This window comes from Emys orbicularis, chromosome 11 (genome assembly GCF_028017835.1).
Source record: "Emys orbicularis isolate rEmyOrb1 chromosome 11, rEmyOrb1.hap1, whole genome shotgun sequence".
Taxonomy (NCBI): Eukaryota; Metazoa; Chordata; order Testudines; family Emydidae; genus Emys; species Emys orbicularis.
Window position 1 is genome coordinate 17,911,455 of NC_088693.1, and position 249,055 is coordinate 18,160,509.

General features: G+C 42.1%; 2 protein-coding genes across 2 annotated transcripts; one reads left to right on the top strand and one right to left on the bottom strand.

The window, feature by feature from the left end:
• Nucleotides 1-237: 237 nt before the first annotated feature.
• TMEM163 (transmembrane protein 163) lies at nucleotides 238-161,262 on the bottom strand. The gene is made up of 8 exons (XM_065413845.1): nucleotides 161,103-161,262; nucleotides 155,071-155,190; nucleotides 68,521-68,564; nucleotides 67,166-67,257; nucleotides 42,474-42,570; nucleotides 23,793-23,904; nucleotides 2,689-2,830; nucleotides 238-298 (listed from the first exon to the last, which is right to left on the bottom strand). The coding sequence occupies exons 1-8, from the start codon at nucleotides 161,260-161,262 to the stop codon at nucleotides 238-240; spliced, it is 828 nt and encodes a 275-aa protein (XP_065269917.1).
• Nucleotides 161,263-195,984: 34,722 nt separating this feature from the next.
• ACMSD (aminocarboxymuconate semialdehyde decarboxylase) lies at nucleotides 195,985-245,393 on the top strand. Its single transcript, XM_065413734.1, has 10 exons — nucleotides 195,985-196,083; nucleotides 201,424-201,468; nucleotides 208,971-209,067; nucleotides 219,899-219,948; nucleotides 222,659-222,895; nucleotides 226,509-226,602; nucleotides 228,128-228,223; nucleotides 231,381-231,553; nucleotides 244,533-244,631; nucleotides 245,331-245,393. Exons 1-10 carry the CDS (start codon nucleotides 195,985-195,987, stop codon nucleotides 245,391-245,393), a joined length of 1,053 nt encoding a protein of 350 aa, XP_065269806.1.
• The last annotated feature ends 3,662 nt before the right edge of the window (nucleotides 245,394-249,055 follow it).

Sequence of the window (249,055 nt, forward strand, 5' to 3'; positions counted from 1 at the left end):
ACTGTCACTTACAGGATTCAATAGCTTACTTGAAAGGAAAATGCTGCTGTTTTGCTGTATTGTAAGCAGTGCACATATTTGCCTGTTATACAGAGAGATTTCCCATTAAAATAAACTTTAAAAGAAAATACACCATGGGAAAGAAACTGCATAATCAGTGAAATATCAGTGGCACCACTTGCCAAAATGTATGATGCTGCAGTTTCACAGTCCATACAGAGGAGAGGGCATCTGTCTTCATTCAAACATTTCGTAATGACGCGTTTGCCTTACACGTGGGACCATATCAATAAGCAACCTGGAAATAAAAGCACAAGTGAGTTTAGGTCGAGCTGTAAGGGGAAAGCACACAGTTAGGGGAGTTGTGTTAGGCACTCTCATGAAGGAAGGTTTATCTCTTCACTGCCGATCAGAGTGAAACCAGGCCCAGAACCAGCCCTGCCCAACCTTTAAGAAGCTGTGGGGAGGCACAAGGGGTGGGGAGGTGGGTTCTCCCTCAGAAGCATTCGAAATACCTGGTGGGCTTCTCTGTATTTTAGAAGATGTAAACACAAGGGGCTAGGTTATGGCTTAAAGCCACAACCCAGTGTGGGGATGGAGGGGGTGAGGAGCAGGATAGTGCTGCAGTGTGAGTCCCCTGGAGGAATTCTGGCTGAATCAGGGTTGGCTCTGCCAGCCTGGGAGATGATATATCCCCCTGCTGACACCAAGACTGCTTTGGGGAAAAAAATGTTATGGTGGAAGAGAATGGCAGAGACTGCACCCTTAGTGCAAGGCTTATCCCTCAGTGGCTTGAATGCCCCAGAAAGACATGGGACTTGTTAGCACTTCCCCCCAGAAGTGAGAATGACTGGGACCTGGCAAAGCAGTGCTGGCAAGCTGTACAGATGGAATCTGCTTGGAGGGCTGACTGGCCATGGCAGATCCTCGCCATCCGAAGCAGTAGTGTGGGAGTCAAGGGATATACTTGAAAGATTCTGGGTTCTGTCTGTCATGTTTTCATTTTTCTACTGTAATGTCCCCGTCTCTCCTCTGCATTTGGCCAGAACATCCTGCCTCTGCTGTAGAATGTAGATGCCAATGATTTTACAAGAGCAAATTCCTTCATTTATAGGAGTGGCATTGCTAATTAAAATGTTACTAACTTTCCAAAGTGGATTGTAAGCTAAAAATCACAGGTCTGGGCACTAGTTCTCTGCAAGGGGAGTCCAATAAAATAGCTTCTATCATTTTTATTATTTTCCTATGAGGGGGGGGGGGGACCTAAAGACACACATCACCCTGAACACTTGCAGTGAAATCCTAGCCCCAAAGAAGTCAATGGCAAAACTCCCATTGATTTCATTGAGGCCAGGATTTCACCTCCAATTTTAGCGTCACCATTCAAGAATCCCTTATCCCATTCACTTCAAATCTAGTAGAAAAATTCTTTGGGTCTAGGCTGACCTATCAGTTTCCAAGCCAATATACGGTGTATTTTGTAGTGTTCGAGAGGGAGGCCAACATCCAGTGTATAAATTAAACTCAGCCTTCGCTATGGAGCAGCTCACCTCTCCCTCTATTTCACACAGGAAAAAGAGGGCTTAGAAACATGCCATAAAAATATTTTAGAGGAATTCTGCCCCCAGAATTATGCGTCTATCCTTCAAAGGTAAATATCCCAAAGCCAAAATTTTGTTGTTTAAAACAAAAAAACAAATAAGTACACACAAAAATAGATTTTAGCTAAAGCAAAGCAATACCAGGTGCGCTTCTCTGTATTTTAGAAGATGTAAACACAAGGGGCTAGGTTATGGTGACCCTAAAATTATAATGTTTTTGGCTTCTCTGTAACATAAACTAGCTTTTGTTTTTTAAATCCCACTGCCACCACACTGCACACTGTGCTGACAGCTACTGTACTAAATTCCAGAGATTTATTACACCAAAGATATATAAGCCTCTGTCAGCTGACGCTTATTATATTTGAAACACCAACAATCCTTTTGTTAAAGGTGTTGTACTGGATAGCAAATACCTCTTAACAGAAGAGATGTGTTGAGTGAAATGTATTTGTTATATGAATGAGCTCCATTTTGTTATATAACTATTCTGTTTTCATTGTAGGATTAATGGAATATTGTTTTGTTCTGAAAGAAATAACCATTTTTACTTTAATTAAAAAAAAAAAGAATATTCTGAGAACAAATAAACCCTAAACATGCCCACGGGACTAGATGTTCAGGAGGATGGTACAAAGATTTTTTTTTCCCACCACAAGGTCACCTTTCAGTGACTAGAAACTTTCTGTTCTCCCATAGAGTTCTATAGAAAGTATACCGTGGCCCACCTAGAAATTAGCGCCTCTCCTGCTCCCATCCACTTGAGAAGAGCAGGTTCTCGAACAATTAATGAACAGCATTCTTCTCTTCTCTCTCAGACACTGTTGCCTTCAATAACTAAGAGGATCTGTGGTAATGTGATATGAGCTGCCATGCTGCAAGCTCCCAGTGCAGTAGCTAGCGGCCAGAAACGTGCAGGTGTGCACACGCATTCCAGATGAAGATACACACATTCTAAGTGAGGATTGTGCTCTTGTTCAATGTCTTGGCAAGACATTTAGCACTGTAGATCATGAATGAATCACATGCATGTGCTTGCTAATGCATGCTGACAGAGCAAATTACAAAAATAAGAAGTTTAACTCACTTGACTCCATAGGCAAGTATTGTGAGTCCCATTAAAATTCCTATACTGCCATCCAGGTACCAGACAGAAGCATTGTGCTTAAAAACTTCTGCACTTAGAAGGATGGAAAATCCCATTACTCCACCTACAAGAGAGTTGAAACCTGGAAGAGAAAAAATAACCCATACAAATCAAGGGAAGCACTCAATCTCTTAGCATCCGCTTAATCGCCTCAACTGTGAAGAGACTCTGTGGGGACAAAAGCCATTATACTGCACCTAGTAGCACAGAGGACAGAGAGTCTCTGCGACTGTAGAGTAGAGGCCATTTAATGCTGTGCTGTGCAGAGAAAGGCGGCACAGGTCTCTAGCACATGCTCAGCCACAGCTTACTATGAGGATCTCATTTGGAAAAAAAAAAAAAATCAGAGTTGGAATGTTCAGTTTATATCCTAGGACCTGCTGGTGCTTTTCATTCCAGTATTAATGAGGTAACGTCCATCTCTTGCCATTGTCTCTCTTGTTCAGTCATCAGCCGCCACTTTACATTCCCCTTTTAGTTTCTATTCTAAATCCTATTCACTGAGTCTCTTTCCTTGAGCAGCTTTGCCACTTTCAAAATATCTGTCAAAGGGTCCTTCTATCTGAAAAGTGACCCTTTCTTTTAAAGGCCCCCTTACGGTTCTATATAGTTATTGTTTGTTTCTCACCAGTGTCCAGATTACTACTTGAAAAATGAACACACACAATCTTCTTTCTAACTTCAAGACTTGCAAACTCAGTGTTTCAGGCTGGCATCTGTCTTTCTTTCAAAATCCCATGGATAAACGTTCTGCAGGCCAAATAATACTCTGACAACTGTGTAGGTCTGTTGCTATTCATAGATGCCCTTAAAAACACACACACAATCTCAGTGTATTCAGTGGGTGTGTGCCCAGGTTAACTGGTAAGACATTAGTAAGTAACTTAATCAATAACACGACTCCATCTCACTCTCCCATAGTGTGTGCTGTATTTCTGTGACTTAAAGGAAGCAGAGTTGTCTGTGAATACACACTTGGAGCAGATCTGATGAGTATGAAAGTACCATTTTTACATCATAACTTCAGAGAACTGCACTTTAATATTTGTTTTTCTTTTGATTCATATATCCTGCTTTAATATATATTGGAGCTTCATCTTCTAGCTGAATACATTACTGGATGTAATAGAGTGAGCCTGCTCAGACTATTCCCCATACACGTCAAAAGACCTGCATACTTGTCACTCCCAGTCAGCTGCTTACAGGCATGATAATGTTCTTTTCAATCCAAATTTTTTACTTTTCTTTCTTTTAATCTATCAGGTTGGCCCTTCAAAGACCTTTCCTCTTCTAGGGCATTTACTGTCACTCCTTGACATCCTGCTTTTTAAAAGAAATAGTCCTTCCTCTTGCTGCATATTTGCAGTCACCTTTTCCTCCCAAACTCACGCTTCACTGTTTCACCCTTTCACGGTCGGTGGTTTGTTTTCTGCTGAACAATGACCTTCCACCACCAGCCCTCAAAGGCCAAGTCATCATTCTATAATTTCCCACTGTTGTTAACAAGGGTGTAGCTGCGCTGGTGGTCAGAGTGTCTGTATAGATCAGATGGTGGCATCTGCCAGCACTTTAGATATCATTTTAGGCCTGCTTGGAGCAAGGTTAGAAGATATATTATTTTAAATGCTCTAGTATTAGGAACAGTCGGAAATTGTAGGAAAAATAATTTAGTTTAAACATAGCCAAAGGCTCTAACTCTCTGCCTGCTGCAGCTCTTAGCCTAGTCTCTACCTGTTTTATATTGCACTAACTGCTATGACATCTGCGTGCCAACAGACCATAGCATCTAATACTATGGTACTCATATGGCCCCCATCTGAGTGCCTCTGAATCTTTATTGTATTTATCCTCACAGCACCCCTGAGGTAGGGAAGAACTATTGTCTCTATTTTATAAATGAGGAACTGAAGCACTGGGGTCCTGATTTTCAAAGGTCTTTCGGCCTGAGAGACTAAGGGCATGCCTGCACTGCAATTAAAAAAACCCACAGCACCGAGTCTGAGCCTGGATCACCTGACTTGGGCTGGGCTGTGGGGCTAAAAATATCAGTGTAAATATTTGGGCTTGGCTGTAGCCTGGGCTCTGAGACCCAACCCATTCATGGGGTCTCAGATCCTGGGCCGCAGTCTGAGCCCAAATGTCTACACTGCAGTTTTATAGCCCCGTAGCCTGAACCCTGCGAGCCCTGAGTCAGCGACCTGGGCCAGCCGCATCTGTGCCGTGGGTCTTTTATTGCAATGTAGACAATACCCTAAGTGACCTGCCCAACATCACACAGGAATTCTCTGGCAGAGCAGGCTCAGGCTTGTCCCTAACTGCTGGGGCATCCTTTCTCCCCTTAATATTTTGTTCTTTCTCCTTGTTAATTTCCAAGGACAAAAGGGAGCTCTGATTAAAATTCCTTGGCAGGAGATAGCCTTCCATTTGGAAATGCTGCTTCACTCTCAATATTAAATAAACCCGGGTGCCTTGTATTTATCACTCAAAGGAACCTGAGCAGAGTGGTGGTTAAGCAATGCGCTCTTGTATAACCCACTGTTCCTAATAATAAATGCTGTACAATGTCAATTTTTTTCATCACAGGATCTCTAAGCACCTTCAAACCACTGACTGAACCCTCACAACACTCCTGTGACTGAGGTAAGTGTTCTAATCCCCATTTTACATATGGATAAACTAATGCATAAAGGTATGACTTGCTCAATGGTCACACAGCAAGTCTCTGACAGAACCAGGAACAGAACACAGGAGGGCCCACCCCCGTTCTCCAAACACTAGACTATCCTGTTTCTCTTACTAATGGCCTTGCAATGGCAGACCAATGCGCTAAAAGAGAGGAGCTAGGATCTGGAAGGGTTTTAGCTTTTGGACAAAGGGTTAAATTGTTCTTTTGAAGTTATCATTGCAGCCCTTTCCCGAGTAATGCAAGATTGTTCCCTACAAGCCATTTTCTAGTGTTTTGTCCAATCTATCTTTGAGTCCCAAGCAATTCAGCTTTCACCTGTTCCTTCTGGGAGACTGTGCCACAATCTAACGCATCTCAGAGCCAGCGAGTTTTCCTTAAACATTCACTCTCTAAATTTCATCCCATCACTCCGCAGTCTACCATTCTATGTTCCATTCTGTCCTTGTTTACAACCTTCAAGTATGGGCAAACTGTTAGGCTAATAGAAGACTGAAGAGAACATGACTACACATATTTAGCTCTTTAAGCTCTCCTAAATCAGTCCTTCCTGCCACATAATCATTTTTGTTTTTCTCTGAGCGCTCTCTTATTTGTCAGTGTCTTTCTAGTAATGTGCGGAGAGGGAGGTGAGATGGAATAAGTTCTGAACTCTAATGTTCCTGAGGTTTGAGTTCTCAGTAGACTAGCATTTGGGCCAACTGTTGTTTATTTGTGTTCACACCGATTTCAGTTAGACTATGTGCTAGGTGAAAAGACTTCATTTCCTAGTTCTGAATGTTCAAAGGTGGGATTTTCAAAAACACTTAAGTGACTTTCTCCTTTCTGTGTCAGGTACCCTGAAGTCACTTAAGCACTTTTGAAAATGCCTCCCCTCATGTTTTTGAGAATGTGCTTGATAATGCTGACCAGATCTAGCTTACCAACACTTGGGGTCTGGACAGGAAGAAGCAAGCTGGGGGGAAATGATTGTTGGAGAACATCAGTGATTGTTCTTCATGACTGTAGCCCGTATTGGCTTAGTAGGATTTACAATATAAACCTGGAGCTAAGGAACTTTTAGGCCCCAATTCTGCCCAGAGATCTGTAAGCCTCCGAATGGAAGTTGTATGGATATTTGAGGGGACAGCTGGCTTCTTGGAATGCAGTTGCACTTCTGAATTGGTCTGCGCTCTCAACCACAATGGCAAAGGCACTGGAAAAATTCACCTAAATGAAGGGAAATATAATTTGGTCAATTCAACCCATGGCTATACCCAGAAAATATTCTGAAATAAGGGGCAGGTCTACACTACAGGTCTACACTACGCTCTGAGGCCTGGTCTACACTACCCGCCTGAATCGGCGGGTAGAAATCGACCTTTCGGAGATCGATTTATCGCGTCCCGTCAGGACGCGACAATCGATCCCCGAATCGACGCTCTTACTCCACCAGCGAAGGTGGGAGTAAGAGCCGTCGACAGGAAGCCGCGGAGGTCGATTTTGCCGCCGTCCTCACAGCGGGGTAAGTCGGCTGCGATACGTCGAATTCAGCTACGCTATTCGCGTAGCTGAATTTGCGTATCTTAAATCGACCCCCCCCTGTAGTGTAGATGTAGCCTGAGATGGATCCATCAGCAGTCGATTTAGCGGGTCTAGTGAAGACCAAATCGACAGCAGATCACTCTCCAGTCGACCCCTGTACTCTACCCCCAACAAGAAGAGTAAGGTAAATTGACAGGAGAGTTTCTTCCATTGACCCCCCGCAGTAACTCGACCTAAGGTACGAGTTGCGTAGCATAGGTCAACTTACTGCAGTAGTGTAGACATAGCCAAGGACATTTTTGCACAGACCTATATTGCCATGAACTCTATAGAGTGTACATGAAGTAAGAATTCTAATCTCAAACTCCCCTCTACTCACAATCTGACAAACTCATCCTACTGCAGAACAGCAAACTTCCTATCCCACAGAGAGCTGTGAGGGTGAATACTCCAACCAGCTAAGTGCCATTCTGTGTGGCACACAATTTGCTCTGGGATGATGATATTGCTGACTACAATTCTTGTGTCTGGTGGTTCAAGCTTTGTCATCTAACAGAAATACATGGAGAAGGAACTTGCTTCTCAGCATAAGGGAGAAATAATGATCCAGGGGCAGGATTCAAGGAACTGAAGATGTAAATAATTGAAACCACATAATAGAGAGAGAGAGTAGCCCTTCAACAGAGTGAAGATAGCACATTAACAGAGACAGGGGGTTTTGTTGCCTCCACAGGTTGTAGCCTGAGTTTGATTCTTATATTACAGACAGTTAAGTACCTCTCTGAAGTACATTCAGTATTTAATGAAGAGACTCTTCTAAGTCTTGAGAAGAACTTTGGAGTGTCCAATAATCAGCTGCCAGATCATGAAGGTTGTATTAAATACTTCCCTTGGAGCACATCACTAGTTCACAGCCTCCTCCTACTAATACCGCAGGCATTTGAAAAGTCAGGCCTTGAGCAAATTGGCTTGTTAAACCTGTTGAGAAATGGATTTTTTTTTCATGTAAACCCTTCAACACAAAGTTTGCCATAGGAATGAAATCTCTCTAGGTTCAGAACAAAGGTACTTACTGTGACAGCCCTCACATGGATCCTTTTGATATTGGCATCTGGCTAGTGAGGTCTGAAGCTATCTGTGTGAGTACTGTATATTGGGATTTCTATGACTCAGGTGCACAATACTGGATGTGAGCCACTTGCAATATTTCATTGCACCTGTTGTGCTAGCATAGTTACTGGACAGACATCTTTTCCTAATTATAAACCAAACTGAGAGGCAGCACAGGCCTGCCTTATTGCCAGTGCATGGATCTGATTCATGTGAGGTTCTCCACATCCTCAGAACGCCATATATCATCACACCTTAGAATCCGAGAAAACTTGCACTCCACTCACCCTATCAGAACTGGATCAAGTCCCACAGATACAGGTATCATATACCGTATGAAAATGCAATGAAAAAAGTCCATTCTACCACCTGCAGTCTGGAGCACTCTCCCTACTGGCTGCTCAAAGCCAGAAAGCAATGCCTTGGCTCACTCTTGATAGAAATAGTTGACGTGTCCCTCAGATAAATGCTCTGCCTAACATTATGAAAGACTTAGCTTCAGGCCAGGCCATAGCACAGAAACAGTGCCAATCACACTCCTTACCAGCAGCAAAACAAAAATTGGTGAAGTAGGAGCAGAACCAGAAAGGAACAGAGAGACACAAGCCAAAGGAGGACAGGATTTTTGAAAATACCTTCTTATTGCCTGGAGTGGGAGGAGGGACTTTGACAGCAGAGTAGGACAGAAGTCCAAAACATGTGCGGCAGGTAGGGGGCTCCTGCTCCTTCCAACTCCCTTTTAGTTCTCTGATTCACTATTGGCTGAGCAAAGGGGGAAGGAGCTAGTTGATTGGCTGCTGTGTGCCTCTCCTTGCCTACTTAAACTAAGCTAGGGCTTTTCAAAAGCCTTAGTGTATATTTACACTGCCGTAAAAGACCCGCTGCATAGCTACTCGGGTTCCTGGGGCTCAGGCTGCAGGGCTAAAAATTGCAGTGTAGATATTTGGGCTTGGGCTGGAGCCCTGGCCCTCAAACCCCACAAGGGGGGAGAGTCCCAGAGTTCAGGCTCCAGCCCAACCCCAAACATCTACACTGCAGTTTTTAGCCTAGCCCAACTCAGTTGACCCAGGCTCTGAGATTTTGTACCAGGGGTTTTTCATTGCAGCATAGATGTACCCTTACTCTTTGGTTAGCTGTTGCTGTTTGGCCATGCCTGGAGCAAGCATACATGTGGGCAACGTTGCAAGAATCATGGGATCAGAGCCAGCACATGGACTCTTTTAGGTTCCCAGCTCCAGGATGCCAGGACAAGGAAGAATCAAGGTGGCTTCTACAGCCAGGCGATGCAGTGCCCAGAGGAAAGATAGGCACTTCTAGGACTGCCCCTCCCTACTTCTAGGGGTGCACTCTGGTGGAGAGGTCTCTAGTCTGTCATGGAGGTCAGACACTTGGTTCCCCGACCTAGAGGCACAGCCCACTCGAAGAGTAGGAGCCCTGCAGGGTGGGTGGGTATTGATGCAGCTTGCTTCCAGAGCTGCAGAAAATTCAAACCAGAGGAAGCTGCAGGGGACTCAGCAGTGCACCACTGCCTCCCCCTGCTGCTGGGAGACGGGGGCAAGGATGTGTGGGGTGGCTGCTGCTGCCATGGGAACATCTGGCTCCCTGGGTCCTGTCACCAGGACTGTCCATGGTGCTGCTGCCCTTTTCCTCACCCTGCTCATGGGGGAGGGGTTGGGGGACACGGGAGGCTGCTGATGGTGTGGCAGGGGGCATTTCAAGCACCCATTCCAGGAGCCATTCACCTGCGACCTGACAAGATGCTAACTCCCCTCCCACCCTTACGTCATGGGGAAGGGTGTTGAGGTCAGGGGACAGCACTTGGCCCTGCTCCCTCCACCCCCACTCAGAGGAGGACAGCCCATGACTGCTGAAATAAGGCACAGGAGGAGGACTGGGGCAGCTACAGCAGGGGTTGGCACTGTGGGGGGGGAGGGGCATGGGAGTGGCCAGAGGCCTTAGAAGGGGTCTCCCCTCTTGTTCCCTGGGAAGCCCCAGTCCAGCCCTCATGGAGACACTGAGCGGTGGCCTCAGAGATGGGCAAGGATTCCTTTACACCACTTTGTCAAGCAATCATAGACCCAGAGTCACTGCCCCATGTGGGAGACAGATTCTCAGTCCTCCAGGACTTTGGAGTGGATGGGGACCACTGGCAAGGCAACAATTGTGAGGAGGGGAGCTGGAGGGGGACACTCTCTAGCCTGGATTGAGGATCAGAGTAGGACAGGGAGATTTTAGTGGACTGTACCCAGGACCTTGGCTGGGACCATTCACCTTGCAGCTGGCGGACAACAGATTCCAGGAGTTTGCCCTGTTTGCCAACAGAGATCCACAGGTGATGCCCAACCAAATGTGGAACCTTGGCTGCTGACAGTCCCAGGAGTAGTCAGGAATGCAGTTGCCCCAACGATGGCCTGTGGGATGTACCTTACTGAGTTCACCGAATCTAAAGCTCAGGAAGGACTCCAGCATCTGTGACCCATCCCTTAGCATCAGGTGGTGAGAGATGCTATGTCCTTGGTGCACTATGGGTTAGCTCCCTCCACTATATCAGGTCAAATAGTAGAACTGTCCTACTGGTGTAAGCTAGCAGGTTTCCCTGGCCCATGTAGAGATTTCCTAGTGTGGAAGCTCTTGGTCCAGAGACGAAAGGCAGAGGAGGGGTGACAGGAATCGCATAGCCACAGAAATTCTTACAGGGTAATTAAATGGTCTGCCCAGGATATGTAGTGCTGTGATGGAGGCCATTTCATTCAAGGCAGCATTTCTTGTGGCCTTCTTTGGTGCTTTCAAGGTAACAATGCCACAGGCAACCATGGACAGGTCCAGGTGGGCAGTTTAATTACCGAATGTACAGTGTCACTTGTGCAGTGTTGCTGCACTTAAGGTTCTCTGAAATAGATCAGAATGGGAATGAGGCCTCAGTGGTGATACGGAAATGTGCAGATGAATGCCTGTGCTCTGTAAGGGCACTCAAAGCTTTCCTAGCCAAATGGAACCAGGAGCCAGGCCCACTGTCTATGCACGTGATAGTGTCTTCCTGACAAGACAGCAGGTTGCTGGAGTAATAAAAAAAGCTTTGGCCTGCTGCAGTCTCAACCCAGCTAACTTTAGCTGGGTTTCTTTCAGGACTGGGGCAGTGACAGCAGCAGCATCAGAGGGCTTTGACTTTTCCTAGGTTCAGGCTATAGGACACTAGAAATCAAATTGTTTCAGAACTTGTGTCCACCTCAGGGGAAAGGTTGCTGGGACTGACATTAAGTGTAACTAACCCTCTCCGTTTCTGAACCCAGTAGATATCCAAAGCATGGTCGATGTTTGAATTTGCAAACACTCTGTAGTGCATTGGACCTGCAAGAAGGTAGCCAGGTTGGCAGATGGATCACTGCTGGGCTTCAAGGCTGAAGCTGTACATATGCAGTGGGTAAAGCAGGATAGGCATGCTGTGGGAGCAAACTACTTTGAATATGGCAGATGGGACAAGAGCTGGTCTTGGCACTCGATGATGATGGGTTGATTAAGCATTTGGGGCTGAATGTTGGCCAGGCAGCAGAGCAGGTGCATCATAATTGCACTGCAAGACTGAAGCCATTGGCCTTTGATGGTATGGCCAACGGGGCATGAGCTGGTCCCATCACTCATTGATGCTGCTAGTTGATGTTGGATTAAGCAATTGTGGCTGGACGTTGGCCAGGTCAGCAAGTGGATTGAAACTAAGCTGCAAGGCTGAAGCCGTTTGCCGTCAGTGGTATGACAGATGATGAAGCATGAGCTGGTCTCAGCACTCGATAGCCAAGCTACAGCCACTTGATGTCCTGATTATTCCTCAGGGCAGAAATGATCCTGGGGACTGCAGATTAAATTTAGGGACTAGGATACAGAGGGATGTGGAGCTCTTCCTGCAAGGCACTCAATTTGTCTGGTCAGAGATGCATGCAAAATGAGTTTGGTGTGGGGTCAATGAGCCAGCTCATGTCAACAGAGCAAGAAAAAATGTGAACCATGAGGTAGCCGCGATCATTTTGAGAGTTTGGGTGTGGTGAGGTGCTGGTGGGGATAGAACATAGCGATATCAGATACAATAGACCTGAGCTCTCTAGGAAGGGGATGGAGTTCATCTGTCAGATGCTGGGGCTCACATTGGCTCCATGACCTCAAGGTTTGGGTCAGGCAGGAAATGCATACCAGGAAGGAATATACGTTCTGAGACACAGACAGGAAGAGGTTATTAGGGATCTCTGATAGAGTGGTTTTGGTTGACAGAAGGGAGAATCCAAATTAGATAACATCAGTAGACTTTTATCCTCTACACTGGCAGCTACTACAAAAAAGAAATGCTAGCATAATGGTAACATTAAGGTTGCCAGATCAAACACTCAAGTCAGCAAACTATTTCAAATGCTACGGTAGCTCTAGCATTGTATATTTCCTATTAATTAATATGATTAAATATACAAGGGGTGTAAGGTGGATGAATTAATACAGTAACTCCTTGCTTAATGTTGTAGTTATGTTCCTGAAAAATGCTACTTTAAGTGAAACGATGTTAAGTGAATCCCATTTCCCCATAAGAATTAATGTAAATGGGGGGAGGTTAGGTTCCAGGGAAATGTTTTCACCAGATAAAAAACATTATATACATATTCAGTAGAAGTCTTAAATAATTTTAAACAAACAGTGTAATACTGTACTCACCAATGATGATTGTGAAGCTTGGTTGAGGCAGGGGCATAGCAGGGTCGGGGCATGGGGGCTTGCCCCGTTCCACCCGTCCGGCGCTCCTTCTGGGGAGCAGGGTCGGGGCCTTGCCCGCTCCCTGGCAGGAGCACCGGGCAGGCGGGCAGAGGAAGCCAAACAACCTTATAAAGGAACTTTGCGTGACTTTAAACGAGTATGTTCTCTAATAGATCATCAACCTAATAACGAAACAATGTTAACTGGGATGACTTTAAGTGAGGAGTTACTGTATTGAGGATGAATCCTAACATTTGCCTTTAGAGTGCTTGATCTCACCACGCTGCATTAATACTAATTTTGCATTTAATAAAACACAACATGCACAAATATTTTTGTACATGTTCAACTTCAAGGGCTCGGTCCTGCCCTCAGAAATATGAACATGACTCTCACTGTAGTCAATGAGAATTGTGTGTGAGTATTTGTGGGAAGAATTTGATTCAAAAAGTTTGCTTGGAGAGGTTCCTGAAATATCCTACTAGATAGTGTGTTATGATGGTAGAATGCCCACAATGGTGCTACATTTTGCATTATAATGTAGAAGAAAACAATGCGCTCTTGATTGGTGATGCAGCATGATACATATTAAGTCTGAGACTATTGCTTTAGAAAAGTACCATCTATGTACTGTCCCACGTGAAATGTAGACCTCTGAGTTATTTTCCTGAGCTGGCCACAAGATGTCACACTTATTCCACAAAAATCCTGTACAACTGCATTCGTTTGGTGGTTGCATATATTATTTACCTGTTTAAGAATGAAATTTGATCTTAAAATGTCTCATTGTTTTCATTCTGTATTTTGCTATGTAATTTATCTCTGAGAAGAAATAAATGAACTGTTTAACTGTCTGCTGGTGTTTTGTTTGTTCTTCTGTTCTAGGATTTAGGATTTTGGATTTAGGAGTTGTTACTGTGGGAGCATGGGGCTGTTGGTGTGGGCTGGGAAAAGAAATGTTTTCAGTACATGTCACTGTTTCTTGGTTCTATGTTTTGTAGTTCAAAATCTTTAATAAATGTTAATGGGAAAAAATTACAACTTGAGAATGAGTTTCCCAGAGTTCCGTAGTGGAAGTGTTATTTCCAAAGTCTCTGGGATGAAGACTTCACAAACTATATAGTACATAATATGTGTTTTCTCTACACATCATTTGTATTCCACTGCATGGTAATAAGACATTCAATCCCCTGTCATTCATCACCAATGAAACATCCTGTGACAGGAGCTGATGATGATAACTTCCCTCATATTGCTGCTAGTCCTGAAGATGTGGATAATTTGTAATAATACTCCTATCGTGTCTTATGGCATTTCTATCAAATCCATCACCATAGGGTCTCTAGATGCTATATTTTTTACACTAATATAATACTGCTATATATGGTGAGCTGCCCTCCTCTATACCTGTAACATGGGTGTCATCTTTGAACCAGCCCTCTATGTAGATCATCACATCCAGGCTGGGTCTAAATCTTACAGATGCTTTCTGCATAGCATCTCTAAAATTTGGGCTTTCCTATCCATCCATGTAGCTAAAACTCTTATCTAGGTCCCTCATCATTTTGCATCTTGGCTACTGCAACGTTCTCTTCTCTGGCCTTGACTAATGCAACCTTGAGCCACTTGCATCCATTCAAAATCTGCTATAAAGATCATTTTTCTTGCTCCTCTTGTTGATCATGTCAATCCTCTCTTTGCATCCTCGGTTGGTTCCCCTTTCTCCACCACCTCAAACATAAGCTACTTGTCTTCACTTACAAGGCCCTTCACAGCATATCCCCATCCTACCTAGCATCTCTCATACCTGTTAAATTTTCAAACAAGCACTTTAGTGTTTCCTCCCATGCTGCCCCTCATGCTTGGGAGGGGCAAAGTTACCTTGTTGTCCTCCTCCAAATCTCTCCTTAAAACTCTCCTCTGCCATGACGCTAACAAAATCTTGATATTGCCTAGCGGCTGGTATGCTGAGGCAATTGCCTATCATACTGAGTGATAATGTCTCATTATTTCCTTGTGCTCCCCTTGTCTGCCATATCCAGCTCTTGTCATATATGTAGATTATAAACTTTTGGGGGCAGTGTTCATCTTTTTGTTGTGTTCATACAGCGCCTAGCACAATGGGGCCTGATCCATGCCTGGGGCTCACAGGCATTACTGCTATTCAAATAATAATTATAATATAGAACCATTCACCAGAGGATCCCAAAGCATTTTACAAACGGTCATTTATACTCAAAAGAGTGACTCTAGAAATGGCATTGAGGGATTACATGTTTCTCAATGACTCAGTAGCCAATTACTGAGTTTACAATTGTAAAGCTGTCTACCGCCACTGCACACACATTACTGAGATCTGAAAGTCAAGCTTTGTTCTTTCTGGCTCACACAACTGCCTTGGTGATAAGGATTCTGCAATTAGAACTTTGTTAAAAATTCAGTTGATGTGCAAGCCAGACAAGAACACTCTCCCATCGTTATGCTGGCTAAGCAGTGTCGAGGGGAGTTTATATATTAAAAAAAACAGTAAAAAAATTATATTTGTAACTAATTTAAACAGATTTGACTCAAGAAACAGAAGATCTGTGGACGAAAATGGGGTTATTTTTACAGTCACTTTTCTCACTATAATTGTACATTAAGATTCATGGGATCTCTGTATTAAATGCATTTCACACATAAGAAAACTAAACCATGAGAGGATCTGTAACTTGCACACAGTATTTCAGCAGCAGAGCTGAGAATACAAACAAACTTCTTGTTTCAGTCTACAAATAGGAGTCAAAGGACCATAGTTAATTACTTGTATGGAGGTAGAATCCAGAGGCCTCAATCTGCATCAGGCCCCCATGTGCTACTTGCTATACAAATATAGAAGCACAAATGTAGCTTGCTCTGATAAGCTGACAGTGTAAGAGCCTGTCTTGTCTACATGGGAAAGTTTCACCAGTTACACAGGTATAATTATACTGATATAGTTAAAACTCTATACATTGGTATAACTCTCCATGTGGACATTCTTATTCCAGAATAAAAGTGGCTTTTTTCAGTTTAGTTTAAACTCCTTCCATGTGACAAGCTAAACTGAAAGAAACCACTCATTCCAGAATAAGTGTGTCCACGGTATACTGGTAAGTAATACGATATCAATTTAAAGTCACACTTCAGCTTATATTGGTATAACTTCCCATGTAGACAAGCCCTAATTTGAAACAAGATGCATCAACAGAATGTAAGACACAACAGGATGGAAATGGGTAGGGAGCAGGGAGAAGATAGTACCTTGCAGTTAGTAGTTAGATGGTTCCAAATCTGAAAATGTTTAACTAAGTAAATGAAACCCTCTGCCCCGACTATCATTCAACCAAAGCATCCTTCAGTGCCTGATTTCTACAGGCATTGCAGCAGAAGTGGATGTTGAGGATGAAAATGGTAGTGGCCTTGTGTATTAATTCAGAAAGATCATTCCATGCAGCATGAGAGAGAGAGAACCCAATCCTGAGAGGTCACAGGCTAGGATCATCTGGGTATATATATCACCAAATCAATGCCCTGCCATTGCAGGGCCCTCAGGCACTGGTGGCACCTTGGTCCCTCCTGATCACTGCTTGTGGCACTCTACGGTGTCGTCTCCAGAGGGCTGTAGTGCTTTGGTCTAATTACGGTTGTTGGGCTTGTGCAGGGGTGTTTTGTGGCCTGTGATATATGGGAGGTTGGACTAGATGATGTAGTGGTCCCTTCTGGCCTTAAACTCTGACTCTATAAGGTATCAGACCACTGGAATTCACACAAAAGTCAGCTGGAGTTGCAGGTCTGCACCTTCTCTCTGAATTTGGCCCATGGCATTTAAGCTCTTCAGAAAAGGCATCGTGGCACCCTATCTGTTTTTATTCTGCAAAGGGCTGTGCACACCTACAGTGTTTTGCTGGATAAATAGTAACAGTTTGTCTTGCTGGCATTGAATGAATTTAGATTTTAAAGAGCTATGATTATCAAATCTTGCAGTAAAGCAAAAGCTTTCTAAACAATTAGCCTTAATAAGGAGCTACACATCTGAGAGAGATTTTGCTGTTTTGAAAAAAAAAAAACCTGTTTCAGAAATAAAATGATAGGTTCCCTTTGCTCTAATAAAGATGCTTGTGGTTCTACAGCCTGTCATAGCAGGAAGTAAATTAGTAGGAAACAGAAAACTGCTAACAACTGACAAGCAAGGAAAGTGCTAAATCAGTGTCTCGACTGATGGCTAGCACTGTCTCCCTCTCATTATTTATATATTAAAAATAAAGTCATCCTGCTGAAGATGCAATTTTACCACACCTGCAATATCACCCTGCTACATTTTCTAAAATCCCACTAAAAGAGAGAGAGAGAGAGAGAGACTGAGGAAATTATAGTTTGGTCCCTAATTCTTCTAATCAAAAGGTGAGCAGGCTCCAGGATGTAATTTGGGGTAAGAGAGACTTCTGTGCCATTTCTGCCAAGCAAAGGATTCATTCAAGACCAGAGCTTCACAACAATTTGTCAGAAAATGACCATTAGTCAAAACCAAAAGTTTTTGTGGGAAAGGGTCAATTTCAATGAATTTCCTGTTTTGAAAATTTTTTGAAAAACAAAAGTTTCCAAATTGTCAAAACATCCGATTTCAACATTTTCAAAATGTTCCATTTTTGGTTTGAAACAACTTTTCATCTTGGAAAATTAAGTTAATGTATGCCAAAAAAAATTAAAATGAAGTCAAAATTGAAATGAAATGTTTCTAAATTATTGAAACAAAATGTTTTGACCCAATCCCCCAAATTGGGAAGGTTTCTGATTCATTAAATTTTTTGAGATTTTGACTGATTCAGAACAGGATATTTTCCCCTAAATCTCAAATTCTCACAGGACAGGAAAACTGTTTCTAACTCAACTCTATTCAGGACTCTAGCTGTAAGGTTCCAAATTAAAGAGGAGAGAGAAAATGTCGCCTTTATATATGTGTGCAGGAAGTTCTGTGTTCCTGTAGCTATGTGATTGATCCCAAAGACTTTATGGAATGAATTCCATTGGCTTTAAGGGCTATATCTCCTCCTGTTTTAAAGTCTGTTCTATATCTGGGTAAGGCAGTTCAGGGAAATTCTACACTGCAAAAAAGAAAACCCGTGACTATGTATCAATTGCTTTGGGCTTGTGGGCCTTGTACTACAGGGCTAAAAATAACAGAGTAGATGTTCCCTCTCAGGCTCTGAAACCCACAGAGGGGAGTGGTTAAAAATAACCCTGCACCAAGTCTATACTAATGCTTCCACCATTGCTAGCATTACTGAGTCTCCACAATGCTAGGCCATTGATAGGAGAATTTTTTTTATATTTACTTTGTGTAATGGCCAGCTCGTGGACAGTCAAACCCAGTACTGGGAGTCAAAGTCCAAAGTCATGAGACAGGAGTCAAGAGTCTGCTGGGGCAGGATACTGGAGGATCAAAGGCAGGAGACAAACTGGAGGTCAGGAACCACAAGTCAGATGTCAGCAGTCAAGCTGGGTTAGGATGCTGGAAATCAAGCTGGGGAAAAGGGAGCAGGAGCAAATGTAAGGGAGCACAAGGCACACACTCCAGAGCAGAGTGGAGCAGAGTTGTTCAGAGAATTTCCTGTTCCTGCTGCCAGTTTAAGTAGGCCCAGCAGGCCAATCAGCTGCTCCGGGACTCTGACAATTAGACCTAGGGATGGAGCTTCACACTGGAGCTGGGCTTCAAGGATCTCAGGTAAGCTATTGCCAGCAGTCTGACAGGTGGAGGGTTGGAGCATGGCCGCTCCCATGAATCCTGCAGACCCAGGTTTGAGAGCAGTGGGCAATGAAACATTGTGGACAGGGTTACACCTGATACACCTTGGTAAAGTCAGAGTAACATCATTTAATTCAAACCAGTTACTTCCAAGCAACTAGTTTCAGTGGAGTTACTCTGGGTTTGCACCAGTGTTAATGAGATTAGGATCTGGCCTATTGTATTGAAAATATTTTTTAAAAGATCATAAAACCCTAAGAGCCAGGTCCTCGTTTTGAAAGACACATAGATGTGAACGTTCTGGGACAAGAACCTCTTGTCTTACTCATGTAAAACTTCCAGTGATCTGCCATCCATCTTTCATCTCACGTGCCTCCCAATGGGGGTTTCAGATGAGTAAAGCTAACAGGATTTGGCCCTTCATGAATGAAAATCTCCTCAACATTAAGCCAGATGAGAATTCCATTTGCATACTAAGAATAAGCACTTAGTGGCTGGGGAGCCCATATGCTGTAAAATAGACTATTGTCAAGGCTGTAGTTCATACTGTGTAAGAAATGTAACATGCAAGGGACACGCTGTGTAAGAAATGTAACATGCAAGGGACACGCTGCCTGTCATACAATATCACTGAAATAACTTAATTTGTTTACTCGTTATAGAGACAACGACATCCTAATCCTGTCCCTCTTTCAATTGCTTCCTATGCGCCTAAGTGCCTTTGTATGTCATTTAAATTTAAGGGAAGAAGGGAAAACAGAGAGGCAGTTTGCTTATGTATACAACTGACTGCATTGTGAAAGCTGTAACCTGTGGCAACCCAAATAATTATTTGGTATTGCAGCCTGAAATTCAGGTTCTAAAGACTTGTGTAGTGGTAGAAAATGAAATACTTGTTGAATCAACTTTGACCAGAGCCACCATAATGGTTTGGTCTGGGGTCAGAAGATGCGAGTTCTATTCCCAGCTCTGACTCTAATTTGTATGATTTTGGGAAACTAACCTACTGGTAACATTGTGTCTCAGTATCATCATCTGCAAAATGAGGCTAAGGCACACCCAGTCAGAGGGATTAAGGCTTATTTCTTTACTGTTTGTAAAGCGCTCAGAGATCCTCTGATGGAAGGTGCCATAACATTAATACTACAATGTGAAATCTATAAGGAGCAGACACCCCAACAGATGATGCCTGTAAGAATTTGTCTGAATGATGAAGACACATAATGGTCCCCTCCCACTGACCCAGCAGGTCCTTCATCACCTCCCAGTGATGTGGTTCCTGTAAGGTTTTCCATAGGAGAGAGAGGTGGCCGTGGCCAGAAGCTGCTGAAAGCCACACCAGGGGGCATGACTTAATAACCTCAGCGGTCCCCCATGACCTCATAGTTCTGGACTCAGTGAACAGTCCTAAGAGGATGTTAGGAGGGAGGTGTCTGTAGCAGGTCTGGGAGGTCACAGTCTGGTGGGAAAGGAAGTAGTTAAGGGGAAAAAACACTCGCAAAAGTGAGACACGGGTTAGTTACCAGGGATGAATATAGCTAAGGACTAAATTGGAGATGGATGGGGAGAGTTAAACCAGCCTCTAGATGGATAGGGGAGGGTTGTGGGGGAAAACACAGAATGGAAATTAGCTGGCTGGAGTGGGATGTGGGGTGGAGGGGCGAGGAAATCCGTAAGACTAAAGTCTCCAGGGACAAGTGAGGCTCCACAGAAAGCTCCCGTACCCATTTAGGCCCACTAGTTTGTCAGTGACATTCAAGGTCAGTGTGCCAGGGCGGGCGGGGAAGAAAGAGGAGTGAAGGAAATTAAATACAGTTTTAAACAAGCTACAAAAATCATGGACCCAGCAAGGTGATGGCCAGTCCCCACCTCTGCACTCGTGAGTTATATTCCTTCCCCGTCTCTTTTTTGGCTTCATTTTAGGATTTGTTTTGTTTCTAGATTGTAATCTCTTTGTGGCAGGGCCCGAGGCCATCCTGTATGTCTGCACCTCACCCAGTGCACTTTGGGTGTGTTTGAAGCAGGGCCAGCTCCAGCTTTTCTGCTACCCCAAGCGGCAAAGCAGGGGAAAAACAAAAAAAAGATAAAGCCAATCGGCAACACCTCAATCGCGCTGCTTCATTCTTCGGCGGCAATTCAACAGCGGGTCCTTCACTCCCTCTCTTCCTCTACGGCGGCACTTCAGCAGCAGCTCAAAGAGGAAGAGAGGGACTGAGGGACCCGCCGCTGTATTGCCGCCGAAGACCTGGACGTGCCGCCCCCCTTTCCATTGGCCGCCCCAAGCACTTGCTTCCTTTGCTGGTGCCTAGAGCTGGCCCTGGTTTGAAGTATACATAGATAACAGAATAAAATAATTGTTCATAACTAAATATAGCAGTCATTAGAGTTAACTTAAAGCTGAGGGGAAAAAATAAGGATCCTTAAGATGAAACCTCCAGGGCAGCAAAATGACACTCCCATAATTTGTTAATTATTTCCTATCTGCTGTGTGTGTGTATATATACAATGTATTCACTTGGGAACCATCATTCTCACAGATAAAATCTAATAGGGATTTGCAGCTTCCTGTGAAATCCCAGCCATAATCGCGGATTCACTTGTCCACAGAGCAAATCCCTGTGGCCTTTTTCAAAGCTTTACAATCTTTGGTTTTATTTGTAAAAAGAGCATGTGAGCATATTTGCACCTTTAAAAACAGCAGCAGCAAGAACACCCCCCATCCACATCCAACAGGGTAGCTAAAGTGAATAGCTGCTTTTAACAACTGTTTCTATTCAGAAATCCACAGTGAGTGAAATTCACTCATGAAAATGGGAGCACAGAAGAACCCCAAATGCATCAGAACTATGGTAGTGGGATGGATAGCTGAGGAGTAGATCTGCACAAGTGGCGAGTGAGGCTCCACTGAGCTGAGAACTGCACCTGTGCCACAGAGACCAGCTTGGAAGAGTGATTTGGTGACGTTCTGCCTGGCAGAGTGAGTGCATGAGTGGCTGCTACTGCTCCAGCCCAAGGTGGGGAAGGTAGATTCAATCTCCCCAACTCCCAGTGTTATCTGTTTATAAAGTCAGTATACTCTGAGGACGGAGGTGAATTTCGCCCACTGGGCAAGGATAATGTACCAATTGTGTCTGTACCCAAGCTATATAATATATATGTAATCTGACATGTCAACCAAATTTACACTGTCCTGTTTTGCTTCCAATTCATGTCTAATTTGCTGTACAGTATCACCCCTGAACTCCTTCTGTATTATCGCTTTCCAGGTTCTCCCGCTCATTAAATTCTGTTTGTTGGGTGTTCCCCAGATGTATTAGTCTATATTTTTCTGTGTTGACTCTCATGTTATTCTGTCCATGATTCCAGTCTCTCTAAACTCATCTGCATTATTTCTCTCTGATTGGTGTTCATCTCATCCCAAGGAATGACATTTGTGATCCCATTAACAGAGTCATAGAAATATAGGGCTGGAAGGGATCTCAAGACGTCATCTAGACAGCCCCTGCATCGAGGCAGGTCCATGTACACCTAGACCACAACCTTGCTTGGAAGCCTACTGTAGTGCTTAACTATCCCTATAGTTAGACATTTTTTCCCCAATATCTAAACTACATCTCCCTTGTTGAAGAGTAATCCCATTACTTCTTGTCCTATCTTCAGTGGACATGGAGAACAATTGATCACTATCCTCTTTACAACATCCCTTAGTATATTGGAAGGTTTTTTATCAGGTCCTCCCTCAGTCTTTTTTCAAAACTATACATGCTCAGTTTTTTTAACCTTTCCTCAGAGGCCAGGTTTTCTAAATCTTTTATCATTTTTGTTGCTTTCCTTTGAACTCTCTCCAAGTTGTCCACATCTTTTCTAAAGAAGAGCACCCAGAACTCAACACAATAATCCAGTACTCCTCACCAGTGCCAAGTACAATGGAACAATTACCCACTGTTACTTACATATGATGCTCCTGTTAATTCACCCCAGAATTATATTACAACTGCATGACATTGTTGGCTCATATTCAATTTGTGATCCACTATTAACTCCCAGATCTTTTCAGCCTATCCAGTCATTCCCCATTTTGTATTTGTGCATTTGATTATTCTGTTCTAAATGTAGTACTTTGCACTTGTCTTATTTGATCTTGTTAATTTCAGACCAATTCCCTAATTTTGTCAAAGCATTTTGAATTCTAATTCTATTAGCCAAAGTGCTTGTAACCCTTCCCATCTTGGTGTCAAATGCAAATTTTACATGCATATGCTCCAGTTCATTATCCAAGTCATTCATGAAAATATTGAACAGTACTGGACCCAGGACCCTGCTGGACCCCATGAGATATATCTCACAGACATTTCACAGAACTACTACTTGAGTATGGTGTTTCAACCAGTTATGCACCCACCTTATAGTAATTTCATCCAGACAACATTTCCTTCATTTGCCTATGAGAATGTCTGTGTCCCCCTATGAGGGACTGTGTCAACTACAGCTTCCCTCCTATCCACCAGGCCAGTAACCCTCTCAAAGAAGGCAATTAGGATGGTTTGGCATGATTTGTTCTTGACAAATCCATGCTGGCTATTCCTTATAAACCTATTATCCTCTAGCTCCACACAAATTGATTGTTTAGTAATTTATTCCACTATCTTTTCAAGTATTGAAGTTAAACTGACTGGTCTATAATTCCCCGGTCCTTTTTGTTCCCCTTTTTTAATGATAGGTTCTATGTTTGCTCTTCTCCAGTCCTCTGGGATCTCACCTGTCTTCCAGGAGTTCTTGAAGATAATTGCTAATGATTCCAAAATTGTTTCAGCTAGTTCCTTGAGTACCCTAGGATGAATTTCATCAGGCCCTATTGACTTGAATACATCTAACATCTAAATATTCTTTAACCTGTTCTTTCCCTATTTTGGCTTGTGTTCCTTCACTACTATTGTTAATATTAATTGTGTTAAGTACCTGGTCCCCATTAACCTTTTTAGCGAAGACTGAAGCAAAACAGGCATTAAACACTTTAGCCTTCTTGAAATCATCTGTTCCATATTGTGAAAGATACTAAATAATACCAGTGAATCGTGTTAGACTTCAGGTACCCCATTACCTATTAGTGCTCTCATCTCAATATTTTGCCATGCACAGTTGCCCTTTGTTCCTGAGTCTTCAGCTAGTTCTCAATCCACATGATATTATCTGAATGATTTTGTATGAGGAATGAGGTATTTTCCTACTCACCATCAGTTACCAGGGCTCTGCTTGTAAGGACCTTTCCCAACATAAATTTGATCACTGCCAAGATAGAGCAAAGGATTCCACTTAGAATGGAGACACTAAACAGAAAGTCATCCTGCAAAAGAAGAGGGTAGATATTAGTACGTCTTCCACACTTAGTTGTCCTGTACATTAAATGCCAAATTCTATTTTGAAATAGCTGATTTATCCAACAAAGGAAAAGACTTTCTAAGTTATGATTTCCATTCCACCCTTTGCTCGCTCTGGTGTGTCTAGTCGCTTCATCACACATGGTTAGTGACGGGCCCAGGCACAAACTTTTGGCTCTTGAGCCAAACTACTCAGAGTTAGGGGATATTTTGATCTGGGTTTGACTGGAGGCTACTACTCATGCAATGGTTAGACAAAGAAGCAATCTGTTAACTGAGTTACAAAGTTATCCTGGCTTCCTTACTTTGGTTGATTTTGATGTTAAAATCATATTATTCAGATCATTTCTGGGTGTACAATTTCCTATTAGTTAAAAGGGAGGGGGGGGGGGAAATGTATTAAGGCCAAACCCTGGTGCCAGTGAAGTCGATAGAAGTTTTGCTATCAATTACTGTTTTCTGCAGCCTACATTCTGGTCTCTCAATCTGCCATTGACTTTGCTTTGGCACTTAGTTTAAGCTGTTATGACAGCAATACAAATAAATGAGAAACTTCTACCACAAACAACTGAAATCCTTCCAGTGACGTATGACTCCTGTAGCCCATTTATAACTGCAAACACAGTGTTAATAGAACTGTCTTGATTCGTGTGAGTCATCTCTGCTGATGTCCTCTCATCTCTGCAGCTTCTAGTAGTTCAATGTCAATGGCACCCTGGGATTATGATAAAAATATTCTGGCACAAATCCTTATTGACAGCAACAGGATTTGGCATCAACTTGACACATCTCACCCATGTTATCAGCAGAGGCAACTACCATGATGGAAGACATAAGGAAAGGGAAAAGGGGCTTTGGAAGGTACAATGGGCATTGGGAACAAAAGAACATAACATCTTTAAATAACTCACTAAGTGTAGTTGGGAATCATATACATTTCTATTCTATTTAGACTCATAGACTTTAGGGCCAGAAGGAACCATCGTGATCATCAAGTGTGACCTTCTGCACACTGCAAGCCACAGAACTTCACCCACCCCATTCAGTAATAGACCCCTAACCTCTGGCTGAGTTACTGACATCCTCAAATCAGGATTTAAAGACTTTGAGAATTCACCATTTACTCTAGTTTAAACCAGCAAGTGACCTGTGCCCCATGCTGGCCTGGGACTCCAGGGACCTCCTGCTGCTTTGTCACTATAAATAAGGTATGGTTTTAATAGCTGTCAAAGTATACATTGGACAGGGACTGGAGTGGAAATAATTGTTTTGTGATTTGCGCCTCACCGGTCAAAAAAGTCACAAGTCACCACTGCCTCCCACTGATCATTGTCAGTGGAAATCCTTGTAGGGTTTATATCATAAAATGGGTGTGGGGTCTGACTATACGACCAGCAGCATATGATCAGCTGTCAAGTAGCACAACTCCACGAGTGGGAGTGTAGATTGGCCACTGGTATTGTACCCACTTGGCTGTCATCTGCCTTTTCTCAAAGTAAGATTAGTCAGGATGTAAAAATGCCAGCAGGTGTCTGCACAGGAATTCTCACTGTTGCCACAGGTGGGAAAAGTGTAATAAGGACAAGGCGTGCCACGCTTTCAGCACTTCTCCCTAGTCAGTGTGATACAGGGGTCTTTTCTGTCAGAACTACATATGCTTTAGTCTTCTACAGCATGGTTTGACTGACATTGCTCTCCAACTGCCATCCCTATCCAGGGCAGTCAGGGAAGCATGTTTAAATAGTTCTGATCCCCATGTGGGCACAGCCTAATTAGTTCTAAATGTTAAATTTAATCAGAAATGTAATCAAATTAAAAGGGGGCTAGCAGTGTGCTTACGGTATGCCTTGGATTTCTTTGTAGATGAAGGCAATTTTCCTTATATACTCGGGGAGGAAAAAACCTTCAGCTGTTGATCCTAAATATAGATTGATATTTTCACCTCTATATATGTGCAATTAATTATCATTCATTCTTTGATGAATTTCACCAAATATCCTGATGCTCAAGAAAAGAGTAAGCCAGATCTTATTTCTCTATTAAGAAATCTACATTCTTCAGAGCATGAAATATGCCTTAGCTTTGTGAAACTTCATCTACAAATGCAAAGAAACAATTCACGAAGCACTCAGTGGAGCAAATGCTGCGTCTCTCCTATATCACGTTCACCAAGGTAAGACCTAGGGCTGATTTGAGACAACCCTGCATAACTGGAATTTTTTTGAGGTGGGATTTAAGTTTAGTTGTTTGCTCAAGCCTAGGGCATCAAGGAGTTTTAGGAAGCTAAATCACATGGGAATGGCTTTGGGACACAAGATAGAACTTTAAGGAGTTAAGGAATGGAAGGTCATTACCTCACCCATCATGTCTTTCTAATATTCTGGGACTTACACGGCTATAACAACACTACATACAACAATGGAAGATGATATAATTTTAAGGACAGTTACAACTTTCCCCCCCTATAAGCTCATGTTCCACAAGTGATAGATTTACTTGAACTGTCAGGAAAAGATTTCAGTTACATTGTGGATTTCATGATCACCAGCTGTGATCCTTTCAAAGATGATCTACTTCCCATTAAAGCCTTATTGTGGAAATCTGTGGGTCACTTTGCTTCTGTAGCTTTCTGAGGTTTTAGTAAGTGATACATTGTTTGCATGTCCTTGCTGCTTTTTCCAGCATTTGGGAGAACAGTGAACTTCAACAGTGCAGATCAACCACTTAGTACTTTGTTTACAAAGCCAAATGAATATAATAATTTGCCAGTGTATAATCAAAGATGTGCTATGGCATAGGTTGCTGTATTTATACCATTTCTGCCAATTAGTGGAGAATATGATAAGAAGACATTTTTCTCACTTCAACCAGAATTCCTTCAATCTGCTAGTCAGAGCTAGCCATGGTTTGGTAATATGACTCCAAAGGATTGTGGGATGTTACTGCAAAGAAGGTTGGATTTAGGTTCACAATAAACAAGAATGGCTCCTTTTAAGGATCTCAGGTGGCGAGAGTCTGAGAATTCTTGATCTAGGAGATATTCAAGTCTAACTATTCATTCAGAAGCTTGAAAAATGTGTGTCTGATTCCTTCTATTATAGTATTTGTTTTGTTCCTTCTGTGTCAGACCTGTTTTGAGAGAGGCTATGATTTGATTCTGTATGTGTTTTGCAATATGAGGATGTGTAGCATAGGTTTTTGTCCTGAATTCAATTTACTTTTTGTATGTTTTGCCATATCCATGGTGCCTAAAATGTATTTTGCCATTTGTTATGACTGCCCTGTTGTGTGTTACTAATGTGATTGGAATTTGTCTAGCCAGTTTATTGGAACCCAGGGATAACATATAAGTGTAATGCAGGTTTCTGAATAGACAGATATCACTTCTACAAACTCCTAAACTGAATACATGAATGTATTTCTAGGGGTTTCAGAAAAAATATTTCTACTTACTTTATTTTTGTCATTGAACTATAGAACACAACTTAAGTATTGTTATAATTATTCACATAGTGGTATAGGAGATCTGATGATGGAGAAGAATTGGGATGTGGACTGGGTGACCAGATATGTTCTTCCAGCTCTTATTTTTATGGCAGATGTACAAAGTGAAAAATAAAAAACAGAGTTCCTGTCCCAAAGAGCTTAGTTTAAACCCATAAAACACCAGATTTTCAAAAGAGCACAGTTTGCATGTCCGTACCTAAATGAATATGATCGTAGATGAAAATTTTAAACAACATCCACAGAGTGGCATTAGGTACTGTGGCAACTGAGTACTTTATAGATTAGATAGGTAGACTAGAGAGAGAGAGAGAGAGAACAATTTTAAAAAGTAAAAGGGTTTCCAATTCTAAATCCACTTTCCTTAATCCCTTAAAATGCTCCCTGATTTTCCAGGTGCACAATACCTGGAAATAGGAAGAACAAGGCATCTCTTGGCTCAGAGCTAGCAGGAGGGTTTGGCAGGTGGAAGAGGAGTCAGCTCAGGACCCCTGTCTTGTGGATAAGACTGAGGAAGAGTTTGGCAACTAGGATGGGAGATGAGAGTGCCATCTTTGGGTCAATAGGTGAGAAGGTAGCATGAGGGGAGTCAGCTCAAGTTGCTTGCTGGGAGATAGGTTGCAGTAACATTCAGAAGCTGAGATGAGGTGAGTTAAGATAGTTGGCAGAGGATGGCAGGAGGGTTATGCAGCTGCTTTATGGGTCAGGGAGATTGTGGTAGGGTTTGGCAGCTGGGAGAGTCCATTGGAGTGATTTTTGGGGGGTTAAAATGTTTGGAGTTATTGGCACAAGGAGGGGTTCTTGCAGGTCAGTTGCTTTGGGGGTAGGGATATTAAACAGATGCATACACTAATATGTAGTATCACAGAGACCTAAGAGTTAAATGTGTCACTCTGTGGCTGTGAAATAATTATCCCGCTAAACTAACTTGTCCTTCTCAGAAATGACTAGAAGAGAGACAAAAATTGAGATCTAAATTAATAAAATAAGCCTGACCATCTGGCACCAGGTCCCTTGGGACCTTCCCTCAGCCCCACCTTCTTTGTACCTCTTGCCTTAGCATCTGACAATCACAAAGGGGGGAGCATATCTACGCAGACTCACTGTTAATTTTCTCTGTGTAATGTTAATTAAAGCAATCACAGTGAATTATTACAGATTAAATTTTAGATGCTGAACCTTTCCATATGATGGAATCTTCTCATCATGGTAAATAGAAGCTCTTTCCTTTTCCATTTCCCTCTCCCCTTGCTCCTACATTGCTCTCCATTTTGTGTGTCTGTACCCACATCTCTTATATTTATTTAGAGAGAGAGAGCAAGTGCATATCATTTTATATATAAAATATCAGTGCACACTTAGTCTGGTTCAGTGCTGGATGGCCATTCTCCAAACCACACAAGTGCAAGCCTCTCTCTGCACATTATAACAATGAGAATCCTCCTGTACAAAACACCCTTGTGCTGATGCATAACTGGAGTGACACAGTGGCTGCCTTATAAGGCATGGTTAGAACACTGATTCAAGGCTGGTTCATAAGGGAGGATATCTGAGTGCATTTCTTAGGGTACATCTATGCTATAGCTGGGACCATGCTTCCCGGCACAGACACATGCTACCTCTACTCAAGTTAGTGCACTAAAAATGTAGCTGTGTGGCCAGGGGTAATATGGATGGCAGCTCGGGCTAACCACCAGAGTACATTCCCTGGGGATCTGGGAGGTGAACCCAACAGCCATGCTACATCCCCCTCCACTGACACTACTATTTTTAGTGTGCTACTTGAGCACACAGGTATCTGTCCACCCATGCCTGGGAAGCATGATCCCAGCTGCAGTGTAGATGGACTATAATTTCTGCATTTTAGCGTTAATATTTAACTTCTTTTAAAACATTGTGCTCTTTAAGTTGTCAGAGAGAAATTATTTCTAGGAAAGGGGAGCACTCAAGTCTTGCCCCTTGATAAAGCCATCCAGCAGCCCCCTATACTTGAACCAAGTGCACTTTGACCACCAGAGTAGGTGAGAACAGGATAATGACAGTTGTGTGTCCATGCTGCATTTAGTTAAACTCAAACAACCTTTCCAAGCAGAGCAGTGACCATCTGTTCATTAGCTTAGTCCCTGCAACATAAGCAAGTTTGCCTGGTGGGGGGTAGTTACTCATATGAGAAGGGAAGAGTCTGAAGTGGGGAATGAATATAGCCTCAAGATTTCATTTCATTGTTATTTGTCACTAGAGGGATCCCTTCCAAATGTTTTCAGGGGTCCGACCAATATGTCACCTCAGATGTTTCACTTCTGAGTAGCCTTTGGATTAGTAGTTGGAAGAAACTCCAATACAACACCCCCAGCCCTGTTACTACATTTAAGCTATTATTTGTTTTTAATATTTATCTTTTTTGCTTCGCTCTAATTCCAGGCTGCAGAATTTCTACTAGTTGCTAGTTGCTCATGTCTGCACAATTGGAGTAATACAGTGGCTGCCTTGCAGGGCACAGGTTTATCTCCCCTCTTTACTTTCAGTCCCTCCTACTCATTCCTATCTTTGGGGTGTGGTGAGGGACTTCCAAGATCCTCATTTCACTTTCTGCTTATTAGTGTTGGGCAAACAGACCATTATTTGTATTTGGCTGATATTTATATTGGGGGGAAGGTGTTCCTCTTGTTTGGATGATGTACTGACCGCCTCCCTCTCACCTCCCCAAATAACATTACCGTCTGAATGGTGGAAGGACAGCTTCTTCCCTCTAGCCCCTCTAGCAATTGGGTGTCTCATCATATGGAAGGAGTGTCAGGAGCAGGACAGTCTTCCCCAGCCCCTCTGGGATGGGTCAGATACACTGGGGCTTGGATCACCTTTTGCCAGTTCCTCCTGCGTTTGGAGTGACAAGACAAGAATTGTCTTCACTGTCCCTCCTCACGTGTGTGTCTGTGCACGCGTGCACACACACACACACACACTATTTCTTCTTTCTCCTTCCCCATGAGGTATGGGTCTCACCCCCTTTCTCCTCCTCATGAGGAGGGAAAAAGAAAATATAAAGATAAGCTCAAGAGAGGCATCCTGGTGGCAGTAGACCAGGCACTAGGAGCACATCAGCTCTGCCAGCTAGGGGAATATAGATGCCTTTCTTGATCTTATTCTTCTATTTTCTTTTTCCCTCCTCATGAGGAGAGGAAAGGGGATGAGACCCATCCCAGAATGGGCACTGGGGATGCTGCTGGCAGCACCAGTGGGGCAAACAATCTGAACTGAGCTGAATTTTTGGCATTTGTTCATTCAAAATCCAGTTTGCCCATCACCACTGCTTTACACGCACCCCTACTCCCTCACCTTCAGGGGCCTGTCAATACAAGACAGCAGGACTGTTACAAAAACATCAGGAAATTGCTATATCTGTATTATTTCAGTCTGAATGGTACATAAGCTCTTCAGCCAGGAGATGTGATAGATGTGAGATCTGGGAATTCAAAAGACTGTATTGAAAATGTGCCAAACAAGTATGGACTTCTGGGACAATAAGTGTTAAGTGGATTTCCTGGGGAATTCCTAGGCAGAGATTATTAATGTAGATTTCCCCACCTCTGGTTATGCAAAAACCCAGCCTCTTGAAGCCTAAGGCAAGGGTGACTATCTGTTACAGAAAGCCAAGATCAAAGGCCTGACCTGTATAAAGAAACAGCTGATCTACCCACCCTTCTTTCTGGTCTGAGATAGATATGAATTTGTAACCATGGGGAAACCCCAGCTGTGGGTTTTGATGGACTGTAAACTTCCAGAACCCTAGGTCAGAGTTGGGGTGATCTCTGGTAGCTTTTTAGCATGCATGTAGCTTCTTCTATTGTTTTAATGCTTTCCCCTTAAGAATACATGTGCTTGTTTAGAAGGAGTTATGTGGTAATTTATAACTATGGACAATACACCGGCCATAGCCCTTGGAGAGAAAGCAAATAGCAGGCACTGGCCTTTTTAGGCTGTCTGGTTTGCTGGGGATATCACAGTATAGATCAGGGAGCTGTGCAGCCTTAAAATCCCCAGTCAAGATGGAGTGAGAGACAAGTTGCTGCCCGGGAAAAGTGATGGCTGGGACCCAGAAGCCCACAATTGGAGTAATACAGTGGACTATGGTGCGGGAATACAGGTGCAGTTGCTCTGAAACTGTGACAAGGGCCACCAAACTGTCCCCCGCCCCATCCTTTCCCTTTGTCCCATCCCCCTCAAGTTTTCTTTACTGCTAGCCCTAATCCCCTATTATCTGTAGATCTGACACCACTGCACAACTAATAACCACTCCATGTAAAGTACCAAGAAATAAAAACACTACTGCTTCCATTTCAAAGACCTGTGGGTTTTTATGTATAAATAGTCATCAGTTTTCAATGCAAACATAAAACCCCCCAAATCCCAATCAAATTTTATCCCAAATAATGAATGGTTTCCGCAAGCTCTCACTAATCAGTCTGGAGGGAACGGCTGAGAATCCAGAGGGTCTGTCTCGCAAGCTAGCTTCAAAAGGGGAAAGCATTTTAATCACTTTCGTTGTCAGAAAACAATCTGACAATCCAGTGTCTGATTCAAGGAGGAGATGTGCATTCTCTTCACACAGAGATAGAATCATCTATTATTAGTACAAATATTATCTTGAGAATGTCTAGACTTGCATATGTACTGTTGAAGTGCTGCGATGGAGCAATTCCATAGAATCAGAATATTCATAAGAAATAATACAAACATAATGTTCTGAATGCTGCTTTCAAGAGATTCTGTGGCCCAAGCCATAAATTTAGGAACTATGAAGTCAAGAAAAACATTTTAAAAGTGAATTTAGGACTCATGAAAAGGGCCCGCTTAAAATAAAAAATTTTCAGTTCAAGAGACATGGCGCTCCACACTTCCCCACTCTGCCAATGTAACTCACCCATGTTCTATATCTTTTGACTTCAAATGGATATAAAATACCATTTAAATTAATGTTTGTCTTTATATAAAGAGATGTCCCTCTAGTGAGTCAGCTAGTTGTCCAGCTGAAAGTGGATTGAGACCACCAATTCATTTCACACAAGCCACTAAACAGATGCTAACTTTTGTTTGCTATCAGCATGGGTCAGATTAGATCTGAAGTGTAAGTCTCCATATGCTATTATCAATCACTTGAGCCATCCAGTAATCAACATCTAGGAGAAACCTAAACCAGTCATGATTATTTGCTTAAGTATATATTGTCAATAATGTTCTCAGTGCTTTACTGACACGCAAGAAGTCACGGTCCCTGTCCCTAAATGCTTAAAAATCTACATAAAATACTTCCAGAAAATACTGTCACAAAAAAAGGGAAATTTAACCTAATAAGCCAGACTTCTCTGTCAATCAAGAAATTCCTTCCCTAGCTTCTATCCCAAACCTGGGGGAGAGAAAAAAATCAGTGGTAGTCTCTCAATGTATGTAGAGCTGTACAAATCTATCTCAGTAGGCCCTTTCCTTCTTGGAAATCAGAATCCTTCTTCAGCTTGTCTGATGGTCTTTAACCAGCAGGCTACCCCTGCCCATTGATCAAGCTAGAATATTTCTGGCCTAGCACTTGTGATCTGTTGTTGGAGGATGCTGAGTCAAAGTAGAATCCCAATTTGTTGGAGTTACTCTGGAGATGGAGCAATCCCCCCATTAAAGCCTCTATATCACTCCTATTTCTGTTTCCAACCCTGTTCAAATTAGGGATGTAAAAGTTTAACCGGTTAACCAATAAGCCTGATGCGTATCGGTTTCTGTTAATGATTAAAACCTGCCCCGGGGGCTCTGCTGCCAAGAGCCCCGGGGGTGGGGCTGGCAGCTGGGACCCCCAGGCGCGGGGCCAGCAGCCAGGACTCCGTCTAAAACATGGGGGTGCTGCAGCAGCCCCTGCACCTCTAATTTCCCAGTTAAACGTTTAACCATGTAACCAATAGAATTTTAATCAGTTAGATAGTTATTGTTTTTACACGTTATTTACATCCGTAGGTTGAATCCGTTTCTACACTGGTGACAAACAAGTAATAGGAAAAGGAATTTCTTGCCTCCATGTTTTTTTGGTTGCACCTATGCCGATAACCACTCATCTTGCTATTGGCCTTTGAAGAGCTAAACATGTCCTGTTGCAATGTTCAGGACATGTTTAGGTTAATCTGTTATCAGGCTGTAGACACAGTTCATCTTTGGATTTTCTCAAGGAGAAAGTTAACTTGAGAGGGAAGTACTAAATGCTACAGGAGGCCAAAAATCCTCCGTGATTGAATGCCATTTTCATGAATGAAGATAGGGCACCAAATCAAGAGGCCGCTCTGAGGGAAACCAACTTACTCACTGCCTACAAAGAAGGATTTGTCATACGTCAGCTAGATGACCGGATAATTTGATCCTACTTCTTCCTAAGACTGCTTTGGAGACTCAAAAACTGCCCCATCTCCCCTCCCCCCCAAAAAAACAACCAAAAAACCCACAGGTAGTTGACAGGACTCAAAAATTAACAGTGAACTGATGTGACTCTGTTCCAATGTGAGGATTTTAGTAATGACGCATGATCCTAGTTGTTATTATACAAGTGGTCTGGACTTGGTCAGCCAAATAAAATGTGTTTGTCAGATGCAAGAACAGGAGACGACACATTATTACGGCATTCAGAAAGCTTCTTTGAGATCTATGGATGAAAAAACAATATATAAAGGACAGGCAAACCAGTCCTGAAAAACATAAACCCAAACCTTCTGCTCAGATTGGTTACTATAAAGACCTTCTTCCCACGTCAAACTTAAACCACACACACACTTTCACTTCACCCCTCCAATACCTCTTGAACCTCTTCCACCCATCTCATCCTCCAACAGACTCCACCCTCTTTGCTCTCTCTGTGCTTCTCCATATTTCTGGAAGTGTTAAATTGCCACAAGAAAAGCATTTGTTTACCAGGATGGAAACTTAACTCACTCATTCTCTCTCTACTTAGACACTCTTATGACCAGCACCACAGTAGCTACATGCTTCCCAAACATTAACAACATTGTCACAACACCCGCAATGAACTGGGGAAGTATTATCATTGTACCACTTGGGTAGCCTTTTGAGGTTCACCAGTCATCATTTTGAGAACTAATCCCTGGGGACAGGTGTTAGGATTTTAGTTTTGTAACAATATTTGTTAGTTACCATGATACAAAATATACTTTGAACCTTTTGTCATTTTTGAATGACAATAACAATCCACACTTTTATCTAGTGCAGTGCATTTTCCAAGAACATTACAAATATTATCTAATTCACCTTTGTACCAACCGTATGAGGAAGAGTAACTGTACTCTAGATTTTACAAATGGAGAAACTTAGAATGAGAGAATCAAATTCAGCCCTAGCATAAGGAGGTACAACTCTCATTCGCTCAGAAAACATTGCTTCAACTTCTGCAACAGCTGAATTCAACCCAGAGAGATTAAGTGAATTTCCCAAGGCCACACAGCAAATAAGTAGAAGAGTCAGAATTAGAACTCAGGAATTGCAGGCCTTTGGTCTACTACATTATACGACCTCCTGTTCCTCTTTCGTTTTTTGTTCAGCAGTATAAAGCATAGTTAGGGGTTAACTACTCCTACAAATGAGTATTCATCTACTAAAATATAGGGGAGGAAAACAATTCTGATATGATTTACATGCCTTTTGTGTACATACTGGGTTATTTCTCCAATGTGCTATAGCAAATGACAGAAATATTGACCGATAATTGCTTACTCCTGCAAGAAGTTGTCCTTTGCCATACTGATAAGGACAAACACTAAACTTCATTGACACTACATGTGTTACACTATTATCTGGGGAAATGCAAACACCGACAAGTTGAAAAGGTAAATTGATTTACAACCACACATGAAATTAAAACAGTCAGTCTCTTCGCTAGTCCTTTTAGTCTTCTTAACAGACAAGAGTGTGTGGTATCAGGTCAAGTGATAACCCACCATTTTCTTTATTATTGCATTTTATTTAATTATATTATCCAATAGTATTTAATTATTAAAACAGGGTGAAACCCCCCAACCCCAAAAAAGATAAGTAATTTCCATCAGAGAAGCCCCAAGGTTAAGTGCTAACACATTCAGAGACAGTGTTTGACAGCTCAGACCGAGTTGAGTTCTGATGTTTCTCATCTCATATTTTCAGTTCTAGTAGTTCAAGATCAAGAAATTACTGCAAACTGAATAGGATTCCAGACACCATGACATCAAAAGAATGGAGTGTCAATATTCCTCCAAACATAAATGAACACAGCTACTGAGTTTCCATCTATTCTTTGGACAGAAACATAGGCCACTGTGTAGGATCTTTCCTAAAGCTTTGAGATGTAATCCTCCTTTCATTAATATGACACACGGATGCTCACACTTCTACAGTTGGACATGAAAGCTAAAAACCAAAGAAGAACTCATGCCAATAAAAGTTAAATGGGGAATGAAAATCTTTAGGTCTAAACATACATATTAATTAAAATGCTGTTGAGAGAGTGTGCGTGTAAATTATATAGCTATACAACATGTCAAGGTGGTATCCACATGATAAATTACATAACAACTACTCACATTATATATGTGGAGGTGTTAGCACTGGATAAACTGCAAAGCCATATGATAAATTACAGAACTATAATATGTTACCACTTTGCACCTCCAGCAATGGCCAGATTTCTTAGGAAGGACATCACATGGACTAACTGGTAAGAGCCACATTAGCACAGAACAAAACGTAGCATTTTATATTGCGGTAACTCCAAAAATCAAAATACAGCAGCACAGGACTAAAAGGATGCACCAGTGAGCAGATTAAAAATAAATAATACCTTTTAATAAGCAGTATAAACATATGTATGCTCGTATGTGTGTATATATAGGCTTGGAAGGATTACATTTTTATCGGTAAATGTCAATTTCACTGTACTCTCACAACCCGATGAAAAAAATAATCAATTTACCAATAGGCAATGTCATAAAAATGGTGCTTGAGAACTTTAGAGTTTGATTTAAGAATATTTGCTTTGTGTATTTTGACATGAGATGTTGACAATTTGTATTTTATCGGTGATAAAACTTTAACTTTTTAAATCCCAGTGTCTGTCATTAAATAATTGTCTGACTCCCCCATGTAACTGTGAAAATTTAAATAGATAATGAAAAAAATGCTTCAAAATAAACCTCTGTCAAAATTATAAAAAAATCAAATTCTGCCAAGCCTCTGTGTGTGTGTGTGTGTGTGTGTGTATGCATGAGCCGGCACACCCACACACACTGCGTATACATACACACAAAACAATCTCTAAATCTGCAAAAATAACTCATGCGTTTTCAAAACACTTATTAGAGCTATAAACGCAAACTAAGAGTGGATGAGAAATATGTAGTAGGATCTGCTCTGGACAGGTCTCACCAACTTACTGTGTCCTACAAGCAGGGGGAGAGACCCCAAGCACACTTTCTGGTGCTCAGCAAATTTAACTCCCCTAACAGTAACACAAGGGGCCATCTGTCACTCACAATTGTACAGTAGTGCTCCATTCATTGTGCCTAGGCCCACCACAAGCAAAACTTCCATTGACTGTGATGGGAGGTTCAGCTGCAGGTTTCTGCCTGTTATTTATACCACAATAACTGGAAAAAACATTCATTATGCTACTCACTACATATACTCTATAGCACAGTCCTTGCAAATAGCCCTGGAGTGCAAGTGCTCATGTTTTCAACACTTGAGACAAATTCATTTCTGAATCACTTTTAAACAAACTTCTGTTCCCCAGAATAGTAACAACTTATACATAATTAATTTACTACCCAACTTTCCCAAAGTGCTGGGTCATTGTTCAGTGCAGGCTTTTTCGTATCATACATATAGAACAACATAAATTGCCAAGCATCTGACACACACATACAAAAACACACTCATTTATCACTTCAACTTCTGCCCTTCAGGCATTTCCTAAGTAATCAGTGCACAGTCCCAGGCATATTAGGTAAGGGAACTAAAAAAAGGAAATATAGCATGTACCAAGACTTTGAAATGTTAAAAGTATTGCAAAAAGCCATGACCTCCATGGAAAGCATTCCACTGCAAGCCACTTCATAAGATTTGTTGTTATTTATTTATCCGTTTTTGAAATCTCTACATGTGCTTAGAAGCCTCAAAATTAGGGTGACCAGATGTCCTGATTTTATAGGGACAATCCCGATATTCAGGGCTTTGTCTTGTCTATTACCCCTCGACCCCTGTCCCGATTTTTCATGTTTGCTATCTGGTCACCCTACTCAAAATACAAGTATAAAAATGAGGCCAGATCATCCTCCACTGTAAATCAAGCTAAATTGAGTGTCTGGCACTCCTCACCTTACAAGATGGGACTCTGAAACAGGATATTTGCATGAGCCTATAAATCTGTCATTCTCCGTGGACTCATTTAGTCTTGGTTGGAGTTAGCAAAGAGATAACTCAACGCTACGGCAGAACTCCATCATGTAACATGGCTAAAAAAATCAAGATTACATTTCCATCTAATCCAAAGCAAAATGCCATGCACAAAATATTTCTGCATGCAGCTGTGACAAGAAACTGAGGGATGATTCCTTAGTCATTGACACTTTGAAATCCATTTGTTTTTCTTTTTACTTAAAGCGCGCTATTAATTTTTCCCTTTCTGAAATCTATTTCAAAAACAGGTCAATCCTTTGATGAAGGATTTTGCACATTCATTCTAAGGAAATGCCTTTTATGTTACTGGCACATTAAAAATTGATGAATGAAATGACCCATATTATACATGGCAGAAAATGCAATAAGGTTAGCGTAATTATTTCAGAACAATTCAGAGGGGGCTGACTACCCTTTGAGGCATTTAATCAAGACCGCTTATAATTAACAAATTGATACGTAATTATTTGATACATTTCTCATTCAAGACTTGTTCATATCTTCAATTATTTGTTCTAAAATTTATGCAAATTAGAGTTGAGCTCAAAGAAATTATATCTGCCCCACCGCTGTGTATATATAATCCTGACAAAGTCAGTGTAATTTACTGTGTATATCAATGATGAAAAATGAAGCTTTGTACTTCCGGCAACGGTTCAATCTACCATTTTGTTCCACACAAACAGCCATGCAAATTGTGCCCCAATGAAGAGTAGGGCTGCACATGCTGAACTTTCCCTGTCTTAAAACAAACTAACAATGCTAGTTTTGTACTCAACATTTGAACATGAAGGGCTGCATTTTCCAGTGGCGATATGGGGGTTTTAGCCACATGATTCCCCTTGAAATCAGAGTCATGCTGCTAAAATTTCACACAACGCTTTGAAAAGTTACCCTCTGCTCTGTATGACCTCTGCTCCAGGAAAGGCAGATCTGAGTATAAATTACACACACGCAAAGTCATGCAACATGGCTCCCCTGTGCAATTTGCATTGGATTAGACTGTCTGGATCGAATTTGGACCTCGTTACACTAGTGAAAAAGTGGTGTAATGCCTCTGGTTTTTGTGGAGTTACTGGCCCTTCGTGTTTGACTCTCACACCACCACCGTAACTCCACTGACATCAGTGGAATGCCAGTGTAAGATTAGAATCAGCCCCAGAGATGGTATTCACAGTCACCATCTTGACATGGAATTGGATATTGTGTTGCAGTGCACAAAGGACAGGGGCAGATTATGCTGTACCACTCGATACCTTTGCAACTAGAGCTAAGTGAATAATAGAACATTTTGGTGTGGTGGCTGAACAGAAAAATCCAAAAAATTACATTTCAGGTCAACTCAAATTGGACACTTTTCTTGCTGAAACTTAAAAAGGTAATTTCATTTTGGGTCAAACAAAACATTTAGTTTGAATCAAAATTCAAACGGGGGGACGGGGGGACGGGTTGTTTCATTTAATTTTCAGGTGTTTTTTCACCTTTTTTGTCTTTGTTTTTAAATAAATTTAGCCACATTTCAAAGTGAAACATCATTGAAACAAAAAGTTGAAATATTTCATTTTTTAAAAGTCTAAACAAAACATTTTGCCAAATTTGACCCTAATTCTCTAATTGTATCAGTCAACCTAAAACTGCATTTTTCAGCAAATAAACTTTGTCCAAAAATTCACCCAGATCTAGTTGCCATGTAGATGCATATATTATAGCTATATTAGGTGACAATATAACCACAAAATATAATAAAATTAATACTATAAGTCAGTAATATAAACTACACATTAGCTGGTGCTCCAAGGAAGAGCAAACAAAACCTCCTCCTCAGCCATCACTATAGAGATCCCAATATAGAACAATCCTCATCATCAGGACATGCTGGTGGGGACATTTCATTCCATTTAAGCAGGTTTTTCATTAATGGAAGACACTGATTCATTGTTAATGATATTGTTTTGGGAGCTGTAGAAAATAATATTTGTTCTTTGAAAAGGTCCATGCAGTTGGGAGGAGGAACTGTCTGCATTGGGATAGGGCCTGAGCAGCTAAAGCAGAGCTATTAATATGAGCAAACAGACAGAATCCGCATTAGATTCAGGCACAGAAGAACTAAGCGCCACTAGATCACCTGAAGGGGTCCCTATTAAAGAGTAGTAATTGCCATTACATATTTTGAGTCCTGTAGCCTTTAGGCAAATCTCCCCACTGGAGATTATTGGCAGCATTATCTCTGTTATAATGTTGTTCTCTTAGGGTACGTCTACACTTACCGGAGGGTCCGGCGGCAGGCAATCGATGTTCTGGGATCGATCCCGGAAGTGCTCGCCGTCGACGCCGGTACTCCAGCTCGGCGAGAGGAGTACGCGGCATCGACGGGGGAGCCTGCCTGCCGCGTCTGGACCCGCGGTAAGTTCGGACTAAGGTACTTCGAATTCGTTATTAACGTAGCTGAATTTGCGTACCTTAGTCCGAAGTGGGGGCTTAGTGGGGACCAGGCCTAAGTGTGTGTGGTGCTTGCCATATTATTAGGTGGCCACACACTAGACCAGACCAGCTACACTTTTCTGTTGTCACTCTTATCTCTGTGTGTATGTAAATGCAGCACTTGTGAAAGGCATCAGCCTAATTTCTCTAAAGACTTGAATTCTTCAAAGAAACATTTTTTTCATCAGAAAATGCTGATTCCCTGAAACAGAGACAGACCAACTGACCACCCCCCCCTCCAATAGCTGGTGATCTGGGCGCTCCCACCTCTTAGGTGAGTGCCCTAACTGGGCTACTGACTATTCTGTGGTAGGTGTGTCTCTAGTGTTTTCACTCCAGTGCAAAACAAATTTCAAAAAATCACATCCTCGAATGTTGGGAGATTCATTCCTTTAGGGCACAAACATTTTACAACCCCACTTTCAAGATTCTTTATTTCTGATGTAAAGAAGTTTCAAAAATAAAAGCAATAAGACACCAAATTTGTATGAATCGTGAGGAACTTTGAGACTAAAATGAGTGATGTCCCTTGAACTGAGGCCCACTTGAGAGAGATGACCCTAATCTAAAGGCATTATCTCTAGTCAGTGTGATTTCCATGCCAGTTCACTCCTTGGGCTCTCTTATTTAATTGATTTTTATACTGTGGACATTTACCCACAGAGAAATGTGCTAAACCTTCCAAATTTATTTGCCATAGACCACTATACAGCCATAAGATGGTTATTTTGCCTCTTACAGAAACCTCCCTGCATGGCTTGCTGCTGTTACATATATCCAGGAGCATATATTTAGATGTGAATATTCTTGCTAATTAAAGGAAATGTAATACTTAAGCTCACCAGGGCTTGCTCTACTCTTGATGAGCATGTAACTCCCAATAAAGTATTGCATGTAGACTTTTAATTTAGTGGTTTTTGCCCAACCACAAAGAAGTTTCCATAGAATAAAACCCCATGAAGACCACTTGTGTTTTTAAAAGCATGGAGAATAGTTTGAGATTGTATTTTGTAGTTTCCAGGCCTGCCTCCATCTCCTAATTAAAGCAGGTGGCCAGGGTGCTGATCTGATGATGTGGGGGGGGGAGGCGCAAATTTGGCGAAGAAATGCCCAGGGGCAAATTTTCAGAGTAACATTGCACATGTCTATGTGCACACCTGTGTTGCATGTGCACGGGGTTGGAAGCACCCAAATCAGGTGTGGTCAGAGAGCTTTGTGTGCACCCAATCCTGACTTGAGCATGTGCACTGGTCTGTGGACATGTTCAGCTGTAAATATTTGGGCCAGCAAAGACTAGGAAAGCTCTTCTGACGATAGAAATGGTGCCCTCTGGCTCTCCCATTGAGCAGCCAGTTTGGACAGACAGGGATGTGGGGGACTGACTCTGAGTGCTGTTGGAAGGGAGGAAGCACTGAGCTGAGAGAGAGGCTGCTGGCAAAGGCTGCTCTGATAGTCTGGGCGGGCTTCTGTAGCTGCACTGGCAGCAGGGAGCAGGAGAAAAGCCTTTGTGATGCCCCATGGTGGGACACCTAGAAGAGCCAGCTCTTTCTCCCAGCGGAAGCTAAAGCATGCTCCCCTCACCTGATTCTCTCCTGCCACCTGCACGTGTCTCTGGATGTGGAGGCAGGAGCTGGAAAACAAAAAATACAATCCCCAAATATTTTTCCACATTAAAAACAAAATACCCAAGTCGGTGGGGTCTTGTGCTGTGGAAACATTCTCCTCATTAAAAAATGTACCTGGGCTGGAGAGACCTCACCTGAACACCATCATTAGGGCCCAAACCTACTCACTTTACAGCCCTCAACAAGAGCTTTAGACGATTAAAGTGAGCAGGATTGGCCTGTAATGTTAATGTGAGTCATACTTGTACCTCAACAGGAGATTATACCTTACAGTGTGGAAAAAATATCACTTTAAGACCATGATCCTACAATGATGTGTACACAGGCAGGCCCCTTCCCCTACTGGAGCTCCATTAAATATAATAGGGCTTCATGAGAGTACACGGTCTGCCTTCCTGCAGCCCTTTGCAGGACTGGGGACCAGGAGAGCATCATAAAGAAAAGAATGGCCTTACCACTTCTGGGAGCAACTTCATCGCAAGGTCATGGATGGCTTTGACCACTATACATACAGCTGAAAGAAGAAATATCACACCCAAGATAACACAGGCTCTGAAAAGAAAGAAAAGTTGAGAGCTTATTTGGAGCTTTCAGACCTTCTGATTAACAACACAGTTGACAACATTAATTATCATTTATATGGAGGAGCTAAAGAATGGGGGTTTGGGTTAAAGGCAGAAGACAATCCCAATTCCTTTTCACTTCTTAAATGCTGGACAATAGTTGGAAAAAATTTGGCAAGAATAGCTGTGTCTCTGTGCACAGGCCTCTCCAGTCTAAATCCCCTTTCTTTATTAGAGGATGATGGGAAGAGATTTGAGAATCTAGATGGTAATGTCACAGGAACCTGACACCTGAGCTGCAGTTGTCTCTTCCTCAACTTGAAGGAAGAGAAGATTATGAATCCCAACTGGTAACCAGAAGAGCTACATTTCAGGTTTTAATATCATCGTACAGGATGTCCATGAATCTAGTAATGCCTAGAGGCCCCAAACAGGGATCAGAGCCCTATTGTGCTAGGTGATGCACAGAACTAAAGTACAAAGCCAGTCCCTACTCCAAAAAGATACAATCTTGTTGTATGCCAAAACGAAACAGGTGAAGAAGGCAAACAAAGGGGGTAGGGGGATGAAGAGAGAAGGAGGCAACAGTGAAACAAGCACGTTTTGAACAGGAAGTAGTCATAGTTCAGACTTACAATGCACACAATGGCCACTCCCAATTTCAAAGCAAGAGCAGAGATAAAACTCCTATTTCTGATCCAAAAGCACAGGGCCCTACCTCTTTGAACTGGAAGAGACTCGCCTTCTGCAGTTAGTAGTATAGGGCATGTGACACACAGCTGATTCCTTCCAGTAGAGAAAAGTGGTGCACCTAAATACTAGCCCATCCATTACAATATCAATACATTTATAGCAATACTCGGTTTGATTCTCTTGGTAAATCTACTTTATTTAGAAGTATTCTGTAGTCAGTACATAAGAAGTATATAAAATACAGCAACAGCAAATTTAAAACAGTACAATATTTAAAACACTAAATATTTGTAGAAATCATATTGCTATAAATATATTTTTCTTTAAACTTTCCTAAAAGAAAGTAGCAATTTTCTTTGTCTGGTATTCAGTGTCTTGGCACCTCTCCGTTAGAACAATCGGAGGATGCTATAATTAGACCAGCACTGTGCTACTATTTTTAACAATTTAGACATCAGCCCATCTGGCAGTTTGGCAGAACATGTTACATTCACATCAAGCTCGGTTTAGGGACTGCAATGTGATTGCATTGCTCTGCTAAGGTCAAGAAATGCAGGTTCAGCAATGGTGCAGATGCAGCATTCCAGCACTTCATTCACTAACGGAAGCAGAGGGTCAGATCCTGAAGTGCATTGAGGCCACTTTCCACCACCCCCCTGACAATCTCTGGCCACTGAAACTTTGGGTAAAGGGCGCAGTGAGGATCACCTTTATGCCAGGATGCTCCTGTAGTGGTCCAGCGCCAACAAAGAGGCTCGTATATCACGCATCCTTCTTGCTGATGGGGTAACAGGGACTTGCTTACTGGAAAGGAGGACACAACTTTGCTACACTAGTCCTGGAGTAGGTGTTTGCTGCCTGGGGTAAGTTGAGCAGGCCCTCTTAGCATACTCTACCACAGTACATGGTGGAAGGTGTGCAACTGGGCGCTTTACCCTCTTTGCACACCACTCCCAGATGTCTACTTTGTGCATTTTGAGAGTACCCGAGATCTGCCAGTAACCTCTAGGTGGAGGAATAAGCAAGTAGGATGGATTCTATGCAGATCTGGAGTACTAAGTCATCATCAGCCTGCATGGTTTTACACTGACAAATCTGCTTTCTAGAGGAGATGCAATAATGAAGGCAAAGTAGATCATTTTTGAAGGGGAGTAAAAACTTGCAAAGGAGAAAACAGAGGGACAGTGAGACATCTTATCACACGTTTTCTAAAAGTTCCTGGTTCAATAGTTGATTAACTCTCCTAGATTGATAATTTCACTTCATCGGAATGAATCAGTGAAAGGGAATATAATCAGAGCCTTCTACACTCAGTATGAGGTGGAATGGTTTTTTATTTTCAATATCACCTTCAGGTGGTGTTTTAGATATTTTATTTCATAATTTAGCATTGATATAGGGTGTCTCACATTAAATAAATCCAGGAGGTAGTAGGATTATTCCCATTTTATGGATGGGGAAGCCGAGACCTGGGCCCAAATTCTACTCACATAGGTGTAAAGAAAGAGTGGTGCCATTTATTGAGAGCAGATTTGGCCCACAGAGATTGAGCAATTTGCCTAAGGCCACCCACTGAGTCAGTGGCAGAGTCAGGATGGAACATCTTCATTTCATGCAGGACCACATTGCTGACTTTTTATTTAAAACAAAAGTTAGGGGGAAACTTTTATTGTCATTCCTGACTGGCTAAACCCCAGCCAATATAAATGCATGTGCTGGAATCAATTTGCCCCTGCTAGTCTAGACTGTAAATTACACTTCCCTGTATCAATAGGCACTGCTCTACCCCAAGGGGATTCTCCCTCAGGGAAGGGAAGATATTGTTTCTACCATGCCTTCCCTTAGTAGTTCTGGGGAAGGCACTTTTAACTGACACCAAGGGCTCCACAGGACAGAGACTGCCTAGCGGGTTCACGGAATCAGTGCACGCCTTGGCCACATTAGCTGCATCTTTTTCTTGGCCAGTGTTGCCCAGTTTGGGGTTGTTCTGACCCCTGCAAGTGCTCTCTCCCCAACCCAGCAAGCACAACTCCCAGTGCCTTGTACCATTGGTTATACCAGCAGAAGCAAACACAGTGTAATCTAACCTTGAGCTGTTTGTCTTGCTCCCTGGAAAACCTGTGACCACTGGTAAGTGGTGCATGACTTGGGGATCTTAACCAAACAATTACTTGACTACTTTGCAACTAAATAAAATGTTTCCAGATCCTAGTGCAGTCTGTTAGTACTAAGGTGCTAGGCAAATGCAATTTCATTGGTTCTCTATAAGTCTGGATGAGCCAGCTCACATTACTAAATAATTGCAAGCCAGATGGGAAGTTGTCCACAGAATTACATATCAAAGGGTACATGGCATTCTCTTTTTGGCGGTGTGCAGAGTACATATATGGCTAGCCCAACTAGCATGGATATAAATAGCAGTGTAGATGGTGATGCACTGCTTAGGTGAGTAAAGACACTCCTGAACTCTCTGGATGTATGTACCCTAGAGGGTTCTCTACTCACGTAAATAATGCCTCTCGCAACTACACTGATATTTTTAGCAGTGTAGTGACACACTGCCTCCCCACTGCTGGAGTCATTCCCCACCACAGGGAAAGACTCCAGCAGCTGGGAAAGGCTCCATCACCAGGGAGACAGCAGGGAAAGACAGGCAGTGAACCTTTCCCCACTGCAGGGAGCTGCTGGAGCCTTTCCCTGCCACAGGGAAAGACTACTCCGGCAGAGGGGAAAGGCTCCAGAAGCTCCCTGAGGACAAATCCTGTGTTTCACTGTAGCATGTAATTACCCATACCCTACATACTGCCGCAAGAGGCGTGCAGTGTAGACATAGCCAAAATGTACAAAGGAGGATCACTGCAGTTATGAGGCTTGATTCAAAACCTACTGAAGACTTTTCATGGGAGTCTTTCCACCGACTACAATGGGAATTGGACTGGGCCCACAGCAAATAGTAGCGCTCTCTCTTTCTCTCTATGTGAATGTTCATAGAAATGAGTATATAGCATAGTGCTATTGCCCAATGAATCCCATCCATAGGTACTGTACATATCCCCCAGACAAAACAACTTTAAGAGCGGGCAGAAGTTCTGAAGAATTATTGGTTACTTCAGAGAATCACCTCATTTAGAACGTTGGGTTTAAAAAAAACCCTTTCAACTATTTGAAAGGCAGGAAACTCAGAATTAAAGTTCAAATTTAAAAAAAATGTTGGAAAGTCACAGCATTCAAGATCACCACCACACTGTGTGGCTGATGTAGCTTTATCTGTATTACATCTGATTTTTGAATCTTTGAATTGTGTACATGCCGTCTCCCCTTCTTCATGTGCATTGAGCTAAATGCTTAACCATGCTCCGTAATATATAGGAACCACTTGACTCGCAACTGATCAGTGTAGTCACCTCTGGGGAAGGAGCACAGTACACCACTTGATGGAAGTGCAGTGAACAAGCATACTATATCCAACTGAATTGCCAGGAGAGTTGAAGAACTGAGAGTAATGAATTAGCCATGCTGAAATTCTGCCCTGTTCCTGGGATTAATGCTGCTACCCTTCTTGCTGACATTAATGCTGCTACTCTTCTCAAGAGTGTCATGGCATTTTTAAGGACCTTAGTTTTCTATCTCTTCTGTAATAAACTACCAGCAGCATAACCCTGCTACCACATTCAGGCATTAGTTCTGAACAGTAGACGCTCAGAGGAAAGAGTTCAATTTACTGATTTGCTAACATTACTTCTTGCAGCACCCATTTTTCCTGAGAAATCTTCCATCCAAATATTAACCAGACATGAATCTGCTTAGCTTGAGGTCTGACAAAAGGATTTTTAGAACATTGACATTTTTTTAAAGTAGCAAAAAACATTGCACTAACATTCTTCTACCTGTCTACTACTCAAACCAACAGCTCTGCAGTGGGAAATGACTTGAGTGTAACAATGACAGTGGCATATTATGATATTTATAATATATCAGATGTCAATAGTGATTGAAAAGCATCTTCTTTCTTGTAAAAAGTCCTTTACCATATATTGACGAGTGAGATTCATTGAAGTCCAAGGAAACCATTAGGGTCATTTGAATCAATAAGATGCATTTTGCAAATTCTTTAAGTATTTAGATTAAAAGTCAATGAAGTATGGTTTTATTTTTTTCTTTTAAACAAATACATAAAGGAAATTTCCACACGGCAAATTAAGTTTAAAAATACATTTAAGGCCAAAAAAAGCAGGGTGACTATTGTAAACTGTATCCATTAAAATATGGGACAATCCATGTGTATGTGCATGTTACACTGTGTGAAATATGTAACTGGCCCCACAAATGGGCACTTATGTTTACAATTTCCAGTTTAGGAACTGATCCTGCACATTTTTTCTTGAGCAGAATTCCTATTGATATCAACAGAGGACCAGTCCTTTCATAGATGTTGCACAAACATAGCTGCATTTTAAGAGGTCAAGTCTGATAACTGGACCCTAGAAGTCCTACTTAGCCAGATAAAAGTCTGGAAATTCAAAGGTAAGTCTGGGAATTCTGTTTTTAATGTGCCACATTATCCTTAAGTATTGCAGTTGTCTACAAACAAGAAGTGATGCTCATTACCATACGCAGGAGTTAGAATACCAGGATATAATGGAATATATCGAGGATGGAATTTCATCCTTAACTCCTGATTTTGGAAGGTTTTATTTGGTGTCCTTAATTTGTTTCAAAGTCATACTATTTGATTTAGGCTGGCAAAGTTACAATATTGCTCTATAATAACTGGATCAAGTCGTATGTTTGTTCAGAAAGGCTGGAATACTAAATATTTCTCTTTCCCCTTATTTTTAAGTCTCTCGAAAGGAAATTAAAATCTAAATGCACCATATTAAATGGTGGAAAAAACAAACAAAATTGCATTTCTTGTGAAGCATGGTAGTAAATCGTATTTCTTATTTGGTATGTTAAAATTTAAACTCTTAGCTTCCTTTTACCCAAAAGTAAAGGTGCTATCACATTAACACAACCTAAGTAGAGAGAATATGCTGTGTTTATTCTGCAGCCCCTTGTGTGAAAGTTAATATATGAGCATCTCACTGAGCAGTCAACAAATCATTATGAGCCCAGGATAATTTATCAGTGCAGCTGTGTCAGGTAACAGCAAAGATCTAATGAAAAACTCATGAAGCTGAGTTATCCTCATGTGGTCTCTATGGCCTATAGAATGTATTATTCTGAAAGGCTTGGATATGTTCTAAATTGGGGACACAGAGTGCAGGGACACAAAGAAACAGTTTAAAAGAAAATGCACATTCATAGTTTGCCAAGCTGGTTTGCTAAAATGACAGAAAGACAAGTTTGTTGGAGTCTTTTAGGAAACAAAACAGTTTACAAAATAATATAGTTCAGAAAGGACGAGCCAAGAACTACTCTCTGAAACACAATTTATGGTCAGCTTTTCTGCCAATTACAGCTCAAGAGAGGTTGAAGTTAGGGCTGTCAAGCGATTAAAAAAAATTAATCACGATTAATCGAACTGTTAAACAATAATAGAATACCATTTATTTAAATATTTTTGGATGTTTTCTACATTTTCAAATATATTGATTTCAGTTACAACACAGAATACAAAGTGTACAGTGCTCACTTTACATTAATTTTTATTACAAATATTTGCACTGTAAAAAAACAAAGGAAATAGTATTTTCAATTCACCTACTGTAAGTACTGTAGTGCAATCTCTTTATCATGAAAGTTGAACTTACAAATGTCGTATTATGTACAAAACAATAACTGCATTCAAAAATAAAACAATGTAAAACTTTAGAGCCTACAAGTCCACTCAGTCCTACTTCAGCCAATCGCTCAGACAAACAAGTTTGGTTACATTTGCAGGAGCTAATGCTGCCTGCTTCTTGTTTACAATGTCACCTGAAAGTGAGAACAGGAGTTCACATGGCACTGTTGTAACTGGTGTCTCAAGATCTTTACATGCCAGATGCGCTAAAGATTCATATGTCCCTTCATGCTTCAACCACCATTTCAGAGGATATGCATCCATGCTGATGATGGGTTCTGCTCGATAATGATCCAAAGTCGAGTGGACCAATGCATGTTCATTTTCATCATCTGAGTCAGATGCCAAGAGCAGAAGGTTGATTTTCTTTTTTGATGGTTCGGGTTCTGTAGTTTCCACATCTGAGTGTTGCTCTTTTAAGACTTCTGAAAGTATGCTCCAGACCTCTTCCCTCTCAGATTTTGGATGGCACCTCAGAGTCTTAATCCTTGGGTTGAGTGCTGTAGCTATTTTTAGAAATCTCACATTGGTACCTTATTTGCATTTTGTCAGATCTGCAGTGACAGTGTTCGTAAATCAAACAACATGTGCTGGGTCATCATCCGAGACTGCTATAACATGAAATATATGGCAGAATGCGGGTAAAACAAAGCAGGGGACATACAATTCTCCCCCAAGGAGTTCTGTCACAAATTTAATTAATGCACTATTTTTTTAACGAACATCATCAGCATGGAAGCATGTCCTCCGGAAAGTGGCTGAAGCATGAAGGGGCATACGAATGTTTAGCATATCTGGCATGTAAATACCTTGCAACGCCGGCAACAAAAGTGGCATGCAAACTCCTGTTCTCACTTTCAGGTGACATTGTAAATAAGAAGCGGGCAGCATTATCTCCCGTAAATGTAAACAAACTTGTTTGTTTTAGCAATTGGCTGAACAAGAAGTAGGACTGAGTGGACTTATAGGCTCTAAAGTTTTACATTGTTTTGTGTTTGAGTGCAGTTATGTAACAAAAAATATCTACATTTGTAAGTTACATTTTCACGATAGAGATTGCACTACAGTACTTGTATGAGGTGAATTGAAAAATACTATTTCTTTTATCATTTACAGTGCAAATATTTGTAATAAAAAATAATATGAAGTGAGCACTGTACACTTTGTATTCTGTGTTGTAATAGAAATCAATATATTTGGAAATGTAGAAAAACATCCAAAATATTTAATAAATGTCAATTGGCATTCTACTGTTAAACAATGCAATTAATTTTTTTAATCGCAGTTAATTTTTTTTAGTTAATCGCGTGAGTTAACTGTGATTAATCAACAGCCCTAGTTGAAGTTTTTCTTCCTATTGCAATGGCATCTGACATGAAACTAAACCTATTAGTTATCTCTAGATCTCAAATATAACACAATGTTGCAGATAAATGGTGAAAACACCAAGACTTCCTTGGTTTGTCCATTGACATATGCCTCTGTGGTAAATCTTTAGCTGTGGCAGATATTTCTTCAAGAAATGTTGGTTGCAGTAGTTCCATCTGAAAATACAGATGCTGCTAACATAGGATATCATTGCACCAAGTGGCTCATTTTGTCAGGATATAAATATTATATTGTCATTTGGGTTGATGCATTATGTTGCATCCTCCAGACATCAAGAATGTAAATATTTAGATCTCTGCAAGCTGCTAAAGGGTTTATGTTACTTGTGAGTTTCCAAGAACCCCTATTCCCTTCCAAGTAACACACTGAATCCCACGAGCTAAATTGTGTCTTGAAGGCACAGCCTTGTGTTGAGGGTGCTGCAGAATTACACAGCCTCCCTGGGGAGCTCCCTTGAGTGCAGGGATTGCAAATGTGCACAATCCTCATGTGTAACCTCACTCACGCGTACCTGCATAAAAGCTCAGCCGCAATCTGGCACTAAATTAAATGACATCGTACCAGCACCTCATTTTCCACAACACATTCCCTCTACCTAACTCTACCAGGAGAACTTCTTAGTCTTGATAATAAATCTCTCATAACACGCACAGAGAATAGAGAAAGCAAATCCCTAAATGGTACATGGTGTCCTTTGCCTGCATCAATCATCTGACATTCCATACAAATTGACAATTTATCAATAGGCAGCTTTGAATGCCACTGAGATTCACAGGCAATACCCACAGAGCTTGTCCATTCTAGAACAGGTCTGAGAAATTTAACAATTATGGCATTCTCTTCTTCCTAATCCAATTGGTTAATTTCCTAAGAAAACAAAAATCCAAATATTCAAGGTGGTTGCTTCTTAACTCATGTGGCAAAGCAGTCATGTGATTCAGATATGTATCTTGCATTTAACTATATCGTTCAGATCTTCCTAGATAATGGGAAGAATAAAATCATGAATTATTTCAGTCATGGAATAAAAGATCTAACTAGCCCAGATCTCTGGGGTCATTAATCTTCAAGCTAATATAGCAATTTTCCCTTCTAAAGTACCTTGTTATATTATTTATCATTTACTCAAATGAGTAGTCTCACTAGAGCCAATGGGATTACTCACTTACATAAATAGTATTCAGTGAGACCTGCAATTATTTGCCACACAATATTTTGTAAATAATACTTGTACATACACCTCTACCCCGATATAACGCGACCCGATATAACACGAATTTGGATATAACGCGGTAAAGCAGCGCTCCGGGGGGGGGGGGGGGCTGTGCACTCTGGTGGATCAAAGCAAGTTTGATATAACGCGATTTCACCTATAATGCGGTAAGATTTTTTGGCTCCCAAGGACAGCGTTATATCGAGGTAGAGGTGTACCCCCACAAGGAAACAGGCAAATCCTGCTAAATTACACCAGGGTAAATTTGGAGTAACTACTCCAGTGTAACTGAGAGCAGAATTTATCTGATATAGTCTGACTGCTGTAAAACACCCATTGCAAGACTTTTCCCTGCCTAATTATCATCCCACTGGCTTTTTGGCAAATGGAATGCACTAACACAGTGCCTAACAGGGTATATAATGAAGCCCTTGGTAATTACTATTCACAACACAATTTGCTTTAATAGCAGCAGAGGTGGTGCAACACAATTAAGGTTTCAGAAAAAATGTAGCAATGCATATGAATGCAATCTGTATAAATGTTTTAGCTTAAACTCGCCAATTCATAGATACTGTTTTGTTTTGTTTTTTTCTCCTCATGTACTTAGTAAGATGTCTTTCATATACTGGAATCAATTTTATCAGCATTCTTTAGGTTCATTAGAATAGTCACTGAACTATAATGACACCATGAGGAATAAAACAAGACTGTCAATATAAGTCAAATTACTCTCTGGCTTAGTTAACATACAAAGTGCCTAAAATGTAAATTTAAAATCTGTCAGAAGTACACAATTTTTTTCTACATTTAAAATCTACTGTGTATATGTAAGAGTTACTGCTATTGTATAAACAGAAATGTAGTTCATACAAAACACAATAACTAAAATGTTCATAGGGATTTGTTCTGTTCTCTACCAGTTTCAGATATTTGTATTGTATCCTTAGCATTAAGGTAATTCACAGCCTTAAAGACATATCCTAGCCAGGTTTGTAGAGCTTAATCCCAGAAATGCAATTTGTTGTGCTTATTACAAGGCTAAATCTCATTGAAATTACTCCTGATAGTAAATAATGCTCAACATTTTCTTTATTTCAGACACAAAACCATAAAAGCTGCACATTCATCATATATAAGAAAGCAGTTGTGAAGAAATAGCCACACTGGATGCATAACCTTGACGATATCTGATCAATATGATCATTACATATTGACTGGTACTGTAGATGGTAAGTCTGCTTCTGCTCAGTACTGGGCACACTTGGAGTTCTGGTGTAATTTACCCCTAATTTTCCTGTCCTACGAGAACCAAAACTTGCTTGCCTTACTCAAGTGAGCAGATCTATTAACTTTAATAGCCCTGCTCGAGTGGATATGACAAGCAGAATTTGACTCCAAGTAATTATGAACCACTAATGTTTCAGATAGTATTCTTCTTATATTGCAAGCCCCTCGGGATAGAGACTTTATCTGACATGTTTGCACGGTTCCTGTCACAATGGAGTCCAGTTCCCAGTTTGGGGCCTCCCCAATGGCTGCTGTAATACAAACAACAGATAACAGTCTTAATTCCACAAGTGCTCATTTTATTTTATTTTTTTAACTTTCACCAGACTGATGTATTCTTACTTATTTTTAATTGTGTCCGTCTCTCTTGTTATAAGGATGTTCACATTATGTACTTTCCAGAGGAAAAAATTGTATTTCTAAAACATTTTTCTTGCTTCTGCTCATGCAGCACAGCCTCGCTACCTCTCCAGGTCACATCAAGAAGATCTTTCAGTAGTAAAGGTTCATAACAGCCCAAAGAAAGAGAACCGTTATGATCCTTGGGGTGCTGTTTGCATTGCTGGCATTAAGGATATTGTGTTAAAACTATTACTTTGCCGGGAACTGAAACTCAGCAATAAAAATGTGCTCCAAGCCAAAGCGGGGAATCTGAGCTCTTTGCCCAAGATTGACTGAGTGAAAATGTGCATAAGTTGCACTAACACAGCAGACTGCTGAAAAGTCATTACCAAAACAGATTTTCATTGGGTCAGTCATTATCAAGACCTTTCTTTTGGTGTCTCCATTTCTGTACTCATTTCTCTTTCCAATTCTGTATCTTTCTCCGTTTTTCTCATTTGTCTTCCATGGCTACCCTTTCTGCAGGAGAAGCAATCTGAACCTCGTGTATTCTGGCAGTGGGAAGTGTGTCAGGTTAAAATAACTCTGGTGATAGTGGGCCAAATTCTCTGCTGGAACAACTCCAAAGATGTCATTGGAGTAAAGCCAGCAAGGTATTTGGTCCAATGTTGTCTCTATATCAGCTGCAACTAAGCCTGCAAAACTGAGGCAACTGATCTGAAGTGTTAGTATACATCCTGGCTGGCTTTCAGTTACCCACATGGAGCTGGAATAATAACTAGCCCCAGCTCAAACACTGTCCCATCCACATGTGCTTTTCCTCGTCTCTCTTATCATTCCTACTGGATGATACATTGCAGCTCTTCACAGACCCTTTTTTAGCCCTTATGTCCATAAAGACTCAATTGTGCAAGAAGCTGAATTATCATTTGCAAGGTGTTCAGCATCTTCAGCGTCCAATGAAGGCAATGGAAGTTGAGAATGCTCAAAACCTCAAAGAATTGGGCCCTAAATTTGCATCGGCTGCCCCATTGCTGGGCACTGTGTCCATCTGAACTATTGCCATTGCCTAGGTGCTGCTAATAGGATGAATCATTGTACCCAGCAAAAGACCAGTGAATTCAAGGCGCATATGTGTGGCATCAAATGTGAAGGTGCTTATAGATGGGTATTGTATATCGGCAGGTGTAACACACACATTGAAACTAAAAATGAATTACGTGAGAGGCAGCCAGCCAGTTTAAAAGACAATGAATCAGTCCTGCGGTTATTATTTAATATTAATATTACAATAGTGCCTAGAAGCTTCAGAAAAGATAGTAAGGTATGTAGTCCCTGCTTTAAAGAACGTATATCAGGCTTTTGTAAATTGGTTATAGAAGCCGCATGTGATTTTGCCAAATATTTTTTAAAATAGACATGAAAACATGATGCAGCTGTTAATTAATATTCACTCTTGGCTACTAGTTCTGTAATACTACACATTGTCTCTATGCAGAGATGATCTATTGCTAGCTATGCTCTCTTAGTATGGCTCTTGCAACTGTGAAGGCTGTGGAGTCAGTCTTTTAAGCCCAGCTACTCTACTAAAGACTAAATTACTGTGTAATGTTACACATTATGGCAGTGTGTGTGCAGAAGATGAAATGTTTGCCTGACTCTGAGTTTCCCTGCTTTTTTCTAGTTGTGTCACTTAACCTTTATGTCCTTAACATGTTTTTGTCTATTTAATTATACAAATACACTGCTTGGTTATGTCTGTGATTTATACTACATTATTGGATTTAGTTACCAATGATGGTTTGAAAGCCAACCTACGCAGAATCACAGCTGTTCAGAATTTTTGCACCTGCACAGGGAAGTGTGATTAGGGAATAATGTCATTTTAATGTGCATAGGAAATATGTGGGCTTACTGTTCACTGTATGCGTTCCAGAGTCTAGCTCCAACTGTCAGCGTCTGGATCGGCAGTGCTTCCAATCATCACCACCACTCACTGAAAAATCAGTCATGAATCAACATGGACCCACTCAAGTAATTTTAGAATTAATATTAAAAACATAGAGCTGAAGAGTGTATTTTTAAAAAATACACCTTCCTTGATATAAAACAGAGCACCTAACTCATACTATAAAATGGAGTCAGTATAATCTATGGTGCTGACAAAATGCTGTTACAGCATCCTTTAGAAAGTGGAGGGGGGAATGGTATTAATATCTGGGGAATCCAAGTTAGAGATTGGCCATGTTGGAAATGATATAGGCTGTATGTACTTGATTTTTTTATTGGCTCTGTGTTTCTAAATTCCTCATGAAAATGGAGATGAAATAGAGCCATCAGGGACCATAAATTATTAGACTTTTCAGCTATTTACTATCCACTGATAAAAGCAGAGAAACATTTCTATAACTTTTTAAATTTTGAAAAAATCTGTACCGTATTTGCTCATGCCAGATTTGTGCTCTGTATTGTTCTATCTATGGCTAGACTGCCTTGCAATCAGCTGCGAGGCATATGAACATCTGCTCATTGTGCCTAACCTTACTGCAGCTGAAAGGGGTAACAAGGGGTTCCTTTCAGAGTCTGGAAATTGAATAAGAGCCTCATCAGAATTTTTGTAAGATGCTTTTTCACTGAAGGTTATCAAAGCTATATATATAAAAGAGAGCAAAGAAATAACAATAAAACAAACACAGCAGACCCTGATCCAAACCCTGGTGAACTCAAAGGAAAGACTTCAGTGGGCTTTGTATCAGTCCCCAGTAAATTCCTAGACAAGTCTACAAGATTTCTAATGCTTCACTTTTTTAAAAATAGAGTCTTAGGATACATAAAATATTTAATGTGTGTTTGGATTTTGTAGCTGTATGTACAGGGGTGTGTGTGTATGTGTATATATATATATAGAGAGAGAGAGAGAGAGAGAGAGTGAGTGTAATTACATGATGGCTTTACGGGTTTTTATTGACATGAGTAGGAGGTAATAGATTAATGCATGAGTGATAAAACAGGTGATCCAAAGAAGTGCCAATAAAACCTGTGTATACCATTGTGCACCATCAGGTATTTTTATGCCACATATTTTACAGAAAAGATAGAAATTGTGAATAAGTTTTAAAAATTTTATATTGCTTAAGCTTGAGTCCAACTGTCCAGGCTTAAGAGAAAGGAAAAAGTTATATCTAAATTGTTAAATCGCTAATGATTTATAATATATCTTCTGTGAATCAAAGCTTGGTGATTGTAAAGCTCAATATGTTGCACCTCACTAGTGTTAATAATAGGTGCTCAATATAGATATAAAGCTCCCCAATTGAATAAGATGGGTCTCTAGTCCAACTATGCTGGGAAATATCCTGTTTTTAAGCTAACTATGACATTTGTCAAGAAACGAAAAAGAGGGTATAATGAAGAGTGCGCAGGTAGACCTTCTGATTTTGTATTTGTGGGCTCCAGTTCTTCAATCCTTAGATATAAATTGGTCCGCATTACCAAGGCATACCACCATGAGAAGTCCATTAACATCAACTGGTCTCAGGTTTCAGAGTGGTAGGTGTGTTAGTCTGTATCAGCAGAAACAAAGAGGAGTCCTTGTGGCACCTTAGAGACCAACAAATTTATTTGGGCATAAGCTTTCATTGGCTAGAACCCACTTCATCAGATGCATGGAGTGGAAAATACAGGAGCAGGTATAAATACATGAAAAGATGAGAGTTGCCTTACCAAGTGTGAGATCAGTCTAACAAGACAATTCAATTGACAGCAGGATACCAAGGGAGGAAAAATAACTTTTGAAGTGGTAATGAGAGTGGCCCATTTCAGACAGTTGACAAGAAGGTGTGAGTAACAGTAGGGGGAAATTAGTATTGGGCTTAGGTTTTGTAATGACCCAACCACTCCCAGTCTTTATTCAGGCCTAATCTGATGGTGTCCAGTTTGCAAATTAATTCCAGTTCTGCAGTTTCACGTTGGAGTCTGTTTTTGAAGGTTTTTTTGTTGAAGAATTGCCACTTTTTGGTCTGTTATTGAGTGACCAGGGAGATTGAAGTGTTCTCCTACTGTTTTTTGAATGTTATGATTCCTGATGTCAGATTTGTGTCCATTTATTCTTTTGCGTAGAGACTGTCCGGTTTGGCCAATGTACATGGCAGAGGGGTATTGCTGGCACATGATGGCATTTATCTCATTGGTAGATGTGCAAGTGAACGAGCCCCGGATGGTGTGGCTGATGTGATTAGGTCCTATGATGGTGTCCCTTGAATAGATGTGTGGACAGAGTTGGCACTGGGGTTTGTTGCAGGGTTTGGTTCCTGGGCTGGTGTTTTTGTTGTGTGGTGTGTAGTTGCTGGTGAGTATTTGCTTCAGGTTGGGGGGCTGTCTGTAAGCGAGGACTGGCCTGTTCCCCAAGGTCTGTGAGAGTGAGGGATCATCCTTCAGGATAGGTTGTAGATCCTTGATGATGCATTGGAGAGGTTTTAGTTGGGGGCTGTAGGTAACAGCTAGTGGAGTTCTGTTACTTTCTTTGTTGGGCCTGTCTTGTAGTAGGTGACTTCTGGGTACCCTTCTGGCTCTGTCAATCTGTTTCTTCACTTCACCAGGTAGGTATTGTAGTTTTAAGAATGCTTGATAGAGATCTCAGTGCTACTGTTTGCAGTTGTGGGTCATTAGATCTTAAGTCAAAGCCCCATTCATGGCAATTAAGAACTAGGCAAGAACTGCGGAGTCCTAGATGTCTCTTTTTTGCTATTCTCTTTTGTAGAAAATCTTCATAAATTTGATACTTTTCCAGGTGATCATTCAGCCAGTGTATTAGCTCATTATAAGGTGTTACTCTTCTATACTCAGAGATGTGCCCTTAATCGTGGGTGGGTGTGGATTTTGCCATCTGTGCATCACTTGTTTCTCACATACACAGCATAGCTAAAGTAACCCATATTTTCTGTGGATGTGACAGATATTGTAAATGTTATGATTGAATTTAAATGATTCCTTTCATACAATAATATACAAACATAACAGTGCTCATTTGTTAAGACTGAAATATGTATGATAGACCCAACTTGCAGGTCAAATATTAGACAAATTGCAGGGTAATTGGAAAATTTATAATCTAGAGTTGGGCATTTTTTAATCTTCTCCTAAGCAGAATATGATCCAAAAATCCTTAATGTGTCCTGGCCTCTCTGATGTTTTGGGATATTTATTATTTGTGATTTGATTCATCACTTCATTTAAACCAGTTTTCAGTTCCCTGAACATTAAACTGAAAATATAATTAGATCATTTTTAACATCTTGTCTCCAATTATGTGCTGTCACAAACCTCTGCTCCTTTACCTCATATAAAGTCCTAATAGACTGTCAGAATGCTTTTCTTCCTGGCACAATAAGCAGGAAGCCAATGGAAAGAAAAATCAGAGAAGCACAGAGCTATTTCTTTGCATATAGGTTGTAGCAGAGCGGGGTCATTGGGGAAAAGGTTCTCTCAAGATCAACCAGCAGTGGGCCCCATGGATACTGGATTCTCATTGGTGACTGCCAATAGTAGACTGCTCCTTTGTGCAGCACAAAAAAGGCAGAACAAAATCCAAAGGTTGGAAGTTGAAGCGGCACACGAGCTGATTTTCAGTGGCACTCACACTGCCCGGGTCCTGGCCACCAGTCCACTCTGCATTTTAATTTAATTTTAAATGAAGCTTCTTAAACATTTTAAAAACCTTGTTTACTTTACATATAACAATAGTTTAGTTATATATTATAGACTTATAGAAAGAGACCTTCTAAAAACATTAAAATGTATTACTGGCATGCAAAACCTTAAATTAGAGTGAATAAATGAAGACTCAGCACACCACTTCTGAAAGGTTGCCCACCCCTGAGCTAGATAAAGTCAGACTAGAAATAAGATGCAGATTTTTAACAGTGAAGGCAATTAATTATTGGAACAGCTTACCTAGGGATCCAGTGAATTCTCCATCTCTTGCCGTCTTTAAATCAAGACTGGACATATTTCTAAACAATGTGCTATAGTTCAAACAGAAGTTATGGGCTTGATTCAGAAATTACTGGGAGAGGTTTTTTTGCCCTGTGTTATGTAGAAGATCAAAATAGATGAGCATTAGTGGTTCCTTCTGGCCATAAAAACCATGACCCTACTTGTTCTCTAAAGAAAATCCCTGGGGTTTTCCAGATTTGTTCCAGTGCTTAACTACCCTGAGAGTTAGGAAGTGTTTCCTAATGTCTTAAATCTCACTCACTGCAATTTAAGCCCATTGCTTCTTGTCTTGTCCTCAGTGATTAAAGAAAACAATTTATCACTCTCCTTTTTATAACAACTTTTCACATACCTGAAGACTATCATCATGTCCCGCCTCACTCTTCTCCAGACTAAACAAACACAATTTTTTCACTCTCCTCACAGGTCATGTTTTCTAGACCTTTAATCATTTTTGTCGCTCTCCTCTGGACTTTCTCCAATTTATCCACATCCTTCCTGAAATGTGGTGCCCAGAACTGGACATAGTATGCCTGTTGGGGCCTTATCAGTGCTGAGTAGAGTGGAAGAATATACTTCTTGTGGCTTGTTTACAGCAATCCTGCTAATATAGGACTTTATTAGGATTACTTACCCAAAAACACAACTGTAAAAACTTTATAACATGACAATGTCATAACAATGCCAGGGAGTCATAGATTTTTACAACCCCAATGGATGATTATGCTCATCTAAGCTTACATCCTATATAACACGGGCCATAGAACGTCACCAAATGATTCCTGTATCAAGCCTATAACTTCTGGTTGAGCTACAGAATATATTTTAGAAAGATGTCCAGTCTTACTTAAAGACTTGAAGTGACAGCAAAGGGGTTCCAATGGTTAATTAGCCTCACTTGACAAGAGATCTAGATCACTCTGTGGAACTGACTTGTCATTATTTACCACTCCACCAATTTTTGTGTCCTCTGCAAATTTTACCAACAATGATTTTACATTTTCTTCCAGATCAGTGTTAGAGATATTAGATAACATGGAAAATGACTCCATTTGTTGATGGTTCCCCATTTACAATAACTTTTTTGAGATCTATCACTTAGCCAGCTTTTAATCTATTTAATATGTGCTACATTGATTTTGTATAGAATTGAATGCTGTGTGGTACAAAGGCAAATACCTTACATAAGTCTAATATGTATAAGTATATTATGGCAACATATTTAGCTTTTCCTATCTCTATCTGAAAAAACGTCATTCAGTTTGACCACAGATGTGACAATCTGTCTCAAGAAAGAGGTTTTCATTTTGGGAAATAAGCTGGTATCATGCTCACAAATGAACACATCTGAGCCTGCCAAAGTATTATATCATCCACTGTCTTATATACAGAGTGATCAGAATGCCACGTAGTTGTATATATGCCTCCGAAACTATTTAGGAAATGAGATATTAAAGATCATTCAAATCGTGTTTTCTTTGTTTCACTGTCTCCTGAATATCTCTGTCTCCTAGTTTTCCACTTTAAATATCCTCCTTTACATCCTGTGATCTCAAGTGCAGTCTCCATGTGGGAGCTGCGAACACCTTCTCTTGGCCTAACACTAATAGCTTTTTTTAGCTTAGATCACGCTGTATGGGAAACATTTTTGTTTTATGGAACTAAAGGGAATTTTCTGCCTGATCTTTCATAGCATCTCAGTCTGAGTCACTAAGTGTACATCTACACAAAACAAAAACCTCACAGCAGCAAGTCTGAGAGCCCAGATCAACTTGAGCTGCAGGGCTAAAAATAGCAATATAGGTGTTCCTGCTTGGGCTGGAGCCCAACTGCACCGGTGGTGGTGATGAGAGTAAGGCTCTTGGTGCTGTGGGATTTCACAGGGAGCTCTGGGATATAAACTCCTACATGCCTTTTACATTTTAAAACGTCAAAACAGAACTATATAATAATTGCTTTGTGCTTCAGTTTCCCATTTGTAAAATGGGAACAATAGTACTTCCCTACCTCACCGGGATATTGTGAGGAGAGATACAGTAAAGACTGTGAAGTGCTCAAATAATACAGGAAAGGGAGCCATAGACCAAAGGTAGGAGCTAGATAAATAGTAAGTAGCTTGGAAGGAGCAAAACTAATAAACCATTCCTCAAAGAAGCTGGCTGCTGATGAGGAAGCAGACAGCACTGGCACAAGAGCTCCTGGGAAAATAGCAAGCTGGTGCTCTGCCTCTTTCCCCCCCAGACCTCCTACCATTTCAGGTGAGGAGGGGCAATAATGGGAAAGCATGGAGCCTGTGGAGTGGGGTCCTGAGCCAAACATTTCCAACGTCAAGAGAAGCGTTTGGTTTGAGTCATGGGCGTCTGTGTGTGTTTCACTGATTGGATTGTAAATTCCTGGGGTTTTTTAAAGTATTTATTCAATTACTTGGTTGCATTGTAATAATTTTCCCCTGCTATTGCTTCAGCTCACATAGGCTAGGCTGCCTGAACTGCTAGTGCAGCTTTCTAGGTGCATAGTGATTCAAACGCCTGGATGGAATTGCAGGCTTCTGGCAGTTCTTTACAGGTGTTCAACTGTATGATATTGGGTCTGTCAGCAGAGCAATGCACATAAATCCCCTTATCACAAAGCCTATAAGCTAAAGTTGGCCAAAGTACTCTCACTGCCAATGGCTTCATTATATTTTTACTGTCTTGGGCTTAGTTGGCTAGAGTTTGAAAAAAAAACAGAAAACTATTCATTTTATTTCCTGGATGTCAACTATAATTGATCCTTAGAGATGCTGAGCACCCTCCATTTCTCTCGACATTTATAGGAGTAGAGGGTGCTCAGCATTTCCCAGGATCAAGCCCATTATCCTGAAGTCAATTAATATGAATTGTTGAGGAAGTGGGACATACGTTGTATGAAAGACATAATTTAGAGTGCCCCATGGAGGATATAAATAGGAATGATGGACTGAAATTAAGAAAAGGGGAATTTAGAAAACTAAGAAAGAAAAAGACTTCCCTTGCGGTGAGATCAAGACAGTAAAAGAGTCTAGACAGGAAAGGGTGGAAGCTCCATCACTTGAATCATTTAAAGCTAGTACAGACACAACACTGGAAAATATATTGTACGAAGCAATCCTAAACAGCCAGAGGATGGAGTAGATGACTTCTGGGTCTTTTCTCTCTCTTACACTACAGTCCTTCAAAGGTTTATAACCGGGGATTTGTATGTTCTAAGTGAGGGTCTATTCCCCTTCCCTTCCCTTTTTTCCCACATGAAGAAAACGCAAGGAATTGCAACGACCCTTCTTTATCAGTGCTTTCAGTCTTCTTGTTTCTTTGGTTTACCAATCTTTTTCCAGGTAACCTAGTTATTTCAGTCCTCCTTTTTTTTCTGCCTTGGACTTCCTGATCATTTGCTTTCTTGATGACTTTTCAGCAGCTCTAATTTTCCTTGTATATTTATATGCAGCTCAGCAGGTCATGCTAAGCAAATCAAGAACTAATGAATCATATACTCAGAATAATTCTACGACACTCTTCCCAGCTGTCTAGCCTTTTCCAGTGCTTGTATCTCTTCAAGATCTATCACTTCAATTAAAGCCTATAAGGCTAGAGCCTAATTAACAGGCTATTTTATTTGACTGACAAACTGGAAAAATGATAAAATGACTAAACAGCAAAAATGTACCAATCACAGACCTATCCGCTATGCATTTTTCCCAGTGGAGTGCTGGACAGACTAAAACTGAGTGGCAGATATGGCTTAGAAGCTCATAGATTTAATCTTTTTGGAAAGACGCAGTTTCTGAGGCTACCCATATTTGCAAGGTCCCCTGGTAGAATTAGAAAATAACTTTGTAATTTTTTCATTATAATTTACCAGACACCCAATGCACCCATCCACCCTTTCCCATGATGATGAAAACACAAAATAACCATAGAAAAAAACCGTAGTGATATTTTATTAGAGTAGAATTTTGCGAGGTTGATTGCACGCTTCAATTTATCAGGCCATCTTTATTACAGCATCTTTAGAAAAAGTAGACTCCAACAGGTGAGTTATACTTCATTAAGCAGCAGCTACACGTGAATGATTGTGAGAATCAGCAAAGATGTGCAGTATCCATTTCTAGTCACCTGTATACCTAACCATTGTTACAAAGGGTTTTTCTTGTCTTCAGAGAGAAAATGAACACTGTAGTAGAAAGTGTGAAATCTTCTGAACTAAACTCTGTAGGCCAAATTCTAACATCAGTTATAACACTACAACCCCATTGAAATCAACAGGATTGCATAGGTCTAACACAAAGCAGAGTTTGGCTCACTAAACAGAAGAAAAATGACAGCCTGCTATTGTTTTTGTTTTAAGCTCTGCTATGGAATGCTTTAAAATTTCAGTAGGCATTGCTTTTTGTCTGTCTATGTTTCTGGATTCTTTGATTACACAGTTCTTCTATGTTTCAATGTTTTAGTACATTTATTGAATTTCTTCTACATCATGGCTGGAAGCTGAAGACAGATAAATTCATATTAGAAATCAGGCAAAAAAAAATTAACAGTGAGAGCAACTAACTTCTGGAACAAACTATCCAAGTAAGTGGTAGATACTCCATCTCTTGATGTCTTCAGATAAAGACTAGAGGCCTTTCTAGAAGGCTCAATACAGGAGTAACTGGATGAAATGTAATGGCCTGGAATATATAGGTGGTCAGACTAGACAATTTAATGGTTCCTTTTGGCCTCATAATCGATGAATCTATAAATATGTGCAGGGCTCTTTTCCCTCTGTATTTTTTTCTTATGCTTTTTAATCCTTTGTGACTTTAATTTGTCTCTCACTAAAAAAAAAAAGGCAGCAAATTTGGACAGTTTGGACTGGATCTGCCAAGCACTGACCACTTTTTGATCCAAAGCCTGTTGAAGTCAATGGGCTGATTTCAGTGAACTTTGGCTCAGCCTCTGGTTCAAGGCTCAAAAACAGTATTTAGAGCACACAAAACTGTTTGCTAGCTGCTGCCAAGAAATGCCAGTGAGTGAAGAAGAATCTTCAAAGAGGTTAATACACACACACACACACACACACACATTCACCAATGTGTATTTAATTAAATCACTTACAAGAGTAGGTGGAGCTACAAATGAAGGCATGCCAATAAAGGGTCGAATCTTTCTCACTTTACTCAGGCAAATAGCATCAATTACTTCAAATATATGCATGAGTAAGGTGGTCAGAATTAGTGCAAAAATAGTCAAAAGAAGTTCTGTGTAGGCAAGTGCCACTCTGGTGGGACACACCTGTAGCTAAGCATGTTTAAACATGAATAATGCGCCGCATAACTTGAGCACTCACATGAATTTCCAACATTCCTCAGAGGGCGGGGGCATCAACTAGCAGAAGGACGTACCTTACACAACTCAGGAGTCAAATATCCCTATTGGCACACAGAAAAACAATTGCTACTGCTTTCCAGGATGGTAAAAGAACAAGAGCCATTATGAGCGTATGAGGCAAGGGCTATTTACAATAGCAATAAATAACCTACAGGGCTCAAACAACACGCAAGTCTCCTTTTTTCCCCCAACATGGAGGAAAAATAATTTCATACATAATCTTTCAAGATTAAATACAACTGGAAATTAGAAATGTTCCTCCCAGGAAAACCGGACACCCTAGGAGTTGTCTTTGTGATTTACAGCTGCAATTGCCCCTCCTGCATGGTCCAGAGATAACCAGATCACCCATCCAACAATAAAAATGCTCAAGCTATGGTAATGTTCTTTTGCTTAATATTGATACCATCATGTAACATTAGATGGCTTGCTTTAGAAGGCATGACCAATAATCCCATCCCATTAGTGTGGTTTTATCTAAAGCATGGGAGTTACCAGAAGGCAAATTAAAAATAAGTTTAAAAAAGCAAAATATAATTGCCATTTTGCCTGTATACATCCCTAGCTTGAAGACATGTTGATTTTTGTTTCATATTGAGACTTATTTATTTTATTTTATAAGGCACACTACACTCATACTGAAAAAGCCCAGCAGATGGGGATTTCTTAGAGATGTTAACTAAATACTGAAGGGAATCTTGGAGGATTCCATAAAACCAAGGCAAGGAAATTGGCAATAAATCCAAATTTATGCAGGAAGATTAATTTTAGTCACCTGTTTCTGAAGGTAACACCTCAAGACAAAACTTTTATAAGGCTTTTCAACTGAAGAGCTCAGTGTTTAGATCTAGAGTCCTATGATGTGTTGGGCTAAGGAGCTTCTGGGGCCCTCAAAAGCCCACCAAGGAGGATAAATAAATGGGATCCAAAGAGGATAACTGAGATTTGTCTAAGGCCCACTGAAGCTGGGTTTAAATTTTCATCACTTTTTACAGGATGAGGCCTTTGCGAAAGGGAGGAAGAAAAGCAAAAATATACACACACAAAAAATGCTCTTGCAAAAGAACCCAATACTTTTCTCCCATTTTCAAATCATCACCTTTCCCTCTCCAGAATATTGTGTCTGAAAAATGTTTTGTGTCGCTCTGTTGACACCAGGGCCGGCTCCAGGCACCCAGCGCAGCAAGCAGGTGCTTTGGGCGGCCAACGGTAAGGGGCGGCACATCCGGGTCTTCGGCGGCAATTCGGCGGTGGGTCCCTCAGTCCCTCTCGGAGGGAAGGACCTGCCGCCGATTGCGTTTTTTTTTTTTTTTTCCCCCCCGCCACTTGGGGCGGCAAAAACACTGGAGCCGGCCCTGGTTGACACTAAGCCAAATTCAATCCTGGTTTAAGTTGGTGTTGATTTTTATGAATAAGTACTGCAGCCCTTCGTGGTCTTTAGATGCAAAAAGGGAACACTGTCAGCATAGACTTTACAGCTTCCTTTTTGCTCTGGTAGCCTGTCACATAAACTGTAGTTTGTGTATTTAAAGAACACTGGTCAATACTTGTTTAGATGCCTGAGTTAGGGGCCTAACTTTAGGCACCCATTTTTGAAAGAAATGTGCACTATAACTAGTCCATACGGTGAAATTCTCGCCCATGTGCTGTGTCAAACCATAATTACTTTGCTAATCTTTACTGAATCTTCTGCAAGTGTCAGATGCATTGACAATGGGAATTCCACATTGTCAGCCCATGCAGAAGACACAGTGGGAATCATCACTGTGACTGGGTGCACTGCAGATTGGAGAAAGGAATTGTGTCCATATTGTTCATGCCAGAACCATTACATATGCACACTTCAAATCCTTACAACTACCTACTGCAAATATGCAGGTGTTAATTTTTTGTTAAAATTACATGTAGATGATGAAAAACGCTTAATCATCACATCAGCAGTAGATGCTGCTAAAAAACAGTTTGCATGTGTGTTTGCATGGGGTACAGTAGTTAGATAGTTATCCACCTATCATTTGGCTAACCCGGGCCCAATCCCATAAGGGGTTATGCAACCTCAACTCCTAATGATGTTAATGAGAGTTGAGGGTGCTCAGCACCTGAAAGATCAGATCCCAGTTTTGTTATGGTGAAAAACAAGTATAACACAAGCATCAAATATTAGAAACTCATCCTAGTGTGAATAATGAGTTGAGATGGGAAACAAAAGATTTGCAAATTCAATGCTGGTTGCAATTACAGATCATCTCACATGATCCTTCAAAGAGAAACATATAGAGCCCTTAGCATCGTAAATGAAATGATGATGTGGAACCATTTTCATGGCGGGAGGTTGGTTGAGGCTGCAAGTTTGTGACCATAAACTGAATGAAAATAAAATGAAAATTTATTGGCATCTTAGAATTTTTGTCCTTGTCACTGCTATAATATCATGGCTTCATCGCAAAGGCTCTGCAGTCTTCTGTCAGAGGGAAAAACAGGTTCGTTTACTTACATGTATTCCCTGTGTGCAGAATGTACAGCGGCTGCATTGTTGTAACGCCACAGAACTATCACCGACGACAAAACGTCCAGGATAGCATCAAACTGAAAAGGATACAGAGTCCATTGCTTTTGTGGGTTATTAAGGTGTACAGTAGTTAAAACAATGCATCTGTAATCATGCTGCAGGGCACAAAGCAGCTCCAAATAAATCATTTTAATAAAAGCAGGATTTACATTCATTTAAATGATCTTTACTTTTTTTACTGTGTATCATTACACAACAGTGTATATCAGACTTCAGCCAGTCAATCACAGAAAGAGCTTTGTCTATAATCCATCAGCATGCAGAGTTACTTGGCTAAAAAAATAATTCTTGCAATAATGTGGTCACCACAATATTTACAATACTAATATATTTCTTGTACGATGTCTAAAAGAAAAAGGGCACCTGTCTTTTAGTGACTTGTCCTACAAATTCACAATTTTTGTTTAACAGAACTTTGCAAAGGAATTTCATCTAATTTCACTTTACGCCACATCTTTGGCAAAATCTTCACATTCACAACACTTAAAAACATGAATTTTTTTACAGGTTTTTGATACAGTGCCATCTCAGCTCAATACTGGCCCATTAAGCATTTCCTCACTTTCTGATGTAGAAACTCCTGGACACTGACAATGTATACACTGCATTTTAGTGGTGAGTTAATTGATCTTTCTACTCTATGCCCAGAATAATCCACACACCCAACTCAAATTTTCCAAGAAACAGTCCCACTTTCAAGTTCACAACAAAATACAAAATGTTTGACTTTCAAGTTGTTTTTTGTTTCATTAGGAATGTTTTCTCTACAGTTAATCTCTGCTGAGACTATATTAGTGTTCAACTGCAAATTGAAAAATAGTAGCGATTTTTAGAGACCAAAGATGACATCCTGGCCCCAGTGAAGTTAATGGGAGTTTTGACATTGACTTTGATTGGGACCGGATTTCACAAGTGAAGTTGGGACCTCAGATCTACGCCTGCATGGGGGATGAATATGCTGCAGGACCTTGCAATGGAAAATTGGTTCTGGTTTGTAATACCTCTCCCTCTTAGCTTTTTCTATAGCGTCCATCAGCATAAGATTTTAGCATTGATATGAATGCCTTTGTCTGCTAGGAATTGAAAGCAGACCACCCTAACACCTTTACCTATTACTTCTGTGATCAGGTTTAAACAATGATCTTTCTGGTTCGTCACTGATTTTCTTTTACTACACCTGGATGCACTCCTTAGCTAAGAAAAATCATGGTGAGAGTTCAGAAACAGCACGCAACATAACATCTCACTGTGAAACATATTTAAATTGTAAGATTACTTACAGCAAATCCAAATGATGATGCACTGTACCTCATTATGGAGACAGCTAAAAGAAAGAAAATATTATTTAGCATAATTTAAAACGTCTCTTAGATATTTTCTTTCGTCTAAGAGGAGAGCTGCACTTTGAAAAGAAGAAAAAAAACCAAGTTAGAAAACAAGTTAGTGCATTAATTAGCTGCAAAACCTGCTTGCAGGAATGGGCTGTGCTTCTTTCAATTCGCAGACGAAGACATAGGGGAGGCCTACAAGGAAGGCACAACATGCTATAGGGATTGGTGTGGTGAGCCAGCAAGTGGCCCTCTTTCTTCCAAGGTGGTACTGGGCCAATGCCCAAGCATGACATTCAGGGGCACTATGCTGCTGGAAGTGCTGCCTTTCATATGAGGTTCTAACCAAAGCTGTGCAGGGACCAGAATTTCTGTCCCATAGAAACTTTTGCATTTGAATTTTTTTTTAAGTTCCAAATCAGAATGAAAAGCCCCAAATGCAGAAATTTTGGCAAAATATCCATTTTGCAAGGACCAAAATAGAATTTTTCCAAAATTTCTGGGCTAGCTGGTAAGCTAGCTTCCCAGCTGGCTCCCTGGCTGCCGGACCAGCTTGTTGGCAGAAAAACCATGGAGCCAGGCAATCTAGCAGGCCACCCAGGGAGCCAGAGAGCTGGCCAAGTGGGAAACTAGTTGCTCTGCTCCCTGGGTGGTCTAAGGAGTCCAGGAGTCCCCAGCCACCCAGCTCCTGGATAGGTAGGGACCTCAGAAAGCTGGACAACCCATCCACCACTACCTGGTTGGTGGGGAGACTAGTAGAAAACCAGGCAGGTACGTTTCCATCAAAAGTTGACGGGTCCCTGTGAAAAGTGTCGGCGTTGGAGCCAGAAGCTCCTGTGTTCTAACCCCAGCATGGACTGTGACTTCCCCTCAGCCTGGAGCAGATCAATTGACTTCTCTGCCTCAGCTTTCATATCTGTAACATAGTGTTTTTATTTAGGATTTTATTGCAAGTCTCACCATATCTGGCATTTGTCTGGCATGTTGTTTGTAAGCTGGGAGGTGGCAAAACTGTAATACTTATTGATCTCCCAGAAGGGTCTCAGGAAAGTTAGTTTGTGAAATAGTTTGAAGATTTTAAGTTATAACTATTAACAGTGTTAGGAGTGTTAATATAATTTAAATGATAATACATGGAAATACTGTGCATCATAGTTTTAGCAAAGTAGAGGCATTAGATGGTTGGTTTTAGCTGCATGTAAATTACCAAGGCAACGGTCACAAAAATGGACATCAACATAGAAAAGAAACTTTATTGATTTGGAATGTTAACATTTTTGCACCAAACCAGCCAAACATGATGTATGTTTTCTGACCACCAAGAGTTTTAGCAAGGGTATGAAAAGCTCTACTGATACTTTACACTAAAGCTCACCCCACTTGAAATGTGCCTTGGCTTGAAAGTTCAGTTAACTTGTTGTGAGCTATGCTTGTGAATGTTCCGCAATCGTAGTCTGTTGTCATTTTCACAGCTTAGAAGAGGGCAAACCTCTCCCCCAGATGACTGGCTTGCCTCATTCCTAGACCAGGCCCTGGGTACAACATTATGGTGTATCTAAGGTAAGAAGGGAATTGTCCTGAGACTTGCTGGAGGTAGGAGAAGAATAAATAGAGGGTTTAGTCTGCTCTAGAGGGTGGGAAATTGATTGAGGAAGAAGCGGACAGCTGTGGAAGGGTTCCTACTATAGCTCTGAGCTCATCAAACTCCAACCTGCAACAGGCCCTGCAAGCTAATTTGCAGCATCCAGCTGATGAACCAAATCCTACAGCATTTGTATAGTCCTTGTTTTCTTCTGCCGTGATCTCTTTTAAACAAGTGTTTGTAGCATGAAAAGGTGGCTAATTGCCCCTGTGCTATCTGGTCAACCGTCAGGAAAGAGTTCTAATTTGTCCAACAGTTCTGAATGGAGTGAAACAAGTTTAAAATGTGTTACCTATTTATAAACTGACTAAGCTAATTCCCTTTAGGGGGAAGGAAAACTTCTGAGGATTGTTTGGGGAATAAAATGACTCTGATAAGTTTACAGCTCTTCAATGACATTTTCACTCTGTGACTGGACACAAAAGCAATACCCAGGAGCGCCGCCAGCTTTTTTGCCACCTAGGTGGCGGAAGGTCCCGCCACGAAAATGCTGCCCCCGACAGAGGCGGCGGAAGGTCCCACTCCCGAAATACCACTGACGACTGGGGCGGCCGAAGATCCGGATGCCGCAGTAACCGCCCCTCAAATGTTAGCGCCCTAGGCGACTGCCTAGGTCGCCTAATAGGTTGCACCGGCCCTGGCAATACCTAATTGTCAGTATGTCATTGAAACAAGCACTCATTAGAGCAGCACCTGGAAGAGCATAGATACTTTTAACTATTCCTCCCACTAAATATGCACTGCAATTTGGTGTGTGTGTGTGGGGGGGGTTATTTGTAAACACCAATCTGGATGACTTTTAAAATGAATAAATAGTCACTATTTTTAGATCATGATTTCTCCCTCTACACACTCTGCTTCACTTCCTAGTTGAAAACAGGGGCTACATCTCTCCATTATGACTGCTGAGCCAGAACCAGACCAGACAAGCTGGGCTGACATATAGTGGGACACAGTACTGGCAACAAATACCCTCTTCATTTAATGGTTTTTCCTTCCTGTGGATATAATCTGTATAATGCCAGTGCTTAGGTTACATCAACAAAATATGGGCATAGTCCCACACTCACAGAGAATCATAGACTATCAGGGTTGGAAGGGACCTCAGGAGGTCATCTAGTCCAACCCCCTGCTCAAAGCAGGACCAATTCCCAACTAAATCATCCCAGCCAGGGCTTTGTCAAGCCTGACCTTAAAAACCTCTACGGAAGGAGATTCCACCACCTCCCTAGGTAAGCCATTCCAGTGCTTCACCACCCTCCTAGTGAAAAAGTTTTTCCTAATATCCAACCTAAACCTCCACAACTGCAACTTGAGACCATTACTCCTTGTTCTGTCATCAGGTACCACTGAGACCAGTCTAGATCCATCCTCTTTGGAACCCCCTTTCAGGTAGTTGAAAGCAGCTATCAAATCCCCCCTCATTCTTCTCTTCTGCAGACTAAACAATCCCAGTTCCCTCAGTCTCTCCTCATAAGTCATGTGCTCCAGCCCCCTAATCATTTTTGTTGCACTCCATTGGACTCTTTCCAATTTTTCCACATCCTTCTTGTAGTGTGGGGCCCAAAACTGGACACAGTACTCCAAATGAGGCCTCACCAATGTCGAATAGAGGGGAATGATCATGTCCCTCGATCTGCTGGCAATGCCCCTACTTATACAGCCCAAAATGCCGTTAGACTTCTTGGCAACAAGGGCACACTGTTGACTCATATCCAGCTTCTCTTCCACTGTAACCCTAGGTCCTTTTCTGCAGAACTGCCTCCTAGCCATTCGGTCCCTAGTCTGTAACAGTGCATGGGATTCTTCCGTCCTAAGTGCAGGACTCTGCACTTGTCCTTGTTGAACCTCATTAGCTTTCTTTTGGCCCAATCCTCTAATTTGTCTAGGTCCCTCTGTATCCTATCCCTACCACTCCTCCCAGTTTAGTGTCATCTGCAAACTTGCTGAGAGTGCAGTCCACGCCATCCTCCAGATCATTAATGAAGATATTGAACAAAACCGGCCCCAGGACCGACCCCTGGGGCACTCCACTTGAAACCGGCTGCCAACTAGACATGGAGCCGTTGATCACTACCCGTTGAGCCCGATGATCTAGCCAGCTTTCTATCCACCTTATAGTCCATTCATCCAGCCCATACTTCTTTAACTTGCTGGCAAGAATACTGTGGGAGACTGTATCAAAAGCTTTGCTAAAGTCAAGGAATAACACATCCACTGCTTTCCCCTCATCCACAGAGTCAGTTATCTCCTCATAGAAGGCAATTAGGTTAGTCAGGCATGACTTGCCCTTGGTGAATCCATGCTGACTGTTCCTGATCACTTTCCTCTCCTCTAAGTGCTTCAAAATTGATTCCTTGAGGACCTGCTCCATGATTTTTCCAGGGACTGAGGTGAGGCTGACTGGCCTGTAGTTCCCCGGATCCTCCTTCTTCCCTTTTTTAAAGATGGGCACTACATTAGCCTTTTTCCAGTCATCCGGGACCTCCCCCGATCACCATGAGTTTTCAAAGATAATGGCCAATGGCTCTGCAATCACATCCGCCAACTCCTTTAGCACCCTCGGATGCAGCGCATCCGGCCCCATGGACTTGTGCTCGTCCAGTTTTTCTAAATAGTCCCGAACCACTTCTTTCTCCACAGAGGGCTGGTCACCTTCTCCCCATACTGTGCTACCCAGTGCAGCAGTCTGGGAGCTGAACTTGTTCATGAAGACAGAGGCAAAAAAATCATTGAGTACATTAGCTTTTTCCACATCCTCTGTTACTAGGTTGCCTCCCTCATTCAGTAAGGGGCCCACACTTTCCTTGACTTTCTTCTTGTTGCTAACATACCTGAAGAAACCCTTCTTGTTACTCTTAACATCTCTTGCTAGCTGCAACTCCAAGTGTGATTTGGCCTTCCTGATTTTACTCCTGCATGCCTGAGCAATATTTTTATACTCCTCCCTGGTCATTTGTCCAATCTTCCACTTCTTGTAATCTTCTTTTTTGCATTTAAGGTCAGCAAGGATTTCACTGTTAAGCCAAGCTGGTCGCCTGCCATATTTACTGTTCTTTCTACACATTGGGATGTTTTTTTCCTGCAACCTCAATAAGGATTCTTTAAAATACAGCCAGCTCTCCTGGACTCCTTTCCCCCTCATGTTATTCTCCCAGGGGATCCTGCCCATCAGTTCCCTGAGGGAGTCAAAGTCTGCTTTTCTGAAGTCCAGGGTCCATATTCTCCTGCTCTCCTTTCTTCCTTGTGTCAGGATCCTGAACTCGACCATCTCATGGTCACTGCCTCCCAGGTTCCCATCCACTTTTGCTTCCCCTACTAATAGAAAGAGTTTTGTAGATGGGTGTGTTTATATTATAAAGCCCCAATCCACATTCATTTCTTTTCTCTGTGCAATTTTTTTTAACACTGCTCCATGCCTACAAGGATCTTCCTATCCCAGCTGACCAAGCAGGCACCTTCTCATTCTAAATCAGATTTAAAACTAATTCATTCTATGATGCTCCCAAAAATTTATTTTAGGAATCCTACCCCTATTATCCCCACCTCTGGGATGCTTTGTGGGTCCCTTCTTGTAATCTAGACACAAAGAAGATCTTCAGGACAAGAATTGTCTTTGTTTTTGTTTAGTGTACAGCAATGAGCACATTATCACTACCACAAAATTTATTAGTGTGTGCCTATGCTTTTTGTACTGATTTCAGTTTTCTCCAGTTGCACCAAGCTCTAGGCACATAACAAAGATATAGTATGGAATAAAATACCTAGCACTTAAGAAAAATTCTTAATAGAATAATTTGAATCTTATACAAATGTTAAAAGTAGACCTCCTGACAACCTTCCTTGATCCAAAATAGCCTCTATTTCATGTATCCCCTGATGTCCTGCCGACCCATACAGGAAACAGGTAAGTCTTGTAGCGTGTTTTGAAGGAGATCAAATCCAGGCTCTCATGGCCCAAGAAGAGAATTATTTCCAGAGGCAAGAGGTCCTCACCAAGAACACCCCTCTGTCTGCATCTTCAGGTTAAAGCAGGGAGCTGTCAATTCAAGCACATCAAATGATCCTAACTGCAGTGTGGTATTGTACACAGAGAGGTGTGGCTGGAAGTGGCAAGAGGTGGCAAGTGGCTGGAACCTGAAGAAAGAGAGCGAGTGTGTGTAGGTGTGCGCCTGCCCACCTGTGCATGCATGCTTACAGAAACAACTCCATGAAACTTCAGCAACACGTCACTTTAGAAACACGAAACCATAAGCAAATGAAAACAAACATTAGTTCAGGGATGACAGTGTTAAAAGCTCCCCTTGCTTTTCTGCTGGAGACAGAGATTGATATACTTCCAGATCTCGGCAGACCCTGAGGTGCTAAAATGCAGCTGCAGGGTGGGATGCCAGAATAATAAAAGTAGCAATCAACATTTTAAACAGCTGAAAAATATTTTTATTTGCTTTAATTACTTATTGGTTTTCTAATAGCAATAAAGGCCCATTTGTCATTCTTTCCAAGCCAAACACTCAATTAGAGCTAAAGCACCCTCAGCTTTGCCTCAGGCCTATTAATACCTCTAGCTGATCAGTAATGTGACCAATAAAGCTCAGCTAATAAATCATCGTTGTTTAGTTAAAATGCATGTCAGAGAGTTTAGTGGCTATGGCAGGAATGATAACTTTTGCATTTCCATGCTGTAGATCCAGCAGCAAAGGTAGCCTTAGGACTCCCATTCCATAAAATTGCACAGATCAGATGATGGGTCCTGTTCCGTGCAATGAGGAGGAAAATCATAAATAAACATCTAGTGCAGTGCTCGTCAGCTGTGTATTGCAATGGACTGCTGGCTGGGTCATCTCTGTCCCCTTGCCGCCAGAGCACAACTGCAGCTTTCATGCCACAGGAGCATGCTTACAGAATTGTAGGTGTGGATGTAAAGTCATCCAGCTTCCCTTACCCGCCGACTCTCCTCCTCCGCAACGCATGTCTAACCACATGCTCAACTAGTCTAGGGCAGCCCATTAATGGGGAACCACAACTCTACTGATTTTCACCAGGAGAAGAGCACTAAGAAAATAACAGGGCAGGTATGTTAAAAACCCTGCAGAATCATTCAGAGTGGCCACTATCTCAAGATGGGGGGAGCTTCCATTTAGCGTCTGTAAGAGAGAGTCCTTCACCAGCACCACATCTTAATGCGTTTGTCTGACGCTTGTTTACTGCATGTGCAAGCAGTCAGAAAGTAAAAATAGAGACCGTGCAGTAAGCCACAAATCTGTCATTGTCGCCACCAAAGCACCTGTACAGCACAATCTAGTCACAGTTTGCCAAGCTATGGACTAGATTTTGCCCTTCCACCGCCCTCCCCCTCTACAGGGGTGCTGAGCAAAGAAGTCTGGCGTTTCCTACAAATGCTACCATGAGCAGAGCAAGGTTCTTTCCCCTTCCAACCCCATTTACCTTGGGGAAAAAAACAGTTCAGCTCCCCAGCCCCACAGATCACACAGGATCCACTGGAGACACAAGGCCATCCTCATAGAGGCCTTGTGCATCCATATTGATTCTGGTCCCCTTTAAGCCCACCTTTTCCCTGGCAACACAGCTCCTATTGAACTGCACAGCCAGAGAATCCAGTACCAGCAGCTGCCCCCTCCCCTCTTCTGTGAGGTTCCCTCATAAGGAGGAGCTTCACACAAAATCAGTCAGTTTAGGGCTGTTATTTTTAGCACAAATATCCCAGGAGGCTAGGAGTGGGACAATCAAAGTATCATGCACCCAGCCCTCTTGGACAGAATTCCATGAGATCTGGGGACATAGGAGGATGGTGTCAGAGAGGTGGTTGATTTCCTCCTGTCACGCTGGATGGGGGAGATCTGCCTACAGCAATTTCCCCTTCATATGTGGATTCTGGCAGGACAATCCTTTCTTTAGAATTAGCCTTCATGGGAGAAGCATGTAGGTGTCAGGTAAGAGAGGTCCAAAATATAGGTTCTTGCAAAAAGGTTTCTCTACACCTAATGTTCATAGAAATGGGGAGTGTGGCTCTAGCAAGACTGCTGCAGGTAACCCCTGCCCACGGAAGGTGGGGCACTACTTCAGTAAACTCTGTGGGCTTCTTCACCCTACTCAAGTCTGCCCTGTAGTTTGTCTTGGACCTTGAAGAGCATGGTCACACTTGTCTATATAGATTATAAATTCTTCAGCGCAAGCACCACCTCTTACTACGTATTTGTACACTGCCTAGCACGATAGAGCCCTGAACATGATTGGCATTCCTATGCGCTACTGTAATGCAAACAACAAGATCAAGCATCCAAAAAACAAACCAACTTAAAAAAAGTTGGTTTGTAAATTCATTTAGAAAAGAGTTCTTGTTCTTGACATATTTGTGGGAATCTATCTAGTATTTAATAGTAATTTCAAATCTCTTTTCCAGGGCAAACAAGAAAAGAGCCCAGTATATCCTCAAGAGCTTTGCAGACTCAAGTTGCTGATGAGGAATAAGTGAGCTTTAGTGGGTGCTATTAAGTTTCCCAGGACCATCTTTCATTCCCGGTCTTTTGGATTGTTAATAGAAATCTGAAAAAATTATTAAAAATATAAATTGTATGGGGCAAATCGTCAGCTGATATAAATTGTCATAGCTCCACTAAAGTCAAAGGAACGATAACAATTGACAATATAACATCAACCGAAAATCTGTCCCCTCTTCTTTACCCAAGCAGTGAACTTTCAGGAATTGGTGCAAAGCTTTTCCATGAGTCTAATCCAAATAATTATTTTCAATCTCCTCACATATTAATAAAAAGGCTAATTATCTTTCACTCTGGGATTTTAACTCCTAAATCCTTCATCTGTTTTCCTCTTGCACATTTTTATGACCCTATTTTTCTTGTTTCTTATAGTTGAACATAAATCCTCACCTAATCCAATTTGAGCAGTATTTTTGCAAGTTTTCAATTTGTTAAATTTGTAGTTGCTGCAGTGAATGACAGTGAAGCGATAGCCCTAGGGATGGAAGTCTAGTTGTCCACAGAATGGTTATCACACAGGTAGCAACAGTGCATTGACTCTCACCGCTATACCTTGGTGCTGACCTGGAGTGGCCACCTTAAAGACTGGCAGGATAGTTCAATCTGCATATGCCTAGTCAGGTTTTGGTCTCTCTCCTGAGTCTGCTACAAAGAGTGCCAATTGGGATGGAGATTTTTGTGATGTAGATGACTGAAATGAAGTCACCCACCAAAACTCTTGCTATTCTTACTTGCTATTTATAGAGCACCCATTCAGTGGTGGGCACTTTAATCTACTTCCTCTTGATAAAGATAGGTTTAGAATCTTTATGCTAAAAGGTGCAATGTTAAGTATATCTTCTGAATTTTGTTTTTGCATTAACTCTACTTTCGTTTTCATGACCGCAATGGAGACCAACAGCACTGATTAAGGGCAGGCATAGCTCTGACAGGTGCAATCTTCCATCACCTAGCTCTGCTGCTAGATCTTAATCTTTGCTAATCTAATCCTGCTCTTCTTTCAGACAGAGTGTGCAAGGCATCAGATAACATACTGGCTTTGTGATGTGGACTGTTTGACTGAAACCAACAAACTAATTTAATTTGCGATCTAAATATGGACCAATATTCAGAGGCAAAAGGCTAATGATTTAGCCCATTGTTCCATCTAATAACTGGAATGTTAATGTATCTAACCATGACAACTTCTTCTTCTTTAAACAGGGGAGATGTTATTGAAATTGTTACCAATCTTGGGGAAAGCGGCTAATATAAGTGTCCGCACATCGCTAGGTAGCTGTCTCTCACAAGAGACGAACAACAAAGGTCATTGAAATGTTACTATTTATCATGGTAACTGAAAAAGATCAAGTATTTCCTCATCTTAACCATAGACTTTATTTTGCAAAAAAACTAAAGGCTGTCTTCTAAACATACAATCAATCCCATTATTATGACATGTTAATTTCTCAATTAAATAACCTAAGCAAAATACCCAACAGATACTCTTCACACCTACAGGCAAGTTCTGCCCCAATCAGACCCCTACAATGACCCTAGCCTAATTAAATACAGATGCCTTCATAAAAATGTAATAATTAGAACTGATCAGATGGTAAAAAAAAATCAACCCTGATTTGTGAATAAATATGGATTTAGGTGCTTAATTTCTGGCACTCAAGTTGAAAAAATTTGGCCTAGGTCTTCTGATTTCCATTCCTATTCCTTAACCACAAGATCATCCTTTCTCTTTCTAAAGTGACTGTAGAGTTCTTTGTTAAAATTTAAGGGCTGTGAGTTAAAATAATATGATTTACTCAACAAATGTTGCTTATTTTATTTGAGAGCTACCTGCTTATGATGCACTTTTCTGTACCTGCCTATTTAAAATGTTCAAGTCAGAGATTCCTTGACTCTCATTGTCTTTCAAGCTGCTATATTTCCATGAGAGGATTTTGCAAACTTGCACAATACATTACTATATTTTGGTTTTGTGCTTAACGGTTTGAACAACATTTTCAATTTTCAGGTATTTCGAAGGCTCTAAGCTAGATTCATCCCTGGTGTAATTCACTAGGTACAATACAGCTGTACTATAAATGAATTTAGCCCCTCATCTCAGCCTGCCCTTAGCTGGCAGACATATGCTGTTAAACATTTAAAAATGACCGTTTGATTTAATGGACATTCAAATTGTCAAGAGGTGGGGAAAACACAGCAATGGGATAAACCTTCAGCCCAGTCAAGCAAGAGACAAGCAAACATCACATACAGTACAAAGCAGCGAAGCATGCAGAACCAGTCATAACAGCATCTAAAAATGCTGAGGCCTCAGGGCCAACTGTAACTAAAAGATGTCCATCCTTGCTTCTAGCAGGGCTCCTTTCAGAACCCTGTTGAGTTGGGAACAGCTCTTGCAAATACTAAAAATGGCGAATTAGTGAGTGGCTAAATATAATGGGACAAAGCCATCGTACAGACCTTTAACTCTCCTGATAACCAACCCCTAATCATTATTACAGGCAGGAATAATAAATCAATAGTAAGCTTTTTATTTTAAGATTTATATTAACAACCAATTGCTGAATTTTGTGCCTCTAAGATTTATTCATTCTTTCTTTTCCTTTTCCTTCCATTCTACTTTTTCCTCTCCTTTCTATCTTGGTGTGATTCTTTCATTATTGTTTTCCCTTTCTCTTTCACTCCTTCAATTCTCATTCTGTCTTGGGTCTACTTCCTACCTCCTTCATACATGATCAGCCATTCCTTCCTCCCCCACCAATCTCTTTGCCTATACTTAAGAACATAAGAACGGCCATACTCAGTCAGACCGAAGGTCCATCTAGCCCAGTATCCTGTCTTCCGACAGTGGCCAATGGCAGGTGTCCCAAAGGGAATGAACAGACAGGTTATCATCAAGTGATCCATCCCCTGTTGCCCATTCCCAGCTTCTGGCAAACAGAGGCTAGGGACACCATCCTGGCTAATAGCCATTGATGGACTTGTCCTCCATGAACTTATCTAGTTCTTTTTTGAACCCTGTTATAGTCTTGGCCTTCACAACATCCTCTGGCAAGGAATTCCACGGGTTGACTGTGCACTGTGTGAAAAAACACTTCCTTTTGTTTGTTTTAAACCTCCTGCCTATTAATTTCATTTGGTGACGCCTAGTTCTTGTGTTACTTTTCTCCTCATCCTCTCTTTTACCTGGATCTCTCTCTCTCCTCTTTCTTTCTCACCCCAAAAGAAGATGGTGTATGTGCAAGATAAAGGCCTGGTCTACACTGCTGCTTAAATTGATGTAAGTTATGTCACTCCGGGGTGTGAAAAAATCATCGACCTAATGCAGTGTCTACAGAAGCTCTCCCGCTGACTTAGCTTCCGCCTCTTGGGGAGGTGGAGTACTGAAGTCGACAGGAGAGCGCTCTGCCATCGACTTATGTCTTATGGTGATCGCAGCGGTGCCAATTTAGCGTGCTAGTGTAGATCAGCCCAAAGATTGTATCTGGTGGTAGGGGTTGTCTTGGGAAAGGAGGCTTACTGTGAGTTGGTCAGGAATTTTTTGATGAATTGTGTTTTTCACCGAAAAATGCTGATTTGTTGAAACCAAAACTGTTAGCAAAACAGGGTCAGTTCCAATGATTCTCCAACTTGAACTTTGCCTGTAAATTTCAAAGAGGAAAGTTTGTTTTTCAAGTCGCACAGACTTTTCATTTTGAAATGTTAGAGAATTTAAGCTAAAAAAGATTAAAGAAAAACAAGTCTAAATTGAATATTATTATTGAAACAACATTTTGATTGAGATGAATTAAAAATAATGGATTTTGGTTTGCAACATTTTTTGAGATTTTGACTTTTTAATCCAATTCAGGATGGAGGACTTTTTTTTTTTTTTTTTTTGATATCTCAAACATTTTCAGATGGGAAAATTACCCCTTATCCAGATCTAGCATCCTGGAAAATGGGAGGCTGCCAAAGGAAGCAGAGCTGGGTGGAAGTGGAGCTGTTTTAGTTACTACTCATCCTCTATTGCGCTGCCCTAGTAGGCCCGTCCCTGCATCGGCACGTCCCACAGGGGAACAAAACAGATGTGGCAGCAGAGTGGGATGGTGCATCCAATGTGCAGATCCCTGAACAAGTCAATATCCAGCAATGTAAAAACCAGGCACACATCCACTAACTTGAAGCTAAATCAATGGCCTGATACAGAAAATATAATGTCAGAGGTCTCATCAATATGCATGCCAGAACTCCCTCCATATACAAAAAACCTCTTCTGAGACACTTCAGTGGATGCAACGTTGAGAAATATGAAGTTGAGTACAGGAGAACAGTAAAGCCTGCGTATCAGTCTCTCCAGCACAGCTAGTCTCATCTACATGAAAAGCCACGTGTCTAAGGCTTGGTCTACACTAACCCCCCAAATCGAACTAAGGTACGCAACTTCAGCTACGTGAATAACGTCGCTGAAGTTCGAAGTACCTTAGTTCGAACTTACCTCGGTCCAGACGTGGCAGGCAGGCTCCCCCGTTGACTCCGCGGTACTCCTCTCGGCGAGCAGGAGTACCGCAGTCGACGGCGAGCACTTCCAGGTTCGACTTATCGCGTCCAGACAAGACGTGATAAGTCGAACCCAGAAGTTTGATTGCCAGCCGCCGAACTAGCGGCTGGGTATAGACGTACCCTAAGAGAAGCCTATTTGAAATGGGACAAGCACATGGCAGACAGCCCCAATGCAGCTGTGTCAAAAGCTATTTCCAGGGCCACTCAAGAGTTCATATTTGATGGAGCCATAGCTGAAACTATTATAGTATGTATAGGTACAGTGAGTGCACTGTATAAGTGATTCTGAGGAAGAGGATGAGCACCTCCTGCTTAATATTCTGCTGTTTTTTCCTCACTTCCAGTCTCATAAACCATTCTTCTGTCTTCAAGTGATGGCTGCTGGGAAGGGGAGAGAGGTTCAGAGGAAAGACAAGAAGATGGAGCACGTATGCCCTTTAGAAAAGGGCAACAAAAATTATTAGGGGTATGGAACAGCTTCCGTATGAGGAGACATTAATAAGACTGGGACTTTTCAGCTTGGAAAAGAGACAACTCAAAGGGGTTATGATAGAGGTCTACAAAATCATGACTGGTGTGGAGAAAGTAAATAGGGAAGTGCTATTTACTCCTTCTCATAATACAAGAACTGGGGTCATCAAATGAAATTAACAGGCAGCAGGTTTAAAACAAACAAAAGGAAGGGTGTTTTTTTTCCACACAACGCACAGTCAACCTGTGGAACTCCTTGCCAGAGGATGTTGTGAAGGCCAAGACTATAACAGGGTTCAAAAAAGGGCTAGATAAGTTCATGGAGGATAAGTCAATCAATGGCTATTGATGGCCAGGATGGGCAGGGATGGTATCCCTAGCCTCTGTTTGCCAGAAGCTGGGAATGGGCGACGGGGTGGAATAGTCGGAAGACAGGATATTGGGCTAGATGGACCTTTGGTCTGACCCAGTATGGCTGTTCTTATGAATGGTCCTGTCTTCTCATTCCTCGGTTGAATATCATCGGGATACTGAAATCATGGCTGCCTACCTCCCTGTCCTGTTGCTCTGTGAAACTGGTCTCTGGAGAACTACATGAAGGATATATTGCTAAATGGATCTACTGGAGCCATCTCATCCTCAACCCTCAGAAAGTAGAAGCCTTAGTGCTGGGTGGAGAACTGTCCCTGTGAGAAGGCTCTCACTGCCCCTTGGAATAGCTCACTGAATAGCTCTAGAAGTAGCAAATCAGGTTCAGAACTTTGGCATCACTTCTGACTAGGCCTTGCCCCACTAAAAGCCCCATATATTTGGACATGGAACAAAAGTGCTTTATTTTAATTGCACAATTTGCACCCAGCTGCAGTTTCATGTCATCCAGTGACATGTGCCTAAAGACCATCAGGTTTGATTCATTTCCTCTTCTCAGGGCTGCCTCATCGCTTGCAGCTTGTTCACAATACAGAATCATACAAGTGTAGGACTGGAAGGGACCTCTAGAGATCATCTAGTCCAGTCCCCTGCACTCAAGGCAGGACTTCGTAATAACTAGACCATTTCTGACAGGTGTTTGTCTAACCATTTCTTAAAAACCTCCAATGAGGGAGATTCCACAACCTCCCTAGACAACTTGTTCTAATGCTTAACCACACTGACAGTTAGGACATGTATCTTAATATCCAACCTAAACCTCCCTTGCTGCAATTTAAGCCCTCTGCTTCTTGTCCTGTCCTCAGAGTTTAAGGAGAACAATTTTTCACCTTCCTCCTTATAACAACCTTTTATGTACTTGAAAACTGTTCTCGTGTCCTCTCTGTCTTCTCTGCTCCAGACTAAACAAACACTTTTTTTTTTTCAATCTTCCCTCACAGATCATGTTTTCTAGACCTTTAATCATTTTTGTTGCTCTTCTCTGGACTTTCTTCAATTTGTCCACATCTTTCTGAAATGTAGCACCCAGAACTGGACACAATATTCCAGTTGAGGCCTTATCAGCATCTGCTCACTGGTTCAAGCAATCATGGTCATATTATGAAGCATTTAATATGGACTGACTTTAAATCAACATAACTGGTTTTTAAACCCTGATGGGTTTGAATGCTACGTGCATTCAAGGCTCACTCCTTGATTCTCTTCCTGATGGTTATGTGCACTCATCCACTACTTGCTGTTTAAGATCCCTCCACTGCGTTTTGAAGTCTGCAGGCAATCATAGTTTGCTACAGTGTGCACTATGGTATGAAATGTCTCTCCTTCTTGTAATCTCATTTTGTTCCTCATTACTTTTAAAATAAAATCTTAAAGCATTTTTACCCCCAAAGGTGTTTCCAGAAAAACCACAGTTGGACTTGTATTTATTACCTTCCTTTTCAATATCTATCTTTCCAATTTTGACATAGGACCCCCATCACTTCTTTTTATATTTGTGTTTTAGGAGAGAAGCACTCTATTACATCCTCTGTTGTTCAGCCCACCAGCCCCATGGTGATGGGGTGCTCTATAAATAACATTATTACTATTATTTTCCATCTGTCCATTTTTTTTTTCATGATATAGGAACACATGGACAGAAGTTGATTCTCTACAAGATAACAGAACTGGGCCCAGAGTAATGGATGTTTGTATATTAGGCATGTGCAACAATTTGAGTGAGAGAATGAATAGCGCTAATAACTTGTACAGGGATGAATGTGGTCTGCGTCTCAGAGCTAATTTTTCTTGAATGAGATGCCCAATAAAACTAATGAAACAGCTGCATCTGCTTAATATGACATTTATACAGTGCTTATGTACATACTAATCAGAAATGCAAGAAATTACTGACAAAGCTCCTGTGTAGCCTGTTTCCTGAAAGACAAGATAGCTGGGTTTTCCCCCTACTGGAGAAAGGCTCTCTAATTCTTTTTTATGACACTTGGACCCTGATCGTGCATTGAGAACAGATGACCAGTTAGGTTAACTATGTGTGCATCCATTTTGAAGAGTAAAACCTACAAAGGCATATAACAGACAGTCCATCTCTCTTCTCAGTTACAATGGGACAACCGCAATGATTTAGAATGCACAGGTATAAATAACAGCAGAGTTTGACCTGGTGTACTCAGGAGATAGGGTCTCTTGACTTAGCCAGACATGTCAGGGCAATGACATTTCAGCCCAGCATGCTACTAAATAAAGTTTTCTTTTGCTCCTAATGGGGTTGTGCACTGAAACTCTCGCTCCAGATGCAGCTGTTGCAGAATCCCAGCAGCACTGGAAGTGCCTGTGACTTAAATTATTTAGGGCAGACTCTGCAGTCCGTACCAATGGTGGATCATTTATCCAATGTGTGAACCAAATCCTCCTTTCACATACTACAATGGCAGGCTCTTGTGTCGCAGAGGGGAATGTATGATATTTTGCTTTTTACGATCCTTAAATAGAGCAGATTCAGAAAACATTGTTCTGTGATGACAAATCTAGGTTGAGAAGGTTTTTGATGCAACAGAAACATCATACATATCGGATCAGTGCCATTACCTACAGGTATCTCCATCTAGGCCTTGACTTCCAGACTTTTTGATTCAGAGTTCATTGTTTTAAATGCGCCTTATTTGTTAATTATTATTTATATGCAGTACTATAGACACATAGAATTTAAATAAGGTATCCGCTGTTCTGTTAGAAGGACCAGGTACTTTAAAAAAATTATAATAATTTTCCAGTGTTCTAAAATCTAATTATCAAACTGCCAACATAATACAGGACATCTCAATGATATAAAAAAGAGAGAGAGAGACTTCTGTAGTGCCGGTAATGAGCCTGTCATTGCTTGATTCTACAGCTACAGAGCCTCTCAAACCCATGCAAGTGTAACAATGCTGTTTTTCTACAAGTGTATATACAGGGAGCCAAGTTCTGCCATGACTTATATCCTATGTAGCCTGATTGACTAAACAGAGTATATAGGGTGTAAATCAAGACAGGATATATTCAACCTTGTCTTTTACCACATTTGTCTGACTATAATAAAAACCTGCCTTTTGTAGTATGTACTTTGTTTTGGTTCTGGAAAGCTAGTGAAGAACACACAGACATATTAAGAGAAATTGTTGTCATTTTTAGAAAGCATCTGGTGTCCAACCTACCCAACTAGCATTCTTTCAATCTGTACAACTATGAATTTCAAATACTCACATCACTATAGTGTGTAGATTCCAGGTTTCATTATGCTAATATTTTGACAATGTTGTACCCCAGATACAGTTCTTTAAATAACATGAGGCCAAATTTAGCTCTGGGGTAAGTCTATTGAGGCTGGATGTCTCCTAGAGTTATTCAAAGTTATCATAATTGGTGGGTTTCTCTTCTATGTAAGAATTTAGATACAGATTCAACAAAACCCTTAAACACATGCTTAAGTCTCATTGACGTCAACATTAAGGGCTGGTCTACACTGGGGGGGATTGATCTAAGATACGCAACTTCAGCTACAAGAATAGCGTAGCTGAAGTCGACGTATCTTAGATTGACTTACCTCCTGTCCTCACGGCGCGGGATCGACGGCTGTGGCTCCCCCGTCGACTCCGCTTCCGCCTTTCGCTCTGGTGGAGTTCCAGAGTCGACGGGGAGCACGTTTGGGGATCGATTTATCGCGTCTAGACAAGACACGATAAATCGATCCCCGATAGATCGCTACCCACCGATCCGGCGGGTAGTGTGGACATACCCTAAGTGTGTGCTTAAGTGCTTTACTGAATTAGGCTCTTGAATGTAAAATTCATAATTTCTCAGTATGAATGGTTACAATCCATATACATCATTTCACTGAGCCCATGGTTATACAGACACCTTTGTAATTAAAAATAAATATGAACATGCCAAGTATTGAGATGCCTTTTATTAGACAAGCATATGAGCTTTAATATATAAACTTGTGATCAAAGGAGTCTCTGTCTTACCATGACCAGTGTGACAACAATAAATATTTTCAGCTGATAAAGGGAAAGGGCAGGGAGTGCACCTATAAAACCCTAGAGTATATGGTTCAGGACTTGGCTACCTGAAAGAGATACTCCCCAGTGTTACTGTGACAATACGGCTCAGTGGATCACTCAAGCTAACATCCCCTCTGGTTTAAAGATAGGATACTGTGGCATGGCGTTCTCTGTGAAGGGTCCTCAGAATTGGACACAGACCCTTTGTTCTGACAAAGCTTGGTTGTGATGACCTCCAGGTGACAAGGTCACTTCTATTTTGCTGTCTTTTTTAGATAGAGCAGCGTGAGACATATGGAATCGTCTGAAGCTAGATGTTATATTTATGAAGGGCTTGATTCAATGGGGACTCTACATTTGGAGAGATGTGATTCACTTTGAGGAGTATCAGCTAGTCTTTTTTTTATTATTGATATTTATTCTTTAGTTTGTATATTTCAATGTTTGCCAAGAATTTTGGTAGGTGCTTTAAAAAAAATCTTAAATAATTATAACTATGCTCCTCATTTTATAGATGAAGAAAATGAGGAACAGAGGTTGAGAGATGCGGCAAGGCCATTGCCAGTGTCAGTACCATAATTAAGAATAAGTAACAAGTTTCCTGACTCCTAATGCCATGCATTAAGCCACTAGCACATGCTGCCTCGGAATAGAGACTGCAATATAGTAATTAGAAAAGGGGATTAGGAGTCAGGACAGTTGTGTTCCATTCCCACTTATTATATTGACTCCCTGTATAACCTTTGACAATTCCTTTAATATTTCTTTGACTCCATTTCCCCATATATAAAGTAACTTGAGACCCTTAGGTTGTATATTAGTGGGAAATATTTTTTACCATAAACTAACTAGTATATCTCAAAAGGTGGACATAGCGCAATGAATGATGGTAGGTATAAATAAAATCCTGCCATTTCTGCACTGGTTGCTTTTACTGCAGTATTCCTTATATTTAAAATAGAGAATAACACAAATACCACAGCAAGCTTAACAATTAAAACAATAATTTGCACTTTTATGATGTTTTGCATGTTCAAAGCACTTTTCTAACTTTTATTAATTAATACAAACTTTAGCTACTGTGAATGGTACATGTCAAAATTTTAAATGGTACCCAGTTATAAACCTTAGTGAAATACAAGAAGAATTCTTAATCGTTCATCTCTCAAATAAGAGCAGTTTCCTGGAAGTGTAATTAGGAATGTTCTGCATATTCTTTAAGGCATTCCCATAGCCTAGCAGCTGTTAAGTGTCATGTCTTCAATCCTGGAGCATTTCAAAATTTTCTGAAAATCAAAACAAGTTCTCTCTTTGACAATGAAATTCACCACTACTTGCATATTTCACTAAGTGCTGAAATAGATCATAAATGCTAAAAACTGATCGTGTTTTGCAGTTTAATTTATAATGTTTGTATGTAACATGTAAGGTTATATTATTGAAAATGAATGGTCTTAATATTTGATGTGGCTAATGCAAACCTATTACTGCTCTTCCCCCCAGCATCTTCTAAGTTCTTTGCCACAAGCTCATTTTCAGATTGCTGAGGCCATTGTTACCTCTTCAGAACAACTGTAGTAGGAGTGATATGTGTATTGGTCAACACTGTCAAAGCTGACTAGTGATTTTATTTTGGGTACCTCACTTTTCACACACCCAACTTGGGATACCTGAAAGGGTCTGATTTTCAGAAAGTGCTGAACACCTGCACCCTGCTCTTTATGGTGTCTCAGTTGGGGTATCCAAAAGTTAAAGCACTCAGAATAACTGCAAAAAAAATGTATTACAGCCCCACTACCTGCATCATAAAAGTGCAATCATGATATGGCCCTCAATAGAGGATATGTCATAGATAGACTGATACTGCACTTAATCTTCCAGTTTGATTCTTATGTGATGAGTTCTTTCCTCCCTCAATTTTATGCAAAAATCCCACTAGTGCCAGTAGAACTTAAGGTAGACTAAAGCCTGAGATGCTTTTGCCCAATACATCTCCTTGAATAACAGGTATTTGTGACTTGGAAATCCAAGTTCACTACCTAGCTTTGAGCCCAACTGTGACTGGTCTCTGCATAGGTGCACAAGGTGGATCAGAGAGCACAAGAAGCTCCAGTGAAAGGGACAGTCATAATAGTGGTTCCTCCTAGAGCCCATAGGGAGTGCAGCATGATCCACCACCACCAGCAGAAGCAGCCAGGCACAGAGGAGGAAACGTGCTGCACCATCCATTGGAATTATACAGCAGGCATGCTCCCCCATTTGCCTTGGAGCTCTGGGAATGACTGGTTTCTTTCCACCCCTGGAGTGGTGCAGTTCCTCACCATCTCTTGAACTAGCTAGTGGCTAATGCCACAATTGAGTCCTTTGCTGTTGATAGGATTAATGTAACAGTGGTCCCTACTAACACAAAGGCTGACGGCTGTTTGGACATCATGATGAAAAATGCACCGAGTTAAATTTACATTTCTCCACAATGCTTTGAGGAACACACAGAGTGAAACACAACTCACTAAGAAAGGACCAGAGGAAATTCACTTTCATGACATTTAGCTTCATATTACATGTTGGCTCTCTAAGCCTTTTAATGACTTTAGGAATAAATAAAACAGGGATGATTTGAGCCAGAATGCTTTGGTGGTTGAAAATAATTAGTCTTCTTTACAGCCTTTGGAATCATCCTCTTCAATTCAGAAGACATACCAGTGTAGCGAGATTTTAATTAGATGGCAGGCAAGCTGCTTCAGAACCAAAATAAGCTGCCAAGCCCAATTATGCAGGCTGAAAGAATACAGCACAATATATTACAGGGATTTTCTTTTTACAAAGCAAGATATGCAATGTAAACCCTCTAACAGAGCTTAGATGGCTAGCAGAGAAAGTACAAAGCCTAGCTTTAAATATACATTTAAATAACAGGATTTCAATTTATAATTGCTCTCCAGAGCAGATCTGCCTCTTAGCAAACAACAGTATGAAACCTCTTTCACCACCACGCTCCTTGTCTCTGTCTCATAGTGGGAATGAACTTTAACTAGGGGTAAGCCTCAGAAAAATGCATTTCAAAGAGTGACTTAGCTATAAAAGTGAGGGGCAAAACCATCCCAAGTTCTCTCCCCCTACCCATCTCTCTCTTGTCTCCTAAGCAGACAAAGGAAACAGCTATTGGACTTTGGGAGCAGATCCTGGCCTGAGAGTTTGGTCAGCAATGTTACTGGAAACATGTGGTAAGGGACTTCACCTTAAACCAAGTCTAGTTTAAGTTTAGAAAGCAGTTTCTTTATTTTTCTTGTAACCATTTCTGACTATAATGCCTCATCACTTGTACTCAGCACCGTATTATTGCCTAGGCCGACAAATTTTCAGGGGCGGAAGCTCCCCTCCGCACCCCTGCTCCAGCTCACCTCCACCTCCTCTGCAAGCGCGCCGTGGTGTCCTGTTTCTCTCCCTTCCCAGCGCTTGCGCCGTGAAACAGCTGTTTCGCGGGGCAGGGAGGGATGGGGGAGGAGGGGGAACGCCACACGCTGGGGGAAGAGGCGGGGCCGGGGATTTGGGGAAGGGATCCAATAGGGGAAGGGAGGGGCGGAATTGGGGCAGGGACTTTGGGGAGGAGGTTGGAATGGGGGCGGGAAAAGGGCGGAGTCGGGGCAGGGCCAGGGTGGCAATTATTTCCCGGCCTAGGGGCGGCAAAATTATTAATCCGCCACTGCTTGTACTCACTTAAAAATCTCTCTCTTTGTAGGCAAATTAACTTGTTATATTCTTTAATCCAGTGTTGTGAATTGTTTGGGGTAACTCCTTTTAAGGTAGCAGACTGTTGCATGTTGATACCCTTAGAGGGAAAATGGACCTAATATATCTGGATTGTCCAGCAGAGGGCTGGCCAGTGCAGAACACATGATTTTTGGGGGAAATCCAGGACTGAATGTGTGTTGGGGTCACCCTGCAAATAGTAACCAAGGTTGCTGCAAGCCAGAAGGTGGCCAGTGTTTGCTGACAGGCTCCTGGGGTCAGAGTGCTGGAACAGGGCTGGGGCAATACACAGACACTTAGGGTATGACCTGCATGCTACTTGGCTGTTTGTGAGCAGCCTAGATTGGGAGCTACAGCAGCAAAGCACTGAGTTACCCCAGGTTGCAGTGCAATTGGTGACACAGCTCCTGGCTGGTCTCGATTGCACCCCAGAATGTCATACGAGTTAATCCTTTTATTTATTTATTTATTTTTCCAAAATAGAGATTTTCTTTGTTAAATATTAAGTATTTTTTAGCTATTGAAAGTGTTTCCACAATCATAAAGAGTTTTAAAACAGGATTTTCTTCATATAATAACCCTCACACAGAACAAGACAGAGACTTTACAATGAGCCTTGAGGTAGGGGCAAACAACATACTATGGACAAGCAACAAAACCCCCAAACACTTAATAAAACTGAAGTCCTTGGTTTGCGATGCAATCTCAACACCTTCAGCCCTTCCTAAAAACCTTAAGTACTACTACTCCTTTATAGAGGAGATAAATTCTTCCTAGATCACATGAAATTCTTCAGTGTGGTCATTAATCTTGTAAAATAAGATGCTCAACTTCTGCCAGATCAACACCACAAACTTTTAAAAATGGGACAAGAGAGTTCCCTCCTTTTAAGGATCAGTGTCTTAGCACAACACAGATCAGTTGCAATTCATTTATTAAAAGACTTTATTGGCCTCTGTATTAATGGGCTTGACTACACGATGAAGTTGAATGGCAGTGCTACAGTGGGATACAAGCAGTCCTTGGACTTACAATGCAATTGTAAGGAACCAATTGTGTTGTAAGTCGGAACGTTGTCTCTCAGAACTGCGATCTACTCCATTGCAGGATCGAGCGTCATTAACTCAAAACCTATAGTCATAAGTCGAATCAGGGTGTCAATGCAGAAGCGTTGTAAGTGCCGTTCGTCGTAACTCGAAAGTCGTAAAGTCGAGGACTGCCTGTAATTCCAAAGCAGAGACACTTTTATTCCAGAATAAAGTGTCCACATGGGGAGTTATTCCAGCACAGATTTAGCAGTATAATTATACCGCTACAGTTCTGCCAGTCAACTTCTCCATATAGACAAGCCCAGAGAAAAATGATATACTATTGTTCTAAGCCAGCTGGTAATTTTATATTTCCATACTATTTCTATGCTAGCTGACCAACAATGTCTAATATTTATGGCATTGCAGAAGCATACTTTGTTGTCCAGTAGGTCACATTTGAACTGCAGTGCAGGGATCTAATACATTCTTGGAATGATTTTAAATTGTTGTCATTTCACTTTGGACTCAAGTGGCGTATCTCGTAGTCTAGTCCAACATATTTACTGTTATCTTTTATCAAAGCATACATTTAATTTACATTTCTATTTAAGAAATTAAAATGTACTAATAAGATTAGATAGTCCAAGTAATATCATGTAAAATGTACAGACAAGTGTAAAGGAAGATTCAAGTTTAAATATGTAGGCATCGATCTTGCAATTTACAACATGTGAGCAGATTACTAAACCTGCACATAGGGCTGTGTGTGGCCACAGCAGTCCACTCATGTTGTAAACTGTAGGATTGGAGCATTATAGATTAAGAAGTTTACTCTGGTGCTCTAGGAAAGCTGGCATTCAGATAATTTACAGCTGCATGAATTTTTTTTTTGAAGGAGAAATATTGTATTGTTTCCATATAATAGATTGACAGGTTTCACTGTGAAAAACAGTTGGAGAAGATGTTACACGGTATCTCTCATCATTTTGGTCAGTTTCTGAATCTTGGATTTTGTTGACATGTCAGCATACTTATCCCCAATGCCAACAATCATTCCACCCAGGATTGATAGATCAGTCTTGGTCTCCAATTTCAAGACTTCTCCTTTAGCCAAGAAGCCACTCAAAGCTGTTTTTAATTCAGTAAGGCTGGCCTGATCCAAGGAGTTAGCAGTAGCAATTGAGCAGAGCACTTCTCCACGATATGCACTCATGATCTTTCCAAAAGCAGAAATTACATCTGGAGTCTGTTGCAAGCGACCATTTTCAGCAAGCAATTTCATGAAGTTGATAGTGATCGGAGACAATTTGTTGCTGATTGCTTCCCAGATGAAACTCATTTTGTAAGGATGCAAAGGTAGCTGGTAAACTATCCAGATATAAATCTCCGAGAGGAGCAAACCTTGACAGTTCCCACTCCTCAAACAAAGCAACCTACCCTTCATTTTTATTGTAGTATTGTTCCTGATGGAAGAAGTGTGGGATAATTCTTGTAAAACAATTATCACTTTTTGTGCCCTACTATACTAAAAAGGGGTCTGCAAAAGATGTTTAATCTACTGGACTTGTTCCCTCTTTTACTTCTTTATTATTTATCTTTAAAATATCCAAAAGATGGGTTTTTTGTTTGGTTGCTTGGTTTGGTATTGGTATTATTTTAGCATGTGTTTTACCTTAGAAATATCGAGAATGTCAACTCTGGCTTCCTTATTTTTTAGCAGAGCTGCAATAATGCAGGAAACTAGCACTTCCAGTTTGCACAAGGTTAATAATACATTTGTAGACATTATTCATTTAACTAATCCCCACCACCTTCTATGGAGATAATTAAACAGACAATTGCTATTCCTAAACATTTCTGCTAAATTAGTCAAAAGGAATGAGAAGGGAAAAAAAGAAATTGCCTGCATAGCCATTTTTATCTATATACAATGAAATATAATTTAGCTGTCAGGAAAACAGAAATAATCTATCTGGTAGTTGTCAGTTAAGTACAACTGCCGGAAGCAATTGCAAGCCCTTCAGAAATATCTCTCTCCAACAATGTTCTAATCTCAGCAATTTATTGGTAAGGGCTGAAATATAGCAACCTGTCATCAATCATATCTTACATGTTATAATGCAGAGATACTCTGCTAACCAGGATCACATTGAGGAAACAGGCACATGTAAAAGATCACAATGCAGTTAGACATAGCTTACAACATTAGAACCAAGGTAGTGCAATGAGTTAGCCTAGGGCACTAGCCCATTATTAGAAATTTAGGACAGAATGGAAACCTTCACTCTGAATTTTGTTTGTTCTGTGGCTTTAAATTAGACTCTGGCCAAATTTTCAAAAGCATCCTCTAATTTTCAACCTGAGTCTCTTTGAAGAAGCTCATCTACAAATCAGATAAACCAAGTATCTAATCTACTAGGTTAAAGCAAGCAAATGCAGGTTATGTGCACACATATTGAGAGGCAGGATGCAAATGTATTGCTAAAGATTTTTATGTGTGTTAATAGATTTGTAATAGCACAGTCAGGGCCGGCTCTAGGATTTTTGCCGCCCAAAGCAAAAACAATTTTGGCCGCCCCCCCCCCCCCGTTTTTTAATTACCCCCACCCCCGGCCCCGCCTCAACTCCGCCCCTTCCCCAAATCCCCAGCCCTGCCTCCTCCCCCCAGGCTCTCAAGCGAGGTTTGAGAGCGAGGTTTGAGAGCCTGGGAGGGAGGGGGAGACTCCGAGTGGCCGCGGCGCGGGCGCCGCTTCTCCCCCTCCCTCCCAAGCTTGAGAGCCTGGGAGGGAGGGCGAGTAGCGGCGCGCGAGCAGCAGCGGAGGTGAGCTAGGGCGGCCAGGGCACATTTTTACGGGCGGCATTCTGGCACCGGCCATGCCGCCCCTAAAAATGTGCCGCCCCAAGCACCAGCTTGTTTTGCTGGTGCCTAGAGCCGGCCCTGAGCACAGTAATAATTAAAAAATGGAAGACCTCTGTCGAAAAGTGTAAGACTTGCCTGTGATCTAAGAATCATTTATACACTGTAATGGCTGTCTTGCAGCTACTCAGTCATGACAATGTCTATTAGTAGAGATCTTTAATCTGCAGATCACAAGACACTATAGGCCATAACTGCTTCAGTGAATCAATTACATTTTCCATAACTAAAAGATAAGCCAAATGAACCACGTATCAAACTATACTGTATACTCTAGCTTCCAATTTAAGCATGCATTCTAAAACAAGCTGTAATTGGCTGTATGTGCTCCATAGTAACTTTGAAAACAAATGTTAGTTAGGGACCTTATTTATTGTGTTGGAAATCCTCTCACAGGAGGGAGTCCCTTTATGTGAAGCATCACCGTTTTTCTGAATATGCTGAGATTTCTTTGCTAAACAACCCTGTTATTAGCACAAAAGTGGATGAAGATAAAAATATCCTTCTAAATTGCTGGCCACTGGGAATTTTAAAGTTAACTCAGAATCGGAACTAAAATGAACTAGAGTTGTAATTAAACCAATCTTTCAGTAGCGTAGAGCATCTACCGTTAGCACCAATGGAAAATACATCACTGCTCTATCGAAAATACCCTGGCTTAAATTTTTAAGGTGAATTTGGGTGCCCAACTTGAAACACCTTCAAGGTGGCAAAACTCTTTGAAGATCAGAGCACCCATCCTCTGAAAATCTGGTCCCTTTACGTGTCTTAGGTTGGGCACTCAAAATCACTAGCCACTTTTGAAAAAGTAGGCCTCAGACCACCAATTTGAAAAAGATTTTTGCCAAATAATTAATTCTAAAATCAGATGGACACTTTGCTGCACACACAAGCCTGAACAGATCTTCATAATTTTGTTGTCAATCATGTATTTTTAAAAATCAAATTATTTTCTCTGATATTAATAACACTCTAGATTGCTAAAAGTGAAAAAAAAAATTACTTTCCGCTGCTTGTGCTACTTTTTGCCCTCTATATTTCTCTCTACTTGCAAATGAGACTAGATTGTTTCTAGTCAGGGTCTAGTCACTCCCTGGTTCCATGCATTAAGGCAATGCTACAATGTTTTATTTGCAAACACTGCAGGGAGATGTTTCCTGATTTATTTTTAAAAAAGGAAACAATTTACAGTGGAATTTTTGGAGTCTGTATTGGTAAAGTTTTATAAAAGCTTGTTTTTATAAAATCTAATTTGGGGGCCTGACAGTATCCCCTTAAAATAATTACAGTCTGGAAGTGCAATACTGTCATAGTTTTTTATATTAACCAAAGATGTGTTGCTTGTTATTCCCACTGTGCCAGGTTTGCTGCTTTCCTTTCTCAGTGATGAAAGGCTTTGAACTCGCTTGGTCTGATGCACCAATGAGGCTTCAGACCGAATCCCTCAATGACGTAAGCACTACCACCTCTAGTGATTTCAGCTGCCTGCTGCTTGATGAAAAAGAGATGGGGTTGTTTTTTTTGCAAATCCTTCTGTGTCAAAAGAGGTATTTCATATTCAATTACAGCTCTAATTACATTTATTTATTCACTATTCGGTGACCCCCCCAGGTAAGCAGCTCTTAATTGTTAACAAGTTATTATCTGTTTTCCCTTTCTTGTTGCTAAGACTTCATTTTCTTTCAATTGCATGATACCCCGAGACCTGGGAATTCTACAGCACTTAAAGAGCAGTTTTTCAGCAAAGGAAAGAGAATACTGAAGCAAATTCAATGAGCCTGATTCTCCTCACACATACACCAGAGAAACTCAGGAATAACTCCACTGAATTAACCAGTGTAAAACCAATACGAGTGATCGGAAGATTAGGTCCATCAATAATTCTTCACAGGGTCATGGAATTTAACCCTTTCAATTTACACTTCGCTATATGGATCGAGATCCTCAGTCCTTGCTCATGCAAAATCTCTATTGAATTCACCCCAACATTCGCAAGAAGGGAAAAACACCATGCAGTACACTTTTCTATGATGCCTTCAAATGCTACTTGTTCTGGAGTTCACACAGCAGTTTCAAAGGTCTTTAAAAAAAAGTTTTAGACACAGGACATAAGATTTTTTTCAGGTGCCAAAATCTCTCAGTTGAAGGACCTTACCCATTCTATCATGAACTACCATAATATTACTCAGCCTACTAATGTAAAGCCAAACAAACAAACAAAAAAATAAACCAAGGACCAGATCTGCAGTCCTTATGCACAACAAAACTCCCCTTGGTTTCAGTGGGAATATTTTGCTCCAAAGAGTTGCAGAATCCGGCTCTGAGGGAGTGCAGTAGGGAGATGGTATTTTCACAGGCTTCTTAAAATCATTACTAAAATACAGAGTATCACTGCCATATTGTTTAGACACCCTTGCTATAACATGCCTTAGGAGGATGGAAGGTAGACACAGATAGCTTCTACCCCACAAGTTCACTTCTCACTGCACAATGGACATTGCGGCCAACACACATGCACAAATAAAGTGTGTGAGTTTAGCTGCATCATTTTAAAAGAATTTCATGAACAGTACTGGTATCTCAGGAAAAACTTCCTAACTGTAAGAACAGTAGGACAATGGAACAGACTGCCTAGGGAGGTTGTGGAAGCTCCTTCACTGGAGGTTTTCAAAAAGAGGGCGGATAGCCATCTGTCTTGGATAGTTTTTAGACACAACAAATCCTGTATCTTGGCAGGGGGTTAGACTAGATGACCCTTGTGGTCCCTTCTAATCTGATGAGTCTATGATTTATAACAAATAACATACAAGGTAAGAGACCAGAATCTCAGCTGCTATAAATCAGCACAGCTCTCTTTACTCCTGAGGGGATTCTGTGCCATTATGTCCCCCACAGATTTCTTTGCTTCCCTGCAGAAAAATGACTTTCTGATGGGGAAGCAAAGGGAAGCCACAAGAGCGGTCATGCGACCCTCCCCAGTAGTATGTTTCGGGTGCCCAGGGCAGCCAGCAGAGAGATAAATCACTGTGAGGCAAGAGGTGGGACTGGGAAAGACCTGGTGGTGGCTCCTGCCCTGTGCCGGGCTCAGATGCTAACCCCGGCTGGACTGGGGAGGATAGGATGGGACTTCCTCTTCCCCTGCACGGCATCCAACACCGGGTCAGACCCACCCCCAGATTTCTCCTCCAGCTGCAGGAAGCTCTGGAAACTCCCCCACCCCACCCCACCCTGCCCTCCCCTGGGCTTCCTGCACCCATCGCTCCTCAACTGGTAGTGTTTCTTTGTACATGTGAGAAGGTGGGCAGCGGTATCAGTGCAAATGGAATGTGGGGAGCTGGGACTAATGGAAACTAAATAGAGAAGGGATTTGCAAAAGCTAAGACAAGACAAAAATCTCACCTGTGACTGAAAGCCCTTAAAGAAGGAAAGTGTCATACTAACTATAAAATATATAGACTACGATTTTCAAAAGAACCTAAGTGAATCTTCATCTTTTCCCCTTATGCTCCTTACAAAATTGCAGACTTAGTTTATTTTTGCAGCGCAGACAAAAAAGAGAACTGTCTGTCTCTTCCTAGTCTGTATCACTACTCAGAGCCAATCACCGAGTGGACTAGAATGTACCCAACTTCCTCAGAGCCATGCATTTTTCCTTTGTAGTAATCTACTGCACTATTTCGCAAGCCACCAGGCTGGCTAGCACAAAGTCTAGCAAAGGAATATGGGCAGGAGAAACCCTCATGGCAATAAATCTCTCATCTGTGCTATTCAGAATTCTGGCCCACAAGCGATATTGCTTCTAGTTCAGATAATTGAGGTGATGGTATATTGACTACAGAAACCCCACTATGACAGCAGGCTCACAATAAAGTTCTGCAAATGACCTCAGCTGCTACTGAGCAAATTGGTTCAAAATGTCTAAGAACCTGAATTAAAAAAAAAAAATTAAAGGACCCCTTTTATAATAAGGATTTTTATTTGTTGTTTGATTGTTTCATATACACTACTTTACCCAGAAAAGTAAATTATCTTCTCCTGTGTATAAGTGACCATGCATTTGGATATTTTTTTTTACCCATATTCAATAACAGAAAGAGAATGACAGCCCATGACCTGGCTTGCTATGAAATATAAGTAATACTGACACTGCTTCCTCTTCACCATAAGGGACTTGTTCTGATCTAAGTGGCCAGCTGGTTACAAATCTTACAGTTCAAACCATGGTAAGCTTGCTCACTCAGATGATTCTTGCTAAGGAAACTAAACTATACATAAAAAATGATGGGGTCTAAATTAGCTGTTACCACTCAGGAAAGAGATCTTGGAGTCATTGTGGATACTTCTCTGAAAACATCTACTCAGTGTGCAGCGGCAGTCAAAAAAGCAAACAGAATGTTGGGAATCATTAAGAAAGAGATAGATAATAAGACTCATAATATCTTATATTGCCTCTATCTAAATCGATGGTATGCCCGCATCTTGGATACTGTGTGCAGATGTGGTCGCCCCATCTCAAAAAAAGATATATTGGAATTAGAAAAGGTACAGAAATGGGCAACAAAAAATATTAGGGGTATGGAATGGCTTCCATATGAGGAGAGATTAATAAAAGACTGGAAAAGAGATGACTAAGGGGGGATATGATTGATGTCTATAAAATCATGACTGGTATGGAGAAAGTAAATAAGGAAGTGTTGTTTACGCCTTCTCATAATACAAGAACTAGGGGTCACCAAATTAAATTAATAGGCAGCAGGTTTAAAACAAACAAAAGGAAGTATTTCTTCACATAACGCGCAGTCAACCTGTGGAACTCTTTGCCAGAGGATGTTGTGGAGGCCAACACTATAACAGGGTTCCAAAAAGAACTAGATAAATTCATGGAGGCTAGGTCCATCAATGGCTATTAACCAGGATGGGCAGGGATGTTGTCCCTAGCCCGTTTGCCAGAAGCTGGGAATGAGCGACAGGGAATGGATCACTTGATTACCTGTTCTGTTCATTCCCTCTTGGACACCTTGTATTGGCCACTGTTGGAAGACAGGATACTGGGCTAGATGGACCTTTGGTCTGACCCAGTATGGCCGGTCTTATGAAAATATCCTCCCTTTCTATCCTTCGTGCTATGTTATGTTTCAGTCATTTTAGGTCACAATTCTGCAAACAAGTCCATGTGGTTGGACCCTAACTTTCATAGCACTCAGCACACAGACCTATTTGCATAGATCTAATTGTAGGATTGCAGCCTTAGTGTTTATTCAAACTCTACAGTTTGTTTTCTTTCTAAAAACAAGGTGACTTATGAAGGATTCTTTAAGAGATATATAACCATGCAATGCAAAAGAGCTACTTGCCCTTTTTTTCAAGAATCCAACCTGGGTTTCAAGAAAATCTCAGTCAAGAGAAATCAGTAGCTCCCCAGTTATAAAGTCATCTCAAGAATCCATCCTAGAATTTGTCAGATCAGCTGGGAAGTCAATGTTCAGCATTGGACTGTTTTGTATACTTGGTATTTCTACAATTTTTATGCTGACATTCCCATTTCATAATCTGGTTTTGCCCCAGTCCTTTCACGAAGAAAGAAAGAATGCAAATTGCCAAGAATATTCAAGAGAAAATTTTATTGTATTTTAATCAAGTTTGTTTATTATTATTTGTACTGCAGTGTCATGATTCAGGGTTAGTTGCACCTTTGACTCCTTTTTTGGTCAGTCATAGCGGGTGACTACAGCTGACAATCTAGCAAGCTCACATCCTGGAGCCATGAAAGCTGCAGGCTGTACAAGCCTACCTGGAACCCTGGGTTATTACTCATGGAGCTAGTCCATATGCTGCCATGGATTCACTGCCCTAGTACCTGAGCAAGCTAGATTAAAAGTAGCTCAGTTATGTGTACCTGAGCTGCAAACATACCCTGTGACTGCAGTACAGACACCTTCTGAGTCCACATTTCTCAGGTCTCAGGCATCACGTCATTACCTCTCCCAGAGTGGAACCTTGTGATTCTTCCATGTCAAACCAGGTTCAGGATTACAGTATCCTGTGCACTGACTCTGCTTACCCAGCAAATCCAACTGGGCTTGTTACCTACGTTCTTCCCTTTGGGAGCTGTAACCAGCAGTGAACACAGTGACCCAAAACAGTCTTCTTAACACAGAATTGTTCATAGATGCACAGCATCCAAGGCTCAAAAGGGACCACTCTGATCATCTGGTCTGACCCTCTCTAACACAGGCCACAGAACTTCCCAAAATATTTCCTAAAGTATTGTTTAATCTTAAAGCATAACAAAAGAAAAAAGGATTTTTAAAACAATAAAAGGTCTACATAGATGTCTGTTTTACCTAAAGGCTTGTCATCCCTTGGCAGAGACTCTAGGCAGGTCTATCTTCCCAGACACCCCAACCTCTGGGATCTGGATTCATTTTAGTTCTCTCTCATTCCCATCTTCATCCCTATCCTTGAGGGACTTCCTTTTTAATACAGTAGAACCTCAGATTTACAAACACCTTGGGAATGGAGGTTGTTCATAACTGAAATATTCGTAACTGAACAAAACGTTATGATTGTTCTTTCAAAAGTTTACAACTGAACCTTGACTTAATATAGTTTTGAAACTTTACTATGCAGAAGAAAAATGCTGCTTTTAACCATCTTCATTTAAATGAAACAGGCACAGAAACAGTTTCCTTACCTTGTCAAAAAAAAATAACTCCCCCCCCCTTTTTTTAGTAGTTTACATTTAACACAGTACTGTACTGTATTTGCCTTTTTTTTTTTTTTTCTTTTGGTGTCAGCTGCAGCCTGATTGCTTACTTCTGGTTCCAAATGAGGTGTGTGGTTGACTGATCAGTTCATAACTCTGGAGGTTACTTGTAACCTGTAACTCTGAGGTTCTACTATATACAGACTGTGTTCTCTGAGGCTGGTTAAACTGGTTTGGGCAGCAAAGGGGAAAGTCAGGGGAAGCAAGGTTAACATCACTAGTCCTGGGTGTTGCTGAGAGGCTGTTAATGGAGCTATTGTCTTCATTCCTGCCTGGAGACAGCCCCTTACTGAATTAACTCAGCATATGCACACAGTAAACATTACTACAACTAGACCAAGATGGTGTATTCATAAGTCACCACAGACAGCTGCAAATGCACCCCGTGCCTAGAAGCCCCAGTCCTGGACTACTGGGACCCCATTGTGCTAGACACTGGCTTCATTCTATCTATTTAACCAACCAACCAACACTTTAGTATGGGATGGATACTATAGAATCTTACGTGCTTCCTGGGAAGAGAACAGTTGAGAATGACTTGCTTCAACTTATTGTTTCATATTAAATGCCAACCATATTTTTGTTTTATTACTATCAGCCAAAAGATAACTTGGACTCTACCCGATCCTTACTCAGGCAAATCTCTCACTAAAGTAAAATTTTGAAGGGATTAGGACTATTGCCTGAGTAATCACAAAGGGCCCAACTCTATCACCCTTACTCGCACTGAGTAGTACCTTACTCCACAAGCAGTACCACTAATGCTCACAAATTAAGATATTTCTCAATATGAATAAAGGCAGAAGAAAGAATGAACATGGGTGATAGTTACCTATGTTCAAAATTACCCACTTTAGTAACAGTTTCATAATGATTTTTGGCACATTATTCCTTTTGTTAAAAACATGGTATTTTGCCATCAAAAAATTAAATTAAAGAGAAAAATGCACTTTAAAGTGTTATTATCCCTAGTAATACAAGATGAACAGCAGGCTAAAGTTCAAAGAAAGTTATGAATGATGTTTGGTGGAAACGCTATACAGCAATCAATGGAAATGATTTTCACTTCTTTATGTTATCATTCGTCTTTGTCATGCTGCAGTACTGTAATTATTTGACCGATAGCTTTTCTTTTCTTTAATAAATTCTGCATTAAGTATTGTCAGTTTTATGCTGACACAAAGGAATTAGATGAATTCTTAGGTTTTTCTTTGAGAGAAATTGTAAAAACAGGTGTTGACATTTGCGAGCTATAATACTGAATATAAACCAGATGATTAATTTCAGAGCTAACTGTCTCCTCAGCTGCTATACAATACAATCCCAAACATAACACTTCATTAAGACAGAACGAAGGCTAGGAAAATATATGTATGAAACAAATAAAAAGAACTTCATTAATGTTCTCCAAAACTAAACATGTGCAATTAACACAAATTAAACTTCACTCTCACCATGTATTCCAAACCAGATTCCAGAAACCTCCTCATCCCAGCCTACCCTACAAGGATAATTGTCTTTATATGTCCAATATAAGCTGCAGACATCCGCTCAGTCAGGCCCTTGAAGAAACACAGTACTACAGATTTCAAATTTTACAACAGCTAATTAATAGTACAACTGTTTTGTTTGTTGCAATTCTAGTGTCCGACATCAGACACCTTACAGCAATTAGGCATCTAACTGCCTCATCAAGATACACTATAGGAATCATTCAGATACATGCACAGATCTCAGAAATGTCATTTCAGTGTGGTTGCAATTTTTAAAAGTTCTCTCTTGCAGCTACTCTGCAGTGGGCGTCAGTTGGGTTTTATTAATCAAAGCTGTGTTCACATCCAACAACGTTCACACAATTCAGAAAAAATATACCTTATGTTTTAAAAAAAAAACTTAGTGGAAAAAATTTAGACTTTAAAATTACTGAGTTATTTTTACAGTCAAGATATGGGGGTGGGAAGGAACATGTGTATAATTAGTAAGACCAATCTGTTGGGATTTCTTTATAAAATATTACTCAATCACCACCACCTTCTCTAGGTCACTAGCAAAGCAAGCCATGTTAACAAAGACAGTGAAAGATCAGTCACTGCATTCCTGTCACCCTATGCTGCATCATGATATTTGTGTCATGAAGTTGCATCAGTATGTAATCCTGTTGAGTTGCAGTGACACAGTGTCCTAGCTTATGGTTGGAATAACTTGATCAGAACATAATAATGTAATATTAAGGCATGGCACTGCCATTATTTTGTGACTCTGCTATTCCATCCAGTGACAGTGGCTCTCTTCAAGGATGAGTATCACCTCTCTAGCTTATTACACCTGGTAAAGCAGTACACTTTGTCAGTACATTCAGAGCCTTATCCAATACACATTTAAATCAATGTGACTATTTCCATTCACTTCAGTGGGCATTGGACCAGACACACAGCATATACCAGAAGCATTTTTTTTTTATTTCAATTTGCAAACATACTCTCCAGGTCTGACTTGATTCTATATGCTTTTCAAAAATGTATTAAAACCCTTGCACAGTGAACTAACTTTTTAATTCATATCTGAAGGCAATTCACTTTGAAGCCCAGGGATTAATGGTCTCCAGTTGAAGAGTCATAATTGATGTTATGGAATTCCATAAGAATGTGGGAGCACTTGCATTCTTTCAGTATTACCCCCAACCTCTGTATCTGGAGGAAATAAATGTTTTAGTTATTTACCACAATCAGATAATTCACAATGGGACAGAACTTTTGATTTTTAATAATAAAATAATAAATAAATAATAATTTATAAAATGAAACCCAATAAGGCATTAGGAGTGTTGTACAATATAGAGATTGTAAAAACTTTACAAAACAATAAGAGAGAGAAATATGGGTAGAAAGCTCTTACTTAGGGGAAAGGGAGCACATTTTCCAAAGACTTTTCAGGATTAATAATATGCCTGTTATGTCACACCAAATATGAAGGTGGTCTTTTTTTTTTTTTCTTTTTTTGCATTCTTTAGTGTAAATTAAACCTATGCAGATGCAACTATGTAATTAAAGCTATATTAAGACTGAGGCTGCCTGCAGAGTCTGTCACAGTATGTGAATCATCTCCAAAGCCATTCAGTAAAGCCAGGCCAGCCAAGTTCTTTCAGTCACACCAGGGCAAATCCCACTGTCCCAATGGCTTTACTAGGAATATAAATTGTCTTAAGGAAATACAGCAAAATGAACTTCACACCAAATTGTAACAAGGTCAGGTTAATCCTTTGTGTGGATCTTGTGAATCTCTCAAGAAAAAGCCCAGTTTAGAGAGAGAAAGTGAGTGCATTGTGTTAGGAGCAGGTGGAAAGAACAAAACTAAAGAGAAGTTGATATTTGTTCAAGGACACATCTTCTCATTTTTTAAGAGACATCTCTGCAATGTCCTACATGGGACAGCATATACAATCAAAAAGGGCTAATCCTGCAGTGGACTGTGTGGTGCACTAGAAGAATCAAAGGAGTGGACCCATCACAGCAGATGTGAAGGGAGACATCCTGTCAAAATTCTGCATGCTCCTTATTTACCCTCCTTCATTTCCCAGGTCTGAGCCTTGTGCCCTTAGGAGGAGGGTGCTAGTTGTGGGCAGAAAGCAGAGGTGGCTATGGGCAGGCCTCATTGCACCTAAACATAGTCCTCAAACTCTATCACACAACAGCCATCTTGGGCAAAAGCAGTACCACCTGGCCAGCTGTTAGAAAAACATAAGATAGGCACCAGATCCGACTAGTAACAAGCAGGATGAGGGACTAGGACTGTCAGCTGCTTCACATGCATATTTCCTCCTGTTTTTTAAATAAAGAAGTCTCTCTAAATGAAGACGTGAGCATGTGAATAAGACACTCCTAGCTTTGACTCACTGAAAAACATGACAAAATAATACAGTAGATGTCAGCTCAAGCTTGGGCAAACCTAAGACTTCCGCTCTGTCCGTTTATTACAGATCTCCAACAGTTGCCATGACTACACTGCATTAAATGACATTTGAGCACATTCTGAACTGCTTTTAGTTTAAATATGTATAAATCTTTTATATTCTTCATGCAGCTATTGTTTGGGTGTTAGGGCCAGGGTTCCTGTCACAAATGTTCTATCAGACAAATACTATAAGATTCAGCCGTGCTGTATTAATAGAAAAAATTAAAGATTTCAACAGCCATGCTCAATTTAATGTCAATGTTTTTAGGAATAGTAGAAATGGCCAGAATTGAGAGAGAATGTGATTTTGAGTCAGAGAAAGGAAATCATGGCAGGTTCAGGTTCAAGCTTGAGTCACAGAGGGCACATTGTTGAGTTGGGAAAGTGAGGGGACAGCTTGAGAACAACATTGCTGGAGATAAGTTGCTCCTGGAATGAAGGAAAATGTGTCATCAGCTAGTGTAGAGCACTGTGCACTGCTGAGAAGGCCAAAGGAGGCATCACCAATGAGAATTGCAGTGGTGGTGACTAGGAATAAGAACAATAAACAGGATGACTGGTCCTGTGCCCTTCATTTCACAAAACTTATTGGGCTTCATTTTTAACTCGATTGTGCTCATGTTAGCCTTGGTTTGCACTAGTGGTGGTGAGACCAGAAGCTGCTCCTCTAGCTAATAGTTTGCTCTTGCACTTACTACTGGCTGAGCTTTTAGTAAAATTAAAACTTCACAGAAGTAGGGAAAAAATCTGACTCTTCAGCAGTTGCAAAAAGAGCAACTTACAGTTCAAGACTATTGAAATTCTACTTGCTGTATCACAGGCTCATTTGGAACAGTACTGTAAAAAACTCAGAAGCAAGGCAGAAGTTGTACTCATTTCCACTCCTTGGAAAGCAGTTTGGCTGCTTAGATATCCCTTTCTCTGTTGGAGCTGGTGCATACAGTAGTGGGTTAGTTCCAAAACTTCTTTAACCAGATACTGTAAAAATAAATTTTAAAAATCAGATCTGTTTATAGTGAGATCTCAAATGCCATTTGTAATGAAGAAGTGAAGTCAAAGAAGTTACTCCAGATTTACACTGGTGTAAATAAGATCAGAATCTGTATCATAGTTCTCAAGGTTTCTACAGATTCTCAAAACATGAAATGTCAAGAGAACAGCATGTCTTCCCATGTTGCTTTTTAAACTGCAACCTGCTGTATAATCAGATTTCCATTGAAACAAAGATATTGAGTACTGGGAAGATGCTTGGCAAATTCTGACCTCAGCTACACCCATGCAACCCCAATGACTTCAATGAAGTTACACAGCATACTGGGGACAGAATTGGGCTCATTGTTGGTACAGAACCATCAGAGATCATCTCATCCTCAACATTCTTCTATACTAATAGGGCACTGGATTTAACAAGTGCTCCTAAAGAGTCCATTTGATTTCCTTTTGTGTTTTCATAATCTGAGTCCAAAGTTAATCACGAAATTTCTCATGAGCGTGAAGGAGAGTACAGTGATCTACATGACAGAGAACCCCCACAACATTCTTTGGGGAGGGTACTGGGTGCTTGCTCCCTACAGTATAGGCCACAGGCCCTGCTTCCAAACTTGGCAGATCCCTGGGGATCCATGGATGGATTCATCCACGAAGAAACTGCATCTCCATACAGTCTCCTAGTGGCTCCCCCAGCTCCTTGGCACCTCCCTAGCCCACCTACTCCCCAAACCTTTCACCAATACAGACCCCAGACCTGCAGGACACTTTTTGTAGGCTTCAGTTGGGCTTCACTTTCTGTGGTGGAGGAGGGAGACCCACATATGGAGGGTCCTGACTGTACTCACACTTCGGGGGGGACAATCTGGGCCAATAATATTTGACACTAACACAACACATGACATCTGACTACTCAATATCCTCTAAAACATTATGGCCAAATCCTGCAATGTGCCCCCCACTCCCATTGAAAGGAATGGGAGTTTAGGGTAGAGCTGGGAGAATGACAGATTTATTGATTAGTTAGTAACTCCAAAAATAAAACAAAAAATTAAAAATAAATTTCAGGTCAAATTGAAACTGATTTTTTTTCTAAATTTTAGTGAATCAAAAAGTTTAAAAAATAATTGTTTTGGGCTGAACACGTTTTCTTTGACCCACAATTAAAAATCGAAACAACTATTCCATGTTCATCTCTTAAAATAAAATTAAAGGAAATGTCAAAACAAAAAGCTAATCTGAACAGAAAAATAGAAGCATTTAGTTTTAAAACTGTCAAAGCAAAGTATTTCAATTTTTTCAGACTTTTTGTAAACTAAAACAATTTGGCAAAATCAATACAAATTTGCAAAATGTCTCAGAGTTGCTGAATTTGCATTTTTTTTCCAAAAAAAATTCTGTTGAAAAATTTAATCCAGCCCTAGTGTGGGGTTCTTAGCATCTTGCAGGAAATTCTTCACACCTTGCAGAGAACTCTGGACCTATTTAATTAATTAAGCCCCTTTACACCCAGAAGATTAAAGTATTTATTGCTTTTCTTTCAGGAAATTATTCACTCCACAAACCAAACAATGAGCTGAAAGTTGTGATGGGAGAGAAATGTTTCCTGACCATATTCTGTTTGATCTTTGCCTGCAGAGCAGTAAGCTATATTGATGTCCTTTGCAGTTTTCAGCATATTTGCACTTCCTGGCAATCAACTAAAGAAAGCTGGGGATTCATTTAGATGCTATGTATGATGCTGAACTATGCAGTTTGTAATACGGTGAATGCTCTGGGGAATATTCTCATCACACCAAATAGGATTTATTCTTGTAGGTATCCCGTGCACCAAAGAATATGCAGGGAGACTGGAGAGAAGTGCAAATCAACGGGGATGTGGGAAGAATACCCATGCAAAAGGACTAGCCAAAAAGCACACCAGAGGTTCACCTCCTCTCTTTGTTATAGAACTGTTCACATTGATGAGCTCAAAGGGGGCTGCCTAATCCCACTGTTAGCAGATCCAGGCTTTGGAGAAAGTCAGTCTCTAGCCCTTTTGCCTGCAGATATAACCTTGGGCACATAATGCAATACAAACCAACTGTAAAGGAATATGAAATTAGGCTACACTTCCTCAGGAGAAGCTTGGAGAGACTCAAAGATTCCCCCTCCCTCCCCATACACACACACACACACACACGTACTATAACGTAAAACCAGCCTCTTGTTAGTGTTGTCAGTACAACATGTCACTGACTGTGTGCACCAGCTCTGATCAGCTGTAGCAATTCCAAATTTAGTATCAAAAAGAAAAGTAAATGCAGAATGTATATTAGAGCTGCTGATTCTGAAGTCCCCAGAAAAGAAAATTTTTACTTCTAATCAACCTTTTCTTGTCATTTCCAAAACAAATAAGGATTCAGATGGCTGATGGGTCTGCTCACAGGAGGGTTAGGCCGGTGTATGGAACTCTATGTGAACTCAGATATTGATAGTGGTGACAGAAAGTTATCAGAAACAGTTCTCTAAGCTGTAAGGCAACTCGACATGAATGAGTTTTGAGTTAGTATGGTCTTTTCTTCACCCCAGTAGAAAATGATAAAGTATAATATTAGACGCCTATGTATATTTAGGTACATACTAATGTCCATTGGGTAAAGATATTGATCCTCTGACTTGGTGCTTCAAATTTTCCTTAAATGATTTCATGGTTCTTAAACTTTAGAAATGACTGTAACTGATAGAAAAAGAGATTAAACACTGATGTGGGGTTTCCACTGACTTTGCTTATACTTCTCCAGATATAATTCTTGGATTTAATTCAAGACATTATTCAATAAATGCATTGTTTGGGTAAACATTTCCTCTCAGGCATGTGGAATTTCCATTTAAATGAATCAAGGTAACCTGGGGCTTGTGGTATGTGAACAACGCTATACTGTCATGTTCAAAAATTAATTAGAATAAGGCCCAAATCACAGTCACTGCACCAAGGTCAAGGAAAGCTAAGAATAAGAGGTCCTGAAGCTGTAAGTAAGAGGCTTGGAAGGGCCAGCCTGAAGAATGCAGTAACCTCTATCAGAGTTTCTCCCACAAGGTGGGGTTAGCTGGTGGATCTATGAAGCCATAGATACACTTGCCACAGCCACAAATTTCCACTGTGTGCCAGTGAGGAAAGAGGATGGTTTCATAGTGCACGGAGCATGTGGACCTCCAGTGTGGACTCCCAGTGCCATGGCCTTTTCCTCCCCCATAGAGCAGAACTGCATCAGCTGTCTCTCAGGTGGTGACTGTCTGCAGACAGCGGGAGCAGGCTATGCCCCCAAATGCATTATACTTAATTATGTCTCATACTGAATATGTGCATCTTCTGCTATATGATCCAGAGTAAAAGGCAGTGTAGGATGATGATTTTTTTGTTAGCAAATATAAAGTAATGCTTGCTGTAAAACTTCAAAGAAAATACATCAGGTTATGCTCATGTTTAATTCTTCCCTGTATTTTTTTTTATTCTGTTTTCCTTCCAAACTTGCTTTCGATGGCTGCTGTAGCATTTTAAGTAGACACAATCAATTCCCTCCAGAGCAAAGGCAAGTACTATAAACAGCACTGCATGGCTCAAGGGATGTTCAGCAAATGTGTTCAATCAACACTTGCTCCTCCTGGAATATAGAGGATGTGTCTTTGCATCACATTCAGCCATTGTCCAGTGTTTGAGCAGCATGGCACGCTCTTGCTATGCCACAAGATCATCTCTAGACTACCTGGTTTGGGGGTAGAGGTGAGGGGCAGACACATTTTAAACCATATTGTGATATCCAGTTTTCCTACTACTTAGTTTACATCAGAAAACTTACAGCTACTTTAAATGTGCAGGTTACAGAGAGTGATTGTGTGAAACTGGACATGATTATGGGTAGGCAACTTTAATTTCCTGTGCCAGAGCTCTTAATTCTATAAAATTATGTTAATTGTTCTCAATGGCATAAAGTTTTCACTGATTAAATGAATAAATTTTTCTATTTCATAACATGATCTCTTCTTCCTGTGGATGAATAAAATATCAAACTTAATTTAATTATAATTGAAAATACCAAGCTGCTTATATGCATAAAATTAATTAGTACATGGACTCGCACACTGCTTAAAAAGGTAATGTATCAGCATAGTGCTGGACAACTATTCTAGTTCCAAGTATGCATTAAAGATTAGGATCCTTGAGAATGTGGCCAAAAATATATTTCAGAGCTATGGTCCCGATCCTGCAAACCTTCACATGTATTAGTAATTTTATTAATGTGAGTAGTCCCATAGACTTCAGTGAGACTACTGGAATGTGTAAGTGTTTGTAGGACTGATCTCTTAAATTGTAAAAGTAAATACCCACTTCAGTAATGAGGCTGACAAAAAAGAAAGGTGAGAAAGGCAGTGGTTTATTGTCCGTATTGTGTTAATAATTGAATTATTTGGGTAAATATGGATCAGTTGTAATAAACTGATAAAATGAGCCAAAACTAAACCCCAGATCCAAATACCCTTTACATTTGCAGAAGTTTGAAATCTAAATCAGAATTTACAAATGTTAGGGGAAATATAATAGTACCCAAATCAGCTAGTCTAGATAATCTGCATCCTACAGAATTAAGGGAATTATCTAGTGAATTTACTGTACCACTGACAGAGATTTTTGAAATAGATAACATTTAGATACTATAATGACAAATGCCTTAGATTAGAAAAACAGATACAAAGAATTGGGGAGATATCAAAAGTCTGAAGAAAACCAAATGTAATACTTATTATTAATTTAAAAAGAAAAGGAATGAATACCTAGCTCTTATATAGGATTTTCAGACATAGATCTCAAAGCACTTTAGGAGGTCAGTATCATTATCCCCACTGATTTTAGAGGAAACTGAGGCACAGAGAGTTGAAATGACTTGCCGAAAGTCACCTTGAGGCCAGCAATACCCATCTAACGCTAACATTGCAATGTTCAAAATAATGAAACAAATATTAAGAGGAGAAAAAAAACCGCTAAACCTCCGAGGGTAACTCAACCAGGAGCAGAGATATAAAGAGGACAGAAATTTTGTTTCACAAGGAATTTTTAGTTTCAAAATTTGGCTTCAGGGCCGGGTCTAGCGTTTTTGCCGCCCCAAGCACACATAAACCCCCCCCCCCCCCAAAAAAAACGCTGCGATCACGATCAGCGGCAATTCGGCGGTAGGTCCTTCGCTCCGAGAGGGAGTGACGGCCCTGCCGCTGAATTGCCGCTGAACGGCCGGACGTGCTGCTCCCCTCTTCATTGGCCGCCCCAGGCACCTGCTTACTAGGCTGGTACCTGGAGCCGGCCCTGTTTGGCTTTATTCCAAATCTGAACAAAAACCTAAAATTTCAAAATTCTCTGAAAGAAAATTTTTAAAAAATTCATTTCAGATCTACCAAAACATTTTGTTTAAAATTTCATCATTTAAAAACAAAACATTGAAAGCTTGCATTCCCAAAATGTCAAAACAGGACATTTTGATATAGTTGTAACTTTTCACTTCCCCACCCCAACTTTTTTCCTCAAACAAAATTCTAACAAAATCAACTCAATTTCACAAAGCATTCTGATTTCTGGAATATGGCTTCCATTGAATTTTCTTTGACCAACTCTAACCATAAGCAATACATTGTACAAGTTATAAAGAATATATCTGGCTAATCAAACCTGTCTGCTGCTTTTTTTTTTTTACATAATTAGTGGGTGACAGGAATACAGACATATGTTTGCATTTTAATATAGTATTTGATAGTTTGTGTTCCAAAATCATACTTGAAAAATGTATCTATGTTAGTTTGGATAGGAATGCTACTACATGGATTGAAAACTAGCTAAAAGAGGGGAATCTTGAGTAAGGGTAGGGAGCTTATTTTACCTTTATTTGGCACTCGTGTGACTGCTTGCAATACTGTGTCCAGTTCTGGTGTCCACAATTCAAGAGAGATGTTGATAAAAGAAGAGGTCTCAGAGAAGAGTTGTGAGAATGATAAAAGGATTAGAAAATATGCCATATAGTGAGACACTCAAGGAGCTCAATCTATTTAGCTTAACAAAGAGAAGGTTAAAGGATGTCTTGATCACAGTTTATAAGTACATTCCTGGGGAACAAAAGTGTGATAATCATCTCTTCCATCTAGCAGACAAAGATATAACAAATCCCAGGGACTGGAAGTTGAAACTAGGCTGCCATAGGGTATATAGAACCCATTCTACCGTAGCCACTAAAGGGTTAACAGGTAGACTAGCTATCTCCTCAGCTATGGTTAATTGCTGGACCAACAACAGCTGGTGGATAAGACCCTGCAGATCAGAAAAGAGAGATGGCTGCTAGAGAGACTACTGAGAGAAAATTCCTTCAGCAGCAGACTGGAAAGAAGCTGACCAGGAAATCAGACTTCTAGAGAGGAAGAATCAGAGAATGTAAGTCTGGAGAAGGCCTTCAAGAGAGGCAAAGTGGGAAGCAGCAAGGGATTGTGAGAGAACAGTCCCATCTGCTTAATGCAGGGTCCCTGGGCTGGAACCCAGATGAGTAGCAGGTCTGGGTTCCCCAACCATCTCTAGCAAAGTGGATAGTAAAATGCCTTAGAACAAAGGGGTCAAGACTACACAGGAGCCTGACATTATTTAGCCTTCCCTAGGGTCACTGGACTCCTGGCCTACCAGACTCTTTATTGCCCCAGAAGGGGAGAGACTATAAATGACATAGCTGAAGGGCTGGGATCATAGAGAAAGCCACGCAGCACAGGGCCAAAATGACTGTTGATGGAAACTGAGGCAGAGTCACCATGACAACACACAGTTACAAGAGGGCATTGGCCAGCAAAGACTGGATATAAGGCATGCATTTTTAACAGTGAAGGTAATTAACATGTTCTTGGTGAGGTACTAAAATTACGTCCAGTCTTATCTGACATCTTTATTAATAACTTTGAAGGTCAACTGGCAGATGATAAACTAGGAGGAGTTGCAGCCTCCACTGAGAACAAAGAAACAATACAGAGAGGCTGGAGAGACTAGAAACATGGGCAGAAAATAACAATCCGAGATTTGATTTGGAAAAATTAAAACTAACACATGAGAAAAAGTCATCTGCAATTCAGATATTCAATAGGAGAAAGGAACTTGGGGAGCAGTAACACCTAAAGGGACCTAGGGAGATACTAGAGAGTAACTTAGACACAAGTTTGCAGTGTGACGTGGCTGACAAAAAGCCAATGTAATTTTAGGTTGCATAGGCAAAGGCATCATGTCAGCAAGCAGAGATAATAGTCCCTCTACAGCTCTTGTGCGAGTGCAACTGGAATATTGTGCGCCATTCTGGGCATCACATTTCCAGCAAGATCAAATCATTGGAGAGAGTTCAGAGAACAGCAACAAAAATGAACTGGAGGGAGTGACCTATAAGAAACTAAATATGTACTGCTTCACTAAACTGCAACTACGGAGGATTCATTATAAAAGTCTACAAATAACTGAAGGGTGTTACCATCAAGGACAGAGGGGAATGTAATGTGGTACAGGTAACTATAAGAGCAATGGGATGAAATTTAAAAAGGGAGAAATCTGTGTGACATTGCAGTTCATATGCTTTATGAATATGACATAACTGGAATATGCTTTATGCTAAATACCCCTTTTATGGTGTCATTAGAAAGCTTGTAATCTACTAAGTGTGTTCATCCTATTTGTTTGCATGTATTATTTCTATATCTGGAGTTAGGAGAATAAGATATAAACCTGTATCACTGATGTAAACATATTAAGTGGAGGCCATTCAGGGTGCTCCAGAAACAATCAGTTGTAAATGGCCTTAGTTACTTGAAAGCCTTCCTGTGTATGGGGGAATGGAGCCCATGGGGAATGGAGACTAGTGGTCTTACAGTGACATGTGACCATGTCAACTGATAATGAAATCCATCTTAAATCTGGTACTTTTCCATTTAGAAGGAGGGGTGGGGACCCAGAGAGGCAAAAGATACCCGCCTTCTGCCAAAGCTATAAAAGGGGCTGGAACAGGACAAAAGGGGCTGCCAGTCATGAGAAAACCCCTGCTTACCACCTGAAATGTCTGCTGGATCTAACAAAGTCTATACCGGGGAAAGGATTGGGCCCAGACTAGGAAGGAGTCTAGTCTGTGAAAGAAGCTTATTGGAACATCTTTAAGAAACTGATTACAGGTAATATCTCACCCCTATGTATTAGGCTTAGCCTTCAGTGTTTTGTTTTATTTTGCATTGTGACTGACTTTGTTCTGGCTATTATTACTTGAAACCACTTAAATCCTACCTTTTATACTTAATAAAATCACCTTTGTTTATTAATAAACCCAGAGCAAGTGATTATTACCTGAGGGAGCAAACAGCTGTGCATTTCTCTCTATCAGTGATATAGAGGGCGAACAATTTATGTATTTACCCCATATAAGCTTTATACAGAGTAAAATGGATTTATTTGGGGTTTGGATCCCATTGGGGCTGCGTGTCTGGGTGCTGGAGACAGGTAACCTGCTGAGCTGTTTTTAGTTAAAGTCTGCAACTTTGGGGGTGTGGCCCAGACCCTGGGTCTGTGTTGTAGCAGGCTAGCATGTCTGGCTCAACAAGGCAGGGTTCTGGAGTCCCAAGCTGGCAGGGAAAACTAGCTCAGAGGTAATTTCAGCACATCAGGTGACAGTCCCAAGGGGATCTCTGTGACCGAACCCATCACAATCTGGGCTTATAATCAAGAAAATCTTCCTGACAATTAGATACATTAGATTGTAGGATAGTCTCCTTATGGAAGCAGTGAAAGACTGATCACAGAAGATTCCAAAGAAATTAATAGGTTTTTCCCCCCCATCTTCAACTTCTGTTTCTATGGCTGACATGGGACTCCATTCTACATATACCATCATTCACTGGCCAACAACATTTTTTGTAATCTAAAAAAAGTCTCCACTATAAGGAGATATGACAAAATAGTTTATTTTATTAACCAGCATTACTTCCCTTTAAACTGGCAACAGCTTCTTGCCAAAATGCTATCTCTATTCCCTAATACTATCCCAACACAAAAACAAAACTGATAGGTCATTTTTTTTCATTTATCTTGTATTTGTCCAACTACCTTTCTCGGTCTCATTATTTTAGTGGATTAGGGATTAATTATCACAGGATCTGAGCCCTGTTGAACTATCACTTTACATCCCTGAAATCCATTAAGGAAAGTTGGCACAGGGCCATTCTTAGACCCAGGTACTTATGCTGCTTTTATTTCTCAGAGCTGAGTCTCATTTATATCTCAAATTTCTCATTTCTCTGGTAACCTTCCATGTTTGCAGAAGATATTTGCTGCTAATCCCCAGTAGTATTTCAGTAAAAAAGAGAAGTACATAACAAAAAACAGTAGACTACATAGTGCTACTCTTTTGGTCGTCTCTCCACACACACCAGGTGTCTGGCAATACCAATGCATAGAGATTTCTCATTTGCTCAGTAGCAATAATTCAGCTACTTAACCAGATATATATAGAGAGAGACATGAACACAACATACACTTATCCACATGATGCAGAGTAACTCTTCTGCTAAAATTTAAGGTATGCTTACTTTGATTCCTTTGCTAGAAATGAAGTAGTAACTCTTCTATTGATAAATGTAACAATAATTTAATTATGAACTTATTAAGTCTGATATTTAAAGGTACAAAAGCTTGTCTTTGCTGGAGCTACAGCAAACTTCTCTAACATATTTATAACATGGTGTGGTACATAGGACATTCACCTGAGAGATGCTGAGCAACTAAAACTGAAGTCATAGATATTGAAGTCAATGAGAGTTGCAGGTGCTCTTCCCCTTTCACAATCAGCCCAGCAGGGCCTAATTGAAAACTTGTTGAGGTCAATGGAAAGACTCCCATTGACTTCAACGGGCTTTGAATCAGGCCTGGAGAAACATACTGCAGTCCTGAAAAGGGTGTAGCTTACTTCATTCTGTGCCTTCAACCAGCTCCACTGGCCAGTACACCGGGGAAGCAGGAGTCATGGCTTTGCCTGCTCCCGATACTTGACTGATCCATATTGTCCATTTCCTCACATGCGTAGTCCCACTGGAGTCAACGAACCACTCATAGTTTGTAATGTTAAGCTTGTGCCAAAGATTTCACTGACTTCAATAGGGAACTGTGTTTTAAGAATATGTCAGGAATTTGAAAACCAAAAATTCTGTATATTCATCTGGAAGGAGAAATGTTTGGCTGGGAGGGAGGGAGGCTAACTCTAAAGGCGGGGAAATATCCCTACAAATAATAGATTCATAAGTTTCTGATAAAAAGTGTTGATCTATGGAGCTATTATACACTTGCTTTTAAAAGTATCATGATTCATGAATCTGAGGCTACTTGCTAACTGAAGAAAGTAAACATTTGTGTTTTATACAGGCACTTTATAGTAGTCTCCTGCTGAGATTACAAAGAATATTATTTATTTTAACAGAAAGGAAAGAAAAAATATAAAAGAATCTACATTCGCTGGTGGTTTACAAGTAAAACAGGCTTGCTCAATGCCCTTCACAAACATTTGGACTGAATGGATAGCTCACAATGCTGGTTTACAATTTTGGTCCCCAGGGGACTTGCTGCTAGAAAAAGGTAAGGCACCTCATTTTGAAGCTAAAAAAATGAAATAATTAATATTTCACATTTATGTTCCTTATATTGTCAGACTAGTCATGGCTGTTTTAATTATTATTCTTCATGTTTTTTTAATTGTCTGTCTACAAATGCAACATTTAAGAGCCACGTAAATTATTCAACAAATTGGCCCTCATGATACAATTTTTTAGTTGAAGTTGTGAATATTGGCTCTATACTGTCTGTATTTCAAACTTATGCTATGCTTTTGGGTGACGTCCCGGACAAGTTGGTGTTAGCTCTGCCTAGCCTGCTTGATGGCCCATTAAGGACCATCAGCTATACAACTGACCCATGGAGAGAAGGCAAATACGCCTTGTAAGTCAGCAAAATATGCAGGAACTTGCCCATGTGACTCCAGACTCCATTTTGCTGTAATTTTCCACAGTAAGAACAAAGAGGTGTTCTTACACCTGGAAAAGACTATATAAGGCTGATGCCTCATCTCCATCTTGTCTTCAATCCTGCTTACCTCAACTCTGGAGGGACTTTGCTATGAATGGAAGCTCTACACAAAGGACTGATGACCCATCCCAGCTGGGGATGTATTCCAGAGACTTGATTTGAACCTGCAGTTTATTCTATCTCTGCTGCAAGCCTGAACCAAGAACTTTGCCATTACTGTATGTAATTGATTCCATTTAACCAATTCTAACTCTCATCTATATCTTTTTCCTTTTATGAATAAACCTTTAGATTTTAGAGTCTAAAGGATTGGCAACAGCGTGATTTGTGGGTAAGATCTGATTTGTATGTTGACCTGGATCTGGGGCTTGCTCCTATGGGATCAGGAGAACCTTTTTTTCTTTTATTGGGGTATTGGTTTCCATAACCATTTGTCCCCATAACGAGTGGCACTGGTGGTGATACTGGGAAACTGGAGTGTCTAAGGGAATTGCTTGTGTGACTTGTGGTTAGCCAGTGGGGTGAGACCGAAGTCCTCTTAGTCTGGCTGGTTTGGTTTGCCTTAGAGGCAGAAAAACCCCAGCCTAGGGCTGTAACTGCCCTGTTTTTAGCAATTTGTCCTGAATTGGCACTCTCAGTTGGGTCCCGCCAGAACCGCATCGTCACAGTGCATTTTTAAGGGCCCACTTAAAAATCGGTTACTGGGGTCTTATCTACACTTAAATATGACAGATATATTCTTAACTCTCCATGGTCCAAATGCAGGACACAATTGTAGAATGCTGACCCAAAGTGGCTAATCCTACCTGCTTTACACAAGCAAGTAACCCCACTGGCTTCAGCAGGTTACTGCTAGCACGATTTGTCCAAAAATGGAGAAAATGAAAAAATTATTAGTGCAAGAAGCTTTAAATGATGTTGGTTTCATTTCTTGAGAATTATTTTTTTCTATTGCCACAGTTTCATTACTCAATATTTCAGATGTAAAGAATGACAAACAGGAGAGAACTCTACATTTGCAGGGACAGAGACAGAAGTAAATTCAGTCTAAATAGCAGGGAGTCCCTTTAATAAGTGACATTTGAGAAGTATGTACCTGGACAATTTGATATATGCAGCTATGTAGGCCCCAGTTCTACAAAGACTTACACAAATGCTTAAATTTTTGCACTGGGAGTAGTATTGCAACAGAAGTGTATACATTTGACAATGCATAAACTACAGTATGTGTGTAAGTCTTTGTAGTATTGGAGCCCTTTCTAATTATTATCTTTTATGTTATTCAGCCAGATTCCACAACCCACAATATAATGACTAGCACCTTACTCTGCAAGTACTTCCACTGAATGCGACCACTTTCAGAGTGAGGTATTTTTCATTGTAAGCAAGGGTGGCAGATTGGCTCCTCCCTTACATTTCTAAGGTTTGGTCTACACTTAAAAATTAGATCAACCTAGGTACACTGCTCAGAGCTATGAAAAATTTGGCACTATGTGCTACATAGTTAGGTCAATCTAACCCTGATGTAAATGCAGCTAGGTCAACAAAAAAATTCTTCGGTTGTCCTACGTACCGTCTCCTGAAGAAGTGGCTTAACTACATCAACTGAAAAGCCCCTTCTGTGATGTACGAAGCATCTACACTACCACACTGCAGTGGTACAGCTGCAACATCATAGCTCTCCTGATTTCATGTAGACCTATGCTAGGAGTCTGCTCTTTGCAGAAGCAGATGCCATTTTGTGAAGCAGAGCTGATTCAACATGTGACAGGAAAATGCACTTTGTTCTCTCTCAAAGAAACTTTTCTTCGTCCTTTCTCAGCTGGTTGTTTTTCCTTAATCTAATATAAAATCCATTCAGACAGAATGGATGTTGTTCATTTTTACATATAACAGGAATAATGAGTAAATTAAATATAGACTGTCAATCTAAACTTTCCATATCTTTTTGTTTTGGCTTGAAGCAGACTCTTAGAATTTATTGTAGCTGTAATTTCTCACTTCTCACTCAATAACAAAACAAAAAAAAGTACAATAGTTCTAAAAATGTTAAAAAGTGAATTATTTATATTATAAATGGATCTTTTAGAAAAGTTGTAGCTTATTATGCAAATATATATTTACATAATGTTCAAAAGCATGTATTATTTACATGGTAGACTATAATGGCTTATTTGGAGCCATTAAAGTGCACTCTCTAGGCCAGATCCTGCCTCAAATACCACAGCCCCACAATTCCCTCCATTAGCATTGATATTTGTGTACACATAGCCAAGAGTAGAATTTGGCCACTTGAGTTTTTACCCAACAAAGGACAGCGGCTCCTTCAGAGCCATTCATTGCACACACATGAAACACTGTAACCATTTTTTCATTCCAACGTCTTAACAGATCAAACACATTTCTGTAATTTTTATATTATATATATTTTTCAGGCCACACTGTCCCCTGGAGCAAATGATAAACCATGGAAAAGAGGAGTTTAAAAATGGAAATGCTGACAGACACTCAAGGACTTGCAGCACTAGGGCTTATATAGTGCGCATAAGGGAACACAAAGGTGAATGGGTTAAATTAAAAATTTGGCTTGGGGCTTGTCTATGCAGGGACACTTAAGCAGGGGCAGCTCCAGGCACCAGCGCAGCAAGCGCATGCCTGGGGCGGCAAGCTGCAGGGGGCAGCGTGCCGGTCGCCATCAGGGCGGCATTCAGGCAGCCTTCGGCGGCATGCCTGCGGGAGGTCTGCCGGTCCCGCAGCTTCGGCAACAATTCGGCAGCGGGTATGACAAAGGCGCGGGACTGGTAGATCACCTGCAGAAACGCCGCCGAATCCGCGTGACCAGCGGACTGCCCGCAGGCATGCCGCCTGACTGCCGTGCTTGGGGCAGCAAAAAACATAGAGCCGCCCCTGCACTTAAGGTACATCTACACAGGGATAAAAAACCCACAGCACAGCTGCTGCTGGTTTGAGTCAGCTGACTTTGGCTCACAGGGCTTGGGCTGCAGAGTTAAAAATCACTGTGTAGACATTTGGGCTCTGGCTGTCTACACAGAGAGTTTTGTTTTTGTTTTTTAAGCCTCTGAGTAGAGTTCCGTGAGCCTGAGTCAGCTGACCCAGGCTAGCCATGGGTTTTTGAATCGTGTGTAGACATAGCCTCAGGAAACTTAATCCAAATTAATTAAAGGTGTGCATTTAAAGTGGATTAGTTAAACTGCTTTAAACCTGTGTGGACACTCTCATTCAAAATTAAAGTGGCCTTAATTAAATTTAGCTATATGTGAATTAAGCAAAACTTTAGGCCACTTTAATTATGAATGAGTGTCCACACCAGCGTTCAATATAGTTTAGTTAATTTGGATTAATTTTCCTAAATCTCCATGTAGACAAGCCCGTTGTCCTTTGCAGTGAACAGAAGTAAATATTGAGTGTGTCATTCTTGTACTCAAGTTTTAAAAGTGGGGATGGGAGAGAGAATGGGTATATCAAAAAAAGTCAGGACTAAGCATGATACATATCACGGTAATAAGTGCTTAGCTAGGTATTTTCTTCTTACATCTTAATCCTGTTGCTGAGTAGGAATAACTGGGTAGCTGCTCCACAGCATGCTTATTAATGCAGGACACCATAAAGCTTAAGTGTATTGACCAAAGGGATACCTGCTTTTAAATAAACTTTTCCCTAATTGCTTGGGTTTGCTTTGGGAATTCTGTAAATATACCAATGTACTGCCCATATTTATTACAGCCACACAATACGCTCACATTTATTCACAGTCTATAATATCCACAAGATCATGGAAGGCAATGTTAATTTATAAAACATCTAGTGCCAAGAGGGTGAAGAGCCTAATGCACTCTTATGAGTCAAAGAAGCAGGACCCTATCTTGTGCAAACATGCAGCAAAATGCAAACTCACTATCATACATCCATTACGCTGATGTGAAGGAATTGTTGGCCTTTATGCAGATCAGAGATTTACAGCTTTACCATGACAGCAGAAAACCTTCCCAAAATGACTCCTTATTGAAACTAAAACCAAAAGTAATTGACATGTCTTTGAACTATACACTCCTTCATAGTGCATGCAAAAGAGATGTTTCAGTGATAGGTATGCATTATATGCTCTAATACATACACTGAAACTGGCAAAAATGCTCATGGTGGCAGATTGGATACTCCAGACAAGAAAGATAATATTCCAGATTTCAAATCCTGCACTGAAGAATACCATTATTATTTGGACAGCATAAATTGTCCTCTATATACAATTAAAATCTTGCCACAACCTATTTGCTAGGTGCTTAGCTAGTTCTGCAATTTTATATGTCTCTAGTAAGCCTTGCACATCGGCCCTGCAGTGGGCAAAGCGAATCTGAAGAAAATGAATTGCTTTGAAAGAGAGATTTCCTCCCTCCCCCAGATGTAAAAGATGAGCCCAAAAAAGCCAAGGGGGGGAGGGCGGAAGACATCATGTGGATTTGCTTATCAATATCCTACTCTTCCTTTGACTTTTATAAATGTTTCTTTTGTGGGTCTCCTACAGTGATATTGCCAAGGACTGATGGCAATCATCCTGAACATCATCTCCACGCTCAAAGTGAACATCACTAGACTGACTCCTGAACATATTTAGTTGAGCCCTAGATGTCACAGAAAATAAATTCATTGTCATACATGGTTACAAATGGTTTTGTAAGTTCAGTATCTATGGTTCCAGGGAGCAACCTGTCACTATTCTACATTTCACAGAACCGGTGCAGGGGTTTCTGAACACGGTCTCAGGACTAGTAGCGAGAGCACTGAGTCACACATTCCAGCCATAAAAGCTCTAGAGCCTATTGCTGAGTCACGGGACAAAACTGTCCCCTCAAGTCCATATAAATAAAATAAATAAATTAATGGAGATATCCTATCTCCTAGAACTGGAAGGGACCTTGAAAGGTTATTGAGTCCAGCCCACTGCCTTTACTAGCAGGACCAAGTACTGATTTTGCCCCCGATCCCAAAGTGGCCCCCTCTAGGATTGAACTCACAACTCTGGGTTTAGCAGGCCAATGCTCAAACCACTGAGCTATCCCTCCCCCCCATAGTATGTCATTAGTGCTCCTCTGTTTTAGTCTCTTAATTTCCTGGACAGTCCCTTAGGATTCAATTCTTTTGATGACCACAGCCGCTAGTAATAACAGAGAGATTCCATTAAACATGGAACAGTACAGGAGGTGGATTCTCCAAAGATAATATGAGGCTAGACTGCGGCCAAACAACCACATGGGAACCTTAAAGGACTTTCAACATCAAAAACTTGAAAGGAGGAGTTAAAAACAAGGGGTCATAAATCTTAAACATGGGACTTAGCTGGCCAAAACAAAAGACTTTTTATTTAACTGCAGTAGTTGAGCATGGACTTAAAAACGGAGTGTGACATCCTTACCCCACTTAACTCAATGGAAAACTCCCATTGACTTCAATGGGACCAGAGTACTTGCCTGCATTTGAGCAGTTCTTGATCCTCCTCGCAAAGCCTTTGAAATGTTGGTTGAGTGAGAGGAATGAATTAAAAAGACATTTTCATGAGTTTCCATGTCTGGCCATCTCTCCATAACATATGTCAACAGAACTGAGATAAAAGCCCTTCTGCAGACCATCCCAGTTTTTCTGGATGAATAATTCAGTCTTTTTGCTAAGCCAAGGTCTATAGCACTCAATGTTCTTAGCAGTGCTTAAGGCAGAAACTCTTATGGAGGTGAACATAACCCTCAATGTGGAAAAATAAAGCTCAGAGGGGAAACTTGCCTTTCTATAATCATATTTGCATCTTTTGTATAGGCTGCCAAACCTCAAACTATTGCAAACAACAGATAGAGAGGTTTGGGTTGTTTTACACAAACAATGCATCAGGTCTGTGCAATGAATATAACACAAATTATTTTCTAAATATAAATGGGTGTCACAGTCCTTCATAGCTATGGCTTCAGTATAAATTAAAACAGACTGATGGGAGGGGAAATATTCTGTAGCAAGATAGTAAAGGATTCTGTGTTTATTGGTTGGACTGGTGGCTAGAGGTCAGCACTCTTAGGTTCTATTGCCAGACCTTCCACTGACTCACTATGTGACTTTGGGTATTATCGATATAAAATGTAAACCTTAAAGCAGGGATAGGCAACCTATGGCACGCGTGACGAAGGCGGCACGCGAGCTGATTTTCAGTGGCACTCACACTGCCCGGATCCTGGCTACCGGTCCAGGGGGGCTCTGCATTTTAATTTAATTTTAAATTAAGCTTCTTAAACATTTTAAAAACCTTATTTACTTTACATACAACAATAGTTTAGTTATATATTAAAGACTTATAGAAAGAGACCTTCTAAAAATGTTAATGTATTACTGGCACGTGAAACCTTAAATTAGAGTGAATAACTGAAGACTCGGCACAGCACTTCTGAAAGGTTGCTGACCCCTGCCTTAAAGGGTCCCTACAAAGCTCAATTAAGTAAGGCTAAGGGATGGTCCCCTTCTCACATGACATCACAAGGGAGGGATGAGGAATAAGGAATATCCTCCTCCCCCCTAGAATGCTTGCGTAAAAGGGGGGACCAAAATTGCAGCCACTGCATTTAGGGGTGTGCAGGAGCGATTATCAAGTTGATCCCCACAAAAGCAACTTGGTGAAAAGAGGGTAGATGGAGTGGAAAAATATGTAAAGCTGGCCAGCTATATGTGTGCAGTGGGGTGGGGAGTATATATTGTAAGCCTTAAAGAACTGTTGCATATTGCACTCACCACAGTGCAGGAGACATTGTGTGGCCTACCACTACCCTGGACCAGTGCAGCTATACATACATATATATATATTATATATATATACACACACACACACACACACACTTTAGTCCAGGGGTCGGCAACGTTTGGCACGCGGCTCGCCAGGGTAAGCACCCTGGCGGGCCGGGCCAGTTTATTTACCTGCTGACGCGGCAGGTTCGGCCGATCGCGGTCCCCACTGGCCGCGGTTCGCCGTCCCGAGCCAATGGGTGCGGCGGGAAGCGGCGCGGGCGAGCGATGTGCTGGCCGCGGCTTCTCGCCGCCCCCATTGGCCCGGGACGGCGAACCGCGGCGAGTGGGGGCCGCGATCGGCCGAACCTGCCGCGTCAGCAGGTAAATAAACTGGCCCGGCCCGCCAGGGTGCTTACCCTGGCGAGCCGCGTGCCAAACGTTGCTGACCCCTGCTTTAGTCCAATGATTATAAAGTACTTCGAGGTCTTTACAATTGCTGGTGCGTTGATTTTTTTCACTGTTGTACAGTAATTGAGTTATTTTGGGAGATTTAGAGATTGTGTGTATGTATACAAGTCGGTGCGCACATGCAGACACACACAGAGGCTTGGCAAGATTTATTTTTTAATATATATAATTGACAATACTGATGTTAATTTTTAAACATTTTTTAAATTTTAATCAATTTAAATTTTCACACTTGTGCAAAATTATGCGGGGAGGGTCAGACAATTAATGAGTGCAGACTTTCAGATGCAAAAAATTAAAGCTTCATTACCATTAATAAGTTGTCAGCATGCAATGTCAAAAAAAAGTAAATATACTTAAATCAAACTAAAGTTCTCAAACAGCATTTTTCTTACTTGCTTATCTATACATTTTGATTATTATTGCTGGAAATATTTTTGTCAATTTGTGTGTGTGTGGTGAAATTGACATTTACCCAATATTTACTGATAAAAAATTAATCCTTCCAAACCTCTAAGTTCAGCAGTGGCCATTCTGTCTGATGTCTACTGAAATACATTTAAGTGGATTTGTGAGCCTATTTCTGGGATTTTTTTAAAGTTAACAATAATAAAATGAACAGTGAAATGAAATAATGCAGTGTAGACATGAGGAGAATAAAATCAAAATACGTTTCAGATATAATCCTAACAGGATCACTTTAGCTGTTCCATGTCCTCCATTAGCAGAGCAGTTTTCAATTTCGCTGGTTTACTAATTGCTAATCTCACTGCAAGATGCTGACAAACTAAAACCCTGAAATAACAGTAAGATAGCACTAGTGTCTCAGGGGAGCAATATGTGTGTTGATGCATGATTCCAATATGAATAATTCAGAAGCTTCCTGTCTGAAAACACTTTTTTAAGATAACTAAGAAAGATTGTATTAACTAAACAGGATTAATAAGGACAACTGTAAATTCTGGGATTTGTTATCCTGGTTAGAACATGAATTCTTTCTAGCTAAGGAAAGATGGTCATGTGCTTAAAGGAAATGGTTGGAAGATCTGGGTTTGGTTTCCAGCTCTGCAAGAGACTTTTGGGTAAATCACTCAGGGTATGTCTACACTACGAAATTAGGTTATTTTATAGAAGTCGATTTTTAGAAATCAATTTTATACAGTCGATTGTGTATGTCCCCAATAAGCTCATTGAGTCAGCAGAGTGCATCCTCACTACCGTGGCTAGCATCGACTCATGGAGCGGTGCACTGTGGGAAGCTATCCCACAGTTCCTGCAGTCTCCGCTGCCCATTGGAATTCTGGGTTAAGCTCCCAATGCCTGATGGGGCAAAAACATTGTCACGGGTGGTTTTGGGTACATGTCGTCAGTCTCCCCTCCGTCTGTGAAAATAATTGCAGACAATCATTTCACGCCTTTTTTCCTGGGTTATCCGTGCAGACGCCATAGCACGGCAAGCATGGAGCCCGCTCAGCTCACCGCTGCTGTTGTGAGCATTGTAAACACCTCGCACATTATATTGCAGTATGTGCAGAACCTGGCTAAGAGATGGCAGCACGAGGACGATTGCGAGGAGGACATGGACACAGACGTTCATGAAAGCACGGGATGTGGCAATTGGGACATCATGGCGGCAGTGGAGCTGGTTGATGCAGTGGAACGCCGATTCTGGGCCCGGCAAAGCACAGACTGGTGGGACCACATAGTGTTGCAGGTTTGGGATGATTCCCAGTGGCTGCGAAACTTTCCTGGAACTCTGTGAGTTGCTTTCCTCCACCCTGAAGTGCAGGAATACCAAGATGAGAGTTGCCCTGACAGTTGAGAAGCGAGTGGTGATAGCCATGTGGAAGCTTGCAACGCCTGACTGCTACCGGTCAGTCGGGAATCAATTTGGAGTGGGCAAATCTACTGAGGGGACTGCTGTGATTCAAGTAGCCAATGCAATCACTGACGTTCTGCTATCAAAGGAGTGACTCTGGGAAATGTGCAAGTCATGGTGGATGGCTTTGCTGTAATGGGTTTCCTTAACTGTGGTGGGGCGATAGACGGAACGCATATCCCTATTGTGGAAGCAGAGAAAGAACTGACAGGAAGGGGATTGCAATGCATGACAGTTTGTTAGCAAGAGTCAGGCTAACTGTAACCCTAATAACGCGAGATTTGTAGAAGCGAGGAATGTGTGAGGTGAGTGGGAAAGAACTGTGTGAGAAGTTGTTGCGACCTTGTGTAGATAATGTGTAGATAATATGGAATGTAGACTAAGAGTCTACATTAGTGAGCAAAACAAGATATCAGAATGACCTATGTATAAACAAAATGCAGCTGTTGCTCATTATTGTCTGTAACAAAAGGTATAAATGCTTGCTGTAATTGTTTACCTGTGGAGAGACCTGTTTAGCTCTCTCCCTCTATGCAATTGATAGAGAGAAAATAAAGTATCTGACTTGCTGTACCCAAACAGAAAGTGAGAACTCTGTTATTCTCCGACACTATCTTGCCACCGGACCATCTTGCCAACCAGTACATAAACCACAAGGGGTATTTCTCAATGGTGCTGCAAGCACTGGTGGATCACAAGGGACGTTTCACCGAAATCAACGTGGGATGGCTGGGAAAGGTGCATGACGCTCGCATCTTTAGGAACTCCGGGCTGTTTGAGCAGCTGCAAGAAGGGACTTACTTCCCAGACCAGAAAATTACTGTTGGGGATGTTGAAATGCCAATAGTTATCCTTGGAGACCCAGCCTACCCCTTGTTCCCATGGCTCATGAAGCCATACACAGGCAGCCTGGACAGTAGTAAGGAACAGTTCAACTATAGGCTGAGCAAGTGCAGAATGGTGGTAGAATGTGCCTTTGGATGTTTAAAAGCTCGCTGGCGCTGTTTGCTGACTCGGTTAGACCTCAGCGCAACCAATATTCCCATTGTTATTACTGCTTGCTGTGTGCTCCATAATATCTGTGAGCGTAAGGGGGAGACGTTTATGGCGGGGTGGGAGGTTGAGGCAAATCGCCTGGCTGCCAATTTTGAACAGCCAGACACCAGGGCGATTAGAAGAGCACAGGTAGGTGCGCTGCGCATCAGAGAGGCTTTGAAAACCAGTTTCATGGCTGGCCAGGCTACAGTGGGACAGTTGTGTTTTTTTGTGGATTTTAATTCCCTGTAAGCCAACCACCTTCCCCCCTTTGATCACAGCTGGCAAAGGAAATAAAGTCACTATTGTTTTGAAACCATGCATTCTTTCTTTATTAATTTTTTTTAAAAAGGGAGATAACTGATAAGGTAGCCCGGGTGGGGTGGGGGAGGAGGGAAGCACAAGGCCACATTGCTTATTGTAGCCACACTACAAATCAAAACTGTTTGAATGACAGCCTTCTGTTGCTTGGGCCATCCTCTGGAGTGGCAAGGCTGGGTGCCCGGAGCCTCCCCCCCTGCGTTCTTGGGTGTCTGGGTGAGGGGGATATGGAACTTGTGGAGGAGGGCAGGCAGTTGTACAGTGGATGCAGCGGCGGTCTGTGCTCTTGTTGGCTTTCCTGCAGCTCCACCAGACACCTGCGCATGTCCGTTTGCTCCCCCATTAGTCTCAGCATTGCATCCTGCCTCTTCTCATTGCGCTCACTTAATGCTTTCCTGGACTCTGCCACTGAATGCCTCCATGCATTCAGCTGTGCCCTATCAGTGCGGGAGGACTGCATGAGCTCGGAAAACATGTCATCGCGAGTGCATTTTTTTCACCTTCTAATCTGCGATAAGCTCAGGGACGGAGATGATAGGGGGAGCATAGAAACATTTGCACCCATGGGGGGATAAAAAGGAAGAGTAAAATTTAAGATGATACATTTCTGAGAACAAAAGGGAGACTCTTTCACGGTGAATCAAACAATTCACAGCAGACCACACATGTGCTTTAGGTACAAAGTCACATTTTGTCTTTTATATTGAGCGCTTGCCGGTATGGTGACACATCACACATAGCTGGGCAACAGAATTCGGTTTCCAGACAGCCATGGGTATGTCAAAGGGTATGTGGGGTTGGCTTCTTCCGCCTTCATAACATGTGGAAATGGTTTCAAACTGCAGCACCCTCCTTTCCCATAGCAAGCAATGCTGGTTGGGTTTGCCATTTAAAAGGAGGGGCTGCGGTTTTCAGGTGGATGTGCAGCACACACCTTCCCCCACCCCTCCGTGTGGCTATTTGGGATGATCCCTTCACCCCTCCCCCCGCCGTGTGGCTATTCTCAGGGATGATCCCTTTTAGCCAAGCGCAAACAGCCCAGCATGAACGGGATCCTTTTACTGTTCCCTTACAAAAATTCCCCTATTTCAACCAGGTGACCATGAATGATATCACTCTCCTGAGGCTAACACAGAAAGATATAGACCAAATGTTGCTTGAATGCGACCAAAACCCAGGACCATTTGCTGCCATGCTTTGTGCTGCAATGATTCCAGACTACTTGCTACTGGCTTGGCGTGGTAAAGTGTCCTACCGTGGAGGATGAATTAAGGCAGCCCTCCCCAGAAACCTTCTGCAAAGGCTTTCAGAGTACCTCCAGGAGAGCTTCATGGAGATGTCCCTGGAGAATTCCCGCTCCATCCCTAGACACATTAACAGACTTTTCCAGTAGCTGTACTGGCCGCGAATGCATCCCAAGTCTTCAGGGTAAATCAAACATTAAACACTATTGCTTTTAAACCTTGTACTGTAGTTACAAATGTGCACTCACCAGAGGTGCCTTCTCCACCTTCAGGGTCGGGGATCCCGTCTTGGGAGGGTATTGGCTCCAGGGTGATGAAAAGGTCCTGGCTGCCGGGGAGAACAGATTCACCGCTTGCCTGCTGTGCATTCTCCTCCTCCTCCTCATCGACAAAATCCTCCTCCATGTTGCCTGAGACTCCCCCCTTTCACATGTCCACGGACAGTGGTGGGGTAGTGATAGGGTCGCCCCCTAGAATGCCATGCAGCTGATCATAGAAGCGGCATGTATGGGGCTCTGACCCAGAGCGACCGTTTGCCTCCTTTGTCTTTTGGTAGGCTTGCCTGAGCTCCTTGACTTTCACACGGCACTGCTATGTGTCCCTGTTGTAGCCTCTGTCCATCATGCCCTGTGCGATTTTGGCATATATATTAGCATTTCTTCTTTTTGATCGGAGTTTTGCCTGCACAGATTCTTCTCCCCATACAGCAATCAGATCCAGTGTCTCCCGTTCGCTCCATGCTAGAGCTCATTTGCGATTCGGGGGGGACTTCATGGTCACCTGTGCTGCTGAGCTTGCCACGCTGACCAAACAGGAAATGAAATTCAAAAGTTCCTGGGGCTTTTCCTGTGTACCTAGCTAGTGCACCAGAGTTGAAAGTGCTGTCCAGAGGGGTCACATTGGAGCACTCTGAGATAGCTCCCGGAGGCCAATAACGTCAATTTGCGTCCGCACTACCCCAAATTCGACCCAGCTAGGTCGATTTTAGCACTACTCCCCTCGCCAGGGAGGAGTACAGAAGTCGATTTTAAGAGCTCTTTAGGTTGACAGAACGGGGTTGCTTGTGTAGACGCATTCATTATAAAATTGACCTAACACGGCTAAATTCGACCTAACCCTGTAGTGTAGACTAGGGCTCAGTGTCTCGGTGCCTCCATTTCTTCAAGTGTAGAAGGGGGACAATGGTACTTACCTCACAGGGCTGTTCTGAGGATTAAATAAAGCAGTTAGGAAAACAGCATCTCAACGGACTAAAAAGGCAATTTGTTGTAAGTGGGATTCTAAACTATCAGCTAGACCTTCCAGTGTGGTGCTCCATTTTGTGCCACTCCACCGGTGAATGTGGCCATATAACTGGCATATCTGGCTCTGAGAGAATGGCCCCAGTCCAAGAGAAAATATCTGGGAATGAGGAGCCAGGGCAGGAACTCTTACAGTAGCTGGTACACATTAGTGCAGCCCTGAGGCCTCTTTGACTTATTCCAGAGGAGTGGCCCTGCTCATAGTGGCCCCAGGGTCATGGGATTGCAAAAGAGAGCTTTACACCACCTTTACTACACACTTTTCTCTGTGTGCAGTTCTACTAGACCCCACATCCTGGCCCAGTACTATGAAATTATCTACTATTTGCTGTAAGTTAAGTGTTTTTGTTGGGTGTTGGAAGATTGCTGTTTTTCCTCCTTTAAATAGTTTTGTTTAGAACTGAAGGCACTTCAGAGCTTCCAGAGAATGACCTCATCTATGGAAACCACATTAATGACAGTCAAAGCACTTTAAACTGGAAAAGAAATATCCTATATCCTTTTAGAAGTGATTTCTTTAATGTTATCATGAGACTAAATCAGCCTTACTAAACTGATTGCTGTGCCTTGGCTTGCTCTTTTTCCTATGAGTTAATCCTATGCGTTTTCCTATGAGTTAATATGACCATTAATCACTATTTAATGGACATATAAACCAGTATAAGACACCTCAAAAGAACTTACTGTGATATTCTTGTTGTTTCAACTACAACACACCTCCCCCAGTTGACATGTGAGGTATGAAGTCTGCCTATGTAGAATTCTGCAGTGGTAGCAATATTATGCAAAGCACCTTTAGGTGCTGACAGACGCAAAACATTACCCAAGATAATGTATTTGTTTATGCAGCTCACAGCTATATTAAAATAACCTGGTGTTTTGAGATGGCATAAACTTAATTCAGGATGAAGTGTGAAAGAATGTCTGATTTCCTAGTTAGATTGTTTCAAAACAGGTCTATAAACATTTGTAATATTACTCCTGAATTAGTGAAAGAAATACTTCTTTTAAATTATTTTGCTACTGTATTTTTCTTATTTCTTTTTCACAAGTGATTCATGTAGAGGACTAATATTCAGTGAACGCAATTACATTTCTTATTGGAGGGGCCCATGAGGCCTATTATCAACCTCTGTCTTTTTTTTAAATATATAAATTACTGTTTCATTACACTCTTTAATCAAACAAATATGTGCATAAGTCAGAGTGCAAAGGAGACACTGTGCATAAATATAATATTTCTGTAACTGATTCACCCTCTTTTTTCCAGCTGCACAACCAGCTTTTTATCTTATACTATGATAGGAGGTGCTAAATATAATACTTTGCTCTTCTCTAGCACACTTCATCCAAGGACATAAAAGCGTTTTACAAATATTTGTTAAATAAGCTCCTGATCTTGCACATAGCATTTGCTAGAATTCATACCAAAGTTCTACATGTAGATCTCTTACAGGCTGAGCTGTAAGTCTCACAACACACCTGCGGAAAAGATAGGCACCATGATACACATTTACTCAGTATCCCAATACCAAATATTCAAAGATCGTAAGACTGGCTTAAAAATCATGAGATTTTTAAAACAAAAAAATTTGGGGTTCTTTTTACATGTCTTCTGGCTTTAGTCTTTAGGATTCATGCTTTTCTCCACAACTATTAGGAAGGAAGGAAAGACTTGCTTCTTATGTAATCATGTGACTCCAGGAGATGCGGCTTTAAGGAAAACACCAAATATGGTAAGAATCATGATAAAACTCATGAGTTGGCTTGAGCACAGAGAGAGGTAGAGAGTTATGAACCACAAATTGGTGGCAGAACCATGACTAGGTCTCAGGAATCATTATTCCCAATACACTTTCTCTAATACACCCTTCCTAGTGGCACTGAATAGTGCATATAATCTGAGTCCCAAAGGAACTCACTCACTCACTCCACAACAAATGAAAATGTAAGGACAAACAGAGAAGACATAATACAGACTTGAGACCTGATTCTGTAACCTCTGCATACAAGTTCCTGTACCTGGGAGCTCCCCAAATGAAGCAGCTGCAGAGTCAGCTGCCAAAGGAACAACAAAAACAAAAACAAGGTGATTAATTTGCCATTGAAACCTATTAATGGAGATTATCAGTGCTCAGCCTCTGGCCTCAGGTACGCACATGTGCTACTCCACTGACGTCAATGGGAGTTGTGTATGTATACTAGAGGGCAGGATTTGACCCTAAGGATGGTGGAAATAGAATAAAATGTACTATAGCGATGACTGTTAAAAATCCTTATAGGAGTTCTACCTAAGCATTTGAATAAGGCACAGATTTGAAAAGGGGAAATTGCAAGTCTGAGACATCGTAAATACTTTGTGTAGGACAACAAGAGATGGTAGGAAATAACATACCAGGCAAATATGGAAGGAGAGACAAAAATAGAGGCAATACAGGTTTTTGTGGTTTGGGCTTGTTTTTGTTTTGCTTCTAAAATAGTATCCTGAATGATTAAGAACATAACTTGACTCTAATGGAATTCTTACTCTAAAAGGATATTCCTTCCCAAGGGAAAGATCTTTTCATAAACAGAGAAAAAGATGTAGGCCCCGAGCAAAGAGGCACTGGGTATGTCTATACAGCAACTGAGGGGTGATTTTCAGCACGGGTACACATACTAGTGCAGTAAAAATAGCAATGTGGCCATGACAGAACAGGCTGCCTGAGAACATACCAGAGGGGGTTGATGGGATTGAACTCAGGAAACTAGCCCAAGCCGCCACCCATCCTGCCACAGCTACAGTGCTAAAATAGCTCAAGAAATGCTCTCCCAGCTGCAGTGCAGATATACCCTTAGTGTCTCTGTGCCTCAGTTCCCCATCTGTAAATGGAAGATAACAACACTTTCCTACCTCACGGGGTGGAGGGGGCATACATGCCGAGTTTTTAATGTGCCGGGGGGTGCTCCCCCCCAGGCCCTGCCCCCACTCCACCCCTTCCCCAAGGCACCACCCCGCCCTGCCTCTTCCCACCCCCTCCCCCAACCACGCCCAGCCCTCACTCCTCCCCCCAGCGCCTCCTGCATGCCATGGAACAGCTGATCTGCGGCGGGCGGGAGGCACTGGGGGGAGGGGAGGGAAGGGAGAGGCTCTGATAGGAGGGCTGCCGGTAGGTGCTAAGCACCCACCATTTTTTAGCCCTGGAGCACCCACGGAGTCGGCACCTATGCAACAGTGTTGTGTTAGGATAAATATATTAAAGATTGCAAGATGCTCAGATACTACAGTCAACAAGCATTCTTCTCATTAAATTGACTGTTAGAGACAAGACTTCGATACCTGGATGAAAAGAGTTAACCAGATTGGGGAAGTCTTTTGTTAGTAGGCTGGGATACAAAGACCCCAATATTAGTATTGTAGTATTTTTGTCATCCTGTGTGTTTACTGGTTTCATTTTGTTTTGTAATGTCTATGTAACAGTAAACTGGAAGACAGCCTGACCAGATATGTTTTATGTGTTTTTATAATTGGTTATATAGCGTGTGGATTTTTTTCAAGCCTAACACTATAAGCAAAATAAAATCTTCTTTGTCATTGACCTGATCCTGCCTGCAAGGAAATCCTATTGATTTCAGTGAGGATTTTGCATGCTGGGCAGCTACCACGTTGACTCCTTGATCAACATCTCCTGCAGAACCAGTACATTGACCTTGCCTAACTTGATATTTTTGCATTGTCCTAAGACTTGTACTGTGACTTGAATGTTAATAACTATCAAAGCCAAGCACTGAGAATAAAGCCCAATTCTGACTTAAGGAACACCACTGTAAATCAGGAGTAACACCACTCAAGTCAAGGCATTTCCACCACCATGAGATCAGAATCAGACCTATAGACCAGCATGAATGGAATACATTTTATTAATATACTCTAGAATTTAGCTGCATCTTGCCAAAAAATGTAACTACGTTCAATCTGAACAAGCCAAAAATTAAAATAATTCTGTATTAAAGTTTACACATGCAGGAAATAAGTTAGAGAATATGTACTAACTGAGTTCTTTCATAAACAGATCTCGTAGAAGCAGATATTCAGGCTAAAGACCAAGCTTCTGCTGCCTCTTTAAAATAAAGATGCAGTGTGACTGTGACAACCTGTTTGTACGCACAGGTGCCAATATTGCTTTTTAAATTACATTTAACTGTGAAATGTATCAGTTGGGTAACAGTTAAATAGATTCATTAAAAGCAAAGGTCAGATCTTTATGTATCCTATACTGCATGATGAATAACCTATTTATACTTGCATGAGAAATTCTAGAATAGGACAAAGCTGAACAAAACCAAAAGCAACTGGAAAATGCAATACTTTGCCCTTCTACAGGGCCTTTCCTCTGAAGATCTCAAAGCACAGTTCAAATGTTAACAATGCTTGGAACATATATTGCACATTACAGAATAGATTCTGTCCCGCATTAGGGCAGCTTTGTGCCTCTCCACTGGCCCTCAAGCTCCCTTACCCAGTCATGGAGTTGAGGAATCCTTAGTTGGCGTAGAGCCACTGCAGCTGCTCTTACCCACCCCTGCCCCAGCAGCCATGTACCAGGGGGAAAGAGGTCAGGGCATTCCCCCAGAGTCTCTTGCATTGTACAGGAGTGCAAAGCCCCTTTTGTGCCCCTCTTCCCAGAGCTGCCCAAGCACTCCTAGCTGCAATTCAGGATCTAGTCCTGTACCTCCAAATATTAACTACTGTAAATTAATCCTCACATCATCCATATGGGGCAGCAAAATATTATGTCCTGATTTTACAAATGGAGAACAGACTTACAATGGTAAAGTGACTTACCCAAGGCTACAGAGAAATACAGTGACACAAACAGGATTAGAACTCTCAAGTTCCTGGAACAAATTCACAGGTAAATCCATAGGCGGCAGGTGGTGAGGGCTAGACAGGGCCGGCTCTAGGCACCAGCAAAACAAGCTGGTGCTTGGGGCGGCACATTTTTAGGGGCGGCATGGCCGGCGCCAGAATGCCGCCCCTAAAAATGTGCCCGGCCGCCCTAGCTCACCTCCGCTGCTGCCGCTCGCGCGCCGCTGCTCCCCCTCCCTCCCAGGCTTGAGAGCCTGGGAGGGAGGGGGAGATCCCGAGCAGCCGCAGCGCGCGCGCCGCTTCTCCCCCTCCCTCCTAGGCTTGAGAGCCTGGGGGGAGGAGGCAGGGCTGGGGATTTGGGGAAGGGGCAGAGCTGAGGCGGGGCCGGGGGTGGGGTAAGAAAAAACCGGGGGGGGGGGGGCAGCCAAAATTGTTTCTGCTTGGGGCGGCAAAAATCCTAGAGCCGGCCCTGGGGCTGGAGGGGGGTCATCAGACCCAGCTAATCTCAGCCATCCTGCCACCCATGCACACAGCCCAGCTCCGCAGGTGGCGCCCTGCCTCTGGCAGTGCCAGGGCCATCTTGGCACCAAGCTGCCTGGCTGCCCAGCAGCAGGACTAGCAGGGAGCGTCCCCGGCAGCAGGCAATGGTGGCACAGGTCCACAGGGCCCCAGCATGGTGCTGTGGGCAGAGTCTGTCCCAAGTGTGGCCCCACACCCAGCCCCATTCCTAGTGCAGTGACAGCAAGTCCATCCTTGCCTGGTGCCTGCGAGCAGGGCTGGGGCATGGGGACTGTGGAGAGAGAGAGCAAGACACAGGGAGGGGAGAAGAGGGCTGTGGAGGAAGGAGCTATACCCAGCCACAGCCAACTGTAGCCACCAGCACCATCACACAGCTCCCTGTGCTCCTCTCCCTCCCACCCCACAAATAACCCCCAATCCTCTGCTACCCCCACAGCCCGCCACCCATCTCACCTCCCCACCACACCAACTCCCTTCTCCCCAAACAAACCCACCCCGTCACAAAAACCCCAGGAAACATCACCCTACCTCCACTTGCCAAACCCCCACCATTGCCACCCCAAATCCTCCCCTACCACTGCTCACCATTCCCCCAAGCCCTCTTCCCCCCAATAATAAACCCGCCTCTTAAAACCTCCCCTACTCTCCCATCCCCTCATGCCCACCATCCTCAAACCAATTCCCTTCCCCTAGCCTCCCTCTCCTCCCCTGCCTACCCCGCTGCTCGACCATTCCTCCTCCCTGCAGGGCCCTTCTGCTGCCCCCTACACCTAAGTCCATCTACCCTACAGATCAGTTCAAAAGCCCCCAACTCCTGGCTGCACCAACTCCCCTTTCCCTTCTTCCATTGCTCCAGTCCCCTAGGGCTCACCTAGGAACCCCTCGCCTCTTTAGCCCTAACATCAGCATCCCATCTTCATTCTGAAGTATTATGTGGGGCTGATGACCTTTTTCCCCCTCCTTCTCCTCCTCCTCATCTTGGGGTGATTAGCTGGCTAAAACCCGCAACCCCATGTGGAGAAGCCCCCAACAGCATCTGCGAGCAATGAGAGCCAATTAGCCGGAGCAGGGAGCCAGGCTCAGCCCTACTGTGGGGTGAGTGTAGGGCAGACGGGCTCTCCATCCTCCTCTCCCCCCTTGCACCAGGCCACCCCTCCACACTGGGCCAGGATAGAGACAGCAACCTACATACACACACCAGAGAGTGGGGCCTGTCCGTATTACTCAGCCCCCTCTTCCCGAATATTTTCACCACTTGCCTATGGGTCTCAGTGAGTCTAGGTGGAATGAGTTGATGCAACTTACATTTTCTTTCCATCCCTTTAAGATGCATGACTTAGACGCAGACCTCTGAACAAAGAAAAGAGGAGGGCAGCAAGAAACACAGCTTTAAAAAAAAAAAGTATGTAAAGAAGGTAAGCTAAAGTAGCCTATATCTTTCAAAACTTACCTTTTTTCATCATCACCTGGCTCCCCTGCATGTAAAATGGCACTGACTAATTCTCACAGGGGTAGCTTCACAGTAGTCAGTGGACCTATGCAAATTTGAGGACCTGGCCCACACCTGTGGTGTAAGAAGATCTAAGGGAGTCTTAGCCTAAAAGGATCTACACCACGTTACACATCACTTCTGAATTTGACCCTTAACTCTAAGACTTTCACTAGACCACACCACCTCTCTTTAGGCAAATATGGACTAGATAATCCAATGCACAGCTCTTTATCAGAGACCAGCAACAAAGTTATAGTTGTGTGCAGTCTTCCTCAGTGTCCCTTGGGATTCCCAAACCACACAAATCAGATTGTTCTGCTGTTAGCATCTGCAACTACTGAGAGCTTCATTCAGATAGAGAATCCTTTCATGTACTCAGAGAGAGAATGACAGCATTCATACATTCAGGAGCCCGTATTGTAGGGAGCATTTAGCAATAAATTTCATTACAACTAGGACTGTCAACTAATCGCAGTTAACTCACGCAATTAACTCAAAAAAATTAATCGCGATTAATCGCACTTATAACAATAGAATATCAATTGAAATGTATTAAATATTTTTGGATGTTTTTCTACATTTTCAATATTGATTTCAATTACAACACAGAACACAAAGTGCATAGTGCTCACTTTATATTATTTTTTATTACAAATATATGCACTGTAAAAATGATAAAAGAAATAGTATTTTTCAATTCACCTCATACAAGTACTGTAGTGCAATCTCTTTATCGTGAAAGTGTAACTTACAAATGCAGATTTTCTTTGGTTACAGAACTGCCCTCAAAAACAAAAACTTTAGAGCCTACAAGTCCACTCAGTCCTACCACTTGTTCTGCCAATTGCTAAGACAAACAAGTTTGTTTACATTGACGGGAGATACTGCTGCCTGCTTCTTATTTACAATGTCACCTGAAAGTAAGAACAGGCATTTGCATGGCACTTTTGTAGCCAGCCTTGCAAGGTATTTACATGCCAAATATGCTAAACATTCGTATGCCTCTTCATGCTTCGGCCACCATTCTAGAGGACATGCTTCCATGCTGATGATGCTCGTTAAAAAAATAATGCATCAATTAAATTTGTGACTGTACTCCTTGGGGGGAGAATTGTATGTCTCCTGCTCTGTTTTACCCCCTCTATTTGACACTGGTGAGGCCACACCTGGAGTATTGCGTCCAGTTTTGGTCCCCACGCTACAGAAGGGATGTGGACAAATTGGAGAGAGTCCAGCGGAGGGTAACTAAAATGATTAGGGGGCTGGGACACATGACTTATGAGGGGAGGCTGAGGGAACTGGGGTTATTTAGTCTGCAGAAGAGAAGAGTGAGGGGGAATTTGATAGCAGCCTTCGACAACCTGAAGGGGGGTTCCAAAGAGGATGGAGCTAGGCTGTGGGTGTAAGAAGTAATGGTCTCAAGTTGCAATGGGGGAAGTCTAGGTTGGATATTAGGAAACACTATTTCACTAGGAGGGTGGTGAAGCACTGGAATGGGTTACCTAGGGAGGAGGTGGAATCTCCATCCTTAGAGGTTTTTAAGGCCCGGCTTGACAAAGCCTTGGCTAGGATGATTTAGTTGGTGTTGGTCCTGCTTTGAGCAGGGGATTGGACTAGATGACCTCCTGAGGTCTCTTCCCACCCTAATATTCTGTGATTCTATGATTCTGCATATATTTCATGTTATAGCAGTCTCGGATGATGACCCAGCACATGTTCGTTTTAAGAACACTTTCACAGCAGATTTGACAAAACTCAAAGAAGGTACCAATGTGAGATTTCTAAAAATAGCTACAGCACTCAACCCAAGGTTTAAGAATCTGAAGTGCCATCCAAAATCTGAGAGAGACAAGGTGTGGAGCATGCTTTTAGAAATCTTAAAAGAGCAACACTCTGATGCAGAAACTATAGAACCCAAACTACCAAAAAAGAAAATCAACCTTCCGCTGACTCAGATAATGAAAATGAACATGCGTCAGTCTCCACTGCTTTGGATTGTTATCAAGCAAAACCCATCATCAGCATGGACGCATGTCCTCTGGAATGGTGGTTGAAGCATAAAGGGACATATGAATCTTTAGCGCATCTGGCACGTAAATATCTTGCAATGCCAGCTACAAAAGTGCCATGCAAACGCCTGTTCTCACTTTCAGGTGATGTTGTAAACAAGAAGCAGGCAGCATTATCTCCTGCAAATAGTAACCAACCTTGTTTGTCTGAGTGACTGGCTGACCAAGAAGTAGGACTGAATGGACTTGTAGGCTCTAAAGTTTTACATTGTTTTATTTTTGAATGCTGTCTTTTTTTGTACATAATTCTACATTTGTAAGTTCAACTTTCATGTTAAAGAGATTGCACTCCAGTACTTGTATTAGGTGAATTGAAATATACTATTTTTTTGTTTTTTGCAGTGCAAATATTTGTAATCAAAAATCAATATAAAGTGAGCACTGTACACTTTGTATTCAGTGTTGTAATTGAAATTAATATACTTGAAAGTGTAGTAAACAGCCAAAATATTTTAAATAAATGGTATTCTATTGTTTAATCGCGCGATTAATCATGATTAAATTTTTTTAATCGCTTGACAGCCCTAATTACAACCATTGCCTATGGTGCCAAAGTTTATCTTGTGGGCCTGTTTCTTGATTTTGGGGACTTTTTGATAATATTTCTCTTTCTTGTTATACTTTCTTGCACATGGAAATATCAAGTCGTGTTAAGTAAAAAGATATTGAGTTTATTATTAAAATCTAATGTCCCACACAGAACAGCAAATAAATATGTTCCTTTGTGTACTATTAGTTCCACAGAGTTGAGCATCATAGTCTGATAAATGTTGGCTGCTGCAGCAAGTCATGTACAGTGAGGCCTATCAAGTCAGGAGGTAGACGTTAATCCTCTGAGTATAAACAGCCCTCATTCATTATCTACTTATGAAACAACAACAGTAGGACTGAAACCTTTCATCCACCCCACCCTTCCCCACTCAGGCATAGACTAATTGATTACTTATGAAACAGTGCTGGTAAAGGATTTCTTATTCCCTAATGTACTGCTTAGTGGCTTTCTCCTAACAACTTAGCCATTCACTTAGGGCCTGATCCTACAACATTCTGTCAATGGGAGTTGTGTCATTGACTTCAGTGGAGCTGGACTGGATCCTCAATGGTGGTTAAAAGGTAGATCTAGCTTACTCTGAATCATAGGCTACATCTACACTACAGGGGGGGGTCGATTTAAGATACGCAAATTCAGCTACGCGAATAGCGTAGCTGAATTCGACGTATCGCAGCCGACTTACCCTGCTGTGAGGACGGCGGCAAAATCGACCTCCGCGGCTTCCCGTCGACGGCTCTTACTCCCACCTTCGCTGGTGGAGTAAGAGCGTCGATTCGGGGATCGATTGTCGCGTCCTGACGGGACGCGATAAATCGATCCCCGAGAGGTCGATTTCTACCCGCCGATTCAGGCGGGTAGTGTAGACCAGGCCATAATAGTGTCCACCTCTAAAGAGGAGCTAGTTTTTCCAGGCTCTGAAGAATATGTCCCTATGATTAACCCAACTCTCTCTTGAATGTGAAATATAGCACCATTAAAACTGCATAGCTCTGCTACTAAAAACCCCAAACCATTGGTTGCTGTGGAAAGGCAATGTTAACCTACTGGATCAGAAATAATTCTTCTGACCAAAGCATAGTACATTCTAAATATACAATTTAAAAAAAAAATCCAGACAGGCACTTCCCTTTCTAATACCAGACTTTAGCATTTCTAACTGCATTTTAAGAAAGCTTTTTATGGGCCCTGTACAATGGTAAATCATGCAAATATTTATGATTTCCCCAACTGCATTTCCTGGCTGACACTGGAAGCTGCATTTGCATTCTATTAAATCTCCCACAGACTGACAATAAATCTCTTTTCCCTAAAACTTGCAGAAATTAATATTTTTCCAGGCTTGGGGAGGCATTTTCATTCTTCGTCCATAAGCTGTTTAATGGAAAATTGTGAGCCCCCAAAAAAGGAAACTAAATGGAATGAGGAGATTGAAGGTAGGTCCACATTTTCTTCACCTTGCTATATTAAAAAAGAGACATTACAATCAATAATTCACTGATGCACAAACCTTAATATCTGGAGGAGAGATTCTCTGTTTAGAAGAATATGGAAGGGGTTTTTGTTCTGCAATAGCTCTTCTCAGTACTTGTGGCCTCAGTGTTGTTGTCTGCATTGAAGCAGCCAATATAATCTTTCCAAAAAGGTGATATTGTGCATGCTGCAATCTGCAAAAGCAACTGACATGAACATTGAGCCTTCTGCAGCTGTAACTGACAAAAGCATTGCTCCTTGACCGGCCATTTGTTAGACTAAACCCCTCCAATAGCCTCAGTCTATCCAATCGAAAGGATAGCTGGCTTACTCCAGTCACCAGTTACATAGCTCACCCGTTTCAGGCTGAGGGCTGGTTGATCTGCTTCTCAACATTGTGGGAGTAACTATTTATTCCCTTTCTTCTCTGCTTCTAGAGAAGAGAGAAAAGGAAGGGGGCTCTCCTGGGAAGGTAGGAGGAGGAGAAAGGTGGCCCTTGTTCTTTGCACTGGGAAGGTTGCCTTGCAAGTGAAAGTGAAAATTAGTGATTAATAAAAGTTCTCATCTTTTCAAATCAAGAGATTGCTTCAAATTTTGGCCAATGGTTTATGATTGTTCTTATCTGATACAAATCCATTTGCCCAGTCTTATTGGCCCAGTGTTGAGATAGCCTGAGATCATCCTACCTTTTATAGTGAAGGGCTGCCTCTGTAGTTATTTCATGAGTAAGTGGGAATTTTGAGTATATAATGAGGATCACGCCCTTAGAAGCTTATACTGGGTATCATCTCCCCAGAATGAAAAGTTAGTACTTTTGTCTATTTTATTATAATGATCTTACACTTATGTAATATATTTCATCCTGATGAGTTCCATATGTTTTATAAACATTTAGTAACTGATTCATAATCTATATATGACTACTGCACAACCCCAAAGAAACGTGCCTACTACTAGGGTGGAATGCTCACCGGTGTATAACATTGTATATGAGTTTACTGTGTGTAATGATGAAGAATAACTTATTCAACTGAAATAATCAAGGGTGAATTTATACAGATGGATTATAACTTGCCAAATTGAACTCTGCCACAAGACCACTATTAACATGCCCACTCTTCCAAAGAGTGCCATAATATCTAATGCAGGGGTCAGCAACCTATGGCACGTATGCCAAAGGCAGCACGCAAGCTGATTTTCAGTGCACTCTGCTGCCGACCTGGGGTTCCGTCCGCCAGCCCCCTGCCAGCCAGGGTCCTGGCCGCCAGCCCCACTCAGCTCACTGCCGGCCTGGATGGACAGAAACCCGGGCCGGCAGCGGGCTGAGCGGGGCCGGCGGCCAGGACACCGGCTGGCAGGGGCTGGCGGACGGAACCCCAGACCAGCAGCGGGCTGAGCGGCTCAGCCCACTGCCGGCCTGGGGTCCCAGCCTCTGGCCCCGCTCAGCCCACTGCCAGTCTGGGGTTCCGTCCGCCGGCCCCTGTAAATGTATTACTGGCACGCAAAACCTTAAATTACAGTGAATAAATGAAAACTTGGCACACCACTTCTGAAAGGTTGCCAACCCCCGATCTAATGAATACAAGTGGCCAGGACATTAGTTTTGTGTTTCTCTGGAGAGAGAGCACCTCCAGTAGCACAGTGACCTTGAATAGAATGTCAGGACATTAGACTCAGAAGGAAGAGTGCCACCTACTGAAGCAGCACCACCCCTTGCTACAGCATCTAGTTTTTCCTCTACAAATTACTGCTGTAGCACTGGTTCAGCTTCATTGGTGTTGGCAACCGTGGGAGCACGGGTGTAGACCAACCACGTCTTTTACCACTGTCATCTAAATCTGCTGTGAACCACATGACATTTTAAAGAGGCATATAATATTTTCCTCAATCCTTGCTTGGTAGCAAAATTTCTCTACTATTCATCTGTACCTCACATACAAAAAAACTGTTTAACTGGCAAGTGAAATACTGTGCAGGGTGAGTATTAAAGTCTATTTGGCCAGAACTTCAACTGAAAGAGAAGTTAATTCAGTACTGGAATTGAAGAAATTACACACTAAAAAAAATTCACCAGTGTCAAATTATATAATAAATGTTCTCAACAGTCTCTGTTATGCAAAACAGCTACAATGTTATTATTAAATTCAAATGAGGTAATAGTCTTTGCATCTGAGGGTCTAATAAGTTCAGCTAAATCAATTAATATTTTAAAGTTCCTGGCATATTTTAAGGAAAGTAAAACTAAAAGACAGCCATGATTTTCATTTCCATCTTTTAACACTGCACTTTTGAAAAGTTTCAGTTTTAATTACGTAGCAACTTACAGCCTCACACACAACCAATACACTCTGAATAAAACATTACTTTGCAATGAATATTAAACTTTCAATTTCTTTCCTTATTCCTGACATGTCTTTTGTTCCAGACACAGAGAATTACAAGTTCATATCTGATAGTAAACAAACTTTGTGGCATATAGCAGGAAAATGTATAAGGAAATCAAGTCTGATTGGCATATCATGAATTCATAAGGAAATCTACTTCACATGGTAGCTTGGCCTGATGTAGCAGAGTTATTAATTTGTATTGTCAATATCATGTTGATCATTTGATTTTTCTACCATATTTAGTACAGAATTGGATTCAATTACTCTTCTAATACAGGTCTGGTTTGCTGGTCTTGCTTTTTAATGGATATTGTGGGTGAGTAGGTCTACATTTGCCCTTCGAAGAAAAGTAATTTCAAATGCCTAGTTATTTTAAATTAGGAAAGTCATTACTGCAGTAAGCATAATGTTTATGAATTTTCCTAAAGATTTGTATGTAGTATTTTAGTCAAAATGCACATTCTGCCCACCAGTAGTGTAGTTTAACTGTGTAACAGATATGAAAAAGATGTATTATTGCACAGATGCAAGAACTTACACCAGCCCAATTACTGAATTATCTGACATTTGATAGTTATGTATCTTACTGCATAAGACTCCAACCCCGTAACTGGACAAGCATGGTTGGATGCTTTAGCCCACACAAGCAACAGAGAGTCCTGTGGCACCTTTAAGACTAACAAATGTATTGGAGCATAAGCTTTCATGGGTGAATACCCACTTCGTCAGCCCACACAGGACCTCATTGTCTTCACTGGGGCTCCACGATTAGAGGCCTAAATTTGTGGAGCTGCACATAAATATATACTGTTATTAATTAATTGCATTACAGTAGTCTGCTAGCATAGGTGCTGGAACTAGGAGTGCTAGGGGTGCTGTCGCACCCTCTGGCATGAAGTGTTTTCCATCATATACAGGGTTTACAATTTGGTTCAATGGCTCTCAGCACCCCCCACTATACAAAGTGTTTCAGCACCCCTGTTTGCTAGGCACCTTGCAGACATAGTAAGGGACAGTCCTCCAAACAGCTTACAATCTAAATAGATAAGATAGACAAAGGGTGGAAGAAGGTATTATTATTCATCTTCTAGACAGCACATGACAGCTGTGCTCCAGGATGTGCACTGGTTTTAAGCATTGGTTTTGACCTAAACAATCATAAATGGACTAGGACCAATTACCTGAGCTTCATTCCTTATGTATCATATTGCAGTTGTGACCAGCAAAAGTGCTGATGTTAGATTTCCCTCAATATTGGATGTCTATCTTAGCTGCAAAATTCCTTGGGACAAATTCTTGTCATCGGTGGGGTTTTAAGGGCTGTAATATTATTGCAGAATTTGGCCCAGAGAACGACAGACCTTCCATTTTCTATGTAAACACACACGGGGGACTTATGTTTTAAAGACTGGCATCTGAATATGAAATCTGTTTGTTTTAATAAGCTCCTGCCACAATCATAAACTTTCAACTTCATTTTTGTTTTCATTTTAAGAACATAAAATCACATGCATCATGATGTGGCCTTCTTTATATTGCAGACTAGATTACTGGATTACCCGATACCAACTCACTATATTTTATTGGACAACTTCAGGAAGATTGCCTGATGTGTTACACAAGCTCCTACCATTGTGAGCCTGCAATATTTACACATTTTTCTTCTTCAACTAAAGTCACATAGAGTTTTGTATGCATAAGGGCAGCGGGCCCTTACGGGCCTGTCATTTTATTTTCATATGAGTGAAAACCATATTTTGCTGTTACTAAAAAAAGCCTCACTATATTGTAAGGCCATCTTCTGCTGGAGCTGTACATGTAATTGGTTTGTCCTTTAAACCCTTCATATAATATGATGGGGCCAAATTACACTCACAGTTACACCAGTGCAACCAAATTGAGGCCAGCGGGGTTGCATAGGTATCACCATCAGTAGAATTTAGAGCTTGGAGTTTAATTTTGCTATTTCATTGACACTTTTGAGAGACTGTGCCCTCTGTCTTTTTATTGTAGGTGTAATTAAATGTCCTGTGCAATATATAAAATCGGATGTTTAAACACTCAGATGGGATTTCTGTTCACTTTTTAACTTTTACATGGTTGTGAGGGATCCTGCATATTAAATATCAGTATGTGTCTAATGGCTTTTTGCCAATATAAATCCAGGCCCTTAACAATGGGAAAGGCCAAGTGATTTGGTATAGCATCTGGAAAAGAAAATATGAAGGCCAAGATTTTCAACAATGACTAATGAATGTGGTCGGCCTTCATTTTTGGGTACCCATGTTGAGACATTTTAAAAGGGCTTGATTTTCAGAAAGTGCTGAGCACCCACCTCTGAAAATAAGTCTCCTTTAAAAGACTCCTGAGATGGGCATATGATTCTATGATGATAATAAAAAAGTAGGCCAAAAACTCAGGCACTGACAATCACTGGTCACGTCTGAAAAATCTTGGCCTACTTTTTTATTATCATCATAGAATCACAGAATATCAGGGTTGGAAGGGACCTCAGGAAGTCATTTAGTCCAACCCCCTGCTCAAATCAGGACCAATCCCCAACTAAATCATCCCAGCCAGGGCTTTGTCAAGCCTGACCTTAAAAACCTCTACGGAAGGAGATTCCACCACCTCCCTAGGTAACCCATTCCAGTGTTTCACCACCCTCCTAGTGAAAACGTTTTTCCTAATATCCAACCTAAACCTCCCCCACTGCAACTTGACACCATTACTCCTTGTTCTGTCATCTGCTACCACTGAGAACGGTCTAGATCCATCCTCTTTGGAACCCCCTTTCAGGTAGCTGAAAGCAGCTATCAAATCCCCCCTCATTCTTCTCTTCTGGAGACTAAACAATCCCAGTTTCCTCAGCCTCTCCTCATAAGTCATGTGCTCCAGCCCCCTCATCATTTTTGTTGCCCTCCACTGGACTCTTTCCAATTTTACCACATTCTTCTTGTAGCGTGGGGCCCAAAACTGGACACAGTACTCCAGATGAGGCCTCACCAATGTCAAATACAGGGGAATGATCATGTCCCTCGATCTGCTGGCAATGCTCACTTATACAGCCCAAAATGCCGTTAGCCTTCTTGGCATCAAGGGCATACTGTCGACTCATATCCAGCTTCTCGTCCTCTGTAACCCCTAGGTCCTTTTCAGCAGAACTGCTGTCTAGCCATTCGGTCCCTAGTCTGTAGCAGTGCATGGGATTCTTCCGCCCTAAGTGCAGGACTCTGCACTTGTCCTTCTTGAACCTCATGAGATTTCTTTTGGCCCAATCCTCTAATTTGTCCAATCCTCAAATTATAATTAATTTCCACTGTTGCTGCCATGTGCACGGTACCATGCAAACATAAGGAAAAGCACTGACTGTCACTATGTGCAATTTTTAAAAAATTATCTTTTTGAAGCAACAGCTAAAAATGTATCACTGGGAAAGAGAGGTAATTCATTAATAGAAATCCACTAACTCAGTTGTTTGTGTAGTTTGCCTTTAAATGGTAACTAGTGAAAAATTATACCGACACGTCCATGTAAATACTTATAGAGCCTGATTCTCCTTTCATTTACACCACTGTAAATCAGGAGTAACTCCATTCAAGTCAATTCAGTTACAATGGAGTAAAAATAACCTAAGAGGAGAATCAGGCCCACATTTCCTGTCATTAGTCAGAAATGAAATTCTGTCACTTGCTTTCTAATCATTCTGACCAACAGATTGGATCTGAATCCAGATCTCCCATAGTTGGCGGGTGTTTGGATGTGGGGCTTTGGAACACACCATTATAGAGACGGGGCTGGACTAATATGAAGTTCTGACTCAGCACTGAACTATCCTGAAATTTGAGGGTATTTAGAATGAGGGGTTTAGTTTGGGCCCGTCTCTAATCCAAATGTATGAAAGCTCACATTGTCTAGGTCATTTTCACTATTTAATGTGGAAACTCAGAATGATCTGGTAACATATGCATGTCAGTTTCTTTCATATTTACATACAGTGCTGGAGCTAATCTATGAAATCCTATATCAACAGCCTAGTCTGATAAAAATCCTACCAGCTGCAGAATTACCTCTATTAAGGTCATATGCAAAGAACTTCTCAAATAGAATTTGACTTCTCAGAATAGCAGCACATTTCACAAACTGTATTGGATGATTACCAGTGAAGGACCTCAGAGGATCCGTTATCAGTTATACTTTATTTTATAGCTGTTTCTACAATGCCAAATCCCTAAATCCTTATTCAGTCCTTGTCTGCAAAGGGAGCTTCAACTTCAGAATTTTGACTATACATTACATTTATGTATTAATATCTCTGCTCTGTTTATTATAACAGTCTTGGCTAATCTAATCAGGAAGACAAATTAACAGACTTGACATTCTTTGAATCATAAAACAAAATTAGACAAATGCACGCCTGCTAAAATGAGAGTTGTGTTTTCTGGCTTTGATGATATTCTAAAAGATCTTGGTCTGCTTGGCAGGAATTAAGCTATTACCACAAAAATCTGTATTTGTGCACTTTTAGGAATGAGATTTTAATAGCACAAAAGGAAAGGAAAAAAGCTATTGTTTTCCACAGCCACAGTCCCATTACAAACGTAGTATTTCCTGTTCCTACATAACTAAGGTCCATGGCTTAATGTGCACCTACACTGGGGCAACTACCTTAGTGAATAATATCAGCTGAGTTACATCAGGGATGAAATTCACCCAAGATGGCCAAGTTGCAGTTGCTGCTATGAAATAACAACTTTGACGTCCTTGTTGTTTGTGCAATCAAAATCTCAGTAAGTAAAAAACACTATGTTAATGCAATGTAATGCATTATTATTTAAAAGGCAAGATACAATTATGAGTAAAATAATTTTTAAAATACAGATTCTATAAGTATTTCGGGAAAAAAACTGAACCTAATTTTACTTATTTATTTGTACTGTGCCCAGGATCAATTTTTGGGAATATATTACAAAAATTAAAACCAGCTTTTGACAAACTGAACCCACTCCCATCCAAATTAAAAAATGAAGAGAAAGGCAGAGTGAATATATTTATCTGGCACTGCTTGGTCTACAATGGAAGCAAGAGCATTCCAGAAAAACAAATGGCACAATGGGCATGAGTAGTCTTGAGAGAGTCTGGTCTCCAGACACTAAGGGCCTTGTAGATTTGCACCTTAAGGCTTCATTGATATCAAGGGTATTATAAATTAAATGTGGGGTGACCGTATTTCCCAAAGAGAAAACAGGACATCTCCAGCCACTCGCCCAAGCCCCCGCCCCTCCCAGCAAGGCTGTTGCCCATTGCTGGAACCCTGCCATCCCCCCACCCTCCGGTGAGGCTATTGCCCGTTGCTGGAACCCTGTCAACTTCCCCACCCCCCTCCCAAGGCTGTTGCCCATTGCTGGAACCCTGCAGGAGCCCCTTTAGGAAGCTGTTGCCAGTCGCTGGAGCCCTGCCTGGCCCCTGGCCCCACATGCTGAAATGGGGGCGGGAGGGCTGGCTGGCCTTTCCACTCACACTCACTCTGCATGTTCCTCCGCACCACACCCCACTTTTTTGACAAAAGTGGGCATTTGTCCTGTTTGCTCTTGCCAACTGATCAAGTCGGCAACTGCAAAAATGGGACAAATGCCTCCTTTCAGGAAAAAAAAAGTCGGGATGGCCAGGAGAGGGCTTAAAAAAGGGACTGTCCCGGCCCAAACGGGACATATGGTCACCCTAATTAAAGTCTATAAAGGCTTTATGGGCACTCAAGGCTTTTATAGCTCTAATCTTAGGGTATGTATACACTACCCGCCGGATCGGCGGGTAGCGATCGATCTATCGGGGATCAATTTATTGCATGTAGTGTAGACGCGATAAATTGATCCCCGGTCGCTCTCCCGTCGACTGCTGAACTCCAGCTCGGCGAGAAGCGGAAGCAAATGTGAGCTTCCCTCTTTCAGGCATCCAGCTGGATTTTCAGTAGCAACTTACTGTGACTTCCACAATTCATTCATCACAAGGTACCTATGCTACACCATTACACATCTGTTATTCCATTACTAGAGTTTATTATACCTCTAATTTTAAAATATTATAAATCACTGTGCATTAACTGTGCATTCAAGATTAGGCTAGATAAGTTCATGGAGGGAATGGTTTGATGGGATAACGTGATTTTAGTCAATTAGGCAATAACGTGCCATCGCTGGTAAAATGAGGGTCCGGCTGGAGATTATTGCCTGTATGCTCGGAGTTCTACTGATCGCCATATTTGAGGTCGGGAAGGAATTTTCCTGCAGGGTAGATTGGCAGAGGCCTTGGAGGTTTTTCGCCTTCCTCCGCAGCATAGGGCAGGGGTCGCAAGCTGGAGGATTCTCTGCGACTTGAAGTCTTTATATCACGATCTGGAGACTTCAACAGCTGAGTTAAGGGAAAGTGGGTGGGTCAGCTTTTGTGGCCTGCATCATGCGGGAGGTCAGACTAGATGACCACAATGGTCCCTTCTGACCTTAAAGTCTATGAGTCTAACTCACCATTCACAGCCTAAAAACCCTGTCAGAGGGGTCAAATTAATGCAGACAACGTCAGGACCCCCAATAGCAACATAGCAAATGAGCAAGACATGATGCTGAAGAGTGGAAGCAGGGTATTGTGGAGATATACAAAGATTTTTCCTTCACGCCAATGGTCCATAGGATTTCCAATGTCTTTTCTCACAGCACTACAATCTATATGTGAATTTTGGCCATGCCCACTGCCCCTTTCAACAATAAGCCTGGCACAAAGATAGCTTAGCATGATGCAGCCCAGCTTCTAAGCCCCTGCTGACAATCATCCTTCCCTAAAAGTACCTTCTTTGCACATGCTTATCACCATTAGTGTCAGATTTATCAACCTCCTTTAAGAATACTATCATATCAAAGATTATGCAAATTCTGCAGGGACAACAAGCTCAGCCCATTGGAAAGGAATGTCTCACATCACACAAAAATAACAGGAGTACTTGTGGCACCTTAGAGACTAACAAAAATAAATTTGTTAGTCTCTAAGGTGCCACAAGTACTCCTGTTATTTTTGCGGATACAGACTAACACGGCTGCTACTCTGAAACCTCACATCACACAGTGACCATTCCAGCTGATTAAGGAGCTGCAAAATTAGTTCTGAATGCAGCTCTAGCTAATCCTGGATGGAAGGATGGGGACTGCATTGCAGCACCAGAAGATGGGGATTGTAAAACAAAATTAGAGATTATTTTAGTTGCAAGCACTGTAAGCACGAAGGGAACAAATCTCAACTTCCACCGCCCTCCCTCCAAACACACACACACACCCCTCCCAAAATTTTTATTATCCTTCTAATGTTTCTATTTTTACAGATGCCGGTCTCATGCAGTCTCACTGCTGGTCCCCCTCTCTAACAGGTTTTTTATGTGCTACTGCAGTAGTGGTGCAATAAGAACGTACAGGACTCCCTGGGGGGGGGGGGGATATTATGAAGACTGAAAGAGAAGTGTACAGGGAGAACTTAATGACAAATCAAAAGGAAGTAGTCAGAAGGCAGGCAATGCAGTCTGACAGCTATCAAACATCTAGCAGAGCAGGCTCACGAGATGGTAGGTACAGTGGAAAGATTGTTCCTCACTGAAACTGAAGATCGGGTCTGTATAGCCAACACTTTGCCTTTATAAACAAGTAGTAAAAATATAGTTTGAATGGGTTGTGAGGAAATAGCAGGTGTTTGCGAAGGATTGTCAGAGTCAGATGACTAAACTGACAACCGGTCATTTATATCAAACAGGCAGCAACCTTTTGATCACCTGGCATGCCTCCTAACTCAGGGATTGGCTAGAGCAGTGGTTCTCAAACTGTGGGTTGGGACCCCAAAGTGGGTCGCAGCCCTGTTTTAATGGGGTCGCAAGGGCTGGCTAAGACTTGCTGGGGCCCGGAGCGAAAGCTGGAGCCCCACCGCCCAGGGCCAAAGCCTGAAGGCTCCAGCTCTGTGTGGCAGGGCTCAGGTTACAGGCCCCTTGCCTGGAGCTGAAGGCCTTGGGCTTCAGCTTTGCCCCCCTCAGGCTTTGGCCCCACCCCACCCCGGGGCAGCAGGGCTTGGGGGGGCGGGTTTCAAGCTTCTGGGGTCATGTAGTAATTTTTGTTGTCAGAAGGGGGTCATGGTGCAATTAAATTTGAAAACCCCTGGGCTAGAGGAACAAGCTGACAACAAAGAAAACATAAAAGAAAAGGAGCAGATAATGAATGATATAACATGGGAGACTTTAATGAGCTGGTCAACTGTTGAAACTGCAATCAGAATTAAGAAATTGTAAAGGACCATATGGAACAGTCAATCACTCAGAGTTCAAAAGACACTTAATAGTAAGAATATAAAAGGCTCTAATAATGCATTTGTAACATGTTAATTATATGACAATTGATCATTTAAATATTCACAGAGATTTAATGTCAAGATTTGTATTGCATCTGCTTTTAATTCTTAACAAATTTGGCATCTAGATACAACGAAAAAAGATGTATTCCAAACACCTAAAATAAGTTGGACATAATCAATATGTTTGTAAATATTAACTGTTATTGAGCATAAATACAATTACCACCCTGTTAAGACCAAGTAGCCTATGCATAATTGATTGTATTTATAATATATGGGGGTAAATTCTGCTCTCCCTATTGTTGTCAATAATCCCAATGAATTCAAGTGAAGGGGCAAGGAGGTCGTCCTTAATTAACATGTTAACAATGTATTACACAAAAAGTGACCCATTGTTCATTCATTGTAGGGTAGCCAGCTTCACTATGAAGATGAATGGTGTAATCATTTGGTATAGTCTATAAAAATTATGTCATTACAGTTTTAAGTCTTTTCCTGAGATTACATGCGTGCTGAATATTTACCATAGCTTCTTTCATACAGTAACTCCTCACTTAACGTTGTAGTTATGTTCCTGAAAAATGCAACTTTAAGTGAAATGATGTTAAGTGAATCCAATTTTCCCAAAAGATTTAATGTAAATGCGGGGAGTTAGGTTCCAAGGAAATTTTTGGGGGGCAGACAAAAGGCATTATATACTGTACAATACTGTACTGTGGTTGGGAGGTGCCCCTGGCTTACCCCACACAGGCACATCCCGCTGCAGGCAAGGACACTAGGAAGCACCTTGCGCAGGAGCAGTAGCAGCTTCCCCCCAGAAGAACAGGCGCCAGCTTTGCCGGGAGATGCTCCAGACCCGCCTCTTCCCGTCCCCGCTCCACTCCAGGCCCACCTCTTCCCACCCCCACTCCACCTCCTCTTCGGAGCATGCCGCATCCCCGCTCCTCCCCCTCCCTCCCAGCGCTTAGGACTTTCTGGGAGGGAGGAGGAGGAGCGGAGACACGACATTTCCTCGCTCTCCCCCTCCCCCCCAGAAAGTCCTAAGCGCCGCCAAACAGCTATTTGGTGGCAGGGGAAGTGCTGGGAGGGAGGGAGGGAAAGGAGGCAGAGAAGAGGAACTTGTGCAATGCTCCTTTGTAAAGTTGCTGCTCTTCCACAGAATCTTACAAGCAGTGGACAGAGCAGGCAGCCAAACGATGTTATAAGGAAACATTGCACAACTTTAAACAAGCATGTTCCCTAACAGAGCAGCGATGTAACTTTGAAACAACGTTAAGCGGGAAGACGTTAAGTGAGGAGTTACCGTATATCTTTTTTTTTTAAATCACTCTTACATGTACGTTCCTAAAGACAACTGCTCAGTGACTATGAGAAATGAATGCCCTGAAAAGCTTACACTCTAAGACCCCAATCCTGTAAACATTTACTCACCTGCTTTGCACACGAGACATTAAGCAGGTGTTTATTTGCAGGATCAGGGTCTCGTTTATGCATCATTAAATACTTTCCAAAATAAACAAAGGAGATGACTGGTTAGACAGGTGATTAGACGAGACTTCGTCCTTTATGGTAAACTTTGTTTTAGTGTTATGTCATCACCTCAGTCCCCCACATTGAACCCTATTTGTTTTTGTCCAACTGATGTGTCCTATCTGACAACTAGGGCCAATTCCTCCGCTGGTATAAATAGGCATAGCTCCAGTGACGATCTATGTGTATTTATACCAGCTGAAGAACTGGCTCCTCAATTGTAAGCTATGTCTTTTTTGTTACTTGCCCATACAGTGCCTAGCATAATGAGGCCCTGATACCCAATTGGGGTTCCTAGGTGCTATCATCTTCTCATCCCAAAGCATGGCTCTCGGTCTGACTGACCTTAGTTGTGTTTGCACTATTTTCTCTGTCATCCTATGATCTGCTTGTCTTCGACAGTGTCCTCATCATCATAATCATACCTGGCTTTCACATCCTACTCCACCATAATACAAAGAATAAATGATAATAATAATAATAACCAGGTAAAATTTTCAAATAATCTAATTATCCAGACTAACTTTAAAAATCATAATATTTCACAGAAAAATGGATATTTATAGTAATCTGTTTTTGTACTTATTAATGTCTTGCAACTTTGATAAATGAAAGCTGTTTTCAGTGAAACAAAACAACTTCTTGGTATTTCTGAACATTAAATTAAATCTCTGAAAACAAGTGACTAAAAATAATTGTATTAGCTTTATTAACTATAATATAAGTAAGTCTGAATAACCATAATTCATATATATCACCTGATCTATTATCTTTATAAAACTTTCATAACAAAACTCTTTGGAAGGGACAATAATCAATCTTGTTCGTACAGTGCCAGTATGAAAAAGAAATTACTGAATTTTCATGAAGCAGAACAAAATGTAAACTCAGCTGTCCTACTTTCTCATAAAATGTTTATATTCTATAATGCATTAGATGCTGCTTTTAAATGTTCCCTCTTTTTTTTTTTTTTTTTTTTTTTAAGTCAAACTATTGTACTTGTTTTTCATATAAATAGCTTCGAGTAATATATGCTGAATTTTGCAGAGACCATTTGGTCAGATTCTAATAATCCCTCTTGGGAGCTGACACCAACTTCCAGCAGCAGGTCCAACATTGCAGATTGGAATAATAAAACACATGCTGCTGCAGCTCCCAGAAAATACAAGTCTGTCTTTTCCAAAATGAAGGATGACATTCTGAGGATCTCAGAAGCCTCTTGTCTCCTAGCTAGAAGCATGGAGCTTTTCCTTTTAAATGAGCAGTAAACATTCTGGGCTCTAAATAAATAAACAAACAAAGGGAACTAACTTTTTTTTTTATTCACTGCAAAATTCAGGTTTTATCCATCAAATTAAATAAAGATCACTGTATTAGGATAATAAACTGGTAGTAAATGTGTTATTTTAAAACAGAAAAAAGTGCTGTTTAGTGCAGTTAAATAAAGACACTTTTACTCAGCACAAAATTAAAAAATAACCTATAACCCAGTTTTTCACACAATGAAAATGTTGAATTATTTTTTAATTCTCCATATCAAAATGATTACCAGATAGATGGCATTAAATTTGCCTCCAGGAAGATAGTCTTATTAAAAAGATTGTGACTTCACTCCCAAAAATTAGCTTTGTGTTAGGGTATTTGCCAGCCTAAGAGAAATTATACATCTCCCCACTACATTTCATCTTCTATCTTCACAGCATTCCAAATATAAGCCTCAGGTAGGTCTAGACTTCTCATGTTTGACCTCCTTGGTTGAAAGGAATCCACTGTATAATGATTTTTTTAATACTAGTCTGAAAAATGAACAGTTTTCCACATGCACAAATGCTAACAGGAATCAAAATATCCTATATCTTCCTCTGACCCTCAGCAACCCTCTCTGCTGAAGAAAAAAAGAAAAAAAAAGAAAAAGCTGTTTTACTAATTTATAAGCACCATGCAGACCCAAGCGGTCTACAAAGAAATCACTCCACCAGTAATACAGATATAAAAGCATAAAGCATCCTGTAGCATTTTGAGAAATTCTGATAGCCAAGAAAAAGGCTTAAAGAGTTTAAAATATTCCCAATACTCACTGAAGGCAGCCACTGCAAGAGCCAGTGTGATAACAATGGAGACCCATGAAACCCACAACGCCTTCTTTCTGTAGTTCTGAGCTTCATGAGGTTTTAGCCTTGTACTGCTTTCTAGTAAACCTGATAAAAGCAATACACAAAGCAGTGTGAACATTACATTACTCCTTTTAAAAAAGAAGAACACATCTGTGTCAATTCAGGACCAAACAGATAATTGTATATATCGTATATGGTACATTATGAGCCTAATTCTACTCACCTCACTGAATTCAGGTGAATGAAGCTAATAGGAGTGCTTGAGTGAGCAAGGAGAACATGTTTTGGCTCTAATGTTTGCATTTCACCTGATATTAATTGCACTCTTCACCCCAGAAGAGCATTGCAATCTTCAGGCAACTAAAGGAAGGTTCACAGTAATTTCACTGGGTATGTCTACATGGGGATAAAAGCCCCACGAGCATGGCCACAGCTGGCCCGGGTCAACTGAATCGAGCTTGTGGAGCTCAAGCTGCAGGGCTAAAAATTGCTGTGTAGACAGTCAGGTTAGGGCTGGAGTCCAAGCTCTGGGACCCGCCACCCTCACAGAGTCTTAGAACTCAGGCTCCAGCCCAAGCCCCAGTGTCTATACAGCAATTTTTCAGCCGCAGTGCCCGTGCCAGCCGTGGGGTTTTTATCCCCATGTAGACACTGCTCACCGATACAGGTACACATGAGGGACTTGATCCTGCACCTATTTAGGTCAATGATAAAACTTTAATTGACTTCAATGGTTCAGGATTTGGCCTTAGTTCCAGATAGGGTGACCAGACAGCAAGTGCGAAAAATCGGGACGGGGGTGGGGGTAATAGGAACCCATATTAAAATAAACGCCCCATATATCAGGACTGTCCCTATAAAATCAGGACATCTGGTCACCCTAGTTCCAGAAGAGAACTATAAGAACACAGGAAAAAACTTGTGTTGGAGTGTTAAGTTCACCAGGCTCACACACCTGAGAAGTTAACTTGCTGATCCATTAAAATACAGTGCTCGCATGGAGAATCAAAGAAGGAGCATATGTATTTTAGGATGATGATGAAAAAGTCTTAGAGATGAAAAAGACCTATTAGACCTGAGGAAGAGCCATATGTAGCTCAAAAACTTGTCTCTCTCATCAACAGAAGTTGGTCCAATAAAAGATATTACCTCACCCACCACCTTGTCTCTCCGTTAGAGCATAAAGTCTATCCTCCTGCAAAGGCATACAATCCCCACGTAGAGGGACATGAGAGAGGAATTTAGGGCCTGATCCTGCTCTTACTGAAATCAGTGCAGTGGGTGCAGAATTGGGTCCTAGGTCCTAACCAATTTTTAAAAACTGTTTTTGTCTTTCACCATGCTTTCCAACTGTGGAACCTTCCCGTCTCCCCCATCCTAATGCCCAGCTAACAATTCAATTTAAATATCAGAAAAATAGTGATAGTCTTCTGCTCCCTCTCTCCCCTGCTTTAAAAAGTTATTTTAATTTAAAATAAAGACACCTTCTCTCCCCCCACCCATCTTCTTTTAGCCCTAATTATGATATTCATTTAAGTAAGTTTTTTTTTAAATATATTCCTTTCACTAGAAACTGTAAAATCTGATCCAAATCTGTTTCACCCATGATCTCTGGAATATTTTGTTTAACAAATGTAAAATCCAGTCAGTCTTCTCCAGTGCTTTTTCCAGGATGTCTGTCACTTTTTCAGAAAACACACGTGTTTGAAAAGTGAAACTATTGTAGGGCTCTGAATTTGTAAAGCTAGCGTATTGTAAACATGAGAAGCAGCATATATGGCTTGAAAACGGGGTTGGGCGTTAGAACTAGGATTAGAACTAGGAATTCCTATCACTAACTCACTTTGTGCTCTTGGGAAAATCACTTAACCCCACTGCCTCAATTTCCCCATTGGTAAACAGGGATAATATTTGCCTAGGATACCTCACAAGGGTGTTATAAGGATTAATTACTTAATGTTTGTACAGAGTTTTCACACATAATTATTAAATTCTTTATGTGCCAAATTTTGCCCTCAGTTACATACATGCAACTAATTAACTTTAAGAGGAGCCGAACTCTTATATGTCAGAGAAGAATTTGGTCCTATAATAAGAGATCCTATTTCTTAATTTTTATGTTTAAATTGCATTTATTTTCAACACACATTTAATGCTTTTCAAATTACCAGACTGATAGTCCTCAAGGCTTTGATTCCTCTGTATGCTCACAGAACAGGTTTGGAATGGGTAGCAACAATACAAACTTCTCACTTAGTCTGCCTAGAAGGACAGCAGTTCAGAGGGTAATTCCTCCTCCATTCAGTACTAGACCTGTCTGCTGCCACTGCCAACAAAGGTGCGCAATTTCAATGGTGGCTTTTGTGGGGCTAACACCTAAAAACAGGTCTAGAAATAAAGATAAGATTTCATTATTCTAATGAATAACATCTCTCCTTGTTTTTCTTTTTTCTAAAAGCATTTAAGGGTTCTACTTTAAGGTCCAAATTCTGTCCAGATGTAAAGCTTTTGGCTGATTTTAGCTCCGAGGTGAAACAAACATGAGGTAGAATGACACATTCATTCCTGCTTGTTTCTTTCTTTAAATACATCATCCAATTCCCAGGTAACAGACAGCTGCTGCCGTGAAGACCAAGACATACAATAGATGTTTATGAATCATATAGACTCTTAGCTAAATAAAAACGTTCACAGCTAGCCCTTCTCATCACTAATTGTAATTCAAATGCCAAGAGTGCTTCCCACTGCATAAGATTCAGCTCCTTAATTTCATAAAATCAAAGCACCCCTGCTATGAGAGCTATACTGTAATGTGTATGTTAAAAATGATTGGAATATTCTTGGTTAGCAGGATGTAACTTTTTTTCCTCCTCCCTAAAATAAGTCACCTACTTTTATTTATTTACAATTTTCCCCCCACAAGAAGCACCATCTCATTTTAATGAGTCCTAGGGGACTGCATGCAAACATACACACATATTCATGCAGCTACCAAACACATAGCATGAAAATCCTTTTACAAAAAACATTAGCTCATTAATTTACATACAGCAAACAGATTCATGAGGGAGAGCTTTTGATCTTTTCACTGCGTGTTACAAAACAATGTTTAATTTTAACTGACCACAGCACATTTTAGACCACCTTTAAATATGACCTGCATTGCTACAAAATGACGAGCTTGCATCTATTGACAAGATTTCTCCACCCTGAAACTGAGGTGCTGAATAATTTTGCTGCAAACAATAACTTGATTTAGCACCTAAATATCCCTAATGTAAAGATGATGCATTTGTTAAATGCATTGAATTTGGTACATTTTATATTATGTTTCACCACCTAAATATACATTTCACAAAAAATAAAATTATTACATTAAATAATAATTCCAGAACACAAGATGTTTATGAAGTGATACCACATGCTGATTTAACAGAAGTTTGGGGTTTTTTTAATTTGACTGAAATAGCATTTTAAAATGTCATGTTTGAATTTCTATGTTGTTGGGTTTTTTAATTGAAAAAAATAAAACCCTATTGTCTGATTACAATGTTAAATCAAGGACCTGATCCAAAGTCAATTAGAGTCCATGGAAAGACTCTCATTAACTAAGGAATGCCCTTAAAGAACAATTTTCCCTCCAAATACTTCAGTGACCCTTTTTGATCTAACAAAATGCAAAAGGATCCTTAGAAGTACAGTACTTGAAAAATTATTGAAGCCAGCTGCATTAGAGATTCATACCTATATGACTATGTCTATGTTTATGATTCATTGGAAAGAGCCACTGTAAAAAGTGCAATATTTCAGCAATATTATAAACAAACTGCAAAAATTATACTGAAACTTTTCCTGGAAATACTGGGGACAGTGAGACAGCTTACTGGACTCTTTCCCCTTTAACCCTACTACAGGCCAATTTAGCTGGGAAATCTCTTCTCAAAATCTCCCTTGAGGGTGGGGGTTGCAGATTTTAAGTTTCTCTAGAGCTCCAAATTCCTGCCAAACTTTTGAATTTTGACCTTAGTCAAAATGGCTGATGTTTCCCATTCCTTCCAATGGAACTAAAGCCACAAGCTGCCCTCTGTCAAGATGGCTACCATTTTCCTATATTATTAGTAGTATTTTATTATGTATTTGTATTATCGTTGCACCTAGGAGCTCCAGTCATGGATCAGCCTTTGGCCATGAAAGCAAGGTAGTCCCTAGTAAAGATGGGCACCAATTCCCATATTTTCCCAATATGACTGAAGCCCAGATGGACCTCAAGGAAGATAGTCATGCTTTTATACTCTATGGCTAGGGAACTGGAAAGGAACTGTGAAGAGAAAGAGGAATATGGGAAGCCTAAGGAGATGGAGGGAAATGTGAGGCACAGGATGGGGACTGAGGAGGTGCAGGGGAATGTGGGGTGCAGACCGTAAAATGAGGACAGTAAAAGAGGGAGAAGATAAGGAGAATGAGAGGAAAATATAGGGGGAAGGTGAGGGGCAATAGACTGTGTGGGAGCATAGCAAGTGAATGGAAGTGAAGCATGAGTTGGAGCATGGAGGGAGACCGTATAGTGATGAAGGAGGAGAACAGAGAGGGATAAAATGGCAGCTTCCTACAACCAGGGGATAGGCGAGGGTAAGTGGAGTGCAGTGAAGCCTGCATTTGTGCATGTGCATTTAAGGTTGAATTTTGAACCTGTAAAGATGATGATCACACACTGTTTAGAGGTTGGCAGCTTTTCCCAGATATTCAAATAAGAGGGCAGGTAAAAAAACAAACAAACCACTATTATTTTTTAAATTTCATGATTTAGGGGGAGATCTGACTCACGATTTTTGAATGGCTTATGTTGGCAGTGGTGGGATTTGCACTTTGGGGGGCACTATAGATTTAAGCCCCTTTGAGAGCCTCCCCTGATGGGGTCTTGGCAGCTGTTGCACCAAGCATCCATCCGCTAACAGCCGCCTTTCTGTAGGAGGTATGTTAGCAGAGACCCCAGCACTGATTGTCCCTCCTTGGAGTCCCCTCATTGAACCCCTCCCTTTTTATCACTGATTTACTTCTTTGAGGAGCTTCCCCTCCTCTCCCATTCATCTAGTCTGCAGCCTCTGGGACACCTCATCGCTGATTCCCTAGCCCTGACTGCATCCTTGGGGATTCTCCCAGCCCACTCTCTGAGGGAAAGCAGTTAGACTGGCTATATATCTGACAATCTCCGTGAACTACTTAGGCTGTCAGCCTCTCATCTGGAAAAGAAGTACTGTTTTGAGGCTGTGGTGGCATGAGGGAAGGCATAGGGACAGAGTGTATAGGGTGGGTCTTAGGAAGCTTCTGGGCGCAGGCTGTTGGGGTAGCTATTGGAGGGGCTGAGGAGGAGGATTAAAGGGAGGGTTGCAGATACCAATGTTAAGCGAGTTGTAAATAATAAGTAAGGGACAGGTGCAGGGGGTATAGGGTGTGTAGTAGAAGGGCTGCAGGGGTGATGAAGGCAAAGGAGTTGCAGGTGTGTTGAGGGGTGGGCCAGGATTATTAAAAAACGGTAAGTGGCTTGGGATCTGTAATGGGCGAGTCAGGATAGGTGTCGGGGGGGGGGGCAATTATGATAATAGGGTGTCGGAGGGAAGCTAAGAGGCTGCAGAGGGGATATGGTGGAGGAACAAATGTTAGAGGGGCTTCAGGGAGCGACTGGGGGAGGGGTACGCCTTAGGGAGAAATGTAGGGGAGTGATGGGCACTGAAAAGGGGGTAATGGGGGACAGCAGAGGTGCCGGCGGGGGTGATTTAGAAGAAAGTTGCATTTGGGGAAGGTTGCAGTGGGGTGATTTAGGACGGGAGAGATTATTATGGGGGCTGCGAGGAGTGATTTAGGGGAGGGATGCAGGGTGTGCTTTTTTGGAGGGGGGTGTTGGGGTTGCAGGGTGTGTGCTGTAGGTGGGGGGCTGCCGGGGTGATTTAGGGGAGGATGTGGGGTGAGGGAGGCCAGGGCATAAGGACGGGGCTCACCTCTGTCCTCCAGCCCTTCGCTGAACTGTCCGCTCTCCCCGATCCGCAGCTGTTCCTCCTGCTGGTCCCGGGAGGGGTAGGGCGGGGTGGTCCCGGGGGGCTGCACGATGGTGGGGTCCGGGGTGCTGGCCGGGTCGCCCCCGGCTGCGGCCGGCTCCATGTCTCGCGGAGTGGGAGAAGGCGGCAGCAGAGCGTGGCAGGGCAGCGAGGAGTGAGTGGAGCATCCAGCACGGGGGGAGGAGGAGACTGGGCTCAGAGCATCAGGGGGATGGGGACAGACGGCAAACAAACTCCCCCGGCGGCTCCCTCCAGCGGCTCATCGCCAGCCCCCGGGCAGGTGGGGAACCAGAACAGCCTCCCGGCTCCTCACATGGGGGGGTGGCTGCAATCAGCCCCCCCCCCAGCAGCTGGGGGAGGGCTGCAATTAGAGGCCCCGCCCAGCCCCAGAGGGGAGTCCAAGGGAACTGCAGTGGGTGACCCCTCCTAGCTAGCGGGGGGGCTGTAATCAGAGGTCCCAGGGGACGGGCTGCCTGGAGAGCGGACACCCTGTGGGACGGGGTTACTGCAGCCCATGCACCGCAACACGCGGCTGGGGCGTCCCACGCGCGGCTGGGACGCGGCACCTCTCTGTGCCGGTGGGACCCGGCCAGGCAGCGTTTTCTGGGGTGGCGCTGGAGAGGGGGAGGTAGGTGGTGGTTTGAAATCTCTTCCGAGCCCCTCTCGGCGCTGTTCTAAGGCTGTAAGCCAGGCCTGCAGGAGCGGGATAAGAGAGCTGGGCTTCCCTGCGTTACTCCCTGACTCGAGAGCCTGGATTCGAAGCCGCTACAGGAATTTGCTTCGCTGCTCTTCGTTCTGTTTCGTTGTGGTGATTTGGTTTGGGGGGGGGAGGGGAGTCTAGGAGCTGCCATTCTTGGGGGGGAGGGGGGGATCAAACTCAAGAGGATTTAGGTGATTTTTACCAGCGAAATAAGGACCCACTGTTGAGGATTTCACAGCAACTGCTGCTGGCCAAGGAGGACTAATCTGTACAACCGCCTTCCAAACTTACCTACACCCTGCCCTTCCTCACCCCACATGCTCCCCTCCCCTACATCATCCCTTACAGCCCCCCCATGCCCTCCCACATAACATCCACAAACTTACCTACACCCTGCCCTTCCTCACCTCACCTCAATCATCCCCTAGGCCCTCCCGCATAACCATCACAAACTTCATCTTCCTTTTAGCCTTGTGAAGTTTCCTTAACATGTACTTCAGGAGAAGAGTTATTCAATAACTGTCAGAAACTGCAGTCTTTTCTTATTGAGGGCAGAAGCTAACACGTCTTACATTTTCAAAGCACACTAGTGAAGAAGGGAAGGGTTACTATCCCCATTGTACAGAAAGGGAAACCGAGGCACAGAGCGGTTACTGCCCACATTTTCAAAAATCTCCACTGCTTTTAAGTACCTCACTTTGTAGGCGTCTAATGGGAGGTAGCTGGGGCAGGAGCCCAAAAATCAAATCAACCATTCATGAATGGGAGGGGATGGTGTGCATGTATATAAATTTTGCCCTAAAAGACTTCCCCCAAATACACATGGCAAGTCAGAGGAGAATTAATTAGAATTTAACACTTTCTGGTCCCTAGGTTGTGCTCAGTCCACTAGTCTGACACATCCAAGGTTGCAGAGGAATGCAAGAAATACTGACTGTCTTTTAAAAATCTCCAAGGCATGTGGGGGGGAAATAAACACTGCCAAAAACCAATAACTTGGTCATGGCTATTCTGTTTTACTTTCCTGCTTGTTAGCAATGACTAAATAGAGATTTGTACCCAAATAGCATTTTCCTTCATCAGTGCTGGTGGTAATCAAATGTGGTGTATATAGAAAGGCAAGTGAGAGTTTGCACAAACACACAGGTTATATTTTAAGCTGTCGGAATCTAGGGGAGGTGCTTCATGCTTGCTGTAGTCAGCACTTTCATTAGAAAGAGACGTTCTTTCTAATGGTTTAATAGGACCTGTTTGGGAATGTTTACTGAAATATGAATATCCCAATGGCCTAAATCTATATTATATCTCTTAATCCTGGGTGCTAATCCTCAAGATGTATTCAACTGTACTTTAAAACATAAATTAATTAAATAGGAAAACTACATTTCAATAAACATTAAGGGTTGCGATGCAAGCTGATATTTTTAAACTTTCATAGAAGCCTATGAAATGCCATTATTTAGCAGAGTTACTTAATTGATGCTTTTACAGTATTGTGGGGTAGGGGTTTATATTAGGGGGCTGTGGAGAGAGGGCTTGTTCCCTTGCTCCTGCATCTATTCTAAGCAAGGTCCTGCATCCCTTCACCTTAATCTCCTTTTCATCCTTACTCCCTTGCAGTGTTTGTGAACCCAGTGCTCTTGCTCCAGTTGTGAGCTCTGCATCAATATGCAACTCCACAAGGCCCTGTGTATGTTATTTTTCTCATCAAATGGGTATTTAAGATAAAATAGTAATGTTTTAATTATTTGGGTTAAAAGATATTCTTATACATATAAAATAGTCTGAGAGGTTTTTCTAAACAAATTCAAACAACTCCATACAATGAAAGTAGGTGATTTTTAGAGACTATGTATGCATACTTCTCAACACTGGAACCTGCTAATGTGAGACACAAACCATCGACACGTACAATGAATGACCAAAATGTAGAACACCTACATTTTGTAACATCACACCATAAGTAATAGATTATAATGCTTGTTTTTCATGAAAATCTGTTGTTAAGGTTTCTCAGTTCTGCAATTTGCTGAAGGTGAGCAGCAGAGGGTTGGGGGAGACACCCTGCCCAGGCTACTTAAGCCTTCGCCAGGGTGGAGAGAGGATCCCAATACGGGCTTCTTGTGGGTCAGCAGGAGAGGGGGATTTGAGGAAGGAGTGGTGGTCCTGGCTCAGCTGCCCCCAATTCAATTCATGCCCCCCCCCAATTCAAATAATGCTCAGCAGTACAACTTCTGCAGCTCCCCCTTCCTCCCCCCTCCCCCCCCGGACAATTATTTCAGGATCTCCTCCCGACTTCCCTAGTACAATTAATATAGGCTTTCCCTATCTGCTTGGCTCCACCTCCACTGCTTCTTCTCCATCAGCAGCTCTGGGTCCTCTGCTTCTCTCTTCCTATCCTGCGAAGGGAAGGGCGCAGGTGACTGAGAGAGGTGCATGATGGTGTTTGGTTGGGGGATGACAGGCCAGCAGCCTGAGCAGACACCATTTTTGCAAGGAAGGGAGCAGAGTTAGCTAGAGCTGCTGGGCCCTTTCTGTTCTTTCCCCTACTATAATCTATAGGATGGTTTAGGTTAAAAAATAAGTAGAAGTTAGGTTTTGGGCCTAAGTTAGCCTAAGTGGAGAGGAGTACGGGAAATGGAAGTTGCTATTGTGAGAAAAGTCAAAGATACGTTGGAGACAAAGTGTTATGGGAAAATAAGAGTTAGCAAGGACACGTCCCAGGGTTATGTTACTGTTATGTTTTGGTGTTTACTGGTTTAAGCAAGGTTTGTAATAAATGTTTTTTGAGAATTATGAATGTTTTAGTAAAATTTGTATGTTGAAGGACATTGGTGCAGAAGTTAATTTAAATAATTTGTAATGTAAAGAGCCAATAAGAAGGTGGTAGAAATATAATTATGGTAAAGGGCAGTTTGATATTAATTTGTATTATAATGGAATATAACAGGAATAGTTTTGCTAAATTGTGAGAGAGTTCTAATTTACATCTAAAGGGTACCATTAGGTTCCAGGATTACAAGGCTGTACAGGCAGTCCTTGGACTTACGACACAATTGGTTCTGAAAATTGCGTCGTAAGTCAAAACGTCATAACTTGGAAACGCAATCCAGTCCGTTGTGGGACCGAACGTCGTAAAGGTGAAACCAATTGTTGTAAGTCGAATCAGGGTGTCAATTCATAAGTGCCGTTCGTCGAAAGTCGAACATCATAAAGTCGAGGACTGCCTGTACTTCACTCTGTTGTCACTGGACTGATCACCCATTGATCCAGAGCTGGCCTTACCGTGAGGCGAACTGAGGTGGCTGCCTCAGGTGCCAGGTGGGGGCGCCACTAGGACCCAGAGTGTAGAAAATTGTGTCTGCTGCTGGTGCATATGTATTCTCTCTGCTCTAGATGCACAGAGATGGTGGAGTGCTGTGCTGGAGGAAGGAGGGCACAAGAGACATAACAGGCTGGCAGGAGAAAAGGTGAGGGGGAATAACAGAAAGCAGCAGGAACTGCAGGGCGAGAGAGGAGGAGGAGCCTCTTATGTACTTCTCTAGCACCCCCAGAAGCCTGGACTGATTAACACCAGCTTTTCAGGGAGCTTCCTGTTTCCTGCTGCTTCCCTGAACCCATTTGAGGAGAACAGGCAGTCAACTGAAGTAGTAGGAACCAGTTAGACCATTAAGACGCTGGTATCTTCCCTCACTCAGGCCCTGCTACCAGCCTGCTTATTTGTCCCCTTCAATTGAGTGTTGAGAGCCACTATATCTGGCACAGAACAGCAGTCATGAGTGAAAGAAGAAAACGCCCCTGTGGGGCAGCATTCAGACAAAGAAAGAAAGCAAAGGAAGCTTTTCTATCTAAGCAGGAAGGAGCTCTCCTGAGATACATAGACACAAATGTTCACGGTGAGCGTTCCGGCCCCAGTGAGGATGTGAGTGGTGAGGAGATGCCTGATCTTCCAGTTAGTCAGAGGGCAGGTGACCTGGCAGCTACTGCAGCATCCATATCTCCATCTCAAATGGATGTACCCATGCACATTCCTGAAGAAAAGTGTAGATCAGAGAAGAGTGTGGTGGAGGTGCAAGAAACAACTGCTGCTGAGTTTAGTTCCTTAAGTCTTAGATGATCCAGGACTGTGGACCCACTTGAGCAGTAGCATGAGGGTCTTCCTTGTACTGCATGGGCCACAGCAAGTGAAAAACTTCATGTTCCCCAAAGACAAGGAAAATAGAAGTTTCCATCCAACACATTACTGGAGTGAAATCCCCAATGGTGACAAAGTGGAGAAGCCATCGCTTATGTACTCAAAAACCCAGAAAGCTGCATACTGTTTTTGTTGCAAACTCTTCCAGTCTAATGTTCCAGCCACATTGGGTTCTACAGGAACAAAGGACTGGAAAAATCTGGCTAGAAATCTGGCATGCCATGAGAAGGCAGCAAATCACCAGAGAGCATTCCATAGGTGGAAAGAGCTTGAGATGAGACTAAGGTTAAAGGCCATCATAGATGATCAGCATCAAGAAAAGATTGCATCAGAGTCTCTTTACTGGCAAAATGTTCTGAAAAGGCTCATTGCCATTGTGAGAATGCTTGCTACCCAAAACCTAGCACTGCGTGGCACTTCAGATCAACTGTATGTGCCAAACAATGGAAACTTCCTTAAAAATTTGGAGCTGATGGCTGAGTTTGATGCTGTACTCCAGGAGCATCTAAGAAGAGTCACCACCCAAGAAATGTACACATACCACTACCTTGGAAAAACAATTCAAAATGAGATTATACAGTTACTGGCAACAAAAGTCAAACAGAAGATTGTGGCAGATCTGAAGTCAGCAAGGTATTACTCTGTTATTTTGGACTGCACACCTGACACCAGCCATACGGAACAAATGACTTTAATGGTGCGTTTTGTAACAACAATAGAACCTAGTGAAAATGTCCTTGCAATGGTGATTGTCAGAGAGCGTTTTCTAGAATGTATTGACTTTGATGATACTACAAGAGCTGGTATGACAGATGTGCTTCTTAAAAATCTGGAAGATACGGGAATTGTGATAGCTGACATGAGAGGTCAGGGCTATGATAATGGTGCCAACATGAGAGGAAAGAACAGAGGAGTGCAGACATGGATCCGAGAGTTAAACCCTTGAGCTTTTTTGTCCCATGCAGTTCTCATTCATTGAACTTGGTGGTCAGCGATGCAGCATCAGCTTCTAGTGAGGCTGCTGAATTTTTTAATGTAATTCAAAGCATCTATGTATTTTTCTCTGCATCAACTCATCGATGGCAAATTTTGAAGTATCAGAGGGGTAGCCGTGTTAGTCTGCATCTGTAAAAGCAGCAAAGAGTCCTGTGGCACCTTATAGGCTAACAGACATATTGGAGCGTGAGCTTTTGTGGGTGAATACCCACTTCGTCGGATGACATGCATCCGACGAAGTGGGTATTCACCCACGAAAGCTCATGCTCCAATATGTCGGTTAGTCTATAAGGTGCCACAGGAAATTTTGAAGCAACATCTGGGAACATTCTCTCTGACTGAAACCACTGAGTGCCACACGATGGGAAAGTCGAGTGAAGGCGAAAAAGCCTATCAAACACCAAATTGGGAAGATAGATGATGCAATAGTTGCCATTATGGAGGATAATGCTATGACAGAAACTGTTCGTGGGAGAACAGTGGCAGAGGGAAATGGAATCACCAGAAACATACTTAACTTCAAATTTCTGTGTGACTTAGTGTTGTGGCATGACATATTGTTTGAAATAAATGTTGTAAGCAAGAGACTCCAAGGTGTTGACCTTGATATATCTGGAGCAATGGAGCAACTGGACAAAGCAAAGTCATACCTACAGTCTTACCGGTCAGATGAGGGATTTCAAAATGTTCTGAAGAGTGCACAGAAGTTGGCAGAGGAACTTCACATTGAAGCTATTTTCCCACCCATTCAAGAATACAAGAGTCACCGAAGAAGAAGACACTTTGATTACGAGGCATGGGATAATCCCATAAGAGACTCCAAACAACAATTCAAAGTTGAATTCTTTAACCAGGTGCTAGATTGTGCAATACAGTCAGTTGGAGAACGGTTCATGCAGCTCAAGGAACACAGCAGTATATTTGGGATGTTGTATGATATTCCAAAACTCCTCACTATACCTGAAGAAGACCTACACCAGCAATGCAGGGCACTAGAGACAGTGTTGATACATTATGACATGCACGATATTGATGCGAGTGATTTAGGTGATGAACTGAAAGCCCTTTCAAAATACATTTCAGCAGGATCAACTCCAAAGGCTGTTCTGGAATATATGTGCACAAATAAGATAACCACCCTCTTTCCAAATGCTTTTGTTGCTCTGCGCATACTGCTAACACTTCCTGTAACAGTTGCCAGTGGAGAATGCATCTTCTCCAAGCTGAAGTTAATAAAAACACATCTACGCTTCACAATGACACAGGAGAGGCTGATCGGCCTTGCAACCATCTCAATAGAACATGAGCTGGCCCAGACTGTGGACCTTCAGGTAGAACAGGAAGAAGGCAGAATTGAGACCTTTCAAAGTTTTGGCCCAAGCGGGGAGCATGGGGGCATCATTTGAGCTCCCCGCCTCAGGTGCCAAAATGTTGTAGGCCAGCCCTGCATTGATCCACCAATTCATCTTGAGTGTGAGTGTAACAGTAGCATTTGTATAAGTAGTAATTGCCTGCCTGTTTGCTTAGCTACTCATTTTTCTTTTAATAAAGTTTGGTTGTTTCATTCAAAGTGTCATCTTGTGGTCCTCTGCTAAATACATTTTCTAGAGGCTCGAACCTAAAAACTAAGTTGGGATGTTTTGTTTTTTGTTTTATTTTATTTTTTTTGCACCTTTACTTTTAACAACATAATATTAATTGGGAACGTTTTAACAAAAAGGCTACACTGCCCATAGTGAAAAATGGTGTTGGCTCAGACTTTCTTCCTCGTTCTAGCCTCCCCTATCCACAATCTACCAGTAGCAACTCTTTTCTTCACTGGCCTCTATGCTCCTGAGAGGATGGGGCAGGGTGCCCTGAGCTGGCCAAGGAGGGTGTCCTCCTCCTTCTCTGACCCCGGCCAGTGCTGCCTGAGAGCACACAAATGAGCTCCAGAGTAAGGTGTACTGTTCAATGCAGTATGTCTGAAAGCTCTGTGTATATAATATTTCTTCCATTCTTAGCCTTGCAGGTGGCTATTTAACTTCCATCTTTTTGCCAGGGCTGTAGATGTCATTAAGGTTCTTCCATCTCTCCTTATCCCCTCCATAAAACCAATTAGTTTGTCAGTTTTGTTTTGTACTGGGGGTGGGAGGTGAGATTCAGTTGGAAGCAGTTTCCCAAACTCCAGACCGAAGGATTTTTAGTATAAACAGAGAGACAAATAAGACTATAAGCCACTACTCTCTCCCTACAGGTCCCTTTCCCAAGATGCAATATTGCTTTGACATCTACAAGAAATCAGACAAATAGTGATGGCTAAATACTTAGGGACGCCCATCTAATGTAAAATAAAAACATTTTGCAGATGATTTGGACCCTCAAGAACCATGAGCTGTACAATAGCTACCTACGTAACCAGTATCTTCAGTATCTTCATCCTCCTTCCCCACTTCCCTTTTTTTGCTAGTAGCCCTCAATTGCCATTGCTTGTTTCACATTAAGCTGTAAATTCTTCAGAGCAGGGGCGTTGACTTCCTGTGTTTGTACAGCACAATGGGTCTCTGATTTTAGGGGTGGGCTGTAGGAGCATGAAGCTAACGATGGGATGAAAATTTTATTTTAAATGGCTCTCTTGCCTTGATATTTTGCCACTGCACTTCCTACCCTGGGCTCAAGGGGTGGGGGGGAGGGGTTGTGATCTATTTTGTATTTACCGAAGCAAAATCCAAAACATAAAGAAGCACCACAATTAAGTTCCTCTCCCCAAACAAGACGTCTCATTTAAATCATTGTGTAACCAAGCTAGCCATTAGGAAACAAAGCCTGACTCATCAATGTGATTGGGAGCTTTTTTCCCAAACCATCAGCACCCCTTATTTCTGATGGCACTTCAAGGGCATCATCTCCTACAGCTCATGGAGGCAGTGTGTTTCAGTGGACAGGGCTTAGATCAGGGGGCTTATGATACCTGGGTTCTGTTCTCAGGTTGGCTGTCAACCAGCTATTTGACTTCTGTGAGACCGCATGTGCAGGGACTGCAAGTTCTTCAGCAAGTGGAAAAGGCTTAACAATCAAGGGAAGACTTTTCCCCTACTAGCTGTATTATTTACAGGGCTTGTGTCTTGGACCTCAAATATTCTTTATATTTCCCCCCATTTTTGCTAGCCATGAAGCAGGAGAATCCAAAAATAATCACAATAAATACTTGCCAGATAGCCTTTGGGATGGCTTCTCTCTGTGATTGCTGGGAGATTCAAACACACTGTGACTAGAATGCAGAATGTTTCTTAATAGAACCTTTGTTCACAGCTGGTCTTGCCTATGATCTTAATGATATTTTGGTGTCCACAGTAAGGTGATCTCAAACAGTGAAAGGTCACTTAGGTCCTAGCACAATAGCAACAGTAGCTGAAGATAAATTCTCTTTTTTTATTTAGTTGGATTGTTTTGTTGTCTGCATGGGTCCAGGTTTTCTGAGATTTTTTTTGTAGTGCTTCTTTCTTTCTTTTTATCCACCCCTTGAGTTCATTGAAAGGACAAAAAAGTCTGTCGGTTTCTAACTCTTTTTCACTTGGGGCCCAATCCAACTCCCACTGAAGTCAATGGGAAGATTCTCGTTGATTTTGATGGAAGTTGGATCAGGCCCATCATTCCTATTCTTCCTTGAAGTAGACATTTCCCCTAAGAGTGTGAGTAATCTCTTGGGTGTAGAGTGGCCTATATCTCTGAGTTACAGGCTCTCTGTTTCAGTTAGTGTGTGTTCCCATAACACCAAGAGGAACTATAATGGGATGATAAATAGTACCTGGTACAGAAGGAGAAGAAAGAGTGGAAGCACTTGAGCACTCCTGGTTTTTAATGTAAATGGTTACAGGTAGAATCAAGGGTGTGAATAGCAAAACGTGCTGGTCCTTCTGTCTGACAATGATCACTACAGAAGTATAGAATGTTTATGATTCTACTTCACTCTAAATGCTGTTGAACTATATCCATCTTAACTGTAAACAAGTCCCAGAGTAGCATTATATGTTATGCTTGTTCAGGGTTAAAGAATTGCATCTGTTCTAGATTTACAATAATTCCCTTTTCTTTTTAACACAAGTGATTGAACACCTCTGTAGGAATTAGCAGAGTACAATGCTGCATTCAGAGACTCCTGAGAGTGACGTTTGTTTGGCTTTTACTGGTGTTACCTAATAAATACTCCACGTTGCTCTATATCCTGAGTGCAGCATGAGACCATACTTAGGAAAAGTTAAGAGTACTCCACTAAGAAAGTGGATCAACTGGTTCAGCAGTAACAATTTAATTGTGTTTTAAGAAGTAGCAGCAAAGGCAATACTGTTATCATTCAGCCATGTCTGTGTGCAAGGCCATGTCTCATGCATCTCCTAAATTAAGAAAAACTGCTTCTTTCTGGTAACCATGCATCCTATTTCTCTAAGGCATTGTTTTGCAGTATCAGGAATGCTAGTACAAGCACTGTTGCTTTATTCCTTTGCTTCTGTCAAATGGCTGCAGCCAGACATTCAAAGGAGAGTGTTCACTTGTTATTTACATCAATATGACTGTCCTCAGTTTACAACAGCAAGTAATGGTAACCCATTCAACCTTGGAAGATATGTCTGAAGCAAAAACTAAGTGTCAGTCCCAATAGACAGGAAGACAACCATCCTGTAAAAATCACCACCACCACAACTGGCACCAATTGCTACTCCTGTTGGCATGCTCAGCAAACAGGCCGAGGATTGAATGGGCCATGATGACTGATTTACCCTGTTACTCCTAGAAGTAGTCCCTTTGGGCCAAGATTGGGAACAGCGTGAGGAAGTCTGCACTGTTGATGCTTATGCTGTTCCTGTTCTGTGGATAAGTAGAAGAGACTGAGGTTGAGATTTTCAAATCTGTCTTGAGCAGTTAGCTATAGCTTTTCTATTAAAATTAATTGAAGAAATGTATCTAAATCCCTTTGCCTGAGTCAGTCTCCTAGGCCTCAAGTATCAGAGGGGTAGCCGTGTTAGTCTGGATCTGTAAAAAGCAACAGAGAGTCCTGTGGCACCTTTAAGACTAACAGATGTATTGGAGCATAAGCTTTCGTGGGTGAATGCCCACTTCGACAAAGTGGGCATTCACCCACGAAAGCTTATGCTCCAATACATCTGTTAGTCTTAAAGGTGCCACAGGACTCTCTGTTGCCTTCTCCTAGGCCTGTCAGTCTGGCATTTTTCACCAATTTAAATTTAAATTAAATTTCACCAAATTTAAAAATAAAATAAAATTAAAAGAATATTAAAACACAGCTATTAATCTCAGAAGCTGCAAAACAGATTCTTTAAAATACCCATTAAGGTTTCTGTGTCTAGATTAAGTTACTTGTTTCCTCCTGTATTGGTGTTGGCTTCAATATACTTAAGGCCTAAAAATTCTCTTTTCTTTGGCATTTTTTTAATCTTTGAAAATAAATACAAAACAGGGACATGTAGTAAAGAAGTAATTGTGGAGTAAAATGGAACAAGTGTCTTATTCTTCAGGATATGAAATGTCACCTATAACATGCACATCTTGAACTAATGACCCTAATGGCATGTAGCACACAGTGACCTCTGTAAAATTGAGGACAACTAATATCAGCTACCCGCTCGTTCTCCCTCTGCTTCATGAAACAAAAAACCCTAGCAAATGCGAGCCCCAAATATTGATAAATGCCACTGTACCAATGAAGGAAGAATGAAAATGCAAAGTGCCATCATAAAAAGAGCAGAGGTCTAATGAATATGGGGAAGTGGTTGTTATGTTTGTTTTGTTTTGGTTTTTTGAGTTTGGGTGTTTAGAACGTTTATTTAGGAAGCTTTAACGGGTTTACAAATCATTGCCATGTAATGTTCAAAAATAAAATATTAATCATTGCAACACTGAGCTTATTAAACATTTTGTTTAAAGAAACATTATGTGGTAATATGGTAATCAAATCTCTCTTTAGCAGGAAGTTACCATATTACAGAGTGAACCTCTTTCCACCACCAGGATTTGTTGCTTCTTATGATTTTATTAAGTTGAGTGAAACTACTGGCTCCACTCATATTTATCAAACCAGGTGTGTCTATAAAACATTCATATTAAAAAAAATTGACAGGTGTGCTCTTTTTTTGTTTGTTTGTTTGCAGGCAAATGTACTTTAAGTACTGGATAAATAGTAACCAAATATCTAAGAATCTATTTGTCCTCTGTTTTACTGGGTACGTAACTGATGCATTGATTTTTCCATTACAACAACGTCCCATATTTTTTTGAACCATTGCTCTAGTGTTGGATTTTTTTTTCCCCTTCAGTGTGAGGCTATCAGTACTCTTGCAGTTCTAGCAGATGAGAAATTAGATTAATTCTTCATTGCTTTGTGTGTGACCATTTCCACTAGGAAGTCAAGCCCCAGGAGGATTATCAACCAGATCATTCGGTAATAAATATCCAACGGTTTGTAGTATCTGGTTACAAATCACACCCCAATACTCACAAATGATAAGACATATCCACCATATATGTATAAAATCTCCTCTTTCACCACAATTTCTCCAAAATTTATCCCCATTCACCTCCCTGTGTTTTTTAACCTGATTGGTATGAGGTACCATTGAAACAATGTCTCACAGAAATTTCCTTTTATTGTGCTACCAACTGATGTTGCAGGTCCTCTTTTTCAGATCAAAGCCCTTTCCTCTAGAATAATTTGTCTATCCACATTTTTTCCACTGTATCTCACATGGACATTTCTTTGATAGGAAAATTGTCTGCCAACATTTATTGATATAAAATAGTTGTAATTTTTTTGTTTCCTAATCAACCAGAAGCTGTACCATTGGGAAAGCGGGCAAGTTAGTTAGTTTTGAATTCTAAATAAGTTAGAAAAGTTTTTTTGGAGAACAGCTGGCCAACTGTATGTATTTCATGCCTCTCCTAATCTTTAAAATACCTTTTTGTGATTTGGGTTAAAAAATCTGGATTATTTGAAATGAGTGTCACTGGCAAATGAAAAGGATTTATATCCATTCTATCCCAAACCCATAGAGTATAGAAGAACTAAGGATCACCAAATGAAATTAATAGGCAGCATGTTTAAAACAAACAAAAGGAAGTATTTATTCACACAACGCACAGTCAATCTGTGGAACTCTTTGCCAGAGGATGCTATGAAGACCAAGACTGTAATAGAAATCAGAAAAGAACTAGATAAGTTCATGGGGGATAGGTCCATCAATAGCTAGTAGCCAGGATGGGCAGGGATGGTGTCTCTAGCCTCTGTTTGCCAGAAGCTGGGAATGGATGACAGGGGATCGACCACTTGATGATTACCTGTTCTGTTCATTCCCTCTGGGGCACCTGGCACTGGCCACTGTCGGAAGACAGGGTACTGGCCTATATGAACCTTTGATCTGACCCAGTATGACCATTTCTGGAAAGTGTGACTTTTTGTTAATATGTAGTACCCTAATAAAATTTGCACTGCCACAATTTTCTTGTTCAATAAAGACCCAGTGTTTATCTGGATTAGAACACCTCCAATCAGCTGTTGCTTTGAACTAGCTATCTTGATAGTACTATAACATTTGAAATCGCTAGAACCCCCGGTTTAATGGGTCAGTGTAAAGTATCTGCACTCATTCTCAATGTTTTCTTATTCCATATAAATTCTTTGTATTCCTGCTAGAGTTGTATCTGGGGTGATTATAGAAAGATTTTGAAACAAAAAAGTTGTCCTTGGCAAAATATTCATTTTGAGTGTGACTGTTCTTCCTAATCAAGAAATTGCATACATCCCCCTGTGTTCCAAATCTTTTTTTTATTTGCTGAAGTTGTGGTTTGATATTTGAATCATACAGCTCTTCTAGGTTGTTTGAGATTTGAATTCCCAGGTATCTTACAGAACCTGTTGCCCATTTGTACCCAAATGTTTTCTAGAGGGGTAACGTCGCAGAGTCTGGCATAATTAGAGGTAGCAGTTCAGATTTGGAATAATTTACTTTAAAGCTAGTTGCTTTCCCAAAGTAATGGATTCTGTAGATACTAATTCTAGGGAATTGTTAGGGTTAGATAAAAATAATATTACAAGAGTAATGACAAAAATCAATTTCTGTCTCTCACAGGTGGCTAAAATACAGACTGATTTTCATCAGAGCGGATGCCAGTGCCCTTCAAATTAATCAACTGGCAGGAGATAATTTGACAGGTGAAGCAGGCAACTTCTTTTCTTCCATCTAGACTACATATTCATCATCACAGTACACTGATATTTCATAAGCCTGCAAATTGTGAGTTCTGTACCTTCTCTCAATCCACAAGAATCCCATTGGATTCACTTTGTTTTCACATTATTATTTTAAAGAATAAGCATTTTGAGAAATTTTTGGCGTATTTACAAAAAAGCAACACCTTTCGATTGATTGTAATTAATTTGTACAGCCTGACACTCAGACCAAGGAGTCTTATTTTCAGATGTCTGGCTCTTTCCACATTAAGTATATCTGCATGTAAATGGGTATTTTGGGGTGTATGGTTACGACCCTCTTTGTAACATGACTTGTCAGGTTGCATCAACATCGAACCATGGTGGGATCAGAGTGATACTATTTTTGTGGCAGTAAGAAAATAGTTTCTTTTCAAAAGCTTCTACATTCAGAAAAGGTCAAATTCAGGAGGAAAGAAAAATCATTTCTAAGCAGGGAGACCTAGATTTCTTTATCATTTCATTTTCCAGGACATCTCAGTTTTACTCTAGCAAATTTTTTACCTGTAAATGTACCTTTTCTCTTGAGATACAGCACATTATATAAAAGTAAATGTTTCGTTCCTCTCTTGTTGTTTGTATTAAGTCCATCAGCTTGGTATTGTTGTCTTGTTAATTATGATTTTCTCCTCATTTATCTGGATTAACTCTCCATGCCTTCTCATGATTCAAGGGCCTGATCCTGCTTTCATAAAAGTCAGTGAGGGGCACATTTTCAAATTATCTTATATGCACACTTATGGAGTCAGTAAGTTCTTCAGGGCAGGAACCATCTCTTTGTTACAGGTCTGTGCAGTGCCTAGCACAGTGGAGCTGAGGCCTCTAATGCTGTAGTGCAATACAACAATTAATAATGTACAAACACTGGAGCTAGCAGGTGCATGATCTTTTGTGTACACAGGATGGTGGCAATTCACAAAGATGTATTTGAACTAAGCATGCTGAAAATTTTGCTAGAACTGTGTGCAGCTGCAGTCAGGGCAGCCACACAGATTTTGACTGCATGTACAATGCTGGGATTTTGAAATAGAGCTTCTGTGAGCCACTCATTCCTCCACCACTTTCTGAGACAGCTGCAGTTCAGGTGGCGCCACTTCTTCTTCTTCTTTTTCTTAATGGCTCCAGTAAGGTATAGCTGTAATTGGGTCCAGATCGCTTGTCACCTGAGCATAAGTGGAAGAAACTAAGGGGAGGGGGCATTGGAAAGGGCTTTGCAGCATCTGGATGCTCAAGAACTAGGAAAACATAAATACTGGAACATGCAGGAGATAAATGGTTTGGCTGAGCCAGTCTCATTACAATGCACTTTCTTCCTGAATTACAACATTTCCCTACGCAGGCCCTCCTATTTGGGCTAAATAAAACGGGGATTAGGACGAGGCATGCTTTGCCATAGACTATCCTTTATTCCAGGCAAACGCAGAACAGTAACACAACTGTGCTGTGTCTTCCATCCTCTGCACACATGCTGCTCTGTAACATTAGGGTTACCATATTTAAAAAATAAAAAAAGAGGACACTCCACGGGGCCCTGGCCCCGCCCCTTTCCCACCCCCGGCCCCGCCCCAACTCCGCCCCTTCCCCGCCCCTTCCCCAAAGTCCCCGCCCTAACTCCCCCTCCTCCCTCCCAGCCACGCGAAAAGGGCTGCCCAAGAGCTACCGGCTTCACGGTTTGCCGGGCAGCCCCCAGACCCTGCGCCCCTGGCCGGCACTTCCCCAGCGCAGCTGGAGCCCGGGAGGGGAAGCGCCCAGCCGGGGGCACAGGGTCTGGAGGCTGCCCGGCAAACCATGAAGCCGGTAGCGCTCGGGCTTCGGGCAGCCCCCATGCCTCCGGACCCTGCACCCCCTGCCGGGCACTTCCCCTCCCGGGCTCCGGCGGCTGTGTTCCTCCCCTGACTCTTCGGCTTTGTTTAAGAGCCGAGCTGCCCGAGCGCTACCGGCTTCGGGCAGCCCCCTTGCCTCCGGACCCTGCGCCGCCGAAGCAGAGCAGCTGGAGCCCAGGAGGGGAAGTGCCCAGCCGGCGGCTGGGGTCCGGAGGCAAGGGGGCTGCCCGAAGCCGGTAGCGCTCGGGCAGCTCGGCTCTTAAACAGAGCCGAAGAGTCAGGGGAGGAGCAGAGCAGCTGGAGCCCGGGAGGGGAAGTGCCCGGCCGGTATTTTTCCCGGACATGTTCGGCTTTTTGGCAATTCCCCCCGGATGGCGGTTTGATTACCAAAAAGCCGGACATGTCTGGGAAAAACCGGACGTATGGTAACCCTATGTAACATGGACAGAGGCACCTAAATGAGCTTGGACTGGAACTTTTCAAACATGTGCTGACAGCTGACACACTGGAGCTGTTAGTGAGGTTGCCACTAGCGACAGAAGTGACCATGGCAAACTTGGTCTTCCCAGGAACCTCATGGCTAAACTAAGGGAGTGGACTGTAGATTTTTACTATCCTTACAATATCGGATGAGGGAGAGAAGATCCTAACTTCTGCTCCTGTGGCAGCCAGAGCCCTTCCAAGAAGCAACATGCAGCAGTGGCCATTAGTGCCTGAAGTATAACTGTCACTTAGCAATAGATACATTCAGGATTTTTTTTTGCATTGGCCCAAAAGTCTGCTTGGCTCTTATTTTAAAAATTTCTAGCTTTATTGTGGATGTGTGCCATTTTGGCCCATTCGCTTGGGGTTTGCACAGGGATTGCAGATTTGGACCCTTGCACGGAATACCATCATTTAATGTGTTGTGCATTAAAATATGCTGTTACCAGACTTATTGCACTATATTCTGTGTATCTTGCTCTGTTGATATTGTTCTGAAGATATTTCTTTAGGAACTTTAAACTGGCAACTTTTAAACTTTTTAAAATCTGAAAAGAATAGCAAGCAACACCATAAGTGCTGATAACACTTGAGAGTGTGACTTACGCAGCCAACGCTCACCCACTGAATCTAATTTGTTATGGCTTAGTTTGCACTTAATTTTTATTTAATTAAATGTGAAAACATCATGAGGTGTGTACCTCTGAGGATTTCTTTTAATTAATGAACTTCTAAATATCAAAGCAAGCTTACATCAGACATGCAGAGTTTTATATCCAAAGCTAAATCAGGGTTTAGAAAAGGTTAGTAAAAATGTAATCTGTGCCTCACACTGGTGATTCTGATAACTTACTTATGATGGATAGCACCTTTCTCTATGGATTTGAACAAGCCTATTAATGGATTAAGTAACTATTCAGCATGAATATAAGAATCTGGCCCCATCTATGTATCATCAATACATCACAAGCCTATTTCATTTGACTCTATGTGTTTGACTTTAAAGCTTTTATTTGAAGTCTCCCATCCCACCCACTGTAAAGATGAAGGTCATTCACTCTCAGATGTCTCAGGAGAGTTACAGCTTGTTCTAGTTGGCAAGTCATATCAGGAAATTTCTCTTGCATCCTTTCTTACGTGTGTTTGAAGGTGCTTCCACTTTCAAAAAATAAATAAAAACAATTACTAAATACTGTAAATTAAATCTGATAAAAAACAGCAATGCATGTGAGATTCTCTAGGGTCCATTTCACATTTTGCATTTGTAATTAATACAAGTTCAGTGAGATGAAAGTTTACATTTGTTTTTGAGAACAAAATGTTCCTGAAATAGACACACATTTTGAAGATTTTTTGGAGAAATTAGAGAAAGAGCACTGATGTTCACTTTTCAATTATAATTCCATATTAAAACAGTCAGCTGTCTAGAGCACTAATTAGATCATCAAACCCAGCCTGGACAGCTAGATGGACTCCTTATATCGATGCTTGTTGGTTTGCCACTAGATGGCATTATCCATTAACTGCAAGATGAAATATATGTTTTGCCATGGTCTTAACATCTACAGATTAATAAAGTAAGAGAAGGTCCCTGTGTTTGTTTCCTGACAAATGCAGAAGTGAAAGCATTGTAGCTCAGAAGTAATTTGACCTAGTTCTGCATCACTGTAACTCAGTCAAGCCTTAACACACCAGATATGGATTTACTCAAAGCAATGAGAGGAAGTCAACTGTGGCAATCCCAGATGACCCCCTATGTAATGCACATTTCCTAATAAATCCCTTCTATCCTCATTATTACATTTAAGTTTTAGAAAAGAGCATGTTTGATTTCCAGTGCAAAAAGTATTTGCAGACAATAGCTCCCTTGTTATATGACTGCATTGTAAGCATTAGGAGGTGTTGTGTTGCTTCACATTGAAGTCTAGGTAAAGATTCAATGCTGAAGATTATCTTTAAATAAAGAGCACCAGATATGAGCAGGTATTTCATATTCTCTATGGCTTTGATTTAGGAGGCAATGAATGAGTTATCACGGGTATTGTAAATGTAGATGAGAGATTTGTTAGTGGGCAGTTATGCCCCTTGACTTCGGTGGGGTTGAACCAATGTTAGGGCAAGATTCCCATCCAGCCACAAACCCAACTGCACACTCAGCAGTGCCTATTGTACAGTGCTTCCTTCCCCAGAAAAGGAGGCTGCAAGCTTTACTGGCTGCTGCTTCATCCAGACAGGAGAACAAGGCTACAGGGATCCCCTACTGCATGCCGTTGTTCTTCCCTGCCCAGAGTGGGTGCTCTAGAGCATCCCTCACCCCCTGCTTACCACTGCTGCTACTCGCAGCCAGGGCAGGGGGAACTGGAATTCCTTCCCTTTCTTGTTTTCTGAGTGTGGAACAAATAGCTGCCAATACTCAGATTTAAAATTTATGGGTGAAATTCTGGTCCTATTGAAGTCAATGTGAGTTTTGCCATTGACTTTAATGGAGCCAGGATTTCACCTTATGAGTTGGAAGGTCTTGCTGTCTCTCCCATTTTCTCCCCCTCTTATTCTGTCCCTTCTCTCATTCTGCCTTCCCTTTTCATTCACTCCTTCCTCTCTTCCCATTCATGCCATGCCCCTCATTCACAATCACCTCCTCCCCACCATTCACTCTGCCTTCTCATTCTCCTTGTCACCTTTCCTCACCCCTTTCTCCCACTCCTTATCCCTATCCCAAACACCTTCTCCCTTACTGTCACTCTGTGTGTGTGTTGCTATCTCCCACTTTTTACCACAAGCCTCCCAATATTTACTGTATTTCTTAAAGCCCCAGTTGTTGGGAATCAGGATGTATGTGCTCTGGCCTAGTGGATAGAATAGGTATCCAGGTTAAAGAATGGAAGCAGGGGTTAGAGCCAGAGTAAACTGCCAAATACCAGAGCCAAGGGATAGATCCAGAGTCAGGACCAGGAATCAAAGCTGAGGATCAGAGCCGGGATCAGATAGCAAATGCTAGAGTTAAGGGTTGAGCCAGAGCCAGGGATCAGAGCCACGACTGGTAGACAATGGTCAAGAGCAAGGTGAAAGGGCAGGAACCAGTGAGAGGCAAGGATCAGGCATGGAGCAGGAGCAAGGAATGAGGATCAGGTCAGGAGTGGACTAGGTATCGGGTTGGATAAGAATTGGAGGAGGCAGGCAAGAATAGCATCCAATGTGGCGGCGGCAGCAGGAAGTTTGCACAGTTGCTCAGACAGCCCACCCAACTCACTTCCTGGCTTAAGTAGCAGGTGTGAGCCAATCAGGCAGCCATAAGCCTTTAGCACTCTGATAGTACTTCCTGTGGGGCCTGACCTCTCAGGTTTAGAAAGATGGTGTTTTGCTGGATGCTCCTGCACAGGCAGTCAGCAAGATAGTGTTTTTTGGTGATGAGAGAGTGTCAGAAATCCCCACAGCCCTGTGTTCTAGACCTGCACCCTCAGATCCTTACATTAGTTCCTGGAGTCATGTGAAAATGTGAGAATCTGTTTATTTTTTATTTTAAGTGAATTGCTAGCCCACATGGTTGCAGAGAAAAGCTGGAGAATGTGACTAGAGTGCACTCTAAAAGCTCAAAAGACAGAAGTAAATTAAAAAAATTATAATTTGAGTTCTTTTTAATCTCATGATTTTTGGAGGTCTGACTCGCGATTTTTGAATGCTTACAATCAGAGTCTTCCCTAGGGTATGGCGAATCGGGCCGACTGCTCTGGGCCCTGCGCTCTGGGGAGGTCCCCCGGGCCGGCATGATTGGCCAGCGCATTCACATCCACCCAGGCCCCGCACCCCCATAGGGACGGCCCTGCTTGCAATTGGCATGTGTATGTGTGTGTAAGTAAAAGATAAATTAGCACACACAGAAAGCGAGGGCACGAGTGACTGAAGGAATAGATGGAGTGGGGGTGGGGCAGAGTAAGAAGAAGAGGGAATGAGAGTAGAAGTCACTCAGTGATTTCAAACTTGAGCTTGGGTAGTTGTTTGTGCCACACATAGAAAACAAAGTAGAAGGAACATTGTATTTAAACTTCCTTGTATGTCATCTAGGACTAGAGCTGGTGTTTACAACAAGCTTATGGCTGACCAAAGCTTGACCTCATACATATTGTCCGGTATACATTTTTTTCCTAACATTATTTCCCCGTATTCCTTATTCTAAGTGGGTTGGGGGGTTTTCTTCCTTGCTTTGTGTAACTGCAGTTACTCCAGCCCTGAATTAGGTAAAACATTTTATAGTTTGTCTGGATCAAAATAGTAGTTTTGAAGCCCACTGTAGTAATATATGAAAGTAAGAAGTAGCTCAGGATATTAGACTGTGCGCATGAATGATGGAAAGATAAAATAGACAGATTCAGTCAGTTTGGCCCCATCATAGGAAAGCATCCTGATCCAGGACAGCACTTAAGCAAGTGCTTAGCTTTAAGCAAGTTCTTAAAGTCCCACTGATGTCAAGACCTGAATAAGATAGACTTAAGCACATGTTTGAGTACGTTCCTGAATCAAAGCCCTTGTGAGGAAGACATAGCAATGCCACTTGTATAAACTAAAGAATCCTGCAGATGAACACAAAGCGTTGAAATATTTTTGTTTTCTATTATTAATTTTATTCTTCTCAAGGGATCAATATGAGCTTGATTAGAATCTAATTTAAACTGTCCTCTAGTGGAAACTTCTTTGCTCATAATTTTAATTGAAGGTCAGTCTCCCTGCCTAATGCTTGGCTGTAGGTACTATAATATCCAGTTCTCTGGCTCTTCTGCATAGCAACAACATTTCCATATCCTTATTTGCATCAGGAGATTCCTTGTCTCTGAGACTACCGTTATGTTTCTAAGTACATTATTGAGCTGCTATTATTGCAGTGATAGTGGCAGGTTTTCTAGCATTCTCTTGATTTTAAACATTATTTTCTTATGATATGCCATTCTTAAGATTGTGTTGGTGTTTTTGATTGACATAAGCAGTTAATGTTGTTATCCATGACAGCACCAGTGGGGCATTTTGCAGTTTGTACAGCATATAATAGTGCTAATAATCTAATTACATTAACAGCGTCTGAATGATATTGAAGTGTTATCCTCTTTGATTATCAGAGGTTTTCCTTGGATTCTTTTTTTAATTCTATTTCAGAGTTTAGTTTCTTCCTTATTCGTTTTAATGGCAACTTTCTCCCACCAGTGCTTGATTCATCCACCAATGCCTGCTTAAAATGATCAGAATAAAAGGTGAAAGTTGCTGGGGCTAGAAGTTGAATGGTTTGTGCCATATTTTCAAAAGAGTTCAGCCTCTATTTAGGCATCAAAATAAGAAGCCAAATTGTCAAAGAGGCTCATTATGTTGAGAGCTCAGCTCTTTTGAAAATCTGACAACAGATATCACAGTGGGAGCTGCTGGGTTTAAGCAAGTCTTGAAACTCTGGCCCTAAGTGAGAGATGAGCTGCAATTGTAGGTGCTGAAGACTTGAAAATCTGGCCGCTGGGGCCTGAGCATTATGGTTTTTGATTCACATAGAGAAAAATGTAATTGCAGAGTAAATGGCTTTTATTTTAGATTAAGGAAAACAGCAAAGAAGTAACAAATATAAAATATCCACAGGAAAGATAATAGAGTGCCTCTCACTCTCTTAGGCCATCCATCTTGATTCCCCGCCCAGGCCTGCCCTCTAGTAAACAGACGTGGGGGGAGGGCAGAATGAGGGCAGTGACTTCAGCAGATGTTACTGAGCCTGCTCAGTCTGTGTGAGTATGCTCAGTACAAGCCAAGCAGCAACTCTGGGGGGGCGCATGACCCCCGCATGCCCCCCCCCCCATGGGTCACCACTGCAGACAGGTTTCTTACATTTAAAGATGAAGTAGACATATGTGGCTTTCTTTGAATTGAAGAAGATCAAATTAAGCAATGATTGAATTACGTAGAATTAATGTTACTGTTGACATATTTTAACATTGATTTTTTATCTCCTGATAATGGAGAGATGGAAATGACATGACAGTATCAAAGTAGCATGAGAATTCAGTGATTACTATTATTATTATTTATCATTGAATTATAGTATCCTCACATTCACAGGTGATGAGTTCGAGGACTGGGAACTTGGAGGCAAATGCATAAAAGCAAGTAGACTTTGTGGCAGAGCTACTCTTATCTTAGCCCTCTCATGCTTTGATATTGTATCCTCTGCCAGAGTTTCACAGAACTGGCTTGCGTCATGTACCACAGGCAAAATCCATTTAATCATTCAATACAGAATAACAGCTATGTGCATAGACAGCAACCACTATTTTGTGTCCACTTACAGTACTACAGATTGCAGTCTACATTGTTTGTAGTAAACTGCAAAGAATAATTGTAATAAACTTAGCATTTATATTTCATTTTGCATCTTCAACACACCACACAGATATTAACATTAGAGATAGGCCTGAAACAAAACCCTGAATCCCAACCTGCACACCTCACCACTGAACTTGCAGCCAGTTAGATCCACATCCTGATCCAGACTTTTAAATTGACCTCTTTCACTACAATGGATCAAACCAAAACCTCAGAAACCATCTTCCCACAGACATATTTGGGGAAAACTGGATTTTCCAGGGACTTTTGTGGGCTTTGGACTAGGCTCAAAATAACAATATAATTCTGTTTAAAAGAGCTGCAAGACTTTTAGGCCACAGAGAGAGTAGCATGTAACAGGAGGCATCACAGTTACAGGGCAAGCTGAGCTTTAGACCCTACTTAGTCCCTTTCATGACAGGTTTCACTACCTTCACCCCTCTCTGGGAAGAACCACACAGACCAGATCTCTGGGCTGCACCACCCTTACCTTGTTAACCCAATAAGTCCAACTGTGTTTGACACCTGTAAGTCCTCTTCTTTAAGGAACCCATGACAGCAGCTGATAAAAGTGACTCAAAAACAGCTTCTTCAAACTGAAGTATTATTGATTCACCCAAAGATACATTGCACAAAGAGCAAAGAATCAAAACAATAAAGGCCTATGTGCATATTTCCCCTTACCCAAAACTTAATCTTTCCTTGCATGCTTTGCAAAGTTCCATTCAGCCCAGTTATCTCCATCTCTGGTTTGGGAGAGACAGCAAGCTTGCTGCAGTTTCTGTGTCTCTGTCTGCCAGAGCCTTCTCTCCAACCATTTCTGGCAACCCACTCAACTCCCTTTCTTCTCTGGGCTGGCATCCTTAAGCTTTTAGTATTCTCTTTGATCGTAGGCTCAGGTCTGAGAAAAGTAAATCTTGCCTGGCTGGCTGGAGTCAGGCAGGCCATTCCCCAGTTAATAGCTTTGCCATTGTTACAGTTCCCTTAATAGCTTCCTTTGATCTAAGTCCATGCAGTCAGGTAGGGTAATATCACATTGGTAACCTGAGGTGCATATGATATTTATAAAAATATGTCAACAATTCCTTCATTCTTCATGGGAAGTCAAGATGGCTGACCATGTCTCATAGAGCAAACACCATTGTACATAAGAGGCTGCCTTTTCCATGACCTTCTCAGATACAAATGTAGAAAGACAAGTTGTCTAATGTGCCTCAGACACAATTCATTGCATATGTCCAAGGGCTTAAAACCCTACAGGATATTTGAGAGCTTATCAAAACTACATTAGTCTAATCATTTTTTTCAGCCTTTTGCATCTTTTGAAGTGTTGCTTGCTACAGCAGTTTATTCAAAAAGTGGGAAATTCTTTACTTGGAAAGCAAGTAATATAGAATGTCAAGTGAATTTGTGGAACTCATACTTTTAAATACAATTAGGACATTGTTTATCAAATGCAGAAAAGCTAAGACTCTCTTTCTGCCAACTGATCACTAGAGCTGGTCTAGATTTTTGACATTTCAAAGCAAGACAAGACACAGAAAGTGAGTGCAACAAACAATAAAAATTAAAAATCATCACATTACCTCACAATAAAATACATTTTAAATCCAGTGAACCCTATGGTATGGGTCTGATGCAGCAAAGACTACAATTTAGACAAGTACAGTTTACGGGCCCAATGTGGTATTGCTTAGCTTGAGGAAGTCCTTCTTAAAAAATGGTCTTAAAAATAGCCGGTTTGTACTGCTGTGAATATTGCATAACTTAATTAAAGGATTATTTTGCAAAATGCCCTTTGAAACTATGTCCCAACAGCTCTTCTCTAGTAACCTCCTCTCCACACTTTCTGTGATCCTTTTTTATTTGTACCTGCCTCCCACTTCAGCTCATTGCACTGCAGCCATTAACCCTCTCCATTAGAAGTAATGGCCTCAAAATTTTGTTAACAATGCAAAATGAAGGTAGCTTACTGGGGGAAGGGAGGGATTTTCCTTTAAAAGCCATTTAAACGATGATGCTGAATTTGGCAAGAACTGTAATAAATAGCCTTTTGAAGAGATAACTTATATCAGTGGGCCATATTCTGCCGACCTGTACGACTCACTGAAGTCAATAGGCTTGAAGGGATGTAACTGAGAATGTTTTGACCCACTAAGCTAAATTCTCACATGGTGGAAGTCAATGAATTTGAAGTCAGGGATGAATCTAGCTCTTTAAATATTTACAGTGAAATCAGCTTTCATTGTAAGAGCAACCAGGCATTGCAAGAAAGCTGGCAATGGTAATTATAGTACCATTTCTAGCAGTGCTAATTATAAAGATAGATACCTTTTAAGGTGTGATTAATATACTGCCCAATGCAGCTGGTTGGATTAAATGGTCCAAGAGATCTTTCTCTGCACATTAGCTATGACTATCATTCTGTGAAGTAATTGACAATATTAACTGTGTATGTTTTCATAAATAAACTTAATTATCCATTATGTAAACATTTAACTGCATATCTCTAAATTAATCAGTCAAGAGCAGAATGAATAGAAATGCTTAATCAACTTTTACACACACACACACACACACACACACACACACACACACACACACACACACACACACACAAAAGGAGCACTGGGCACCTTAACCTAAGTGTAAAGAAATGAATAGGAAGGAAAATTACTACCAGACTAGCTTTCAGGTTAACACTTATTAATCAAATTGCTAGGAACCCAGTTCTACTTTGTAATAGAGTTTATGCTTCCTTTGTTGTATTGAACAGCACCTTATTAAGTTATCTTAATACAATGAAGTGCTAATAGGATATGCTGAAATCCTCCACTGAATCTCAATTCCAAGTTTTTGCAGCAGCAGTGTTCAATATGTGTTCTCATCTACACTATAGAAATTTGGCATGATCCAACTCGAACATCTCTAACACACCTTATGTCCACTCACCAATGCTCCCCATAGCGCACAGATCAACATTTGGATTAGACTTGCTTTGAGCGAGGCTTATTACCATGTGGTCCTCTATGGTGCCATTCTGCAGCAGGATGGGGTACACCCTTCAGACAGGGGCAAGGAGAGCTCCCTTTTCCTCCTTATGGCATGCAGGGGACCAAGGAGATGGTGCCACAGACAGTCCAGCAGAGGTAGCAGCGAGGTCCAGAGACATGGAGGCTGGAGTGGAAAAGGCTGCTTATGCAGGAGAGATGGGGGGAGCTAGAGACTGACTTGAGCAACAGGAGTTTGCTGACCAGGACAAACGCTACTGGCCCAATCAGGAGAACTCTGACTATGGGAAGATGAGAGGAATGTTGGAAATGATACAAGGGCTTTAAAATCAAATTCAGGCTTTTATCCGGGAAAGGCAGAGAGGGTGAATCAAACTCCCTCAGCTGACTCCCAACATGTAGAGGGAGGCGTGAGCCAGAATGCAAATGAGGTCGCTGACAGAAAGAAGTGGGGGTAGGATCCTCCCTGCAGGTAACAAAGTAACCAATTGTTTAGACAGCCAAGAAGGAAAGGGAATTTCTTCCCCCAGTTTGACTGCTTGATGGTCTGTGAAAATGTAAAAGAGTCTGAGACTGGTGGGGAAGGAAATGCTGCTTGCCATGACTTTGATGCAGTGTGTGAGGAACAAAAGGCCAACCCTCTGAGAGAGAGGGTGTGGGTGGGTGGGTGTAGGGAGGGTTCAGTAATCTTCCTCCTCCCCTCTCCCAAGCTGAGGTCATGCCACAGGGATTCCCAGTCCCTGACCTCCAGACAGGTGGGATGGAGAAAGGATTTGGGCTATGGGGAAGAAAGTTTATTATATGAATTGTAATTTGAAAGTATAAAAGATATTGACTGTCATGCCAGTCAGGGAATGAACCTGTAGGTTCTCCTAGGGTGATGATCAAGCACCCTAGTGACATTCACTTCTGTATGGAGGGAGATGTGACCAATATTGTAATCACATGCATTACCTGTGGTGACCATATTCTATTAAATCTATGAATGGTTTATGTATGATTGTGTTCTACTCCATGGGGGATGCTTACCATAGCTCCTAGAGGAACTAAAAACAGTGGGAGGCGATGAAGGTGAATCACTGAGACTAAACAAAGAGGTACCACCTCCTGGAGTGATTTCCATATCCTGGTTCACGCTGAGTTTTCCAGAGACAAGGAGACAGTCAGTGCTTTTGGTATAAAAAGATGTGCTTGAACTGACACAAGGTCTTTCTTCTGAACCAGAAAACGGATGGGATCTTCTGTCCAAGATGAGATTCCATTTGTGGAAGGGTTGGAAAGACTTGGCCTACTAGGGTCCCATGAGACCAATGGGTGACTCCTGGGGATGACAGCTGCAGTATTAAACCTTGAAGCTGGCTAGCCTAGACTACTATAGATCTATTGACTGCCAGTTTGGTGTTGGAAGTCAACTGTAGGTAAAGTGGTGGTGGAGGTTTCTGAGGCAAGCAGGTATGTGGTTTACCCAAGGTGGCGGGCATAAAAGATATTCCTGAGGTAATTGCTGGCTTTGAGAAAATGGGGTTTCCAGACTGTGCCAGGGCCACTGATGGGACTCGTGTGCCCATAGTTTGCCCTCATCATGTATCAAAGGAGTGCATAAACCACAGTGGGTATTACTCCATAGTTATTCAGGCCCTCATGGACCACAGAGGCTGATTTATGAGTGTCATTGTGGGCTCCACTGGGAAAGTTCATGATGCCAGGGTTTTTTGCCAATCAGAGCTCTACATTCATGGACAAGCTGGGACACTAGCCTGATGAAATGACATTGTCATAATGGTGTCACTGTGCCCACTGTTGTTCTGGGAGGTCCCACATAATCCCTTTTGCCTTGTCTTATGAAACCATACCCTGATTTCAGAGGCCCTGGTAAAAGACAGTTCATTTACACTCTCAGCAAGTGTAGAATGGTTGTTGAATGTGTTTTTGGCAGATTGAAATCCCATTGGAGACGTCTACAGACGCATTTGGATGCCAATGTCATCAATGCTGTCTGCACTACCATGGCTTGCTGTGCTCTTCCCAATCTTTGTGAAGCCAGAGGTGCGCCATTTCCCTCTGAATGGACCTATGACAGCGGGGGGCTGCTGAATTGGTACACTCAGACAGAAAGTCCACCTACCGCAGCTGGAGCTGGATGTATCCGGGCAACAGAAGTCAGGGATGCTTTGTGCACCCGCATTATGGACTTGCATGGCTCAAGGGAGGAGTAATAGTACCTTTATGAATGTGCTTCTGGGGGGAGGGAATGGAGCTCATTGACTGGGGGGGGGATTCAGTGCTTGGGGAGGGATGGGGGCTTGATTGTCATGCAATGTACTTATGGATGACATGGCCACTTATGAAATGGGGATGGGGGATGATTCACAGTATGGATTCATATAAGGAAGTGATTGAAGTGGATTGATGTACCTAACCATATTGAGGAATAGTGTTAGCTTACTAATTCCTAATTGTCCCTTATCATGTGTTTACCTTTATTATTTCAAATACACATTGTATGATGTGCTGTAGTGATAGCAACAAACTTTCTTGGTGACATAAAAAGCTTTGTTTATAACATGTATTAGAAAAGTACAACATTGACCCATTGTTAATGGCAGCTGGCCTGCCTACCACACCAAAATACTAGTAACAACCAGGGAAGCTGAAACGGGGGGGGCATGGCCCCCTGGCCTCCCCACTTTTTACCAGTCGTAAGGGTGAGTGATGGGGGGAGGGGACGGAGAGGAGTGAGCAGGAGGTGGAGTCTAGGGATGAAGGGGCAGCGCGGGAGTGGGGGCTCGAGGAGAAGGGGCGGCATGGGAGCAGAGGTTCGGGGGGAAGGGGTGGCGTGAGGGTGGAGCCTCGGGGGGAAGAGGCAGCTCAAAGGGTGCGGAGCGGTTCGGGCTCCTGTGGCCCCCCCATTTTTAGGGCGCTTCCACCGCTCCTGGTAACAACAGAATCTTCCCCCCAAAAAAGTGCACGAACAAGTGCAAACAGTGAAACCATGTACAAGACAGAAACCCCCTATTGTTGCATGTGTCATGGCCCTGATTCTCCTTTCCTTTCTTTCCCTGTTTCCCGATCTCTTAGTACTGAAGAAGGGAGGTGGAGGCATCCACAGGGGAAAGAGTCAAAGACAGAGGACTGCATGGGGCTAAGTTGCCCTGCCCAGCCACTCATGGAGCCCGACTGCATGGTCCACCCAGCCAAGCTGTTTCTGGACTGCATCCGATGGTACCGTGCCGGGCACTCAGGCTGGGATGTGGGTGCGGCAGGAGCTAGTACTCTCGCAGCCATTAGTGATATCAGCCACTCAAACAGTTCTCTCTGCTGAGCTCTGTCCTCCTCCTTTAGCCACCGTTCCTGTTTCAGGAACTGCAAAGGAAGTGCCTGCTCCCATGCTGAAGCCCTGTCCTGAAGCTATGCAGCCAGCCTCAGCCTGTCCTCTTGTCTCTCACCATGCCTTTTCTCTAGCTGTAAGTCCTTCTGGTTTTGGTACTGGACCTGTTCGTTGGTCCTGTCAAGAACTTCAACCATAAGTTCATCACAGAAATGCTTCCTCTTGGAACGGTCAGTGAAGCTACATTGCCCAGACTTGTATTGCAGTGTGGGTGAGCTGTGGAGGTATTGCAGCCAGTAGAGATCACGGGGCCTGGAACAGGACAAGACACAAAGAGTTATTGTCTCAAACAGTTCAGTGCAGAAACACAGAAAAAATCCTTATGGAATTTTAAGGATATAAAATGTTACTTTTCCAAACTGAATTTCAGTATATTGTGAGAGGGATGTTTTAGTCCACAGAAGCTCCCTGGACACAGCCTGGTTAATCACAATGAAAGAAGTGTAGAGACAATGGTATGTTAAATATTCAAAGCTGTTTCTTGATTTCTAAAAATTGCAGATCTTCTTGGGTTGGGAGGGACAACTGGCAGTGACCTTGCTACAAAAGCTTTTTCGATCATTCCAGGGCTTCCACATCTTGGAAGACATAACAGTTCTTTGTGGTGCCCGATTGGCAAAAGGAGATGTTATTCCAAGCTGCTGGTGGGAAACCTGCAGAATATGCAGCCAAAGTATTCAAATGTATAGTGACTGAATAGCCCATCTATGAGTGCACTGCCTGGTCAGCTACCAAGGTGGCCCTGGAAAATACACCCTTCCCCAAAATGTGTTTCTGCTTCAGGAAAAGTTTGCATCTATCAGTACCCGGGATTGAATCAGAAATCATGAGAGAATCAACAGGATGCAGCATTAGTTTCCACACGGCTTAGCCAGTTGTGACTGCATGCAGACACACAGAACTCCACAGCCATCCCCTTACACAACTACCCGCCCCAGCACATTTCTGGATACATTTTCAAACCCCAGTCGAATTTAGGACAAATGCTTCTGTCACCTATGGACTGCATAGATTACATGTACCTGAAAGGGGCTAGATTTGTGCATGGAACACATTTCCATCTCCCACCCCACAGTGCAGTTCACAGTTTCCAAGAGGCTCGTTACACCGCTGAGTGGTTACAGAGCAGCATACTTACAGGCAATGTAAGATTATTTTTTAAGAAACAGGAATGCCCTAACAAAAATCTGCGCCCTTCCAGTAAAACTTCACTTTCAGGGCATTTTTACTGTCTGCATTTCCTGGTCTCCATTTTGAACACCACATGGTGGGGGGCAGGGAGCCATGCCGGTGGCATACAATCTGCCAGTAGTGGACGCACACTGCTAGCTGGGGCTTATAATAACTTTTGTGTTGGTTCGTAGAATGGAAATCCCTTCCATTATTGTATTGATAAACATTATAATGGAGCCAGAAACTTACTAGTCTCCAGGTGGCTTCTGTCCTGTCTGTGTTTGCTGCAGGCTCCACAGTGGGCTGTTCCTCAGGGGAGCATCAAACAGCTCCTCCAAGTACAGCCCCAGGATGTGCTCTGCTGCTCCTGCTCCAAAGTCTCCTTTGAGACCAGTTTCAGTAACAGTCATTTTTCTGGCCTCACTTGGTGCCTGCTGCTGGCTCCCATCACACCCTGTGCTGGATTCTGAGGCCAGCAGGGCACCATTCCAGTTGATCAGGTTATCATGCAGCACCATTGGTTCCATGCTTAGCGCAGTGCCCAGCACTCGGTCAAACTCCTCATAAAACAGGCAGGATGTTGGCAAGTTGCTGGGGGTCCAGTTCTGGTCATTCTTGACTCTTAATCTGCTCCCTGCACTGGTCACTGGTCCGGTAAATTTGCAGCAGTGCCAATTATTATTTGTTGGTATGAGTGATCATTCCTGGTACGCTTACTAAAGTCCACTGTTTTGCTGGCCTCACACCTGAGATTTACCAAAATCTGGCTGTGCTCCAGTGACCATGAAACAGCACGCTTTGAAAAGGGCTTGTTCTGGTCAGTCTCCATTGCAAAGACAGAAGGCTCTCTGACGGTGTGTTTGCAGCTCAGTGGTCAGAAGACAACGAAAGAGTTAACGCTGATTCACTGAGCTGCTGCAGTACACCAAAGGAGGTTGCTTCCTTTTTCACTCTAGTTGATTGGAGATTCTGGAAGCCGGCCCTTGGGATTGTGGGATATTTTTGGCAGACTCCCAGGACGTGAGTTGAAGGGGCTCCACGCCAACTGACATGGGGCAGAGAAAGTCAATTTTGACAGGAATGTCAAGAGGTCCCTGCTTTGGCTCCTTCTGCTCCTATCAACTGGAGTCTCTGGCTGGCAGGTCTCTGCAGTTTTCCCCCAAGGCCATATATGGGCGGGGGTGGGGAGAATGGGGAAGAGAGCTACTGCCTAGGTCCTAATGCCCCCAGAGTGTATGTGTGTGTGGCATATGTGTATGTGTGGCATGTCTGCTGTGCACAGTCTGGATCCAAGTGTGTGCTGAGGTTATACCCACAGGGAAGAGGTTGGTACCCACTGAGTCCAATAGCTGCTGCTATGCGCTGAGAGCCATTGCCACACTCCCTTTGAGATAGTGTCTCTGGAACTTGGCTCCAGGCCATCTAGTGGTCCTTGGTGACAGTGTGGCCTAATAAATTAGAGCATTGGCCTAGGACTCAGGAGACCTGGGTTCTAGTTCTAGTCCTAGGTCTACCACTCACCTGGTGTGTGGGTGTGTGTGTGAGAGAGAGACCTTGGGCAAATCACTTCACCAGAGTGCCTCGGTTTCCCCATTTCTAAAATGGGGATTAAAATACTGACCTTTGTAAAGTACTTTGAGCACTATTTAACAGCTAATTATTAATGGGCTCTACACTTCCAAGCTTCTCATTGCTGGGGGTACCCTAGAATTCTACCAGATTCTTAGTCTTCTGCAGACATGGAAGAAGATTTGGCCCTATTAGCAGTAAGCTAACTTCATGGGGAAGGTTTGCCTATTTGATATTGTGCAAAAAATAAAATTCCAGACTCTTGCATTATTTTTAAAGGTGACATTTACAAGATGGACTCATCTCACAGCCTCAGGGACTGTGTGGTCTTTGATGACAGTCTCAAAGGACCGATGCAGTCACCAGGAAAGCCAAGAAACAATGTGTTGCTAAGCAACTGCTACCAGCATGCTATTCTATACTTATTCATTTAATTTCTAAAAGGACAAATTTTCTAAGTAGCCTCAGCTTAGCCACCAACAGTGCTACACACTCTTAACCAGTTGCAATGCTCTCCATGTGTGTAAAATAGCTGATTTGTACACACAAACCAGGTAGCTAGACATCTAGCTACTAAATTTGCAGGTGCCAATAAAGAGCATGCAAAATTGAGGGTTCATTTTTAGAAGCTGGTTTGCAAATTTGGCACAGAGGTCTTTGACAAAGGCTATCCTGTATTTGTGTCTTTTGTTTCAATTTTACTTTTCTTGAAAGTGACCAATCTTGATACTTCAGATGAGTGGCAACACTTTTTCTCAGCAGTTTGACTATGCATGTTGATGTTCCTGATGCATGAAGATCTTTTGTGTCATCATTCCACACACATTTGGCCAACAAACTTTCTTAGGTAATGAAACAAAGGCAAAATGGGGATCTTCAAATACCATATGGAAGATATTGAATCTCAGATCCCAGCATCCTGACTAAACTGCTTTTTGAAAAGAGATTAAGCGCAGTACATCTAATTCTGCTGTCAGTTACAATGATTGTCACTAAAATCTGTGGGATTACTCCAGATTTTTCACCAGTGTACCTGAAATCAGCCCTGGCCCCTAATTGTTGTTATCTGGCAAAGTTACCCTGAAGAAGACTTTTTACCTCAAAGAAGTCATGAAAGAAGATTGTGCAAAAAGAATATACGGAAGCTTCCGCATGAATCAGGGGGTGCAATTTGTTTTTAAAGACTTTGTGATGCCTCATAGAAACTTTGAGAAATACTTAGAAACAATTCTGCTTGGACAGTCTGCATTTTGAGTGTTTCTCTTTTCCAGTTTCTTCTTGTTTGCACAAAAATGCAGTCTTTATTCTGTAAGGGTGAAATGCACTCCAGTTCAGAGCCCTTACCCACCACAGAGTGTTATGCAATAACACTTGTTGAGAGTCACTGACCTTGATGAAGTGGAACGTCATGCTCACGTTGACCCCTAATATAACCCTTATGGGATGCATCGGCCCTCTGCACTGGGGTGAATTTCACCCGAGAAACTTGGCATGGCGCTGAGGAATCAAGCCCACTGTTTTTCAAAGTTTCCCTTGAGGACTTACCTGCTTTTTAATGCACATTGCAAACCAGAAGTTGTTCAACAGCAGATCACCTGTACACAAATTTGACTCCTATAAAGTTGCCAAGGTCTCTGAGAGCTTTGGCACAGTGCTGTGCTGACTGGAGCAAATAAAAGGATTCACCATTAAGATACATATAGTAGTCCCAAAGATATTTAGTACTATAATGCAGAACAGACCCTTAAATATTTAGTAGCTCTGAATTACAGGGTCATTTTCCTTTTGGGAGGTTCTGGTCATGTCAAACTACATGGAGGTTCTGAATTCCAGTCCCAAGCTCCCTGGGTTAGCAGAACCTCTCTGCCCCTAAGGCCTTATCTTGTTCTCTGACCAGCACTTGGAGGTTGTCAAGATCAGCCCTCTATGATGAACCATGACATAGTGCCTGAGGTAAGCAAGAAAGAAGTTTCTTGACGCTCCTCTAAAAATGAATGAATATATTCCATGCTTTTTATTAACACAAATGTAAGAAGCTGCACCTCAGCATGGAATTCTAATTTTTTAACACAGCAACTTGCATTACATAATACGGAAAGACAGTTGTGATCTAGTAGTTGTGCATAGCTGTTGAAAAAGAACCATAATTTATGGTCTTCCCTAGAACTCCAGATGGAGCCAATAGTGTTCGACAGACAGTAAGCAGAGACTGGGGGAGCACAGATTGAGCTAGTAGTACTAAAATTATAGAGAATAAAGGATAGTCCCAGCCAGTGTCAGAGAGCCTGGGGAAGAATGAGTGATATTGTGTAGAAATACTGAATTGGGGGGGGAGGATAAAATGAGCCAGTATTGTGACCAAGCCAAAGAAGTAGGAGCATAGCTACAGCCACAATTCTGCATTTCCATGAATTTTTATAAAGTAATATTGAAGGGACTCTGCGAAAAGGAGAGGGAAGATGAGAAGCATGAATTTATCCACTAGCAGCTGCATTTTATGCCCTCTTTATAAAATCTTTCAGAAGAGAAAAGAAGGGAGTTAATAGCAACATGTTTAAAGTCTTTGTTTTTCTATAATAATTAACTTTTAAGTTTATAAACCAACTTTTATTTCAAACTCTAGATCAAAAACTCCATTTATACTGCATGTATAAATACACAGCTTAACCTCACTCTCCACTGTACAGTAATTTATGCAATAGCACTTCCTGAGAGTCACTGACTTTACATTACTTTGCAGCTCCCCTGGAATGTTAGCTCCCTGATTGGTTACTGTATGTAGACAACCTGATAGGACAGCAGGTGGACTTAAATAACACCCTAAGTTAACAGCAATCTGCTATGCCAGGGAGTACAGCAAACTCAAGGTTAATTAGAAAATGTCTTTCTTAAAACAGCAATTCTCGTGTGATCCTTTAGAGATGAAAATTGATATTCATAGTCACATTCTACCTAAGGAATGGCCTGATCTAAAAGAGGTAATAAGAGGTTAGACATTTGCTGCAGTATTAGAGCAGCATCTATTGTTACCATTGTAGTTTCTGATTTATCAATGTTTCTATTACTATATAAACATTTGTTTTCAATGGGTTTTTCTCTGATTTGGGGGGATTTAAGATCCTCATTCTGCACTATTTATTAAAGAAAAACTCCTTGGGCCCTATTTCAAGCCCCTTGTATTACTTTAAAGCAGTTTGAGTTTGTGTGTGCTTTCTAAATCCACATTAATTATGAATTTTGAAGCTCTATAAAACAAAGGCTTACTATGCTGGTTGCTAAATTAAGTAGGTGGGGTAGTTACAGATTTCTGTATTTTTATATATTGCCTGAACAATCTGATTTTTTTTTAAAGATTTACAGTTGTAAAAATGCTGCGCTATTAATTCTGTGTTCTTAGTAAAACAGTTAACCTATTAGGGGAAGGTTTTCAAAGACACACAGGACAGTTAGGTGCCCAAATCCCATTGACTTTAAATCTCCCCCTTAATTTGGTTTGTATTCACATTTTCTTAAAACATGTGTAAAAGAAGCATTAAGCAAATGACTAATAATGAATAAGACTGAAATCACTTTGCGATTCAGCCTGCATCCACTGAAGTGAATGGGCATATCACCATTGATGGCAATGGATACAAGATCACCCTTTTTGTGTTTAGCTAAAATTCTTTTTTTTTCTTTTTTTCTTTTTTTAACTATTCCTTCTTTTGGTGGAACTTTTTAAGCCATTGGACAGATTCAGTATATTGCACTCTAAATGAAAAACTCAGTTAATAAATTCAAATACTGCTCAGAATAGAGGGCAAGTTAAATTGTTTGTTTTTAATATTTGCATTAGAGGTAGTCTAAATCTTATCACTTATTGATATTGTAAATTCAGAGTCTCTTAGTAAATCCAAAATGCACTGTCAGAAATAACTCCCTAGGCTCCATGTTCCATAGTTGCAAGCTGCCTTGGTCGTGCAGTAGGACCCAGGTGCAGAAGGGAGAAGTATTGGTAGCATGTTTTTCACACAGAGGCGTGATCTATTTCTTAACCCCCTCTCTGTCTCACTTTCCCCATCTGTAATATGGAGGCATGGGTGCTCTGGGGATTCCTTAGTTAATATTTGCACAGTGCTTTGAAAATAGAATGTGCTATAGGTATTATTGTACTAAAAAAATCTAATTCTTTTGATGTTACATATAATCAGATTGTTTAATTTAAAAAATATAGACGTATCTAGTTCTAACTCAGTTTGTAGGATAGCCTTAACCGTGTTGAACACTGTGGAATATATTTTTATCCTTTTTATTAATTCTGCAGTAAGGTAGAGAATTAGTAACGTCACTTTTAAAAAAAAAACATATAATGAAACAGAATATAATTTCTGAAATTATTTTCTGATAAAACTGTGACTTTGTATGATCAGCTCCATTAAACAAGTTGAGTGTAGGTGGTTTTTAAAGCTCATATAATATTTCCATTTGAGGCAAGCTAGCAAATTAGTTAAGAGAGAGGATGAGAACTGAATTAGCTGCTTTTTTTTTTTTTTTTTTTGGTAATGGCTGTTTTGAGACCCTTATTCCATTCTATCTTCATGGTAGTTAGAATGAAAGACTACTAGGCTTTTGTCTGTCAATATGAAACCATTTTATCTCATTGTGCCTAACTTTTGACTGCAAAAGAATACTGTGATTTCAGCCTTGCTGTTAGGCACCAGACACAAGCTGAAGCTCTCTTTACACTGTGTGTCTCTCTTCCTTTGATATACTGAGATTTCAATTTGTTCCTGATGACAGAAATTTCAAAAGTAGTTTTTGCAGGTTTGTTAGCTCTGTGTTTCTGTGAATGTTAAGTGCACAGGCTAGCAGAGGTTGAAGGTTAGAGAAGGACAGAAAACTGCAATTTATTTATTCAAAAATGAGTAGCAATGGGACCTGGAATTAAGAACACATATGTGATTATTCATTTAAAACTGTCAACAGTAACAATAATACAGATAGAACTGATTGGAAGGTAACGTGTTTTCTGATCCATTAGCTCTGTCACAGGCACATGCAGTGCTATCTTATAATGTTTACATTACATTGTTGGTATCAGAATTACTGAATCTTGAACCTAAGATAATAGAAAACTTTGTGTTGGGTTTGTTCACCTGTGAACTTGGAAACCCATAACATATATAAAAATCATAGAATCATTAAAATTTAGGGCTGTAGAAGAGGTCATCTAGTCTAGTCCCCAGTGCTGAGGCAGGACCCCGAAGCTATGCAGTATAATTAGTGATGCCTTGCACTTGAAGAGGTCATATTGCAAGGAAAACTTTCTCTTAAACTGGTTAGAACTGCTTTTTCACTCCTCTTGCTGAATTCTTTATAGCTCCAAATGTATGGGCCAACATTTTCAAAAGTAACTAGTAATTTTGAGTAAGTGAAGTGAAAAAGTGATCAGTGAAGTGCTTGAATGAGGAGTATGAAATGCATCCAGTTAATCCCTGAGGGCTTAAGGGGGAAAATTGGTGAGGAAAAAAATAGATCATTGACTACTTGATCTATTGTCTATGTGGTTGAGCTGTATAATGCTTCTGTTATCTGTATAGTTGCATAATCATAGTTATTAGGGAGCTGATCCAAAGCCCATTGAGGTCAATGGAAGTCTTTTCATTTATTTCAGTGGACTTTGGCTCACACCCTATGTGTCCTTGGCAAAATACAGTTTTAATGGTATGTAAATTTAAATTGGTGTAAATTAATATATCAACATACCACAGTCAACAGTATCTCTGGCTGAAGTCAGGGGCCTTATTTATACTTGAAGTCAATGATTGGTTTGCCTGCCTGCATTGGATATGCAGGATCATAATTTTGCTTATGTTGATGTGTTAATGATTCCTGCTTTTGTCCAGTTTCCTGCAAAATGTTACTTTATGGAAAAAATAGAGAATTCTGACCCTCTCTCTATCATCATACTTCATTATTTCATATACTTTCAAATCTTATGATTTAAAAAATTAAATGAAAATAAACCTCTGGTGGGGTTTTTTATTTTTAATTCAAAGAACTTTAAACCTCTTCAGGAGACTCAATGGACATCTAACTTGTATCTTTTAAGCCTGTCTCTCCTGATTAAATATTAATAGGGAGAAGAAGGTGACCTTCAGCCTTGCTGCTGAATCATGGAAGCTGAAATGCAGAATCAATACATCTTCATGCTAATGATTAACTAATTGCAGTTTGCTAGGATCTGTGCCGGATCATTTCTCATCTCTTATTTTCCTTCACATACTTCATTTGGTTGTTGTTTCTGTTTTAAAATACTAGTCTGTACAGTAAGGTACAGCCCCAATATAGTAAGGTACTTAAGCATGTGAGTCAGGCATCTTAAAATTAATTCTTAGACACATGCTTAGGTATCTTACTGAACCAGAGGCTAAAGGCTCAATCCTGCAAGTGTACTAACCCAACCCAGCAAAACAGTCAAGCACATATTTAAAGTTAAGCATCTGAATAGTCCTACTGAAGTCAAAGGAACAATTTACGTACTTAAAACTAAGTATATAGTTGGGTGTTTTGCTGAACTACAGAGTGATCAGCACCTTGAAGGACTGAGCCCTAAAGAGGATTATGTTATGGCCTGATCTTGTGAAGCTCTGAGCTCCCTCTACAAGGCGCTGAGCACCCTCAGGTCAGCACCTTGCAGGATCCAGATGCCAGAGATTTAAAAGAATTTTTGCCATTAAATCAAGGAATATGTGCTAAAGTCATACACAAAGGAAAGCTTTTGCTACTATAATAATTGTGAAAGTTCACTAGCTGATCTTACTGGCGCTATTCAGTAACTGGCTACACTCCAAAAATAATGCAAATGTTCAACTTTCTAGATGTGCCCTTGGGTTCAGAGTATTCATTTATGGTTTATGAATGCCTGCCTTTTTTAAGGAGAAAAGCATCATAAACAATAAAAAATGACAAATACTTGGAAGTTTGTCTTGTATGTAATGGTAAAATACAATTTTTTTTATCAATCTTAATAACTGTCTAAAATGGCAAGATGTTTGGAAACCACTGTCAGATTTCCAAACACATTTCATCAAATGTTCCTCTAATATTTTCTATCTATACTGTACAGTTAATTTGTCATGTAACATTTACTTTTTAACCATTTTATTAACTTATTCCGGGGGGGAAACTGACAATTCTCAATTGTTATTATCTGTTCTGGATATGTATTCAGAGCTTCAAGAAGCTTTCTCCAGATCCAGGGTATTTAACTGAGGTTTTCTGGTGAAAATCTCTTAACCTTACCTAACTGAATCTTCCATACGTGCATCTTTGGAACAGAAAACACTGTGCAGATGAAGATAACATCATTGTGAAGAGTGCTGTGCAAATAGCTCATTGGCTGCTAAATGAGTATACACCACTACCTCGATATAACGCGACCCGATATAACACGAATTCGGATATAACGTGGTAAAGCAGTGCTACGGGAGGGCGGGGCTGCGCACTCCGGTGGATCAAAGCAAGTTCAATATAACGTGGTTTCACCTATAACGCAGTAAGATTTTTTGGCTCCCGAGGACAGCATTATATCGAGGTAGAGGTGTATGTGTAAGGTTATATGGATGAAGTACAGCTACATAGGTGCATGTAATACACACCGCATATGACGTGGTTTCTCACAAACATGGATGCATATATCCTGTGTTAGATCTTCAGCTGGTGTAAATCAATGTAGTTCAACTCAATTCAGTGAAGCGATGCTAATTAACACCAGTTGAGATCCTGACCATATGTGCACCATAAGTATGTAAGTGCACCACCCTTTCTAGCTGCCTTTCATCAGATGAAACAGTCCCACTTTTGACAGCCTAAAGAAAATGTGGTTTTGCATCCACTTTTAGCTAATAAAGCTCTAAAAGGATATTAACCATGAAAATGAATCATAGAAATTCAAGGAGTCAGTGGAAAACACTCTTAAAAGGGGATGAGTCTGTCTTTACTTCTTAGATGACTACCTAAGCATCTGGCATGCCCACAAAAGGCTATTGTCTCTCCCACACTGGTGCAGTGGATATTTTTGTTTTATTTATTTTATTTTAATTCTTCTCCTCCTCTTCTTTCCTTTGTGACTCTTTGAGTTTCTTTCTTGCCGCTTACTTCCCCCTCCTCTTTGCCCTATTCCGGGTCCACCTGAGGGAGATGCTGCTATTTGGGAGGGAAGGCTTTATCCATGAGGGTCATCTTGCACTTGGATCTGTCTAGCTGCATGAACTGAGCCTTTGATTTTCATTCCATACCACTGTCTAATCACTGGCCTTTTCTTCCTTCCTTCACAGAGATATGGTTATGGTGGATGGGTTCAACTGGACCACCATTGCAAGGTACGCAGTTCTCATTCAGTAAGGCATTATTGTGGTGTCAGCCACCTGTACCCTTTAAAAAGCAGAGTGCCAATAAAGTTGATGGCCAATGTTTAACTTGCAGTGTCATTAAGCTACACCTTTTTAGGAAGCAAGATTACTCCAAACACTGAAATATCACCATAGCTCTTTCTGTAAAAGGACTGAGATAGGGTATAACTGCCTTCTAATCTCAATTTGAAACATTATCCAGCAGTCTTCATAATTACCGCAGCCTAATATAGAAGAACCTCAGAGTCATGAACACCAGAGTTATGAACTGACGACACACCTCATTTGGAACCAGGCAGCAGCAGAGACCCAAAAAAAAGTAAATATGGTACAGTACTGTGTTAAACGTAAACTACTAAAAAAATAAAGGGAAAGCAGCAATTTTTCTGCATAGTAAAGTTTCAAAGCTGTATTAAGTCAATGTTCAGTCATAAACTTTTGAAAGACCAACCATAACATTTTGTTCAGAGTTATGAACATTTCAGAATTACGAACAGCCTCCATTCCCGAGGTGTTCGTAACTCTGAGATTCTACTGTATTCACAATGGGTAGCTCTAAAAAACAGATTTTAATAATAAAAAAAGCATAACTTAGATCACATTAAAAACTTTTTTTCCATAGAATCACCAATTTTAGAACTTAACCCAGAAATTGACCCAGATCTTCTGACATTATATGGCTGTCTAGAAGGAAAAGAAAACACAAATGGAACTATCTAATCATATTTTTATAGAAGTTAAAGAACTAGAACAAAGAACTTTCAAAAAGAAGAAAGAGTAATTCATTCCTCAGTTTTATAGCAAGGACAGCAAAGACAGAACAGTGGTTTCAGTCGGAACAGTATGCAGCCTTTTGGGGCCGTACTGTACACCGAGCTGTGTGCATAATTGATTTTTCAGTTCCGTGGCTAAAGCTGTGCAAAGAAAGGTAATTCCATTTTCCGGAGGATTTTGTTATTTCAAAATCTGCTTTTGTTTAAATTTTCAACAAAACCCCCAAATTCTCCCCAAATGGGGAGGGAGCTCTGAGGCAGTCCGCCTTGTGGGCTGCTGCTGACCGTGGGAGCATGGGGATCCCCAATGTGCAGGCAGGCAAGGAGTCAGGTGGGCTCCAGGATACCTACGTGGCAGGGAGTGTTTAGTCAGAACGTTGTCAAAATTAAACTATCTCTATAGGACATTTTGGTTTTGATAAATTGGCAAATTCCATTGAAAAACTCATTTTTCTGATTTTTTCCCCCAACCTGCTATAGTTGTGGTGTATATAACCAGAACCTGCAGCAGGGGGCAGTGCAGAAGTGACCTGCCTCAGCAGGCGATACAGAATGCATTGTATCTCAAGATGCCACTAGCAGCACAGAGAGAACACATGCACTCCCTTCTAGGATGAGCCAGCTCCCTTCCCAGGCCCCCAGCCTTCTGGAGAGGTTAGCATTATTAATGGAACTAGCCTGGAGCAGTCCTTGCCCTCAGTGGAGCGCAGGGACTGCCAATCCATCCAGCCACCTCAGGTTCACAAGGAAGGGAAGGTTCCTTATACCCTCTCCTTATCCCTCACAGACTTGTGAAAAGCTAGCAACAATTGAGTCCTTAACATAAAATTTAAGAATAATTTGTTGGTAATAATAATAAATAAAATATTTTATAGTGCCATAAGTTTACATACAAGACACAAAGCCTGCCCTGAGGAGGTAAATAATACAGGACAAATGAACACAAGCGAAGAGGCAAGCTAACACTTCAGGAGCCTGACCCAATTGCCCAGTGAAGTCAATGGGAGCTTTCCACTGACTTCAGTAGGTGCTGGATTAGGTCCCAGGATTGTATTATGTTGAGAAAGGAAGAGTGGGTGCTTGAAGAGGTGGGATAAGGAGGATGATCTAGTACACAGGTCACTGCACTGGACTTCAAGAAACTTGTATTTAGTTCACATCACAGCCACATACTTCCTGTGCTTCCTTAGGCTCCTGCTTCAGTTCCCCATATCCCTGCCACATGGAGTTGTTGTGAGAATACAATCTATTAATGACTGTGAGGTGCTCATACTGTGGTGATGCATAGGTAGTTAGCTAAGGAGGGATCTGAAGAAAAGGAGGAGGTATCTGGTGGGTAAGAATAGGAAGAATGATTTATACAGTGAGCAGCAAGACACAAGGTGCACAGTTGAGAGTGCAAAAAGGAGAGACGTCCTTAGTCCAGCTAAAAACTTGAGCACATGCTTAACTTTAAGCACGTGCACACTCCCATTTAAGTCAACTAACTAAAACCAGTTACATTATTAAATGGTTGGCAGTTTAGATGGTGAGTTTAACAAGACAGAGTTAGAGTTAATCTGCTCCCATCTTCTGAGGTTCAGACATGTCTTCCAAATGGGACCTCTGCACTGAGAGATAGAGGGATGAGTGATATTTGATTGACTAGATCTGCACAACAACACAAAAAGAATAAATATCTCGTGCTTGGCATTTTCAGGGTGTTGTCTCAGCATCCCCTTCAGCTTTAGTCTCATGAAGACAGTAACTGAGCTGCTCTGCTTTTTAACAAACAAACAAAAAAGCCTCATTCCCATGATTCCTCACTAGAGTTATAACTATTACATGTGTTATGTAAAACATAGACTGAGACTTTCCAAGCTACCTGATGAATTTAGATGCTATTTTCCTATTAATCATAATAGATTTGAATAATACTGATCTTGGGACAAGAACCTGTCAACCCTCAAAGTGATAATCGGGAATTCTTAAGTAATCAATATAATTAATATATAATCTATAACTTGGGCTACAGAATGGGAACTGGACATCCAAATCCTTTGGCAACTTGGAAAATCACAGTCTGTGTGTGTCTGTGTGTGTGCATCTGTGTGAGCACACATGAGTAATAAAAATAAAGTTGAGAAGTTTGATAAAATGCAACATCTGTTTATTACAAGAACATTCCAATGTCACCAACATCATTGGAATTATAAACCATGGAAGTTTTTAAAGATTCAGTTGGAACCCTGAGGCAAGCTAGTAGTAGCAGCACTATGGGCTATCCAGTGCTGCCTCTGTCAGAGTAGGTTGGATGTTACTGTCATTGGGAGGGAATAGAGTAAAGTCCTTTGCATATAACAGGAGCAAGGGAAAATGTGTCTTACGATGAGAGGAGGAAAAAGCTTCTCATAAGATTCTGTAAAAAAGAATCAAACCATAAAAAATTAATTATGTATTTTTTCAAAGGAGTGAAATTCTGAATTAAACTGATGAGCCTGATGATGAGAAATTTTGCCATGTTGCTCAACTGATTTCAGACAGCTGATTTTTAAATCTGTGTCTTAATTTCCACATAAATTTGTTAAAGCATAAAACACCAGGTGCTGTTAGGAGGAGATGTCATACAAATCTTAAGTTATGTCCTAGGTAAATTGATTAAGGCTTGAGAATAGAGGTCTCATAGTACCTTGTCTGACAGCTCCACTCTAGCCATTGGTTTGGAAACATGAACAATTTCCTCAGGATCCATGTGTTTATCATTACTGCAAAACCTGTTTCCAATTAACTTTACAAAATTACTACATAATTTTGTATTTTAAAAGTGTCTGGATCATGTGCATTTTAGTGGTAGCGTCCAGAGACTGTAGCAACATGACTGGATTTCCAGCTCTCATTTTTTTGTTGAGCCAAATCTTGCTTGCCTTACTCATATGGGTAATCTCATTGATCTGAGTGAATTTAGTCAGGTGAATAAGTAGAACGGCAGTTTGTTCTGTAAAACAGGCTTTTCCTGAATTTACACACAAATATGAGGGTTCAGGATTGATCAGTGGCACATCCATGATCACACAAAATTCAATTAACACAGATGAAAGCAGCAATCATAATTCTTTATAGCCTGGCACTTAGCTTATTAGAAACTCTTTCATATTGCATAGCCTGATATTGCATGGAAAGGGTTTCTTTTTATCTTTCAGTATTTATGTATTAACAGCAGACAGGTCCCTTGGTGAAATTAAAATCCGTCTAACATTGGTTTCAGTATTAATAGAAGAAAATACATATGAGTCCTTTAGAGGCTAGCAGAGTCTGAAGAAAGAATTAAAAGTCTACTGTGCTCACTGAAATACTCCCAGTGGTAACTCAATAAAGGGCACATAGTCTATTTTTATATGACAAAATCTTTAATTCCGCTAGGCCTTTCCCTTACCCCCAAATATCCTGCTACCTGCATATTACACAATAATCAACAGTGGCTTGATACTGGATTTTTAAAATGTATTGGAATGTATGGCTAAGCTATCCCCTTCCATTTGGAAAATCAATTCTAACAGACTTTAAAGGATTTTGCCAGAGGAACAGGACTGTGGAGTTGTAATTTCTGGCTATAATATTGTGAGTCATTTTCTCAAACTGTGATATTGCTGCCAGCTCATTCTGGCAACCTGTCAAGGTGGCACAGAAAGGGAGAGAAAAAGAGGTTTTAAAATATTTATCAGGGAAATATATTTGTGAATGATGTATGAAGCTAATAACATATTCAAGGTTAAAAACAGCCTGACTCCTCATAGAGAGGAGACATGCAACTGAGTATGCCTGCTGCAATGAGTGTAATTTTATTAATTTAAGAAATTGTATGTCTATGTTCACAACAAGGAATAGTCTGAATTAACTATTATTTTACACTGCAGAATAGATGTACACTGAGTGAAATTCACGTCTCCTCCAGGAGCATCAGTCAACTGATTGTGTGTGTTGGGGGAGGAAACTAGGTGTGGGTTGGAGAGAATGTGCCCCCTCAGATTGGAGCAGGCTTTAGGGCTTCACTGCATCTAGCTGCCATCCACTGTGCTATTCCTCCACACCCTTTACAGAGGGGTTTCCAGCCACTAAATCAGTGTAATCGCAGATCCCGTCACTCCTCGCCTCCAACATGTCTGCTGTACGCCCATGCCTCTCTACCACACACAGGTGGAATCTGCAGGGTCCAGACATAACTTAATCCAGCTGTCTGCCATAGCTCAACTTTCATGCATTCCCATTACCCAACAGAAGCAGCTAAGAGTGTCTCTTGCAGGTATTGATGGGTTACATCTCATCAATTTGTTGAAGAATAAAACAATAGGAAAATTGGCTGTTGCAGTTGCTTTTGGTGTTGAATCACTAGCTCTAATAACATATCCATAAGAGCAAGTGGCTATGAACAGTTGCAACATTCATTTTCCTTGGCTTGATTTGACAAGACAGTGACTACACAGTGTCTGGCCAGTTGTCAAACCAATCAAAAATTAAAATCAGAAGTGTTGCCCTCTTCTCACAATTAAACGGACACAGTCAAAGTTAGTGACCTTGGTAATATTTTGACCTACATAACCCTGAGAGGGCTTTGCATTAAAACTGTATTCCTATAGTTCAGGTAATTGTTTTATATTGGATCTTTTCCCCTGATACGAATGCTTCAGTATTCTTTTTTTTATTATTATCATTACTTCGAAGAAAATTCAACCTGCAGCTTCCATTGGGGCTAACTCTATCTCTCAGACATGCGTCTGACGAAGTGGGTATTCACCCACGAAAGCTTACGCTCCAATACATCTGTTAGTCTTAAAGGCGCCACAGGACTCTCTGTTGCTTTTTACAGATCCAGACTAACACGGCTACCCCTCTAATACTCTATCTCAATTGTACTGGATGAATCTGCAGAACTCTACTGAATTTATAGAGTTACTCTGAATTCTCTCTGGAGTTACTAAGATCATTTTTGAGCCCACTGACTTCCAAAGGAATAGGGCAAACCTGAGGGCAGTACTTGGCTCATAGTCAACAAACAGCACTCATAAGCATCACTGTCAGGGCCGGCTCTGGCTTTTTTGCCGCCCCAGGCAAAAAAGCCTCCGCCGCCCCCCCCCCCCCCCCGCGGGGGCGGGGGGGGGGCGGGCGGAGCCGGGGGGGGGGCGGCGAGCCCCGGCGGGGGCTCCGCTCTCCCGCCGGGGGGAGGGCGGCCGGAGCCCCGGGGCGCTCTCCCCCCAGCGGCCGGGGGGAGGGCACCGGAGGGGAGGGCGGCCGGAGCCCTGGGAGGAGGGTGGCGAGCCCCGGCGGGGGCTCGGCTCTCCCCCCCCGGCGGCCAGAGCGCCGGGGGCAGGGCGGCGAGCCCCGGCTGGGGCTCGGCTCTCCCCCCCCGGCGGCCAGAGCGCCGGGGGCAGGGCGGCGAGCCCCGGCTGGGGCTCGGCTCTCCCCCCGGCGGCCAGAGCGCAGGGGGCAGGGCGGCGAGCCCCGGCGGGGGCAGGGCGGCGAGCCCCGGCGGGGGCTCGGCTCTCCCCCCGGCGGCCAGAGGGCGGCGAGCCCCGGCTGGGGCTCGGCTCTCCCCCCGGCGGCCAGAGCGCAGGGGGCAGGGCGGCGAGCCCCGGCGGGGGCAGGGCGGCGAGCCCCGGCGGGGGCTCGGCTCTCCCCCCGGCGGCCAGAGGGCGGCGAGCCCCGGCTGGGGCTCGGCTCTCCCCCCGGCGGCCAGAGCGCAGGGGGCAGGGCGGCGAGCCCCGGCGGGGGCAGGGCGGCGAGCCCCGGCGGGGGCTCGGCTCTCCCCCCGGCGGCCAGAGGGCGGCGAGCCCCGGCTGGGGCTCGGCTCTCCCCCCGGCGGCCAGAGCGCAGGGGGCAGGGCGGCGAGCCCCGGCGGGGGCAGGGCGGCGAGCCCCGGCGGGGGCTCGGCTCTCCCCCCGGCGGCCAGAGGGCGGCGAGCCCCGGCTGGGGCTCGGCTCTCCCCCCGGCGGCCAGAGCGCAGGGGGCAGGGCGGCGAGCCCCGGCGGGGGCAGGGCGGCGAGCCCCGGCGGGGGCTCGGCTCTCCCCCCGGCGGCCAGAGGGCGGCGAGCCCCGGCTGGGGCTCGGCTCTCCCCCCGGCGGCCAGAGCGCAGGGGGCAGGGCGGCGAGCCCCGGCGGGGGCAGGGCGGCGAGCCCCGGCGGGGGCTCGGCTCTCCCCCAGGCGGCTAGAGCGCAGGGCGGCGAGCCCCAGGAGGGGCTCGCCGCTCTCCCCCCGGCAGCCGGGGGGAGGGCGCGGGGGAGAGGGCGGCCAGAGCGCCGGGGGGAGGGCGGCGAGCCCGGCTGTGGCCCCGCTCTCGCCGCGCCGCCCCCCTCCAGGTGCCGCCCCAAGCACCAGCTTGGTTGCCTGGTGCCCGGAGCCGGCCCTGATCACTGTGATGTCAAACTCAGGTGCCTGAATGATGGAGTTTAGTTAAGGAAATTGTTTCAGGATAACAAAGGGTGTCAGCAATAGAGAGGGGATTATTTTTAAATTATAAAAAGATACCTTGATATTGTCCTTTTGCATTACAAATGACATTTCTAAATATTTTTGGGGGGATTTTTTTTTCTATTGAACAAAAATGTAGGGCCTGAATTCTAGCACTGGATGGGCACTGGCAGCCCCACATACTTCTAACACAGTAGAATTTAGGCCATATTATCTTGACACAACTTTATTACCGTAATGAAAATTTCATTTCACAGGGGGAGGCAAAAATGATGAAGGAGGGAAAGGTTTTCAGAGTTATCCAAGAGAACTGCTGGAATCCAGAGGTTCGGATTAAAGAGATGAACAAATCAGGTAACTCCAAAAATGAAATTTACTAATCATAAATCAAATAGAACAACTTAAGCTTTCACACCAAAGTGTTCTATAATAACATTAAAATGAAAAGGTTTTGCAGCATTACAATTAGTTTAAATCAATTGCAAGTCAATGAAAACTAATACAGTTTACATTTAGACTCAAAAGAGACAGATTCTACCTTTCAGTACCTTGCTCCACAAATAGCCAAAATTAATTTCTGTGCAGGAAGGTACAAGTTAATATGAGTATGGGTGTCAGAACATGGCCTCAAAAGGAGAATATGCATTCCTGATTTTAAAAGTGATCTATAAAGGAGAAAAATGTGTTTGAGCTCTTTCTTTGTTTTTGATGATGTATTTAAAAAAAAAGAAAAGAACTTTCTGCCAAGTTTTTTTCCCCTGTTTGTTTTTGCATTACATTGTCTACCACGTTTTCGCTGGAGGACTGTGAGTAACTGGAGAATTAGTGGAATTATGTTATCAGATGAGACAAGAGGCCCTGATCCAGTAAGCACATGCCTAACTTAAAGTTTGGCTTCAAAAGGACCACTCGTGTGTATCATTAGGCAAATGCAATTATCTTCAAGAACTCATAGAGAATGGGTGAGATCACAGAGAACTGGAGAAGGGCAAACATGGTATCTATCTTTAAAAGAGAACAAAGAGGACCTGAGGAATTATAGACCATCAGTCTAATTTAGATATATGGGAAGATACTGGAACAAATTATTAAACAATCAATTTGTAGGCACTTGGAGGATAATAGGATGATAATCCATATTGGCTATTACTTAAGAACAAATTATGCCAAAGCAACCTAATTTCTTTCTTTGACAGGGTTACTGGCCCAATGGATGGGGGGGCAGGAAGGAGTATATATGACTTATTTTTATTTTAATAAAGCTTTTGACAGTCTCACAGGACATTCTCTTAAGCAAACAAGGAAAATGTGGTCTAGATGAAAATACTATAAGGTGGGTGCATAATTGGTTGAGAACCTGTACTCAAAGAGTATTTATAATGGTTTGCTGTCAAACTGGAAGAACATATCTAGTGCAGTTCTGCATGAGTCATTTCTGAGTCACATACTATTCAATATTTTCATTAATGACTTGGATAATAGAGTGGAGAGCAGAGGTGAAAGTAAGCCAGTACGCCCCGGTACAGCATACCAGCAAGAGCCGGTGCGCCATACCGGAGCGGCCCAGCTTCCCCAGGCGGCAATTTAAAGGGCCTGGGGTTCCCAGCAGTGGCTGGAGCCCCAGGCCCTTTAAATTGCCACCAGAGCCCTGCTGCTGGAGCCCTGGGGTAGTGGCAGCGGGGCTCCGGGGGCTATTTAAAGGGCTGGGGCGGTAAAAGCAGGGGAGTCCTGGGTCCTTTAAATAGCCCCCAGAGCCCTGGAGTAGCGGCGGGGCTCCGGGGGCTATTTAAAGGGCCCGGGGCTCCCGCTGCCTCTATGGCCCCGGCCCTTTAAATAGCCCTGGAGCCCTGCTGCCGGAGCCCTGGGGTAGCAGCGGCAGCCGAGCCCTGGGCCCTTTAAATTGTTGCCAGAGCCCCCAGCTGCCGGTGCTACCCCGGCGGGGGAGGGCACTTACCAGTACAGGGCGGGCCGGGGCTGGCTCTGACCCCCCCCATCCCCGCCCCTTCCACCGAGGCCCCGCCCCTTCCGGGGGCCAGAGCCAGCCCCAACCCAGTCCCATACCGGTAAGTCCCTGTTTTTACTTTCACCCCTGGTGGAGAGTATGCTTCTAAAATTTACAGAGGATGCAAAGCTAGTTGCAAGCACTTTGAAGGACAAGATTAGAATTAAAAAAACCTAAATAAATTGGAGAATTGTTCTGAAATCAACAAGATTAAATCCAATAAAGACAAATGCAAAGTACTACACTTAGGAAGGAAAAAATCAAATGCACAACTACAAAATGGGAAATAACAGGATAGGCAGTAGTACTGCTGAATAAAATCTAGGGGTTATAGTGGACCACACATTAAATATGAGACAAAATGTGATGCCGTGGCAAAAAATAAAAAATCATTCTGGGTGTATTAACAGGAGTGTCAGTGACTGGGATGTGGCTGGTAGTGTCTAGTGGTTGGAGCAGGAGTCGTGCCTAGTGGTTGGAGCAGGAGTCAGTAGGCAGGAATCGGATCTGAGGGTCAGGACCGGGTTACATGGAATGAGGCAGGGCAGGGGCAAGGCAGTAGCAGAGCTGGAGCAGGACTGGGAACAAGGCAGGAGCTGGAGCTATTGCAGCCACAGGTAAATGCTTTGAGCAGCCACTGAACAGCTGCTGCTGCTGGGCTTAAGAATCACTCTGCAGATTCTTTTAACTAATCAGGCAATGTACCCAATCAGGAAGCTACTACAGGCCAGCTGTGCTCATTAGGCTGCCTGGAGACTGGCTCTGCTGCAGGCCCTGATTCCTGACAGTACCTGCCCCCTCGAAGACCTTGGTGCGCAGGTTCTCAGAGTACGTCTGGTGGAACTTTTGCAATAGGTCCAGGGCATGGATGTTCTCTATTGGTTCTCAAGACCACTCATCCAGACTGTAGCTTTCCCAGTCCACCAGATGCTGGAATCTAACTAACCAAGGGTGAGGATTCTGTAGACCACACACTCCTCCTGTCCATGGACTGTTATGGGGGTCAGTGGCAGGTTGGATTGGCTTGGGTTTGGATTATTAGTGCAGGGTTTTTTAAAAGTGACATATAAAAGAGGGGATGGATCTTCATGCACTTGGGCAGCTGTAATCTGAAGGCCACTGGGTGTACCCATTCTGTAATCTGGAAGGGGTCCATGTATTGGGAATCTAATTTGGCAGATACGTGGTTCAATGTAAGGTTCTGGGCAGAAAGCCACACCTTGTCATCTATGGCCAGACTGGAAACAGCCTAATGGTCCTGGTCCACATGGTGTTTATAGGCTTCTTTGGCAGACTGCAAGTGTTCCTTGAGCTCATGGTGCATCTGTGGTAGGCAGGAGACTAAATCCGCTGCGGCCAGTACTGGGGAACTCATGGGCAAGTCTGGGTGGAAGTGGGGGTGAAAGCCCTAGTTTGCAAAAGAATGGTTTATGTGGGATCAAGGCATGGATTGCATTGTTATATGTGAATTTGGCATGGCACAGCAGGGGAAGCCAGTGGTAACTCAAAGAGCAGTGAAGTTACTCCTCCAAGATTTGACTGACTTTCTCTGTTTGTCCATTACTCTGTGGGTGATAGGCAAGACAAGGTGAGGGATTCAATACCAAGAGTCTGAGAAATTCCCATAAGAATTGGGGGATGAACTGGGGACCCAGGTTCAATACAATGCCCGTCAGTAACCCAAGGTAGTGAAAGACATTTTCTAGGAAGAGCCAAGCAGTAGGAACAGTATGGTGTAGGATGAAGTGTGCCCTCTTTGTTATGAGGCCCACAAAAACCAGGATTACCCTGGGATCATGGCAGTTCTGCAATGAATTCCATTCATATAGAAAACCAAGGCTGTGGAGGTGTGAACAGATTTGGAGGAGACTTATGGGTTTTGATCATGAGTTCTTGGTATGGGCACAGAGGTTGCAAGACTTGATGTAAGCTCATGACTTGGCCATCAAAAGCTCCTTGAGACCAAATTCCTGGTCTTGAATTGGCCAAATTGGCCCACAAGTGGCAAATTGTGGCATAGTTTCAATAACTGATGCCTAGGTTGTCCCACTGGAACATAAATTTAATCCTTATGCTAGAGGAGGCCATTCTGTAGTCAGAACTCGGATTCGGGTCAGGTACCCAGATCATTCAGGGTCTCACGGATCTGGGTTGTGAACAGGTTGTCGAGGAGTGGATGGAGGATGTCAGACTGCTGTAGTTCATCCCATTGACAAAGTTGGGCACCTTGAGTATAGTGGCAGAGGGCTCTTCACCAGCTTTGAGATATTTGTCTTTCCAAGATAGGGCATCCACCTTTCCGTTTCTCACCCTTGGGTGATAGGTTGTCACAAAGTCACATTGAGCAAAAAGAATCTGCAGATCTAGTATTGGTTAAGGCATCTAGCTGCCCGTAAATACTTCAGATTTCTGTGATCCATTAGGAGATGAATGGGGAAATGGGGTTCCTTCTAGGAGGTGGTGCCACTCCTTGAAAGCTACTTTAATAGCCAGTAGCCAAGACTTGAAGGGACGGGACAGGGAGGAGTAGGTTGTGGGGGCCCATGTGTCAAGATAATACTGCACCTGTTTGAGGCATCAGCCTGGATCATAAATGGTTCAGGATCTGAGTGAATCAGGATGGGTGCTCAGGTGAATGCCCTCTTCAGTCAAATCAAAGGCCAACTGAACCTCCATAGACCATGTAAACCAAGCCCCTTTTTGGAAAAGTGCCATTTTGGGTGCAATCAGGCTAGAGAAACCTTTAATAAATTGCTTGCAGAAATTGGCAAACTCTAGGAATCGCTGAGTCAGTCCCTGGGTAACCTAACAAGCACAGCTGGCCTGTTGTAAGCTGCCTGATTGATTGGTCGGAAGAGTCAGCAGACCAGCTCTTAAGCCCAGCAGCAGCAACAGTTCAGCAACTGCTCAAAGAATTTGCCTATGGCTGCAGTAGCCTCTGTGCCTGCTTGTTCCCAGCCTTGCTTCTGCCTTATTCCAGCCCTGCTCCTGCACCTTTTTTTACATCAAAGAAGTGTCGTGGTCAAAGACACCCACGCATTGATTTTAGTTCAAAGACTCAAGTCTGAGGCCAGTTTATTGACATACATGCCAGTGCACTGGGGTGCAGTCTGAAGACTGACACACCGAGGACCGCTCGCAGGCGGCTTTTATTTCATTAAACCGCAAGCAAAGTACAAACAATACGTCATGAGTTAAGAAATTGGGGTTGGGATCACTCCCCTCTTCCCGGCACCTTCCTTATTATTTTCCGAGAATTGGGTGTTTTATTTGGGTACGGGGGCGCTTGGTGGTTTTCCCCAGGGGTGGTACTTGGCACCAGTTTTTGGGTACATTTCTCGGCAAGGTACATGTTATTTTCCGGGGTTTTACGGTTAAGGGTTAAGGGGGTTACCATGGGACGCCTAAAGAAGATCTATGATTGGCTAATTTTGCAGATAGCTGGAATTGGAAAGTTTGCAGATAGCTGCAACTGCAAGAGTGATCAGCTCTTTGCAAAAGCGATTTCTTAATGTATTTCATAAACTTGTGGTTATTATATTGCTAAAGCAGTTTCTGTTGTAGCCTTTAGCATTGTTCTTTGTTTTTCCTCCCCCTCCTCTGGCCATTACCCTTGACCGAGTTTGGCAGAGAACTGTGTTGTTCAGTCTTGCTCAGGCCTGGGCCTGTACTGCTCTGTGTAAGGGTAGTTAGCATAACAGATCTCTGTTGGAGGGTTTATTTCGGGGCCTTCAGATTCACAGCTTTGGCTATTAAAAAGCAGGCCCCCCTGTTCTATTTCCCCACAGAAGCAAACTAAAAGAGTCCAATTTTTTTTTCCTGCTTTGCAGGTCACCTTTAATAAGCAGTGAGTTCCTCAAAGGATAATAACTACAGGCCATATCTTATTCTTGTTTCATTCATGGAGCTGCAGCTATTGATTTCAAAGACAATTTTGAGTAAGAAAGATTGAGGGTATAGAATATCAGGGTTGGAAGGGACCTCAGGAGGTCATCTAGTCCAACCCCCTGCTCAAAGCAGGATCAATCCACAACTAAATCATCCCAGTGAGGGCTTTGTCAAGCCTGACCTTAAAAACCTCTAAGGAAGGAGATTCCACCACCTCCCTAGGTAACCCATTCCAGTGCTTCCTCACCCTCCTAGTGAAAAGGTTTTTCCTAATATCCAACCTAAACCTCCCCCACTGCAACTTGAGACCATTACTCCATTAGATCATGGCCCTAAAAATTAACCACCAAAAATGACACAGTTTGGGAGGGAAGATGCAAAGAGTTTCTCTCAGTTAAAGAAAGCTGGTAACCAGCAGGGTAAAATGTCATTAACTCAGGTAACTTAGGCCCTGTTATTAGGTCCTATTTGTGAAAAGCTTTATGCAGCAACATAAAAACTTTATCATTGCTAAGAAATGCAACTGGTACCCAGTGCACCAGAACAGCGATTAGATCACATGATCATACCTCCTGGCTCCAGCCAGAATACAAGATGGTGTATTAAAATACTTACTTACTGCAAAGCCAATGTGAAAACTGAGTTAAGATCACAGTATTATGTCAAATGCCACACTAGCCAAGCTATGTGTGGCACTGAATTCAAATATTAATTTTAACTAAACTTTAATTTCTTTCCCCTCTGTGAAATCTTTTTGGTCCTTCCTGCCTCAGTGAAGACATAGCAGAATGTATCACTCTATGTCATAACAAATACCATGGATTGCAGTAAGATGCTGGTCGTTGCAGATGTGCATTCTGAAATATCAGTGAACCAGGATGTACCAAGAGGATTTCAGAAAAGTGTGGGGGAGAGGGAAAATACTTTATCAAAAAGTAAGTTAAAACTCATTTATGTGGTGAGTCGTCTCCCTCATTCCCTCACAGTGTGGTGACCGGGAATATTCAGCACAGAAATCTCTTAAGTCCATTTTTATATTTGCTTTGCCGTTTGCCTTTCCACAAGCTGGAATGCCAGAAATTAAAGCATTAATGCAATCTCTCTGTCAGACAAGGAAAGAAAAGACTGAATTCTGGAAATGATCTTAAGGTGGTAGAAATCTGAATTTACCATGTCAGAGAAATAGATGATTCTGTTCCCCTTTAAAAATCAGAACACCAAGGCTCTTAACGATTTATAGTTGATGACTGAATATCAGAGCCACCAAAGGAAGAGGAGAATGAGGTAACAGATTTAAGATGGTGTCAGGAACCAACAATTCATAGCTCAATTTTTGCAGCAATTAATATTTAAAAATCCTTGGACATCTGTGCCCCTATATTTAAGACAAGCTGATCAAATAGTGGAAGCAGAGGAAATGATCTTCATGTGAATCACATAAAAAAGGAAAGTTGGATAATTAAATGCAAAAAAGCAGGCAAAGGCTGAAGATTAATGGTCCCTGGGGACACTGGGGAAAAAATGGCAAGAGAGGCAAACTGCACACAATTAGATGACCGTGATCACTTCCATACCAAGTGCTATTCCTGCTAAGCCTATATCACAACATTCCAAATGACCAGTGGTATCAAATGCTATGGAACTATGCAGCAATACATGAGCCAATAAGACCATCACCAGTGCATAGGAAGAACCCATTCACCATGTTAACCACTGCTGTTCCAGCAGTTGAAAACCTAGCTTGCAAGCCTCTAATAAACTGTTCTGAGGAAGCTGATTAAACAGTTGTTTGATTGCACCCTATTCAAACACTTTAGCAGGAAAGCATAAATAGGAAAAAGACAGATAAGTTGCTGGACAGTAAAATATGGTTCTGTTAAGAAGAGGGCTGTAATAGGATTTAACCATTTCAATGTGATTGGAACAAGACACAATAATAATCTGTTTAAGACATGGGAAGTGTTCCCAAATGTGCTAATCAAGTGTTCACTGGCATATTGTTGGAGAATGTAAATGAGTCAGGGATCAAGACCTTTGTGTTCTCCCACTATGTAGTACAGAGTGGAGCAAAATGCCCAAAAATCCATAATGTGTCTGTGTAGAGGGGAAAATTGACTACATGGGATGTTCCTACCCACCCTTTCCCCTTCCACTCTCCCTCCCCTCCCCACAATATTTCTGACCTCTGGAAAAAGCCCTTGGGTCTCATCCTCATTTATGTGAGAAAAGAGGCATGGCCAGGGCAAAAAGAGGATCATTCTTCCTCCGAAGCACTGCAGAAGGAATACAGTAAAACATGCAGGTTAATGTTGCTTGAAGCAGAAGACTGAAAATTAGCATGAACATTTAGGGCCCAACTGAGAAGACAGTGGGAGCTAAGGGCACTCAGCGCCATGCAGGAGTTGCTCAGCATGGACTCACATCCCTACAAGTGCTCTCTACTGAAAAAACAACCATGTTGGGGACTCAGTTACAACACAAGAGCTCATGTTTGAGGAAACAAGAAGCAAAAATGCTGCTCATTGAAGAGTGATTCACTAGCAAAGCTGCTTCCTAGAGGAATCCAGATTCAACCTCTGTTCCCACTGGTTAATTATTACATAACAAAAGGACACTGACAACTTAAAATTCACATTTCAGTAAGAAAATGATTTACCTGCTGTAAAGTAACTGCAAGTAATATCTAAGATTACTATATGGGAAAGAAATGAGAGGGGAAAATATGTTTTCTCTATTTTTATCCTATCTGCTTAGTATGTATTAAACAGCACTGGTTGCCTATAGTCAGTTTCACTGTTTCCCTGGTGTAGTGAGTTAGGCCTCAATCCTGCAAACACTTGCATATGCTTAATTTTATACCAGACATTGCAAACATGTTGTTTTCATGGATCATTAACACAGCAATAAGAAAGAGAAAGTCACTAGAAAAAAATTAGGAAAGAGTGTTTGTAAAATCACAAAACTTCGCAGGGTGATAGTGAGGCAGTTGTAGTTAATGAAAATAATTCTCACTCATTTTTTTTAAACTAATTGATTTCAAGGTGCTGTTCGTGAATGCAAAGCTTCTGCATTTGTTATAATAAGCTTTGTTTACCACAAAGGGGAGCAAAACCAATATATATTGTTCTCACTGTCTTAAGTGGGACCAAAGATTTTTTTATATGACAAAATACATTTATGGAACTCAAGATACATTTATGGAAAATTAAGTAAAGTGAAAGAAAGTCAAGAGTGATAAGCATGCACAAGTATTTAAATTAATACCAATAGATTAAAGCGGGGGTTCTCAAACTTCATTGCACTGCGACCCCCTTCTGACAATAAAAATTATAACACAACCCCAGGGGGGAACGAAGTCTGAGCCACCCCAGCCCCACCGCCCCAGGTGGGGGGCCAAAGCCCCAGCCTCGCCGTCCTGGGTGGAGGGGCCTGTAACCTGAGCCCCGCCATCCATGACTGGCTCTAGGTTTTTTGCCGCCCCAAGCAAAAAAATTTTTGGCTGCCCCCCACCCCAGCCCTGGGCCCTCACCCCCTGCCGCCCCAGTCCTGGTTTCTCTCTTCTCCCCCCACCTGCACCCCCTGCTGCCCCAGCGCTGGGCTCTCTCTTCTCCCCCCCCACCACCCGCACCCCCTGCCGCCCCAGCCCTGGGCTCCCCACCACCAGTGCTGACTCCACCCGCTCCCCCCTCGCCTCCAGCTGGTCCGGCGCTGGCAGGGTCGGAGTAAGCAGTGGGGCTCCCAGGAAGCGCCTCAGCCCAGGGTCCCTCCAGCCAGGGCTCTCACCTTCAGGACCGGCCGGGACCCGGGAGGGCAGAGCCAGGGAACCGCCCCGGCAGGGGGCTGAGGAGCCCGGGCAGGGTAGCCCCAGAGGGAGCGGAGCCCCGGAGAGCGGGACATGGGCCCCGCACGGCAGCACTCCGCCCTCTATGGCCCCGCTGCTGCTGCTGCTTCTGGCCGCCCCGCCACAGCCCCTGGGCGGCTTGGGCCGCTTCGCCCAGCCCTGGCTGCGCCGCTGGGGGGCAGCCGCCCTGCAGCACCTGCAGGTGGCTCCGTGTGCCCCACGGGGCAGCCCCCAGCCCGAGTGTCCCCCGTTTGGAGCCTGCCCGGCCCAGCCACAAGGTGCAGCGCTATTCCCCCGCGGCGCGAACCGCAGTGGCCCCAGGGCGCCCCCCCTGCACACGACGCGCTGCTGCTGCCAGGGCCAGCTCTACGCTTTTGCCGCCGGAAGCAAAAAAAAAAAAAAATGGCCAGAATGCCGCCCTTGAAAATGTGCCACCCAAGCATGTGCTTGGTTTGCTGGTGCCTAGAGCCAGCCCTGGGCCTCGGTCTTTGGCTTCAGCCACAGGCGGTGGGGCTTGGGCTTCGACTTCAGCCCTGGGGCCCAGCAAGTCTAAACCAGCCTTGGTGACCCCATTAAAACAGGGTCTTGACCCACTTTGGGGCCCTGACCTACAGTTTGAGAACCGCTGGATTAGTGTAACAATAGATCACACACACCTAACTGCTGCTCTGGGCTTTTGTCCCTGAACTGAAGTGATTCTAAAGAAAATTGTTATAACTGTTCCACAAATAACAAAAATATTTTTAAAAGCCAAACACCAATTTTTATAGTCCCACATTAAGGCACATGTATGTATGTAACCAGAGGGTTATATGCTTCTTCTGGGCAGAGAAAGCTCATTCCAAGCATCTGTGGCCCACAGCAATTCAAATCCCATACAAATGCCTACTTATGTGACAGCTGCCATCTTGGCCAACATCAGAGATTGAATTGGGGACTGGCAAAGCTATAAGTGTAAATCTATATGGATTGAGCTAAGTAGCTAGATCCTGTTATGAATAATTACTATTCACTCATAAAAGTACTTTCATTTGCACATGTGCCCAGTTTTGCTTGGTGAGCTAGACTGACTCATCATATTAATTATTATTTTCCCCATTTTGGGTCATATTCTTCCCATGAATACCTCATGTACAATTCCCATTGTCTTCTGTAGCTGTGGTTCTCAACCTTTTTTCATTTGTCGCCCCTAAACAGTTTTGAACGGAGGTGCGGACCCCTCTGGAAATCTGCAGACCCCCCAGGGGTCCGTGGACCACACATTGAGAGCCACTGTTCTATAAGAACCATGTGCTTGTATCCAGTCTGTCCCCTATGCATGTACCTGCTTCCTGCAGATTGACTGACAAATCTCTATAATTAATCTGTAATGCATGAGATCAAACCATGATCAGACCTAGGACAAAATCATAATCTGCATTTTCATATTTAAAGACTTTTGTTCTTCTATGTAGGAGTCACTGTACAAGCCCTTTCTACAGTTCCTGTAATGTTCAACTATTGGGTAAGTCCTTGCAAACAAATTTTGTAAGTCATAGATACTATAAAATTCAAAATAATGAAATCCTGTGCCTGTGAGTTAGGCAGTTCAGCCAGTCACCAGAATAATATGGCAAAGCTGCTCTGGCAGTGGAAGAGAGGCCAGCAAAGTAACATGGCAAAGCTGCTCCAGCAGGAGCTGGACTCTGCAGAGCTCCACTCTGGAGAACATTTAATACAAGTGGGTGAGACAGCAACAGGAATTTAGGAAGAGCAACAGGGAGCAGGGAGAGAGCCTTTACAGAGCATGAATCTAGGACTGGAGTGTATGATAGAAAGGAAAAAGAGGCAAGTTCTGATTCATTGGGTTGTAAGTCTATCAAATAGATGTTTTCCCATCAAAATAAAATTTCAAAAATTGCCACAGGGAAATCCACCTTCTTTGTACTGGGGTAAGGAAGAATGCACTTCCTTCATGCACAGCACTGCAGAATTAGCCAGGTGCTTTATGAGGGATTTCTACCTTCCTCTGAAGCATCTAGTAGGAAAGTAGAACTAATGAGCCATTTGTCCAGTCTACTTTGTCAAATCATGTTTGGATGTAAATCATGAAGAATCTGATTTGCCCACCGGAGGGTATCTGGGCAGTTTCCATCTTATTGACATTGGAATGCATAGATGAAGTATTACAAATACGCTTTAATAGAACAGATACATTTACAAAAAATGTCCCTTTCTTTTAAATATCACACTCCCAATATGGGAAAGCTATTGGTGCAGGAAGCTCTGAGTCTGAAATTACACCTCCCACTTAGCAGCACAACTAGAATTGCAGAATGGATTCACACTTATTTCAAATGCATCAAACAAACAACAAAATGGTTTCTAAAAGGTTGATCCTAGCAAACAATAGGCTAGATTCATCCCAGGTGTAGCACCCATTGACTTCAACAATTTAACATCAATGCAGTTACATCAGGAATTCACTTGGCCCATTTCCTATATGTATCTAGTACATCACAGTAATCATGTTGAATGATAATACATAAAAATTCAGTTACAGATGTCCTTACATAAAAAATTATTACAGCATAGCCCATAAATTAACTGTACACCTCTAGTACTTTGTGTAGGATGACGTTTCCCATATTCTATACTGAAATAAATATTTGTTTGGTTTTTGTTTTCTCCTTGAACACACCCTAGGAAAAAATAGGGAACCAATTAATTTGTATAATATAGTTCTCCCTGGATGTCATGGCTGCCATATTAGAAATAGCACTAAGAACTTTAAATTTTACAAATCTTTTGTTCATGTTTACTCTGTAAAATTCATCATGCTCCAATGTCACACATTTCCACCTTCCTCTACGCCATTCTTCCATCTTCCCAACTCCAGCAATAAAATGGTATGTTAAAAAAAAAAGATGTAAAGTTTAAATCTGGATCCCAAAGACCTTAAAAATTTGGGGTAGTCAAATCTAAGGGGTTGGTTTGGTCCATTTTAGAGAAAAAGGCCAGATGCAAAATCCACATTTGGGTTTGGATCCAAGTTCCACCCCACAGAAAATTGGGAGGGCTCTGGAATTTTACTTAACACTCATTTCTAAATCAAAACCTAGGGGAATGCCTACGGAAAATACAGATCAAGTACACACTTCCCTTTTTACTTGGACTGTTTGGCATTTACCCCTTGGTAAACAATGTAACGCAAAGGGTACATACTGAGATTGGTAATTTTAAGTGTGAACAACATGTCCATTATAATACCACCAGAAGAGCCTTTACAATTCCTCACCATGGGAAGTCTTCCACACCAATTATTTCATTCTTGTACTGCAGCAATAACATTATTTGGACACTAGACCAACTCTATGGTCAAACCTGTGCAGAGGTAAATAAATAGAATTGAAATCAGGGGTGAGAGAACTTGCTTTGCCAAGGATTCACTTGAAACTCCTGGCTTCTATATTTACAAGAGAATTCTCAATGTTTGAGCAGAGCTGTGCATGAACCAAATCCCCAGATACAAACTCCCCCCGTTGAGATCTGGACTCAAAGTTTGTGGTCCAGGTCTGGTCTATGGAGTGCATTTTATCTTACATTCTCCTATTTGCTGCTTTTCTTCTGGTGCCCCATTCTGCCCTCTCAAAATGTAAGTTACAATCATTTTACATTCCGACTGAATGCCAAACTGGGGCAAATTTAGACCTACTTATGCTTTGTGTATAAACTGGTAAGAAAATGGATGTAACTCACTTCACCATTTACATCACCACTCAGTTCTGCCAGAGATTCAGTTGGAAGATACAACTGCTTACACCAGGTCTCTATTTGCCTTCTGACAGGCACGTGAGTGCTATAAGAGATTCTCTAAAAAATCCTGAGAGCCTCAGCAAATGAGGCCAGATTCTTCCTTGCCTTTTATGCCCCTGAGGGGTAGGAGGAAAAGCAACTAATGCATGAGTATGCAAGATAAAGTAAACCCAACTCATCAATCCTTCCCCTAGGATTTCAAACAGGGCAGAATTTGGCCTAAAGGCCTTACACCTATTCAGAATGACTAGTGGTGAAGCAAAAGCCTTGGTTTAAGTCTTCTCCTTGTATTGTTTGCTGTGACATTTTTTCTTGGTGATAATTTGCATGCAATCCTTTGGGTTTCTTCCAACATCTGTCAAGGTGATAACATTTGGGAACTACATTTTAATTTACTCTTCTTCTTAATATCATACCAGGCCAAACCTGAGGATACTTTAGATCTGTGCCAATTATTAAATAATGACTTAGCTGCTACAGTAAAAAAGTACCCCAAGAGGTTTATCGGCCTTGGCACATTACCTATGCAAGCACCAGACCTGGCTGTGAAGGAAATGTATCGCTGTGTGAACGAGCTTGGCTTTCCTGGGGTACAGATAGGATCTCATATCAACGAATGGGACCTGAATGCACCAGAACTGTTTGCTGTCTATGCTGTGAGTAGACATTTCCTAGTTTATCCCAAAGAATGTTGTGATATGAAATTCTAACTAAACAAAAGGCATTGGGAATAATTCAGCTGTCAGTTACACTAGTATAAATCCAAATATTTCAATGGAAATAATCTAAATTTACAGTAGTATATCTGAGAGCAGGATTTAGTCCAGAAAATCTGTTTAATGTAGCTAATTTTCTTTATGTAATGAATGATCATTTACAAGAGACACTCATACATTTGCTCTAATGACTGGGGGAGACAGCTAATATTGAATATTATTAATTTGCAAATAAACTAACATAATAAATGTTAAAAAGGAAAGGATAGTACATTTCACAGGGTCTTTGTTCATATGGTGTCTCATCCAGCCCCACTAAAGTCAATGGGAGTTTTTACCATTTGTTTCAATGGGCACAGGGTCAAGCCTATATATCCAATTGAGCATTCATGGCTGGATCCCATACTCTTTACTCACCCAAGAATATTAGTGAAGTCAATGGGAGTTGTGAGTGTGCAAGGACTGCAGAATTGGGCCTTTATTCAAGCAGATTCCCAATGATGCTCTTTGAAGTTATGCGTGAGAAAGGCATGCTGATAAATAGCTATTTGATAGGTTTAGCTTTAATTATGTATGGTAATTCACCATGAGATACCAGCAAATGTTCTGGAGCATATTTTGTAAAATACATAATGAAATCTTAGTCATATGAGACCTCACTGTAGGTCTCGCTCCACTATTGCTGGAAAATTAGGAGAGTTGCCACTTTTTTGGTTTGTGAATGAGGGCGTATGTGACAATTAGTAAAGTCTGAGTTAGTCCTATGATTACTTTTGTGTCCAAGTAGAATTAAATGGGGAACAGTTTAAGGCTGGGAGTTTCAAAGTGACCAAAGGGAGTTAGGCATCAAATTTCAATGAGATTTGGGCACTTAGCAACCAACAGCTATTTGGAAAATCTGAGCCTCAGTCATTTAATTTTTTTAATGTATCTAAGATATTTCTTAGGTAGCAAGGGCCAACTGAAGTATTTGAAAAGACTGTTATAGACTTCTATGGGTTTTGGATCAGGCCATGATAACCTTGGAATCTAAGTGCCACACAGAATTGAGTAAACATCACCAAAAATTCAAAATTGAGTTTATAGATTACAAACTGAGTTTATAGATTATACATTTTTTAAAACAGCGTGAAGTCCAGATGGGCTCCATCATTTATCTAAATTCCTAGATTTAATCAGTGTACATTCTGTATCTGATCCACAGGTTATTATAACTGTCAGCTTGAAACTGATTCATGGCAGTTACTTTTCAGAACTCTCAATTTGCTTGAGAACTGTTAGTGCAGCATCTTGATGACTTGTTTGGTTTTGCGGTCACACACAGTCCGTTATCAATCTCCACTTTATGGGGATGCTTACATCCATCAATATGTTGGAACATATACAGGAAGTTACCTCCCACAATAATTAGCATCACATGCAGAAACACCCTTGGAAAGTAAAGATGATGAAAAAAAGCTACATTTGACCTTGAGCTGTATCAGTTCATCAAGCCACTTACTGAGCTACACATTTTTGTTTACGAATATAATCCTGATCCTTATGACAACAGTTAACTATTCACAAATCATGAGCTTGCATTTATCCACAAATTTTAGCTTTATTTACTTTGTAAGACTAGTTAACCACTAATTGTTCAACTCTGTGATTATATCTCCCTTACAAGAAACATAGGTCCAGACATACATGTGATAAAATAGAATTATTAAAATCCCTATTAAGCACGTGAGTAGACCTGACTACTCGTGTTTAAAATTAAGCATGTACCTAGTTCACTCAATCAGGACCCATAACCTGTACAATTCCTCTGTTTTCTTTTCTGAAATTACCAACAGTTGAAATCCCAGTGTTCGAGGTTTGTGTACTGTTTGGATTTGTTTGTTTGTTTGCTTACAAAGAAATTCTCTTTAACTCTATATTGTATAGAGGAGCTATTCAAATACTAAAAAGAAAGGGGAGGGAAGTTAAGACCAACTTATAACAAAATAAAGACTAATTTATGGGCACTACTCACCACAACTATGTCTAACCTACTGTATCATTTACATGTGTGTTAAATTATGTAATTAATACATTAATATTATTTTATCACATTCCTAATAAATGAACAGCACAGCGTGCACATATATTCATTGGCAAGAGTTTGTGTTGATGGCAAGCTATTCAGGTCGTCCTTGCCAATAAAAGCTTTAAACTACACCATGCTATCATGTAACTTGCTGTGCTCCATATTTAACAGAAAAGAAATATTTCAGAAATATACAGACTTTAAAAAAATCTTGGTACTATTTGTGTATCAATCCACATGTAACGTCAGACTCTCTTAACACATGGGTCCAACTGTAAATTTTTTAAATCTCTAAAAATTATCCAAATTTTCTGACACAGTAATGCTGCAATGTAAAGGTCTCATCTTGTAAGCTACTTAGGCTAAAGATAAGAATTGTATCCTACTGGAAAAGAGGGAATTCCCAGCTTTCTAATGGAATAAGTTCATTATTCCTGCACAAAGTCTTGGAATGTTAAATGTAGTCCCAGTGGAGACGGATTAGTGGGAAGAATGGAGCTTGATTTGTAGCCCTCCAGATTGGATAGAAACAATTCTAAACGTGAATCCATGCAGTGGGACAGGTAACAAGTGTTCCCAAACACAGCAGACTTCTGTTCTATAGGCACCTCTATCCAATGCTCTGAGAAGTCACCCCATGTGTTAAATACAATCAGGCAGAATGTTAGTTTGCACTTAGTTTAACTTTGCAGTAAGACACAGATACAAATAATGTGATAAGCACTTTTGTACCAAACAATTAAATCTGAAGAACGCTTTTACTTAAATGACAAAATGTTGTTATAAGGGCCCAATCCTGCAGCCCTCAAGGAAAATTTTGAATCGGAGTAAGGACTGGAGTAAGGATCAGGGCTGAAGGGGTAAATACCACAATCTTCATGGGTGCAGGATGTCTTTCCAGGGGCTTGTCTTAACTAGAAAAATTACACCGAGTCAAAACATGACCTAGAGCTCAACTAACATGATGTTGAGCACAACTTTGTAGGCAGTGTAGATGCAGGCAGTCATGTTCAACACCACGTCAGCTGGTCAGTGTTCGTTAACTTGAGATTATGCTCTAATTCAGTGTAGTTCTCTAGCAAAGACAAGCCTCATGCTGCTGCTATGGTGGGCTTTGAGGGGATGCTGACTATATGGATCCACTGGCTCATGCATTCACACACACACAGGGACTGGGAATGGGAAAAGGAGCATAGCAACCAGGGAGCCCTTGGTGCCCTTTAGTTGTAGTAGGGCCATGCCACAGCTTTGAGGGTGGATTCTGTATGTGCCAAGCCCATTTACTCAGACTTGGTATAGGGGCTACAACTTGGGCCTAAGTGAGCACCTCCATTTTTTGCTAAATCTTGTAATCCTTTCTATGAACTATTTACAGCCAAAGCAAAAAAAGGCCTTTTTAACAGTATTGCCCGGAGCATACATACATTTTGGAGTTCATTTTGCTGCCGTTACGTCCAGATAATATTTTTTTCCTTTTCACCAAAGGCAGCTGAATTATTAAACTGTTGTCTGTTTGTGCATCCCTGGGACATGCAGACAAATGGAAGGATGTCCAAGTACTGGCTTCCCTGGCTTGTGGGTGAGTATATAGTTACAATGCTTAATCTTCATTCATTACCTGGCATTAGCTGCAACACCTTATGCCAAGGAGACAATTGCAAATGTATAATTGCATGAGAAAGACTACATTATTTTTCTGTCAATCATTTTTAAAATCAGACACTGCCATTAGGTCAACACTGTAAACTTCACTGGCTAAACTTTATATATCTATAATATCTGTATCACTAGAATTTAAGGGGCTTGCAGCAGCCTCTAATGTTCTCTTGCCTCCTAGAGAGCAGATCTCCAGGAACACATCTTCTGCCTCTGTAACAAGAAGGCTCCCAAAGGGAGCATGATTAGAAGAAAGACAAGTGGAATTAGCAAATGACCCTCTGAAACAGAGACCAGGAAGGGAATATTTTGAATTTAAGTTCATTTCAACCATAGCTGAAACAACATGTGCTTGAGGCTCTTTAGAGGTATAGGCAACAGGGAATTGTTTCGTTTCTGTGTTTTCCACATCTGTCAGTTAAATTAGAGTTGAAGTCCAGCACAGAGTAACAGTGGGTAAAATTGTGACAGTCCCTGGAAAATTGTATGCCTGATTCTATTCTTACACAGTGCTAAACCAGATAAAGTAACTCAATAGACTTCACTGGAGTTACACACCACTGTGACTGAGAACAGAATCAGGCACTTTAGCCCTATCTCCACTAGAACATTTTGGTGTTGCACCCACCACTGCACTTGTGAAACGCCTGACCTCCATACATGAAATTTCTAGCAAAGGTGCACAAGTGTTCACATCACCACTGGGTTGCACTACATTTGCCATGTCTATACTAGAGCCTTTTGTTAACCCTGGTTCAGATCCAATGTGAGCTCTAGTATAGATGGGCTACCAGCTGCTCACACTATTTTTAACACCATATCATATAACCTTACTCAGCGCAGGTCTATTTGACATGGTGTTAAAAAGAACTGAATATTGTTATATTTACTTACTTAATGAGATGCAGTAACCTAAAAACACATTCTCATGGTATTTATGTAGAGCTTTACATCTTCAGAGCACTGCACAAACATTAATTAATCCTGGCAACTCCCTTCTGAGTGTTATTTTCCCCCATCACAGGAAAACTAAGGCAGAGAGGTTAATACCCAAATTTTCAAAGTCTAAAGTTAGGCACATCAGTGACCTGATGTTTTAGAGGTGCTGAGCACCCTCAACATCCATGGACTGGTTTAGGCTCCTAAATTTGGCTTTAGGTGCTTATCTCTAGGCACCCAAGTTTGAAAATTCTGTCCCAAAGGTAGAGAGAGTCAGTGTCAGAGCTGAGATTACAGCTCAGGAATTCTTAGTTCCTAGTCCTGTTTTCTGACCACAGTTTAAGAACTTTAACTAATAGCGTTGAGTGCTTCTCTAATAAGAAATAAAGCTATGCAGTTTGTCATTTGCACTGTAACTGTTAACTTTGGCATTAAGTATAGAGGATATTGGGGAAAACATCAAGCTGCAGTGTGATGTCTTATGTTATGAAACTTTTTCTTGTTGTTAGGCATGCCAGGGGAAACAACCATTGCCATTTGCTCCATGATTATGGGAGGAATTTTTGAAACTTTTCCTAAACTGAAAGTTTGCTTTGCCCATGGAGGTAGGTACAGTAGTTTGCCTCAGAAGCCACTGTTCTTGCTGGGGATTATTGAATGGTTCTGCTGTTTGATTTTGTCTGTTATCAGAGCAAATTCAAGCATTTAATTTTATATTATTTGAAAAACAACACTCAGTAAAAATATAAAGTTAAAATAAAGACTTAGGCCTATCTCAAAGGGATGATTTAAAAAGGAACAAGCCATTTTAAAGGTGATTGTTAAAAGGAACCAGGCCTTGTCATTCCTAATGAATCAGTTTAGTTCAAATGTTCCAAAATAACTGGGTTTTGTCATCTCCTGTTTCCCGTGGACTTGAGTCCACATTACAAAACACCACTACAGCTGTCAGTAATTGGCATCTTTGTTGATAGTCTGAGCAAAGAAGCCAAGGATTGAAAAGCCCTAGAGACCAAAGTATCCACTTTTCTCTAGAGATACCCCATGTTGATCAGTATTGATATCTGGGTTTGAATTCACCAGTATGACCTACTGACCCTTTTGGAAGTCAGTGGGAGTTTTGTATGAGGAAAGATTTGGAGTGAGGCCATGGTCTGTGGGTTGCTTTTGAAATATGCAGATTGGATAACACAAAATTTATCACAAGCAATGAAAAATGGATCATGCAGCCTTTGCGTAATGCTTCTCGGTAGCTTCTGCTTTCTGAAAATAAGCTTCTCAGAGACTAGTCTTTTGACAAGAAATGTTCACTCAAAACCCAAGCCAGATAAGTCAAGGACAGTTTTGAATACAAAAGGTTGCAGAATCCAGTCCTCGATGTTTTGATATGTCACTGGGACTCAGTTTGACCACACAGCAGATTTAACCAAAAGGGGTAATTAAAAGTCACCACAAATTACTTACTCTAGGCAAGACTTTTTAGTAGCCCATCTTAATTATGCATTTATGATGAGCTAATAAGGGCAAAATGCTTATGGATGGTGTGGGGAAAAAGAAAGGGTGTAGCTTCTTCAGCATTGTCTGGCAACTTGTTTGGCAAAGAGAACATCAGAAGAGCTGAAGGTGAGTTGTTTATTCAGAATTTCTTTCTTTCTCGTTTCCCCCTTTTTTTCCTTTCTTTTTTTCTTCCTTTTCAAATCTGAGCTGAGAGTAAATTGGAAACAAAATCAGAAGCCTGCACCAACTCAGAGATACTCAGGAAGGAGCTGCTCTTGTAAGAGAGACGAAAGAAAAGGCACACAATAGGAGCAGAGGGAAACACAGAAAAGCTTATACAGTACCAATAAAGGAAGCAAACTAAAATGCAGGCGACAGATTGCTGTTTGTAGCGATTACAAAAACTTTGCCCACAGTGCTATTCTAAGCTCTCAGATATTATTGTGCTCCAGTGACAAAGGCAGAAATGTCAATGTTGCAGTTACTTCCACTTGTTTGTTTTAAGTGTCATTTTATATCAAGTTTTTTTTAAAATAAGGTTAAAAATGGAAAAAAGATAGTAAGCTCTTCTAATTAGAGCTATGATTTTTGCTCTCAGGATTGTGTCTGAAAAAAAGACATGCAGCCGTATCTGATATAAATAATGAAGCCCTCATGGCTAACTTTATACTCTTTACATTGAATTGCCTGCTGTGTGGTATAAAATCTATGACCAGGATAACTTCGCAGTATGGCTCATATTGTCATATGGAATCTGGTGAGCTCTAAAGATGCGCATCTGTTTTCTGGTGTATTGTTGACCTGGCCATTTTTCTGTTTTGACATCCAATGGGAAGCAATTTTCTTTTGAAATTATGTTCCTGAAGAGAAAGAACGGACAGCTGGGGAGGAAATGTGAGGAGAAGGGAACAGAGACTTTCGTCTCATGGCAAGAGCTGGCACGTGTCACTTGAATAATGGTTGTCAATGAGTATATTATTTTGGGGTGTGGGTATTCTCACAAATTCCACCCACACACCAGACTCAGTCCTCTTGAGATGCAAAAGTGAGACATCAAAACAAGGTGCCATGCAAGTAGGATTTGCAGATCTTCAGAATCTGATATTCCTTTTTTTCCTTGAATGTTTTGCTCTGTAGTGAAATTGATAACAATATTGATATTTAAATTATTATTGTTCAAGCTTCAGTGTTAACACTCATTGATACGGATAGGGGAACTTTCCAAGGACCAATAGTTTCAGGTGTCTACCAGCTGAGACAGACATCACTGCTTCAGTTTACATTGGGTTCATATTTCAAAGGTTTTCCTTAAAATCATAAGGACTAGAGATCCAGCCTAGCAGGTCTAGGAAACTGTAAAGTTAAATCAAATATCAAGCAAACTGAAGTGGAGAGAAGATGTACAACTGTTCGGCATGTATTTTATCTATGTAATAATCAGATATGTCTATTTCTTCCCTCAGTGCCTGAAGAATTTACTTGCATTGACCAACACGGTTCTTACCAATGAAAGCCCAGTAATTCTGCCCATCAAATCTTGTAGTGCTTTCACTTATCACTGTGCCATCATTTAAAATTGCCTCCATCCTCCCACACAACCTATCTCACAACATGTAGCTGACAGGGCTGCCAGTGTCTTCCAAAGGCGTGTCTATATCAGCCAGAAAAACAATGGATGAATTCCTGGCCCCATTAAAGTCAATGGGACCAGGATTTCACCACGCATCTAGCAAAAACTTTTGTGTGCTGCTTCCACTGCCGCTGTAAACATGGTCTTAAGACTGTACAGCTACTGTGAGCCGGCTGTGAAGGGGAGATCCATGAGCAGTGCAGTGAACACTCTCGCTACCCAAAATAAGCTGACAAAATCATCTACAACCCCCAGCCACTGTTGGTCCAATGAGTGTGCTTCCCCGCCCCCCAGTCTCAATCCCTGGTCAAAAACACTATATGCCAATCTTTAGCCATTGATGTGGCTCAATTCTTATAACGTTGGAGCCAAATCTTCTGCTGGAGCAAATTGGAGTTTCTCTATTGATGTTAATGGAACGATGCTTATTTGCACCATTTTATTACATTTTGTGCCTGGGGTTGTTGTGATTAAGATCTCTTGCTCACTCTTGAGTATTATATGATACTAATTTCTATATAGCTGCACAATAACCTCTCTCTGTGTTGACAAATTAGCTTTTTTCCTTCCTGTTTTTTCAGGTTTTGTAAAGCAAAGAAATAATTTCCACTTTCAATACAATTACCTCTTTGTAGGTGGCGCTTTCCCATATACACTAGGGCGTATTTCCCATGGATTCAATGTGCGCCCTGATTTGTGTGCAGTGGATAATAAAGTTGATCCAAAGAAATACCTCGGTTCATTTTACACGGATTCACTTGTCCATGATCCTCGGGCCCTAAAGCTGCTAATCGATGTAATAGGAGAGGTGAGTTGGAATATTTCCTAGGATATACAGCTGATATTGCCCAGGTGAGTCATACTGCGTTCAGTTCTTTCTTGAGGAACTCGAGTGGGAATCTTATCATGCTTCAAATATGGACACAAACAGAAAATTATTTCAGCCCCCTTTTGGCAGCTAGATACTTCCAATCCAAGTGGCTGGTTAGGATCAGTGGTGCAAGTAGATTTTAACTCTTACCAGTACAGTACCGACCCCTGACTCCACCCGCCCTCACAAAAAATGTTCTGTAACTAGAGCCCTGCACGGATACAAATTTATACCCACGGATGTGGATATCAGCGGATAGAAATCGGTATCCGCTGAACCTCAGGGCTCTCCTGGGAACCACAGCAGTGAAAGGAGCAGAATGTGGGGCCACCACTCCCAGGAGCGAGCGGCCCACGCTAGCAGCTCCTCTGGCGCAGCTGTAGCCTCCCCCAGCCCTTCCACACGGCTGAGTCTCCTGTCTGGGGTCTGTACAGCCCCGCCAGAGGATAGGGCTGAGGGCGGGTTTGCGGGTGGTACAGCCGCGCCGGTGGAGCTGCCAGCATGGGGAGATGGCTCCTGGGAGTGGCAGCCCCATGTTCTGCTCTTTTTGCCATTGCGGTTCCCAGGAGAGCCCTGCGGTTCAGCGGATACCAATTTTTATCCATGGCTATCTGCATCCACAAGTATAAATTTGTATCCGCGCAGGGCTCTACAATTCATTCTTGAAATAGGTCTTTCTGGCACAGCATACCAGCAATAAATGTCTTAATGGTATGGTGTGCCTGACCGTACCGGCTTACTTGCACCACTGGTTAGGATCCAGTCAGAGGTGAAAGTAAGCCGGTACGGTCCAGTCCTGTACAGTGTACCAGCAAGAGCTGGTCCGCCATGCCGGATCAGACCAGCTTCTCAGGTGGTGATTTAAAGGGTCCAGGGCTCCAGCCGCTGCGGGAAGCCCCGGGCATGGATTTAAAGCTGGAGCTCTGGCACCTGCAGGGAGCCCTGAGCCCTTAAAAGCGTCGCCCGAGCCCAACTGCCAGAGCTCCGGCGGGGATTTAAAGGGCCTGGGGCTTCCCACAGTGGCCAGAGCCCCGGGCCCTTTAAATCACTGCCGGAGCCCTGCCGCTGCTACCCCAGCAGCAGCAGGGCTCTGGAGGCGATTTAAAGGGCCCGGGGCTACCTGCAGTGCCCGAGCCCGGCTGCCGGAGCCCCGGGAGCTGGGCTCCGGCAGGGATTTAAAGGGCCCGGGGCTCCCCACAGTGGCCAGAGCCCCGGGCCCATTAAATCACTGCCGGAGCCCTGCCGCCGCTACCCCAGCCCTAGCCCCAAGCCCTGCCACCCCGGGATAGCGGCGGCAAGGCTCCTGCGGTGATTTAAAGGGCCCGGAACCTCGGGCCCTTTAATTCACCCCTGAGCCCCGGGGCTCCCAGGCGCCTCTGCAGCTGATTGCTCCTGGGTGATTTAAAGGCCCTGGGGCTCCCAGCCACAGCTGGAGCCCCAGGGCCTCTAAATCTTGAAAGGCCCCGCCTCTTCCTGTTGAGGCCACGCCCCGCTCAGGACTCCGGCGTATCTGTAAATCCTTTAAACTACTTTCATCCCTGGATCCAGTAGTTATTTTTCAACTGAGATTGGCCTTCCTCAAGACATTCTTAAGGAAGGCCATTCACAGCTGAAACTCGACCATTTCTTAACAAGTCCTCATTATATAAAGTTAATCCTAATATTTGGCATATATAAAGTATTATTAATTTGCACTTCCAAAATGCCTTCCATCTGAAGATCTCAAAGTAGTTTACAAAAGTTAAGCCTCTGAACATCCCTGAGAAGTACACCATGTTTATATCTGAAACCATTTTAAAAAGGGTTCCCAAGCATGGCTCTTTTTGTAATGTAGTTGGATCCAAAGGGATCAGAAGTGCAGGTGGATGGATAGAACTGGTGTACAAAACATATTAACAAGGTACAAAATACCAACACCTGACTAAACAGTGGGTGAAATCTTGGTCCCATTGAAGTTAAGTTAATGGGAGTTTTGTCATTTACTTCAATAGGACCAGGATTTCAGCCAGTGAATATAAGCTCAGAACCTCAGCTAGTCTAAATCGGCGTATCTCCATGAAGCCAATGGAGCTATACTGGTCTACATCAGTTGAGGTTTCTGCCTCATGGAGTTCTAGAAATAATGGGCCCAATACTGCAAATTTTTGTCATCCTTGTTCCCGTGGACTGTGAACAATTCACTTCAGTGAGAATACTCACCTGAGTTAGGCTGCTTGCTTTGTTCATAAACCATCACAAGAACCCCAAACCCAAAGAAATAAACAAAATCCCCAAGTGTTTTCATAAAAACACTTTTAGTTGAGAAAAGCAAATAGTATTTCTGCTTGGGAAGCAATAGGCTGGAAAATCACTAAAGGGAATTCAGGTGGAAATCCTGAATGGCATATTAAACAGAACAGAATGCTAAATATTTTAACTGTTATGGCAGAAAGGAAAGGAAATATTATAGTAGCTGCCTATTTAAATAAGAGTATGGGACAAAAAACCCAACCCTGAACTGGAATGTCCCAAATACTAGTGGGACTGAACAGTCCCTTCCACAGGCAAGCCTGCAGAAGACGGCCAAATGAGTTTTCTCCCCAGTTACTCTATGGGGTGCAGTGTTTGCCTTTCCCTGGAAGCAGGCAAGAGGATAGCATCCAAACTCCATGAAACCTGGGATCTATATGGATCCCAGGGGATCAGCAGGAGCTTAGAGCCATCCATACAGAAAGCCTGTGTCAGTGGGCTGTGGATCTCTGGAACCCACACAGGGCTTCTGCATCTGTCAGAGGAATCCCCACCATGGAGGGGAACTGTAAATACAGCCTACGCCTTCTCCTTCCTTGTCCCAGCCACTGCTTGCTCCCTCCCAACACGTTTCGCTGGATCCTCACAGTGCCCTCCCCAGGGAAGAGGGGGTTGCTTCCACAAGGACCCCTTACACATACAGATCTCAGAGGCACACTGTGGCCAATGTTTTCTCTCCATCGAATACTAAAAAGCTAGTTAATTACCCACTTTCACCACTAGATGTCTGTGCAGACCGCTCTAATTAATAGATTGTATGGCTGGCACAGGGATCTTTTTACTAGGCAGAGAAAAAGAGCAACAACATGTAAGAAGCAATTGATTACAGTTAACTATGCATTCTGGGCACAGTCCACAACCCATTGAAGTGAATGGGCTTTTGGATCAGGGCCTCTGTTGGGATACCCACCACTTGTGAGTCCTTACTCCTGCATGCAGCTCCCCCACAGTGTCTGTGCAGTGTAGACAGACTTAACCATTCGAAGATGCCCTCAAGACTCAGCAACATGATAGCACAATTAACCACCCAAAATAATATAAGGAGAGTTCTATACACAAAGCTGCACATAATAAGGCTATCGTTCCACTGAGCGAAGACAGAGTAAAGACCAAAGTCACCAGAATTTAGAGATAGATTTACAGTGGGAGCTGTATGAAAAGTCCACAGTGACAACTGAAACCATGCAACCTAGGTTTATTACAAACAAACAAACCCTCACCAGGCTGTTTGTCAAAAGCATTGCTAAAAGCACAGTGCAGTAGAGGATCAGCCACCTCCAATGGCTTCCTTGTGTATAACTTTGAGGAGAATTTCCCCAACTCTATCCTTGTTTATAGGCATGTTATGCATGACCGGCTCTAGTTTTTTTGCCGCCCCAAGCAAAAAAATTTTTGGCTGCCACCCACCCCAGCCCTGGGCCCTCACCCCCCCCCACCCCCTGCCGCCCCAGCCCTGGGTTCTCTCTTCTCCCCCCACCCGCACCCCCTGCCGCCCCAGCGCTGGGCTCTCTCTTCCCCTCCCCCACCCGCACCCCCTGCCGCCCCAGCCCTGGGCTCCCCACCACCAGAGCTGACTCCACCCGCTCCCCCCTCGCCTCCAGCCGGTCCGGCGCTGGCAGGGTCGGGGTAAGCAGCGGGGCTCCTGGGCCGCACCTCAGCCCAGGGTCCCTCCAGCCAGGGCTCTCGCCTTCAGGACCAGCCGGGACCCGGGAGGTCAGAGCCAGGGAACTGCCCCGGCAGGGGGCTGAAGAGCCTGGGCAGGGTAGCCCCAGAGGAAGTGGAGCCCCGGAGAGCGGGACGTGGGACCCGACCCGCACGGTAGCGCTCTGCCCTCTATGGCCCCGCTGCTGCTGCTGCTTCTGGCCGCCCTGCCGCAGCCCCTGGGCGGCTTGGGCCGCTTCGCCCAGCCCCGGCTGCGCCGCTGGGGGGCAGCCGCCCTGCAGCACCTGCAGGTGGCTCCGTGTGCCCCGCGGGGCAGCCCCCAGCCCGAGTGTCCCCCGTTTGGAGCCTGCCTGGCCCAGCCACAAGGTGCAGCGCTATTCCCCCGCGGTGCGAACCGCAGTGGCCCCAGGGCGCCCCCCGCACACAACGCGCTGCTGCTGCCAGGGCCAGCTCTACGCTTTTGCCGCCGGAAGCAAAAAAAAAAAAAAAATGGCCAGAATGCCGCCCTTGAAAATGTGCCACCCCAAGCATGTGCTTGGTTTGCTGGTGCCTAGAGCCAGCCCTGATGTTATGGCATTCTCAGCAGAACTGCGAGTCCTATGGCATGTTTGGCACACAGATATTCCCCATCAGGCTCAGTGCATGTAGGTTGTGAGCTCTCTGGAGCTGGGACTGTCTTTTTTGTTATTTATCTGTAAAGTGCCTAGCACTGGGGCTCTGATCCTAGATTGGGGCTCACAGATGCTACCATACAAATCATAATAATATAACATGGATGTTCTATCCAGGCTTTTCTACTGCACTTTGTGATACTTTTTGGATCCAATGCATCTATTTTTGCAATAGATTTCAAGATTTTAGTACATATGATCCAACCTTCAGGTTCATGGCCCATTTACAAGGTTTTGCCTCAAAGATTTATGGACTAGCAGCCCCTGCATTTTCACTTACTACTCCACTGAGTTCTTTTCTGCAAAAATCTCTCCAAACCTTCAATTTACCCTAATTTTATAATAAAAAACTAATTTAGCTGGGCCATATTAATCTCTGGTATATTTCCATAGCTCTTCAATATTATTACAGCACAACAGATTGAGCCTAGCCCTTTAATTTTAAGCTGTTCCTTTAATATTACCAGATTTCTTCCCCTGATTATGCAAGTGTAAAACCATTTGGTGTCTTCTTCCTCTCCCTTTTACAATACTGTGAGAAATGCTATGCCTTCATTCAGTAGATTTAAGTGAATTGCAACTGGGTGATTCAGCATTCTGGAGGTTGCTGAGATTCCAGGTCCTTTTTCTGGGTTGGTTAATTTATTTTTAAAGACTGCGCTGGCGGAGTCAAGCGGAAGAGAAACAGAAGTTGCAAACTCATATGTGACTGAAAGGCTTAAAACATAAAGTTAATTAACCTGCCTACAAAGCAGATTTCAGTGAAATTCTGAAGAATGAAGAATCTGTCCCTTGGAATGCTTTCCACATTTGTCAGTGGTACCCAGAGAAATCATTCTTCAGCGTATATATGGTGAAGTATGATTCTATCCCACTATACAAGTACAGTTGTCTGTGGGGATACCTATGGGAGCCCTCCTTGTAGGATTAGCTGCAACTGTGGCCTAACCTATAATCCTGGACTGAGACTGGGAATACTTCAGAGAGGTCCTAAAATAATATGGTGACCATCCATCCAAAGGGACCACACTGGCTCTGTGGACTAAAAGGGCTTTGGGGTGCAGTAGGAATGGTTGTGATAGGCAAAGCAGAGGACCCAAGAGAAGAGAATTTCAACCAGCCAGAAGATCCTTCTCCTGCCCTCACCCTGAAAGACACCAAGACAACACTCCCACAGGAGGTGGATCATCTAACAGGAAATACTGATTTCATATGAGTACAAAGCAATGATCAGACACTGAGCCAGGCCTACCACCAGATGGCAGTGGTCAACAGTGAAGTCACATTGTTTTACCTCAGTTGGTAAAACAATGGCCTGATTTTGAGCTCAGAGGGAAAGGCCACAAACGTGGTCCAGTATACCTTGCAATTGCATGAGAGGCTTAAATCTCTAGTTACCTTTGCAAAAGAGAGCCCGTGAAAGACCCAGCAAACCCAAGGTGTACAAGCAAGCCACCCATCTGCATGTGTTTAGGCCTTGTGACTGAGTGCTGTTACTACTACAGAGTCTGGAGTCTACATTCCTGGTCAGAGGGTAAGGACCATTTAAGGCAGTAAAACAAGTGGGTCCAGTGGACTATGAGACCTGACAGCCAGGAAAGAGAAAAGAGACACAACTGTACCATATTAACCTGACCCTGAACTAGGTCCCCAGGCACCCGTGATCCAGAGTTTTGAGGTCACACAGGTGGAGGAAGATCTCCAACCGGAACAAAAAACCCAGACACAGCACCTGGTCAAGTCTTTCCCCTCGGTATTTTCGGCTCTACTGGGACAAACTCACCTGATCTACCACCAAATAGCTACAGGAGCAGAGCAACGAGTCCAGGACACCCCTCGGCTGCGTCCTTGGATAATATGGGAAATCGTCTGGAAGGAGTTACAAGCAATGCTTGATCTCTGGGAGGAGGAGAATCTCACTGTGAGTGGAGGCATCCTATTGTTCTGGTACCGAAAACAGAGGACACAACACGGTTATCATTCTATCCAAATTTAATGCATACCCAATGCCCAAGATAGATGAACTGTTGGAATGCCTAGAAGCAGCCAGATATATCACTACTATGGATTTTACAAAATGGTACTGGCAGATCCCTTTGATGCCTGAGTCGTGGGAAAAGCTTTACCAGTTTTGCACCATGCCCTTTGGCTTCCACAGGGCAGCAGCTATGTTCCAACGATTGATGGACTGAGTGCTTTGGCGACACAGGGAGTAAGCAATGGCCTATCTTTATGACAGTTCTTGATAGCCAGAACTGGAACAACCGCACACAATATGTCACTCCTTGCTGGAGATGCAGGACTCACAGCAAACCCAGCGAGATGCAAGGCATAAGAACAGCCATACTGGGTCAGACCAATGGTCCACCTAGACCAGTATCCTGTCTTCCGACAGTGGCCAATACTAGGTGCTTCAGAGGGAATGAACAGGACAGGTAATCATCAAGTGGGGGGACGGACCGTATTAGAGTCAGCTGCTGCTTTTGGTGAATTAAATGGCAGCCTCAGTGCTGCTTTATGTTGCATAAGTTTGTAATGGGCCTCGTAAGAGCAATGACACCCACCCCATTTATCCCTGGCATGCCTCCCACACTTGAGAGGGCCGGGAGCAGGTGACAAAGAGTCAGCCACACCAGCTTTACACTACCTGGGAATTCCCCGACACAAGGGACTCCTCAGCCAGAGCAACACAAATGGCATGAAGGGGAAGCTCATGGTTTTTTCCAGAAAACTTTTGATAAAATTTCATGAAACACTGTGAAATCCAAGCTTTGCTTGAACTCGTTAAACACATAACAAATTGGGATAACTTCTATCAGGGATAGGAGGTAGTAAGTGAATATATAATAAACTAGAAAGGCAGGCTTCTGAAGGAGATACTAAAGGCCAAATGCTGCCACTCTTACTCATGTTGAATCGCTTCTTGCTCCATGATTAATTTCACTGATTCCAATGCGATTACTTACAGAGTAAGGGGGATGAAATCTGGACCTAAATAAATGGCAGTTTGGCTTCCTATTGCAGTACTGCCAAACCCAAGCATTGCAAAAATTGTCAGATCCCCAAAATCATGAAATTGTCTTAAAAATCATGAGTTTTTTTTTTAAATAACAAATTTTGGGTTCTTTTTCAATGTCTTCTGGTCTGTGCACTTTTAAGGGGTACTCAGGTCATGTTTTAAAACTTTTCTCTGCACCCATATGGTGTTGGGAATTTATTTATGTATTTATTTATTTTAAATGAAAGCTGAAATTCTCACATAATCACTTGTCTCCAGAAGCTAGGACATTTTAAAAAAACAACCCACCAAATATTGCAACACTTGCAATGAAATCATGAGTAAGGCTAAGATTTTGTCATGGATATTTTTAGTAAAAGTCACAGACAGGTCACAGGCAAAAAAGAAAAATTAACGGAAGCCTGTGACCTGTCGCTGACTTTTACTAAAAATATCCATGATAAAATGGGAAGGGACTGCAGCAGCTGCCGGTGGCTGGGAGCTCTCTGGCCCTCACCACCCATGGGGGCTCAGAGCTCCAGTGTCCCTCTGCCCCCATCAATGGTGGAGGGGAGCTGCGGGGATCCCCCTGCTGCCCCTGTGGTGGAGGGGAGTTGCGCGAGTCCCCTTGGCCTCCCGTGGTGGAGGGAATCTGCAGGGGTCCCCCTGCTGCCATCACTGTGAGGAGCTGTGGGGGGTCCCCCTGCCCTGCCATGGTGGCCAGGAAGCTGCGGGGCTCCCCAAGCCCCACCACAGCAGTGGGGAGCTGCGGGCATCACCCTGCCCTGTTGCCACGGCGGGGAGCTGCCGGGGTCCCCCTGCCATCACCGCAGTGAGGAGCTGCCAGGGTCCCCCTGCCCTCCCTGTGGCGGCCAGGGACTACGGGGGCCCCCCTACCCCACTGTGGTGGCCAGGGAGCTGCGGGGATCCCCCCTGTCCCCCGCAGTGGCTGGGAGCATTGCCAGATATGCTAAACATTCATATGACCCTTCATGCTTCAGCCACCATTCCAGAGGACATGCTTCCGTGCTGATGACACTCGTTAAAAAAATAATGCATTAATTAAATTTGTGACTGAACTCCTTGGAGGAGAATTGTATGTCTCCTGCTCTGTGGTTTTACCCGCATTCTGTCATATATTTCATGTTATGGCAGTCTCAGATGATGACCTAGTTGTTCAATTTAAGAACACTTTCGCTGCAGATCTGACAAAATGCAAAGAAGGAATCAATGTGAGATTTCTAAAAATAGCTGCAACACTCGACCCAACGTTTAAGAATCTGAAGTGCCTTCCAAAATCTGAGAGGGACAAGGTGTGGAACATGCTATCAGAAGTCTTAAAAGAGCAACACTCTGATGCAGAAATTACAGAACCCAAACCACCAAAAAAGAAAATCAACCTTCTGTTGGTGACATCTGACTCAGATGATGAAAATGAACGTGCATCAGTCTGCACTGTTTTAGATCGTTATCAAGCAGAACCCGTAATCAGCATGGAAGCATGTCCTCTGGAATAATGGCCAAAACATGAAGGGGCATACAAATGTTTAGCATATCTGGCACACAAATGCCGTGCAATGTCCGCTACAACAGTGCAACGCGAATGCCTGTTCTCACTTTCAGGTGACATTGTAAATAAGAAGCAAGCAACATTATCTCCCGTAAATGTAAACAAACTTGTTTGTCTTAGCGATTGGCTGAACAAGAAGTAGGACTGAATTGACTTGTAGGTGCTAAAGTTTTATATTGTTTTGTTTTTGAGTGCAGTTATGTAACAAAAACATTTCCACATTTGTAAGTTGCACTTTCACGATAGAGATCGCACTACAGTACTTATATGAGGTGAGTCGAAAAATACTATTTCTTTTGTTTTATCTTTTTTACAGTGCAAATATTTGTAATCAAACATAATAATATAAGATAAGCACTGTACACTCTGTATTCTGTGTTGTAATTTAAATCAATATATTTGAAAATGTAGAAAACATCAAAAAATATTTAGATAAATGGTATTCTATTATTGTTTAACAGTGCGATTAAAACTGCGATTAATCGTGATTTTTTTTAATCTCACGATTAATTGCGATTAATTTTTTTAATTGTTTGACAGCCCTACCTGCAATGTATGTCTTATTTAAAGCAGAGCTGCAATATTAAGTGGATCTATTCATATGTCAAACTACAAATCCTCAGTGGGAAAAAGGATTTAGGCCATACTCTTAGATAATTAATAAATAACACATTAAGACTTAGAGTCCCATACATCTGCAAGTGCTTTACAAACATTAACTAATGAATCCTCACTATACTTCTGGGAGGGAGGTGGCTGTGAATAGGCATTACAGTCACCATTTTATAGACGGCGATAAAACCGAAGCACAGAGAAGCTGAGTTATCCAAAGCCATTCAGCAAATCAGTGGCAGAGCCACAATATTCCCAAAGGTCCTTATTTATCTGCAGTTCCTCAGATCAGTTCATTGGCAGTAGCGTGATCAGCTGTAAACTACTTTAAATCAGAGGAAACTAACAACAAAAACTAAATTGGGATAGTTTACACCAGAGATTCTAGTGAGAGAGGAACAAAAACCAGCGTGTCAGACTTTCTTCTGCTCTGGCCCACATAAGGAACCTTAAATAAAAATGTAAGAATCTCCCTAGATTGGTTGAGCTTATCTGACATACTAAATTGAATTTCATTCTCCTTTCCAAATAAATCCATCTAATAATATTGTACAGTATTTTATGCTGCACACAGAAGAAACAACGTTTCTCTCCCAAATGTGTATTCTGGAGCAGAAAATGTCCCAATATCAGTAAAGATACTGTAAATCAAGTAGCATCCTGAGGTGTTTAAATACACAGACCCTAATACGTTTCTCATGTAAACTGTTCTCAGAAATTGTATTAGCAGACAAAAAAGGTATACATTCTCCTATTCTAATCTGACCCCAAGGTTTTTGTAGTGAAACAGATGTACACATACAAAATACAACCAATTTGCAGATTCTACACTTTCATATATCTTCTTGTATAGATTCTTTCAGAGACCCCAGGGTGACACCTACTGGAGACAGAAAAAATAAGCAGCATTTGGCAAATAAACAAAATAAATCCTATCCTAAAGCACCTGAGAACATGCTTCATCACTTTGTTTTAGTACTGCCAACCCCAAGCCTTCAAAAGTTGTGGTTGTTGGATTTAGTATGCAGATGCTGGGTGGTGCTGATGTCCTGTGATATACAGGAGGTCAGACTAGATGATCTAGTGGTCCTTTCTGGCTCTAAACTCTGACTCTAAAAATGTATGCAGTGTTGTTGTAACTGTGTTGACCCCAGGACATTAGAGAGACAAGGTGGGTGAGGTAATATCTTTTATTGGGCCAACTTCTGTTGGTGAGAGAGACAAGCTTTTGAGCTTACACAGAGTTCTTTTTCAGGTCTGGGAAACTAATTCAGAGTGTCACTGCTAAGCCAATCTTATTACAACAATCTGTAACCCACTAACAACACACACACACCCAGCTGCTTCCCTCCCACCTCCTTTCCTCTCTATGACTGGAGGGGTGTTAATGGGTCACTTCACATTGAATGGTCCCCTGATATGTGTTAACTGCTTATGCTAAAAAAAATCTGTTCCACCTTGTATTGAACAGTGACACTCTAAGGCTATGTCTACACTAGCACTTTTGTCGGTAAAATTTTTGTTGGTCAGGGTATGAAAAAAAACACTCCCCTGACCGACAAAAGCACAGGTATGGTATGGACAGTGCTATGTCGGCGGGAGACACTCTCCTGCCAACATAGCTACCGCTGCTTGTTAGGGGTGGTTTTATTATGCCAGCGGGAGAGCTTTCTCCTGACGGCATAGAGTGGCTACACAGGAGACCTTACAATGGCGCAGCTGCAGTGATACAGCTGTGCCGCTGTAAGGTCCATAGTGTAAATATAGCCTAAGTTTCCCAGACCTCCGTGTGTGTGTGTATCCATCCTGGAATATCAAATCTGGTAGTCTCTGGAGGACTTCTGGCTTCTTAGAGATGCATGTATATAAGCTCTCTTACCATACTTGAAGAGACAGAAAGGTTGGCTCTTTTTACATTTTGCTCTCAACTGTTCTTTAGACATCAGAGTTAAATAGATGTGCAACAAGTTGTCAGTTTTTGCCTGACACTGTACTGTTAACAGGAGCTGATCCTGCTGGAAAATGTGTGTGTTTTTCTGACTCATTTTTGCAGATGGCTCAACCAAGAATAAGGAAGGTGGGAATGGTGCTCTCTTTTTTAGAATACCCAAGATGTAAACTGACCAGATTCCTAAAAGGCATCCTGGGAGCAGCCAAACCCAGGGTGAAGATTTGGGCTGCACTTTATACTGTTCATTTTAGTTCCTTTATATGAATAATACCAAGCCAAGGAAGGCAGTAAGTTTTCACTTGGTAGAATTTGTGTGGACTACATATAGAGCAAACTGGGGAAACCATCTGATCAAAAAGGTGTTTTAAACAGCTTAAAATTCTCTCCCCCTCTCAATTGCACAGCTTTTAGTCTCTGGTCTCTTACAATGTCCTAATTCCATTAGTCTTCCAATTACTGCAGAATCTTTCAAGGTATACAAGATATGGATTTATAATGGGAAAATCAAGCAGAAATAAAACTAAGCTTTCAGATGTTCTTTACATACCATAAAGGAAATAAACCCATCTCTTCCCCTTTACAGGCAACTTAACTATGGGATCACATGACCAAGAACTGGTCATGACCCCGTTATGAATCACTGTATTGCAGTCAACCCAGGTCAGAACCCAAAGAAGATGAGTGTTGGATACTTTGTTTTATACATTTCAAGGCAATATCAGATTACTTTAGTTAACCAAACTAGGAAGGGTTTCATTGTTCAACACATTCCTGCAAAGGAATATATGTTCTTTCCATATGCCAAGGATTTACATTTTGAACTTTCCATGTATCAAGATGAAAATACACCCAAGCATAGCTAGCCTTTAAAATCATCATTCTTGGGTTCAGTCAATCTCCCCCTTCTATACAAAAATCTGTTCATTCAAATTTGTACAAAATACAGGAAACCTTGGGAAGTGTTCTTTTTGGGGTTTGGGTTTTTTTTAGAAAACAAAACTTAGAATCTTAAAGATGATTGAAACATAGATACCATAGAAAATCTGTGCGGCATATACTCATCATTTTACTGTTTTTAAGAACCCCTCTTCACTGTTTTTAAGAACCCCACAGAGGATGTGCAGCTTTTTTATGAAATGCCCAATTTGTTTCTCTGTTTGCAGGACAAAGTTCTTTTGGGAACAGATTACCCTTTTCCACTAGGGGAACTAGAACCTGGAAAACTGATTGATTCTATGGAAGAGTTTGATAATGGACTAAAGGTAAAATTCTTTACATTTTTTTATTTCAGTTTTTAAGCTTCCATTTTTAGGGCCCGATCCAAGGCCCTAAGAAGTCAATGAGAGTTTTCCATTAACTTCAGAGGGTATGGGATCTCAGCCCCTTAGTCTTTAAGAACCGGTTCCCCACAGCACTGAAAGCACATGCACATGCTTGACTTAGATATGACTTTAAGTATGTGCTTAAGTGCTTTGTTGAATAGGGATAGACTGCTGAATTGGAGCCTAAACGGCTTAGGAAAGCTGTGAGCTATGCAGCAAGCTTCTACAATATACTCCATAGTGAATCAGGAAATGAAGAGTGAACAATATGGCAGTGTGGAATTGTGCAGCCAAGGAGACAAGGGTGGGGACCCCAAAGCCAATATGGAGACACAGAGCCTTGTGGATCTTTTGGAATCTGTTCAGCTCTGTAGGAATTTACCCAGTCCCGAGAGTGGAAGCAGGTCTCATTTTGTGGGACAGTTAGGGAAAACTCTCTGCACCCACCCCCATAGATTGATACAGGGGAATCCTCGTAAGATCATTTCACGGCTCCCGCATCCCAGGCCTCCTCCAGCAGGTAATTCCATGGAAAGAGATTTCCTGAAACATTATTAATAGAATCCTGTTTCCATATCTTGGGTGTTAACATACACAACATTTGTAAGGTTCGCTATAAAAATATACATTCTTTTACAGGATAAACTCAAAGCTGGCAATGCTCTGGCATTTTTGGGTCTTGACAGAAAACAATTTGAATAACTTTAACAGAGACCAAATTTGTATCCTTTTGTATATTTGTGTACATGCCTACATATGTGTATTTTTACCATTTCAATGTCAAATAAAATCTACATATAAATGATAGTATTTACTGGTATCCTCAAAGTAAAAGCAAGGGCACTGGAAATCCACATGTGGGAATTTCTGTGTCTTAAGGATTTAGGTTGTACCTGCAGATTTTTGGGATCCCTGCTTTTCTACAGAGATTTAATTTCTTCCAATTGTGATGATGATAACCTTCTGAATACAAATCAATGCAGTGTTATCAATACCAGGTTTCTTGGGGGAAAAAATAGCTCAATGAGAGTTGTGAATTTCCCCTCTTTATTTCAGTTGTTAACTATGAAACCTAATGATCATAATGTAAATATTAATACATAAATAATACACAGTGTGATTCAATGTTCCATTCACTTAAAAGGGTATTCTTCATGAATAAAGCTGCATGTTTTAAATGTGAAAATATGTTAATGGTTGTTTCTAATTTTTTATTTCATTTTTTTATTCTCAGTGTAGAACTCCTTCCCCAACTGACAAGATTATTTTCTTTATCTGGGATGTCCCAGTTTTCTTGGATAGTGAAGGGTAGGTTGAAACCTGGGCTTTCAGGATTGTTGGGTGACTGCTTGGACAACCTCTTCCTAAAAGCATTTTTAAGTCATTGGAATGATAATGCGTTGTCCTTATTCTTTCCCCTCTCATTTGCTCAGGTTTCAGTACACTGTTACTTGTGATGTCATAATCTCACTAGTTCTCTAGTCTTCCATAGAATCTTCCAGGAAAAGAAAGACAGAAAAGACCTGAATTCCTAATGTAGCTGAGCACCTCCACCCTACTTTACAGACTGAACCTGAAAGATGCTGAACACCAGCAATTCTCATGGATATCATCAGCCTCTGTTGAACTGCAAAGGAAAAAAATTGAGCTTGCACCTGTTTTTGCTTCTTTATAGTATATGAAAAAGCCTGAAAGGTTTGGGAGTCTTTTTAAGGGTAAGGGTTTTTTGTTTTGGTTTTTTGCTTATTTTACACATTAGGAATTCAGGTCTTATCTATCTTATTTCTCCATGAAGACTCTATGGAAGAGTACAGAAATTCAATGGGAGCTAAAGGTGCTCAGCACCTCTTAGTAGATACTCAGCACTTCACAGCACCAGGCCCTTAGATAGATACATTCCAGGGTCTAAATGAATATACTACAAAGGAATTTAGGTGCCTAAAATCCGAGTTTTAGGTGACACTGTGATCCAAAAAATCTCCACTCAGTTATCGCCTAACCCTATAGGTGCCTAAACTCACTAGGTGCCTAAGTTTTTGCAGTAATCATTCCCTAGACACCTATGTTTTTGCCTTTGGGCATGTGCACTGCTGCCTCACTCCAGGCACCTGGACATCTATCTCCCACCTAAACCCCAGGTCAATCCACAAAGCATGGGAGGGTAGGCATTCCTCTGCCAATCTTGCTGTAGGGTCCAATCTGGAAGGCATGCTCAGAGGCTGCCTAACTTCACACAAAAACATCGGGGTGGGGGGAAGAGAAGGAAGACAGGGACTTCCTTTATAACCTTTAGTCCAGTGGTTATGGTACTCACCCAGAATGTGGGAGACCTCCTGTTTCAAGTTTGTCCTCTACTTGATGAGAAGGGATTTGAACAGGGGTACTCTACCTCTCCGGTAAATTCCCTAGCTACTGGCCTATGGAATGCTTCTCATTTTCTCTGGCCCAATTAATATTTAATTAAAGTGGAACAACTTTAACAAGAGCGATGGAAAAAGACCCACATGAGAATATCTGGGACACTTACCTGAGGTAATAAACCCCCGTTCAGATCCCTTCTTCTCATCAGGGATACAGGGGACTTGAAGCAGGGGTCTCCTACATCCCATGTGGGTACTCTACCACTGGGCTAAAGGTATAAGGGAGGCAGTTGCTGCTGCTTCATGAAGTTAGTCAACACATAACTCCACCTTGCAAGAAACAACTTAGGCGCCTAAGCCACCTGTCTCCAGAAGAGGGGTGTCTGGCTGTGGCTCGTTAGCAGAGATAAGGGCCTCCCGGCATCCCATACTTAGGCACCAAACTCTGTGAGAGGAGCATGGTTTAGGACACACCTCTCTCATTAGCATCTGCTATTGACTTAGGTGGGTTCCTGCCTAACATGCTGGCTTTTGTGGATCCTGCTCTTAGGCACCTCTCTCACCATTCAACTTATGGGGAACCTGGGCACCTAACTCAAGCTATGTGGATCACATTGTTGTTCCAGTAATTTTTCTAGGCACCTAAAAGTTGGGTGTTGGGACACTCAGCATTGCAACCTCTAAGTCCCTTTGTGGATCTGGGCCTACATATTTATGTATGAGGAAAAGGAAGCTAGGTAAAGTGGCCTCAGTTAAATTTAATTGCACCCAGTCCAGCAAGCCCTTCAATGGACGTTCAGTGAGTAGAAAGCATAGAAGACATTGTCTTTCCTGTCCAGCTTTTATCTCCTTTAAAGTCTCTAAGTATCTAAAGGATAAATTCTTCAGTTATTTAAATGTTAGATGATTTCTCCACCAACTTGTTTTAATTAAACTTCAAAGTGGAGACAAGGCAGCTTAATTCTCATAGCAGTCCCTTCCTCCCACCCTCCTCATAACCTTTTTAGCTTTGCTTCTTACAGATGTTTAAATAGACAAGGTGGCTGAGATGATACATTTTAATGGACCAACTTCTGTTGGTGAGAGAGATAAGTTTCGAGCCACATAGAGATCTTCTTCAGGTCTGGGAAAGGAAGTCCCAGTGTCACAGCAAAATGCGAGGTGGAACAGACTGTTTAGCATAGGTAGTTAATACATACTGTAAGGTACCATTCAAGTACAAAAGCACTGATGAGGTTCTAATTACAAACACCTATCACTGTAGTTAAAAATAGCCTCTGGAGCAGCTGAATCTTAAAGGTGATCAACAACTAGGCTCAAGGCCAGTTAGAGACAGTTTACATCATCCAGTTCATCTTTGTTCTTGCAGGATTCTTCCCTATTCTACATTTACTAGTGTTCTGTCAAGTCAGTGCTGGAATATTTAATAGAACTAACCAGAACACAGTTCCAGGAATAAATATGAGACCAAAACACATCAGAATTCCATTGAGATGTGGTGGCATGAAGAGACTCACCCAACTCTTATTCTGACCAATGATGGTCTGCACTATATAAGAACTAGATATTAATATCATCAGTAACAAATCTCCATGACATAGCCTGCCACTTTTTCCCTCCCGCTCTACAGCTAAAATCTCTACATTCCCGACTCTCTCACTATGGCAGGCACCATAAGGTGCATCAGTCAGTTTGAGCAGAGCACACATTGAGACCTGTTCTCCTTCCCAGTCCTGCTGCCTCTTTGCATAAATTTCTTCCTCTTCAGGTCTTGCTGTTCATGCTCTAAGGAACAGAGAAGAGGTACCACTAGTAGGTAGATCACTGGGACAAAAACAGAGAAAAAACATCATCAACAGGGTTGGAACTTCTAGATCCACTGCCTAGACCTCTGCCTCTTGAAATACTGGAAGAACTGGAGTGCTGGTGGTACTGTGATGAGTACAGCTGTCTGTCAAGCAGTTGACCTCGGTTTGATTCCCAGCCAATTCAGTTTTAGGTGAG

What these genes read in the sequence shown, in the direction of transcription:
- TMEM163 (XM_065413845.1), bottom strand. Translation starts at nt 161,262, where the DNA reads ATGGAGCCGGCCGCAGCCGGGGGCGACCCGGCCAGCACCCCGGACCCC. An exon ending in TCTGCACACAGGGAATACAT is followed by an intron (nt 42,571 to 67,165) that starts GTAAGTAAACGA and finishes CTTTCTTTTCAG; the next exon opens with AGCCTGTGTTATCTTGGGTG. An exon ending in TGAAGTTGCTCCCAGAAGTG is followed by an intron (nt 23,905 to 42,473) that starts GTAAGGCCATTC and finishes CTTCTTTTGCAG; the next exon opens with GATGACTTTCTGTTTAGTGT.
- ACMSD (XM_065413734.1), top strand. Translation starts at nt 195,985, where the DNA reads ATGTCTTTCTTAAAACAGCAATTCTCGTGTGATCCTTTAGAGATGAAA. An exon ending in TAAAGAGATGAACAAATCAG is followed by an intron (nt 209,068 to 219,898) that starts GTAACTCCAAAA and finishes TCTTCTATGTAG; the next exon opens with GAGTCACTGTACAAGCCCTT. An exon ending in AACTGTTTGCTGTCTATGCT is followed by an intron (nt 222,896 to 226,508) that starts GTGAGTAGACAT and finishes TTTTCACCAAAG; the next exon opens with GCAGCTGAATTATTAAACTG.